At 49.8% G+C, this 250,923-nt stretch overlaps 1 protein-coding gene across 3 annotated transcripts; it reads left to right on the top strand.

The window, feature by feature from the left end:
- Nucleotides 1-122,196: 122,196 nt before the first annotated feature.
- On the top strand, nucleotides 122,197-248,489 carry ppp1r14d (protein phosphatase 1 regulatory inhibitor subunit 14D). Of its 3 annotated transcripts, XM_086003631.1 has the most exons (4): nucleotides 122,302-122,562; nucleotides 242,204-242,284; nucleotides 243,327-243,359; nucleotides 248,150-248,489. In XM_086003631.1, the coding sequence occupies exons 1-4, from the start codon at nucleotides 122,383-122,385 to the stop codon at nucleotides 248,216-248,218; spliced, it is 363 nt and encodes a 120-aa protein (XP_085859757.1). In that variant the 5' UTR covers nucleotides 122,302-122,382; the 3' UTR covers nucleotides 248,219-248,489. The 3 variants fall into 3 exon arrangements, with proteins under 3 accessions (XP_085859758.1, XP_085859759.1, XP_085859757.1); XM_086003632.1 differs by lacking the exon at nucleotides 248,150-248,489 and having other exon boundaries at nucleotides 122,197-122,562; nucleotides 243,327-244,080; XM_086003633.1 differs by lacking the exon at nucleotides 243,327-243,359 and having other exon boundaries at nucleotides 122,201-122,562.
- Nucleotides 248,490-250,923: the final 2,434 nt, after the last annotated feature.

Genomic DNA, 250,923 nt, shown 5'->3' with positions numbered 1-250,923 from the left:
TCCCCTCCCCCTCCACCCTCTCTCTCTCTCCCCCTCCCCCACCACCCTCTCTCTCTCCCCTCCCCCTCCCACCCTCTCTCTCTTCCCTCACCCCACCCTCTCTCTCTCTTCCCCCACCCTCTCTCTCTTTCCCTCTCCCTCCTTGCCCCTCTCCCTCCCTGCCCCTCACCCTCCCTGCCCCTCTCCCTCTCTCCTCCCTCCCTATTTCTCTGTCTCTCTGACGTCTGTTCCCCTCTGTCGCTCTCAGTTTTTTCTTCTGCCGTGGTGCCCGATTTGCTACTCCAGGCCCCGCCGTCCGCTCCGCTCTCTGGGGCAAGGTAAGAGCCGGGCTCCGGCCCCACACCGCCAGGGATCAGCACCTGAGGAACCCGCCCCGCCGCCCAACGTGAACAAAGCCCCTCCTCACCTGTCACGGAGTTGAAGTCTCCGAAAGCGGCCACGGTGCGCCGGACCTCCTCCCCCGCGCATTCAGGAGGCGCGGGGAAGAGAGAGAGAGAAAGAGACAGACTGGGGGGGGGGGGGCTGGGTGGGTGAGTTAGACGCCGCCCGCGCACACTGCTCCGCGGGGGCTCCATGCCGCCACCAGGCTGCACCAGCCTTTACTAAGATGGCGGCGGTAGCGGCGCTCGGCTGAGGCCTGCCCCTCCAGCTTCACAAAGATGGCGGCGATCGGGGACCGCTTGTTGACTGGGGCCGGGAGGTGCCTAGCTCGGGCGTGGGTGTGGAGGAGAGGCCGAGGCTTCGAGGCCTACCTGGAAAAACGGGGAAAGGTAGGAAAATTAATGAGATTAGATAAAAGATTTAGAAAGTAATTAACTTTTTTAAAAAACAATATGTGTTTTAAAAGCAACATTTTTTTTAAAGGTGCAGAAAGCGGGAAAAAGAAAGGAAAAGTTTGGAATCAAGATGGCAGCGACTCACCTCGGTTCAGAACGATAAGGCCCCCCCACACACGCACCGATTGGTCGACCGTCAGGTCACCAAAGCGTAGGATTGGTCAATTGTCCCGTCACTCGACCGTAGGAGGGTCCGGCCGCACGCGCCAGGAACCCGGCGGTACGATTGGTCGACCTCAGAGGTCACTCTATCGCTAATGAGCGGATATGGAGATGCTAATGAGCGGAATGTTGAACGTTTTTCGGATACCGCGGGCGCGATTTTTGTCCGGCCGAAACGTAAATACGCTTACGACCGTTTCGGAACGGTAAGCTTTCTTTCGACGTAACGCACGCGTAGGTATGCCCTATAACTTTCGAGCGCATAGCCGGACAGACGCACACGTGAGGACAGACAGACAGATAGACAGACAGATAGACAGACAGACAGAAGTATCCGTTTATATATATATAGACTAGCTGAAGTGCCCGGCGGTGCCGAGGCTTTTTCGAGGGCATGTTGTTGTTGGAAGAGAGAGAGAGAGAGCGACTGGAGGGGGGGGCGGAGAAGAGAGAGAGAGAGAGCGCGACTGGGGGGGAAGAGAGAGAGCGACTGGGGGGTAGCGAGAGAGCGACTGGGGGGAAGAGAGAGAGCGGGTGGGGGGAAGAGAGCGAGCGGGGGGGAAGGGAGGGCGGGGGGGAAGGGGCGGGGGGGAAGGGAGGGGGTGAAGGGAGGGGGGAAGGGAAAGGGAGGCAGGGGAAAGGGGCGGGGGCGAAGGGAGGGGGGGAAGGGAGGGGGGGAAGGGGCGGGGGGAAGGGAGGGGGGAAGGGGGGACGGGGGGAAGGGGCGGGGGGGAGAAGGGGGGGGCGGGGGGGAAGGGGCGGAAGGGGGGCGGGAAGGGGAAGGCGGGGGGAAGGGGGGGGCGGAAGGGGGGGCGGCGGGGGGGAAGGGGCGGGGGGGGGCCCAGGCCGAGAGCCCCGCTCTCCGAGCCCCGCCCACCCCCGGCCGAGAGCCCCGCTCTCCGAGCCCCGCACCCCCCGGCCGAGCCCGATTGCGGCTCTGAGAAACGGCAGGCGGCTCCGAGCCCCGCCCCCCCCCCCCGGCCGAGCCCGATTGCGGCTCTGAGAGATGGCCGGCTGCCGAACCACGCCCCCCCCCCGGCCGAAGCCGATTGCGGCTCTGAGAGGCGGCCGGCAGCCGAGCCCCGGCCCCCCCCCCCTGGCCGAGCCCGAATTGCGGCTCTGAGAGACGGCCAGGCGGCCTCGAGCCCCGCCCCCCCCCGGCCGAGCCCGATTGCGGCTCTGAGAGACGGCCGGCAGCCGAGCCCCGCACCCCCCCCCCCCAGGCCGAGCCCGATTGCGGCTCCGAGAGATGGCCGGCGGCCGAGCCACGCCCCCCCCCCCCCGGCCGAGGCCGATTGTGGCTCTGAGAGACAGCCGGCGGCCGAGCCCCGCACCCCCCCCCGCCGAGCCCGATTGCGGCTCTGAGAGACGGCCGGCGGCCAAGCCCCGCCCCCCCGCCGAGCGCGGTACAGAGACGCCGCGTCTCACCTGCTCCTGCTGCGCGCGCACCCTGACCCTCGTGGCTGACGCCGTTGCCCTGGGTAACATGACACGGCGGGTGAGTGGGGGGTGAGGAGCTTAGCAGAAGTGCAATCACCTAGCTCGGGCCTGGCTGGGCAAGAAAGGCGCAGGCTTTGAGGCCTAAGAAAAAAACGGGGAAAGGTAGGAAAAAGAATGTTCAGGTTAGGTTTACAAATGAGTGATTTTTTTAAAAACAATTTAATAAATTCAATTTTATTTTGGTGGAAATGTATATTTGAAAAGAAAGACGCAGAAAGCAGGAAAAAGAATGGAAGCAAGATGGCGGCGACTCACCTCGGTTCAGAACGATAAGGCCCGGCCTGCCTGGAAAAACGGGGAAAGGTAGGAAAATTAATGAGATTAGATAAGTTAATTCGTTTCTAAATCATTTTTTTTTAAAACAATATGTGTTTTAAAAGCAACGTTTTTTTTTAAAGATGCAGAAAGCGGGAAAAAGAAAGGAAAAGTTTGGAATCAAGATGGCGGCGACTCACCTCGGTTCAGAACGATAAGGCCCGGCCACACATGCACCGATTGGCCCCCCGAGGGTCGCGCCCCCCCCGAGGGTCGCGGCCCCCCCGAGGGTCGCGCCCCCCCCCCCCCGAGGGTCGCGGCCCCCCCCCCGAGGTGAAGACCGCCGATTGCGCGCGCAGCAGGAGCTGAGACGCGGCGTCTCTCTCTGGCTCGGCCGGCGGGCCCGGTTGCCAGGGTAACCGTGACGCTGACCAAGCCCCGCCCCCCGGCTGAGCCAGAGAGAGAGACGCTGCGTCTCAGCTGCTCCTGCTGCACGCGCGGGCCCCCCCCCCGAGGGTCGCGGCCCCCCCCGAGGTGAAGACCGCCGATTGCGGCTGTGCGAGACGGCCGGCGGGCCCGGTTGCCAGCGTAACGCTGGACGCTCAGCAAGCCGCGCCCCCCGGCCGAGCCAGAGAGAGACGCCACGTCTCAGCTCCTGCTGCGCGTGCACCCTAGCGGCGCTGGGCTGAGGCTCGGCCCTCCAGCCTTCGAGTGGGGCCGGGAGGTGCCTAGCTCAGGCGTGGGTGCAGAGGAGACGCCGAGGCTTCTAGGCCTACCTGGAAAAACGGGGAAAGGTAGGAAAATTAATGAGATTAGATAAGTTAATTCGTTTCTAAATCATTTTTTTAAAAAACAATATGGCCTAGAAATTGAGTGGGGTCAGCGCCCATTTAGAGGCGCTAGAGGGCCTAGCGCCGCAATTATAGCCGCTTCTGAAATTGACTAGGGCCCTACCATCGGCGTTACACCGGTTGCGCTGCGCCGGCACCGATGACGTCATCGGTGTGCGCAGCGTCCCGGTTGCCATGGTAACGTGCCCGAACGCTGAAATTCAGTTGCGGCCGCCTCGCCCGTGGCAGCCGCAACCAACGATTTTTCAGAAGTGCCTTCATGGTCCTAGCGCCGGCGCATTAAGGTGGCGCGGCGGCCGGCCGCTTTCCCGGCGGCCGCCTGCCCGCACCTCCCTCCCCGGACTCCTCCACCACCCCCCCGCGGCACAGATGTGTGTGGGCCGAGAGCCCGGCACTTCTCCGAGGTGCCGGGCTCATTTTTTCCCCGAATCCAACGGCCAGCGGGCGGCTGCAGGCAGCTCCTCCTTAACAGAAGGAGGAGGCCTGCAGTACCCCAGCCTGCCGCACCGCATCGGGTGCCGCAGCGGGGGATTAGCGCCGCAATCCTGCAGTCAGCGCCCATTGGGAGGCGCTGACACCCTCCAGTACCGCCCGCAGCCGTCTGGGCGCGGCGCTACTGAATTTTTGGCGCGCGCAGCGGGACTTAGCGCCGGCGCAAAATTTCCGGCGCTAAAGCCCTGGCGCGGGCCCAACTCAATTTCTAGGCCTATGTGTTTTAAAAGCAACGTTTTTTTTAAAGACGCAGAAAGTGGGAAAAAGAAAGGAAAAGTTTGGAATCAAGATGGCGGCGACTCACCTCGGTTCAGAACGATAAGGTCTGGCCACACACGCACCGATTGGCCCGGCGGCACACGCCAGCAACCCGGCGTACGATTGGTCGAGCTCGAGGTCACTCTGTCGCTAATGAGCGGATAATGAGATGCTAATGAGCGGAACGTTGAAGGTTTTTGGGATACCGCGGGCGCGATTTTAGCCCGGCCGAAACGTAAATATGCTTAAAACCGTCTCGGAAGCGTAAGCTTTCTTTGGAGGTAACGCGCGCGTAGGTACGCCCTGTAACTTTCGAGCGCATACCCGACAGACGCACACGCGATGACAGACAGACAGACAGACAGAATGACAGACAAAAGTACCGATTTATATATATAGATGTGTTTAGTGTATGCATTATTCTTCAGTTTCAAATTTACCCTTATTTCTTTATTCATCCATGGTATTTCATTATTAGCTAGTTTGTTCCTTTTTTGATCAGAATATTTCTCCTGAACTCTATTGGTTATTGTTTTAAATATTTCCTACTGCTGTTCTATCTCTTTGTCCATTTTTTCCCAGTTTACCTTCCTTATTTCCATTCTCATCCTCTCAAAATTAACAGTTTTCCAATCTACTACTTTCCTCTTTTTACTTATGTCTTTCTCAATCATTATTTTAAATGTTATTATGTTACAATTGCTATTGGCTAGATGTACCCCTACACTTACTCCTCTTATCTGCTCTAGTTCAGTTCCCAGTTCTAGATCCAGTAGTGATTCCTCTCTGGTTAAGCTTCTTACGCACTGTGTAAGGAAGGAGTCCTGAACACTCTGTAAAAACTTCATTCACTTTTTCTCTTTCTCTATCTTGTCTTGCCAGTTTATTTGGGGGTAGTTGAAATCTCCCATGACTATTATTCTGTGTCTTTTATTCATTTCATAAATTTGCTTACATATTTCTTCCTTCACTTCCCTTCCACTATTAGGAGGTCTGGAATATTTCTTATGCTTAGTCTCAACCCATATGGATTCTATTTCTATCTTAATGTTAGTTTTGTCTCTTTTCTCTACTGCCATTTCGTTGTCTCTAATTAGTACAGCTACCTCACCCTTCTTCCTTCCCTATCCTTTCTAAATATGTTATATCCTGAGGTATTTAACTGCCAGTCCTATTCTTACAGAATCATAGAATCATAGAATGGTTACAGCACAGAAGGAGGCCATTCGGCCCGTCTAGCCCATGCCAGCTCTCTGCAAGAGCATTTCAGCTAGTCGAACCCCCCCCCGCCCTTTCCCTGTAGCACAGCCAATTCTTTTCCTTCAGGTACTTATCCAATTCCCTTTTGAAAGCCACGATTGAATATGCCTCCACCACCCTTTCAGGCAGTGCATTCCAGATCCTAACCACTCGCTGCATAAAAAAGATTTCCTCATGTCGCCTTTGGTTCTTCTGCCAATCACCTTAAATCTGTGTCCTCTGGTTCTCGATCCTTCCACCAATGGGAACAGATTCTCTCTATCTACTCTGTCCAGACCCCTCATGATTTTGAACACCTCTATCAAATCTCCTCTCAACCTTCTCTGCTCTAAGGAGAACAACCCCAGCTTCTCCAGTCTATCCACGTAACTGAAGTCCCTCATTCCTGGAACCATTCTTGTAAATCTTTTCTGCACCGTCTCTTAGGCCTTCACATCCTTCCTAAAGTGCGGTGCCCAGAATTGGACACAATACTCCAGTTGAGGTCGGACCAGTGTTTTATAAAGGTTCATCATAACTTCCTTGCTTTTGTACTCTATGCCTCTATTTATGAAGCCCAGGATCCCATATGCTTTTTTAACTGCTTTCTCAACATGCCCTGCCACCTTCAACGATTTGTTCACAGAAATCCCCAGGTCTCTCTGTTCATGCACCACCTTTAGAATTGTACCATTTAGTTTATGTTGCCTCTCCTCATTCTTTCTACCAAAATATATCACCTCGCACTTTTCTGCGTTAAATATCATCTGCCACATGTCCGCCCATTCCACTAGCTTATCTATGTCCTCTTGAAGTCTATCACTATCCTTGTCACTGTTCACTTTACTTCCAAGTGTTGTGTCATCTGCAAATTTTGAAATAGTGCCTTGTACACCCAAGTCCAAGTCATTGATATATATCAAGAAAAGCAGTGGTGCTAGTACGACCCCTGGGGAACACCACCATGTACCTTCCTTAAGTCCGAAAAATAGCCATTCACCACTACTCTCTGTTTCCTGTCACTTAGCCAATTTCATATCCATGCTGCCACTGTCCCTTTATTCCATGGACTTCAACTTTGCTGGTAAGCCTATTATGTGGCACTTTATCAAATGCCTTTTGGAAGTCCATGTACACTACGGCAACTGCATTGCCCTCATCAACCCTCTCTGTCATCCCATCAAAAAACTCAATCAAGTTAGTTAAACACGATTTGCCTTTAACAAATCCATGCTGCCTTTCATTAATTAATCCACACTTGTCCAAGTGACTGTTAATTTTGTCCCGGATTATCGTTTCTAAAAGCTTCCCCACTACTAGGAGTGAGGAGAGGCAGGGGAGTTATCCCTGGTGTCCTGGCCAATATTTATTCCTCAATCAACATAACAAAAACAGATTATCTGGTCATTACCACATTGCTGTTTGTGGGACCTTGCTGAGTGCAAATTGGCTGCCGCATTTCCCACATTACAACAGAAACTACACTTCAAAAAGTACTTCATTAGCTGTAAAGAGCTTTAAGACATCTGGTGGTCGTGAAAGTCACAATATAAATGCAAGTCTTTCTTTCTTACCGAGGTTAAACTGACTGGCCTGTAGTTGCTGGGTTTATTCTTTGTTGAAGAAGGGTGTAACATTTGCAATTCTCCAGTCCTCTGGCACCACCCCTGTATCTAAGGAGGATTGGAAGATTGTGGCCGTACATCCGCAATTTCCACCTTTACTTCCCTCTGCATCCTAGGCTGCATCCCATCCGGTCCTGGTGACCTATTTATTTTACGTACAGTTAGCCTTTCTAGTACCTCCTCTTTATCAATTTTTATCCCATCCAGTATCTCCACTACCTCCTCTTTCACTATGACTTTGGGAGCATCATCTTCCTTGGTAAAGACAGATGCAAAGTACTCATTTAGTACCTCAGCCATGCCCTCTGCCTCCATGCGTAGGTCTCCATTTTGGTCCCTACTCCCTTTATATGGCCAAGTTTCAGTTATCCCTACTACATCTGTCTCCTCGCTGTGAATTAGTGCCTCCAGTTCCCCATTTTGTTTCGGACACTGTGCACATTGCTGTACAGGCAATTTAATTTGTTTTTATTAATTGTTCCTCTCACTTTATTTTTAACAGTCATTTTAATAATTAAGTATTTGTTTTCTCACCATTTATATTACCCTTATTCATTTTCTCAATCTAACCTTTATTCTCATCTTTTTGTAAGTTCAGACATGCTATTTTCACCAGATCCCAACCCCCTACATAACTTCTCTGCTTTTCAATTCTATCCTTCTAGATGTGAGCCCCAGTGCATTGTTTGCTTTTTTTTAAGGCCTTTTTGGCCTGTGTCGCTATTTTAGTGATTTGTGTATCTGGAACCCCAGATCCCTTTGCTCCTCCACCCCATTTAGACTTTAAATAGATTTGAACTACTTGTTCTTTGCACTATTGTTCTGGGGCTCTGGATTATTAGTGCAGTAACATAACCACTACACTACTGCCCCCAGGCCCAGCACAGTCGCCAAAGCGGAGCCTGGCCAACAACTTTTGCGGTGATGGCACAACCTGTTTAGATTTGACTTTCAAAGCACGATACCCTGAAGATGCCGCACCCCTCTCCCCTTCAGCAGACGTGAAGTGGGCAGGTATCGGATGGAGTCTGGCTGGGGGGGGGGTGTGCCTCACCTGCTGCATCCATCTTTTCCACTTGTCACATGCCCTATGCCTGCCTGACCCAGAAAGCTGACAATCGCTGTAGCAGCTGCTACCAGGAGTATTCTTTCTTGCTGGTTATTGAAGCACATCTATTGATCAGATTAATGGCGGCGCAGTTGGAAATTTTTATGTTGCTGTTGTTCCTCCTCAGAAAGCTGATATAAGTTAGCGCTGAATAATTGAAAGCTTCCAACAGACTGGTTACAGCGAGCCCGTCCCTGGAGGCAGTCAGCCAGCCAGCCGCTGTTATGATGCTCAGATATTATTTTTTGTAACACAATCTCACTCCATTCAGTCGTAGGTTGGAAGGGCTGGAAATTCTCGGCCTCCGAGATCAACAACAACATCTCGCATTTGTATAGTGCTGGTTTGGGACTGCCCAACCTTATCTTGTATTGAATCCATATGGCTGACAGAAAGAGAGAGGCTCTTCATCCTGTCAGTCTCAGCTGGATTTGAGGTGTGGCCCCAGAGCTGAAAAGGGCCAGTGTCGAAATCCCTGCACCCTTCATCATCCAATTATTTTTATGATTGTTTCTTAGTCATCATAAAGATCAAAATGTTGAAAACAAATCACAAAAGTTCACCTCCAGCATATAATGTGGACTTTCTCGGACATTAAACTGTGAAACATCAGTTCACTTGAATGTCCATCTTCATCCTTCATCGGTGTCAGCCTTGGCCTCAGTGGGTAGCATTCTCGCCTCTGAGTCAAAAGGTGGAGGGTTCACGTCTCACTCCAGAGACTTGAGCACAAAATCCAGGCCGACACTCCCAGTGCAGTACTGAGGGGGTGCTGCACTGTCGGAGGAGCCGTCTTTTGGATGAGACGCTAAACCGAGGCCCCGTCTGCCCTCTCAGGTGGCACTATTTCGAGGAAGAGCAGGGGAGTTATCCTGATTTCCTGGGCCAACATTTATCCCTCAAACCAACACCTAAAATAATGGATTATCTGGCCATTTGTCACATTGCTGTTTGTGAGAGTTTGCTGTGTGCAAATTGGCTGCTGTGTTTCCCTACACTACAGCAGTAACTACACTTCAAATGCACTTCATTGGCTGTAAAGTGCTTTGGGATGTCCTGAGGTCGTGAAAGGCGCTGGGGGGTGGGGGGGGGGGGGGGGTTATTTTGGCCAAAGGGTGAAAACAGGCGCTAAATGGGTGCTGTGCTAATAAGAAATGCCTGTTTGAAAGTGTGGATTTATCATGCAATTTTCGGGTTGATTGATGATTATCAGGATTTAAATGTGTCTGCAAGTGCTGAAACCGACAACTGCAGGTTTAGCACTCAAGCCTGTAGGGTTCTCAAAATTCCCACTGTAATGTATACAACATTGAAGGGACTACTTTGTTTTGCGGATGTATATCCTTAGTTGCGAGCGTATATAACAGACGTGTATCGATTTGTATAGTCAGTGCCGGTTACCCAGTAAAGATCACTTGAAGTTACTCTCAGTCTCTGCTGCTTTATTATTTTATGTAGTTGTGTATAGCGGTACAAACACAACAAATTGGCGACGAGAATTATGAACCTACGTCTTCCTATTCTGGCATCGCATCCAGAGGACACCGAAACTTGGAAGAAAGGAGCGAGAAGGTAGAGAAAACGCAGCACGCTTGCTAAGCTAGGCAGGGGATACGTAAGTCAAGTGAAAAGTGCACAGTGACTTGCATGACGCTAGCTAACTAGTAAAGAAAGAAAAACGGGTTTGGAAAAAAAAATGGCGATGATTGGCACTATTGCAGTATTTGATAGCAGCATTGAAGACTGGGCAACTTACATTGAAAGACTGGCGTTGTACTGTGAGGCTAACGGGGTGGAGGTAGAAAAGAAAGCCATTGTTTTGATGAGTGTTATGGGCGCAAAGACATATGGGCTGCTACATAGGTTATTAACCCCTGAAAAGCCAGCAAACAAAACATTCAAACAAATAGTGGACACACTCCAAGACCATTTAAGCCCCAAACCACTGCTCATAGCTGAAAGATTTAAATTCCATAAACGGAACCAGAGCAAAAATGAAAGCATTTCTGAATATTTGGCAAAGTTGTGCAAATTATCAGAACATTGCCAATTTGGAGTGGGCTTATCAGACGCATTGAGGGACAGATTTGTGTGTGGCATGTAAAATGAAAGCACACAAAAGAAGCTCCTGTCTGAAAAAGACCTCACATTGGAGAAGGCTCTGAGTATCGCAATATCAATGGAAGCAGCAGCACATGGCGCTTTAGAAATTCAACAAAAATCCCTGGAATATTCAACTAATAAAATGTCACTGAAACAAGAAAAGAAGTGTTATCGCTGTGGCAAAATGTCACATGACCACAATGACTGTTGGTTTAAAGACAAAGGCCTAGAAATTCGGTTGGTTGCGCCAGGGATTAGCGCCTAAAGAGGGCAATAACTGGGGCGATAGCCAAATTCCGGTGGGGCGCAAGGCGTTTAGCGCCTCACCCCATATTGAGCATGCATTTAGCGCCGGCGCTAACGCTTAGCGCCTGCTCATGGGTGCAGGCTAATTATGATGTCATCTGAGTGTGCAACGCCTTTTGGGCGCCCCAGACAGGAAATTCAGTGGCGCCCCCCTCCATAGCGCCTGGCGCTATTAGTGACAGTTTTCCTGGGCCTTACCAAGTCACTTTCGGGCTGGAGGAGCGTTATTTAAAGGGGACTGGTGTGGTTTAAAAACGGCAGACATTTCTGGTGCACAACTTCCTCGAGATCTACAAAGAGTTGCTGACCTGCACACTGAGAGCCATTTGACCACTGGGCCCATGCTGGCAGAGGAACAGCAGCCTTCTGACCATCGCCTTGCTGTTGGTGAGCCTTGACAACGGGGAACCTTCCTGTGGGCACTTATTATGGGGCCTACATTGGAGGGGAACATCCTGCTGCTGCATCATCTGCAAAGGTCACTGAGATGCAGGGAGAGGGGGGCAGGCATGGCCAGACGGAGCTGGCCCAACAGACGTCAGCACACCAGACCTTATGCTGGCAGGGTTTCCCAACAGCAGTTTTCCTACATGGACATGCCGGAGGAGCACTGTGTCCGAAGGCTGGGCTTTAGAAAGGAGGTGGTGACTGAGCTGTGCCACCTGCTTCGGACAAATCTGCAGCCTCAGAGAAGGTCCAGGACATCTCTGCTGGTGGCTGTGAAGATGACTTTTGTCCAGAACTTCTACGCGAGTGGCTCTTTTCAGGCTGCAACTGGAGACATAGCCAGCATCTCCCAGTTTGCGGAGCATTGCTGCATCCGTCAAGTGACTTATGCCCTGTTTAAAAGGAGGCGGCAGTATATCTCCTTCCCAATGACCCCGGACAAGCACCAGAAGCGCACAGAGGGCTTCACAGAGATAGCGGGCTTCCCCATGGTGCAGGGTGCAATTGAGTGTACGCACGTGGCTTTGCGGGCACCTGTATTCAATCCGGAGGAGTTCCGCATCCGCAAAGGGTTTCATTCGTTGAATGTGCATCAGGTCTGTCACCACCGACAGCTGATCCTCGCAGTGAATGCGCAGTTCCCAGGCAGCAGCCAAGACGCCTTCATCCTGTGCCAGACTACTGTTGCAGACCTTTTCGAGTCCCCGAATCACCCAGAAGGCTGGCTTCTCGAGGACAAGGGCTAACCTCTGTGGCCGTGGCTGATGACCGCGCTCCAGATGGCCAGTACCCCTGCTGAAGAACACTGCAAAGCGAGCCGTCAGCCCACGAGGAACATTGTGGAACACACAATCGGCGTGCTGAAGCAGCGGTTCCGCTGTTTGGACCATTCCGGAGGAGCACTGCAGTACTCGCCTGATTGAGTCTCACACTTCGTGGTTATTTGCTGCATGCTCCAGTACCTCGCTATCCTACGTTCCCAGCCAATGCCAGCAGACATTGCCACCCCAGCAGAGGAGGAGGAGGAGGAGGAGGAGGATGGGAGGGAGGTACTAGCTGGAAGGGCCGTGCGTCTGAGGCTGATCAGAAATCGCTTCTAGGCCCCTCTGACGGAATGCTTGTAGCCAATCCAAGAACAGGAATGGAGCTGACCTCATACCCCCAAGCCTGTGAAGGGCAAGATGCATGTAAAGAGCAGGCATGGCCATTTTAAATGAACAAAGTGTTTATTACAACAAAAGTGCTCCCTTCCAACATGATTAAACAAAATGAACAGAAATCAGAACTCACACAGAAAAACATTTGTCTCTCCCTCCCGTGAGACTGGTGAAATAAAACATTACATTCAGCAAAAACATTTGTCTCTCCCTCCCGTGAGACTGGTGAAATAAAACATTACATTCAGCAAAAACATTTGTCTCTCCCTCCCATGAGACTGGTGAAATAAAACATTACATTCAGCAAAGACATTTGTCTCTCCCTCCCATGAGACTGGTGAAATATAACATTACATTCAGCAAAAACATTTGTCTCTCCCTCCCGTGAGACTGGTGAAATAAAACATTACATTCAGCAAAAACATTTGTCTCTCCCTCCCGTGAGACTGGTGAAATAAAACATTACATTCAGCAAAGACATTTGTCTCTCCCTCCCGTGAGACTGGTGAAATAAAACATTACATTCAGCAGAGACATTTGTCTCTCCCTCCCGTGAGACTGGTGAAATAAAACATTACATTCAGCAAAGACATTTGTCTCTCCCTCCCGTGAGACTGGTGAAATAAAACATTACATTCAGCAGAGACATTTGTCTCTCCCTCCCGTGAGACTGGTGAAATATAACATTACATTCAGCAGAGACATTTGTCTCTCCCTCCCGTGAGACTGGTGAAATAAAACATTACATTCAGCAGAGACATTTGTCTCTCCCTCCCGTGAGACTGGTGAAATAAAACATTACATTCAGCAAAGACATTTGTCTCTCCCTCCCGTGAGACTGGTGAAATAAAACATTACATTCAGCAAAAACATTTGTCTCTCCCTCCCGTGAGACTGGTGAAATAAAACATTACAATCAGCAGAAACATTCGTCTGGGCTTGCGTCAACCTGGACAGGGGCTTCAGGGGCACCCCTCAGTTCTTGCCCCCTGATGGGGATCGTGGTCTTTTACTACTCTGGCCCCTTCCCACCCTGGAGCTCCTCCTTAAGGGGACCCCAGTGGCTGCGGCAAGGCTGGGGGAGGCCTGCTGACTGCCCCTGAGTGCAGATGCCCCTGAGGTGCGTCCTGGACGACCTCTGGGCCTAGAGGGCCCAGCAGCTGACTGCTCCACCTGTGCATGGGTGAAGGCAGTCTGTCCTGCAGGTGCTGGCAGCTGCAGTGGTGAAGTGCCAGTGATGGCAGCAGGCATGCTGTCGTCCTGAGAGAGGACAGCACCTCCCTGCTCCACCAACACACTGGCACTCCCATGGGGCAACACCTCAGCATCCGGAGCAATCTGTTGGAGCACAGATTGCTGGCCTGCTGTGGTGCTGTGAGGGCCCCAGGTAATCATGCCTGAGCCATCGAGGGTGGCAGCCTCCATTTGCATCTGTCGGAGACCAGCAAGTGACTGCGTGGCAGCACTTAGCACTTGCATGGCAGGTCCCATTACTTCAGCGAAGCCCTGGACAGTCCTTTCCATTGCCTCGGCCAAGCCCTGGACACTTGTTTCCATTGCTCCGCTGAAGCGCTGGACACTCGTTTCCATTGCTCCGCAGAAGCGCTGGACACTCGTCTCCATTGCTCCGCAGAAGCGCTGGACACTCCTTTCCATTGCTTCGCTGAAGCCCTGGACAGTCCTCTCCATTGCTCCGCTGAAGCCCTGGACAGACCTTTCCAATGCTGACCCGAAGGCCTGCGCACTCCGGGCCTGTGCTTCACCGATGTCTTGGACACTGGTCGCCAGTGTCTCGATGGTTTCAGGCAACCTGGCCACTGCAGCCATGAGCTCAGTGTGCCTCCGGCCAGCCTGGGCGCTCATCTGCGAGAGGGCACGCACCTCCTCTGCACTCTGTGCAGCAGTCATCGTCACCTGACTCGCCCTCCAGGGAGACGGCCCCTGAGCTTCCCTACTCCCCCTGCGTTGCTGCAGACCGCTGGTGCCCGCAACTGGCTCCTCGTCCGAGCTGGCCCCCCCGCTCCCCTCCCGGGAAGGTGTGCCCCCAGTCCGCCACTGCACTGTCTCGCCTGAGGCTTCTTCAGATGGTCTGGCTTCCTCGTGATCATCGCCTCCAGAGTCACCCATAGTTGCAGCTTGAGGGCCCGCCTCCTCCTCGGACGAGTCAGCAGCTGAAAGGAGGGAGGAACAGGAGTGCCTTTAGCGTGAGGTCAGGGTGGCAGCGAGGGAGGCATGAGTGACAATCAGAGATCATGCTGGTGGGGGGAACAAGTGGTAGGGGAGAGATCCAAAAGGTGAGAACCTTACCATCATAGGCCACTATGGGGTCGGCAGATGCAGAGGTGACAGGAGCACTCAGCCGGGTCCCCATGATCGTCCGGACCCTCTCCTCCAGTTCGCTGAGGGCCTGGATGTTAGGCGCGCCTCCTCCATGGCGCCTTTGCTCACGCCTCATTTGGCCCAGCTTCACCTGCAAGAGAAAGGATGGGAATTGCTGTAGCATGCTGCTCTGAGCACACATCACCTGTCCCCCATGGTTGAATAGCCTTACATCATGCAGTCAGCACACATCACCTGCCCCCCATGGTTGAATAGCCCTTACATCATGCAGTCAGCACACATCACCTGCCCCCCATGGTTAAATAGCCCTCACATCATGCAGTGAGCATACATCACCTGCCCCCCATGGTTGAACAGCCCTCACATCATGCAGTGAGCATACATCACCTGCCCCCCATGGTTGAACAGCCCTCACATCATGCAGTCAGCACACATCACCTGCCCCCCATGGTTGAATAGCCCTTACATCATGAAGTGAGCACACATCACCTGCCCCCCATGGTTGAATAGCCCTCACATCATGCAGTGAGCAGCATGTGCATGTGTCTTTCCAGAAAGGGCCATGGGTGCTGGCTGACAGATGGCCTCTGGGGGTTCGGACACCCTCTAGCCATAAAGTCAGATGCACATGGAGGGATGAATAAGATCGTGGAAAATGCACTCACCCTGACGACCCGAGTGAGGTCGTTGAACTTCTTTCTGCATTGGACCGCACTCCTATGGACCACGCTTCTGGATGCCACTCTGGTAGCCACTTCCCTCCAGGCGCGCCGGTATTCAGCAGGTGGCGCCCTCCTGCCATCCTCAGGGTACAGTGTCTGACGGTGGCGCTCCACAGCGTCAACCAAAGCCTGGAGGGGCACCTCATCAAAGCGCTCAGACCTCTGCCTCACCCTCAGCATGTCTGCACAGCCTGGAGTACCTCTGGTAAGTCTGAACCGAATTTAAGGCGTGCCAGGAAGTGCTTTGTCTGGTGATCCTAATTGACCCGTCCTTTTAAGAGCTGTCCGGCGCCAGTGTGTCTCGGGATCAGTGATTATTGACTGCACCTGTGCTCCGCCGCGCCGCAGCGATATTGGGTAGCGCCTCCGCGTTAGCGCCTTAAGAGTCGCGTGCAGCGCCTGATTTACCGCCGCAAACACCATCAGGGGCGCAATGACCCAATATCGCGCCAGGTGGCGCTAATTCGCAACTGGCGGTAGTCTTTGCGCTTCGCCAGATCTAACGCCCCAAACGGGGCTATACCGAATTTCTAGGCCTAAAGACTGCAGACAATGTGGCAGACAAGGGCACATTGAAAGAGTCTGCAAAGCAAATAAGAAGCAGAAAACTGATACAATACAGAGTAACAAGAAGGTACATCAAGTGACTGAAAACAAGAAACCTTTCAAAGAAAGATACAAGAAGGTACACCACGTGACTGGAAACAGTTCATATAAAAAAAAAAGTGACACAGACTCAGAGGAAGAGGATTTGGCTTGTCTGAAACTACACAGTGTGAAAGAGACAGAGGATCACAGAATAATATGAATTACTCCAGAAGTGGCAGGAGCTAGGCTGAAAATGGAGTTGGACACAGGCTCAGCTTTAACAGTGATCTCTGTACATGACTACAAATGACTGTTTTCACCCATACCGCTAAGGCCAACTAAAGTACTGTTAAAGACATACACAGGACAAAGAGTGTGCCCCAAAGGTAAAATAAAAGTGACAGTGATATACAAAGAAAAAAAAATACCACAATTGAACCTCTATGTCCTGAAAAATGGAGGACCACCATTGCTGGGACGCGAATGGCTCAGGAAAATACAGTTGGATTGGCACACCATCCAAGCACTGTTTGTGTCAGCAAAGGAGGACAGCAACGCCACTCCTGTGAGACTGTCACAAATACTCTCTGACTCTCAGGAAGTGTTCAACAAGGGAATAGGAACACTTAAGGGCATGAAAGCAAAAATTAAGATTGAGGAGAACGCAAATCCAAAGTTCCACAAGGCCAGACCAGTGCCTTATGCAATTCGCCCTTCAGTAGAAGCAGAGCTGGAGAACTTGGAGCAGTTAGGGGTCCTGTCCAAGGTGGATTGGAGTGAATGGGCCACACCTATAGTTCCAGTGATGAAGAAAACCTCCAGCACAAAACCAGGAAAGCCAAGAAAAGTGCGCATCTGCGGAGACTTTAAAGTGACTGTTAACCCAATCCTCCACACAGTACAGTACCCATTACCTCGCATTGAGGACATCTTTGCTTCCCTGTCAAGAGGGGAACGCTTCACAAAGATTGACTTGGCCCAGGCCTATCTCCAAATGGAAATTGATGATGCATCAAAGAAGTACCTGACAATAAATATGCACAAAGGCCTTTACCAGTACAATCGGCTGGTATTTGGAATAGCATCAGCTCCTGCAATCTGGCAAAGGGCAATGGACCAAGTCCTGCAGAAGATCCCAGGTACTCAGTGTTATCTTGATGACATCATCATTACTGGCAAGAATGACAACGACCACCTTTCCAACCTCGAACAGGTGCTCATCAGGTTACGGGAGTATGGGCTCTGAGCGAACCGAGACAAGTGTGAGTTTTTCAAAAAGGAAATCTCATACAGTGGACATGTGATTGACAAGGACGGTTTACACAAGTCTCCAGACAAGATTGAAGCTGTGATTAATGCACCAACACCTGAAAATGTGTCTCAGTTGAGGTCATACCTTGGACTGGTGAACTACTATCACAAGTTCTTGCCCAACCTATCCACAGTGTTACATCCACTAAATGCACTGCTACAGACAGAGTCACAATGGAAGTGGAGTGACAGCTGTGAACAAGCTTTTCAAGAGAGTAAAAGACTCATTACTTCAGAAGAGGTGCTAGCTCACTTTGACCCATCCTTACCTATTCAACTGGCATGTGATGCTTCACCCCATGGCATTGGTGCCGTGTTGTCACATAAGTTCCCAGATGGCTCAGAAAGACCAATAGCCTTTGCCTCAAGATCGTTGACTACAGCTGAACGCAATTATGCACAGATTGACCGAGAGGCCCTCAGCCTTGTGTGGGGAGTCAAGAAATTCAACCACTCCTTGTATGGTCAACAGTTTACACTGTTAACTGACCACCAGCCTCTCGTTTCAATCTTCAACCCAAGGAAGGGCGTTCCAGTGATGACGGCACAACAGCTGCAGCGATGGTCACTCTTCCTAGGGGCTCACCTGTATGGCATTGAATACAAGGGGACCAAGCAACATGGCAACGCCGATGGTTTGTCACGTTTACCACTGCCGACCTCAGCGAGAACTACAACAGTTGACTCGGCAGAGGTATTTCACACAACAATAGTTGAGCAGCTACCAGTGAAAAACTCCCTCATTGAAAGAGAAACACGCAATGACCCTACATTGTCAAAAGTTTATGACATCACTGTGAAGGGATGGCCAGCGCTTGGTGACTTATTGTTTCCAGCATTCTCAGCTAGGAGGGAGCAGTTATTGTAATGTATGTACCTTTAAGGGGGAGAACTACTTTTTACAGCTCCTGAATCCTGTAGTACCGGCAGTGACCACACCTGTATATAAACCTGAGTAGTGATCTGTACAGTCAGTTGCAGTTTGAACCCTCATTCAGTAAACACCTGTTGATCGTTCCCTGCAGTCTGTTGTCTCATTATTGAAGGACACAACATTAAGATACACGGATATAACATTGGCGACGATGCAGATTCAAACCTACCTGCAACTCTGCATCACCTCCCAGGGATTCGCTCCTGGAAAACAGTGGAAGAAGGTCGAGTCCAGAAGCACGGGCGTTGACCACGGGCAACCGCCCAGTCATCCAGCGGAGATTTGAGCATCGCAGGGGAGGCTGTCGAGAGCCAGGCTTGGCTTTCCAGTCACGGTGGTCCAGCGAAACGGGCTGGCAACAGGTACTGCGCAGACCCTTCCTGGACAGTGGCGGCTCGAGCCGACCGAGCGGCACAGAAAAAGGCTGAGCAGCGTCGACGGGGGAGAGAGAGAGGGCAGAGTGCACAGGGCGCAGCCGGTGTTCAGGACCGAGCGGCGTCAACGGGGAGAGAGGCGAGAGAGAGCAGAGCGCAGCCGGTGTTCAAGGGCCAAGCAGCGTCAACGGGGGAGAGAGGCGCGCAGGAAAACGCGAGGCACTGCCATTGCCACGAGGACCGCAGAGAGCGGCATTGGCAGCAGCGCAGGAGCAGCGCACGAAACCCACAGGGCGTCGCCATTTGCCACGAGGACCGCCGAGAGCGGCATTGGCAGCAGCGCGGGAGACGCCATTTTAAGCCGCAGCGGGGAAGAAAGGAAAGCGCGGAAGACGCCATTTTAAGCCAGTCTAACCACACCCAAAAATGCCGAAGAGTGGCAGTATCACAGCGTTCGACAATGAAGTCGAAGATTGGACGACATATGTCGAACACATAGAAGTATACTGCAAGGCGAATGAAGTGCCAGATGACAAGAAAGCGCTGGTATTGTTGAATTCAATGGGTGCAAAAACGTATGGCTTACTACGAAACCTAGTAACCCCAGAGAAGCCAGTAGAAAAGGATTTTGAAAACATAGTGTCAATCCTACAGGACCACTTAAACCCCACACCGCTGCTGATAGCAGAAAGATTTAAGTTTCACAAAAGGAACCAGCATAAAGATGAAAGCAATGCTGAGTATTTAACAGAACTGCGCAAGCTATCAAAACACTGCCAGTTTGGAACGGGACTAGCAGATACTTTAAGGGACAAGTTTGTGTGTGGGCTTCAAAGTGAAGGAACCCAGAAACGGCTTCTATCAGAAAAGGATCTTATGCTGGACAAGGCTTTCAGCATTGCAGTATCACACGAAGCAGCAGCACGGGGCGCTGCAGAGATACACAGAGACCGCAAGAATATGGCACAAATGAAATGTCATACGGAACAGTGAAGTGCTATCGCTGCGGCAGAACAACACATGACCATAATGATTGCTGGTTCAAGGACAAAGTGTGCAGACAGTGTGGAAAAGTAGGACACATAGCAAGAGTCTGCAGGTCGGGAAAGAAAACCAGCAGCAAGAAATCTCCACAGGAGAAGTACAAGAAGGTACATAAGGTGACGGAGAGTAGTTCAGACGAACAGAAGAGTGATACAGACTCCGGAAGCAAGGAGCTGGGTTGTCTGAAACTACATAATGTGATCAAAACGGAGGATCACCAAACTATCTGGGTCACGCGCAAGATAGCAGGAGTCCAAGTGAAAATGGAATTGGACACAGGATCAGCCCTAACAGTCATAAACCGAAGGGACTACAAGCGGCTATTCTCACATATACCCTTGAGAGATACAAAGATTGTCTTGAAGACGTACACGGGGCAAAAAGTCTACCCCAAAGGAAAAATAAGGGTGAACGTTATATATAACGGCAAGGAAACACCAAAAATGGACCTATATGTATTGCCAGATGGAGGACCACCACTACTAGGACGTGAATGGACCCGGAAGATACAGCTAGATTGGCATTCCATACAAGCACTGACTGTAGATGCCAAAAAGGATGACGACGTCACACCTGGACTGTTAGATCCGTGTGTTAATGGAGACACGGAATGCAAGAGTTGATTTTAACAAGTGTTTACTGAACAAAGTCTGGAGGTGAACTAACTACACAAGACGCTACACAGGCTTATATACCCGAGTGGTCACTACCGGTACTACAGTATACAGGGGCTTCAAAAACATAGTTCCTCTTAAAGGTACATACACTACAATTCCTCCCCTTTTAGATAAATAGTACATAACATTTTAAGTAATCATTAAATAACATTTTTACAAGAACAATAATCTACACATTTGCTGAAGTTAATCAATTACAAATTCAGTCTCTCTGGAGGCTTCCTGACTCGGTCCGGATAACGCCTCGGTGGTGTAGTAGGTTTCGGTGGTGTAGTAGGTTCTTTTGGCAAGGTCGATTCGGCTTCAATGCCAGTGTCGTGTTCATCTGGTTCCAGTATCACCGGATCGGAGGTAGATACTATGGGTATCTCTGCTTCATCACTAGGCGTATAGAGTTGTGGTGTAGGTTGTCCTTTTTTGGATGACTCTATGATCTGGTCAGCATGGCGCCTTATTATGCTTACTCCAATGTCCACGGTATACATCAGCAGTCCTAGTCATGTGCAAATAGTTCCAGGCTGCCATTTCTCGGTACGGTAGTCCCGGGCCAAAACTGGTTGACCTATCTGGAAGGTTCTAGTTGGCCTTTCATTCATGCTTTGAAATTGCCGGTTCTCTACGTCCCTTCTGATGTTTGGCTTGACCAAATCCAGCCGGCATCTTAGTCTTCTATTGAAAAACATCATGGCGGGGGTTTGGTTTGTAACCACATGTGTTGCATTCCTGTACGCAAACAAGAAGTTATCTACCTTATGTTGTAGATTTATGTCTTCATTACCCATGGCCTTTATGGCCTTCTTGAAGGTCTGGACAAACCTTTCAGCTAATCCATTGGTGCGGGATGGTATGGGGCGGACGTGTAGTGCTTAACCCCATTGTTTTTTAAGAACTTCCTGAATTCTTCGGATACAAATTGCGGTCCATTATCAGAACAGATCTGTTCAGGCAGCCCATTCCTGGCGAATATGGTCCTTAATACTGTGATGGTTTTTTCCGTGGTGGTGGAGGACATCTTAATACCTCCGGCCACTTGGAGTGTGCATCCACCGCGATTAAGAACAATGAGTCCATAAATGGACCAGCAAAGTCAATATGTACCCTTTGCCATGGAGATGAGGGCCACTCCCATGGATGTAGAGGGGCTTGTGGTGGGGCGTTTTGGACCTTCTGGCATCCGGTACAGCTCTTGGTCATTTCTTCGATGTCTCCATCGATACCTGGCCACCACACAAACGCTCTGGCTAAGTTCTTCATTTTCACTCCACCCAGATGCCCCTCGTGAAGCTCCTTTAGCACTCTATCCTTGAATTTGGGTGGAATCACCACTCTGGATCCACACATCAAGGTTCCTCGGCACACTGACAGCTGTTCTCTTCTTTGCGAGAATGCTGGCAACAGTGGTTCGCCATGCGCTGGCCATCCCTTCACCGTTAAATCGTAGACTCGTGAGAGAGTCGGGTCATTTCTCGTTTCCTTTTCAATGGTAGAATTTGTCACCGGTAGACATTCCACTATGGTCGAGTGGAACATCTCCACTGGGTCCACTGTAGGCGCCTCTTCTACCGTTGGCAACGGTAGGCGCGATAACCCGTCAGCATTCCCATGCTGTTTTGTTCCTTTGTATTCTATGTCATATTGGTGTGCCCCTAGGAAAAGGGACCACCTCTGTAGCCTTTGCGCTGTCATAATGGGAACGCCCTTTTTAGGGTTGAATATGGAGATGAGGGGTTGATGGTCAGTCAACAAGGTAAATTTTTGTCCATGTAGGTAATGGTTGAATTTCTTCACCCCCCACACCAGGCTGAGTGCCTCCCTGTCGATCTGGGCATAGTTACGCTCAGCTGAGTTCAATGAGCGTGACACAAAAGCTATCGGCCGCTCCGAGCCATCAGGGAATCTATGCGATAATACCGCTCCCACGCCGTAAGTGGATGCATCGCACGCCAGTCTGATTGGCAGTGATGGGTTGTAATGAGCCAACACTTCCCTGGACGTGATCAAGCCTTTGCATTTATGGAAGGCACGTTTACAGTCTTCGCTCCATTTCCAAACTACTCCCGTTTGTAGCAGTGCGTTAAGAGGGTGCAGAACCGTCGACAAGTTTGGTAAAAATTTATGATAGTAATTTATTAATCCCAGGAACGACCTTAATTGTGAGACATTTTCAGGCGCTGGGGCCTTTATGACCGCTTCAATTTTTTCAGGTGACTTATGCAACCCTTCTTCGTTAATGACATGGCCACAATATGATATTTGTTTCTGGAAAAATTCGCACTTGGGGCGATTTGCTCGTAGGCCCCGTTCTCTCAGCCTCATGAGCACCTGCTCCAAGTTGGCAAGGTGCTCGTTGTCGTTTTCTCCTGTTACAAGGATGTCGTCTAGGTAGCATTGAGTCCCCGGAATCCCTTGCAGGACTTACTCCATAGCTCTTTGCCAGATAGCCGGAGCTGATGCCACTCCGAAAACCAGTCGATTGTACTGGTACAGGCCTTTGTGTGTGTTTATCGTGAGATACTTTTTAGAGGCCTCCTCAACCTCCATCTGTAGATATGCCTGTGCTAAGTCAATTTTGGTGAAACGTTTCCCTCCGGATAGTGAGGCGAAAATATCTTCTATCCTCGGAAGAGGATACTGTACCGTGTGAAGAACCGGGTTTACAGTCACCTTGAAGTCCCCACAGATGCGAATTTTTCTCTGTTCTTCAGATTTATCATTATTCAACATTTTCTTCATGACCGGGACGATGGGTGTTGTCCACTCGCTCCAATCTACCTTGGATAACACGTCTGCTTTTTCCAAATTCTCCAGCTCTGCCTCGACGGCTGGACGAATTGCGTATGGCACCGGCCTTGCCTTAAAAAACTTGGGAATTGCCGCATCTTCCACTTTTATTGAAGCGGTGGCGCCTTTCGGGGTTCCTAGTTCCTGTTAAAACACTTCTTTGGCGTTAGCCAAGATTTCTTTTAATCGTCCAGGTATGACGTCATCATCGTTTTTTTTCTTACTGGTCACCGTCAGTGCCTGAATGGAGTGCCAGTCTAAACGTATCTTTCTGATCCATTCACGTCCCAACAACGGTGGACCACCATCTTGCAGAACGTATAAATGCAACTTCTGTATTTCCTTGCCGTTGTATACAACAGGCACCCTTATTTTCCCTCCAGGGTATACTTTCTGCCCCGTATATGTCTTCAAGATAATGGATGTGTCTTTCAAAGATATATGCGGAAATAGCCGCTCGTAATCCCGTCGACTCATGACGGTCAAAGCTGATCCTGTATCTAGCTCCATTTTGACTGGGGACCCCGCTATCGTGAGGGTAACCCAAATGGTCTGGTAATCTTCCTGGCAATTACATTGTGTAATTTGAGACAGCTTAGTCTCTTGTTTCCGGAGTCGCTATCGCTCTTCTGGTCTTCAGAGCTACTGTCCGTCATCATTTGTACCTTTCTGTACTTTTCCTTATTGACCTTTTTACTGTCAGTGGATTTTTTTCCAGATCTGCATACACGTGCAATGTGTCCCATGTTTCCGCATTGCCTGCATGCTTTGTCCTTGAACCAGCAGTCCTTCTGGTCATGGGTGGATCTGCCGCAGCGATAACATCTCTCGAAACCCCGTGTCATTTCATGGGTGCCGAAGTCCTGTGGCTTTTGCTGTATCTCTGCAGCTCCTCTTGCTGCTGCTTCGTATGATACAGCCACACTGAAAGCCTTGTCCAGTGTCAAATCTTTCTCAGAAAGTAGTCTTTTCTGTGTTCCTTCGCTTAGGAGACCGCAGATGAATTTGTCTCGTAGAGAATCTGCCAGTCCTGCCCCGAATTGGCAGTGCTTTGACAGCTTTTGTAATTCGGTGAGGTAATCAGCGTTACTTTCATTCTTGTGCTGATTCCTCCTGAAGAATTTGAATTGTTCTGCTATCAGCAGCGGTGTTGGGTTTAAGTGCTCCTGTAAGGTATCAACAATCTCCTTAAAATTCTTGTCCATCGGTTTGGCTGGAGTGATCAAGTTTCATAACAGCCCGTATGTCCTTGCGCCCATCAGATTTAGAAGTACCGATGCCTTTTTATCATCCGCTACTTCATTCGCCTTGCAATATACCTCCACTCTTTCCACATATGTGGTCCAATCTTCTATATCACTATCGAAAGCAGTAATATTGCCAGTCTTCGGCATCTTGAAAATCTAAAATGGTGCTTCCCGCGCTTTTCCTCCGTCCCCGATGGATCAAAATGGCGCCTCCCGCGCTTTTCTTTCTTCCCCGCCGAGTTAAGATGGCACCTCCCGTGCTTTCCCGCCGCTGCCGCTGCTGCCAACACTGTTCTCCGCGGTTCCCGTTGCGACCTGCAGCTTTTCGCGGTATTTCTCTTTTTTTTAATATATATCTCTTCAATAGTTTCTCCGTTACTTGGAGAACCGTTCCCGTCGTGGAGCGGACCCTCTGGGACTTTCCCCTCCCTCTGCTCGCTCTGAACGCCGACCTGCTTTGCGGCACCGGCCGCGCCCTGAGTGCTCCACCCTCTCTCTCTCTTTGCTTCTGCTTCCCGACTCGCTGCCTGGCCCCGTTGCAGAGCCACCCGATTGAGCTCCAGCCTGCCGCAGCCCAGGAAGGATCACCAGCCCGTTTAGCTGGTGAAACCACAGTTTTTTTTTTTTTCTTGCTTCTGGCTTCGACCTTCGTCTGAGGAATCGATCCCCTTGAGGTGATGCTGAATTGCAGGTAAGTTCATTTCTAACTCGTCGCCACTGTTAGATCCCTGTGTTAATGGAGACACGGAATGCAGGAGTTGATTTTAACAGGTGTTTACTGAACAAAGTCTGGAGGTGAACTAACTACACAAGACGTTACACAGGCTTATATACCCGAGTGGTCACTACTGGTACTACAGTATACAGAGGCTTCAAAAACATAGTTCCTCTTAAAGGTACATACACTACATGGACGACTGTCAAAAATGCTAACTGACACACAGGAAGTGTTCCAGCAGGGACTCGGAACACTAGAAGGCATAACAGCAATGATCAAAATAGAGGAAAATGCAAGCCCAATGTTTTTTAAGGCCAGACCGGTACCTTATGCGATCCGCCCAGCCGTCGAAGCAGAGCTGGAAGGTTTGGAAGGTTCAGGAGTACTGTCCAAAGTGGACTGGAGCGAGTGGGCTACACCCATCATTCCTGTCATGAAGAGGTCATTGAGTAATACGCCTGGGGAACCAAAGAAGGTTCGCATCTGTGGGGACTTTAAGGTGACAGTGAACCCAGTCCTTCACACTGTACAATATCCGCTTCCGCGGATTGAAGATATTTTCGCCTCGCTATCTGGAGGGAAACGCTTCACTAAGATTGATCTGGCCCAGGTGTACCTGCAAATGGAGGTAGAAGAAGCCTCAAAATAGTACCTCACGATCAACACTCATAAAGGTCTCTACCAATACAACCGGCTGGTGTTCGGGGTAGCATCAGCTCCGGCTATTTGGCAAAGGGCAATGGAACAAGTCCTGCAAGGGATTCCAGGGACCCAGTGTTATTTGGACAACATCCTGGTCATGGGCGAAAATGACAGTGATCAGCTCGTCAACCTGGAGCAGGTGCTCACTAGATTGAAGGAATATGGGCTCCGAGCTAATCGCCACAAATGCGAGTTTTTTCAGAAGCAGATCTCGTATTGTGGCCACGTTATTGATAAAGAGGGGTTACATAAGTCCCCTGAAAAGATTGAGGCAGTAGTCAAGGCTCCAGCACCGGAAAATGTGTCACAACTGAGGTCGTTCCTCGGGCTGGTGAACTACTACCATAAGTTCTTGCCGAATTTGTCTACCGTACTACATCCACTGAACACCCTACTGCAAACGGGGGTACCATGGAAGTGGAGTGACGAATGTAAGCGAGCTTTCCAGAAGAGCAAAGCATTGATCACATCAAAAGAGGTGTTGGCTCATTTCAACCCAGCACTACCAATTCGGTTGGCGTGTGATGCATCACCCTATGGCATTGGAGCGGTGCTGTCGCACAAATTCCTGGATGGCTCAGAGAGGCCAGTAGCCTTTGCGCCTCGGTCACTAACCTCAGCCGAGCGTAACTACGCCCAGATTGACAGGGAGGCCCTCAGCCTAATGTGGGGAGTGAAAAAGTTCAATCACTATCTGCACGGGCAGAAGTTCACCTTGCTGACTGACCACCAACCACTTGTCTCCATCTTTAATCCAAAGAAGGGCGTTCCGGTGATGACTGCACAACGGCTACAAAGATGGTCCCATTTTCTAGGGGCGCACCAATATGAAATCGAGTATAAGGGCACGAAACAGCATGGAAACGCTGATGGGCTATCACGCCTGCCACTGCCTACTGCGGAGGAAGCACCAGCAGTGGATCCTGTCGAAATATTTCATTCGACTATAATTGAATGCTTGCCAGTAACTAACGCTGGTATAGAGAAGGAGACCCGAAATGACCCGACACTGTCTCGGGTATATGATTTGACGCTGAAGGGATGGCCAGCACATGGCGACTCACTGTTGCCAGCATTCTCATCCAGAAGAGAACAGCTGTCAGTATGCCAGGGGACCTTGATATGTGGATCCCGAGTGGTAATTCCACCCAAGTTAAGGGAGAGAGTGCTCAATGAGCTTCACGAAGGCCATCTGGGAGGGGTGAAAATGAAAAGCCTTGCTAGGGCTTATGTGTGGTGGCCGGGGATCGATCAGCAAATCGAGGATCTGACAAAGAGCTGCTCAGGATGCCAGAAGGTCCAAAATGCACCACCACATGCCCCTCTACACCCATGGGAGTGGCCTCATCTCCATGGCAACGGGTGCATATTGATTTTGCTGGTCCATTCATGGACTCAATGTTTTTAATAGCTGTGGATGCGCACTCGAAATGGCCTGAGGTGATCAAAATGTCCTCCACCACCACGGAGAAAACTATTGCAGTCCTACGGACCATTTTTGCCAGGAACGGCATGCCAGAGCAGATTTGCTCTGATAATGGACCACAGTTTGTGTCCGAAGAGTTTCGAAGATTTATGAAAAGGAATGGGGTAAGGCATTACACATCCGCCCCGTATCATCCAGCCACGAATGGATTGGCTGAGAGGTTCGTACAAACCTTTAAAAAAGCAGTAAAGGCCATGTGCGATGACGACATTCCACTGCAGCATAAAGTGGACAATTTCCTGTTAGCCTACAGAAATGCGAACATGCAGTCACCAACCAGGCCCCGGCCATGATGTTTTTTTACCGAAGGTTGAGATCTTGTCTGGATTTGCTCAGACCAAATGTACGAAGAGATGTTGCGAGTAAGCAATTCCAGCACATCAATGAGAAGCCGACAAGGAGCTTCAATGTAGGGCAACCAGTCTTGGCCTGCGACTACCGAACAGAGAAATGGCAACCCGGAACGATATGCACACGGCAGGGGCCACTAATGTACACAGTGGATGTTGGGGAGAACATTGTGAGACGCCATGCTGACCAGATCCTAGAGTCACAGGAACGACTCAACCCCATGTCTCGGCCATACGTACCTGGTGAGGAACCCGACGTACAGGTCGCATCTACCTCAGAAACAATAGCATTGGAAGCTGATGAATCAACTGATGACAGGGTGTTAGAATCGCCTCCGCACCAAGAGCGAGACACTCGGGAAAGGCGTTATCCAGAAAGAATCAGGAAGCCTCCCCGAAGACTGAATTTATAAATAGACTATTTTCAGTTAATGTTGCATGTTAAAAGTGTTAATTGTAATTAGTTTGATATTTAATTGTTTAAATGAGTGTTATGGTACTGTTAATCTAAAAGGGGAGGAATTGTAATGTATGTACCTTTAAGGGGGAGAACTACTTTTTACAGCTCCTGTATCCTGTAGTACCGGCAGTGACCACACCTGTATATAAACCCTGAGTAGTGATCTGTACAGTCAGTTGCAGTTTGAACCCTCATTCAGTAAACACCTGTTGATCGTTCCCTGCAGTCTGTTGTCTGATTATTGAAGGACACAACATTAAGATACACGGATATAACAGTTATCAGTGTGTCGGGGAACACTGATGTGCGGCTCATGAGTTGTGATTCCTCCCAAGCTTCGTAACCGAGTGCTAGATGAACTGCATGAAGGCCACTTAGGTACGGTAAAGATGAAAAGCCTTGCCCGTGGATACGTGTGGTGGCCGGGAATTGACAAACAGATCGAGGACCTGACAAAGAGCTGCTCAGGATGTCAAAAGGTCCAGAACACACCACCACAAGCCCCTCTCCATCCATGGGAATGGCCCTCATCACCATGGCAACGTGTGCACATCGACTTTGCTGGACCGTTCATGGACTCCATGTTCTTGATTGCAGTCGATGCCCATTCCAAATGGCCCGAGGTCATTCAAATGAAATTAACCACATCTGAAAAGACCATTTCAGTTCTGAGGACCATGTTCGCTAGAAATGGCCTACCAGAACAAATCTGCACAGACAATGGACGACAATTTGTCTCTGACGAATTCCAAGGTTTCATGAGGAAAAATGGAATCAAGCACGACACATCTGCCCCGTACCATCCAGCTGCAAATGGCTTGGCAGAAAGATTCGTACAGACTTTCAAGAAGGCCATCAAAGCAATGTACAGTGAGAATCTACCACTGCAACACAAGATAGACAATTTCCTCTTTGCTTATCGGAACACAGTACACGCAGCCACTAATCAGACTCCAGCGATGATGTTTCTGAACAGGAACCTGAGATCTCGCATGGACCTTCTTAAACCGAATGTACGTCGTGATGTAGAGAACAAACAGTTCAAACATTTGAATGCTAAGCCAACAAGAAGCTTCAGTGTGGGACAGTCAGTTCTTGCTCGTGATTTCCAGACGGAAAAGTGGCAACCAGGGACAATATCAACAAGAGAGGGACCACTGATGTATACTGTGGATGTGGGAGAGAATGTTTTGAGATGTCATGTGGACCAAATTCTGGATGTTCAGGTGGAAAAGACCCCTATACCTTGCCCAGACTCACCTGACATGGAAACAGACACTCCTGATTCATCAGCATCAGCACCAGCCTCATCCACAGCTGAGAGCTCTACCTATGCTGATAGCTCATCTGATGCACCTGTACCTGTACAGTCTCATTCCCCAAAGCAAAAGAGTCTGGAGAGACGTTACCCAGAGAGGCAGAGGAGGCCTCCCCAGAGACTTGACTTGTAAAAGGGCTGTTGACAAAATAAAATGTTATGTTGGAATTTGAATTTTGTTACTTTTAAGAAAACAAAAAGGTTACTGTAAAGACAGGCTCTGTATGTTAATTATAGAAATTTTGCGTTAATATACTATTAAACTAAAGGGGGAGGAAGTGTAATGTATACAACATTGAAGGGACTACTTTGTTTTGCGGATGTACATCCTTAGTTGCGAGCGTATATAACAGACGCGCATCGATTTGTATAGTCAGTGCCGAAGTTCCAGTTAACCAGTAAAGATCACTTGAAGTTACTCTCAGTCTCTGCTGCTTTATTATTTTAATGTAGTTGTGTATAGCGGTACAAACACAACACCCACATTCCCCGCAAGCTATGGATAAAGGGACCCTGTATGGACAAGTTGGTAAAAACAGGGTACCCAAAATGACTTCTGCAACCTCGTGACCAAAACCAACAGGATTTAAAAAAGCAAGGCCCTGCAAACAGGCAGGCCCTGAAACAAAACTCAAAATGCATGAATCTGTGAAGAGACTTTGTGGAGCCAGACAGCTAAAGCAAACACAGAATATGCATTCATTCGCCTTGAAACAGATCAAGTTAGAATGGGCCTAAATCGAGGCCATTTGGTTTCTGCATATTTAATCGGTAACAGCTCACAGTAGCCATCAAGTCAGGACGGGGACAATTAAGTTTCATAAATGACAAACAGCCAGGACATCGAGGCCATTAGACACGAAGACAACCACTCCGGAAATTGTTAAAGTGAATGGCCGTAATCATTTTAAACGAGCCCGCCAAAAGTTAGACAAAGGACTGACCTGATTTGGCGTGCAGATAAAGAATGAAGAACCGGGTATAATTGTAGGCCCATCAGTGGTGATCGCTCTCTTATCTCTTGCTTGTGGCCTTGGCCTCCTGCCTCTTGTTCTCGTGCCCTGGCCTCGTGGCAGGCTCTCTTCTCGCTCCCCGCGCCGCTCAACACCAAGGACGCCCATTACACCGGAGCTAAACGCGGGAGGAGAATGGAACCCGATTTGAAAGCACACAGGACACATAGGCCACAAACGGGCAGATGAGACGAGACGAAGAATACGGTAAACCGATAAGAGCAGAGAAGGGCAGCGGAAAGACGCGTTGGGGGACAAACGCCTAGTTATAAGCTGGCGTTTGAAGAATGAGTTGGCGTTGCATGCATGGTCAGTAAAACCCCAGAATCATAGCCCAGTTTAAGAATAAGCTGGCGCTCAAAGAATGGGTAGCTAAATCAATGGACAATAAGAGCCCAGTTTAAGAATAAACTGGTGTTCGAAGATTGGGTAGCAAAATCATTAGATGGTAAAGACCGCCAACCGACCCCCAACCGCAGCAATACCGTCGATGACTGCCCGAGGAAGAAGAGGACCCATCGCGACTTGACGACGACGTCAGCTGAGGAAAAGGAGGGTGCTTTGCACAAACAACTTCAGCGTCGCGCCCTGTGACCACGTGGCGACGGGATACCCCAAAGGACAAAGAACGGACCTCAAAACCCCACCAGTTAAAGCAACAGGTTTCGGATTGATGAGTATAAATTGCTGGCCCCTCATAGCTTAATCTAGTTAGGTATTAGGGGGTGGGATAAGGATAAGGGGATTTTTAATGTATCTGTTTCCCTCGATGTGCTGTGTGTTCCCCATTTCCATATAGTGTAATTGTTTATGCCTGTATTCATATCAGTAATTCTACTAAGATTGTGTTTTATTCTGCTTTTAATAAAATTCTGGTTTTCTTGCACCAAACCACTTGTCTACTCGATTTTCTGTATCGCCGCCTGTACCTAAGTCTGGTGTCTAGCACCCAGGGGTGTGGGAGCAATTCGAACCGCTCAAAGACAGTCAGAGGTGAAGCTGACTGGGTGCACACCACCCCCTATAGAAATGGCGACCGCGGCAGGAATCCGGCAACAGGGGTGCGATATAGTAGACAATGGTTCGGATGAGCAAACCATGATGGAGGAAAGGATTTCTGATTATGTGTTTAGCAAGGTGAATATCACAAAGAAGTGGATCACCAATCTGTTAAGGGCTGGGCATCCGGTAGATGCAGCAGCTAAGTGGACAGAAGGGAAGGAGCACAAGAAATCCCTAGAGAAGGCAGTCTGGCTTATGTGCTTCAAAAAGCAGGTCCAGCTTTTGGACAGGCTCGTTGCAGCACAGGCAGCTGAGTTAAAGGAGTCAGCACTGGAGATCCAGGACAAGGCTCTAGCAGGGGAGAAGTTATTGGTAGCATTGCAGGCCCTGAATCAGGAAAGGGTACATTTAATGGGAGAACATAAGGCCAAGTTGGAATACCTACAGTGCCAGGTCACCGAAGCCAAGGGTAATGAGTTGAGGTTGCTGGAAAAGAACGCCCGCCTAGCGAGACAAGTGAGAGAACAGGAGGAGAAGGTAAAAGAAGTAACAGCAGCTCACAAGTTAGCGAGCGAACAGGGGTTTGAAGATGCAGATCATGGCCACTGCAAGGAACAGATAGAAAATCTGAGCCTGGCCCTGAGGAAGGCAAAAGGCATGGTGTGCCTCATAAGCCCGAAGGCAGGCCAGGCGAATTTTATGGGGAACGAGGGGAGAACGGTTCAAACATCACTGGTAGTGCCAAGGGACGACCCGGCTGAGGAACAGGAGGTCTCACGACCACCACCCGTAGCGATGTGGCCAGCCCAGCATCGGAGGTTCTGCCCACCCGTTAATGGCGACGATGAGGGACCCCTCCAAAACCAGTTCGTATTACCCTATAGCACCCAACAGCTTAGGGCTATGGTGAGCCATATCCCAAAGCTCTCCGAAAAAGGGGACTCCTCGATCCACTTCAGGGAGGTAGAGCAGGCAGCCAGCGTCAACGACTGCGATGGTGCTGAGCAGGCCAAAATGCTGCTGTTCTCCCTGGAGAGTAGACTCCTCCAATCCCTCTCTGACGAGTGTAAGAAGGGGCAGAGCGGGTATGAGGAGCTCAGGGATGAAGTTCTGGAGGCCATGGGGATGAATGAGGGAAGTCCTTTCTCCCGTGTGGAGAAGATGGTGCAGCTCGCAGGGGAAACCCCGCAAGCTTTCGCGGACAGGTTATGGCCGGTGTACCGGAGTGCCTGTTCGGGGGCACCTAACCAGGCGTTCCTGAACGGGGATCCACTGGCTGATTGGCACCGTTGCCTGGTGGCAAACAGCTTGCCACAGGTCCGGGCCAAGGCGGAAGTCTGGTTCGACCCCAAGAATCCCCAGACCACCGAACTTACGGTGATCAGACAGTTGACCCTAGCCTATAAGAACGGCAGGGGAACCGATGCACACCCACCTAAGGGGAAGGTGCATGAGGTAAAACCTGGACAGGGTAGGAAGGAGTGGCATCAGGAAGGGAATAACCCCCCCAACACAAAGATGAATTGTTACGGGTGTGGGAAGGACGGACACTGGAGGAAGGAGTGCAAAAACCCTTGGAAAGATAACAAGGGAAAGAATTCCACAGCCCCAGCCCAAAAGGCAGAGGCAGGAATCCCTCCCGCCGCGGTCGAGTCATTTTTGGACACCATGAGGTCCTTATTGACTGGCCACGGGAGTGTAGCAGCCTCTACCGGTGCTCTGACCCCATCAGCCCCATCCAACCCACAGCCCTGACTAGAGCCCGCGCAGCCTGTTTACCTGTGTACCCTTCGGTACGATGAATGGAAAACGCCTCTCGTGGAGATGGAGGTAGAAAAGGTGAAGGAGACCTATCTGTTGGATACAGGGGCATCATGCACCGTGGTCCATTCAGCTAACCCCACCACCTCACCTCTATCTAACGGGGTCCCATACAGTCTGTCGGGATTCACAGGCAGAGAACAGGCCGGCTCATTTTCCATCCCGCTCGCCATTCGGTTAGGACCACTCCGCTCCAAGTGGACCTGTGTCCTGATGAAATGGGAAGTGGAGGGTGGAAGAGGGGTCCTGGGAGCCGGCTTTATTGTAGGCCACGGGATCCTGGTCGATTTAAGAAATCATTGCCTATGGGGGGCAAGTACAGGAAAGGACAGCGAGGTAGTAGTCATCCCAGGGAAAGAAGGGAAGGGGACCCTGTGCACCATGAAGCCCAAAGAGGGTTATAACCTCGAGCTCATGGTCAGTAACACCCCAAAAGAGTTCCAGGCATTTGTGCAAGCCCACCTAGCCACATTTGCCACACACAAACATGACTGCAGGAGGGTCAACGGGTTTGAAGTCAGCGTAAATGATGACCCTGTAGGAGTCTACATACTCCTAGCAAAAAATACTGAACTCGGAGAGGTTCAACAGAAAAGGTTTAATTGTTGAGACTGCATGTTGAACACAAAATGGCGTCAGAGACTACACCAAGTCCAACTGCCTTTCATCAGTCCACAGCTTCGACTGCTCCTCCCCCGCTCTGGGCTTAACTATGTTGCAGATCGAGTTTCTTAAAGGTGTGATCCTTCTTAAAGGCATGACGCCTGATTTATAGTCTACGGACCGAAAAGCGGATTGTGTCCTTTCTGTGATCAGTACGCCACACAGCTCCCGCCAGAATCCGCTAGTAGGGAGTGTACGAACCGGCGTGGCGGCTTGATGGCATGGCCAGAACGGCTCTTGGCGGTTGGTGTCGGGAGTGGGGCGGTCGGACGCGTCGGGCTCTTAGGCGGTCTGCCCCGCGGTGGGGGTTGGCCCACTTGAACGGGTTCGTCGGGCTCTAGGTGTACCAGCTTGAGCTGGTCGACCGACACCTTGTCAGTTCTGCCGCCCACTTCGAGGAGGAAGAACTTGTTCCCTGTCTGGAGTACCTTGTAGGGTCCGTCGTATGGGGGCCGTAGAGGTCCTCGGTGGGCGTCATGGCGCACGAAAACAAATTTGGCCATGTGCAGGCTAGGTGGTACGCGGGTTGCTGGTTCGCCATGCCGGCCGGTGGGTACCGGAGCGAATTGTTGTGCTCGGTTGGCGAAAGCGCGGCGTTGCTGGTCAGCCGACCAGGGGGTCGTGGCGGTGGGCAGGAACTCTCCGGGTATGCGCAGCGGCTGGCCATACACGGGTTCCGCCGCCGAGGCTTGCAGGTCTTCCTTGACCGCGGAGCGTAGGCCAAGTAGCACCCACGGGAGGCGGTCGATCCAAGCCTCGTCCTCGAGGCTGGCGTGTAGGGACGCCTTCATAGGCTTGTGGAATCGCTCGCACAGTCCGTTGGCTTGGGGGTGGTAAGCCGTGGTGCGGTGAACGGCCACCCCGAGGTTTCGGGCGATGGCGGCCCACAGATCAGAGGTGAACGGCGGGCCTCTATCCGACATCATGTCGGAGGGGACGCCGAACCGAGCGACCCAGGTACTGATGAACGCCCTCGCGATGTCGGTGGTGGTGGTGCACGTCAGTGGAATGGCCTCGGGCCAGCGGGTGGTATGGTCCACGATTGTCAGCAGGTGCGTGTGACCTTGTGATGGTGGCAGGGGGCCGGCGAGGTCGATGTGGACATTGTCAAACCTTCTTTCTGGCACAGTGAACTCCTTGAGTGGGGCTTTGACGTGCTGGTGGATTTTGGCACGCTGGCAAGCTACGCAGGATCTGGACCAGATGCGCACATCTTTGCGCAGGCCGCGCCAGACAAATCGTTTGGCCACCAGTCTAATGGACGCGCGGGTGCCGGGGTGTGAGAGGCCGTGGACGATGTCAAACACCTGTTTTCGCCAGGACGCCGGGACTACGGGGCGGGGTTGCGCCAAGGAGGTGTCGCATTTGACTGTGATGGCGGACGGGCCGCAGGCGACGTCGGTCAGTCGCAGCCCTGGGAGGATTGTGGGCGCGGAGAGCAGATCGGGGTCGGTGCATTGCTCCGCTGCCTGTTGAGCATAGTCCACTGCCAGGTGGGCGCCGTGGACGGCGGGGCGGGATAGGCAGTCGGCCACCACGTTGTCTCGACCGGAGACGTGCCGGATGTCCATGGTGAATTCGGACACCGCGGCGAGCTGGCGTTGTTGCCTGGCTGACCACGGGTCCGCAGATTTCACCATCGCGAATGTCAGGGGTTTGTGGTCGACAAACGCAGTGAAGGGGCGGCCCTCCAGAAGAAATCTAAAATGGTGGACTGCCAGGTACAGTGCGAGGAGCTCGCGGTCAAAGACGCTGTATTTGGCCTCCGGGGGGCGCAGTTGGTGGCTGAAAAAGGCCAGCGGTTGCCAGGCCCCGTCGACCCACTGTTCGTACACGGCGCCGACCGCGTGGTCGGAGGCGTCCGTGGTGAGGGCCACCCTGGCGTTGGGCTGTGGGTGAGTGAGCATGGTGGCGTCGGCGAGCGCCTTTTTGGTCGAGTCGAAAGCGGTCAACATGTCCGCCGACCACTCGATCGCCATTCTGTCTTTCTTACCCCGGAGGGCTTCGTATAGGGGCCGCATGAGGGAGGCCGCTCCGGGAATGAAGCGGTTGTAAAAGTTGATCATCCCCAAGAAATCCTGGAGGCCTTTGATGGTGGTAGGCCGGGGGAACTGCTGGACGGCTTGCACCTTGGCGGGCAGGGGAATGGCTCCGTCCTGCGTGATGTGGTGGCCAAGGAATTCGATCCTGCTGAGGCCGAATTGGCATTTGGCTGGGCTGATGATGAGCCCGTGCTCACTGAGCCGCTGGAACAGGGTGCGGAGGTGCTCGATGTGTTCCTGCTTGGAGGAACGAGCTACCAGGATGTCATCCAGGTAGACAAAGAGGAACTTCAGGTCCCGGAGGACCGAGTCCATGAGCCGCTGGAAGGCCTGGGCCGCGTTATTGAGGCCGAAGGGCATTCGGAGGAACTCGAATAGCCCAAAAGGGGTGATTATGGCCGTCTTGGGAACGTCCGTGGGGTGGACTGGCACCTGATGGTAACCGCGCACCAGGTCGACTTTGGAGAAGACTGAGCGGCCGGCCAGTCTAGCCGAGAAGTCTTGAATGTGCGGTATGGGGTACCGATCCGGCGTGGTGGCGTCGTTTAGGCGCCGGTAGTCCCCGCAGGAGCGCTGTCCCCCGTCGGGTTTGGTGACGATGTGGAGTGGGGAGGCCCAGGGGCTGTTGGAGCGGCGGATGATGCCGAGTTGTTCCACTGTGGCGAACTCGGCCCGCGCGATCTCCAGCTTGGCCGGGTCCAGCCTGCGGGCGTGGGCATACACCGGTGGGCCTGTGGTGGGGATGAAGTGTTCTACCCCGTGCTTAGCAACTTTCGCGGAGAAGGTCAGGTTGGTGAGGGCTGGGAACTCAGCCAGGAGTGCTGAGTAGTCGTCCGTTGAGCGGGCGCGGCACTGCCACGCCATTTTGGCGGGTTGGGGGGGGCCATAGCGCCCGGGATAGGTGACATGGTGTTCATGTCCATGAGGCGGCGCCGAGGCATGTCGACCAACAGGCCGTGGGCGCACAGGAAATCCGCACCGAGGAGCGGGGAGAGCACCTTGGCGGTGATAAACCCCCAGTGGTAGCGGCGGCCTGCGAGGTCGATGGTGACGGTGCGGGTGCCGTACGTCCGGATGTCGGTGCCGTTGGCGGCAGCCAGCGCAGGGCCGCGGCCACCTTGCTGGATCTCGAGGGCGGACGCGGGGATGATGCTGTGCTGCGCGCCCGTGTCGCATAGGAAACGGCGTCCGGAGGCGCTGTCCGTAACGTACAGCAGCGCGCCTGCTTGCCCCACGGCCATCGTGTAGGCCGGTGTGGGGGCGGTTGGAAACGTGCAGGGATGGCTGCAGCGGCGTGCCCGTGCACCGAACCGGGTATGGAAGTAGCAGTAGCCCTGGGTCGGAGGGCTTGGGGGACGTGGGGGCCTGGGGGGCCGCATGGCCGAGCTGTGTGGCTGCGCGATAGAGGGTGGAGCGCGCGCCGACGCTGCGGAGGCCAGGTCGGGGGTGACGGCGTGGTTGGAGCTGGCGGACAGGAGCTTATCGGCTTCGTTGGCCAGGGCCTCGAGGTCCGTAAGGTTGGACGCCACGATCGCCGGGCGGATGCTGGGAGGTAGTTGGCGGATAAAGAGCGTGCGGAAGAGGGAGCCGGGCGGTTTCTCATCGGTCAGAGCAAGCATGTGTGAAAGCAAGTCTGACGGCGTGGAGTCACCGAGGCCCGGAAGGTTGAGGAGGTGGCAGTTGCGCAAAAATTGGGAGGCTGTGAATTTTTTAAGGAGCGCGGCCTTGAGATGTGCGTACTTGCCTTCCTCCGAAGGGTTTTGTAGTGTTGTCCAGACTTTCGTGATTGTGGAGTTGCCCAGGGAGGCGAGGAGGTAGTTGTACATCGTTGCGTCGGCGGTGATGCCGCGGAGTCGGAATTGTGATTCGGCTTGAAGGAACCAGGCGGTGGCTAGGTTCTCCCAGAACTCCGGCAGCTTCACAGAAACTGCGTTTGTGTCAGCCATGGTTACGCTTAGGAGTCGTCCTGAGCGTCGGGGTCACCAATGTAGGAGTCTACGTACTCCTAGCAAAAAGTACTGAACTCGGAGAGGTTCAACAGAAAAGGTTTAATTGTTGAGACTGCATGTTGAACACAAAATGGCGTCAGAGACTACACCAAGTCCGACTGCCTTTCATCAGTCCACAGCTTCGACTGCTCCTTCCCTGCTCTGGGCTTAACTATGTTGCAGATCGAGTTTCTTAAAGGTGTGATCCTTCTTAAAGGCATGACGCCTGATTTATAGTCTACGGACCGAAAAGCGGATTGTGTCCTTTCTGTGATCGGTACGCCACAACCCCATGTCCCGACCACAGAAACAATATAACTTCCTCAGGGAAGCGGAGCCAGACATGGAAGCAGCCATGTCCTCCTTAGTACAGCAGGGGGTTCTGAGACTGATAGCCACCCACGTAAACTCTCCACTATGGCCGGTTAGAAAGCCGGACAATTCCTGGAGGGCCATGATGGACTATCGGGTGCTCAACAGCAACATCCCAGCCTGTGCACCCAAGGTAGCAGCAGTTGCAGACCTGATAGGAAGTATCCCAGCATCCGCGACTACTTTCACGGTGCTGGATATTTCCAACGGGTTTTGGTCCATCCCTTTAAGGAGGGAGAATCAGTACAAGTCTGCCTTTACGTTTAAAGGGCAACAGTACACGTGGAACTGTTTGCCTCAGGGCTTCCACAACAGCCCCAGCATCTTCCACCAGTGGTTGGCAAACAGTTTAAAGGATTTCAGCCAGCCCAGACAGTTGGTGCAGTACGTGGATGACCAGCTCCTCTTCACCGATTCGAGAGAGGAGCATGGCCCACTACTGGCCGAACTGCTGAAGCTGCTTGGGCAAAAGGGTTTTAAAGTAAACCCCAAGAAAGCGCAGATCGGCCAGCAGGAGATGAAATTCCTGGGCCTGACCGTACATGCTGGAGAAAGGGCCATAGATAAGGCTAGGAGAGAAGCAGTACAAGAGTTACCAGTCCCCAACACAGTCACGGGTGTGAGGTCGTTTCTAGGGCTAACCGGGTACTGCAGAGATTTCATTGAAGACTATGCAGCCACAGCAGCCCCTCTGCTCCGACTCCTACACAAGGGAGTGGAGTGGGCTTGGGATGAGGGTTGCCAGGCAGCATTTGTCAGGCTCAAGAAGGACTTGCAGACCGCATCAGCTCTAGGGGCCATAGATGGGGGGAAAGAGTTTTTCCTGGAGGTAGCAGCCAGCGGGGACAGCCTGAGTGCTGTGCTGCTCCAAGAGCGGCACGGCAGGCTGAGGCCGGTGGCCTGCTCCTCCAGGATACTCACGGATGTGGAGAGGAGCTACTCCAACTGTGAGCGGCACCTCTTGCCCACACATTGGGCTGTGAAAAGATCGCTGATCTTCACAGGCACCTCTCCCATCATCCTCCTCACCCATCACACACCCACCCAGATGCTCCTGGATGGGAGGATCAAGGATGGAATGGTGAGCAGTGCCCACATTGCTCGCTGGATCCTGCTCCTCTCACAGATGGACCTCAAGGTTAGGGGTCTCTGCGAGCCAAAGCTCGCAGCCAACCTGGTATATCCTGGAACAGCCCACCGGCATTCCATTGAAGGGGTTTGGGAAGTGGACATAGGTTTACAGGCCGGGATACACCCCACAGGCCATGAGATCTACGTGGACGGCTCCAGCATGGTATCTGATGGCGAGCGACTCATGGGGTGTGGAGTTTATGGCCCAGCGGCAAACATTGCCCTGGCGATTAAGCTCCCCAGCACCATGAGCGCCCAGCAGGCTGAACTGTCCGCGGTAGTGTACGTCGTTACACACCCCAAAATCTTCCCCACCCCATACATGATTTGCTCGGACAGTATGTTCACGTACAATTTGTGTACGGAGTACCTGGCCATCTGGTCCTGCTGCGGATACACCTCCGCCGACGGGAGACCCCTCACAGTGAAACCCTTGCTGGAGAAGATCCTAACAGCAGTGGGGGAGGAAGGGGAGGTTTTCATCCACAAGGTGAAGGCCCATTCCTCCACAGAACCCCGCGGCCAAGGCAACCAGCAGGCTGACTTGCTCGCCAAGGAGGGTGCCCGCACAGGCACTTTCTGGGACCCATTTGGGTCCAGACCCATGGCAGCAGTCAGAGGTAGGGACGGGACACAAGGGAGTGCAGGGGTAGCTTTAGCCCCGGACCTTATGACGGTCCAAGCCCAAGACCCCATCCTCAAGGCAGTCCTCAGTGCAGTGACTGAGGGAAAAAGGGTAGAGGGTCCTTACGGCACAGCAACCCTCTCCGTGAAAAAGGGCATGCTGTTCCGGGGGGAACAATGGGTTGTACCACAGCAACACCGGAGGGAATTCCTTCAACTGGCTCATGCGGGTCCAGGAGCGGGGCATCCCGGACCTGAGACTACCTGGCAGCGGGTGGAACAGGCGGGATGGTGGCCAGGACTCAGGGAAGATGTCCGCAAGTTCTGTGCCGGCTTTCTGGTGTGCGCTGCTAACAACCCTGACCCCCACAAAAGGAAGGTACCTATGGGACACATCAGGAGGGTAGAGGGACCATGGCAGTCGATACAGGTCGACTACATCGGGCCCCTGCCCACCGCCCAGGGAGGCTATAAGTACTGCCTAGTCCTGGTAGATCTGTTCACGAAATGGGTAGAGGCCTTCCCCTGCAGAACAGTCACAGCTCTGGGTACTGCCAGGATCCTGGTCCAGGGAGTGTTCTCGCGGTGGGGGCTACCACAGTATGTGGAGTCCGACCAAGGGAGTCACTTTACCGGAGAGGTAATGCAGAATACCCTTATGCTGCTAGGCATCGAGGGAAAGTGGCACGTGGCCCACAACCCACAGTCATCAGGGATTGTGGAGAGAATGAATAGGACTCTAAAAGAAAGGTTGAGGAAAGAGACGGTGGACTCGCCTAGACAATGGGCGGAGGTCCTACCATTGGTTCTGATGGGGATCCGGGCCAGCCAGTCAAAAAGCACGGGGTACTCCCTGTACGAGCTGATGACTGGCAGGGTTATGCGGACCCCCACCCATGTACTAGCCCCGGTGCTCACAGAACGTCAGCTCAGAGAGGTAAACCGGGACAGGTTCGCCCGAAACCTCTTCGAGCACCTTAAACAGGTCCACGAGCAGACGGCTGGGATCATGGGAAAGCAGCATCGGAGCAACCGATTGCTGTTAGAGCCCCGAAAACACCACGAGTGGGAGGTAGTGAGGAATTTTGCTCGGATAGGGAGTCTGGAACCATTATACATGGGGCCCTACAGCATTGTAGACAAGGCAAGCCCCATGGTATACGCCGTTAAGATGCCTCGGCGCACCAATGGTTCCATATTAATCAGTGTAAACTGTTTAAACCCGAGAGAAAGAACAGCCAGTTGGGGTAGGGTCTGAGGATAGAAATCCTCAGCCTGCAGCGGGAGCGAGTTCACAGACTGCACAGGCAGGCGTTGTGGCTTGCTTAAGGGGAGGGGCCATCCCGCCCACTGATTGGGACACTCCCCCACTCTTCTGGGCTCCAGATGAGGAGGGACCCGAGGACGAAGACCCCGCCCCTAACCCAGGTGTAGAGGAGGAGGGACCTGAGGTCGAAAACCCCGCCCCGGACCCAGATTTGGGCCCTGAGGGCGAGGACCCCCAGCCAGCGGCAGTGGTGAGCCCACAAACCGCACCAGAGGGGGCAGCAGTTCGGGTTAAAGGCCCACCTGCCAAGAAAACCATGGTCACCAGCTCCCCATTTTAAAGGGACAGCCTCCCGAGTTAGAGGGAAGTCCAAGGACAGAGGTCCCCAGCCGGCAGCCACAGGCTGCGAGGGACCGAAAGTACAGGACAGTGCGGCCACACCGAAGGGAGCGGTGTGCCGCAGCCCGAACAGAGATTGGCCTGGCCGCCCGGAGACGGGCGGTGGATGTACATAGTTTTACGTAAGTTTATATTGTTAAGTTTGAGTGTTAGTTTAAGTTTAAATTAGGTGATGGGTAGTTTTAAAATTAGTAGTATTTTTTAAGAATGTTTGTATGAAGTCGAGGTTGTGAGACTCGACTATGCTTCACCCAAGCCAGAGAATCTCCTCGGGACCTGGCTATATGCTCTTGTGTCTCTTTGCAGAAAGAGGATTTCAGAATGAAGGGGGGGCGTACTCCTACTCGCCCTGCTAGGGATGAGCATTGGAAAGCGAGGTGATGTGGAGGATTCTCACATCTACGGGTGCTCGGGAGAAAAGGCTCCAGTGGTGACTGCTGGGAGCAGCGAACAAGGCGCGGAGGAGCCCGCCATCTATTCCCACGAGGGAAGATGGCCCGGGTGGCTGGGATCCAACTCCACCCGGTACTCCAGCCAGACCGGGTTCACCTACTGGGTGGCCTCTCTCCCCTGCCCCAGCGTACAGTTTGTGGCCTCACGGGTCGGGGTCACTGAGGGGAAACGCGTGTGCCTGACCTGCAAAGGACGGATTCCCCTGGGAAGGTGGTGGTGGCTCAGAGAGCTGAGCACAGACATGGGGGACCGTACAGCTGACTGGGGACGAATGGGGAACGACACCCACCGGACGGTCACCGGGACCCAAGAAGGGACTAGCGTATGTTGGGATAAGTGGTGGGAGTCGGAACAGGGAATTTATGTCTGTATGTGAGGGTCAAAAAGGGCCTGCCCCACAGGCATATCCATCATCTTCTCCGCATCATGGCAGGATAAGGGGAAGGGGGTGGAATGGGATTCCCACCTACACAACTGCATAGTCCCACGTTACCCAGCCCCAGTCAAAGCCACTGAGCTAGTGGCACGCACCCAGAAGCCCCTGCCCACGACTCAGGCAGCAAGGACACACAGAGAGGGGTGCCCCACCACCACCAAGGGACCAGGGAATGGGCTGGTACTAGTGCCTACGGTTCAGATACTATACCAGGGGGTACACTACGCGGTAGCCTCCGTGATTTTAAACCTCACCGAGGTACACTTACCGGAGTGGTGTCCCAAAGAGACAGAGCAGCTATACCAGGCCCTGTTAAAGGACATGTTTAAGAAGTTTTATGAGTTCGATTTCGTTAATGTAGACAAAACCGAACTGTACACCACACACCGCAAGTACTTTGGTAAACCGATAAGAGCAGAGAAAGGCAGCGGAAAGACGCGTTGGGGGACAAACTCCTAGTTATAAGCTGGCGTTTGAAGAATGAGTTGGCGTTGCATGCATGGACAGTAAAACCCCAGAATCATAACCCAGTTTAAGAATAAGCTGGCGCTCGAAGAATGGGTAGCAAAATCAATGGACAATAAGAGCCCAGTTTAAGAATAAACTGGTGTTCGAAGCTTGGGTAGCAAAATCATTAGATGGTAAAGACCGCCAACCGACCCCCAACCGCAGCAATACCGTCGACAACCGTCCGAGGAAGAAGAAGAGGACCCATCGTGACTCGACGATGTCGTTAGCTGAGAAAAAGGAGGGTGCTTCGCACAAACAACTTCAGCGCCGCGCCCTGTGACCACGTGGTGACGGGATACCCCAAAGGACAGAAAGAACAGACCTCAAAACCCCACCAGTTAAAGCAACAGGTTTCGGATTGGTGAGCATGAATTCCTGGCCCCTCATAACTTAATCTAGTTAGGTATTAAGGGGTGGGATAATGATAAGGGGATTTTTAATGTATCTGTTTCCCTCGATGTGCCGTGTGTTCCCCATTCCCATATAGTATAATTGTTTATGCCTGTATTCATATCAGTAATTCTCCTAAGATTGTGTTTTATTCTGCTTTTAATAAAATTCTGTTTTTCTTGCACCAAACCACTTGTCTACTCGATTTTCTGCATCGCCGCCTGTACCTAAGTCCGGTGTCTAGAACCCAGGGGTGTGGGAGCGATTCGAACCGCTCAAAGACAGTCAGAGGTGAAGCTGACTGGGCGTACGCCACCCCCTACAAGCCCTGATTAGATGCAATTTTCCTGGAGCTGTATATGTAGCCTGCACTCACCCACTTGTAGGCGCTTTTTTACACTCTTTTAACCCCGACCCTGCTGCTGGTCGCCAAGAGATGTAAACGGTTTTGATCCTAGCCCAATTGCTAGACGGACGGTTCGAATCGCCCCTGCCTTACGAAAGTTCTATACCAGGAATTATTATTCAGAGTGTAAATGAAATAAGTCACAGACAGGAATGCTTCGGTGAAAAATCAAACTTGTATTTATTTGGTCTAACATACACTGGCTAAAACACGCACTACTAAACGAAACCACGATCCCTGTGGAGAATAAAATCCAGATTACAATCAACACACATACAGTACAAAACTGGAGACTATAACAAGCAGTAATTCCCTTGTTGCTACGGTGGACACTAATTCCACCCCTACCAACGAATTACCCAGTCGCATAAACCCCTTTCACCTGGCTGAACCAAACGAAGCTCCCCCCCTCGGAATAGCCCAAAAACTTCACTTCTGAGAGACTATGCTTACCCCGGTTTCGATCGCTCTGCTCGGCGGCTTTCTGGTACTTCTTGTCTTGTTGAAGCAGGGGCGAGAGAGAGAGAATGGTGAAAAAGAATCTATCTTTATAGATAGTCTGCCTGCCCCTTTTTCCCACCAATCTTAAAAATCCATTTGCTTCTGAGCACTCCGGTGCTTAACCAGTGATGGGGTCATCGTCAGGCCCATGCGTATTGGATTAATGGCCCTAAGTCTGGGACATATCTTTCGGTCTTTGTGTTGGGAGAAATTCTAAGCACGCCGGTGCTTAACCAGTGATGGGTCATCGTCAGACCCATGGCCCTAAGTCTGGGACATATCTTTTGGTCTTTGTGTTGGGAGAAATTCTAAGCACGTCGGTGCTTAACCAGTGATGGGTCATCGTCGGACCCATGGCCCTAAGTCTGGGACATATCTTTCGGTCTTTGTGTTGGGAAAACTGGCTTCCTTCTGGCTGGGTGAGCTAGTGGGTTCATTGTTCTGCTTCTCTTCTGAGATGGAGGTGAGAAGTGATTTTGCATATTAGAATGGCTTTTCTAATCAATTTCAATGGCCCCCTTCCTTTTTCCAGGACTGTCGGGCAGACCCATATATACTGGATGAGTTCTTTTCTCACAGCCATTTGCCATGCATTCTCTGGAGTTTTAACAAACCAGTCTTTCACGTTACTGCACAGGGCAATCCCATAACAGGGAAAATACCCTCAGAAAAATCCCATAAAGTCCACAAAAAAATATTCTTGACTAAATCCATTCTTCAGAGACTTTGTGATCTCTTCATACTTCCACTGAAGGCGTGGAGTGCGCTGGCTGGAAAAGAAGCCAGCATGGAAGGATGGCTCAGGGACCTAGAGAGAGGACACCCAGGTTCTCCAACGTGGCACTGGAGGTCCTGGTGGAGGAGGTAGAGAGGAGGAGGGATGTCCACTACCCGCAGGCCACAGAGGTATCTAATGTGGCGCATGTGGGAGGAGATCACCCGGGAGGTGACAGCCAGGAGCCTTGGTGCCAGGACATGGCTCCAGTTCCACAAAAAGTGTAATGACTTGACACAAGTGGTCAAGGTAAGATCCCATCTCACAAACACACTTCTCAATATATGCACCACCACCACCAGCATCACAACTGCAACACACTTCATCTACCATCTAACTAGACACTGACAGTCACACACCCTACACTATTGCATCCTTCACAGGCACTGCTCACACCTCAGACACATCTCACAGCTCTTCAACCATGTGAGGCATCATACACACAAACATACCTGTCAAGACACTCATTCACAATCACCACTCTTTCTCTTCCAGGACAAGATAGCACCTAACAGGCAGCAGCAGGACCTGACCAAGGGAGGTCAACCATGCCTACATGACATCATTCCACTTGAAGAGGCAGCGCTGGCCAAGCTTCGGAAGAAGGCTGATGGGTTTGACAAACCAAATGCTTGGTGCAATGGAGAGCCTCCCTGAAAGCTTATGGTCTTGGTTAGGGGGAGGTGGAGGAGTCCGCCTCCACCTTGGTCTGTAGTTTGATGCAAAACCGGAAACCCATCCTCTCCAGTGTGGAGAGGCTGGCCAATTCCAGCCAGCGACCTGTGGAGCCCAAAATCATGCAGCATCTGATGACTGAGGTCGCAGCTTCCAATGCAGTCATTGCAGCTTGCATGGAAAGACGAAGCGCTGCAATGGAAGCCCAACCAGGTTCCATTGCACGACTTGTGTCTCCCATGGAATGTCAAAGTGCTGCAATGGAAGCCCAACCAGGTTCCATTGCACTACTTGTGTCTCCCATGGAATGTCAAAGTGCTGCAATGGAAGCTAAGGCAGTTGCCATGGTGGCTCTGGGCTCCTCGGTTGAAAGGGGCTTGCAGCGTGTCTCCGATGGTCAGAGATCGGTCCTCCACCAGATCACTGGGCGGGCTGAACTGAGGCCCCGAGGTAGTGGTGTGGGACTCATGGAGCAGGAACCTACTGGCCTCTCTCCGGATGCCAGCTTTGCTTCTCCCTCCCCCGCCAATGCAGCATTGTCCTTGCTGTTGCCTGTCAGCCAGGCGGCCCAGACTGCTGAAGCCCATGCTGAGATGGTGCAGTCTGAGGTGGCGCCATCACGACCCACAGTCTCTCAAGGGTGTCCCAGGAGGATATCTGAACTGCCCCTTCAGATTCTCGGCAGCCACCCACCTAGTCTGCTGCTGGCACTGGGGTTGCACTTTGTAGAAGCACTAGATTATGCAAGAACACTTATAGATAGCCACTAAGGGCAAGCAACAGGATGAATAGTTTAATATTTGTAAGTGCTGTTGGTTGTGTCATGTTTGCACTGTTTGTTTTTGATGTAGGTAGAGTGATGATGGTGACTGGGTAGTGGCAGAATCGGTGGTCTTTGTTAATGTGATCTTCATAGGGAAGGGATTGAAAGGATTGAGTGCAGTTGATGGACGGCCTGATGGATCTTAAGTCATGGAAAGTACATCATGTGGCAACAGTGCTCCAGAGTTTGATGGTGGAACACGTCTCTCAAAAGCGCTCTTCAATTAGATGGCGGCGAGCGTCCCTCCCAGGTATGAGTTGTCTACCTGGAAGCCTCTGGTGCTCCCACCATCTCCCTCCTCTTCCTTCTCCTCTTCCTCCTCCTCCTTCCTCCTCTTGTGGCTCCTCAGCTTTCCCATCTAGCTCAATTGCTGGTGGTAATAGTTGGTCTCTGATGATCGCCAGATTGTGGAGTAAGCAACAAATCACCACACATCTAGACACCTTCTCGGCCTATTCAATGATATTCCTGGTGGCTGAGTGGCTGGTGCCTGGGGGTTTCTCAGGGGAGTCATGAGCCATGGCATCAGAGGGTATCCATTGTCACCTAGTAGACAGCCATGCACATTGTGTTGGGGCTCAAAGATCTGTGGGACGATGACTGTCTCATTATAAACGCATTGTGGCAGCTCCCTTGATAGGAGGCATACACCTGCATGATGAGCTGCCGGTGGTCGCAGACGAGAAAGAAAGAAAGAAAGACTTACATTTATATAGCGCCTTTCATGACCACCGGATGTCCCAAAGCGCTTTACAGCCAATGAAGTACTTTTTGAAGTGTAGTCACTGTTGTAATGGAGGAAACGCAGCAGCCAAATTGCGCAGAGCAAACTCCCACAAACAGTAATGTGATAATGACCAGATAATCTGTTTTAGTGATGTTGATTGAGGGACAAATATTGGCCAGGACACCGGGGATAACTCACCTGCTCTTCTACAAGACAATGCCATAGAATGTTTTACGTCCACCTGAGAGAGTAGTCGGGGCCTCGGTTTGACGTCTCATCCAAAAGACTGGAGTGTCAGACCTGATTTTTGTGCTCAAGTCTCTGGAGTGGGACTTGAATCTATTGGAGGAAAAATTTGGTATCGGCCATTTTGGGTTGGTTACATCACCTGGGCGCTAACTTTAGCGCCCGGCGCTAATTAGCCCCGGCGAATGCGAAATTGAGTTTTAGCACTCCAAGAGGGAGGTAGAGCACTAAATCAAACACTACACACTTCTCTTGGGGTGCTAAGTTCGCAGAGCGCTAATCAAGTTCCGGCATTGTCAATTAGAGAGTCCTCAGACAGACTGGCGCCTTCCAGTTCTTAAAGGGGAGGTTCAATCATGCTGCACAGTCTCACTCTGATCATTGCTGCTTGTGAACTGGGCCTACAAGGAGCTGCAAGCCTTCATCCAAGCACCTGATGGCTGATCGGAGGCCCAGGGAGAGAGTTCACTGGTTCAGCGACCATGCCTTGGAGACCCTAGTCGCGGCCGTGGAACGCCGATGGGCAGCGCTCTTCCCGGACACTGGCAGGAGGCCATTGCAACAGGCATTTAGGGGGATGTGGCAGGAGGTGGCCCAGCACATGTTGGCCAGAAGTGTGGTCACCAGAACTCTCACCCAGTGCTGGAAGAAATTCAACGACCTCACTCGGGTGGTCAGGGTGAGTACATGCTTCAAAAACCTCTACATCCCACCATCTCAACCTCACTCTGTGCACAGTCGGTATAAACCACCAAATCCCCAACACTCACCCACCAACTATGCCCATCTACTAAACGTGACATCCACATCTCACGCCTTGCATACATTAACAGCCATTCAACTATGATAGGCACATCTGCCAAACACATAGCTGCACACTCACTCACACGTTTTTCTTTTTCTTGCAGGCCAAGCTTGCTCATAACAGGAGGAAGCGGGAGGAGGTGAGGCGGACCTGCACCCCCTTACAGACCTGGAGGAGCGAGTGGGCCACATCATTGCCGCCTATGTCGTGGGCGCTGTGGCTGTTGGAGAGGTCGACCCCAACTTGGGGACAACAAGGGTACAATCATCACCTCTCCCTCTTCTCTCATACCACTTCCCCCTCACACCACAAGCCTTTCCCACTTTCCATCTAAGTATACTGTCCCCATTCCTTGCTCCCATTCTGCCCCCTCCCCTGACGTTAACCCCACTCTTGTGCCTTTATGCTTTCAGATAATCGGCCACCACATGACCAGCCTGTCCCTCAGCCCCCCAGTGGCAGCGACGCGGGGGAGGAGGCGGAAGAACAAGCCAGAGCCTCACTGCCTGTGTCTTCCGAGGGCGAGAGGTCCGATAACGGGGCGACACGGTCGCTGGAGAGGAGCCTAGGAAATGGCTCTGATGTGGGTGAAGCTCCAGGACCCAGCGGGCTGCAGCAACGCCATGGGGAAAGGGAAGCTCGGGGGCCATCTCCCCGGTGGGTGAGTGCGCGCACGAGTTCTGCTGCACAGGACTCGGATGAGGACCTCGATGTGGAGGCGCTGACCAGACAGGTGACGGGCGACAGGCATGCATACTGAGCTCATGGGTGCAATGACAAGGGTGTCCGAGAGCATGGATGCACTGGCTAGGAGCGTGGAGGAGTCCGTCTCCAGCATTGCTCTCATCTCTGCGCAAACCTTTGAGCCCATCCTTGGCACTTTGCAGAGGATGGTTGACTCACAGAGAGACCGTGGGGACCCAGACCTCATGCCGCGTGTCAAGGGTGAGGTGGCAGCAGCTATTGCAGCACAGGCTGAGACAACACAATGCCTTAGTGCTATAATGGAGTCAGTGGTTTGTGGCATCCAATCTCAGACTGCTCTCATACAGTCTCAGATTGATGCCAAGCAAGCGCTGACTGCTGCCATCGTCGCTGGGTCGCCCAATGTCCAGGGTGCCACAGCAGGCCAGCAAGCTGTGCCCAAGTAGATTGCTCTGGATGCTGAGGTTCTGCCCCGGTGGGGTGGCAGTGTGTTGGTCGAGCAGGAAGGTGCTGTCCTCTCTCAGGATGACAGCATTCCTGCTCCCACCACTGCCACTCCGCCATTGCACTTGCCGCAGCCTGTAACCCAGCCATCCCAGACTGCTGCTGCCCATGCTGAGTTGGTGCAGTCTGCAGCCGGGCCTTCCAGGCCCAGAGCTGGTCGAGGGAGTCCTGCAAGGCCATCTGCAGTCTCTGGCTCCCAGACTCAGCAGCCTTCCGCCAGCCTTGCTGCAGCCACTGGGGCCACATTACGGAGGAGCAGTAGGGTTGGGTGGGGGGAACTCCAAAAGAGAGGGCAATCATTGAAGAAGGGGGAGTAAAGAATACTTTATTAGCAAATGGGGGTAGTGTGTGTTAATAAATTGATGTGTTTGTAAATATATTGTTGTGTTTCTTTATGAATAGTGTTTCATATGAGAGAGTTGTGTTCGATACTAAATTGTTAATTTGACATTGCACATTTTGGGATGTTTCTCATTTGAGCTTTGCCCGGTGATAGGGGCTGTGAGCTGGCTGGAATGATGTGGTAGTTCTGTGCAAAAGCCATGTGCTTTCTCATTGATTGGAAGCGCTGTGTAATGAGGCACTCACGCACGGCCCTTGCAGAAGCAAGACTGAGTGGCTCCCTCCTACATTGCTGCTGCTCCTACTCCTCCTCTGCCTCCTCCTCCGCTCCCTCATCCTCCTCCTGAGGTGGACCTGCAATCCCTGGTGGCAATGGCTGGGCCCTCAGAATGGCCAGGTTGTGCAGCATGCAGCACACAATGAAGAAAAGGGTGATTCGATCAGGGGAGTACTGCAGGGCTCCTCCAGAGCGGTCAAGGCAGCAGAACCATTGCTTTAACACCCTGATAGTGGTTCAATCAGGTTCCTGGTGGTGCTATGGCTGTCATTGTATGCATGCTGAGCAGGAGTGTTGAGATTGCGGAGGGGTGTCATCAGCCAGGTGGCGAGTGGATAACCCTTGACTCCGAGCAGCCAGCCGCGAGCTTCATGTGGTGGTTGGAACTGTGCTGGGACTCTGGTCTCACGCAGGATGAATGCATCATGGCTGCTGCCAGGATCGTGGGCATTGACAGCGAGGATGAGCTGTCTGTGGTCGGACACCAACTGCACGTTTAGAGAGTGGTAGCCTTTGCGGTTGCGGAACACCTCTGCATTGTGATGAGGTGCCTGCAGTGCCACATGGGTGCAGTCAATGGCGCCCTGAACCATGGGGAAGCCCGCTATCCTTGCAAAGCCACATGAGCATTTTTGCTGTTTGTCTCTGGTCATGGGGAATGAGATGTACTCCCGTCTCTTTCTGTACAGAGCGTCTGTGACCTCTCGGATGCAGAAATGGACGGCGAACTGCAAAATTTTTGCAATATCCCCTGTTGAAGCTTGGAAGGAGCCGCTGGTATAGAAATTGAGAGTGACCGTGACCTTAATTGCCACTGAGCGAGATGTCCTGGTCCTGAGCTGAGGCTGGAACTCTGGCTGAAGGAGGTGGCAGAGCTCTGTGATCACCTCCTTGCTGAAGTGGAGCCTTCTAAGGCACTGCTCCTCTGAGAGATGAATGTAGAACAGCTCTTGGAATACCCTGGGAGGGTAAGGCCTCCTGTGAAGAGCCCTGTTGGCCCTCCTCCCTCTGGCCACGTTTTCCACTCTTTCTCTCTGCCTGCGCTGCCTCCGACAGTGACGCTGGAGGGCGAGGTCCAGTGCCAGTACAGCCCCCATTAAATGATGGAAATGTTGCCGTATCAAATGCAACCCAAATGAAAGTGATAAATTTTTCTCAGCCAGAATATTCTTTCAAGTTAAAAATAGTCAAATGGGTCAAAACCAGTCTGCTTGTGTCAAACTGACAAGGCAGCATTGTTTGCTGACAAAAAAAGAGGTCATGATCTCCGGACGCAGGTGATCGTGGCACTGCTGGTTACCGCCACCGCAAACCTCCAGCTCAATCTGACGGCCGCCGGTACTAGCGCCGCGCCCGGTCACAAAGCCGGTAGCGCCTCGTTGGCGACCCCGGAGGAGCTACCGAGAGGCACAAAGGCACCCAATTTCTCCCCCATTACCTCTGACTCAGAGGCGAGAGTGCTACCAAATGAGCCACGGCTGACACATTGAGGGAATGGAATCTCTTTCTGTTCCAGAACACCTCCAAGTTGAAGTGAGGGGCTCGTATGTCCACATGTGTGCAGTCAAAGGCTCCCTGGACCATGGGGAATCCCACATTCCTGTTGAATCCTAGAGCTCTCTGCCTCTGCCTTCTCTGGCAATAGGGAATGATATATAGTCATTCTTCAGAGCGTATAGAGCCGCAGAGACCTCGCTTATGCAGAAGTGCAGAGATTGTGATATGTGACTTATAGCACATGTGACAGCCTGGAAGGTTCCAGTAGTATAAAAGTAATTGCTACTGTGACCTTGACTGCCACAGGCAATGCAATGTGCTGCAACGCCTGTGTCTTTGTTCCACGAGGCCACAGATCTCTGTGATGACCTCCTTGGTAAAGAGCAACCTCCTCATGCACTGGTCTTGTGTCAGGTGAATGTCAGAGTACTGCTCTCAGAATACCCTGGGTGGATAGGGCCTCCTGTTGAGAGACCTCCTCGCCCGCCTGTCCCTCGCTCCTGCAGCAGCTGGTGCTGCTCTGCCTGGCCTCATCTCCTCCTCCAATTCCTCATGCAGAGCAAGGGGGATCCCCAGAAAAATGACCTGGTGACTCCGTAAAGATGTCCAATAAGGTAGAATAGCGCAGCACTCATTTTTTTAGGTGAAGTCCTGAGAGAATTTCCAGGAAAAATGTTGACAGAGGGGTTGGTGAAGTCTTAACAAAGTGTCCCAAAAAGTCTTCCAATGTGTCTCAGAAGTCCTCTCCAAACGCAGTGTAGTTCGTCAATCTCAGTTAGCAAGTGAACAGTGAAAGCTGAGCATGGAAAATAGAAACATAGGAACAGGAGTACGCAATTTAGCCCCTTGAGCCTGTTACACCATTCAATAAATAAAGACTTGCATTTATATAGCACCCTTCACAACCACCGGATATCACAAAGCGCTTTAGAGCCAATGAAGTACTTTTTGAAGTGTGGTCACTATTGTAATGTAGGAAACGAGGCAGCCAATTTGTGCACAGCAAGCTCCCACGAACAGCAATGTGATAATGACCAGATCATCTGTTTTTGGTGATGTTGATTGAGGGGTTAATATTGGCCAGCACACCAAGGATAACTCCCCTGCTCTTCTACGAAACAGTGCCGTCTGATCTTTTATGTCCACCTGAGAGCACAGACTGGGCCTCGGTTTAATGTGTACATTGTCACACAGCACACACAGTGTATACATCGTCACCCAGCACACACTGTGACAATGTATAAGTCCAGTATATCCTTCCTGAGATGTTGTGCCCAGAGCTGCTCACAGTACTCCAGGTGTGGTCCAACCAGGGCTTTGTACAGATAGCTGCAGCATGACTTCTAACCCCTTGTGTTCTAGTCCTCTCGATATAAAAGCCAGCATCCCATTAGTCTGTTTGATTATTTTTTGTACCTGCCATGACATTTTAATAAAAACAGAAAATGCTGGCAACACTCAGCAGGTCAGGCAGCATCTATGGTGAGAGAAACAGAGTTAACGTTTCAGGTCGATGACCCTTTAGGTCCAAATTTGATAACCTCATATTTGCCGATATTGAAATCCATTTGCCACAGTTTTGCCCATTCATTTAAGGGTGTAACTATTTGTAACACCAAAGGTCTGTTTGGTCCCGTTGGAGGGCAAGACCAGATTTCTGATTGGTCCCCTTGAGGACAAGACACACCCAACATTTTGTCTGGAATGTGTAATTAGATCCTGCCTGCCTGAGTAATCAAGTACTTTGCAAAGTGTAATACATTGTGACAGCCAGTTCCATCGCTCAACAGTGCTAACACTACTGCTTTCAGAGAACAGGCAGGGCTCACCCTCCTGGGTTAGGAGCACTCACACTGCCGAGTTCAGATAGGAAGGGGTGAGGCCATGGAAGGATTTTAACATGAGAATGAGAATTTTAAAATCAAGGTGTTGGTGCACAAATTTCCCTCTAATACAAAAGCAAAATACGGTGGATGCTGGAAATCTGAAATAATAGATAATGGGCTGCGTGGGACCTCCAGACAGCTGTGCAGCCGCACAGCTTAGCGAGCACAGGGGTGATGAGTGAATGGGACTTGCTGGGTGTTAGGATACGTGCAGCAGAGTTTTGGATGAGCTCAAGTTCATTGAGGGTGGAAGATGATGGCTGGTCAGGAGAACATTGGAATAGTCGAGTCCGTCAAATAACACATAAATGTGAAATAACAACAGAAAATGCTGGAAAAACTCAGCAGGTCAGGCAACATCCGTGGAGAGAAATTTGAGTTGACGTTTCGGGTTGGACCCTTCTTCAAAACTGGAAAGAAAAGAAACTAGATCGGAGGCAGGGCTGCGATCGGACAAAAGAATAAAAGAAACAAAAGAAGTAAAAGAGATTAGAAGCTAGACGAGATGGTGATAGGCTGGGATTAGGTGTAAAGTGTACTGGCAGGGCAAAAGATAGCTGCCAGGTGTGAGAGAGAAACAAAAGGAAAGGGGGGGGGGGGAAAGGAGTGGAACAATTACAAGAGAAAATGAAATGGGGGCCGAGCTTATGATCTGAAATTGTTGAACTCGATATTGAGTCCGGAAGGCTGCAGACTGCCTAATCGGAAGATGAGGTGCTGTTCCTCGAGTTTACGTTGAGCTTCCGTGGAACAATACAAGAGGCCAAGGACGGTGAGGTCCGAGTGGGAATGGAGCGGTGAATTAAAATGACAGGCGACCGGAAGCTCAGGGTCACCCTTACGGACTGAACGGAGGTGTTCCGCAAAGCGGTCACCCAATCTGCGTTTGGTCTCCCCAATGTAGAGGAGACCGCATCGTGAGGTTTGCGTGTTGTAGGACCAACACAGAATACGCTCTCATTTTAATAAATTCCTTTATTTATTGCCCATCCCTAGTTGCCCTTGAGAGGGTGGTAGTGAGCTGCCTTCTTGAACTGCTGCGGCATGGGGCGGGGGCTGGGGTGAGCGTGGAGAGGGCGAACGTGGTGCAGGCGTAAAGGGGGTGAGGGTGGAAGACCATGATCCAGGCCTAACAGAGGGCAGGAGAACTTGATCTATCTTCCCTGGATCACATTCTTCCTCCCCTCCGCACTGTTCTCACTGTGCTCCGCCACCAATAAGTTCCTAACCTCCCCCCCTCCCCCCCGAGCTCCTGATCTTCTCCCCCCCCCGAGCTCCTCTCTCTCTGAGCTCCTCCCTCACTGAACACCTCTCTCACCGAACTCCTCCCTCGCTCCAATCTCTTCTCCTCCCCACATCTGATCGCCTCTCCCCCCCTCCGATCTCCTCTCTCGCCCCTCTCCAATCTCCTCTCTCTCCCCCTCCGAACTCCTCTTTCTTTCCCTTCATGATCTCCTCTCTCTCCCCCTCCGATCTCCTCTCTCTCTTCCCCCCTCCAATCTCCTCTCTCCCCCCTCCAATCTCCTCTCTCTCCCCCCTCCGATCTCCTCTCTCTCTCCCCCCTCTAATCTCCTGTCTCTCCCCCCTCCAATCTCCTCTCTCCCCCCTCCGATCTCCTCTCATCCCCCCTCCGATCTCCTCTCTCTCCCCCTCCAATCTCCTCTCTCTCTTCCCCCTCCAATCTCCTCTCTCCCCCCTCCAATCTCCTCTCTTTCTCCCCCCATCCAATCTCCTCTCTCCCCCCTCCGATCTCCTCTCTCCCCCCTCCGATCTTCTCTCTCTCCCCCGCCAATCCTCTCTCTCTTCCCCCTCGAGTATCTCCTCTCTCCCCCCTCCAATCTCCTCTCTCTCTCCCCCTCCAATCTCCTCTCTCTCCCCCCTCCGATCTCCACTCTCTCCCCCCTCCGATCTTCTCTCTCTCTCCCCCCTCCAATTCTCCTCTCTCTCCCCCCTCCAATCTCCTCTCTCTACCCCCTCCAATCTCCTCTCTCTCTCTCCCCACTCCAATCTCCTCTCTCCCCCCTCCAATCTCCTCTCTCTCCCCCCTCCGATCTCCACTCTCTCCCCCCTCCGATCTTCTCTCTCTCTCCCCCCTCCAATCTCCTCTCTCTCCCCCCTCCAATCTCCCCTCTCTCCCCCCTCCGATCTCCTCTCTCTCTCCCCCCCTCCATCTCCTCTCTCTCTTCCCCCCTCCAATCTCCTCTCTCCCCCTCCGATCTCCTCTCTCTCCCCCCTCCACTCTCCTCTCTCTCCCCCCTCCGATCTCCTCTCTCTCTCCCCCCTCCAATCTCCTCTCTCTCTCCCCCCTCCAATCTCCTCTCTCCCCCCCTCCGATCTCCTCTCTCTCCCCCCTCCAATCTCCTCTCTCTCTTCCCCCTCCAATCTCTGTCTCTCCCCCTCCAATCTCCTCTCTCCCCCCTCCAATCTCCCTCTCACCCCCCTCCGATCTCCTCTCTCACCCCCCTCCGATCTCTCTCTCTCTCCCTCCCTCCAATTCCTCTCTCCCCCTCCACTCTCTCTCTCCCCCCCCAATCTCTCTCTCTCCCCCTCCATCTCCTCTCTCTCCCCCCTCCAATCTCCTCTCTCTCCCCCCTCCCAATCTCCTCTCTCTCCCCCCTCCGAATCCCTCTCTCCTCATCTCCTCTCCGCCCCCTCCGATCTCCTCTCTCTCCCCCCTCCAATCTCCTCTCTCTCCCCCCTCCGATCTTCTCTCTTTCCCCCCTCCAATCTCCTCTCTCTCTCCCCCTCCAATCTCCTCTCTCTCCCCCCTCCGATCTCCTCTCTTCTCCCCCCTCCAATCTCCTCTCTCTCCCCCCTCCAATCTCCTCTCTCCCCCCCTCCGATCTCCTCTCTCTCACCCCTCAAATCTCCTCTCTCTCCCGCCTCCGATCTCCTCTCTCTCCCCCCTCCAATCTCCTCTCTCTCCCACCCTCCGATCTTCTCTCTCTCCCCCTCCAATCTCCTCTCTCTCCCCCCCCTCCGATCTCCTCTCTCTCTCCCCCTCCCGATCTCCTCTCTCTCCCCCCTCCAATCTCCTCTCCCCCTCCAAATCTCCTCTCTCTCCCCCCCTCCGATCTTCTCTCTCCTCCCCTCCAATCTCCTCTCTCTCCCCCCCCTCCGATCTCACTCTCTCCTCCCCCCTCCAATCTCCTCTCTCTCCCACTCCAATCCTCCTCTCTCCCCCCCTCCGATCTCCTCTCACTCACCCCTCAAATCTCCTCTCTCTCCCCCCTCCCGATCTCCTCTCTATCTCCTCTCTCCCCTCGATCTCCTCTCATCTCCCCTCCATCTCTCTCTTCTCCCCTCCAATCTCCTCTCTCTCCCCCCCTCCTCACTCCTCTCTCTCCCCCCTCCGATCTCCTCTCTCCCCCCCTTCTGATCTCCTCTCTCTCACCCCTCCGATCTCCTCTCTCTCACCCCTCCAATCTCTTCTCTCTCCCCCCTCCGATCTCCTCTCTCTCCCCCACTCCGATCTCCTCTCTCTCTTCCCCTCCAATCTCCTCTCTCTCCCCCTCCACTCTCCTCTCTCTCCCCCTCCAATCTCCTCTCTCTCCCCCCTCTCTGATCTCCTCTCTCTCCCCCCTCTGATCTCCTCTCTCTCACCCCTCCAATCTCCTCTCTCTCCCCCTCCATCTCCTCTCTCTCCCCCTCCGATCTCCTCTCTCTCCCCCCTCCAATCTCCTCTCTCTCCCCCCTCCGATCTCCTCTCTCTCCCCCCTCCAATCTCCTCTCTCCCCCTCCAATCTCCTTCTCCCCCTCCAATCTCCTCTCTCTCCCCCCTCCGATCTCCTCTCTCCCCTCAATCTCCTCTCTCTCCCCCTCCAATCTCCTCTCCCTCATCTCCTCTCTCTCCCCCTCCGATCTCCTCTCTCTCCCCCCTCCGATCTCCACTCTCTCCCCCCTCCAATCTCTCTCTCTCTCCCCCTCCAATCTCCTCTCTCCCCCCTCCAATCTCCTCTCTCTCCCCCCTCCAATCTCCTCTCTCTCCCCCCTCCAATCTCCTCTCTCCCCCCCTCCGATCTCCTCTCTCTCACCCCTCAATCTCCTCTCTCTCCCCCCTCCGAATCTCCTCTCTATCTCCTCTCTCTCCCCTCCGATCTCCTCTCTCTCTTCCCCTCCAATCTCCTCTCTCTCCCCCTCCACTCTCCTCTCTCTCCCTCCCCACTCTCCTCTCTCTCCCCCTCCGATCTCCTCTCTCTCCCCCCTCCAATCTCCTCTCTCTCCCCCCTCCGATCTCCTCTCTCTCCCCCCCTCCGATCTCCTCTCTCTCTCCCCCTCCAATCTCCTCTCTCTCCCCCCTCCGATCTCCTCTCTCTCCCCCCTCCAATCTCCTCTCTCCTTCCCCCTCCAATCTCCTCTCTCTCCCCTCCACTCTCCTCTCTCTCCCCCCTCCACTCTCTCTCTCTCCCCCCTCCGATCTCCTCTCTCTCCCCCCCTCCAATCTCCTCTCTCTCCCCCCTCCGATCTCCTCTCTCTCCCCCTCCGATCTCCTCTCTCTCCCCCCTCCGATCTCCTCTCTCTCTCCCCCCTCCAATCTCCTCTCTCCCCCCTCCAATCTCCTCTCTCTCCCCCCTCCAATCTCCTCTCTCTCCCCCCTCCGATCTCCTCTCTCTCCCCCCTCCGATCTCCTCTCTCTCCCCCCTCCAATCTCCTCTCTCCCCCCTCCAATCTCCTCTCTCTCCCCCCTCCAATCTCCTCTCTCTCCCCCCTCCGATCTCCTCTCTCTCCCCCCTCCGATCTCCTCTCTCTCCCCCTCCAATCTCCTCTCTCCCCCCTCCAATCTCCTCTCTCTCTTCCCCCTCCAATCTCCTCTCTCTCCCCCCTCCAATCTCCTCTCTCTCCCCCCTCCAATCTCCTCTCTCCCCCCCTCCGATCTCCTCTCTCTCACCCCTCAAATCTCCTCTCTCTCCCCCTCCGATCTCCTCTCTATCTCCTCTCTCTCCCCTCCGATCTCCTCTCTCTCTTCCCCCTCCAATCTCCTCTCTCTCCCCCTCCAATCTCCTCTCTCTCCCCCTCCACTCTCGCTCTCTCTCCCCCCTCCAATCTCCTCTCTCTCCCCCCCTCCGATCTCCTCTCTCTCCCTCTCTGATCTCCTCTCTCCCCCCTCCGATCTCCTCTCTCTCACCCCTCCGATCTCCTCTCTCTCACCCCTCCAATCTCTCTCTCTCTACCCCTCCATCTCCATCTCCTCTCTCTCCCCCCTCTGATCTCCTCTCTCTCTTCCCCTCCAATCTCCTCTCTCTCCCCTCCACTCTCTCTCTCTCCCCCCTCCAATCTCCTCTCTCTCCCCCCTCCAATCTTCTCTCTCTCCCCCCTCCGATCTCCTCTCTCTTCCCCTCCAATCTCCTCTCTCCTCCCCCCCTCCACTCTCCTCTCTCTCCCCCCTCCGATCTCCTCTCTCTCCCCCCTCCAATCTCCTCTCTCTCCCCCCCACGATCTCCTCTCTCTCCCCCCTCCGATCTCCTCTCTCTCCCCCCTCCGATCTCCTCTCCCCCTTGGATCTCCTCTCTCTCCCCATCCGATCTCCTCTCTCCCCCATCCGATCTCCTCTCTCTCTCTCTCTCCCCCCCTCCTCTGATCTTCTCTCTATTCCCCCTCCAATCTCCTCTCTCTCTCTCTCCCCTCCTCTGATCTCCTCTCTCTTCCCCTCCGATCTCCTCCCTCTCTCCCCCCCTCAAATAAGAACATAAGATCATAAGAAATAGGAGCAGGAAGAGGCTATTTGGCCCTTCGAGTATGCTCCGCCATTCAATAAGATCATGGCTGATCTTCTACCTCTTCTCACTTTCCTGAACTAACCCAATATCCCTTGATTTCCTTAATATTAAAAATCTATCGATCTCTGTCTTGAATATACTCAACGACTGAGCCTCCACAGCCCTCTGGGGCAGAGAATTCCAATGATTCACCACCCTCTGAATGAAGAAATATCTTCTCATCTCAGTCCTAAATGGCTGATCCCTTATTCTGAGACTGTGACCTCTGGTTCTAGACTCCCCAGCCAGGGGAAACATCTTCCCTGCATTGACCCTGTCAAGTCCTGTAAGAATTTTGTATGTTTTCAATGAGATCACCTCTCATTCTTCCAAACTCTAGAGAATATAGGCCTAGTCTACTCAATCTGCCCCTCATAGGACAATCCCCAATCCCAGGAACCAGTTTTTTGAGGATATAACTGGTAAAATAGATAAGGAGAACCAGTGGACGTAGTGTATTTGGACTTTGAGAAGGCTTTCGATAAGGTCCCGCATAAGAGATTAGCGTGAAAAGTTAAGGCACATGAGATTTGGGGGCAAGGTACTGACTTGGATAAAGAACTGGTTGGTAGACAGGAAGCAAGAAGTTGGAATAAACGGCTCTTTTTCCAAATGGCAGGCAGTGACTAGTGGGGTACCGCAGGATCGGTCCTAGGACCCCAGCTATTCACAATATATATAAATGATCTAGACGAGGGAACTAGATGTAATATCTCCAAGTTTGCAGATGACACAAAGCTGGGTGGGCATGTATGCTGTGAGGAGAATGCCGAGAAACTCCAGTATGATTTTGACAGGTTGGGTTGATTGGGCAGAAGCATGGCAGATGCAGTATAATGTGGATAAATGCGAGGTTATCTACTTTGGCGGCAAAACAGGAAGGCAGATTTTTATCTGAATGGCAATAGATTGGGAGAAGGGGCAGTGCAACGAGACCTGGGTTGTCCTTGTGCACCAGTCGCTGAAGGTAAGCATGCAGGTGCAGCAGGCGGTTAAGAAGGCAAATGGTATGTTGGCCTTCATAGCGAAAGGGTTCGAGTACAAGAACAAGGTTGTCTTGCTGCAGTTGTACAGGGCCTTGGTGAGACCACACCTTGAGTATTGTGTGCAGTTTTGGTCGCCTTATCTGAGGAAGGATGTTCTTGCCATGGAGGGAGTGCAGCGAATATTCACCAGACTGATACCTGGGATGGCAGGAATGACGTATGAGAAGAGATTGGGGTCGATTGGGCTTGTACTCGCTGGAGTTTAGAAGAATGAGAGGGGATCTCATTGAAACTTATAAAATTCTAACAGGACTGGACAGACTGGATGCAGGAAGGATGTTCCGATGGCCAGGGAGTCCAGAACCAGGGGTCACAGTCTAAGGATAAGGAGTAAGCCATTTAGGACAGATATGAGGAGGAATTTCTTCACCCAGAGAGTGGTGAACCTGTGAAATTCTCTACCACAGAAGGCAGTGGAGGCCAATTCATTAAATATATTCAAGAAGGAGTTGGATATATTTCTTAAGGCTAAAGGGATCAAGGGATATGGGGAGAAGGCAGGGACAGGGTACTGAAATTAGATGATCAAGCCATGATTTCATTGAATGGCAGAGCAGGCTCGAGGGGCCGAATGGCCTACTCCTGCTCCTATCTTCTATGTTTCTATGAACCTTTGTTGCACTCCCTTTATGACAAGTATATCCTTCCTTAGTTAAGGGGACCAAAACTGTACACAATATTCCAGGTGTGGCCTTACAGGGCCCTTTATAATTGCAGTAAGACGTCTTTACTCTTTTACTCAAATCCACTTGCAATAAAGGCCATCATACATTTGCTTTCCTAATTGCTTGCTGTACCTGAATGTTAACTTTCAGTGATTCGTGTACAAGGACACCCAGGTCCCTCTGAACACCAACATTTCCCAATCTCTCACCATTTAAAAAATATTCTGCTTTTCTGTTTTTCTCCTACCAAAGTGGATAACTTCACATTTCTCCACATTATATTCCATTTGTCATGTTCTTGCCCACTCACTTAGCCTGTCTATATCCCCTTGAAGCCTCCTTGCATCCTCCTCACAACATATTCCCACCCAGCTTTGTGCCATCAGCAAACTTGGATATATTACATTTGGTCCCCTCATCCAAATCATTGATGTAGATTGTGAATAGCTGAGGCCCAAGCACTGATCCTTGTGGTAGCCCACTAGTTACAGCCTGACAACCCAAAAATGACCCATTTATTCCTACTCTGTTTTCTGTCCGTTAACCAATCCTAAATCCATGCTAGTATATTACCCCCAATTCCATGAGCCCTAATTTTGTTTAATAACCTCTTGTCGAATGCCTTCTGAAAATCCTTATTACCCATTATAATGTCTCCTGCCTCAGCCTATAAGGGACCCTCTCCTCTCCCCTCTGATCTCCTCTCTCTCTCTCCCCCCTCCAATCTCCTCTCTCTCCCCCCTCCGATCTCCTCTCTCTCCCCCTCCGATCTCCTCTCTCTCCCCCCTCCAATCTCCTCTCTCCCCCCTCCAATCTCCTCTCTCTCTTCCCCCTCCAATCTCCTCTCTCCCCCCTCCAATCTCCTCTCTCTCCCCCTCCAATCTCCTCTCTCCCCCCCCCTCCGATCTCCTCTCTCTCACCCCTCAAATCTCCTCTCTCTCCCCCCTCCGATCTCCTCTCTATCTCCTCTCTCTCCCCTCCGATCTCCTCTCTCTCTTCCCCCTCCAATCTCCTCTCTCTCCCCCTCCACTCTCCTCTCTCTCCCCTCCAATCTCCTCTCTCTCCCCCCTCCGATCTCCTCTCTCTCCCTCTCTGATCTCCTCTCTCCCCCCCTCCGATCTCCTCTCTCTCACCCCTCCGATCTCCTCTCTCTCACCCCTCCAATCTCTTCTCTCTCCCCCCTCCGATCTCCTCTCTCTCCCCCCTCTGATCTCCTCTCTCTCTTCCCCTCCAATCTCCTCTCTCTCCCCCCTCCACTCTCCTCTCTCTCCCCCTCCAATCTCCTCTCTCTCCCCCCCTCCAATCTTCTCTCTCTCCCCCCCTCCGATCTCCTCTCTCTTCCCCCTCCAATCTCCTCTCTCTCCCCCTCCACTCTCCTCTCTCCCCCCCTCCGATCTCCTCTCTCTCCCCCCTCCAATCTCCTCTCTCTCCCCCCTCCGATCTCCTCTCTCTCCCCCCTCCGATCTCCTCTCTCTCCCCCCTCCGATCTCCTCTCCCCCCTTGGATCTCCTCTCTCTCCCCCATCCGATCTCCTCTCTCTCCCCCATCCGATCTCCTCTCTCTCTCTCTCTCCCCCCCTCCTCTGATCTTCTCTCTATTCCCCCTCCAATCTCCTCTCTCTCTCTCTCCCCTCCTCTGATCTCCTCTCTCTTCCCCCTCCGATCTCCTCCCTCTCTCCCCCCCTCAAATAAGAACATAAGATCATAAGAAATAGGAGCAGGAAGAGGCTATTTGGCCCTTCGAGTATGCTCCGCCATTCAATAAGATCATGGCTGATCTTCTACCTCTTCTCACTTTCCTGAACTAACCCAATATCCCTTGATTTCCTTAATATTAAAAATCTATCGATCTCTGTCTTGAATATACTCAACGACTGAGCCTCCACAGCCCTCTGGGGCAGAGAATTCCAAAGATTCACCACCCTCTGAATGAAGAAATATCTTCTCATCTCAGTCCTAAATGGCTGATCCCTTATTCTGAGACTGTGACCTCTGGTTCTAGACTCCCCAGCCAGGGGAAACATCTTCCCTGCATTGACCCTGTCAAGTCCTGTAAGAATTTTGTATGTTTCAATGAGATCACCTCTCATTCTTCCAAACTCTAGAGAATATAGGCCTAGTCTACTCAATCTGCCCTCATAGGACAATCCCCCAATCCCAGGAACCAGTTTTTTAGGATATAACTGGTAAAATAAATAAGGGAGAACCAGTGGACGTAGTGTATTTGGACTTTGAGAAGGCTTTCGATAAGGTCCCGCATAAGAGATTAGCGTGAAAAGTTAAGGCACATGAGATTGGGGGCAAGGTACTGACTTGGATAAAGAACTGGTTGGTAGACAGGAAGCAAAGAGTTGGAATAAACGGCTCTTTTTCCAAATGGCAGGCAGTGACTAGTGGGGTACCGCAGGGATCGGTCCTAGGACCCCAGCTATTCACAATATATATAAATGATCTAGACGAGGGAACTAGATGTAATATCTCCAAGTTTGCAGATGACACAAAGCTGGGTGGGCATGTATGCTGTGAGGAGAATGCCGAGAAACTCCAGTATGATTTTGACAGGTTGGGTGATTGGGCAGAAGCATGGCAGATGCAGTATAATGTGGATAAATGCGAGGTTATCTACTTTGGCGGCAAAAACAGGAAGGCAGATTTTTATCTGAATGGCAATAGATTGGGAGAAGGGGCAGTGCAACGAGACCTGGGTGTCCTTGTGCACCAGTCGCTGAAGGTAAGCATGCAGGTGCAGCAGGCGGTTAAGAAGGCAAATGGTATGTTGGCCTTCATAGCGAAAGGGTTCGAGTACAAGAACAAGGTTGTCTTGCTGCAGTTGTACAGGGCCTTGGTGAGACCACACCTTGAGTATTGTGTGCAGTTTTGGTCGCCTTATCTGAGGAAGGATGTTCTTGCCATGGAGGGAGTGCAGCGAATATTCACCAGACTGATACCTGGGATGGCAGGAATGACGTATGAGAAGAGATTGGGTCGATTGGGCTTGTACTCGCTGGAGTTTAGAAGAATGAGAGGGGATCTCATTGAAACTTATAAAATTCTAACAGGACTGGACAGACTGGATGCAGGAAGGATGTTCCCGATGGCCAGGGAGTCCAGAACCAGGGGTCACAGTCTAAGGATAAGGAGTAAGCCATTTAGGACAGATATGAGGAGGAATTTCTTCACCCAGAGAGTGGTGAACCTGTGAAATTCTCTACCACAGAAGGCAGTGGAGGCCAATTCATTAAATATATTCAAGAAGGAGTTGGATATATTTCTTAAGGCTAAAGGGATCAAGGGATATGGGGAGAAGGCAGGGACAGGGTACTGAAATTAGATGATCAGCCATGATTTCATTGAATGGCGGAGCAGGCTCGAGGGGCCGAATGGCCGACTCCTGCTCCTATCTTCTATGTTTCTATGAACCTTTGTTGCACTCCCTTTATGACAAGTATATCCTTCCTTAGTTAAGGGGACCAAAACTGTACACAATATTCCAGGTGTGGCCTTACCAGGGCCCTTTATAATTGCAGTAAGACGTCTTTACTCTTTTACTCAAATCCACTTGCAATAAAGGCCATCATACCATTTGCTTTCCTAATTGCTTGCTGTACCTGAATGTTAACTTTCAGTGATTCGTGTACAAGGACACCCAGGTCCCTCTGAACACCAACATTTCCCAATCTCTCACCATTTAAAAAATATTCTGCTTTTCTGTTTTTCTCCTACCAAAGTGGATAACTTCACATTTCTCCACATTATATTCCATTTGTCATGTTCTTGCCCACTCACGTAGCCTGTCTATATCCCCTTGAAGCCTCCTTGCATCCTCCTCACAACTTATTCCCACCCAGCTTTGTGCCATCAGCAAACTTGGATATATTACATTTGGTCCCCTCATCCAAATCATTGATGTAGATTGTGAATAGCTGAGGCCCAAGCACTGATCCTTGTGGTAGCCCACTAGTTACAGCCTGACAACCCAAAAATGACCCATTTATTCCTACTCTGTTTTCTGTCCGTTAACCAATCCTAAATCCATGCTAGTATATTACCCCCAATTCCATGAGCCCTAATTTTGTTTAATAACCTCTTGTGTGGCACCTTATCGAATGCCTTCTGAAAATCCTTATTACCCATTATAATTTCTCCTGCCTCAGCCTATAAGGGACCCTCTCCTCTCCCCTCTCTGATCTCCTCTCTCTCGACCCCCCTCCGATCTCTTCTCCCCCCCCGATCTCCTCTCTCCCCCCCGCCGATCTCCTCTCTCAATCCATCCAATCTCCTCTCTCTCTCCCCTCCTCCGATCTCCTTTCTCTCTCCTCCCCTCCTCCGATCTCCTTTCTCTCTCCTCCCCCCGTCCGACCTCCTCTCTCTCCGCCCTCCCTCCGATCTATTCTACCAAATTGGCATGCATGCGCATGGAGTCAAAAATGCGTTTCAAATAATCACTCAGTTCATTTAATCGATGTAATTGTCTTTGTAATTTTTTACTTCTGTCTACAATGCTGGCAATGCTGCCTATCTTTGTGTCATCTTAGTAAAAGGCTTTTTTATTGGCAAGTAGAACTCTTGCCCCTTCGGGGTATAAATTGGTTCTGTATCACCTTAAATTATTTTTTGAAAACCTCCCACTGATCTTCTATCGTTTTACTCATTAACAGATTTGCCCAGTTTACTGTGGACAGTCTCTGTATCACCCCACTGAAGTCAGCCTTACCTAAATCTAGAATCTTAGTCGCTGTTTCGCGCTTCTCCCTTTCAAACACAACATTGAACTCAATCATATTAGGATAAGTATTAGATAAATCATGGAATCATAGAAATTTACAGCACAGAAGGGGGACATTCGGCCCATTGTGTCTACGCCGGTTGAAAAAGAGCTATCCAGCCTAATCCCACTTTCCAGCTCTTGGTCCATAGCCTTGTAGGTTACGGCACTTCAAGTACATATCCAAATATTTTGTAAACATGAAGGTTTCTGCCTCTACCACCCTTTCAGGCAGTGAGTTCCAGACCCCCACCACCCTCTGCGTGAAAACATTTCTCAATTCCCCTCTAAACCTCCGACCAATTACTTTAAATCTATGCCACCTGGTTATTGACCTCGCTGCTAAGGAAAATAGGTCCTTCCTATCCACTCTATCTAGGCCCCTCATAATTTTATGCACCTCAATTAAGTCTCCCTTCAGCCTCCTCTGTTCCAAAGAAAACAACCTCAGCCTATGCAATCTTTCCTCATAGCTAAAATTCTCCTGTCCTGGCAACATCCTCGTAAATCTCCTCTGTACCCACTCTAGAGCAATCACATCTTTCCTGTAATGTGCTGACCAGAACTGTACGCAGTACATAAGAACATAAGACGTAGGAGCAGGAGTCGGCCATTTGGCTCCTCGAGCCTGCTCCGCCATTCAACAAGATCATGGCTGATCTTCTACCTCAACTCCACTTTCCCGCACTATCCCCATATCCCTTAATTCCCAAAAATGTATTGACCTCTGTCTTGAATATACTCAACGACTGAGCATCCACAGCTCTCTGTGGTGCTCTAGCTGTGGCTGAACTAATGTTTTATACAGTTCTAGCATAACCTCTCTGCTCTTAGATCCTATGACTCGGCTAATAAAGGGAAGTATCCTGTATGCCTTCTTAACAACCTTGTCTACCTTTTTAAAATTTGTTCCTGGGATGTGGGCATCGCTGACACGGCCAGCATTTATTGCCCATCCCTAATTGCCCTTGAGAAGGTGGTGGTGAGCCGCCTTCTTGAACTGTTGCAGTCCGTGTGGTGAAGTTACTCCCATAGTGTTGTTAGGGAGGGAGTTCCCGGTTTTTGACCCAGCGATGATAAACAGTAGTATATTTCCAAGTCAGGATGGTACGTAACTTGGAGGTGGTGGTGTTCCCATATGCCTACTGCCCTTGACCTTCTAGGTGGTAGAGGTCGCGGGTTTGGGAGGTGCTGCCGAAGAAGCCTTGGCGAGTTGCTGCAGTGCATTTTGTAGATGGTACACACTGCAGCCATGGTACGCCGGTGGTGGAGGGAGCGAATGTTTAAGGTGGTGGTTGGGGTGCCAATCAAGCGGGCTGCTTTGTCCTGGATGGTGTCGAGCTTCTTGAGTGTTGTTGGAGCTACACTCATCCAGGCAAGTGGGGAGTTTTCCATCACACTCCCAACTTATGTCTTGTAGATGGCGGAAAGGCTTTGGGGAGTCAGAAGGTGAGACACTCGCCACAGAATACCCAGCCTCTGACCCGCTCTTGTTGCCACAGTATTTATGTGGCTGGTCCAGTTAAGTTTCTGCTCAATGGTAACCCCCCAGGATGCTTATTGTGTATTCCCTTGTCTTTTCAGCCCTCCCCAAATGCATTACCTCACACTTCTCTGGATTGAATTCCATTTGCCACTTTTCTGCCCACCTGACCAGTCCATTGATATCTTCCTGCAGTCTACAGCTTTCTACCTCATTATCAACCACACGACCAATTTTTTTATCATCTGCAAATTTCTTAATCATGCCCCCTACATTGAAGTCTAAATCATTGATACATACCACAAAAAGCTAGGACACCTAATACTGAGCCTTGTGAAACCCTCCTGGAAACAGCCTTCTCATCACAAAAACACCCGTCAACTATTACCCTTTGCTTCTGTTATGCTGTTAACTAAATGTAGCTTATTGCTCATTATTAAATCTAATATGGCCTGCCCCTTATTGCTTCTAGAATATATTGTTGCAGAAAACGATCCTTAACACTCAAGAAATTCACTACCTTTCTGACACCAGCTCGTCTAACTATCCTAATTTATATGGAAGTTAAAATCCTCCATTAAAACCACTCTGCCTTTACTGCACGCTTGTCTAATCTCTGCATGAATACATTCTGCCATTTCACAGCTGCTACCAGGGGCCTATACACAACTCCCACTACAGTCTTAAGTCCTTTTCTACTTCTTAATTCTACCCATAATGTCTCCACCTGCTTACCTCTCTCGTTACATCACCTCTTATCATAACATTTAGTTTTTAATCACTAATGCTACTCCTCCCCCTATCCTTCCTGTAGACTTTGTAACTTGGTATATTCAGTTCCCAGTCCTGATGGTCTTGACTACCATGTCGTACCCTCTAAGTTGAAGATTTGTTCTTTACACTCTGTGTTAACTTATACTTTATTAAGTTCATTCAATTTGTTCCTTATACTCCGTGCGTGGTTTAAGTAGCGATCGAAATCCTCAGAGACGACTTGTTTATTCCTGTTCAGCTGGTTATTGTTCCTCTTTTTTGTAGGACCAAAATAAATTGAACAAATAAACTGTAACTAAAACTTTAATAAATCTTTAAATAAAGCTTAACAAATCAAATTAAAATTTGGTCGTTTAAACCAATTATGCACTCCAGTCCCCGCGGCGCCCACCGGTCACGAAAGTGCTCGAGCGCGCTGGCGGACACCGCGTGCTCCATCTCCAGGGCCACCCGGGCGCGAACATGGCCACGGAAGAGAGGGAGGCAATCTGGCCGGATGACCCCCTCAGCTGGTTATTGTTAGGAGAGATTGTTAAATGAAGCGTTACCTACCAAAATGGCGTGCAGCCTCTTTAATGAGCACTAGCAGGCAATTTAATTGTCAATCAGCCCTTTAATGATCCTCCGGGCAGCCGTTCGTAGCGCGTGCTTTGACTCCTTTACCGAGATGGCGTCTTGCGCTAAACGCGGACAAAACCAGCATTGCAGCTTAAGACCCACCCCTTTCCATCTTGGAGGCTCTTTAGCACCTAAAGTATCTGGGGAAAATCGTCCTCATGTTCTTTTGTTCTTTTTGATCTTTTTCAGGTAAGCCCTCAGATTGTCTCCTGACCTGATAGCTTTTGAGCAGAGCTTTCATATTGATTGGGGGTTTGTCGCAGGGGATGAGGCTGCCTTAGAACTCCCCATTGTGCCACTAGCGTTTGTTTACCTGTACGTAAATCGCAGCCTAAGATGCAGAGTGATAAGAGTAATGCATTGAAGAAAAAAGGGCACAGGACAAAGATGCGATTTTGTTTTGTTAAATTTTATTTTATTTTAAATATTACTGAGGGACTTTTATATTTGACACTTAGGGTTGCAGGAAAGCAATAGCTCTTTTACTCACTCCCCTGCGACTCTAACCAGACTGTCTTGATTGGAGGGCTAGGAAAAGACCTCCATCGACCCCATCCACCCTTACCCTGAACATCAGCCCCTCAAATCCCTACCCCCCAAACCCACTAGTAATGCTAACTCCTGGGGGAGGCAAAAAACCAGAGCAAAAAACCTGCGGCCAATTGCAGGAAAAACTTTGGGAAATTCCTCCCCGACCCCCATAAGAGCAGTCAAGCAAAGCTCCAGGAGACCATGGTTACCCATGATGCATTACTAGCAAACTGACTTGAACCCTCCCACCCAATAACATGCCCCCATAGAGGAATCAAAATCAGACCAAATTAATGCAGGGCATGTCACTAAGGGCAGCAACTGTAAAGAAAGAAATACTTTCTACCTACCTAATTTTTATGCTTACCTTGATACTTCTAACCTACTTTACAGACTCATCTCTATATTTCCTGCTTACATAATGGCCCAGAAATTCGGGGTACGCACGGGGTACTCACCCGTAAGCCCGACGGAAGTGCCGGTTTTCTGCATGCACTGCGCATGCGCGGGGAACCGGCACTTCCGATCCTCTGAACGAAGGGGTTCAGAGGTCGAATGCGTGCGTGGGGAAGGATGCGTGCGCATCAAACTCACGTTTTTTTTACAGGTTTCTCCGGGATCGTAAGCCTGCAGGATTTAGAAATGTAAAAAGCAGGCGTAAGGCCTGCTTTTTACAAGGTAAGTGGTGAATTAATTCAAATTTAAAATTTTTTTGCACAGGTTTATTATTTTTAAATACTTTAAAGCAAGGTAAGTTTATTTTTAGCCCCGTTAGAATATAAAATTATTTTTTCAAAAATTTAAATTATTGTTTAAAATAGTTATTTCATGTAATTTATAGTTATTTAAAAAATGTGATTTAAAAATTTTTTTATTTGCATGTTTAGTGCTATTTGTAGTATTTATAAGTCTTGACAGCTCTTCCTGTCAGACTTATGAATGGGCTTTTCCCTGCTCCGATTGGCTGCCCATGGCCCACGTGATCCCAGGGGATGCATCGAACTAACTGCGCCCCTGGGATACGCAAGCACTGCGCGCCGGCAGCTGGAGCAGGCACAGGATCGGAATTCTACGGGGCCCTACAGCTCAACTGCCGGCACGCAAGGTAAGTGCAGATTGGGGGCTCACACCCGCGGGAAGCCCCCGACCCGAATTTCTGGGCCAATGTGTAGGCTTGTCTCTTTTTTTATTTTATTGATTCATGGGATGTGGGCGCGACTGGCAAAGCCAACATTTATTGCCCATCCCTAATTGCTCTTGAGTAGGTGAGCCGCCTTCTTAAACCACTGCAGCAGTCTGTGTGGTGAAGGTCTTTTTTTGTAGCGGTTTTGTACAGTTGAGTGGCTTGCTAGGCCATTTCAGAGGGCAGTTAAGAGTCAACCACATTGCTGTGGGTCTGGAGCCACATATAGGCCAGATTGAGTCAGATTTCCTTTCCTAAAGGTTAGCTTCTATTCTTCTTCCTTACTGTGTAGGCTTGCCTTATGCATTTTAGTATCTTATTCAAAGCTACTACACCTAATCCTTTCCTAATTTATAATAGTTCTATATCTTGCCAGGTCCTAGAGTCTTTCCAAAATTAAGAGCCCTAACTATCTGCCCTCAGAGGTCTATGTTTATGGATTATCCTTGTCACCTTGTTTGTGGGGATTATGACTGTATTACCAACACTGGCAAGAGTATTATTTTAGACTCCAGTTTAAGACTATCAAGCCAAACTGTAGAATAAAAAAAAATGGAATACAACGACAAGAGTAAGTGGGGAATTTGCGCCATACAAAGTGATAGGCGGCACTGCAGGCAGTGGGTTTCCTTTATCCGTTACCATCTATCTTGAGGTTATACAGCTGATTGGTACGTCAATTGTGGAGGTTCTGTTATCCCAAGTCTCCCTGAAAGCAGATCAAAGAGATGTGATTTAGAAATCATACATTATACTCGGTTGAATCCCACCACAATATATATAAAAGTTTCTAAAGAAAAGAAAAATGGATTAGTAATGAAAGCTACCAGGAATTTCATAGGCACAGCACTGCCCAGGAAAGCTCAATCTGCATCTGTCTAATCTTCCCAAGAATGTCTGAATACCCCAGCTTAAATGGCTAACCTTTAGCAAAGGAGGACATAATATCCATGTTCTACGGTGCTTGTAGAAACTTCTAGTCTCCTAGTTTACTCCCAAACTAGTTTATTCTCTACCTGTTACATCCCTACAAAGATAGGTGGGTTAGCAAGTTGTGAGGAGGACACAAGGAGTCTGCAAAGGCATATAGATAGGTTAAGCAAGTGGGCAAAAATTTGGCAGATGGAGTACAATGTGGGAAAATGTGAGGTTATCCACTTTAGAAGGAAGAATGAAAAAGCAAATTATTATTTAAATGGAGTGAGACTACAAAATGCTGCGGTACAAAGGGATCTGGGGGTCCTAGTACATGAAACACAAAAAGTTAGCATGTAGGTACAGCAAGTAATTAGGAAGGCTAATGGAATGTTGGCCTTTATTGCAAGGGGTATGGAGTATAAAAGTAGGGAAGTTTTGATGCAACTTTACAGGGTGCTGGTGAGACCGCACCTGGGGTATTGCGTACAGTTGTGGTCTCCATATTTAACAAAGGATATACTTGCATTGGAGGCAGTTCAGAGAAGGTTCACTAGGTTGATTCCTGGGACGAAGGGGTTGACGTATGACAAAAGGTTGAGCAGGTTGGGCCTATACTCATTGGAGTTTAGAAGAATAAGAGGGGATCTTATTGAAACATATAAGATTCTGAGGGGGATTGACAGGGTGGATGCTGAGAGGATATTTCCCCTAGTGGGTGTATCCAAAACTAGGGGGCATAGTTTCAGAATAAGGGGTCGCCCATTTAAGACGGAGATGAGGAGGAATTTCTTCTCTGAGGGTTGTGAATCTTTGGAATTCTCTACCCCAGAGAGCTGTGGAGGCAGAGTCATTGAATATATTCAAGGCGGAGATTGACAGACATTTGAACTACAAGGGAGTCAAGGGGTATGGGGAGAGTGGTGTTGAGGCCAAGATTGGATCAGCCATGATCTTATTGAATGGCGGAGCAGGCTTGAGGAGCCGATTGGCCTACTCCTGCTCCTGTTTCTTATGTTCTTATGTTCAGATCTAGGTCTAGAAATTCGGTGGCACCCCAAACGGGGCGCCAAGCTCGCCTGGGCACCGGAATTACCGCTGCGATCGGAGCCGTTGCGCCCGCCGGAAATTCAGCTTGAGCGCCCCAAGAGGGACGCGGGGCGCTGCTCGAGGTGCCCCACGTCCCTCTTGGGGCGCTGAAACTGAATATCACAGCGCAACGTGACGCAGCGCCACACGCTGCAGCATGGCGTGCTGCGGTACTGCAGGCCTTCCTCCCCTTCTTAAGGGGGAGGGGCCTGCACCAGCGAGATGACCGATCGCGAGTGCCGGCAAAAGAGCCTGGCACCGAGGAGAAGTGCCGGGCTCTCGGGACACAGCCGGCACTGCCCGGGGGGGGGGGGGGAATCAGGAGGCCGGGGACGGAGGTGCTGGCAGGTGGCCACCGAAAAAAATGGCCGCCCCGCACCTCCACCTTAATTTGCGCCACTACCGCCACAGGTAGGCCCAGTGAACCGGGCGCGATTTGCGACCGGCGTTACAGAGGCGGGCGTGACCAAATATCGCGATCGGGGCGGTAGCGGGGCGCTGCGCACACCGATGACGTCATCGGTGGCGGCGCAGCGCTACAGGCTAATGCCGCCATTAGCGCCCCGCTAAATATCGCGGGAGGCGCGGCCAGTGGCGCTAAAGCCACTGAGTGCCCTCTTTAGGCACTAACTGGTGGCGCAGCCCACCGAATTTCTAGGCCCTACTCTTTACTAGTGACTGAGGGTGTAAATGGTACCCAATGAGTGACAAGTAAAGAGCTAACGCAAAAATCCTTGCAACAATTAAGAAACTCCCGACAGATATTAACCTATCCCGTCAGTGCCTCCAGTAACAGGCAGCAGATTATCGAGTGACGCATGTGCTCCTGGCGCTTGGCGGTAGCCACATTCTTCCCACACTGAGCCAAGGTGGGCAGCGGGGATGGACCTCCCTCTGAGGGCACCCCGGCCCTGTTGTCATGCGGAGATCCTCCTTGTGCTGCCATTGAGCTCGGGCCCCCTCTGAGGTGGCGAAGCTGTTGGTTATCAGCAGGTGCAATGTGACCAAGGCCTATCTCAGCCATGGATGGCACAACCCTAAAGTGCCCACGAACCAAGTCCAAGGCAGGATCCCATCTGTGGGTACGGAGCCAGTGGGGTTTGGGCATCCCTGACTAGGGAATAGCAAACCACCGATCGGAAAAGGTCTCTCCCTGTCACACTCTTGCTCCTTTTTCTCCTTAAAGAAATTCATTTCTTTCCCAGGGCCAGTCAAGATGCTCCCTTACCTCCTTTTCTTTGCCCAACTGGCTTGACGCTTGCTGTGCGGGTACAGGGTCACAGAAGCCAGCTCCCAGGCTTTTGACCCCCCCGTCCACCCCAATCAAGGGTCAGGGACTATGCAAGTGTGACTATCCCCCTGTACGATTGTCCACCCTCCCCTCTTCCCCAAGATGGGGCAATACCTCTGCCTCCGCTTGGCACCTCCCCCATCCACCCTTAATGATTTTCATAGCAGCAACACCAGACACCCTTGGGGGAAACCCCTTGTCCTGGTGTACCTGCAATGAAAATAAGGGGCTGGGGTGTCACAGAGGGAGGCCCTTTCTGGTTGGCAGCTTGCTGCTCCCCACTCGAGGATGCCTGGACTCTCTTGCCTCTGTAGCCACAGGTAGAACCCTACCAGGGGCTTGCTGGGTGGGCACCTTAAGGGACGGACGTCCCGTCCACCCATGCCTGGGATGGTGTTGGTCCAAGAACCCGCCGAAGCCCAGCACCTCCGTCAGCTCCAAAAAGGAGTCGGGCAACCGAGCTCGATGACGGCGCTTGAGGGATCCTCGCGTGACACAGAACTGGGGTGCCAATGGAGCGAGGCTTATTCCCGCTGCCTCCTAGGTTCAATGCCAGAAGGATGCAACTGTACTGCGCTGTATGGCAAGTAATTGTGTGTGCTGCGATGTATGGCATGTAATCATGTGTGCTGCATTGTATGGCATGTAATCGTGTGTGCTGCGCTGTATGGCATGTAATCGTGTGTGCTGCATTGTATGGCACGTAATCACGTGTGCTGCGCTGTATGGCATGTAATCGTGTGTGCTGCACTGTATGGCATGTAATTGCGTGTGCTGTGCTGTATGGCATGTAATCATGTGTGCTGCACTGTATGGCATGTAATTGCGTGTGCTGTGCTGTATGTCATGTAATCATGTGTGCTGTGCTGTATGGCAGGAAATCGTGTGTACACATTGACATGAATCTTCTCATTCATGTGGAAATGACATGAAATGATACTGGGCGGCCTGCTGGTGGTGGTGTCCAGGGAGAGTATAAATACTCGGGCATGGGCCCAGCTTGCTCAGGACATTCTTTAACAGGAACTAGTGAAGGACACAACTAGATCTCCATGTTGAAAAACAGTTGATTAAAGCCTTGTTTAATACTCAGACCAAGTGCCTGGTAGTTTTCTTACGTCACACATGGTACCTATGTGCTGCAAAATACAAACCTATATAAAATATTAGTTCCACCCTGCTGGAGTATTGTGTTCAATTCTAGGCACCACACTTTAGGAAGCACATGAAGGCTTTGGAGAGGTGCAGAAGAGATTTACGAGAAAGGTCCCAGGGATGAGGGATTACAGTTACGTGGATAGACTGGAGAAGGTGGGGTTGTTCTCCTTGGAGCAGGGAAGATTAAGGAGATATGATAGAAGTGTTTTAACGGTTTAGATAGAGAAACTGTTTCCAATGGCTGAAGGGTTGATAACGAGAGAGCACAGATTTAAGATGTTTGGAAAAGAACCAGAGCCGACAGGAGGAAATACATTTTTATGCAATGGAAGGTTAGGATTTGGAATGAACTGCCTGAGAGGGTGGTGGATACATATGCAATAGTAGCCTTCAAAAGGGAATCGAAAAAATGCTTGCAGGAGAAAATATTGCAGGGATATAGGGAAAGGGCGGGGGTCTGGGACTAACAACAGCAGACACGATCAGAAAATGTCATTCTTCTCTGCTGTACTATTCTATGATTCTATGATTGGATGTGCACTGTGTAAATGAGAAGATAAAATCGACACAGTGCATTCGGGTACACTGTGGACTGACAATTTACACCCTGACAATGTTCATTCTCAGAATGTTCACGCTGACAATGTTCACCCTGACAATGTTCACTCTGACAATGTGCACACTGACAATGTTCACTCTCAGAATGTTCACTCTGACAATGTTCACTACAATGTTCACTCTCAGAATGTTCACTCTGACAATGTTCACTCTGACAATGTTCACCCTGATAATGTTCACTCTCAGAATGTTCACTCTGACAATGTTCACTCTGACAATGTTCACCCTGACAATGTTCACTCTCAGAATGTTCACTCTGACAATGTTCACTCTGACAATGTTCACCTTGACAATGTTCACTCTCAGAATGTTCACCCTGACAATGTTCACTCTGACAATGTTCACTCTGACAATGTTCACCCTGACAATGTTCACTCTCAGAATGTTCACTCTGACAATGTTCACTCTGACAATGTTCACCTTGACAATGTTCACTCTCAGAATGCTCACCCTGACAATGTTCACTCTGACAATGTTCACTCTGACAATGTTCACCCTGACAATGTTCACTCTGACAATGTTCACCCTGACAATGTTCACTCTGACAATGTTCACCCTGACAATGTTCACTCTGACAATGTTCACCCTGACAATGTTCACTCTCAGAATGTTCACCCTGACAATGTTCACCCTGACAATGTTCACTCTGACAATGTTCACCCTGACAATGTTCACTCTCAGAATGTTCACTCTGACAATGTTCACCCTGACAATGTTCACCCTGACAATGTTCACTCTGACAATGTTCACCCTGACAATGTTCACTCTCAGAATGTTCACTCTGACAATGTTCACTCTGACAATGTTCACCCTGACAATGTTCACTCTCAGAATGTTCACTCTGACAATGTTCACCCTGACAATGTTCACTCTGACAATGTTCACCCTGACAATGTTCACTCTCAGAATGTTCACTCTGACAATGTTCACTCTGACAATGTTCACCCTGACAATGTTCATTCTGACAATGTTCACTCTGACAATGTTCACCCTGACAATGTTCACCCTGACAATGTTTACTCTGACAATGTTCACTCTGACAATGTTCACCCTGACAATGTTCACTCTGACAATGTTCACTCTGACAATGTTCACCCTAACAATGTTCACCCTGACAATGTTCACTCTGACAATGTTCACCCTGACAATGTTCACTCTGACAATGTTCACCCTAACAATGTTCACCCTGACAATGTTCACTCTGACAATGTTCACTCTGACAATGTTCACCCTGACAATGTTCACCCTGACAATGTTCACTCTGACAATGTTCACCCTGACAATGTTCACTCTGACAATGTTCACCCTGACAATGTTCACTCTGACAATGTTCACTCTGACAATGTTCACCCTGACAATGTTCATTCTGACAATGTTCACTCTGACAATGTTCACCCTGACAATGTTCACTCTGACAATGTTCACTCTGACAATGTTCACTCTGACAATGTTCACCCTGACAATGTTCACCCTGACAATGTTCACCCTGACAATGTTCACTCTGACAATGTTCACTCTGACAATGTTCACTCTGACAATGTTCACCCTGACAATGTTCACCCTGACAATGTTCACCCTGACATTGTTCACCCTGACAATGTTCACTCTGACAATGTTCACCCTGACAATGTTCACCCTGACAATGTTCACCCTGACAATGTTCACTCTGACATTGTTCACCCTGACAATGTTCACTCTGACAATGTTCACCCTGACAATGTTCACCCTGACAATGTTCACTCTGACAATGTTCACCGTGACAATGTTCACGCTGACAATGTTCACTCTGACAATGTTCACCCTGACAATGTTCACTCTGACAATGTTCACCCTGACAATGTTCACTCTGACAATGTTCACTCTGACAATGTTCACTCTGATAATGTTTACTCTAAATGTTTACTCTAAATGTTTACTCTGATAATGTTCACTCTGATAATGTTTACTCTGACAATGTTTACTCTGACAATGTTTACTCTGATAATGCTTACTCTAAATGTTTACTCTGACAATGGTGTGGAGATGCCGGAGTTGGGCAGTTGGAAACATTACCTGTAAACATCTGACATGATTCTCTGACTATATAAGCTGTGTCTTTATGCATTTCTCCACTTCACCTGATGAAGGAGCAGCGCTCCGAAAGCTTGTGATTTCAAATAAAGCTGTTGGACTATAACCTGGTGTTGTGTGACTTCTTACTCTGACAATGTTCACTCTGATAATGTTTACCCTGATAATGCTTACTCTGATAATGCTTACTTTAAATGTTCACTCTGATAATGTTTACTCTAAATGTTCACTCTGATAATGTTTACTCTGATAATGCTTACTATGATAATGCTTACTCTGATAATGTTTACTCTGATAATGCTTACTCTAAATGTTTACTCTGATAATGTTTACTCTGACAATGTTTACTCTGATAATGCTTACTCTAAATGTTCACTCTTAAAATGCTTACTCTAAATGTTTACTCTGATAATGATTACTCTGATAATGTTTACTCTGATAATGTTTACTCTAAATGTTTACTCTGATAATGCTCACTCTGATAATGTTTACTCTGAATGTTTACTCTGATAATGCTTACTCTAAATGTTTACTCTGATAATGCTTACTCTAAATGTTTATCTGATAATGCTTACTCTAAATGTTTACTCTGATAATGCTTACTCTAAATGTTTACTCTGATGATGTTTACTCTGATAATGTTTACTCTGATAATGCTTACTCTAAATGTTTACTCTGATAATGCTTACTCTAAATGTTTACTCTGATAATGCTTACTCTAAATGTTTATCTGATAATGCTTACTCTAAATGTTTACTCTGGTAATGCTTACTCTAAATGTTGATCTGATAATGCTTACTCTAAATGTTTACTCTGATAAAGCTTACTCTAAATGTTCACTCTGACAATGTTCACTCTGATAATGTTTACTCTAAATGTTTACTCTAAATGTTTACTCTGATAATGTTCACTCTGATAATGTTTACTCTGACAATGTTTACTCTGACAATGTTTACTCTGATAATGCTTACTCTAAATGTTTACTCTGACAATGGTGTGGAGATGCCGGAGTTGGGCAGTTGGAAACATTACCTGTAAACATCTGACATGATTCTCTGACTATATAAGCTGTGTCTTTATGCATTTCTCCACTTCACCTGATGAAGGAGCAGCGCTCCGAAAGCTTGTGATTTCAAATAAAGCTGTTGGACTATAACCTGGTGTTGTGTGACTTCTTACTCTGACAATGTTCACTCTGATAATGTTTACCCTGATAATGCTTACTCTGATAATGCTTACTTTAAATGTTCACTCTGATAATGTTTACTCTAAATGTTCACTCTGATAATGTTTACTCTGATAATGCTTACTATGATAATGCTTACTCTGATAATGTTTACTCTGATAATGCTTACTCTAAATGTTTACTCTGATAATGTTTACTCTGACAATGTTTACTCTGATAATGCTTACTCTAAATGTTCACTCTTAAAATGCTTACTCTAAATGTTTACTCTGATAATGTTTACTCTGATAATGTTTACTCTGATAATGTTTACTCTAAATGTTTACTCTGATAATGCTCACTCTGATAATGTTTACTCTGAATGTTTACTCTGATAATGCTTACTCTAAATGTTTATCTGATAATGCTTACTCTAAATGTTTACTCTGATAATGCTTACTCTAAATGTTTACTCTGATGATGTTTACTCTGATAATGTTTACTCTGATAATGCTTACTCTAAATGTTTACTCTGATAATGCTTACTCTAAATGTTTACTCTGATAATGCTTACTCTAAATGTTTATCTGATAATGCTTACTCTAAATGTTTACTCTGATGATGTTTACTCTGATAATGTTTACTCTGATAATGCTTACTCTAAATGTTTACTCTGATAAAGCTTACTCTAAATGTTTACTCTGATAATGCTGACTCTAAATGTTTACTCTGATAATGCTTACTCTAAATGTTTACTCTGACAATGCTGACTCTAAATGTTTACTCTGATAATGCTGACTCTAAAAGTTTACTCTGATAATGCTTACTCTAAATGTTTACTCTGAAAATGCTTACTCTAAATGTTTACTCTGATAATGCTTACTCTAAATGTTTACTCTGATAATGCTGACTCTAAATGTTTACTCTGATAATGCTTACTCTAAATGTTTACTCTGATAATGCTTACTCTAAATGTTTACTCTGACAATGTTTACTCTGATAATGTTTACTCTGATAATGTTTACTCTGACAATGTTTACTCTGATAATGCTTACTCTAAATGTTCACTCTTAAAATGCTTACTCTAAATGTTTACTCTGATAATGTTTACTCTGATAATGTTTACTCTGATAATGTTTACTCTAAATGTTTACTCTGATAATGCTCACTCTGATAATGTTTACTCTGAATGTTTACTCTGATAATGCTTACTCTAAATGTTTACTCTGATAATGCTTACTCTAAATGTTTACTCTGATAATGTTTACTCTAAATGTTTACTCTGATGATGTTTACTCTGATAATGTTTACTCTGATAATGCTTACTCTAAATGTTTACTCTGATAATGCTTACTCTAAATGTTTACTCTGATAATGCTTATTCTAAATGTTTATCTGATAATGCTTACTCTAAATGTTTACTCTGATAATGCTTACTCTAAATGTTTATCTGATAATGCTTACTCTAAATGTTTACTCTGATAATGCTGACTCTAAATGTTTACTCTGATAATGCTTACTCTAAATGTTTACTCTGAAAATGCTTACTCTAAATGTTTACTCTGATAATGCTGACTCTAAATGTTTACTCTAATAATGCTTACTCTAAATGTTTACTCTGATAATGCTTACTCTAAATGTTTACTCTGATAATGTTTACTCTAAATGTTTACTGTGATAATGTTTACTCTGACAATGTTTACCCTGATAATGTTTACTCTGACAATGTTTACTCTGATAATGTTTACTCTGATAATGCTGACTCTAAATGTTTACTCTGATAATGCTTACTCTAAATGTTTACTCTGATAATGCTTACTCTAAATGTTTACTCTGATAATGTTTACTCTGATAATGTTTACTCTGATAATGCTTACTCTAAATGTTTACTCTGATAATGCTTACTCTAAATGTTTACTCTGATGTTTACTCTGATAATATTCACTCTGATAATGTTTACTCTAAATGTTCACTCTGATAATGCTTACTCTAAATGTTTACTCTGATAATGTTTACTCTAAATGTTCACTCTGATAATGTTTACTCTGACAATATTTACTCTGATAATGCTTACGCTAAGGGGGAGAAATTCGGTGGGCTGCGCCACCAGTTAGCGCCTAAAGAGGGCACTCAGTGGCTTTAGTGCCGCTGGCCCTGCCTCCCACAATATTTAGCTGGGGCGCTAATGGCAGCGTTAGCATGTTGCGCTGTGCCGCCACCGATGACGTCATCGATGTGCGCAGCACCCCGCTACCGCCCCGATCGCGATATTTGGTAGCGCCCGCCTCTGTAACGCCGTTCGCAAATCGCGCCTGGTTCACGGGGCCTACCTGTGGCGGCAGTGGCGCAAATTAAGGTGGAGGTGCGGGGCGGCCGTTTTTTTTGGGCGCCGGAATTACCGCTGCGATCGGCGCCGTTGCGCCCGCCGGAAATTCAGCTTGAGTGCCCCAAAAGGGACGCGGGGCGCTGCTCGAGCGCCCCGCGTCCCTTTTGGGGCACTGAAACTGAATATCGCAGCGCAATGTGCAGCAGCGCCACACGCTGCGGCAGGGCATGCTGCGGTACTGCAGGCCTTCCCTTCTTAAGGGGGAGGGGCCTGCACCTGCGCAATGGTACCGATCATGAGTGCCGGCAAAAGAGCCCAGCACTGAGGAGAAGTGCCGGGCTCTCGGGACACAGCCGGCACTGCCCGGGGGGGTGGGGGGGGGGAAACCAGGAGGCCAGGGACAGAGGTGCTGGCAGGCGGCCACCGAAAAAAATGGCCGGCCCACACCTCCACCTTAATTTGCGCCACTACCGCCACAGGTAGGCCCCATGAACCGGGCGCGATTTGCGAACGGCGTTACAGAGGCGGGCGCTGCCAAATATCGCGATCGGGGCGGTAGCGGGGCGCCGCGCACACCGATGACGTCATTGGTGGCGGTGCAGCGCTACAGGCTAACGCCACCATTAGCGCCCCGCTAAATATCGCGGGAGGCGTGGCCAGTGGCGCTAAAGCCACTGAGTGCCCTCTTTAGGTGCTAACTGGTGGCGCAGCCCACCGAATTTCTAGGCCACAATGTTTACTCTGATAATATTTACTCTGACAATGTTTACTCTGATAATGCTTACTCTTAAAATGCTTACTCTGAATGTTTACTCTGATAATGCTTACTCTAAATGTTTACTCTGATAATGCTTACTCTTCAAATGCTTGTTTACTCTGATAATGTTTACTCTGACAATATTTACTCTGATAATGCTTACTCTTAAAATGCTTACTCTAAATGTTCACTCTGATAATGCTTACTCTAAATGTTTACTCTGATAATGTTTACTCTGATAATGTTCACTCTGATAATGTTTACTCTGATAATGCTTACTCGAAATGTTTGCTCTGATAATGTTTACTCTGATAATGCTTACTCTAAATGTTCACTCTGATAATGTTTACTCTGACACTGTTTACTCTAAATGTTCACTCTGATAATGTTTACTCTGATAATGTTCACTCTGATAATGTTTACTCTGATAATGCTTACTCGAAATGTTTACTCTGATAATGCTTACTCGAAATGTTCACTCTGATAATGTTTACCCTGACAATGTTTACTCTAAATGTTCACTCTGATAATGTTTACTCTGATACTGTTTAGCCTGACCATCTTTACTCTGACAATGTTAACTCTGACAATGTTTACTCTGACAATGTTTACCCTGACAATGTTTACCCTGACAATGTTTACTCTGATAATGTTTACTCTGATAATGTTCACCCTGACAATATTTACCCTGACAATGTTTACTCTGATAATGTTCACCCTGACAATGTTTACTCTGACAAAATATAGTGTGACCATTTACTGTGTGACAATATATAGCATGCCAATGTACATTGTGTGACAATATTCTGTGTTACAATGTATAGTCACAATATAAACTAATAAAACATTTGTAAACGTTGTAGTGTATGTACTTTGCAGAAGGAACTATATTCTGCAGCCCCTGTATACTGCAGTACCAGTAGTGACCACCCCTGTATATAAGCCTGTGTAGTAACTTTTGCATAGTAGTTCCAGTTTGTCTCCACTCAGTAAAGACCTGCAGTCCGTGTCTCAATTACACACGGACATAATACTGGCGACGAGCAGATCCGAACTTACCTACAGTCTGCATCACCTCATGGGGATCCATCCCTGAAGCGAAGTTGTCAGAGGTCGAGGCCAGAAGGAAGAAAGAAAAAAAAAAAAAAAACAAACAGAAGAAACGGGCGTCGACCGTGGGCAACCGCCTCTGATTCATCGGAGTTGAAGATTTGCAGGAGAGGCTGTCGAGAGTGGGGCTTGGTTATCCTGTCGATGGTGTTCCAGCCAATCGGGCTGGTGGCAGGTAGTACACTGATCCTTCCTGGGCTGCGGCGGGCTAGAGCTCGATCGGGTGGCTTTTCAACGGGGCCGAGCAGCGTTGTCGGGAAGAGGAGAGAGAGAGGGAGGGTGGAGCACACAGGGCGCGGCCGGTGCTACGAAGGCGGGCAGCATACAGACCCGAGAAGAGGGAGGAAAGTGTCCCGCAGGGTTTCTCCGACGACGGGGAAATAAAAGAAATTAGAAGCGCAGAAAGCCGCGAGGAGCTGCAGTTTGCCACGGGAACCGCGGAGAGCGGCGTTAGCAGCAGCGCGGGGGGAAGTGCGCGAAGACCATAGGGCATCGCCATCAAGGCATAAAACGCCAGCAACAGCGCTAGCAGCAGCGGGGAAGACGGAAAGCGCGGGAGGCGCCATTTTGTTAAATCGGGGAAGAAGGCAAAGCGCGGGAGGCGCCATCTTAGATTTCCAAGATGCCGAAGACTGGCAATATCACTGCCTTCGATAATGCAATAGAAGACTGGACCACGTATGTGGAAAGAGTTGAAGTATATTGCGAGTCAAACGAAGTAGCCGATGAGAAAAAGGCATCGGTACTACTAAACTTAATGGGCGCAAGAACGTACAGCCTATTGTGGAACCTGATTACTCCAGCCAAACTGATGGCAAAGAGTTTTAACGAAATTGTTGATATCCTACAGGAACACCTAAATCCTACACCGCTGCTGATAGCAGAAAGATTTAAATTCCACAGGAGAAATCAGCATAAAGATGAGAGCAATGCTGATTATCTTACGGAACTACGCAAGCTATCAAAGCACTGCCAGTTCAGAGCAGGACTGGCAGATACCCTACGGTACAAATTTGTCTGTGGACTCCTGAGTGAAGGAACCCAGAAGAGGTTACTCTCAGAGAAAGAGCTGACGCTAGATAAGGCTTTCAGCGTGGCAGTATCGTACAAAGCAGCAGCAAGGGGAGCTGCGGAAATACAGCAAAAGCCACAGGAATACGGCACCCACGAAATGACACGGGGATTTGCAAAATGTTATCGCTGCGGCAGAACAACCCATGACCAGAAGGACTGCTGGTCCAAGGACAAAATATGCAGGCAATGCGGAAAGATGGGACACATTGCACGAGTTTGCAGGTCTGGGAAGAAGACTAACGACAACAAAAAGGCTACTAAGGAACAGTACAGGAAAGTACAAAAGATGATGGACAGTAGTTCTGAAGACCAGATGAGCCATAGTGAATCCGGAAACAAGAGACTAAGCTGTCTCAAACTTCACAACGTAATTGCAAAAGAGGATCACCGAACCATTTGCGTCACCCTCACGATAGCAGGGTCCCAAGTCAAAATGGAATTGGATACAGGATCAGCCCTGACCGTCATGAATTGACGAGACTACGAGCGGCTATTCTCACACATACCCTTGAAAGAGACATCCATTGTCTTGAAGACGTATACGGGGCAAAAAGTATACCCCAGAGGGAAAATAAGGGTGCCTGTCGAATACAACGGCAAGGAAATACAGAAATTGTATCTGTACATACTGCAAGATGGTGGACCACCGTTATTGGGAAGTGAATGGATCAGAAAGATAAGTTTAGACTGGCACTCCATTCAGGCACTGACGGTGGCTGGTAAAAAGGATGACGACGTCACACCTGGACGATTGTCAAAAATCTTAGCTAATGCTAAAGAGGTATTTCAACAAGAACTGGGAACTCTTAAAGGCATAACCGCCTCGCTAAAAATAGAAGAGAATGCAATTCCCAAGTTTTTCAAAGCAAGACCGGTACCATATGCAATTCGCCCAGCCGTCGAGCCAGAGCTGGAGAATCTGAAGAATGCAGGCATGTTATCTAAGGTAGACTGGAGCGAGTGGGCGACACCCATCATTCCTGTCATGAAGAAAATGTTAATAAGTCTGAGGAGCCAAGGAAGGTTCGCATCTGTGGGGACATCAAGGTGACGGTGAACCCAGTCCTTCACACAGTACAATATCCTCTCCCGAGGATAGAAGATATTTTTGCCTCACTATCTGGAGGGAAGCGTTTTAGAAAAATTAACCTAGCACAAGCATATTTGCAGATGGAGGTTGAAGAATCCTCTAGGAAGTATCTCACGATAAACACTCACAAAGGTCTTTACCAGTATAATCGACTGGTATTCGGAGTAGCATCAGCTCCGGCGATATGGCAAAGAGCGATGGAACAAGTCCTGCAAGGGATTCCGGGGACTCAGTGTTACTTGGACGACATCCTAGTGACAGGTGACGATGACAGTGAACACCTTGCCAACCTAGAGCAGGTGCTCACTAGACTAAGAGAACATGGGCTACGAGCCAATCGCCCCAAGTGCGAGTTTTTTAAGAAACAGATATCGTATTGTGGCCACGTGATTGATGAAGAGGGGTTACATAAGTCCCCTGACAAAATTGAAGCGGTAGTTAAGGCTCCAGCACCTGAAAATGTGTCGCAACTGAGGTCGTTCCTTGGATTGGTGAATTACTACTGTAAGATTTTCCCGAATTTGTCCACAATTCTGCACCCATTGAACGCCCTACTACAAACTGGAGTAGCATGGAAATGGAGCGATGAATGTAAGCGGGCCTTTCAGAAGAGTAAAGACCTAATCACTTCAAGAGAAGTATTGGCTCACTACCGATAAGACTGGCGTGTGATGCGTCTCCCTACGACATTGGAGCGGTACTGTCACATAAATTCCTTGATGGTTCAGAGAGGCCGATAGCTTTTGCGTCACGCTCATTAACTTCAGCCGAGCGTAACTACGCCCAGATTGACAGAGAGGCCCTCAGCCTGGTGTGGGGGGTGAAGAAGTTCAATCACTACCTGCACGGTCAGAAATTTACTCTACTAACTGATCATCAACCTCTTGTCTCCATTTTCAACCCTAAGAAGGGCGTCCCGATAATGACAGCACAACGGCTACAGAGGTGGTCCCTTTTCCTAGGGGCACACCAATATGACATCGAGTACAAAGGAACTAAACAGCATGGGAATGCTGATGGATTGTCGCGCCTACCGTTGCCGACGGTGGAAGAAGCACCTGCAGTGGATCCAGTGGAGATATTCCACTCGACCATAGTCGAATGTCTTCCTGTGACTAATGCAAACATAGAAAAGGAAACACGAAATGACCCGACACTCTCCTGGGTCTATGATTTAACGGTGAAGGGATGGCCAGCACATGGCGAACCACTGTTCCCAGCATTCTCGCCGAGAAGAGAACAGCTGTCAGTGTGCAGAGGAACCTTGATGTGTGGATCCAGAGTAGTAATTCCACCCAAATTGAAGGATAGAGTGCTCAATGAGCTTCATGAGGGTCATCTGGGAGGGGTAAAAATGAAGAACTTAGCCAGAACTTAGCCGGGAATCGATAGAGAAATCGAAGAGATGACCAAGAGCTGTACCGGATGCCAGAAGGTCCAAAACGCCCCACCACAAGCCCCTCTACATCCATGGGAGTGGCCCTCATCTCCATGGCAAAGGGTGCACATTGATTTTTGCTGGTCCATTTATGGACTCGATGTTTTTAATTGTGGTGGATGAACATTCAAAGTGGCCAGAGGTAATAAAAATGTCCTCAACCACCACAGAAAAAACTATCACAGTCTTACGAACCATATTCGCCAGAAATGAGCTGCCTGAACAGATTTGCTCCGACAATGGACCACAGTTTGTGTCTGAGGAGTTCCTGAGGTTCTTAAAGAACAATGGTGTTCAGCATTACACATCCGCCCCATATCATCCAGCCACCAATGGATTGGCTGAGAGGTTCATTCAAACATTCGAAGGCTATCAAGGCAATGTGTAATGAAGACATACCCCTGCAACACAAGGTGGATAACTTCTTGTTTGCCTACCGGAATGCGACACATGCGGTTACCAACCAAACTCCAGCCATGATGTTCTTCAATCGAAGACTACGATGCCGCTTGGATTTGGTTAAGCCAAACATCAGAAGAGATGTGGAGAACAGGCAGTTTCAGAATATGAATGAAAGGCCGACCAGGAGTTTTAAGATAGGTCAACCAGTTTTGGCCCGGGACTACCGCACAGAGAAATGGCAGCCAGGAACGATCTGTACACGGCAAGGACCTCTAATGTATACCGTGGACGTTGGAGAGAGCATTGTAAGACGCCATGCTGACCAGATTCTAGAGTCACTGGTAAACGTCAATTCCACACCACGATCCGATACACCTGGTGATGAAACCGAAGTACCAATTGCATCTACCTCAGAATCGGTGATATTGGAAGCAGATGAACCAAACAACGACGTCGATCCCGAATCAACTTTGCCAGAAGAACCTGATACCCCAAAGAGGCGTTATCCAGACAGAATCAGGAAGCCTCCTCAAAGACTGAACTTATAATTGCTTAACTTCAGCTAATGTATCTAGCAACTGTAATTGTAAATCTGTTATTTAATTATTAATCGAATGTTATGTACTGTTTCGCTAAAAGGGGAGGAATTGTAGTGTATGTACTTTGCAGAAGGAACTATATTCTGCAGCCCCTGTATACTGCAGTACCAGTAGTGACCACCCCTGTATATAAGCCTGTGTAGTAACTTTTGCATAGTAGTTCCAGTTTGTCTCCACTCAGTAAAGACCTGTTATAACCAACTTCTGCAGTCCGTGTCTCAATTACACACGGACATAATAAACGTTATCAGATCTATAACTACATTTGTTTTTTTTAAACAATATACTATTTGCAAACAAGACAAACTAAGGACATAATTAAACATTAAAGTAACACATAGCTTTGTATCTGTTGCTTGGCTGTCTCATCCTTCGTCCGTCTCCAGGTAGACCCAATGACATCCCAGGTTCTTGACATCTTTTCTTTGGAGGCCTAAAGAAACAATCAACAAGTTAGACTGATGAAACAATGGAATCAGTAAAGATCAAAAGATTACATATCTATATATAGAGAGGGAGGGAGAGAGGGAGGGTGGGAAATCCAACCACAACATCCAGCCTTGGTAGTGTGGATAATTGCAAACCTGCTGCTTTTATATGTACCTCTCGGTACAACAACATTACAATCAGCAATGTCAAATGCATAACAATGGCTATTATATTTGGACATCACTTCAGCAACATATAAGGCAATCAAGGCTTGGCCAATGGGAGCCTTGGTTGAAATACCTTTGTTATTATCAGTGACCATAGCAACAAGTGACATCACCGTGACATCATGCAGCAACTGAAATTTTAAATTGGACAGCTCTTTCAAAGAGCTGGCACAGGCACGGTGGGCCAAATAGCCTCCTTCTGTGCTGTATCATTCTATAACTGATATTTCTTGGAATAACCAACCAAGAAAACACCTTTCAAAAATGCATTAGCAAAGTCACAAATGCGAACCTAAATAGAAGGGTGTGTTATGGTCTAGGCTTTTTAGCCAACGGATGTGCCAGACTCCCCAGCTGGAGAAATCTACAGCCCTTTGTGAGCAGGGGCTGTGTCTTATAATGAGCAGCCAATTACCCTATTTTGCAACAACACTATAGGATTTGGATTCACTCTTGGGGCTAGAAATTCATTATAGCCAAGGAATGGGCGGTGTCAGTAGAAAAGTTGGAGAATTAGTGCCAGGCGTAAATGCTTCAGACTGCACGCAAAATTCGTGCTCGCTGCTCAATAAAATGATTGGAGTCCTAAATCAAGTCTTAAAACCCAAGTTCATTGACGTTAGACTTAAAGGGTGGACCAATATCAGGTGCAGTCTAATTGCAAGTCATGATTGCCACAGGCTTTTTTCACTACATAAAGGGGAGGTTCGTTAATGCTGCAGCACCTCATTCTCAGCATTGCTGGCTGTGCAGCTGCCTCAGCGAGCGCAAGTGCAGCCGAAGCAGATTCTCTGATGAAGCATTGGAGGCGTTGGTTTTCACTGTGGAGAGATGGAGGGCGGTGCTCTACCGGCAAGTGGCAAGAGGCCCTTACCACAAGTCTTCCACACCATGTGGAGGGAGGTACTATGCAGCACATCTCGGACAGCACTGTGGTCCGCAGGACCCACACACAGTGCAGGAAGAAATTTACCAACCTCAATCGGGTGATCAGGGTGAGTCAGTGCTTCAACAAATGCTACATACCACCATCTGAACCTCAGTCTGCACACACTGGCCAAAGCACCACACCCCCAGCACTCACCCACCAACAACCTCTACCTACCACGCTCACACCCACATCTCACACCTTGCACACAATGACAGCTATTCAACTATGACAGGCACGTCACCCGAACACATTGCTCCAACTCACTCACACACTTTCCTTTCTCTTGCAGGCCAAGGTGGCTCACAACAGGAGGGAGCTGGAGCGCACAGGCGGGGAACAAGCCGACACCCAGCCACTGTCTGAGCTGGAGACTCGAGTGTTGCAGATCATTGGGCGCCAGGTGGTGGACGTCATGGCCACTAGCGATGTTGACCCCCTTGGGGACAACAACGATATATTCATCCCTACTCCTTCTTCTCACATCCCACTTCCCCCTTATCCCACAAGCGTTTCGCATTTCTCCCTTCCCCCTCCCCTCACCTTAACCCGACTCTTGTGCCTTTATGCTTTCAGATAATCAGCAAGCACCTGAGCAGCCTGTCCCTGAGGGCACCGCAGAGAGCGAGGCGGGAGAAGCGGATGAAGAACACACTGTGTCACTGCATCTCTCACCTGCAGACACCAGCTCAGATACTACGTGTCCCTTAGAGGCTAGTATAGTAGTGGGATCTGCACAGGGTGAGGCACCGGGGACGAGTTGGCTGCAGCAAGGCCAGGGGGAAAGGGTAGCTCGGGGGTCAGCTCCCCAGAGGGCGAGTTTGTGCGTGAGTTCTGCTGCACAGGATTCAGATGAGAACCTTGATGGGGAGGTCTTTAGAAGAAGGGTGATGGGCATGCACACGGAGATGATGGGTGCAATGGCAAGGGTGCCCGAGAGCCTCTCGGCAATGGTAAGGAGCGTGGAGGAATCCGCCTCCAACATTGCACAGAGCTCTGCACACACCATGGAGCCCATCATTTCCAGTCTGCAAAGGATGGTTGACTCCCACAGACGTAGCAACCCAAACCTGATGCCGCGTGTGAGGGGCGATCTGGCAACTTCCATTGCAGCACAGGCAGAAGCGACACAATGTCTCAGTGCTGTAATGCAGTCTATGCTTGGTGGCATCCAATCTCAGACTGCTCTCACGGAGTCTCAGCTTGATGCTACGCAATCTCTGACTGCTGCCATCGTGGCTGGGTTTACTACCGTCGACCAGGGCTTTCACAGTGTCGCAGCAGGCCAGCAATCTGTGCTCCAACAGATTGCTAGGGTTGCTGAGGTGCTGCCCTGGGGGGAGTAGCAGTGGGTCAGTGGAGCAGGAACTCTGCTGTCCTTTCTCAGGATGACAGCATTCCTGTTTCCACCACTGCCACTCCGTCATTGCCCTTGTCACTGCCTGTCATTCCACCAGCCCAGACTGCTGCTGCCCATACTGAGGTGGTGCATTCTACAGCCGGGCCTTCCAGGCCCAGAGCTGGTCGAGGGCGTCCTGCAAGGCCATCTGAAGTCTCCCGCACGGACACTCAACAGCCTTCCACCAGCCCTGCTGCAGCCACTGGGCCAACACTTCGTAGGAGCACTAGAGAAGGCAAAAGCAAAGTAACGCCAGGCACTAAGGGATTGCATAAGGGTGAATCGTTAATATTTTTGGTGCAAATATGTGTTCACTGATTTTTAATAAATGTATTAATTCACTTACTATTCTTTTGTGGTGTCTGTCATTTCAGTTTTGCGGTGTGATACGGCCTGTGAGAGGGATGGAATGGTGGGAATGTGGTGAGCAAAGGGGATGTGGGCTCTAAGTCATCCTGGTGTGGGACTGGAGGTCTGTCTGGAGGGGGTGGCAGAGTTCTGTGACCACCTCCTTGGTGAGGCGGAGCCCTTTAATACACTGCTCCTCGCTTCATTGAAGGTAGGAGAAGTTCTCTCGGAATACCCTCGGAGGGTAAAGCCTCCTGGTGAGAGCCCTGATGCCCCCCCTCATCTCTCTGCGCAAATGTTCCCATATTTCTCGCCCCATTAAAGTTACCAAGTGTAGCAGTTTGATTCTTTGAAGAATAAATGTAACTTTTTTAGTTGCCAGAAGACTCCTGATACAGAAGAACCTTCAAGTTACTGAATGAAACTGTTGCAGTGGGTGAAACTGACAAGAAACCACTGAAACTGCACTAACCTGACAGCTGTGAGTGATTACTGATGATCCCTTTAAATAAGGTCCCTGGAGCCGGCTTCCTGCTGCTGCATGTCAGCTCTCCCAGAGAGACCGTGGTGACCCAAACCTGATGCCGCGTGTGATGGGCGATCTGGCAGCTTCCATTGCAGCACAGGCGGAAGCGACATAATGTCTCAGTGCTGTAATGCAGTCTATGGTGGCATCCAATCTCAGACTGCTCTCATGCAGTCTCAGCTTGATGCCAGGCAAGCTCTGACTGCTGCCATCCTGACTGGGTTTACTACCGTCGACCAGGCGGCGAGGTAGGTGGCGACAATCAGTTTAGCAAATCAGACGGTCAGTCAGCATTGCACACTCACAGATGTCACAATCTAGCTGCCGTTGACGTTCCCAGCGATACCTGTTACTGGCAGCGCTACGGGGGGGGGAGGGGGGGCCAGATTTGGCGTGTGGCATTGGATTCGCCTTGCCCCGGAGATACTGCTCTAGCACCCCATTAGCAAATGGGAGCTGCTAAGGGGACGAATTTTCCCCCAAAGTCTCTCATCAATCTGAATGTGGAAAAAGCACACTTCAACGATCGGACTGATGCAACCTAAATTTACTATACTACCAAGGAGTTAGGCAATACTATAAGTGATGTGCCTCAATGAATCCGAGACTCGACGTTAACGGAGCAAAGCAAGGCTTTTATTAACTAAGAAAGTAATACACAGTGGAGAAGTGTCTCCCATCCAAAGATCTGCTGCACTGCCTGTGAGACAGTGCAGCCTGCTTAAGTAGTGGCCAGGTATGGGCGGAGCCCTATGCACAATAGTACAGGTGGGGAAATGAAACTGAAACTAAACTAAACACAGAGAATACAGTGCCTGAGAACACAGAGAATACAGTGCCTGATGAACGGCATATTTCATCACAATAAGCACAATGCAATATGCTCAAAACTGGGCATCCATGAGGTGCTGTGGCCCATCAGCAGCAGCAGAATTGTATTCCACCACAATCCGTAACCTCATGGCCTGGCATATCCCTCACTTTACCATTACCATCAAGCCAGGGAACCAACTGGTTCAATAAAGAGTGTAGAAGAGCATGTCAGGAGCAGCACCAGGTGTACCTAAAAATGAAGTGCCAACACAGGACTATATGCATGTTAAAAAGCCATAGCAGCATGCTATAGACACAACTAAGCGATCCCACAATCAACAGATCAGATCAAAGCTCTGCAGTCCTCCCACATCCAGTCGTGAATGGTGGTGGACCATTAAACAACTAATGGGAGGAGGAGGCTCCATGAACATCCCCATCCTCAATGATGGCGGAGCCCAGCACATGAGTGCAAAAGACAAGGCTGAAGCTTTTGCAACCATCTTCAGCCAGAAGTGCCGAGTGGATGATCCATATCGGCCTCTTCCTGAGGTCCCCACCACCACAGAAGTCAGTCTTCAGCCAATTCAATTCACTCCATGTGATATCAAGAAACAGCTGAGTGCACTGGATACACCAAAGGCTATGGGCCCTGACAACATCCCAGCTATCATGCTGAAGACTTGTGTTCCAGAACTAGCTGTGCTTCTAGCCAAGCTGTTCCAGTACAGCTAGAACACTGGCATCTATCCGACAATGTGGAAAACTGCCCACGTATGTCCAGTCCACAAAAAGCAGGACAAACCCAATCCATTCAATTACCGCCCCATCAGTCTACTCTCAATCATCAGCAAAGTGATGGAAGGTGTTGTCAACAGTGCTATCAAGCAACACTTACTCACCAATAACCTGCTCACTGATGCTCAGTTTGGGTTTCGCCAAGATACTCGGCTCCAGACCTCATTACAGCCTTGATCCAAACATGGACAAAAGAGCTGAATTCCAGAGGTGAGGTGAGAGTGACTGCCCTTGACATCAAGGCAGCATTTGACCGAGTGTGGCATCAAGGAGCCCTAGTAAAACTGAAGTCAATGGGAATTAGGGGAAAACTCTCCACTGGCTGGACTTGGGACTTGGTGCGAGTTAGGACACGGGCAGCTGAGTTTTGGATGACCTCAAGTTTACGTAGGATAGGATGTGGAAGGTCAGCCAGGAGTGCGTTGGAATAGTCAAGGCTAGAGTTAACAAAGGCATGAATGAGGGTTTCAGCAGCAGATGAGCTGAGGCAGGTGCGGAGATGGGCAGTGTTACAGAGGTGGAAATAGGCGGTCTTAGTTATGCGGCGGATGCTCATTTCAGAGTCAAATACAGTGTGGTTCAGCCTCAGACAGATGCTAGGGAGAGGGATGGAGTCGGTGGCTAGGGAACGGAATTTGCGGCGGGGTCCAATGACAATGGCTTCTGTCTTCGCAATATTTAGTTGGAGGGACTGGATGTCGGACAAGCAGTCTGACAATTTAGAGACCGTGGAGGGGTCGAGAGAAGTGGTGGCGGGGTAGAGCTGGGTGTCATCAGTGTACAGGTGGAAACTGACGCTGTGTTTTCAGATGATGTCGCCAAGGGGCAGCATGTAGATGAGAAATAGGAGGGGGCCAAGGATAGATGCTTGGGGGACATCAAAGGTAACGATGCGGGAGCGGGAAGAGAATTTAAATTTAAAGAAAGAAGAACTTGCATTTATATAGCACCTTTTCACGACCCCAAGGTGCCCCAAAGTGCTTTGCAGCCAATGAAGTACTTTTGAAGTGTAGTCACTGTTGTAATGTAGGAAACGGAGCAGCCAATTTGTGCACAGCATGATCCCACATGTAGCAATGTGATAATCACCAGATAATCTGTTTTTAGTGATGTTGGTTGAGGGATAAATATTGGCCAGGACACCGGGGAGAACTCTAATACAAAAGCAAAATACTGCAGATGCTGGAAATCTGAAATAAAAACAGAAAATGCTGGAAACACTCAGCAGGTCAGGCAACATCTGTGGAGAGAGAAACAGCATTAACATTCCAGGTCGATGACCTTTCGTCAGAACTGGAAAACGTTAGATGTAACAGATCATATGATAGTAACCAGCATACCTTTTGTCATTTAATCACTCCTGCCTTCCACCCTATCGCAGATCTTCCCTTTTGTTCTTTCCTCCTCTCCCCCTTTCCCTCCCTCCCTCCCCCCTTTCCCTGCCCCTGCATAAAATCTGTTACATATCTAACTTTTTCCAGTTTTGATGAAAGATCATTGACCTGAAACGTTAATTCTGTTTCTCTCTCCACAGATGCTGCCTGACCTATTGAGTGTTGCCAGCATTTTCTGTTTTTTATACCTGGGAGAACTCCCCTGCTCGTCTTCCGAAACACCCACCTGAAAGGCAGACAGGGCCTTGGTTTAACACCTCATCTAAACGAAGGTACCTCTGACAGCACAGCACTCCCTCAGTAGTACTCTGGAGTGTCAGCCTAGATTATGCGATCAAGTCTCTAGACTGGGACTTGAACCCACAACCTTTATGATTCAGATGCTGGAGAGTGCTACCGACTGAGCCAAGGCTAGATCTACTCTATAATACAATTATAGGAAATCCTGCATACCAATTTCCGTGGAACACTGTTTATATCCCACACTTCAACAGCTGAGCTGTCGACTGCTGCTCAATGTCAACCCCTCAGGATCATGCCTGTTGAATCCATGATTCTTAAAGTATGATGTTTTCCAATAACTACACGGAGGCTGTAACTTAACAATCAACAGGTGTTTACTGGAGTAGGGTAGCCTCAAGACTGACAGTACAGAGGCATGCTCAAGGCTTATATACAGGTGTGGTCACTGCCGGTACTACAGTATACAGGAGCTGTAAAAGTAGTTCTCTCTTAAAGGTACATACACTACAATTCCTCCCCTTTTAGATTAGCAGTACCCATAATGTACAAATAACAATTAACACTTTAACATGCACATTAAACTGAAATAGTCCATTTATAGATTCAGTCTTTGGGGCGGCTTCCTGATCCTTTCTGGATAGTGCCTTTCCTGAGGTTCTTGTTCTTGGTGCGGAGGCGATTCTGGCCCCTTTTCGTCGGTTATTTCATCAGTTTCCACTGCTACTGTTTCTGAGGTAGCTGCGACCGGTATGTCGGGTTCATCCCCAGGGACGCGAGACATGGGATTGACTCGTTCCTGTGACGCTAAGATCTGGTCAACGTGGCGTCTCACAATGTTCTCCCCGACATCCACGGTGTACATTAATGGGCCCTGCCGTGTGCATATCGTTCCTGGTTGCCATTTCTCTGTTCGGTAGTCACGGGCCAAGACTGGTTGTCCTACATTGAAGCTTCGTGTCGGCTTCTCATTGATGTGCTGGAATTGTTTATCCTCAACATTTCTTTGCACATTTGGACTGAGCAAATCCAGACGAGATCTCAACCTTCGGTTAAAGAACATCATGGCCGGGGTCTGGTTGGTAACTGCATGTGTCGCATTTCTGTAGGCTAACAGGAAATTGTCCACCTTATGCTGTAGTGGAATTTCATCATCGCACATGGCCTTTATCGCCTTTTTAAAGGTTTGTACGAACCTCTCAGCCAATCCATTTGTGGCTGGATGATACAGGGCGGATGTGTAATGCCTTACCCCATTCCTTCTCATAAATTTCCGAAACTCTTCGGACACAAACTGCGGTCCATTATCAGAGCAAATCTGCTCTGGCAAGCCGTTCCTAGCAAATATGGTCCGTAGGACTGCAATCGTTTTCTCTGTAGTGGTTGAGGACATTTTTATCACCTCAGGCCATTTCGAGTGAGCATCCACTGCTATTAAGAACATTGAGTCCATGAATGGACCAGCAAAATCAATATGCACCCGTTGCCATGGAGAGGAGGGCCACTCCCATGGGTGTAGAGGGGCATGTGGTGGTGCATTTTGGACCTTCTGGCATCCTGAGCAGCTCTTGGTTAGGTCCTCGATTTGTTGATCGATCCCCGGCCACCACACATAAGCCCTAGCAAGGCCTTTCATTTTCACCCCTCCCAGATGACCTTCGTGAAGCTCATTGAGCACTCTCTCCCTTAACTTGGGTGGAATTACCACTCGGGATCCACACATCACTGCCCCCTGGCATACTGACAGCTGTTCCCTTCTGGATGAGAATGCTGGCAACAGTGAGTCGCCATGTGTTGGCCATCCCCTCACCGTCAAATCATATACCCGAGACAGTGTCGGATCATTGCGGGTCTCCTTCTCTATATCCGCGTTAGTTACTGGCAATCGTTCAATTATTGACGAATAAAATATCTCGATAGGGTCCACTGCTGGTGCTTCCTCCACAGTAGGCAGTGGCAGGCGTGATAGCCCATCAGCGTTTCCATGCTGTTTCGTGCCTTTATATTCTATTTCATATTGGTTCACCCCTAGAAAAAGGGACCATCTTTGTAACCGTTGTGCAGTCATCACCGGAACGCCCTTCTTTGGATTGAAGATGGAGACAGTCAGCAAGGTGAACTTCTGCCCATGCAGATAGTGGTTGAATTTTTTTACTCCCCATACTAGGCTGAGGGCCTCCCTGTCAATCTGGGCGTAGTTGCGCTCGGCTGAGGTTAGTGACCGAGACGCAAAGGCTACTGGCCTCTCCAACCCGTCTGGGAATTTGTGCGACAGCACCGCTCCAATACCATAGGGTGATGCATCACATGCCAACCGAATTGGTAGTGCTGGGTTGAAATGGGCCAACACCTCTTTTGCTGTGATCAATTCTTTGCACTTCTGGAAAGCTTGTTTACATTCGTCATTCCACTTCCATGGTACCCCCGTTTGCAGTAGGGTGTTCAGTGGGTGTAATACTGTAGACAAATTTGGTAAGAACTTATGGTAGTAGTTTACCAGCCCGAGGAACGACCTCAGTTGTGACACATTTTCCAGTGCTGGAGCCTTGACTACTGCCTCAATCTTTTCAGGGGACTTATGTAACCCCTCTTCATCAATAACGTGGCCACAATACGAGATCTGCTTCTGGAAAAACTCACACTTGTGGCGATTAGCTCGTAGCCCATATCCCTTTAATCTAGTGAGCACCTTCTCCAGGTTGGCGAGGTGATCACTGTCATTTTCGCCCATGACCAGGATGTCGTCCAAATAACACTGGGTCCCTGGAATCACTTGCAGGACTTGATCCATGGCCCTTTGCCAAATAGCCGGAGCCGATGCTACCCCGAACACCAGCCGGTTGTTTTGGTAGAGACCTTTATGAGTGTTGATCGTGAGGTATTGATTCGAGGCTTCTTCTACCTCCATTTGCAAGCACGCCTGGGCCAGATCAATTTTGGTGAAGCGTTTACATCCAGATACCTCCAGACTGGGTTCACTGTCACCTTAAAATCCCCACAGATGCGGACCTTCTTTGGTTCCCCAGGCGTATTACTCAATGACCTCTTCATTACAGGAACGATGGGTGTAGCCCACTCGCTCCAGTCTACTTTGGACAGTACTCCTGAACGTTCCAACCCTTCCAGCTCTGCTTCGACGGCTGGTCGGATCGCATAAGGCACCAGTCTGGCCTTAAAAAACTTTGGGCTTGCATTTTCCTCTATTTTAATCATTGCTGTTATGCCTTTTAGTGTTCCGAGTCCCTCCTGGAACACTTCTTGTGTGTCAGTTAGCATTTCTGACAGTCGTCCAGGTGTGACATCGTCATCCTTTTTGGCCTCAACCTTCAGTGCCTGTATGGAATGCCAATCTAATTGTATCTTCCGGATCCATTCACGTTCTAGTAGTGGTGGTCCTCCATCTGGCAATACATATAGGTCCATTTTAGGTATTTCCTGGCCTTTGTATGTCACTTTCACCCTTATTTTTCCTTTGGGGTAGACTTTTTGCCTCGTGTACGTCTTCAAGACAATCTCTGTAGCTTTCAAGGGTATATGTGAAAATAGCCGCTTGTAGTCCCTTTGGTTTATGACTGTTAGGGCTGATCCTGTGTCCAATTCCATTTTCACTTGGACTCCGTCTATCTTGAGTGTGACCCAGATAGTCTGGTGATCCTCCATTTTGGTTACCTTATGTAGTTTCAGGCAACCCAGCTCCTTGCTTCCGGAGTCTGTATCACTTTTCTGTTCGTCTGAACTACTGTCCATCAACTTATGTACCTTTTTGTACTTCTCCTGTGGAGACTTCTTGCTGTTGGTTTTCTTCCCTGACCTGCAGACTCTTGCTATGTGTCCTGCTTTTCCACACTGTCTGCACACTTGGTCCTTGAACCAACAATCCTTCTGGTCATGTGTTGTTCTGCTGCAGCGATAACACTTCCCTGCTCCATATGACATTTCATTGGTGCCATATTCTTGCGGCCTCCGTTGTATCTCTGCAGCGCCCCGTGCGGCTGCTTCGTGTGATACTGCCATGCTGAAAGCCTTGTCCAGCGTAAGATCCTTTTCTGATGGAAGCCGTTTCTGGGTTCCTTCACTTTGAAGCCCACACACAAACTTGTCCCTTAACGTATCTGCTAGTTCCACTCCAAACTGGCAGTGTTTCGATAGCTTGCGCCGTTCCGTTAAGTACTCAGCATTACTTTCGTCTTTATGCTGGTTCCTTTTGTGGAACTTAAATCTTTCTGCTATCAGCAGCGGTGTGGGGTTTAAGTGGTCCTGTAGGATTTCTACTATGCTTTCGAAATTCTTATCCACGGGCTTTTCTGGGGTTATTAGGTTTCGCAGTAAGCCATAAGTTTTTGCACCCATGGAATTTAACAAAACCAGTGCTTTCCTAGCATCTGTCACTTCATTCGCCCTGCAGTACACCTCAATGCGTTCCACATATGTCGCCCAATCTTCGACTTCATTGTCGAACGCAGTGATACTGCCACTCTTCGGCATCCCTGGGTGTGATTTAACTGTCGAAAATGGCGTCTCCCGCGCTCTCCCTTCTTCTCCACTGGCACAAAATGGCGTCTCCCGTGCTTTCCTTTCTTCCCACGCTCGCCCTTCTTCTCCGCTGCGGCTTCTAAAAATGGCGTCTCCCGCGTTCTCCCTTCTTCTCCGCGGCTCAATGGCGTCTCCCGCGCTCTCCCTTCTTCTCCCCGTGGACGCGGTTCAGCCCTTGAGCCCTGGCTGTGCTCTGCGCGTTCTCCTGTGCGCCTTTCCCGTTGCCGTCACTCGGTCCTGAACCCGGCTGCTGCTTTACTCTCTCTCTCTCTCTCTGTTTGTTTTTCCTCAACGCTGCTCGGTTTTCAACCCCCGGCCGCGCCCTGTGCGCTTCACCCTCTCTCTTACCCTGTCGACGCTGCTCGGCTTTTTCTCTGCCGTCGGTCGGCTCCAGCCGCCGCTGTCCGGGAAGGGTCTGCGCTGTACCTGTTGCCAGTCTGTTGCTGGATCGTCGTGGCTGGGGAACCAAGCCCAGCTCTGAACAGCCTCCCCTGCGATGTTCACTCTCTGCCGGACGACTGGGCGGTTGCTCGTGGTCGACGCCCGTGCTTCTGGCCTCGACTTTCTTCCACCGCCCTCCCGGAGCGAATCCTCGAAGGGAAATGCAGAGTTGCAGGCAGATTCGAATCGACCTCGTCGCCACTGTTGAATCCGTAATTCTTAAAGTATGATGTTTTCCAATAACTACACGGAGGCTGTAACTTAACAATCAACAGGTGTTTACTGGAGGAGGGTAGTCTAAAGACTGACAGTACAGAGGCATGCTCAAGGCTTATATGCAGGTGTGGTCACTGCCGGTACTACAGTATACAGGAGCTGTAAATGTAGTTCTCTCTTAAAGGTACATACACTACAATGCCCAGTTGAATAAAGACAAAATGGCCTGCATTTGGTCTGGAAATGGCAGCAAAATGGAGGATGAAGAGGACTTAACAGAAGAGGCTGGGATTATATGAAATGCAAATTGTTTCAAATGCTTGACGTGAGATATGTATTTACCATTCCCATTGTACCTTCCATTCACAATAGTGGTCATCCATAGTTTTTACCATTTGCAGTACTAATCCCCTGCTACTGCTCCCCTTTACTAAAAAAGCAATTCTGATGAGAAGTGGGTTGTTCCATGCTCATATTCTGCCAGTCAATGCGCCATTATCTTCAATACTGAGGCTATGGGATAGGCTGACAATGAAGATGGAATAGGAAGGAATACAAGACTCTTTGAGCGGTGATTTCACTTGCCTCCTGGCCCCACAAAATTAAGGTTTCTTTTTGTTTACCATGGAGGACCTCCTCTTCTGGTCTGACAGCTTCTACTGAGTTGAGCAGTAAACAGGGCTTCAGGCTCCTATTTATAGAGGGCCCTGATTAGCATAACGTGAGGAGGCTGCCACCCGAGTCAGGCGGGCGCCTCAGATGCCCAACATTATGATAGCCACAGGGCAGAAAAGGAGCGGTAAGTAGACTCTCTTACTGCTCCCATACCACCCAGTTCCCACCAGGATGGAGGAAGTTATCTATTTTTTGATAACATCTATTTTTTGCTCCACTTTCCATGATGAATTTGCAGGATGCGCTTAAGATCCACATATTTGTTTGTTAATTCTTCTTTCCTTTCTCTTTTCCTCCTTTTATTTATTGATGATAAAAGATATTGGGGGAGAAATTCGGTATCGCCCCATTTGGGGCGCAATTATCGGCCGGGCGCAAAGATTAGTGCCTGGCACTAATTATCGTCTTCGACTGCAAACTTGGCTTTTATCGCCCCTGGAGGTGATTGGAGCACTAAATCAGGCGCTACACAACTCTCTTAAGGCGCTAAGGCCGAGGAGCGAGGCGCTACCTCAGAGGGCGGACGCAGGTGCTGTCAGTTAGCGATTGAACACAGACACACTGGCGCTGGTCAGTTCTTAAAGGAGAGGGTCGATCTTGCTCTGCAGCCACACCCTGCTCACTGGAGCTTGAATCTCGGCCTGGGCAGACCTGTGGCTAAATCTAGCAGCCAGACACTATGGAAAGGGCCAGGGAGCGAGCACAGTGCTTCTGCGAGCGGGCTTTGGAGGCTCTGGTTCGTGGGGTGGAGCGCAGAAGATCCATTCTGTACCCAAAGAGTGGCAGGAGGCCTTTGCCACGCGAGTACAGAAGAGTGTGGAGGGAGGTGGCTCAAAGCATTTCCTCAAGCTGCATGGTGCCTAGGACCCATGTGCAATGTAGGAAAAAGTTCAACGACCTCACTCGGGTTGTCAGGGTCAGTGCCTTTTTTTTTCAAAACCTCTTCATCCCTCCATCTCAACCTCACTTTATGGCCAGAGGGTCTTGAAAGCCCCAATGCCCAACACTCATCCAACACCTATGGCCCTTTCATCAAACACACACGCACATTCCACACTTTGCATACAGTAAGGGCTATTCACCTGTGGGAGGCACATCAGGCAAGACCATGGCTGCATACAGTAAGGGCTATTCAACTATGGGAGGCCTATCAGGTAAGACCATGGCTGCATACAGTAAGGGCTATTCAACTACGGGAGGCACATCAGGCAAGACCATGGCTGTGTATTTACTCAGACGCTGTCCTTTTTCTTGCAGGCCAAGCTGTCTCATAATAGCAACGCACCGGTGGAGGGCGGCCTCAGCTTCAGCCCCTCAGTGATCTTGAGCGCATCCACAGGATTGTGGCAAGCCGGGTGATTGGTCCCGTTGCCACTGGAGAAGCCGACCCCATTCTGGACAGCAATGGTAAGGTCATCACCTTTTTGTCCTCTCTCCTTCCACTTGTTCCTCACAACAGCAGCCTTTGACACTTTAAATCCAAATCACTAAATGGCTGCACTCATGCGCAAATAGAGGTAAACGAATATGATTTGTTTGGAATTACGGAAACATGGCTCCAGGGTGGCCAAGGCTGGGAACTCAACATCCAGTGGTATTCAATATTCAGGAAAGATAGGCAAAAAGGAAAGGGAGGTGGGGTAGCATTGCTGGTTAAAAAAGGGATTAACACAATTGTAAGGATATTAGCTCTGATGATGTGGAATCTGTATGGGTAGAATTGAGAAATACCAAGGGGCAGAAAACATTAGTGGGAGTGGTATATAGACCTCCAAACAGTAATGCGGAGGTTGGGGATGGCATTAAAAGGGAAATTAGAGAAGCGTGCAATAAGGGCACAGCAGTCATCATGGGTGACTTTAATCTACATATAGATTGGGCTAACCAAATTAGTAACAATAATGTGGAGGAGGAATTCCTGGAGTGTTTACGGGATGGTTTCCTGGACCAATATGTCGATGAACCAACTAGAGATCAGGCCATCTTAGACTGGGTATTATGTAACGAGAAAGGATTAATTAGCAATCTTGTTGTACGAGGCCCCTTGGGTCGGAGCGATCATAATATGAACGAATTCTTCATTAAGATGGAGAATGAAGCAGTCGACTCAGAGACTAGGGTCCTAAATTTAAATAAAGGAAACTACGATGGTCTGAGGCGTGAGTTGGGTAGGATTGATTGGGGAATGTCACTCAAAGGGTTGACGGTGGATAGGCAATGGCAAACATTCAAAGACCGCGTGGATGAACTACAGAATTTGTTCATCCCAGTTTGACATAAAAAAAAACAAAAAAGGTGACTCAACTGTGGCTAACAAGGGAAATTAGGGATAGCATAAGATCCGAGGAGAGGACATATAAATTGGCCAGAAAAAGCAGTAAACCTGAGGATTGGGAGCAGTTTAGGATTCAACAAAGGAGGACAAAGGGATTAATTAAGAAAGGGAAAATAGAATATGAGAGTAAGCTTTCAGGGAACATAAAAACTGACTGTAAAAGCTTTTATAGATATGTGAAGAGAAAAAGATTGGTGAAGTCAAGCGGAGGTCCCTTGCAGGCAGAATCAGGGGAATTTATAACGGGGAACAAAGAAATGGCAGACCAATTAAATACATATTTTGGTTCTGTCTTCATAAAGGAGGACACAAATAATCTCCCAGAGATGTCGGGGAACATAAGGTCTGATGAAAGGGAGGAACTGAAAGAAATCAGTATTTGTAGGGAAATGGTGTTAGGGACATTGATGCAATTGAAGGCTGATAAATCCCCAGGGCCTGATAATCTACATCCTAGGGTACTTAAGGAAGTGGCCCTAGAAATAGTAGATGCATTGCTGATCATCTTCCAACATTCGATGGAATCTGGAACAGTACCCATGGATTGGAGGGTAGCTAATGTTACCCCACTATTCAAAAAAGGTGGTAGAGAGAAAATGGGGAATTACAGACCGGTAAGCCTGACATCGATAGTGGGGAAAATGCTAGAGTCCATTATAAAAGATGTAATAGCAGAGCACTTGGAAAACAGTGACAGGATCCGACAACGTCAACATGGATTTACAAAAGGTAAATCGTGCTTGACTAATCTACTGGAATTTTTTGAGGATGTAACTGGTAAAATAGATAAGGAAGAACCAGTGGATGTGGTGTATTTGGACTTTCAGAAGGCTTTCAATAAGGTCCCGCATAAGAGATTAGCATGTAAAGTTAAGGCACATGGGATTGGGGGCAAGGTATTGACTTGGATAGAGAACTGATTGGCAGACAGAAAGCAAAGAGTTGGAATAAACGGGTCTTTTTCCGAGTGGCAGGCAGTGACTAGCGGGGTACCGCAGGGATCGGTCCTTGGACCCCAGCTATTCACAATATATATTAATGATCTAGACAAGGGAACTAGATGTAATATCTCCAAATTTGCAGACGACACAAAGCTGGGTGGGCGTGTGTGCTGTGAGGAGGATGCCGAGAAACTCCAGGATGTTTTGGACAGGTTGGGTGATTGGGCAAAATCATGGCGGGTGCAATATAATGTGGATAAATGTGAGGTTATCCACTTTGGTGGCAAAAACAGGAAGGCAAATTATTATCTGAATGGCAATAGATTGGGAGAAGGGGAAGTGCAACGAGGCCTGGGTGTCCTTGTGCACCAGTCACTGAAGGTAAGCATGCAGGTGCAGCAGGCAGTTAAGAAGGCAAATGGTATGTTGGCCTTCGTAGCGAGAGGGTTTGAGTACAGGAACAAGGATGTCTTGCTGCAGTTATACAGGGCCTTGGTGAGACCACATCTTGGGTATTGTGTGCAGTTTTGGTCACCTTATCTGAGGAAGGATGTTCTTGCCATGGAAGGAGTTCAGCGAAGATTCACCAGGCTGATACCTGGGATGGCAGGAATGACGTATGAGGAGAGATTGGGTCGATTGGGCTTGTACTCGCTGGAGTTTAGAAGAATGAGAGGGGATCTCATTGAAACCTATAAAATTCTGACAGGACTGGACAGACTAGATGCAGGAAGGATGTTCCCGATGGTCGGGGAGTCCAGAACCAGAGGTCACAGTCTAAGGATAAGGGGTAGGCCATTTAGGACAGAGATGAGGAGGAATTTCTTCACCCAGAGAGTGGTGAACCTGTGGAATTGTCTACCACAGAAGGCAGTAGAGGCCAATACATTAAATATATTCAAGAAGGAGTTGGATATATTTCTTAATGCTAAAGGCTTCAAGGGGTATGGGGAGAGGGCAGGGACCGGGTACTGAATTTGGATGATCAGCCATGATCGCATTGAATGGCGGAGCAGGCTCGAGGGGCCGAATGGCCCACTCCTGCTCCTATCTTCTATGTTTCTATTTTGCTCCCTTGCTGCCACCCTGTCCTCACGCTAAGGCCACTCTTGCACCTCCCTGCTTTCAGATGGTGATTCACCAGGTGAGGAGACGGGCCTTCAAGCTGCCAGTGAAAGTGAAGCTGAAGGCGAGAAGGAAGAGGAAGCCGGACCATCAGCGCCACCCTCAACCGAGGCAGCCCATGCCCATACTGGGGACACGCCTTCCCTGGAAGGGAGCAGGGGGGAATGGTCTGATGAGGGTGAAGCTCCAGGATGCAGCGGGCTGCAGCAACGCGATGGGGGTAGGGAAGATCGGGGGCCTTCTCCCTGGAGGGAGAGTATGGCCTCGAGTCCTGCTGCACTGGACGCAGACGAGGAGCGGGTCCTCGCTGAAATGAGCGCCCAGGCGGAGCAAAGGCACACTGAGTTCATGGCTGCAGTGGCAAGGTTGCCCGAATCCATTGAATCACTGGCAAGGAGTGTGGAGAACTTCGCTGTAGCACAGGCGGCTGCCATGCAAATGCTAAGTGCTGCAATGCAGTCAGTGGCTGCCCTCATGCAGACGCAGATTGAGGCCACGCGAGCACTGACTGCTGCCACCCTCGGTGGATTGGACACATTTCCCCGGGGCTCTCACCGCGCCGCAGCAGGCCAGCAATCTGTGCTCCAGCAGATTGCTCCGGATGCTGAAGTGCTGCCCCGTGGGAGTGCCAGTGTGTTGGTCGAGCAGGGAGTTACTGTCCTCTCTCAAGATGACAGCATTCCTGCTGCCACCACTGGCACTTCCCCACTGCAGTTGCCACCACCTGTAGGACAGACTGCTGCTGCCCATGCAGAGTTGGTGCAGTCAGCAGCCGGGTCCTCCAGGCCCAGAGCTGGTCCAAGCCATCCCTCAAGGGCATCTGCAGTCTCAGTTTCTGACACTCAGCAGCCTTCCCCCAGCCTTGCTCCAGCCACTGGGGTCCCATTACGGAGGAGCTGCAGGGTGGGAAGGGGGCAATTTCGTAAGGGAAGCAGATCACCCTCAAAGGGCAAAAAGTAGGAGGTGTGGCAAAATGTTTTTCATTGTTTTATTGAAGGCCGAGGCTCGTGGTCAAATTTTTGTTACTGTTTTGGACATTGTCTCCAGGTTGTGAGAGCCAGTTATGTGAATGACTGCTTTTTTTTGTGTTTCTTTCTATTACTTTGTCATGCGGAAATGAGACACACAGAGTTTGTGAAATAAAGAAATGTCTGTATTCAAAATGTACATGTTTGGTCTTTGCACTCATTGTTGCGGGATGCTTTCATTCAGGTTGTTTGAATGGCAGAAGCCTTTCCCTCAGAAGGGGGCCTAGAAGCGACTTGCTATGAGCCTTTGACGGACGGCCCTTCCACTTTGTGCCTCCCTCCCGCCTTGGTGCTGCTGATGATCATCCTCCTCATCTTCCTCCTCCTCCTCCTCCTCCTCTGGTGGTGCTCCAATGTCTGGTGGCATTGGCTGGGTTCTGAGGATTGCCAGGTTATGCAGCATGCAGCACACAACAACAAAGTGGGAGACTCGCTCAGGCGAGTACTGCAGGGCTCCTCCAAAATGGTCCAGACAGCGGAACCGTTGCTTGAGCACGCCGATTGTGTGCTCAACGATGTTCCTGGTAGCTTGATGGCTCTCGTTGTATCGCAGCTGCCACAGAAGTCTGGCGCAGGATGAAGGCATCGTGGCTGCTGCCTGGAAAGTGGGCATTGACAGCGAGTATCAGCCGTCTGTGGTCACAGAACAACTGGACGTTTAAGGAATGGAAGACCTTTCGGTTGCGGAAATCCTCGGCATTCTCTTGCAGCGCCCGCAAAGCCATATGCGTGCAGTCAATGGTGCTCTGCACCATGGGGAAGCCCGCTATCCTAGCAAAGCCCGTTGTGCATTCTTGCTGCTTGTCCGAGGTCATGGGGAAAGAGATGTACTCTCGTCTCCTTTTAAAGAGGGCATTTGTTACCTGACGGATGCAGCAATGCACCGCAAACTGGAAGATATTGGCGATGTTGCCAGTAGCTGATTGAAATGAGCCAGTGGCATAAAAGTTGAGAGCCACTGTTATCTTCACTGCCACCGACAGAGACGTCCTGCTCCTCAGTTGAGGCTGCAGATCTGGCTGAAGCAGGTGGCAGAGCTCAGTGACCAGCTCCTTGCTGAATCGCAGCCTTCGCAAACAGTGCTCCTCAGACATATTAATGTAGGAGAACTGTTGGCGAAAAACCCTGGGAGGGTAAGGTCTCCTGTACCGAGGCCTGTTGGCCCTCCTCCATCTGGCCATGATTGCCACTATCTCTCTGCCTCTCTGTGCCCTCCGAATGTGATGGAGAAGGATGATGTTCCCATCCATTGCAGCCCCCATAGTATCTGGGCAATCAAAGTTATGAAGGTCAAAAAGCAAAGTACCTGCAAAGTTATGGTCAGAAGCCAAAACTACCTCAGACAGCGTTGACTCAATGCAGAAGTCTCTCTTTCTCTCTTTGTCTCTCTCCAAATCTCTCTCTCTCTCTCAGAACGAGTGGTGCAAAAATGGCTACCACACAAAAGCCAGGAAGAGGCCCCCTTTAAATAGCGCCCCCCCAGCCCCACAGCGACTGGGATGCATTCCAGTCAACCTGTCGTTGGTAGCGCCAGGCGGAAAGGAGGGGGGCGCCACTGAATTTCCGGTCCAGGGTGCCCCAAGGGCGTTGCACTCTCGAATGACATCAAGATCTGTGTGCGCAGGAGATCGGGCGGTATTGTTTAGCGCCGCCGCAAAATGTCCGGTCAATTTCGCGAGAGGCGCAGATATCGCCGCACCCGGGTAGCTAGTTGGTTTGCGCCCCACTTAGCGCCCTCTTAAAGCGCTAATGGGTGGCGCTACCAACTGAATTTCCCCCCCATTTCCTTCCCCCTTACAGCACAGAAGTTGGCCATTTGGTCCACCACACCTGTGCCGGCTCTTTGAAAGAGCTGTCCAATTAATCCCACTTGCCCTGCCCTTTCCCTGGAGCCCTGCAAATTTGTCCTTTTCAAGTATTTATCCAATTCCCTTTCGAAAGTTACTATTGAATCTGCTTCCACCGCCCTTTCAGGCAGTGCGTTCCAGATCACAACAACTCGCTGCGTAAAAAGAATTCTCCCCAACTCTCCTCTAGTTCTTTTGCCAATTACCTTAAACCTGTGTCCTCTGGTTACCGACCCTCCTGCCAGTGAAAACAGTTTCTCTTTATTTACTCTATCAAAACCCCTCATAATTCTGAACACGTCTATTAAATCTCATCTTAATCTTCTCTGCTCCAAGGAGAACAAGCCCAGCTTCTTCAGTCTCCCTGCATAACTGAAGCCCCTCACCCCTGGTAACATTCTAATAAATCTCTTCTGCACCCTCTCCAAAGCCTCGACATCCTTCCTAAAGTGCGGTGCCCAGAATTGGACACAATATTCCAGCTGAGGCCTAACCAGCGTTCCTATGTAAACGTGGCGGGTATGAATGTAATGGGCTGTTTCTGAGCGTGTGGCTGCTATACAATTGCATGTTCGAGTTTATTCTAAGCTGTGTGATTCTAATTAGTCATCTCCCTGGTAATATGATAGTCTCATTAATATTATACAATGCAAACAGTAGTGGAAATTGGTCTTGCATTGCTCGGTCCAAACACAATGTAATACACTTGACTAGCAGGCTGTAAACACGGCATCTATTTTTGGGCTCCAGTGTGTAACCTGCATAAATATTGAATGTCGATTGCAAGAGGAGGTTGATAAGGTCAGAGGGAGTCCTACATCAACAACAGCAACAACTTGCATTTATATAGCACCTTTAACGTAGTCAAACAGCCCAAGGTGCTTCACAGGAGTGTTATCAGACAAAATTTGACACCGAGCCACATAAAGAGATATTAGGACAGGTGACCAAAAGCTTGGTCAAAGAGGGAGGTTTTGAGGAGCGTCTTAAAAGAGGAGAGCAAGGTGGAGAGGATTAGGGAGGGACAAATATGATTGTGTTATCACACTAATTCACCCCTGCTGCTAAAACAAGTGGAAAATGTAACTGTAATAAGCAGACCCATAAATTAACGGCAATTGCTCAATAGTCAGTGCCAATTGTCAAATATTTTACTTGGTCTAATTATTCTACTACCAACAACTTAAGGAACACTACTCCTTTAATAAGGATTAACCGCCTTCACATACATATACTTTCCTAAGTGACCTCTACCTAGCGGAAGCTGAACGCCAACTCTCCGACACCTCCTCCTACCTCCACCTGGACCATGACCCCACTACCGAACATCAAGCCACCATTTCCAAGACTGTCACTGACCTCATCTCCTCTGGAGATCTTCCCCCTGCTGCCACCAACCTCATAGTTCCCCAACCCCGCACAGCCCGCTTCTACCTCCTTCCCAAGATCCACAAACAGGACTGCCCTGGTAGACCCATCGTTTCAGCCTGTTCTTGCCCCACGGAACTCATCTCTTCCTATCTCGACTCTATCTTTTCTCCCCTTGTCCAGTCTCTTCCCATCTACATCCGCGACTCTTTGGACGCCCTCCGCCACTTTAACAGTTTCCAGTTTCCTGGCCCCAACCGCTTCCTTTTCACCATGGACGTACAATCCCTCTACACCTCCATCCCCCACCAGGACAGCCTGAGGGCGCTCCGCTTCTTCCTTGAACAGAGGCCCGTCCAGTCCCCATCCACCACCACCCTCCTCCGCCTGGCTGAACTTGTTCTCACATTGAACAACTTCTCCTTTAACTCCACTCATTTCCTCCAAATTAAAGGTGTTGCTATGGGTACCCGCATGGGTCCTAGCTATGCCTGCCTTTTCGTGGGCTATGTGGAACAATCTTTGTTCCAATCCTACTCAGGTCCCCTCCCTCACCTCTTTTTCCGATACATTGATGACTGTATCGGTGCCGTTTCCTGCTCTCGCCCCGAACTAGACAATTTCATTCACTTTGCCTCCAATTTCTGCTCTTCCCTCACCTTCACATGGTCCATCTCTGACTCCTCCCTTCCCTTCCTCGACTTCTCCGTCTCCATCTCTGGGGATAGGTTATCGACCAATATTCACTACAAGCCCACTGACTCCCACAGCTACCCGGACTACACTTCCTCCCACCCCGCCTCCTGTAAGGACTCTATTCCATTCTCCCAGTTTCTCCGCCTCCGCCGTATCTGCTCCGATGATGCCACCTTCCACACCAGTGCTTCCGACATGTCTTCCTTTTTCCGCAACCGAGGATTCCCCTCTACCGTGGTCGACACGGCCCTCGACTCTGTCCGTTCTATCTCACGCACTTCTGCCCTCACCCCTGTCCCTCCCTCCCAGAATTACGATAGGGTTCCCCTTGTCCTCACCTTTCACCCCACCAGCCTCCACATTCAACGGATCATCCTCCGCCACTTCCGCTACCTCCAAAGTGATCCCACCACCAAACACATCTTCCCCTCCCCTCCCCTTTCAGCATTCCGTAGGGACCGCTCCCTCCGAGACACCCTAGTCCACTCCTCTATCACCCCCAGCACCCCTTCCCCTTCGCCTGGCACCTTCCCATGCAAGCGCAGGAGATATAACACCTGCCCTTATACCTCCCCCCTTCCCACTGTCCAGGGCCCCAAACACCCCTTCCAGGTGAAACAGCGATTTACTTGTACTTCTTGCAATCTAGTATACTGTATTCGCTGCTCACGATGCAGTCTCTACATTGGGGAGACCAAACGCAGATTGGGTGACCGCTTTGCGGAACACCTCCGTTCAGTCCGTAAGGTTGACCCCAAGCTTCTGGTCGCCTGTCATTTTAATTCACCGCTCCATTCCCACTCGGACCTCACCATCCTCGGCCTCTTGTATTGTTCCACGGAAGCTCAACGTAAACTCGAAGAACAGCACCTCATCTTCCGATTAGGCACTTTGCAGCCTTCCGGACTCAATATCGAGTTCAATAATTTCAGATCATAACCTCGGCCTCTATTACTTTTTTCTTTTAATTTTTTCCACCCCTTTGTTTTGGGTCCTCCTTCCCCCCCCCCCCCTCCTTTCCTTTTGTTTCTCTCTCCCACCTGGCAGCTGTCCTTATCCTGCCAGTACACTTCACTCCTAATCTCAGCTACCTTTTGTCTCCACGGGCCCATTACCATCTCATCTGGCTTCTAATACCTTTTATTGTCTCCTTTCTTTTGTTCGATCGCAGCTTTGCCTTCGATCTTTTTATTTTCTTTCCAGTTTTGAAGAAGGGTTTCAACCTGAAACGTCAACTCAAATTTCTCTCCACGGATGTTGCCTGACCGGCTGAGTTTTTCCAGCATTCTCTGTTGTTATCTTCAAAGTAACTCATTGGGTTCGATTTTCCAAGCCCCGAGGAGGTGGGTTTGGAGGCGGGAGTGGTGGGAAAATTGCAGAATCGGGGGGCAGGAACCCATCCCGCCCCCAACCCGCCTCCGTGCCAATGTCCCAGGAGGTGGGTACCCGACCTGTGCTGGGAGCTGCCTCCCCAAGGCGGGAAGGGGCTTAGTGCCAATTAACTGCCTGTTAACAAGTAGTTAACAGGCAGTTTTTTGCCTAATCCCTATTTTTAGCCCTGAAGTGTGGGCTGTCCGACGGCTCTGAACCACGCCAAGTTAGCGAGGTGGACCGTCGGTCTGCAGGGATTGGAGGGGTCGAGATGTCCTTTGTGCAGGTGAGTGATGGGTGCATGTGTGCAGAGGTAAGTGTGTGAGGTAAGTGTAAAGTGTTTTAATAAGTTTTACTTACCTTTACTTTCTCCTGCAGGCTTCCTTCCTTCAGTTCTAGGGAGTCCCTCAGCTCACCGGCAGAGAAAGCAGAATGGCTGTGTCGAAGTCTCGACTCCCGAGTAAGACTCTTTAAACACAAAGTATCGTTAAAGACAGGCTTTATTTGCTTGCAAGGGAAGAGTTGTGTAGACAAGGGCTACATCAGACCTCTTCGAAGTAATACAGAATTTGTAACATATTTATACAGTACAGAAACAAAACAGGCTTTCTATGCCACATGACATAGTATTGAATCATACCTGATTACAAAGGCACAGACCTTGCGAATTATTGGAACAACGTATTCCAGGCTTCATTAGAATAACGAACAGAAATACCTTGAGATAAGATTAATTAATCCTTTATTATGGGATCCTTCTGTTCTCCCACTGTACCAACTCAGCCTGTGGGCTGATGTTTACCTTATCCTGTCCTTGGCTATTTGTTTGGTAAACGAGGCTCCTTGTTAAGCTTGTCACAGATAAGGAGTATGTATGTCTCATCCCCTTGCCTTTAGTGAATCATGCTGTCGGCCATTTGAGTTTTTATTCTATGCCTAGGAAGCCATTTTGTGTCTAAGTGAGAAACTGTACTTCCACATTCTTCCCTTTTGTCCTTACTAGGACAACATAACTGAAATTAACCTCTTCCTATCGGTCCTCGTACTAAATTTAGATTTTAGCCAAGGATACCGACTTCTTATCCGTTTGGAACCATCCCCGGGATTTACCTGTATTGATGGTTGACCTTGTTTAAGATCGTCTTTCTTCTCTGTCTATTCTTAGTGTTTGGGCGTGTGTTTTTGTTGGGTTTAATTATGTTTGATTTGATTTCAGGTTTATGTCTTTGTATTTCTGCAGCTTATATTAGCCTGCAGTGTTCTAATTTCCCTGCAGCTTATATTAGCCTGCAGTTCTAGTGCCACTATGCACTTTCTAAAAGATAGGGAACAGCAGCTTATAGAGGAGGACTAATTCATGGCCCACACAGTTTATAACTAACCTGTGGGGTTCTCCTAAGCACAAGTGCTTCTATGTAAGCCCCCAAAGTGCAGACCAAGTGATATACAAAGTCGACGACACTGGCTTGTTGTTGAAAGGAGTCCTCTCTCTTTTTCCTAGCCTGCAGTTCCCATGTAAATGGAAAATGTGTTTTGCAGAAAGAGGAGAGCATGTGGAGTATATATATGTATATATTTGTCTAAGTTTTCTAATCCCTATAATTGTATTTTACTCAATCGTCTCAGTTCCTCATCCAGGGGACCATTCTTTTCCTCTACTGACTTTACTTCTCTCTGTATCATCATATTCATTGCAGGCAAGACTGCCTTGCCTAATCTATTGCAACAACACTTAATTGTTGTGACAAACAGAGCAATGCATACGATCAGGGCTATCACTATTACTAGTCCATGCAATAATATTTGTCCTGCTGATCCCAGCCATCCTCCCAATATCCAGTCAGCCCAGCCTTGGTTCTTTGGGTTTTCATACTGACTTACTGCGTCTAGCATATTCATAAGACATGTACAAAAAAGTATGCACGTGTAATTCTCGTTTCTTTCGGGATCTTTCCCCATCTCCTTGGCATATTAGACTCAGTAGTCCGATTAGTATACAAAATATAAGTAACGTCTTCATTGTTAGAGTCTTTCAAAATTCAATTGTCTCTATTCGGTGCCTTCTTGCAGTGGGATGCGTGAATCCAGGAAGATCTTTCCTTGACTTTTACGGCTGTGTTTGTAGTCAGGAGCACTTGATATGGTCCTTCGAAGCGTGGTTGCAGACCGTTCTTCCTTTTAAAAACCTTCACGTAGACGTCATCTCCAGGTTCCAATTCGTGGCACTTTCCCTCTGCTGGACTCGTTTGAGCTTCCTTTACCTGTTGGTGAAAGCTGGAAATACATTTAGTTAATGCGATGCAATAGTTTAGCATAGCCTCGTCCATTTTATGAATGTCCATTTGTTTCACCGTAAATGGTGCTGAAAATGGTAGTCTTCGGGGTCGTCCCATAACAATCTCATGTGGAGACAGCCCATTTGTCCTGTTAGTTGCTGCTCGCATTGTCATCAATGCTAAGGGTAATAGTTCGACCCATTTAAGTCCAGTTTCATTGCAAAGTTTAGAAAGTTTATTCTTCAGCACTCCATTATGTCTTTCCACCAGTCCTGCGGATTGTGGATGATAACTGCAGTGAAGATGCTGGTTAATCTGCCAAGCTTTACATAGTTCTTTTATAATTGCTCTAGTGAAGTGCGATCCTCTGTCGCTTGAAAGCTGCATAGGTATTCCAAACCTTGGTATGATTTCTTTTAACAAGCACTTTGCTACTGTTACAGCATCATTCTTTTTACATGGGAAAGCTTCGACCCATCTTGAAAACATATCTATAATTACTAACACATACTTAAATCCTAAACATGGAGGTAATTCAATAAAATCCATTTGTAAATGTACGAAAGGGCCTGATGGATTTGGGTGGGAGGCAGCCTGTACTTTCTCTGTCTTGCCTGGATTCATTTCCTGGCAAATGGTGCACCTTTCACTAATTTGTTTTGCAATTGCCGAAATACCTGGTGCATACCATGTTTGATTAATATAGTCTGCCATCCCCCTTTGCCCGCATGCGTGAACACATGAACACATCGGGCAATCCATGGGAGTAAAGATTTAGGCGCCACCATGCGGCCGTCATGGTGAACCCATACCCCTTCAGGCGTTTTAAAGCAAGAATCCCTTGCCCAAGCTAACACTTCGTCCGGGTTAGCCTGTGACTGAAAGGCTAAAACATCATTAATAGAAGGTGGGTCATTATCTGATTTTTGTTGACGCAAAACAAAGGCTGAGACGAGTGGCCCTGTATCTGACAGAGCGGCTGATTTAGCAGCTCTATCTGATCGCTCGTTACCCAAGGATATCTGATCCTGACTACCTGTATGAGCCTGACATTTAATAACTGAAATCTTAGTGGGACACACTAGAGACCTGGAGTCGGTATAAATGTTAACAGTTTGATCAGTAGCCAATATACAAGCTCAGGTAAGAGCGAAGAGTTCTGATTGTTGCGCTGAAAAGGATTGAGGTAGTGAGAGTGCCTCCACAATCGAGTGATCATCTGATATGGCATATCCAGCCCTAGGTGATCCTTTATCATCCCTAAGGGCCGATCCATCTACGTAGAATACCAAGTCACTATTAGGAACAGGAGTTTCAGATAAATCTGTTCGGGGCTTAGTAGCTAACTGGGTAACCGTGTCACAGCAGTGTGGGATTCCGCCTCTTCTGTTGGTAGCAGCGTGGCTGGATTCAAAACTGAACATCTTTGAATTATGAGATTGGAGTTGGATAACAGTGCAACCTCATATTTGCTACTACGGGCTGATGTTAGATGCTGAGTGGCGTATTTTGATAGCAGTACTTCCACTGAATGTGGTACAAACAAAACAGTTCGGTGATTAAGCGTGATGCCTTGAGCCTGTTGTACAGCATAATAGGCAGCAGCTAGAATTGGCAGGCATCCAGGCAGGCCGCATGCAACGGGATCCAATTGAGTAACTGTCTTTTATAGTCGTGTCTTTTCCCGTGCCTTCATAAAAGGCAGTGCAATGCAGATTCATGTGCCAGCTGTTCTTGTAAAAGGCACATAGTACATCTATCGGTCGGAACATGTATCTGCAGTCCCTTTTCTGAACAAATTATTGTTGCCTGCATTTTGCACAACAAGTCTCTCCCTAAAAGGTTCATGGGGGCGTTGTCTGATAACAAAAAAGCATGTTGGCCAGAAAAATTATCTGCTCGTATTTGTAACGGTTGTGACCATGTCAGAGTCTGTGAGACACCAGAAAGTCCTATGCAGGTAACATCCTTGTCAGTGCATGGAATTCCTGTAGCATATTGTTTTGTCAATAGTGAGGTTGTGGCTCCTGTGTCGACGAGAAAAGGGGCTTTCTTGCCTTGCATATTTATGGATAGATATGGCTCATCTCTAGAATTTAGCGATACTAGTGGTAATTGGAGAGTGTGGGTATTGTTCGGGGCCGTTTCTCCGTGTCATGCTGAATAATTTTGCCCTGGGTATCCGAATTGTCCTTCTGTATTTTGACCTCCCCAAGGATTCCCTGTTGTAAAGCCTGCTTGTGGACGAGTGTGAACCTGGGCTTGGGTATTTACATTGTTGGGTGCACCTTCCCAACCTTGAGTGTGCGGTTTTGGGTAAGGGCAATTGGCTTTCCAGTGGCCGATCAGACCACAATTAAAACATGAGCTTGTATTTCCTCCTCCGTTCCACTGGCCCCTGCCACCACCTCCTCTACCCCTGCCTCTGAATCTGCCTCTGTTATACCCTCTACCTCGTCCCCTGTTTTGACCCTGGTAGTAAATAGTAGTCGGGGCTGGAGAAGCTGCCTGCTCCATTAACAAAGAAATTTTACTCTTTTGGTCTTTATTCCTTTCCTGTATTCCTTTCAAGATTTGTGTCAATTCAGGAATGGTTTTATGTCTCCAGTCAAGGCAAACTAAAGTCAACGGTTCCTTAAGTTCTGTTCTGAGGCCGTTTACAAGGGCGTTAATTAAAGGGATTTGGTAATTTTCTTTTGTCATACCCGAATGCTGTCCCATAACTGTTTCAATTCTTTCTATATAATCCTCAACGTCTTCATCCCTTTTCTGAGTTGTCTCAATTATCTTATCTAGTGTTGATTATATTCTCCTGACTTACAGCACTGGGGTCGGGTGATTCACCACCCGCTGCGCCTTGTTGTTGCACTTTGTATTCAGGAGGCGGGGCTGGTCTTCTGAACCATCCCTGATCCTCGTTATCACTGGAATGAGTCATGGGCATGGGAGGATATTCACAGGGAGGAGCGGTAGGCTTCGGGTTTTGTCTTAAAGGCATTAGTGTAACCTTTTCTTGTTTAATCAATTTATTCATTAGAACTCTTTTCTTATTTTTGTTCTCAATTTTACTAGCTAATATGCTGCGTTCCTTACGTTTTTCTGCTTCCCTTTTCCAATCTGAGAAGGCAGACCAATTTACTGATTTAGCACCCCTTCTATGTGGGTCTCTGCCTGCTAGGCAGTTTTCTAGACACGTGATTCTGTCTAGATTGAATGTACCATCCAAGGGGAAAGGGTGCCTGTCTTTCTTTGTCCATTTAGCCCACTTAGATAAATCATTTGTGGATATCTGACCATAGTAGGTAAAGACATAAGAAGCGGGAGTTCCTTTTTTTTTCTGGGATCTTGCTCCGTGCAGCTTCCATCTTAGTTTGTATGTTTTTTTTTTTAACTAGGCTCTCTTCTTCTAGATCGCAAGTTTCACCCCTTACCCCCTTACGATTATTACTGACTGTCCAAAGGACCACAAGTGATGAAAAATAACAAGTAATAACAACAGTCAAAGAAATGATAAGCAATGCAGCTGCCCAAACAGGCAAACAGACCAAATATTCAGACATTTATCTTATACTTTAAACTAAACAAATAGTCAATTCTCAGTTTGCGTTGTACGCCACTACAAGCTGAGTCCTTAACGTTTAACTTATACTTTATCTGAGAGTTTTCTGTCTTAATGTTGTCAATAGTCAACAAAATGGAAAACAATGGTTGCGATAATTCTTAACCTCTATGTTCATATAAAATCCTTATGCTTTAATGCGAGGGGCTTGAACCCTCGTAGAAGGTATCTCAACGGAGAAAAATCCTGAACCTGATAATACAGATCTTAAAAAATTACAGTGACAATTCTCAAATGATACTTTCTGCTGCGGGACTCAGCCCCGGCTCAAGGGACCCACCCTTGATCAAGGGACCCACCCTTGATACTGCAGTTTTAACTTGGTACCTTATCTGTCTGGGACTCAGCCCTGTCGACTTTCCTCTTGCCTTCTTTGCCCGATACTTTTTTTCTTTAAAGACTTGAGTTGTCAGTATTCTCCTCCTTTCAGTGGTCAACAATAAAAGAAGCAAAAGTTACAGGATTCAACTCAAGTCCGGTGGAACCTCCAAGTAATACTGTCGAAGTCTCGACTCCCGAGTAAGACTCTTTAAACACAAAGTATCGTTAAAGACAGGCTTTATTTGCTTGCAAGGGAAGAGTTGTGTAGACAAGGGCTATATCAGACCTCTTCGAAGTAATACAGAATTTGTAACATATTTATACAGTACAGAAACAAAACAGGCTTTCTAAGCCACATGACATAGTATTGAATCATACCTGATTACAAAGGCACAGACCTTGCGAATTATTGGAACAACGTATTCCAGGCTTCATTAGAATAACGAACAGAAATACCTTGAGATAAGATTAATTAATCCTTTATTATGGGATCCTTCTGTTCTCCCACTGTACCAACTGAGCCTGTGGGCTGATGTTTACCTTATCCTGTCCTTGGCTATTTGTTTGGTAAACGAGGCTCCTTGTTAAGCTTGTCACAGATAAGGAGTATGTATGTCTCATCCCCTTGCCTTTAGTGAATCATGCTGTCAGCCATTTGAGTTTTTATTCTATGCCTAGGAAGCCATTTTGTGTCTAAGTGAGAAACTGTACTTCCACAGCTGCTGAACTGTCAAAAGTTGCAGCCTCTGCTTTCTGGTCTGGAGAGCTCTCTAACTGAGTCTGAGTAGAAGGACTCAAGTTAGAAGACAGATTGTCAGTGTTTGACTGCTTCACAGAGCTGTCAAATGCTGATTTTTCATCTGTCAAAAGCTCTTGACAGATGAAATGTCAATCGCTGACATCACCAGTAACCAGGTGTCCCTTAATTGGCCTGCTGAGCCCACTGGGCAGGCTTAACAAGGTCAATCAAGGGAAAATAGCGTGGGTTGGCCACAAGTCGATGGAGGCGGGACTACAACCCAAAAAGTGGGAGACCCACCTCCAAAAGCTTCCCATTGACAAAATCGAGTCCATTGTATGTGAAGGTCTTTGGGATATTTGTGAGATATGTCATGTGGCTCTAAGTGTCAGCTGTGGCTCAGATCATCATGCTCTAGCCTCTGAGTCACAATAGTTGTAGGTTCAAGTCCCATTCCAAATACTTGAGCATAAAATCTAGGCTGACACTTCAGTGTTGTGAAAGAGTGCTGTCTTTCAGATGAGATCTCAAACCGAAATCTTTGCGAATAGAAGTAAAAAAAAATCCCATGGCACTGTTTTGAAGAAGAGTACTCCCCAGTGTCCTGGCCAAGATTTATCCCTCAACCAACATTACAAAAAAATGCTCTTTTCACCAATAGGAGGAGCTCGCTTCACCAATAGGAGCTCTCTTCACCAATAGGAGGAGCTCTCTTCATAAAAACTGACTGTAAAAGCTTCTATAGATTTGTGAAGAGAAAAAGATTGGTGAAGTCAAGTGTAGGTCACTTGCAGTCAGAATCAGGGGCATTTATAATGGGGAACAAAGAAATGGCAGACCAATTAAAGACATACTTTGGTTCTGTCTTCACAAAGGAGGACACAAATAACCTCCCAGAGATGTCGGGGAACATAGGGTCTAATGAGAGGGAGGAACTGAATGAAATCAGTATTTGTAGGGAAATGGTGTTCGGGAAATTGACGGGATTGAAGGCCGATAAATCCCCAGGGCCTGATAATCTACATCCTAGCGTACTTAAGGAAGTGGCCCTAGAAATAGTAGATGCATTGCTGGTCATCTTCCAAAATTCGATAGACTCTGCAACAGTTCCCATGGATTGGAGGGTAGCTATGTAACCCCACTATTCAAAAAAGTGAGAGAAAACGGGGAATTATAAACCAGTAAGCCTGACATCGGTAGTGGGGAAAATGCTAGAGTCCATTATAAAAGATATAATAGCAGAGCACTTGGAAAACAGTGACAGGATCAGACAAAGTCAACATGGATTTACAAAAGGTAAATCTTGCTTGACTAATCTACTGGAATTTTTTGAGGATGTAACTGGTAGAATAGATAAGGGAGAATCAGTGGATGTGGTGTATTTGGACTTTCAGAAGGCTTTCGATAAGGTCCCGCATAAGAGATTAGTGTGCAAAGTTAAAGCACATGTGATTGGGGGTAAGGTACTGACTTGGATAGAGAACTGGTTGGCAGACAGGAAGCAAAGAGTTGTAGTCCCGCCTCCCGAATGGCAGGCAGTGACTCACAATATATATTAATGATCTAGACGAGGGAACTAGATGTAATATCTCCAAGTTTGCAGATGACACAAAGCTGGGTGGGCATGTGTGCTGTGAGGAGGACGCAGAGAAAATCCAGTATGATTTGGACAGGTTGGGTGATTGGGCAGAAGCATGGCAGATGCAGTATATTGTGGATAAATGCGAGGTTATCCACTTTGGTGGCAAAAACAGGAAGGCAGATTATTATCTGAACGGCAATTGATTGGGAGAAGGGGAAGTGCAACAAGACCTGGGTGTCCGTGTGCACTAGTCGCTGAAGGTAAGCATGCAGGTGCAGCAGGCGGTTAAGAAAGCAAATGGTATGTTGGCCTTCATAGCGAGAGGACTCAAGTACAGGAACAGGGTGTCTTGCTGCAGTTGTACAGGGCCTTGGTGAGACCACACCTTGAGTATTTTGTGCAGTTTTGGTCTCTCCACCAAGTAATTGCTCTCTTCACCAATAGAGGGCACTCTCATCACCAATAGGAGGAGCTCTCTTCACCAATAGGAGGAGCTCTCTTCACCAATAGGAGGAGCTCTCTTCAGCAATAGAAGGAGCTTTCTTCACCAATAGAAGGAGCTTTCTTCACCAATAGGAGGAGCTCTCTTCACCAATAGGAGGAGCTCTCTTCACCAATAGAAGGAGCTTTCTTCACCAATAGGAGGAGCTCTCTTCACCAATAGGAGGAGCTCTCTTCACCAATAGAAGGAGCTTTCTTCACCAATAGGAGGAGCTTTCTTCACCAATAGGAGGAGTTCTCTTCACCAATAGGAGGAGTTCTCTTCACCAATAGAAGGAGCTTTCTTCACCAATAGGAGGAGCTTTCTTCACCAATAGGAGGAGCTCTCTTCACCAGTAGGAGCTCTCTTCACCAAAAGGAGCTCTCTTCACCAATAGGCGCTCTCTTCACCAATAGGAGCTCTCTTCACCAATAGGAGCTGTCGTCACCAATTGGAGCTCACTTCACCGATATTAATTACTCTCTTCACCGACAGGACCTGCTCTCCACCAATAGGAGGAGCTTTCTTCACCAATGCTAATTGCTCTGTTCACCAATAGAAGGTGTGCTCCACCAATATGAGGAGCTCTCCACCAATAAGACAGCTCTCCACCAATGGGAGGAATTCTCTTCACCAATAGGACACACTCCCCACCAATAGGAGGAGCTCTCTTCACCAATGGAAGGCAACCTCTTCACCAACAGGAGGAGTTCTCTTCACCAATAGGAGGAGTTCTCTTCACCAATAGGACACACTCCCCACCAATAGGAGGAGTTCTCTTCACCAATAGAAGGCAATCTCTTCACCAACAGGAGGAGTTCTCTTCACCAATAGAAGGAGCTCTCTTCACCAATAGGAGGAGTTCTCTTCACCAATAGGAGGAGCTCTCTTCACCAATAGGAGGAGTTCTCTTCACCAATAGGAGGAGCTCTCTTCACCAATAGAAGGAGCTCTCTTCACCAATAGGAGGAGCTCTCTTCACCAATAGAAGGCAATCTCTTCACCAACAGGAGGAGTCCTCTTCACCAATAGGAGGAGTTCTCTTCACCAATAGAAGGAGCTCTCTTCACCAATAGGAGGAGCTCTCTTCACCAATAGGACACGCTCTCCACCAATAGGAGGAGCTCTCTTCACCAATAGGAGGAGCTCCTTTCACCAATGCTAATTGCTCTGTTCACCAATGGGAGGCGCTCTCTTTACCAATAGAAGAAGCTCCCTCCGCCAATAGACGGAGCTCTCCCCACCTATAGAAGGAGCTCTCCACCAATAGGAGGAGCTGTCTTCACCAATTGTAATTACTCTCTTCACTAATAAGAGGCAATCTCTTCACCAAATCAGCAGGCCCCATTCAGGTTCTGAATCTGTGCTGTCTGGTGAATTATTGTTAATCTACTTATACCGATAAGTTTATATGAAAAATAGGGAAACTACCTGTGGTATGATAAATATCAGTGATAAAATGTTAACATTTCTGCAACAAACTACAACTTTAAGAATGCAACAACAATAACTTGCATCTATATAGCACATTAACGTTGCAAAGCCTCCCAAGGTGCTTCACAGGAGCGTTATCAAACACAATTCAACACGAGCCACATACGGAGATATTAAGACAGGTGACCAAAAGCTTAGTCAAAGAGGTAGGTTTTAAGGAGCGTCTTAAAGGATGAGAGAGGTAGAGAGACGGAGAGGTTCAGGGAGGGAGTTCCTGAAAATCTTAAGAAATAAGACTGCTATTCAAACTGCTGATCTGTGAGCTGCTTGATTAGCTCTGGATGAATCGGTTATATCACGTAGCAACCGTCGATTTTAATCTGTGAAGCTTTATTACCGCAATAATCATTGAATCAACAGCATTTCATGCTGACAAGACTGGGACTGTGCCATTGTTTTCTCAGAGTATTTTATGTCCAGACTGTCACACAGACTGCGTTTCAGTGCTGGTGTCTCCCATCTGCCAGTGAAGAGAAGGGGGAGGGGGAAGGGAGTGACGGCTGCACTCCTCTTGATCTCACACGCATGCACAGGGCTGCTGCAGCTCAAACCGCAAGGTGTCTTATTGCACTGATCAGTCAAGTCAGGTCTGTCCCACGATGGCGGAGCCCAGCACGCAGTCCCGCGTCTACTTCCAGTCCCCCAGCAAGGAAGAGGAGCCTCAGTCGCAGCGGAAACTGGGCAAGTTCACGGTCCGGTACGACAGGAAGGACCTGCAGAGGAGACTGGACATCGAGGAGTGGCTGGACTTTCAGCTCCACCAGTTGTACGGGTGTGAGGTGAGTGCCCAGTGCGGCTAATCCCTCACCTTGACTCAGGTTCGGCCTGCGTGTGGATACTAAAGAGCTCATGCTGGTTTATTATTAACTCCTGGCGTGGTTACGGGTCTTTCAGAGAAATACTGTGGAGAATAAAACCGGCCATCTCCAGCACCCTTTCAGGAGCTAGGCTGTGTTAGGTGAAGACCTGGTCGAACATCTATGAATGCAAACCATTTAATTGTGGCTTTATAACGCCAGTGTGAAGAGTCTGTGAACCACAAATTGGATTAAGAAGTAAAACACATTTGTAACACAAAGCTGCTGTTCTGGAATGGGCTATGCTGAGTCTTATAGAGATTTCTGAATTACCATGTTTGACTACATGGCTCAGACTGATGGAATCACTATGGATCAGCAATCTTATTGAAAGTGCTGTGTTTGTGTGTCTGTGGGAATGTGGGTCCGTGGGAGTTTGGGAATGTGGGTGCGTGTGGGTCTATGGGAGTGAGGGTCAGTGGGAATGTGTGGGTCTGTGGGAATGTGTGGGTCAGTGGGAGTGTGGGAGTGTGTGGGTCTGTGGGAGTGTGTGGGTCTGTGGGAGTCTGTGGGAGTGTGTGGGTCTGTGGGAGTGTGTGGGTCTGTGGGTCTGTGGGAGTGTGTGGGTCTGTGGGAGTGTGTGGGCCTGTGGGAGTGTCTGGGAGTGTGAGGGTCAGTGGGAGTGTGTGGGAGTGTGTGGGTCTGTGGGAGTGTGTGGGAGTGTGTGAGTCTGTGGGAGCCTGTGGGTCTGTGGGAGTGTGTGGGCCTGTGGGCCTGTAGGAGTGTCTGGGAGTGTGAGGGTCAGTGGGAGTATGTGGGAGTGTGTGGGTCTGTGGGAGTGTGTGGGAGTATGTGGGTCTGTGGGAGTGTGTGGGTCTGTGGGTCTGTGGGAGTGCCTGGGAGTGTGAGGGTCAGTGGGAGTATGTGGGAGTGTGTGGGTCTGTGGGAGTGTGTGGGAGTGTGTGGGTCTGTGGGAGTGTGTGGGTCTGTGGAGTGTGTGAGTCTGTGGGAGTGTGTGGGAGTGTGTGGGTCTGTGGGAGTGTGTGGGTCTGTGGGAGTGTGTGGGAGTGTGTGGGTCTGTGGAGTGTGTGAGTCTGTGGGAGTGTGTGGGAGTGTGTGGGTCTGTGGGAGTGTGTGGGTCTGTGGGAGTGTGTGGGAGTGTGTGGGTCTGTGGGAGTGTGTGAGTCTGTGGGTCTGTGGAAGTGTGTGGGCCTGTGGGTCTGTGGGAGTGTCTGGGAGTGTGAGGGTCAGTGGGAGTGTGTGGGTCTGTGGGAGTGTGTGGGAGTGTGTGGGTCTGTGGGAATCTGTGGGTCTGTGGGAGTCTGTGAGAGTGTGCGGGTCTGTGGCAGTGTGTGGGTCTGTGGGAGTGCGGGAGTGTGTGGGAGTGTGTGGGTCTGTGGGCTTGTGGGAGTGTGTGTGTGTGTGTGCGTCTGTGGGAGTGTGCGGGTCTGTGGGAGTGTGCGGGTCTGTGGGAGTGTGTGGGAGTGTGTGGGTCTGTGGGAGTGTGTGGGTCTGTGGGAGTGTGTGGGTCTGTGGGCTTGTGGGAGTGTGTGGGAGTGTGTGCGTCTGGGAATGTATGGGTCTGTGTGAATGTGCGGGTCTGTGGGAGTGTGTGGGAGTGCGTGGGTCTGTGGGAGTGTGTGGGAGTGTGTGGGTTTGTGGGAGTGTGTGGGTCTGTGGGAGTGTGTGGATCTGTGGGAGTGTGTGGGTCTGTGGGAGTGTGTGGATCTGTGGGAGTGTGTGGGTCTGTGGGAGTGTGTGGGTCTGTGGGCTTGTGGGAGTGTGTGGGAGTGTGTGCGTCTGGGAATGTATGGGTCTGTGTGAATGTGCGGGTCTGTGGGAGTGTGTGGGAGTGCGTGGGAGTGTGTCGGTCTGTGGGAGTGTGTGGGAGTGTGTGGGTTTGTGGGAGTGTGTGGGTCTGTGGGAGTGTGTGGATCTGTGGGAGTGTGGAGAGGAGAGAAGCTGTATAACACTGGCGGCACGCTATGTTACAGCTTGCCATGAACAGAGAGACAACCAGTAAACTAAGAAAAGAATATGTATAAACAATGCGAATGTATATTTATACACTCCGGGATATACCTGTTTATACACTGTATGAATAGAACTGCGTTTATGTGGTAAACCATAAATGTATTTTGATGCTTTGGCAACATAAGATGTAACTTATCATGCCAATAAAGCGATTTGAATTGTGAATTGTGAATTGTGTGGGTCTGTGGGAGTGTGTAGATCTCTGGGAGTGTGTGGATCTGTGGGAGTGTGTGGGAGTGTGTGGGTCCGTGGGAGTGTTTGGATCTGTGGGAGTGTGTGGGTCTGTGAGAGTGTGTGGGAGTGTGTGGGAGTCTGTGGGAGTGTGTGGGAGTGTGGGGGTCTGTGGGAGTGTGCGGGTCTGTGGGAGTGTGTGGGAGTGTCTGGGTCTTTGGGAGTTAGTGGAAGTGTGCGGGAGTGTGTGGGTCTGTGGGAGTGTGTGGGAGTTTCTGTGTCTGTGGGAGTGTGTGGGAGTGTCTGTGTCTTTGGGAGTGTCTGGGTCTGTGGGTGTGTGTGCGTCTGTGGGAGTGCGTGGGTCTGTGGGAGTGTGCGGGTCTGTGGGAGTGTGTGAGTCTGTGGGAGGGTCTGTGGGTGTGTGTGCGTCTGTGGTAGTGTGTGGGTCTGTGGGAGTGTGTGGGAGTGTGTGTATTTGTGGGAGTCTGTGGGTCTGTGGGAGAGTGTGGGTCTCTGGGCGTGTGCGGGTCTGTGGGAGTGTGTGGGCCTGTGGGAGTGTGCAGGTCTGTGGGAGTGTGTGGGAGTGTGCGGGTCTGTGGGAGTGTCCGGGTCTGTGGGAGTGTGCGGGTCTGTGGGAGTGTGCGGGTCTGTGGGAGTGTGCGGGTCTGTGGGAGTGTGCGGGTCTGTGGGCCTGTGGGAGTGTGCGTGTCTGTGGGAGTGTGCGGGTCTGTGGGCGTGTGCGGGTCTGTGGGAGTGTGCGGGTCTTTGGGAGTGTGCGGGTCTGTGGGAGTGTGCGGGTCTGTGGGAGTGTGCGGGTCTGTGGGCCTGTGGGAGTGTGCGGGCCTGTGGGAGTGTGCGGGCCTGTGGGAGTGTGCGGGCCTGTGGGAGTGTGCGGGCCTGTGGGAGGATGCGGGCGTGTGGGAGGGTGCGGGCGTGTGGGTGTGATGAAATATATTCCATTCATCACTGCCTGTGACTGTGGTCGGTTTCAGTGTCATTTCCCTTCCCCCAGTCCTCATTGTATTATGTATTGGAATGTGCTGGAATGTGCTGTGTGTAGGGCTCCGCCCATACCTGGCCCCTTTTGTAAGCTGGCTCAGTCTGGCCTCAGCCTCCAGAAGGAAGACATCTCTCTCTTTTACGTGTTACTTTCTAAGTTAATAAAAGCCTTGTTTTGTTTCGCTAACATCGAGTCTCAGAACTTATTGAGGCACATCAATTTTATTAACTTATTTTTCAACACTATGGACCAACTCCTGAAACCCGAACGTTTGGATTTGGATCAACATGCTCCGGACGCATCAGCACGCTTCGGACACTGGTTTGAGTGTATGGAATTCTTCCTGGACAATTCCGCAGCCGTCAAAGACGCTACGGACGCTGCGAGGATGAGACTCGGAATTCTGCGGAATTGGGTAAGCCACCGGGTTTACCCCCTCATCCAAGACGCCGATACGTACCTGGCCGCCTGCGACATCTTAAAGGCGCATTACCAGCAGCCTACGAATGAGGTGTATGCTAGGCATCTACTCGCTACTCGCGCACAGCGACCTGGGGAATCGGTGGAGGAGTTCCTAAGCATCCTGAAAATGCTTGGCAAAGACTGTAAGTGCCAAGATGTAAAAGCCGCAGTGTACACCGACGAGCTTGTTCACGATGCCTTTATCACAGGCCTCAGCTCCACTTACATCCGGCAAAGACTGCTGGAAAAAACGGGGTTGGACCTGAAACAGGCTGCGGACACCGCGCGGTCCCTGGATGTGGCCCAGAGAAACTCGGACGCCTACTCTTCAGCCCGCGCCGTCCACGCCACCACGTGCGCACCGAGGGCGCCGCCATCTTGGAAGGCATCTTCCCCGCCCGGCAGCCCGACACCGGCGGGGCCCAGCTCTCCCCCCAGAAGCCCTACGACAGCCGCGACGCATCAGGGACCCAACTGCTACTTCTGCGGGCAGCCAAAGCACACCAGAAACCTGTGCCCGGCGAAAGGCACCACCTGCTTTAAGTGCGGTAAGAAGGGGCACTTCGGGAAGGTGTGCAGAGGGAACCCCGCCGGAAAACCAACCGCCGGAAAACCCGCAACCGCCGCGTGTGCGCCGTGGGAGCGGCCATCTTGGACACCATCTTGCCCGACCTCGTGGGGTCCGCCATCTTATGAGCAGACAGCGTGGACGCCATCTTGTATCGATCAGGGCCCTACAGTGGCATCGGTCACAGTGGACCAGACCAGGCCGCACCCGCTATCCAAATCAATGGTGGACATCGAGGTAAACGGGTGCCGGGTTAAATGCTTAATTGACAGTGGAAGCACGGAGAGTTTTATCCACCCTGAACTGGCACAGCAACTCTCCCTAAAGGTGGTCCCTACTCAGGGTACCATCTCTATGGCTGATAAAACCCAGACATCGACCATTCTGGGTTACTGCACGGTACAATTGGGCGTTAACGGAAATGTATACGATAATTTTAAAGTGTTAATCATGAAGAACCTATGTGCGAGCGTGATCTTGGGCCTGGATTTCCAGTGCAACCACCAAAGCATCACGCTCAAGTACGGTGGGACCCAGCCGCCCCTCACAGTGTGCGGTCTGGCTACCCTGAAGGTAAAGCCACCTTCGCTATTCGCGAACCTTACCCCTAACTGCCGGCCAATAGCGACCAAAAGCAGGAGGTACAGCTGGGAGGACAGGCGGTTTATCGCGACCGAGGTAGACAGGCTCCTGAAAGAGCGCATTATTGAACGCAGCAACAGCCCGTGGCGCGCCCAAGTGGTAGTGGTAAGGGGTAGCGAGAAGAAACGGATGGTGATCGACTATAGTCAAACAATCAACAGGTACACCCAACTAGACGCCTACCCGCTACCCCGCATATCAGAAATGGTGAACCAAATCGCCCAATACCGGGTGTTCTCCACCATCGACCTCAAGTCAGCGTACCACCAGCTCCCTATCAGACCAGAGGACCGCCCGTACACCGCCTTCGAGGCGAACGGACGCCTCTACCAATTCCTCAGAGTCCCCTTTGGGGTGACGAATGGGGTCTCGGTCTTTCAGAGGGAGATGGACCGCATGGTCGATGACCACCACTTGCAGGCAACCTTCCCCTACCTCGACAACGTCACCATCTGCGGCCACAATCAGCAGGATCACGACTCGAACCTCGAGAGGTTCCTGGAAACCGCACAAAAACTCAACCTCACCTACAACGAGGACAAGTGCGTTTTCAACACCACGCGCCTCTGCATACTAGGCAGCGTGGTGGAGAATGGGGAAATCGGACCAGACCCCGAACGATTGCGCCCCCTACGGGAGCTGCCCCTGCCCAACACTCCCAAAGCCCTGAAAAGGTGCCTGGGGTTATTTTCTTATTATTCCCAATGGGTCCCCAACTACTCCGACAAAGCCCGCCCCCTCTTGAAAGCATCCTCTTTTCCGCTCTCTGCTGAGGCCCACGCCGCCTTCAAAAGCATTAAGCAGGATATTGAGCGGGCCACGCTACAGGCAGTGGACGAGAACACTCCATTTCAAGTGGAAAGTGATGCGTCTGACTTCGCCTTGGCGGCCACCCTCAACCAGGCGGGGCGGCCCGTAGCTTTCTTCTCGAGGACCCTCCAAGGCCCCGAGATCAGACACTCCTCCGTGGAAAAGGAGGCCCAAGCCATCGTGGAGGCAGTGCGCCACTGGCGCCACTACCTAGCCGGCAAACGCTTCACCCTACTTACCGACCAGCGGTCGGTAGCGTTTATGTTCAACAATAAACAGAGGGGGAAGATTAAAAATGATAAGATTCTTAGGTGGCGGATCGAGCTCTCCACCTTCGAGTACGACACCATTTACCGGCCAGGGGCCCTTAACGAATCCCCTGACGCCCTCTCACGAGGGATGTGTGCCAGCGCCACCGGGGATCGGCTACAGACCCTCCACAACGACCTCTGCCACCCAGGGGTCACACGGCTGTTCCACTTCATAAAGTCCCGTAACTTACCCTACTCGATTGAGGAAGTTCGGTCTCTGACCAGGAACTGCCGCACTTGCGCTGAGTGCAAGCCTCGGTTCTACCGCCCAGATAGAGCCCACTTAATCAAAGCTACACGGCCCTTTGAGCGGCTCAACTTAGATTTCAAGGGCCCCCTCCCGTCCGTCGACCGCAATGTTTACTTCCTGAACATTGTGGACGAATACTCCCGGTTCCCATTCGCCTTCCCCTGCCCAGACATGACCAGCGCCACGGTCATTAAATGCCTCAACAGCCTGTTCTGCCTGTTCGGTATGCCGAGCTACACCCATACGGATAGGGGGGCGTCCTTCATGAGTGAAGAGCTACGCCAGTACATGCTGTCCAAGGGGATCGCCACGAGCCGTACCACCAGCTACAACCCCCGGGGTAACGGCCAGGTGGAGCGAGAGAACGGGACAGTGTGGAAAGCAGTCACTCTAGCTCTAAGGACCAAGGGCCTCCCTATCTCCCGCTGGCAGGAAGTCCTCTCGGATGTGCTCCATTCGATACGGTTGCTATTGTGTACGGCCACTAATGCCACGCCTCATGAACGTATGTTTGTCTTTCCCCGGAAATCCACCTCAGGCATATCCATGCCGTCATGGCTCTCCACCCCAGGTCCGGTACTCGTGCGAAGGCATGTGAGGGGCCACAAGACGGACCCTCTCGTGGAGCCAGTACACCTACTCCACGCCAACCCCCAATACGCATATGTCCGGCACGCCGACGGAAGGGAGGACACCGTGTCCATTAAAGACGTCGCCCCAGCCGGCATCGACAACAACCACGGCAATAGCAGCGACAACGATCACAGCAATTCTTACCCACCCACTACTCTTTTCAACGATCACAGCAACCCTTACCCACCCACTACTCTTTCATCACCCCCGGAAGAACATCGACCAACGGCACCCCCACCAACTACCCCTTCAACAACCCTGGCGGCACCCCCGGCAGAGACCCAGGAGGCTACCGGGGACACCCAGCCGACACCCGCGGCACCACGTCGGTCGCAGAGGACTCTCAAACCCCTGAACAGACTAAATCTATAGAAGGGGTGAATGTGATGAAATATATTCCATTCATCACTGCCTGTGACTGTGGTCGGTTTCAGTGTCATTTCCCTTCCCCCAGTCCTCATTGTATTATGTATTGGAATGTGCTGGAATGTGCTGTGTGTAGGGCTCCGCCCATACCTGGCCCCTTTTGTAAGCTGGCTCAGTCTGGCCTCAGCCTCCAGAAGGAAGACATCTCTCTCTTTTACGTGTTACTTTCTAAGTTAATAAAAGCCTTGTTTTGTTTCGCTAACATCGAGTCTCGGAACTTATTGAGGCACATCAGTGGGAGGGTGCGGGCGTGTGGGAGGGTGCGGGCGTGTGGGAGTGTACGGGCGTGTGGGAGTGTGCGGGCGTGTGGGAGTGTGCGGGCCTGTGGGAGTGCGGGTCTGTGGGAGTGTGCGGGTCTGTGGGAGTGTGTGGGCCTGTGGGAGTGTGTGGGTCTGTGGGAGTTTGCGGTCTGTGGGTGTGTGCAGGAGTGTCTGGGCCTTTGGGAGTGTGTGTTGTTGTGTATGTACCTTTAAGGGGGGAACTATTTTTACAGCTCCTGTATACTGTACTACCGGCAGTGACCACACCTGTATATAAACCCTGAGTAGGGATCTGTACGTTTAGTTTTCGAGCAACCCTCATCCAGTAAACACCTGTTGATTGTTCCTCCACAGTCTCTGTCTATTTACTAACGGATGTTAGATCGGTGAATCTTTCACTAAAGAGATGGAGACTGCAGATCAACAATCAACAGTGTTTACTGGCTGAGGGTAGTCTAAAAACTGAAAGTACAGAAGCCTGTTATGGCTTTATATACAGGTGTGGTCACTGCCGGTACTACAGTATAAAAGCAGTTCTCTCTTAAAGGTACATACACAACAATTCCTCCCCTTTTAGATTAACAGTACCATAACATTCATTTCACAATTAACACTTTTAACATGCAAAATTAACTGAAAATAGTCCATTTATAAATTCAGTCTTGGGGCGGCTTCCTGATCCTTTCTGGATAGCGCCTTTCCTGAGTGTCTTGCTCTTGGTGCGGAGGCAATTCTGGCCCCCGGTCGTCGGTTGGTTCATCAGCTTCTGATGCTACTGTTTCTGGGGTAGATGCTATCGGTATGTCGTGTTCATCACCAGGTACGCGGGACATGGGGTTGACTCATTCCTGTGACGCTGGGATCTGGTCGACATGGCGTCTCACAATGTTCTCCCCGACATCCACGGTGTACATTAGTGGCCCCTGCCTTGTGCATATCGTTCCGGGTTGCGATTTCTCTGTTCGGCAGTCGCGGGCCAAGACTGGTTGTCCTACATTGAAGCTCCTTGTCGGCTTCTCATTGATGTGCTGGAATTGCTTATTCTCAACATTTCTTCGCACATTTGGTCTGAGCAAATCCAGACGAGATCTCAACCTTCGGTTAAAGAACATCATGGCTGGGGTCTGGTTGGTAACTGCATGTGTCGCATTTCGGTAGGCTAACAGGAAATTGTCCACCTTATGCTGCAGTGGACTGTCGTCATCGCACATAGCCCTTACTGCCTTTTTAAAGGTTTGTACGAACCTCTTGGCCAATCCATTTGTGGCTGGATGATACGGGGCGGATGTGTAATGCCTTACCCCATTCCTTCTCATAAATTTCTGAAACTCTTCGGACACAAACTGTGGTCCATTATCAGAGCAAATCTGCTCTGGCAAGCCATTCCTGGCAAATATGGTCCGTAGGACTGCAATCGTTTTCTCCGTAGTGGTGGAGGACATTTTGATCACCTCAGGCCATTTCGAATGCGCATCCACTGCTATTAAGAACATTGAGTCCATGAATGGACCAGCAAAATCAATATGCACCCGTTGCCATGGAGAGGAGGGCCACTCCCATGGGTGTAAAGGGGCATGTGGTGGTGCGTTTTGGACCTTCTGGCATCCTGGGCAGCTCTTTGTTAGGTCCTCGATTTGTTGATCGATCCCCGGCCACCACACATAAGCCCTAGCAAGGCCTTTCATTTTCACCCCTCCCAGATGGCCTTCGTGAAGCTCATTGAGCACTCTCTCCCTTAACTTGGGTGGAATTACCACTCGGGATCCACACATCACTGTCCCCTGGCATACTGACAGCTGTTCTCTTCTGGATGAGAATGCTGGCAACAGTGAGTCGCTATGTGTTGGCCATCCCTTCACCATTAATCATATACCCGAGACAGTGTCGGATCATTTCGGGTCTCCTTCTCTATATCCGCGTTAGTTACTGGCAAGCGTTCAATTATCGACGAATAAAATATATCGACAGGGTCCACTGCAGGTGCTTCCTCCACAGTAGGCAGTGGCAGGCGTGATAGCCCATCAGCGTTTCCATGCTGTTTCGTGCCCTTATGCTCTATTTCATATTGGTTCGCCCCTAGAAAAAGGGACCATCTTTGTAGCCGTTGTGCAGTCATCACCGGAACGCCCTTCTTTGGATTAAAGATGGAAACAATGGTTGGTGGTCAGTCAGCAAGGTGAACTTCTGCCCATGCAGATAGTGGTTGAATTTTTTTACTCCCCATACTAGGCTGAGGGCCTCCCTGTCAATCTGGGCGTAGTTGCGCTCGCCTGAGGTTAGTGACCGAGACGCAAAGGCTACTGGCCTCTCCAACCCGTCTAGGAATTTGTGCAACAGCACCGCTCCAATACCATAGGGTGATGCATCACACGCCAACCGAATTGGTAGTGCTGGGTTGAAATGGGCCAATACCTCTTTTGATGTGATCAATTCTTTGCACTTCTGGAAAGCTCGTTTACATTCGTCATTCCACTTCCATGGTACCCCCGTCTGCAGTAGGGTGTTCAGTGGGTGTAATACTGTAGACAAATTTGGTAAGAACTTATGGTAATAGTTCACCAGTCCGAGGAACGACCTCAGTTGTGACTCATTTTCTGGTGCCGGAGCCTTGACTACTGCCTCAATCTTTTATGGCGACTTATGTAACCCCTCTTCATCAATAACGTGGCCACAATACGAGATCTGCTTCTGGAAAAACTCGCATTTGTGGCGATTAGCTCGTAGCCCATATCCCTTCAATCTAGTGAGCACCTGCTCCAGGTTGGCGAGGTGATCACTGTCATTTTCGCCCGTGACCAGGATGTCGTCCAAATAACACTGGGTCCCTGGAATCCCTTGCAGGACTTGATCCATTGCCCTTTGCCAAATAGCCGGAGCCGAAGCTACCCTGAACACCAGCCGGTTATATTGGTAGAGACCTTTGTGAGTGTTGATCGTGAGGTATTGTTTCGAGGCTTCTTCTACCTCCATTTGCAGGTACGCCTGGGCCAGATCAATCTTCGTGAAGCGTTTTCCTCCAGATAGCAAGGCGAAAATATCTTCTATCCGCGGAAGCGGATATTGTACTGTGTGAAGGACTGGGTTCACTGTCACCTTGAAGTCCCCACAGATGCGAACCTTCTTTGGCTCCCCAGGTGTATTACTCAACGACCTCTTCATTACAGGAACGATGGGTGTAGCCCACTCACTCCAGTCCACTTTGGACAGTACTCCTGAATGTTCCAACCCTTCCAGCTCTGCTTCGACGGCTGGGCGGATCGCATAAGGCACCGGTCTGACCTTAAAAAACTTTGGGCTTGCATTTTCCTCTATTTTAATCATTGCTGTTATGCCTTTTAGTGTTCCGAGTCCCTCCTGGAACACTTCTTGTGCGTCAGTTAGCATTTTTGACAGTCTGTGTCACTTTTCTGTTCGTCTGAACTACTCTCCGTCACCTTATGTACCTTTTTGTACTTCTCCTGTGGAGATTTCTTGCTGCTGGTTTTCTTCCCCGACCTGCAGACTCTTGCTATGTGTCCTACTTTTCCACACTGTCTGCACACTTGGTCCTTGAACCAGCAATCCTTCTGGTCGTGTGTTGTTTTGCCGCAGCGATAACACATCCCTGCTCCATATGACATTTCATTGGTGCCATGTTCTTGCGGTCTCCGCTGTAGCTCTGCAGCGCCCCGTGCAGCTGCTTCGTGTGATACTGCCATGCTGAAAGCCTTGTCCAGCGTAAGATCCTTTTCTGATAGAAGCCGTTTCTGGGTTCCTTCACTTTGAAGCCCACACACAAACTTGTCCCTTAACGTATCTGCTAGTCCCATTCCAAACTGGCAGTGTTTTGATAGCTTGCGCAGTTCCGTTAAATTCAGCATTACTTTCGTCTTTATGCTGCTTCCTTTTGTGAAACTTAAATCTTTCTGCTATCAGCAGCGGTGTGGGGTTTAAGTGGTCCTGTAGGATTTCCACTATGCTTTCGAAATCCTTATCCACTGGCTTCTCTGGGGTTATTAGGTTTCGCAGTAAGCCATACGTTTTTGCACCCATGGAATTCAACAAAACCAGTGCTTTCCTGGCATCTGGCACTTCATTCGCCTTGCAGTACACCTCAATGTGTTCCACATATGTCGCCCAATCTTCGACTTCATTGTTGAACGCTGTGACACTGCCACTCTTCTGCATCCCTGGGTGTGGTTAGACTGGCTAAAATGGTGTCTCCCGCGCTTCCCTTTCTTCTCGCGCTCGCCCTTCTTCTCCGCTGTGGTTTCTAAAATGGCGTCTCCCGCTCTCACTGCTCAGCCCTTAAGCCCTGGCTGCACTCTGCGCATTTTACTGTACGCCTCTCCCGATGCCGCCGCTCGGTGCTAAACCCCGGCTGTGCTTTACTCTCTCTCTCTCTTTTTTGTTTTCCCGTCGACGCCACTCGGTCTTCAACCCCCGGCTGCGCCCTGTGCGCTTTACCCTCTCTCTTACCCCGTCGATGCTGCTCGGCCTTTTCTGTGCCGTCGGTCGGCTCCAGCCGCCGCTGTCCGGGAAGGGTCTGTGCTGTACCTGTTGCCAGCCTGTTGTTGGATCGTCGTGGCTGGAGAACCAAGCCCGGCTCTCAACAGCCTCCCCTGCAATGCTCACTCTCTGCCGGATGACTGGGCGGTTGCTCGTGGTCGACGCCCGTGCTTCTGGCCTCGACTTCTTCCACTGTCCTCCAGGAGCGAATCGTTGGGAGGAAATGCAGAGTTGCAGGTAGGTTCGAATCGACCTCGTCGCCACTGTTAGATCCGTGAATCTTTCAATAAAAAGACAGAGACTGCAGATCAACAATCAACAGTGTTTACTGGCTGAGGGTAGTCTAAAAACTGAAAGTACAGAAGCCTGCTACGGCTTTATATACAGGTGTGGTCACTGCCGGCACTACAGTATAAAAGCAGTTCTCTCTTAAAGGTACATACACAACAACGGACACCATACCTCAAGATTCACAGATTTAACAGTGGCGACGACGAGTGGATTCAAACCTACCTGCAACTCTGTAGAAGAAGGCCGATTGCAGGAATACGGGCGTCGGCCATCCGGAGAAAACTTCAACATCGCAGAGGAGGCTGTGGAGAGCTGGGCTTGTGAAAAAGGCCAAACAGCATTGACGGGGTAAGAAAGAGGGTGAAGCGCACAGCGCGCGGCCGGGGCTGAGGACCGAGCGACAGGAAAAAAAAAGAAAGAAGGAAAAAGGGAGAAAAGAAGAGAGAGAGAGGGTGGAGCGCACAGCGCGCAGCCGGTGTTCAGGCCCGAACGGCGTCGGAGAGAGAGGCGCACGGGAGGGGCGAGCAGAGCGCGCAGCCGGAGTTCAGAGGCTGAGCCCCAGCGGAGAAGAAGTGAGCAGAGCACGCAGCCGGAGTTCAGAGGCTGAGCCGCAGCGGAGAAGAAGGGGAAGCGCGGGAGACGCCATTTTCTTTTGGAGCCACAGCGGAAAAGAAGGGGAAGCGCGGGAGATGCCATTTTGAGCCGGCGGAGAAGAAGGGAGAGCGCGGGAGACGCCATTTTTCTTTGCCAGTCTAACCACACCGAGGGATGCAGAAGAGTGGCAGTGTCACAGCATTCGACAATGAAGTCGAAGATTGGACGACATATGTCGAACGCATAGAGGTGCACTGCAGGGCGAATGAAGTGCCTGATGCCAGGGAAGCACTGGTATTGTTGAATTCCATGGGTGCAAAAACGTATGGTTTACTGCAAAACCTAATAACCCCAGAGAAGCCAGTGGAAAAGGATTTTGAAAGCACAGTGGCAATCCTACAGGCCACTTAAACCCCACACCGCTCCTGATAGCAGAAAGATTTAAGTTTCACAAAAGGAAGCAGCATAAAGACGAAAGTAATGCTGAGTATCTAACGGAACTGCGCAAGCTATCAAAACACTGCCAGTTTGGAACGGGACTAGCTGATACTTTAAGGGACAAGTTTGTGTGTGGGCTTCAAAGTGAAGGAACCCAGAAACGGCTTCTATCAGAAAAGGATCTTACGCTGGACACGGCTTTCAGCATTGCAGTATCACATGAAGCAGCAGCACGGGGCGCTGCAGAGATACAATGGAGACCGCAAGAATATGGCACAAATGAAATGTCATACGGAATAGTAAAGTGCTATCGCTGCGGCAGAACAACACATGACCATAAGGATTGTTGGTTCAAGGACCAAGTGTGCAGACAGTGTGGAAAAGTAGGACACAGAGCAGGAGTCTGCAGGTCGGAAAAGAAAACCAGCAGCAAGAAATCTCCACAGGAGAAGTACAAAAAGGTACATAAGGTGACGGAGAGTAGTTCAGACGAACAGGAAAGTTATACAGACTCCGGAAGCAAGGAGCTGGGTTCTCTGGAACTACATAATGTAACCAAAATGGAGGATCACCAAACTATCTGGGTCACGCTCAAGATAGACGGAGTCCAAGTGAAAATGGAATTGGACACAGGATCAGCCCTAACAGTCATAAACTGAAGGGACTACAAGCGGCTATTCTCACATATACCCTTGAGAGATACAGAGATTGTCTTGAAGATGTACACGGAAAAAAAAGTCTACCCCAAAGGAAAAATAAGGGTGGACGTGATATACAATGGCAAGGAAACACCAAAAATGGACATATATGTATTGCTAGATGGAGGACCACCACTACTAGGACGTGAATGGATCCGGAAGATACCATTAGATTGGCATTCCATACAAGCACTGACGGTAGATGCCAAAAAGGATGACGACGTCACACCTGGGCGACTGTCAAAAATGCTAACTGACGCACAAGAAGTGTGCCAGGAGGGACTCGGAACACAAAAAGACATAACAGCAACAACCAAAATAGAGGAAAATGCGAGCCCAAAGTTTTTGAAGGCCAGACCGGTGCCTTATGCGATCCGCCCAGCCGTCGAAGCAGAGCTGGAAGGTTTGGAACATTCTGGAGTACTGTCCAACGTGGACGGGAGCGAGGGGGCTACACCCGTCGTTCCTGTAATGAAGAGGTCGTTCCTCGGGCTGGTGAACTACTACCATAAGTTCTTGCCGAATTTGTCTACAGTACTACACCCACTGAACACCCTACTGCAAATGGGGGTACCATGGAAGTGGAATGACGAAGGTAAACGAGCTTTCCAGAAGTGCAAAGAATTGATCATATCAAAAGAGGTGTTGGCTCATTTCAATCCAGCACTACCAATTCAGTTGGCGTGTGATGCATCACCCTATGGTATTGGAGCGGTGCTGTCGCACAAATTCCCGGATGGCTCGGAGAGGCCAGTAGCCTTTGCGTCTCGGTCACTAACCTCAGCCGAGCGTAGCTACGCCCAGATCGACAGGGAGGCCCTCAGCCTAGTGTGGGGAGTGAAAAAGTTCAACCACTATCTACACGGGCAGAAGTTCACCTTGCTGACTGACCACCAACCACTTGTCTCCATCTTCAATCCAAACAAGGGCGTTCCAGTGATGACTGCGCAATGGCTACAAAGGGAGGAAGCACCAGCAGTGGACCCTGTCGAAATATTTTATTCGACTATAATTGAACGCTTGCCAGTAACTAACGCTGGTATAGAGAAGGAGACCCGAAATGACCCGACACTGTCTCGGGTATATGATTTGACGGTGAAGGGATGGCCAAAACATGGCAAATCACTGTTGCCAGCATTCTCATCCAGAAGAGAACAGCTGTCAGTATGCCAGGGGACCTTGATGTGTGGATCCCGAGTGGTAATTCCACCCAAGTTAAGGGAGAGAGTGCTCAATGAGCTTCACGACGGCCATCTGGGAGGAGTGAAAATGAAAAGCCTTGCAAGGGCTTATGTGTGGTGGCCAAGGATCGATCAGCAAATCGAGGACCTGACAAACAGCTGCTCAGGATGCCAGAAGGTCCAAAATGCACCACCACATGCCCCTCTACACCCATGGGAGTGGCCCTCCTCTCCATGGCAACCAAGAACGATATGCACACGGCAGGGGCCACTAATGTACACAGTGGATGTTTGGGGAGAATATTGTGAGGCGCCATGTCGACCAGATCCTAGAGTCACAGGAACGAGTCAACCCCATGTCTCGCATACCTGGTGATGAACCAACCGACGACAGAGGGCCAGAATTGCCTCCGCACCAAGAGCAAGACACTCAGGAAAGGCGCTAGCCAGAAAGCCGCCCCAAAGACTGAATTTATAAATGGACTATTTTCAGTTAATGTGGCATGTTAAAAGTGTTAATTGTAATTAGTTGATATTTACTTGTTAAATGAATGTTATGGTACTGTTAATCTAAAAGGGGAGGAATTGTTGTGTATGTACCTTTAAGGGGAGAACTACTTTTACAGCTCCTGTATACTGTAGTACCGGCAGTGACCACATCTGTATATAAACCCTGAGTAGGGATCTGTACGTTTAGTTTTCGAGCAACCCTCATCCAGTAAACACCTGTTGATTGTTCCTCCACAGTCTCTGTCTATTTACTAACGGACACCATACCTCAAGATTCACAGATTTAACATGTGGGAGTGTGTGTGTCTGTGGGAGTTTCTGGGTCCGTGGGAGTGTGTGGGAGTTTCTGGGTCTTTGGGAGTGAGTGGGTCTGTGGGAGTTTGTGGGAGTGTGCGGGAGTGTGTGGTTCTGTGGGAGTGTGCGGGTCTTTGGGAGTGTGTGGGCCTGTGGTAGTGTGTGGGCCTGTGGGAGTGTGTGGGTCTGTGGGTGTCTGGGGGAGTCTGTGGAAGTGTGTAGTTCTGTGGGAATGTGTGGGTCTTTGGGAATGTGTGTGTCTGTGGGTGTATGCGAGTCTGTGGGAGTCTGTGGGTCTGTGGGAATGTGTGGGTCTGTGGGAGTGTTTGGGAGTGTGCCCGTCTGTGGGATTGTGTGGGTCTGTGGGAGTGTGTGGGTCTGTGGGAGTTTTTGGTCTGTGGGATTGTGCGGGTCTGCGGGAGTGTGTGGGTCTGTGGGAGTGTGCGGCTCAGTGGGCGTGTGTGGTCTGAGGGAGAATGTAGGAATGTGTGGGTCTGTGGGAGTGTTTGGGTGTCTGTGGGTCTGTGGGAGTCTGCGGGGCTGTGGGAGTGTGTCTGTCTGTGAGTGTTGTGGGTCTGTCGGAGTGTATGGGAGTGTGTGGGTCTGTGGGTGTGTGTGTGTCTGTGGGAGTCTGTGGGTCTGTGGGAGTGTGTGCGTTCTGTGGGAATGTGTGGCTCTTTGGGAATGTGTGTGTGTGTGGAAGTGTGCGGGTCTGTGGGAGTGTGCGGGTCTGTGGGAGTTTCTGGGTCTTTGGGAGTGTGTGGGTCTGTGGGAGTGTGTGGGTCTGTGGGAGTGTGTGGTTTGGTGGCAGAGTGTGGGTCTGTGGGAGTGTGCGGGTCGGTTGGACTGTGTGGGAGTGTGTGGCAGTGTGTGGGTCTGTGGGAGTGTGTGGGTCCGTGGGAGTGTGTGGGTCTGTGGGAGTCTCTGGGTCTGTGGGAGTGTGTGGTTCTGTGGGAGTGTGCGGGTCTTTGGGAGTGTGTGGGTCTGTGGGAGTATGTCGGAGTGTGTGGGAATGTGTGGGTCTGTGGGAGTATGTGGGAGTGTGTGGGAGTGTGTGGGTCTGTGGGAGTGTGTGGGTCTGTGGGAGTGTGCGGGTCTGTGGGACTGTGTGTGAGTCTGTGGGAGTGTGCGTATCTGTGGGTGTTTGTGGGCCTGTGGGACTGTGTGGGTCTGTGGGAGTGTGTGGGAGTGTGTGGGTCTGTGGGAGTGTGTGGGTCTGTGGGAGTGTGCGGGTCTGTGGGACTGTGTGTGAGTCTGTGGGAGTGTGCGTATCTGTGGGTGTTTGTGGGCCTGTGGGACTGTGTGGGTCTGTGGGAGTGTGTGGGAGTGTGTGGGTCTGTGGGAGTGTGTGGGTCTGTGGGAGTGTGTGGGTCTGTGGGAGTGTGCGGGTCTGTGGGAGTGTGCGGTTCTGTGGGAGTGTGCGGTTCTGTGGGAGTGTGCGGGTCTGTGGGAGTGTGCGGGTCTGTGGGAGTGTGCGGGTCTGTGGGAGTGTGCGGGTCTGTGGGAGTGTGCGGGTCTGTGGGAGTGTGCGGGCCTGTGGGAGTGTGCGGGTCTGTGGGAGTGTGCGGGTCTGTGGGAGTGTGCGGGTCTGTGGGAGTGTGCGGGTCTGTGGGAGTGTGCGGGTCTGTGGGAGTGTGCGGGTCTGTGGGAGTGTGCGGGCCTGTGGGAGTGTGCGGGTCTGTGGCGTCTGTGGGTCTGGGGGAGTGTGCGGGTCTGTGGGAGTGTGCGGGTCTGTGGGAGTGTGCGGGTCTGTGGGAGTGTGCGGGTCTGTGGGAGTGTGCGGGTCTGTGGGAGTGTGCGGGTCTGTGGGAGTGTGCGGGTCTGTGGGAGGGTGCGGGTCTGTGGGAGGGTGCGGGTCTGTGGGAGTGTGCGGGTCTGTGGGAGTGTGCGGGCCTGTGGGAGTGTGCGGGTCTGTGGGAGTGTGTGGGCGTCTGTGGGTGTTTGCGGTCTGTGGGTGTGTGCAGGCCTTTGGGAGTGTGTGGGAGTGTGTGTGTCTGTGGGAGTTTCTGGGTCCGTGGGAGTTTCTGGGTCTTTGGGAGTGTGTGGGTCTGTGGAAGTTTGTGGGAGTGTGCGGGAGTGTGTGGTTCTGTGGGAGTGTGTGCGTCTGTGAAAGTGTGTTGGAGTGTGTGGGAGTATGTGGGTCTGTGGGAGTGTGCGGGTCTTTGGGAGTGTGTGGGCCTGTGGTAGTGTGTGGGCCTGTGGGAGTGTGTGGGTCTGTGGGTGTCTGGGGGAGTCTGTGGAAGTGTGCGGGTCTGTGGGAGTCTGTGGGAGTGTGTGGGTCTGTGGGAGTGTGTAGGTCTGTGGGAATGTGTGGGTCTTTGGGAATGTGTGTGTGTGTGGGAGTGTGCGGGTCTGTGGGAGGGTGTGTGTCTGTGGGTGTGTGCGGGTCTGTGGGAGTGTGCGGGTCTGCGGGAGTGTGTGGGTCTGTGGGAGTGTGCGGCTCTGTGGGCGTGTGTGGTCTGAGGGAGAATGTAGGAATGTATGGGTCTGTGGGAGTGTTTGGGTGTCTGTGGGTCTGTGGGAGACTGTGGGAGTGTGTCTATCTGTGAGTGTTGTGGGTCTGTGGGTGTGTGTCTGTGGGAGTCTGTGGGTCTGTGAGAGTGTGTGTGTTCCGTGGGAATGTGTGGCTCTTTGGGAATGTGTGTGTGTGTGGGAGTGTGCGGGTCTGTGGGAGTGTGCGGGTCTGTGGGAGTGTGCGGGTCTGTGGGAGTGTGCGGGAGTTTCTGGGTCTTTGGGAGTGTGTGGGTCTGTGGGAGTTTGTGGGAGTGTGCGGGAGTGTGTGGGTCTGTGGGAGTGTGTGGTTCTGTGGGAGTGTGTGGTTCTGTGGGAGTGTGTGGTTCTGTGGGAGTGTGTGGGTCTGTCGGAGTGTTTTTCGTCTGTGGGAGTGTGTGGTTGTGTGGGTCTGTGGGAGTGTGTGCGTCTGTGGGAGTGTGTGGTTTGGTGGGAGTGTGTGGGTCTGTGGGAGTGTGTGGTTTGGTGGGAGTGTGTGGGTCTGTGGGAGTGTGCGGGTCGGTTGGACTGTGTGGGAGTGTGTGGCAGTGTGTGGGTCTGTGGGAGTGTGTGGTTCTGTGGGAGTGTGTGGTTCTGTGGGAGTGTGTGGTTCTGTGGGAGTGTGTGGTTCTGTGGGAGTGTGTGGGTCTGTCGGAGTGTGTGCGTCTGTGGGAGTGTGTGGTTGTGTGGGTCTGTGGGAGTGTGTGCGTCTGTGGGAGTGTGTGGGAGTATGCGGGAGTGTGGGTCTGTGGGAATGTGTGGGTCTGTGGGAGTGTGTGGGTCTGTGGGAGTGTGTGTATCTGTGGGAGTGTGTGGGTCTGTGGGAGTTTCTGGGTCTGTGGGAGTGTGTGGGAGTGTGCGGGTCTTTGGGAGTGTGTGGGAGTGTGTGGGCCTGTGGGAGATTGTGGGCCTGTGGGAGTGTGTGGGAGTGTGTGGGTCTGTGTGAGTGTGCGGGTCAGTGGGAGTGTGTGGGTGTGTGTGGGTCTGTGGGAGTGTGTGGGTCTGTGGGAGTGTGTGGGACAGCGTGGGTCAGTGGGAGTGTGTGGGTCTGTGGGAGAGTGTGAGTCTCTGGGAGTGTGTGGTTCTGTGGGAGTGTGTGGGTCTCTGTGGGAATGTGGGAGTATGTGGGAGTGTGTGGGAGTGTGTGGGTCTGTGGGAGTGTGTGGGAGTATGTGGGAATGTGTGGGTCTGTGGGAGTGTGCGGGTCTGTGGGAGTGTGTGTGACTGCCTGGGTCTGTGGGAGTGTGTGGGAGTGTGTGGGAGTGTGTGGGTCTGTGGGAGTGTGTGGGAGTGTGTGGGTCTGTGGGAGTTTCTTGGTCTGTGGGAGTATGTGGGAGTGTGTGGGTCTGTGGGAGTATGTGGGAGTGTGTGGGTCTGTGGGAGTGTGTGGAAGTGTGTGGGAGTTTGTGGGAGTGTGTGGGTCTGTGGGAGAGTGAGAGTCTCTGGGATTGTGTGGTTCCGTGGGAGTGTGTGGGTCTCTGTGGGAGTGTCTGGGTCTGTGGGAGTATGTGGGAGTGTGTGTGTCTGTGCAGTGTGTGGGTCTTTGGGAGAGTCTGTGTCTTTGGGGGGGTGTGGGTCTGTGGGAGTGTATGAGAGTCTGTGGGAGTGTGCGGGAGTCTGTGGGAGTGTGTGGGCGTGTATGGTTCTGTGGGAGTGTGTGGGTCTGTGGGGATCTGTTGGTCTTTGGGAGTGTGTGGGAGTGTGTGGGTCTGTGGGAGTGTGCGGGTCTGTGGGAGTGTGTGGGTCTGTGGGAGTGTGTGGGTCTGTGGGAGTGTGTTGGAGTGTGCGGGTTTTTGGGGGTGTGTGGGTCTGTGGGAGAGTGTGGGTCTCTGGGAGTGTGTGGTCCTTGGGAGTGTGTGGGACTGTGTGGGTCAGTGGGAGTGTGTGGGAGTGTGCGGATCTGTGGGTGTGTGTGGGTCTGTGGGAGTGTGCGGGTCTGTGGGAGTGTGTTGGAGTGTGTGGGTCTGTGGGAGTGTGTGGGAGTGTGTGGGTCTGTGGGAGTGTGCGGGTCTGTGGGAGTGTGTGGGACTGTGTGGGTCACTGGGAATGTGTGGGAGTGTGCGGATCTGTGGGAGTGTGCGGATCTGTGGGAGTGTGCGGGTCTGTGGGAGTGTGTGGGTCTGTGGGTCTGTGGGAGTGTGCGGGTCTGTGGGAGTGTGCGGGTCTGTGGGAGTGTGCGGGACTGTGGGAGTGTGCGGGTCTGTGGGAGTGTGCGGGTCTGTGGGAGTGTGCGGGTCTGTGGGAGTGTGCTGGAGTGTGCGGGTCTGTGAGAGTGTGTGGGTCTGTGGGAGTGTGTGGGACTGTGTGGGTCAGTGGGAGTGTGTGGGAGTGTGCGGGTCTGTGGGAGTGTGCGGGTCTGTGGGAATGTGCGGGTCTGTGGGAGTGTGTGGGTCTGTGGGAGTGTGTTGGAGTGTGCGGGTCTGTGGGGGTGTGTGGGTCTGTGGGAGAGTGTGGGTCTCTGGGAGTGTGTGGTTCTGTGGGAGTGTGTGGGAGTGTGTGGGACTTTGGGAGTGTTGTAGGGGGTGATGTGTGGGTCAGGTTCTCCTCTGACTTCTGAGCGGTTCGAATCGCTCCCACTCCCTTGATTCTAGACCTTGGGCTTATTTGGGGGTTGTGACAAAAGTGCAGCAGACAACTAGTTTTGGTGCAATAAACTTTGATCTTAATTCAAGAAAGAAAATATAACACAGCAATCTTCTACTCTAATAAAAATGGGGAACACTTCGATACATACGAGGGAAAATACAGTAGAAAAATAGCTCACCCCTCCCAATCCCACTTGTTAGCTTAGTTGGACTCTTGAGGATCAGGGATAATGCTCACCAAAACGAATCCTTGACAGTTGAGCTGGTTCACGGTTTCGGGGTTCGCTGGATGTGTTGGTCGGTGTCTGCCATACCCCGTACGCAGTAGAGGACTTCGACTGCTGGTCAGTCTTCGCGAGTCCACTGATGCGGTAGGGTGCGTTTTGGATTTATTGGGTGAGTACCCACTTTTCTTCGGTAGAGATAGGGTTTTGAGTTACTTTTAAGTAAAAATCTTACCCGGGGTAAGTCAGGAATAGATTGTAGAGTGGAAACTTTCGAATCTTCGGTTTTCTCCTGAGTTGTTTTTCTTTGGTCGCGGTGGCTCAATATTACCAGATTGGTTGGTGGTAATATTTTGTTGGTAGTTTCGTAAGGCTCTTGTTGCCGTGGGGTGTCCCACAATGTCCTGGGTCACTGAAGCTGTTGAACTTGGATGTACGGTAGAATGCTGCCTCGTTTCGATGATTCGGTTTCTCTTGTGTGTTGCTTCTGGGGCGAGCTTTCTGAGAGAGAACTTCTTGAGTTGTCTTGAACTTCTGGAGAGTTTACTTTCTTTAGAAAACAGGCCTTTAATTATACTAATTGGGGCCTCCTAATCTGCATGCCAAATCAGTCCCGGTTTATTGTTTGGTTTGGGTGGGCTCGTTAAGGAAACTTGATTAAAAAAATGTGAAAAATGGTTTCGGGATGTTATACTGTTTAGTCAATGAGTTGTTGATCGCCTAGTTCATTGTCATAGTTATATTCAGGTTTTGAGTCTCCTGTCTGAGCCCGAGATTTCTATGTAGGTTGGCGAGGTGATTTCCATTATGCATGTTTTGGATGGGTCCTGTGTTTTGGGTGGGTCGATTGTTAGGATGAATTGAAGTTACACAGTTCCCCAGACAATTTGATTTACTCCAATATCCAAACTGTCGTTACAGAGGTTGATCCCATTTCCTGTTGCAGCCTTTTCTCCCTGTACAGGTCCAAACATGCCTTTTTATTTTATCATCCTGAAACTTGTTTAGAAAGAGTCCAAAGTCATTTTCCTTAGGGTTTTCTTCTAGCTTTGGGGGATCTGTGAATTTTGAGAATCTTACAGTCCCCCCTGTGATACTTTACTTGCTAGAGTGTCATACTAAGTGAGCAAAATTCTTGCTCCTCGAGAGCCAACCTTCCCCCTGTAGTTTACCTATCTAAGACCCACAGCATACATTCCCCTTTAAATGTAGTGTTCAGATGCATACACAGGTAAAATTCAGTTACATTCATATCCAAGCACGGAGGGGGTCCAACACCCCTGCACCACTCGGAAAATACATAGTAAAATAATACGCGGTCACAAACTTTATTACAATGACGATTAAGGCTCGCCCAATACATGATCATAAACTTTATTGTAATGCTCGTCCAATACCCTCTCATGTCGGGATCGGAGCTTTCTGCCCCTCCCCTTGCACGTTGTGCATAGTAAGTAGAAAACTATACCGAGCTGGCAGACCACTAAAATATGGGAGGCCATTCTGATCCAGGAAGGGACCTCTATATTTTTGAAAATATCCCACCAGGGTGGAACTATGATATCCGAAATCTCGCCCCCTATCTCGACTGTTTTTTGTTCTAGAGTATAGAAATGTTTTTGTGATACTTCTACGGCTTTGAGTAGGGCGGTAAGATGTTCGGGTAGAGGGGGAATTTCATAGCCAAAGTGGGTAACATAGTCTTGCAGGTTGGTTATGTTTTCAGTTATAGTGAGGTGAACAGTGGAGGGCTCAGGAATGGGAACAATCCGTTCCTGGGCCACTTGAACTTCTGCCTTGGGTTTAAAGCAGAAACTGCCGTCACTTATCGGACACCAGCTGTGCTGTCCAAGCTGGTAGTGGGGCAAACTTGTGGTGACACAATATCCCCCACCCCCTAAGTATGCTACCGGTGGGGGAACATGGCCTTGTGCCATTACCTCCATGGTACAGTTCATAGGTCGTGCACCAGCAGTTTTAAACCCGCACTGTGGTCTAGAATACGCGTTCAAGTGCTGGGGACAGTAGGGGGGTGGTGGTGTGTGTCAGCTTCACCTCTGACTTATGAACGATTCGAATCACTCCCACTCCCTTGGTTCTAGACCTTGGACTTATTTGGGGGTTGTGACAAAAGTGCAGCAGACAACTGGTTTTGGTGCAAGAAACTTTGATATTTATTCAAGAGAGAAAATATAACACAGCAATCTTAACACTCTAATAAAATGGGGAACACTTCGATACATACGAGGGAAATTACAGTAGAAAAATACCTCACCCCTCCCAATCCCACTTTACTAGCTAAGTTGGGCTCTAGAGGACCAGGGATAGTGCTCATCAAACGAATCCTTGACAGTTGAGCTGGTTCGTGGTTTGGGGGTTCGCTGGATGTGTTGGTTGGTGCCTGCCACACCCCGGACGCAGTAGAGGACTTCGACTGCGTGTCTGGTCAGTCTTCGCGAGTCCGCTGATGCGGTCGGGTGCGTATTGGATTTATCGGGTGAGTACCCACTTTTCTTCTGTTAGAGATAGGGTTTAGAGTCTTTTTAAGTAAAAATCTTACCCAGGGGTAAGTCAGGAATAGATTGCAGAGTGGAAATCTTGCGAATCTTCGGTTTTCTCCCGAGTTGGTTTTCTTTGGTCGCGGTGGCCCAATATTATCTGGTTGGTTGGTGGTAATATTTGGTTGGTTGTTTCGTAAAGCCCTTGTTGCCGCCAGGTGTCTGAAGGTCACTGGAACTGTTGCTCTGGTTTCTTCTTGCGTGTTGACCTTCTTCCAGAACTGTGAACTTCTTCGAACTCGATGAACTCCTGAGAACTGCCGAGAACTGTAGAGCTTGTAGAGAACTTGTCATAACTGTGTAACTGCTGAACCATCTTCTTGAGAAAACAGGCCTTCAATTATACTAATTGGGGCCGCCTAATCTGCGCGCCAAATCAGTCCCGGTTTATTGTAAGATTTTGGCGGGCTCGTTAATAGTAACTTGTTTATGAATGTGTGAAGTGGTTTCGGGATGGTTCCATGAGCTGTTGAGCTCTCACTTGATTGTAGTCATTGTGCTCAGGTTTTGAGTTTCCTGACTGGGCCTGAGATTTCTATGGAGTTGGGCGAGGTGATTTGTTTCATGCATGTTTTGGATGGTGTTGTATGAACGCATTCAAGCATAGAATCAGGCAGACAGGCTTCTAACTGCGATGTTCACTTTATTGTGTAAAATGGCTGACTGCCGTTTTCCCGGGTAATTCCCATAATGCAATGCACATTACATTACCGTATTTACTGGTGTCAAACTCGCACATTACATTACCGTATTGACTGGTGTCAAACTCGCAATCAATACACGACATCCCCCTTTTCCTTGGAAACAAACTTGCAGTTTACAAACAGTTGCTTACAATAACACTGCATAACTTATTTGGTTTATAAACTCTTTACAAACTTGTGTCTTACCACACAACTAAATAATTCCCAGGTTTAAACATTTAACATCACCCATGCAGTTCTCGCACAGTTTATGTTGTGACATAATCAGACAGTCTTTGGGGTTTTCTTTTAACCCTTTGAGGTCTGGCTGTATTGGGTATGTCTGACATGTTGGTGTCAGTGGGTATTGCCTGTGTCACAGTGGTATGTGTGTCAGGGTCTACTATACTGTCCTCAGTCCCTTGTGTTTCCTCCTGCTCATGAAATGTCTCCTTTGGTCCATTGGTCCTGTATTTCTTCACAAACGTAGTGTTTCTCAAGTAGCGTGCTCCGTCTGGAGATTCTACTACTACTTGATTCCCTGTTTTACTCAAAACTTTGTGGGGTGTGGCATTAAAAGGAGTGGTGAACTTGTCCACTTTGTCCTGCCGTACCAGCACCATGTCGCCAACTTCCACCTCTGAGTATTGTGTTCTCCACTGTTCATCTGCGTACAGTTTGGACTTGCCTTTTTGTTCTGCATCCCGGTCACATACTTCCATGTCTGCACACGACTCTGAGATGTCTGGCAGCTTTCCTTTCATTTTCCATTTAAAGAGCAGCTCTGCCGGGCTCTTTCCTGTTGTGGCATGGTCAATGCTCCTGTACACAGTCACATATTTTCTCTCCACGGATGTTGCCTGACCTGCTGAGTTTTTCCAGCATTTTCTGTTGTTATTTCACATATTTTCTAAGTTCACGTTTCCAATCTAGTCCTTCTGACTGAGCAATTCTGATTCTCTTCATCAGCGATGCATTCTGGCGCTCGACTTCTCCGTTAGCCTGAGCCCATTTTGCTGTCATTTTCAGGTGTTTGATCCCGTTGTTTTCACAGTATTCTTTGAATAATTCAGATCTGAATTGGGGACCATTATCAGATTTGCAGGTGATTGGCAAACCATGACGGCTGAAGATTGACTCTAAACTATCAATAACCTTCTCTGTTGTTGTGGAGGTCATGATGTCGTATTCATAGTAGTGACTATAATAATCAACTACCACAAGAATGGAGTGGTTGGATGGCAAGGGTCCCAGTAAGTCTATAGCTACATCCTGCCAGGGGCCCTCCGGTAATGGTGTTGGTCTCAACGGTTCAGGTGGGTCGGGTCTGGCTACTATCTGACAGCCGTGGCACGCTTTACTGTGTTTTTCAGCTGCCTTGTCCATGCCAGGCCACCAAACCTTGGTTCTGAGATGTTGCTTTGTTCCAACTATTCCCAAGTGTCCTTCATGTGCTAACACCAGGGCTCATGCGTGTAACACTGTGGGTAGCACAATGCGTGTTCCCCGAAGAACTAGGTACCCCACTACGCACAGCTCATTTGCAATTGCTGCATAAGCTTTACAGTTCTCAAAATGTCCGTTTGTGATTGCCTTCCGTACCTCAATCAGCTCTGGGTTGGTAGCAGAGGCTTCCTCCACCTCTCTAGTAGTGAGTGCTTTTGGTGTCGCACTCACAGCTACAAATCTCACGTATTCATCTGAGCCATGAGAATGTCTCTCCTGTTTTGCTGTCTCCCCCAACAATCGTGACAGTGGGTCTGCAATGTTTTGCTTGCCTGGAATGTGTATCACCTTAAAATCATATGGCTGTAATCTAAGTACCCATCTCTCCAAACGGGCACAGGGTTTAGAGTGTGAGCCGTATATCACTTGTATTGGCTTATGGTCAGTTACCAAGTTAAATTTTCGGCCATACACATATGGATGCAGCCTCTCACAAGCCCATACAAGAGCTAAGGCCTCTCTCTCTGTTTGAGAGTATTTCCTCTCACAGTCTGTTAAACTACGACTTACATAGCATGTTGGCACCTCTTGTCCCTGTTGGTCCTGAACTAGTACTGCGCCTAAACCTACAGGACTGGCATCTGCTATCACCTTGGTTGGTGCGTCCTTATCAAAATATAGTAAAGTGCCGGCTCTGGCCAACTCTTCCTTGAGTGCACTGAATGACTATCTCTGTTGTGATCCAAATTTAAATGGTGTGTCTTTTCTCGTCAGGCGTCACAGTGGCTCTGATAGCATTGCAAACTGCGGGATGAATCTGCTACTGTACCCAACAAGTCCCAAGAAACTCCTCACCTCTGTAGCATTCTCTGGTTCCTGAGCTTCTGCCACCGCTTGCACTCTCTTTGCTGTTGGTCCGATGCCCTTTTCAGACAACAGGATTCCCATGAAAATCAATTGGTCCAGGTTGAATTGGCACTTCTCTGAGTTTAGTGGCAGTCCACTTTCCATTAGTCTGGTCATGACAGCGTGCATGCGTCTGTCGTGCGTTTCCTGGTCGTGTGCATGCACGATAATGTCGTCTGAGATGTTTTCAACACCCTCTATTCCAGTTAAGGCATTAGCTATCTCATGCTGATATTGCTCACTAGCTGAAGATACACCGAATATCAGCCTCTTGTACCTGTATACTCCGTTATGTACTGCAAACGTTGTGATTTCTCGTGACTCAGGGGTCAGTTCTAGCTGGTGATAACCCCATTTCAGGTCTAGCTTACTAAACAACGTCGAGCTGTTCATACCTTGGAGTATCTCATCAACAGTGGGGATTGGATATCGTTCCCTCACTATTGCCTGGTTTGCTCATCTCATGTCCAGGCATAACCTTACATCCTTATCCGCTTTTGGTACAATAACCACAGGATTTACCCATGGGGTGGGACCAGTTACAGGTTCGATAATGTCCATGTCCCTCAATTGTTTTATTTTGGCCTCTACTGCCCCCCTTAAGTTGAATGGTATACGCCTGAGTGGCTGGGCCACAGGCTTCACTTGTGGGTCGATATACAAACTGATCTGTTTTGTGTTCAGCCTTCCTACTCCCTGGAACACCTTTGGATACTGCTGTTCTAGTAGCTGTCTTACATCTACCACAGCTGAGACATCTGCACCTATTTTTAAAACTCCCAGTTTCATGGCTGTCTCCCTTCCTAGCAACGGCTCTCCATGGCCTTTAACCACAATGAACTCCGCCTGCTCAGTTCTCTTACCTATTGTAATCCCACATGTAAATACACCTTTAACTGACAGTGGTCGGCTAGAAGCATAAGAGAATAACTTTCTCTCTGTCTTAGGGACATGTGACTGACACTTAATGTGTTCTGACTTTAATCCTTCCCATGTATTCTCATCTATCACATTATTAGTTGCACCCGAATCAATTAACATTCTCAGGCTTACTCCCCCCACACAAAAGGTAAATCTCTCTGTCACGTTATTTCCAGTAACAGCAAATGCAAAGTCATTTTGTTCCTCTACATTGTTCACACTGTGTTTCTTTGTACCCTTTGTGCAGCATACTTTGGAGAAATGATCCGTTCCCTTGCACTTATGACATGTTTGTCCGCGTGCTGGGCATTTTGGATCTCTGCCCATGTGGTCTGTGTGTCCACATCTGTAACATTTCCTTTCATTCCTATCGCCATTTCCATTTGGTTTCTCTGTCGAGCTTTTTGCATAATACCCTCTTTTCTGTGTAACACAATGAACAGTATCTGTCTCCGCCTTCTCTGTACATGACATGGCTGACATCTGCTCCTCGACGTTTTCACATTGTGAGGCCAATTGTAACGTGCGGGCGAGTGTTAGACCTTGCCCTTCCTCTAGCAATTTCCTCCGCAAATAGGCTGACGTGCACCTACTCAGGATAGCGTCTCTTATTTGATTATCCGCACGCCCCCCAAAAGCACAGTCTTTAGCAGCCTGCCGCAAGCGAGTAGCAAATTGTTGCACAGTCTCACCTGCCTTCTGGGACAACTTATGAAAAGTCTGTCTAGCAAATGCTGCGTTGACCTGGGGCACGAAGTAGTGATTCAAAGCACTAACCACCGCCGTGTAGTCTGCTGGCTCTCCTGTGTCCGGTAGAGTCGAAAAGATATCCTGGACATCTGGTCCTGCTAGGTGTAGAAGTAGAGCTCTTCTCCTCTGCTTCATGGCAGCTGTAGAGGTATCGTCGATAATGAGTCCTTTGCCGTCGGCATAAAGCTCAAAAGACGTTAACCACCTCGTCCATCTTGGACCCAACGTGGCTGGCTCGGCGAAGCATGCAAAATGTTGAATGCCGGTCTTCTCCATCCTAGCTAACTAAAACTTGGGCAACTACCTATTTAAAATGATTCCATTCGTTATCCTCGTCGCCAATGTTGTATGAACGCTTTCAAGCATAGAATCAGGCAGACAGGCTTCTAACTGCGATGTTCACTTTATTGTGTAAAATAGCCGACTGCCGTTTTCCCAGGTAATTCCCATAATGCAATGCACATTACATTACCGTATTTACTGGTGTCAAACTCGCACATTACATTACCGTATTGACTGATGTCAAACTCGCAATCAATACACGACAGATGGGTCCTGTAATTTGGGTGGGGACTGCTCTTCCGTGGGTCTATTGTTAGAATGTAAATTGTTTGATAGGGGCTGAGTGACGTTAGACAGTTCCCCAGACAGTTTGATTAACTCCAATACTCAAACTGTCTATTACAGAGGTTGATCCCATCTCCTATTGCAGCCTTTTCCTTTACAAGCCCAAACATGCCTTTTTAAAATACCAAATCTTGGTTTTTGACCTTGAATCTCCCTCTGTTAGGCCCAATGCATTTTATCACCCTGAAGTGGGTAGAAAAGAGTCCAAAGTCCTTTTCTTTAGGGTTTTTCTCTGAGTTTTGGGGGATCTGTGAATTTTGAGAATCTTACAGTGTGTGGGATTGTGTGGGTCTGTGCGAGTGAGCGGTCTGTGGGAGTGTGTGTGGGTCTGTGGGAGTGTGTGGGTCTGTGGGAGTGTGTGGGTCTGTGGGAGTGTGTGGGTCTGTGCGAGTGAGTGGTCTGTGGGAGTGTGTGGGTCTGTGGGAGTGTGTGGGTCTGTGGGAGTGTGTGGGTCTGTGGGAGTGTGTGGGCCTGTGGGAGTGTGTGGGTCTGTGCGAGTGAGCGGTCTGTGGGAGTGTGTGAGCCTGTGGGAGTGTGTGGGTCTGTGCGAGTGAGCGGTCTGTGGGAATGTGTGGGCCTGTGGGAGTGTGTGGGTCTGTGCGAGTGAGCGGTCTGTGGGAGTGTGTGGGTCTGTGGGAGTGTGTGGGCCTGTGGGAGTGTGTGGGCCTGTGGGAGTGTGTGGGTCTGTGCGAGTGAGCGGTCTGTGGGAGTGTGTGGGCCTGTGGGAGTGTGTGAGTCTGTGCGAGTGAGCGGTCTGTGGGAATGTGTGTGTGTGTGGGAGTGTGTGGGTCTGTGCAAGTGAGCGGTCTGTGCGAGTGAGCGGTCTGTGCGAGTGAGCGGTCTGTGGGAGTGTGTGTGTGTGTGGGAGTGTGTGGGCCTGTGGGAGTGTGTGGGTCTGTGCGAGTGAGCGGTCTGTGGGAGTGTGTGGGTCTGTGGGAGTGTGTGGGCCTGTGGGAGTGTGTGGGTCTGTGCGAGTGAGCGGTCTGTGGGAGTGTGTGGGCTCGATTTTCATTGAGCCGTGGAGTCGGGCTTGGAGGCGTGCGGGGGGTTAAAATCGCAAAAACTGGCTGGCGGGTGGTTCCCAACTCCGAGCAATTTTAATTCAGGCGTGTCTGATGATCCCAACTCCGTCCCGCATCCAACAGGCGGGACTGGTCGTTAAGGCCCTTAACAACCATTAAATGGCCTCTCTAATCCTATTTTGAAAGGCCCTTGCGAATTGAACCCTTTTCCCACATGAAACATGCCTGGTGGGAAACACGAATGTGAAACCAGGCGGGTGCACTATTGGATTGCTGACTATCAACTGCAGGTCAACCATTAAAGAGGAGATTTGATCAGCCATCATTTGCAGGTGGCAGGACTTAGTGGTCTCAGGTCTGGGGCAACTTTTGGAAGGCTTAACCACACCTGTGGAAGGTTGGAGCCTCACACCCATCTCCAGTGTGACCTCCTGGGAAACCCCTCTCGCCACCTTCACTCAGCGCTTCCTCAACGGAGGCATACACCAGAAGCATGGGAGCCATTTATTTCCTTCCCATCTGGGCATTAGAGGAGCTCGAGCACCAGCTGCGGCAGCAGCAGAACCAGGAACAACAGCAGCACCAGCAACAGCAGCAGCAGGAGCGCCAGCCTGTTGCTCACCCACCTGAAGATGCACAGTCCAGAAGGCGCCAGCGCACGACAACTTTGCTGCCCAGGATGCAAGGGACGCACTCGTCCTGGCCAGATTTGCTTAGCCTAGTCAATCAAATGCTTTTGCCTCGCAGCTTCTTACCAGAGCATTGACAATGGCCAAGAACCAAAGGATTCCTAGCACTCTGACCACCATACTGACAGTTGCAAGTATTCCTAAGGCCTCAATGTGGAAGTGCCAATAGCGAAATGACAGACGCCACAACTGCAACATTTGCCATCAGAATTTTTATGTACAATTACGATGTGATGGCATTTTTACACTAAACACAAAATTCCACCCAAGTGACTATTTGTGCTTTATCTTCCTCTTACGCGTGCTCCTACATAGTGCTTCCCTTGTGGCTTCAGCAGATGTGGAGGCCCCTTGCTCATTTTCCTGCTGCTCCTGTCTCAACACCTTTGGCGGGCGTCCTCTGGGGTTGCGAGCCTGTGAGGGCTCATCAACAGTCTGCTACTCCTGTGGCTGTGCAGGGGTTGAGACATCTATCTCACTTGGGTGTGGACTCCGGTGGGGCTCTGACCGAAGGCTCTGCAGTGGCGTGGAAGTGTGAGCGCCTGGAGAGGAACCCCCACTTCCTTGAGGTCTGCCACCAACCGCCCTCTCATAGGTCAGGTCCCCCTCAGCGCCTGCAAGTGGCTGGAGAGCACCTTGCTTACATCAGGGGGGCCATGGGAACCCGTATCTGCAATGGCAGTCCTACTCAGAAGGACTTCCATGAAGGTCTGGTTTCTCTGTTCAATAGATGCCATCGCTCCTCAAGAGATGTCATTCTATTCTGAACAATGACCATGTTTTCCATACCCTGGCGACTAAGCTCCTCCATGGCCGTAGCCATCCTCTCTACCGTAGCCGTCCTTTCCTCTACGGTAGCCATCCTTTCCACGGAGGTTGCCATCCTTTCCACGGAGGTTGCCATCCTTTCCGTGGTGATGCGTTCATGCGCCAATGACTCCACAAAGGCTCTGGTCATGGTCGCTATGGACTCCTCCATTCGCTCCACACTCGCAGCGACCCTAGAGACAAAACCTGCCAGAGACTCCTGCATCTGTGCCTGGAGTTCCATCACCGCTGATCTCATGGATGGACCCAGAGGCAGAGGGTCGATATGCTGCTGAGCCGAGCTGGCAGAATCCTGCGCCCTCCGACTAGGACACTCCACTGCTGTCCCTGTCTCCACAATCTGCTGATGCTTACTTGTGAGCTGTGATACACCAGGTGACAACACTGCTCTATGTCCCGAAGGTCCCACCGAGGTGTGAGTGTCTGCGCTGGTGCTGGCTGCGCTGAATTCTGCTGACGCTGCACCCTCAGAGGTTGCAGCTTCCTCTGAGGAGTCTGGCTGCTCAGCCTCTTCTTCCTGGCTAGAGGGGATGGATGCTTGTAATGGTCCTGTGGGGGAGAAAAGGAAAGAGTCAGAGATGTGATGCAAAGGCTACATGCACATAGTGTGATGAAATATTCCATTCACCACTGCCTGTGACTGAGATCGGTTTCAGTGTCATTTCCCTTCCCCCAGACCTCATTGTATTGTGTACTGGAATGTGCTGTATTGTATACTGGAATGTGCTGGAATGTGCTGTGTGTAGGGCTCCGCCCATACCTGGCCCCGTTTGTAAGCTAGCTTCAGTCTGGCCTCAGTCTCCAGAAGGAAGACATCTCTCTCTCTTACGTGTTACGTTCTAAGTTAATAAAAGCCTTGTTTTGTTCTGCTAACTTCGAGTCGCGGAATTATTGAGGTACATCAATTTTATTAACTTATTTTTCAACACTATGGATCAACTCCTGAAACCCGAACGTTTGGATTTGGATCAACATGCTCCGGACGCATCAGCGCGCTTCGGACACTGGTTTGAGTGTATGGAATTCTTCCTGGACAATTCCGCAGCCGTCAAAGACGCTACGGACGCTGCGAGGATGAGACTCGGAATTCTGCGGAATTGGGTAAGCCACCGGGTTTACCCCCTCATCCAAGACGCCGAGACGTACCTGGCCGCATGCGACATCTTAAAGGCGCATTACCAGCAGCCTACGAATGAGGTGTATGCTAGGCACCTGCTCGCTACCCGCGCACAGCGACCTGGGGAATCGGTGGAGGAGTTCCTAAGCACCCTGAAAATGCTTGGCAAAGACTGCAAGTGCCGAGATGTAAAAGCCGCAGTGTACACTGACGAGCTTGTTCGCGATGCCTTCATCACAGGCCTCAGCTCCACTTACATCCGGCAAAGACTGCTGGAAAAAACGGGGTTGGACCTGAAACAGGCTGCGGACACCGCGCGATCCCTGGATGTGCCCCAGAGAAACTCGGACGCCTACTCTTCAGCCCGCGCCGTCCACGCCGCCACGTGTGCACTGAGGGCGCCGCCATCTTGGAAGGCATCTTCCCCGCCCGACAGCCCGACACCGGCTGGGCCCCGCTCTCCCCCCAGAAGCCCTACGACAGCCGCGACGCGTCAGGGACCCAACTGCTACTTCTGCAGGCAGCCAAAGCACACCAGAAACCTGTGCCCGGCGAAAGGCACCACCTGCTTTAAGTGCGGTAAGAAGGGGCACTTCGGGAAGGTGTGCAGAGGGAACCCCGCTGGAAAACCAACCGCCGGAAAACCCACCACCGCCGCGTGTGCGCCGTGGGAGCGGCCATCTTGGACGCCATCTTGCCCGACCTCGTGGGGTCCGCCATCTTGTGAGCAGACAGCGTGGACGCCATCTTGTATCGATCAGGGCCCTACAGTGGCATCGGTCACAGTGGACAAGACCAGGCCGCACCCGCTATCCAGATCAATGGTGGACATCGAGGTAAACGGGTGCCGGGTTAAATGCTTAATTGACAGTGGAAGCACGGAGAGCTTTATCCACCCAGAACTGGCACAACAACTCTCCCTAAAGGTGGTCCCTACTCAGGGTACCATCTCTATGGCTGATAAAACCCAGACATCGACCATTCTGGGTTACTGCACGGTACAATTGTGCGTTAACGGAACTGTATATGATAATTTTAAAGTATTAATCATGAAGAACCTATGTGCGAGCGTGATCTTGGGCCTGGATTTCCAGTGCAACCACCAAAGCATCACGCTCAAGTACGGTGGGTCCCAGCCGCCCCTCACAGTGTGCGGTCTGGCTACTCTGAAGGTAAAGCCGCCTTCGCTATTCGCGAACCTTACCCCTAACTGCCGGCCAATAGCGACCAAAAGCAGGAGGTACAGCTGGGAGGACAGGCGGTTTATCGCGACCGAGGTAGACAGGCTCCTGAAAGAGCGCATTATTGAACGCAGCAACAGCCCGTGGCGCGCCCAAGTGGTAGTGGTAAGGGGTAGCGAGAAGAAACGGATGGTGATCGACTATAGTCAAACGATCAACAGGTGCACCCTACTAGACGCCTACCCGCGACCCCGCATATCATAAATGGTGAACCAAATCGCCCAATACCGGGTGTTCTCCACCATCGACCTCAAGTCAGCGTACCACCAGCTCCCTATCAGACCAGAGGACCGCCCGTACACCGCCTTCGAGGCGAACGGACGCCTCTACCAATTCCTCAGAGTCCCCTTTGGGGTGACGAATGGGGTCTCGGTCTTCCAGAGGGAGATGGACCGCATGGTCGATGACCACCACTTGCAGGCAACCTTCCCCTACCTCGACAACGTCACCATCTGCGGTCACAACCAGCAGGATCACGACTCGAACCTCGAGAGGTTCCTGAAAACCGCACAAAAACTCAACCTCACCTACAACGAGGACAAGTGCGTTTACAACACCACGCGCCTCTGCATACTAGGCAGCGTGGTGGAGAATGGGGAAATCGGGCCAGACCCGGACCGATTGCGCCCCCTACGGGAGCTGCCCCTGCCCAACACTCCCAACGCCCTGAAAAGGTGCCTGGGGTTATTTTCTTATTATTCCCAATGGGTCCCCAACTACTCCGACAAAGCCCGCCCCCTCTTGAAAGCATCCTCTTTCCCGCTCTCTGCTGAGGCCCACGCCGCCTTCAAAAGCATTAAGCAGGATATTGAGCGGGCCACGCTACAGGCAGTGGACGAGAACACTCCATTTCAAGTGGAAAGTGATGCGTCTGACTTCGCCTTGGCGGCCACCCTCAACCAGGCGGGGCGGTCCGTAGCTTTCTTCTCGAGGACCCTCCAAGGGCCCGAGATCAGACACTCCTCCGTGGAAAAGGAGGCCCAAGCCATCGTGGAGGCAGTGCGCCACTGGCGCCACTACCTAGCCGGCAAACGCTTCACCCTACTTACCGACCAGCGGTCGGTAGCGTTTATGTTCAATAATAAACAGAGGGGGAAGATTAAAAATGATAAGATTCTTAGGTGGCGGATCGAGCTCTCCACCTTCGAGTACGACATCATTTACCGGCCAGGGGCCCTTAACGAATCCCCTGACGCCCTCTCACGAGGGATGTGTGCCAGCGCCACCGGGGATCGGCTACAGACCCTCCACAACGACCTCTGCCACCCAGGGGTCATGCGGCTGTTCCACTTCATAAAGTCCCGTAACTTACCCTACTCGATTGAGGAAGTTCGGTCCCTGACCAGGAACTGCCGCACTTGCGCTGAGTGCAAGCCTCGGTTCTACCGCCCAGATAGAGCCCACTTAATCAAAGCTACACGGCCCTTTGAGCGGCTCAGCTTAGATTTCAAGGGCCCCCTCCCGTCCGTCGACCGCAATGTTTGCTTCCTGAACATTGTGGACGAATACTCCCGGTTCCCATTCGCCTTCCCCTGCCCAGACATGACCAGCACTACAGTCATTAAATGCCTCAACAGCCTGTTCTGCCTGTTCGGTATGCCGAGCTACATCCATACGGATAGGGGGGCGTCCTTCATGAGTGAAGAGCTACGCCAGCATATGCTGTCCAAGGGGATCGCCACGAGCCGTACCACCAGCTACAACCCCCGGGGTAACGGCCAAGTGGAGCGAGAGAACGGGACAGTATGGAAAGCAGTCACTCTAGCTCTAAGGACCAAGGGCCTCCCTATCTCCCGCTGGCAGGAAGTCCTCTCGGATGTGCTCCATTCGATACGGTCGCTATTGTGTACGGCCACTAATACCACGCCTCATGAACGAATGTTTGTCTTTCCCCGGAAATCCACCTCAGGCGTATCCATGCCGTCATGGCTCTCCACCCCAGGTCCGGTACTCGTGCGAAGGCATGTGAGGGGCCACAAGACGGACCCTCTCGTGGAGCCAGTACACCTACTCCACGCCAACCCCCAATACGCATATGTCCGGCACGCCGACGGAAGGGAGGACACCGTGTCCATAAAAGACGTCGCCCCAGCCGGCATCGACAACAACCATGGCAATAGCGGCAACGACGATCACAGCAACTCTTACCCACCCACTACTCTTTCATCACCCCCGGAAGAACACCGACCAACGGCACCCCCACCAACTACCCCTCCAACAACCCTGGTGGCACCCCCGGCAGAGACCCAGGAGGCTACCGGGGACACCCAGCCGACACCCGCGGCACCGCAACAGCCACGTCGGTCGCAGAGGACTATCAAACCCCCGAACAGACTAAATCTATAGAAGGGGTGAATGTGATGAAATATTCCATTCACCACTGCCTGTGACTGAGATCGGTTTCAGTGTTATTTCCTTCCCCCAGACCTCATTGTATTGTGTACTGGAATGTGCTGTATTGCATACTGGAATGTGCTGGAATGTGCTGTGTGTAGGGCTCCGCCCATACCTGGCCCCGTTTGTAAGCTAGCTTCAGTCTGGCCTCAGTCTCCAGAAGGAAGACATCTCTCTCTCTTACGTGTTACGTTCTAAGTTAATAAAAGCCTTGTTTTGTTCTGCTAACTTCGAGTCACGGAATTATTGAGGCACATCACATAGCTTTTTGCAGATGCCCATAAGTGCATCTGTTACAGCTTCACAATAATTATCAGCGACTCATGCAATGTCAAAGAGAGAGACGGGAAACTTTTCTGTCACCAGCTTGCTGTGTTGCACCCTGTCTGTCCATCCCCCACGTGCGAATCATCCTCAATGCCCATAATTTCCAGGATGGCCTCCCCCCAGGAGGTGAGCTGGGCTATTGAGGCTGTCACTCCTCCTGTCCTGGCTCGCTCTCTTTTGTTGTGAGCTCTCTTTTCCTGCAATGAGGGAGACAAGTGGAGGTTGAGTGAGAATGAAGGAGTGAGTGTAGAGATTGCATAGCATAGATACTTAGAAGGAGACAAAGATGGAGTGAGGTTGCAAGACCAAGGGCCCTCCCTGTGTGTTGTCAGTTGTGTTCAAAGCATCAGAGTGATAGGGAGTGTGAGGGCTGCATGGTGGAATAGTTATGTGAATGTGAGCATAGAGAGAGAGGGAATGGGTAAGGGTGCATAGATGTCAGTGTCAAGTGGGATGTGGAGGAAGAGATTGCTAAACCTGAGTGCTGGTGAGGAAAGGCAATGGGGATCAGATTGAGGGTGATGGGAAATTCATACTCACTTTTCCAGTGCGCTGAAGGTCATGAAATATTTTCCTGCACTGTATCCAGGTTCTGCGGGTGACTCCCAAGGTGTTGACCTCCTCAGCCACCTGCATCCACACTGCCTTGGTCTGAGTGGGAGGCCTCTTCCTCCCTGATGAAGGGAAGAGCACCTCCCTGTTGGCCCTAGCCCCATCCACTAATGCCTGCAGTGCCACCTCATCAAAACGAGGAGCTGATCTGGCCCGCCCGCTTGTCATTTTTGCTGCAGCTCCCTCACACTGCACAGTCAAGAAGCTTGGCAGTCTGCAGAAGAAGCTAGGCTTGCTGTGGACCTGAAATGCAGCAGCAATGATGATGTAATCGGAGGGGACTTTCAGTCATGAAAAACCCATTTGCAAAGGCTTCCCACACGCTGGAAATCAATTGGCCACTTAAGTTAAAATTGCATAAATCTCCCACATCCATTTAGATTCGTGTGGGAAACACGAAATTCGGATAACACGACACCATCCCGCACCTGAGTTAAAATCCCCCCCTGTGTGTCTGTGGGGGTGTGTGGGTCTGTGGGAGTGTGTGGGTCTGTGGGAGTATGTGGGAGTGTGTGGGTCTGTGGGAGTGTATGGGAGTGTGTGGGAGTCTGTGGGTCTGTGGGAGTATGTGGGAGTGTGTGGGTCTGTGGGAGTATGTGGGAGTGTGTGGGTCTGTGGGAGTGTATGGGAGTGTGTGGGAGTCTGTGGGTCTGTGGGAGCGTGTGGATCTGTGGCAGTGTGTGGGTCTGTGGGAATGTGTGGGTCTGTGGGAGTGTGTGGGTCTGTGGGTCTGTGGGAGTGTGTGGGTCTGTGGGAGTGTGTGGGTCTGTGGGAATCTGTGGGAGTGTGGGAGTCTGTGGGTGTGTGGGAGTCTGTGGGAATGTGTGGGTCTGTGGGAATGTGGGAGTGTGTGGGAGTGTGTCAGTCTGTGGGAGTGTGTGGGACTGTGGGAGTGTATGGGTCTGTAGGACAGTGTGGGAGTGCGTGGGTCTGTGGGAGTGCGTGGGTCTGTGGGAGTGCGTGGGTCTGTGGGAGTGTGTGGGTCTGTGGTAGTGCGCGGGTCTGTGGGAGTCTGTGGGAGTGTGTGGGATTGCGTGGGTCTGTAGGAGTGTGTGTGTCAGTGGGAGTGTGTGTGAGTGTGTGGGTCTGTGTGAGTGTGTGGGTCTGTGGGAGTGTGTGGGTCTGTGGGAGTGTGTGGGTCTGTGGGAGTGTCTGGGTCTGTGGGATTCTGTGGGAGCATGTGGGTCTGTGGGAGTGTGTGGGTCTGTGGGAATGTGTGGGTCTGTGGGAGTGTGTGGGTCTGTGGGTCTGTGGGAGTGTGTGGGTCTGTGGGAGTGTGTGGGTCTGTGGGAGTGTGTGGGTCTGTGGGAGTGTGTGGGAGTCTGTGGGAATGTGTGGGTCTCTGGGTCTGTGGGAGTGTGTGGGAGTGTGTCGGTCTGTGGGAGTGTGTGGCAATGTGTGGGACTGTGGGAGTGTATGGGTCTGTAATACTGTGTGGGAGTGCGTGGGTCTGTGGGAGTGCGTGGGTCTGTGGGAGTGCGTGGGTCTGTGGGAGTGCATGGGTCTGTGGGAGTGCGCGGGTCTGTGGGAGTCTGTGGGAGTGTGTGGGATTGCGTGGGTCTGTAGGAGTGTGTGTGTCAGTGGGAGTGTGTGGGAGTGTGTGTGTCTGTGGGAGTGTGTGGGTCTGTGTGGGCCTGTGGGAGTGTGTGGGTCTGTGGGAATATGCTGGAATGTGTGGGTCTGTAGGAGTGTGTGGGTCTGTAGGAGTGTGTGGGTCTGTGGGAGTGTGTCGGATTGTATGGGTCTGTGGGAATGTGTGCGAGTGTGTGGGAGTGTGTGTGTCTGTGGGAGTGTGTGGGTCTGTGGGAATATGCTGGAATGTGTGGGTCTGTAGGAGTGTGTGGGTGTGTGGGTGTGTGTGGGTCTGTGGGAGTGTGTCGGATTGTATGGGTCTGTGGGAATGTGTGCGAGTGTGTGGGAGTGTGTGTGTCTGTGGGAGTGTGTGGGTCTGTGGGAGTGTGTTGGTCTGTGGGAGTGTGTGGGTCTGTGGGAGTGTGTCGGATTGTATGGGTCTGTGGGAATGTGTGCGAGTGTGTGGGAGTGTGTGTGTCTGTGGGAGTGTGTGGGTCTGTGGGAATATGCTGGAATGTGTGGGTCTGTAGGAGTGTGTGGGTGTGTGGGTGTGTGTGGGTCTGTGGGAGTGTGTCGGATTGTATGGGTCTGTGGGAATGTGTGCGAGTGTGTGGGAGTGTGTGTGTCTGTGGGAGTGTGTGGGTCTGTGGGAGTGTGTTGGACTGTGGGAGTGTGTGTGTCTGTGGGAGTGTGTGGGAATGTGTAGATTTGTGGGTGTGTGTTTGTCTGTGGGAGTGTGTGGGTCTGTGAGATTGTGCCAGTCTGTGGAAGTGCGGGATCGTGGGAGTGGGTGAGTGCGCGATTGAGGGGGTAAATGTGGAAGTGAGTGTGGGAGTGAGTGTGGGAGTACCAGAGTGTGGGAGTGAGTGCGGGAGTACCAGAGTGTGGGAGTGAGTGTGGGAGTACCAGAGTGTGGGAGTGAGTGTGGGAGTGAGTGTGGGAGTGAGTGTGGGAGTGAGTGCGGGAGTACCAGAGTGTGGGAGTGAGTGTGGGAGTGAGTGTGGGAGTGAATGTGGGAGTACCAGAGTGTGGGAGTGAGTGTGGGAGTGAGTGTGGGAGTGAGTGTGGGAGCGAGTGTGGGAGTGAGTGTGGGTGTACCAGAGTGCGGGAGTGAGTGCGGGAGTGAGTGCGGGAGTGAGTGCGGGAGTGAGTGCGGGAGTGAGTGTGGGTGTACCAGAGTGTGGGAGTGAGTGTGGGAGTGAGTGTGGGAGTGAGTGTGGGAGTGAGTGCGGGAGTGAGTGTGGGACTACCAGAGTGTGGGAGTGAGTGTGGGAGTGAGTGTGGGAGTGAGTGTGGGAGTGAGTGCGGGAGTACCAGAGTGTGGGAGTGAGTGTGGGAGTGAGTGTGGGAGTGAATGTGGGAGTACCAGAGTGTGGGAGTGAGTGTGGGAGTGAGTGTGGGAGCGAGTGTGGGAGTGAGTGTGGGTGTACCAGAGTGCGGGAGTGAGTGCGGGAGTGAGTGCGGGAGTGAGTGCGGGAGTGAGTGCGGGAGTGAGTGTGGGTGTACCAGAGTGTGGGAGTGAGTGTGGGAGTGAGTGTGGGAGTGAGTGTGGGAGTGAGTGCGGGAGTGAGTGTGGGACTACCAGAGTGTGGGAGTGAGTGTGGGAGTGAGTGTGGGTGTGAGTGTGGGAGTGAGTGTGGGAGTACTAGAGTGTGGGAGTGAGTGTGGGAGTGAGTGTGGGAGTGAGTGCGGGACTACCAGAGTGTGGGAGTGAGTGTGGGAGTGAGTGCGGGACTACCAGAGTGTGGGAGTGAGTGTGGGAGTACCAGAGTGTGGGAGTGAGTGTGGGAGTGAGTGTGGGAGTACCAGAGTGTGGGAGTGAGTGTGGGAGTGAGTGTGGGAGTGAGTGTGGGAGTGAGTGTGGGTGTACCAGAGTGTGGGAGTGAGTGTGGGAGTGAGTGTGGGAGTGAGTGTGGGAGTGAGTGTGGGTGTACCAGAGTGTGGGAGTGAGTGTGGGAGTGAGTGTGGGAGTGAGTGCGGGACTACCAGAGTGTGGGAGTGAGTGTGGGAGTGAGTGCGGGACTACCAGAGTGTGGGAGTGAGTGTGGGAGTACCAGAGTGTGGGAGTGAGTGTGGGAGTGAGTGTGGGAGTGAGTGTGGGAGTACCAGAGTGTGGGAGTGAGTGTGGGAGTGAGTGTGGGAGTGAGTGTGGGAGTGAGTGTGGGTGTACCAGAGTGTGGGAGTGAGTGTGGGAGTGAGTGTGGGAGTGAGTGTGGGAGTGAGTGTGGGTGTACCAGAGTGTGGGAGTGAGTGTGGGAGTGAGTGTGGGAGTGAGTGTGGGTGTACCAGAGTGTGGGAGTGAGTGTGGGAGTGAGTGTGGGAGTGAGTGTGGGTGTACCAGAGTGTGGGAGTGAGTGTGGGAGTACCAGAGTGTGGGAGTGAGTGTGGGAGTGAGTGTGGGAGTACCAGAGTGCGGGACTACCAGAGTGTGGGAGTGAGTGCGGGAATGAGTGCGGGAGCACCAGAGTGTAGGAGTGAGTGTGGGAGTGAGTGTGGGAGTGAGTGTTGGAGTGAGTGTGGGTGTACCAGAGTGTGGGAGTGAGTGCGGGAGTACCAGAGTGCGGGAGTACTAGAGTGCGGGAGTACCAGAGTGCAGGAGTGCCAGAGTGTGGGAGTTGTAGGGGGTGGTGTGTGGGTCAGCCTCACCACTGACTTATGAGCGGTTCGAATCGCTCCCACTCCCTTGATTCTAGACCTTGGGCTTATTTGGGGGTTGTGACAAAAGTGCAGCAGACAACTGGTTTTGGTGCAAGAAACGTTGATCTTTATTCAAGGAAGAAAATACAACATAACAATCTTAGGCCTAGAAATTCAGTGGCCTGCGCCACCAGTTTGCGCCCAAAGAGGGCTTTTGCGCCACTGTGCAAACCTACCGCGATATTTAGCGGGGCGCTAATGGCGGTGTTAGCCAGTAGCGCTGCGCCGCCACCGATGACGTCATCGGTGTGCGCAGCGCCCCGCTATCGCCCCGCTGGCCATATTTGGTTGCTGCCGCCTCCCCCGCGCCGGCCGCAAACAGCGACCGGTACACGGGGCCTACCTGTGCCGGTAGTGGGGCGAGTTAAGGTGGAGGTGCGGCCGGCCGCTTTTCCGGCGGCCGCTTGCCCGCACCTCCGTCCCCGGCCTCCTACACCCACCCCCCTGCGGCATTGCCGGCTGTTTCCAGAGAGCCCGGCACTTCTCCTTGATGCCGGACTCATTTGCCGGCACTCGCGAGCGGGGATCGTGCTGTTGCAGGCACCTCCCCCTTAAGAGTGAGAGGAAGGCCTGCAGTACCGCAGGCTGCCGTGCCGCAGCAGGTGGCGCTGCGGCACTTAGCACGCCGATATCCAGTTTCAGCGCCCCAAGCGGGGCGCCGAAACCCTTGTTTAGCGGCCGGCTTCCACTTGGGACGCTGAAACTGAATATCCCGCTGGCGCAAGTGGCTCTGCGCGCAGCGGTAATTCCGGCGCCCAGGCGAGCTGGGCGCCCCTAACTGAATTTCTAGGCCTTATACTCTAATGAAAATGGGGAACATTTTAATACATACGAGGGAAATACAGTAGAACATCCCTCACCCCTCCCAATCCCACTTCCTAGCCAAGGTGAACTCTAGAGGACCAGGGATGATGCTCACCAAACGAATTCTTGACAGTTGAGCTGGTTCGCGGTTTTGGGGTTCGCTGGATGTGTTGGTCAGTGTCTGCCGTACCCCGGACGTGGTAGAGGACTTCGACTGCTAGTCAGTCTTCGCGAGTTCGCTGATGCGGTAGGGTGCATTTTGGATTTATGGGGTGAGTACCCACTTTTCTTCCGTAGAGATAGGGTTTAGAGTTCCTTTTCAAGTAAAAATCTTACCCGGGGGTAAGTCAGGAATAGATTGTAGAGTGGAAAACTATCGAATCTTCGGTTTTCTCCTGAGTTGTTTTTCTTTGGTCGCGGTGGCTCGATATTACCAGGTTGGTTGGTGGTCATATTTTGTTGGTAGTTTCGTAAGGCTCTTGTTGCTGCGATGTGTCCGATGATGTCCTGGGTCACTGAAGCTGTTGAACTTGGGTGTACGGTAGAATGCTGCCCCGTCTCGATGCTCCGGTTTCTTCTTGTGTATTGCTTCCAGAGAGAACTGTCTTCTTGAGAAAACAGGCCTTCAATTATACTTTGAGGGGCCTTCTCATCTGTGCGCCAAATCAGTCCCAGTTTATTGTTTGATTTGGGTGGGCTCGTTAATGGTAACTTGATTAGAAATGTGTAAAATGGTTCCGGGATGCTGTACTGATTATTCAATGAGCTGTTGAGCTCCTAGTTAATTGTCATAGCTATACTCAGGTTTTGAGTCTCCTGTCTGAGCCAGAGATTTCTATGTAGGTTGGCGAGGTGATGTGCATTATGCATGTTTTAGATGGGTCCTGTGTTTTGGGTGGGGACTGCTCCTCCGTGGGTCGATTGTTTTTTTAATTTTTTTATTCATTGATGGGATGTGGGCGTCGCTGGCTGGCTAGGCCTGCATTTAGTGCCCATCCCTAATTGCCCTTGAGAAGATGGTGGTGAGCCGCATTCTTGAACCGCTGCAGTCCATATGGTGTAGGTACACCCACAATGCTGTTAGGAAGGGAGTTCCAGGATTTTGGCCCAGTGACAGTGAAGGAATGGCGATACAGGTCCAAGTCAGGATGGTGTGTGGCTTGGAGGTGAACCCATAGGTGGTGATGTTCCCATGCGTCTGCTGCCCTTGTCCTTCTAAGTGGTAGAGGTCGCGGGTTTGGAAGGTGCTGTTGAAGGAGCTTTGGCGAGTTGCTGCAGTGCGTCTTGTAGATGGTACACACTGCAGCCACAGTGCGCCGGTGGTGGAGGGAGTGAATGTTGAAGGTGGTGGATGGAGTGCCAATCAAGTGGGCTGCTTTATCCTGAATGGTGTCGAGCTTCTTGAGTGTTGTTGGAGCTGCACTCATCCAGGCAAGTGGAGAGTATTCCATCACACTCCTGACTTGTGCCTTGTAGATGGTGGAAAGGCTTTGGGGAGTCAGGAGGTGAGACACTCGCCACAGAATTCCCAACCTCTGGCCTGCTCTTGTAGCCACAGTATTTATATGGCTGGTCCAGTTCAGGTTCTGATCAATGGTAACCCCCAGGATATTGATAGTGGGGGATTCAGCGATGGTAATGCCATTGAATGTCAAGGGGAGATGGTTAGAGTCTCGCTTGTTGGAGATGGTCATTGCCTGGCACTTGTGTGGTGCAAATGTTACTTGCCACTTGTCAGCCCAAGTCTGAATGTTGTCCAGGTCTTGCTGCATATGGACATGGACTGCGTCAGTATCTGACGAGTCTTGAATGGTGCTGAACAGTGTGCAATCATCAGCAAACATCCCCACTTCTGACCTTATGATGGAGGGAAGGTCATTGATGAAACAGCTGAAGATGGTTGGGCCTAGGACACTGCCCTGAGGAACTCCTGCAGTGATGTCATGTGATTGAGATGAATGACCTCCAACAACTACAGCCAACTTCCTTTGTGCTAGGTATGATTCCAACCAATGGAGAGTTTTCCCCTTGATTCCCATTGACTTCAGTTTTGCTAGGGCTCCTTGATGCCACACTCGATCAAATGCTGCCTTGATGTCAAGGGCAGTCACTCTCACCTCACCTCTTGAGTTCAGCTCTTTTGTCCATGTTTGGACCAAGGCTGTAATGAGGTCAGGAGCTGAGTGGCCCTGGCGGAACCCAAACTGGGCGTCAGTTAGCAGGTTATTGCTGAGTAAGTGCCGCTTGATAGCACTGTCAATGACACCTTCCATCACTTTGCTGATGATTGAGAGTAGACTGATGGGACGGTAATTGGCCGGGTCGGATTTGTCCTGCTTTTTGTAGACAGGACATACTTGGGCAATTTTCCACATTGCCGGGTAGATGCCAGTGTTGTAGCTGTACTGGAACAGCTTAGCTAGGGGCGCAGCTAGTTCTGGAGCACAAGTCTTCAGTACTATTGCCGGAATGTTGTCAGGGCCCATAGCCTTTGCAGTATCCAGTGTCTTCAGCCGTTTCTTGACATCACGTGGAGTGAATTGAATGGGCTGAAGACTGGCATCTGTGATGCTGGGGAACTCAGGAGGAGGCCGAGATGGATCATCCACTCGGCACTTCTGGCTGAAGATAGTTTCAAATGCTTCAGCCTTGTCTTTTGCACTCACGTGCTGGGCTCCACCATCATTGAGGATGGTGGATATTTTTGGAGCCTCCTCCTCCTGTTAACTGTTTAATTGTCCACCACCACTCACGACTGGATGTGGCAGGACTGCAGAGTTTTGATTTGATCCGATGGTTGTGAGATCGCTTAGCTCTGTCTATCGCATGTTGCTTCCGTTGTTTGGCATGCAAGTAGTCCTGTGTTGTAGCCTCACCAGGTTGACACCTCATTTTTCAGTATGCCTGGTGCTGTTCCCGGCATGCTCTCCTGCACTCTTCGTTAAACCAGGGTTGATCTCCCGGCTTGATGGTAATGGTAAAGTGAGGGACATGCCGGGACATGAGGTTACAGATTGTGGTTGAATACAATTCTGCTGCTGCTGATGGCCCACAGGGCCTCATGGATGCCCAGTTTTGAGTTGCCAGATCTGTTCGAAATCTGTCCCATTTAGCACGGTGGTAGTGCCACACAACACGGTGGAGGGTATCCTCAGCATGAAGACGGGACTTCGTCTCCACAAGGACTGTGCGGTGGTCACTTCCACCAATGCTGTCATGGACAGATGCATCTGCAACAGGTAGATTGGTGAGGACGAGATCAAGTAGGTTTTTCCCTCTTGTTGGTTCCCTCACCACCTGTCGCAAACCCAGTCTGGCAGCTATGTCCTTTAGGACTCGGCCAGCTCGGTCAGTTGTGGTGCTACCGAGCCACTCTTGGTGATGGACATTGAAGTCCCCCACCCAGAGTACATTTTGTGCCCTTGCTACTCTCAGTGCCTCTTCTAATTGGTGTTCAACATGAAGGAGTACTGATTCATCAGCTGAGGGAGGGCGGTAGGTGGTAATTAGCAGGAGGTTTCCTTGCCCATGTTTGACTTGATGCCATGAGACCTCATGGGGTCCTGAGTCAATGTTGAGGACTCCCAGAGCTACTCCCTCCCGGCTGTATACCATGGTGCCACCACCTCTGGTGGGTCTGTCCTGCCGGTGGGACAGGACATACCCAGGGATGGTGATGGTGGTGTCTGGGACATTGGTTGTAAGGTATGATTCGGTAATTATGACTATGTCAGGCTGTTGCTTGACTAGTCTGTGGGACAGCTCTCCCAATTTTGGCACAAGCCCCCAGATGTTGGTAAGGAGGACTTTGCAGGGTCGACAGGGCTAGGTTTGCCATTGTCGTTGTCGTTTCCGGTGCCGGGTGGTCCGTCCGGTTTTATTCTTATTGTTTTTCGTAGTGGTTGTTTACAACTGAGTGGCTTGCTAGGCCATTTCAGAGGGCATTAAGAGTCAACCACATTGCTGTGGGTCTGGAGTCACATGTAGGCCAGACCAGGTAAAGACGGCAGATTTCCTTCCCTAAAGGACATTAGTGAACCAGATGGGCTTTTGCAACAATCGACAATGGTATCATGGTCGCCATTACTAAGACTAACATTTAATTCCAGAATTAAATTGAATTGAATTTAAATTCCACCAGCTGCCGTGGTGGGATTTGAACCCATATCCTCAGAGCATTTGACTGAGCCTCTGGCTTACTAGTCTAGTGACATAACCACTACGCCACCGCCAATGTCTGATAGGGGCTGAGTGAGGTTACACAGTTCCCCAGGCAATTTGATTTACTCCAATACCCAAACTGTCTTTACAGAGATTGATCCCATTCCCTGTTGCAGCCTTTTCTCCCTTTACAGGCCCGACATGCCTTTTCAAATGCCAAATCTTGGTTTCCGACCTTGAATCTCCCTCTGTTAGGCCCAATGCGTGTTTTATCATCCTGAAGCTTGTTAGAAAGAGTCCAAAGTCATTTTCCTTAGGGTTTTCTTCTAGCTTTGAGGGATCTGTGAATTTCGAGAATCTTACAGTCCCCCCTGTGATACTTTACTTGCTAGAGTGTCATACTAAGTGAGCAAAATTCTTGCTCCCCGAGAGCCAACCTTCCCCCTGTAGTTCACCTATCTAAGACCCAAAGCAACCCTTTAAATGTAGGGTTCAGATGCATACACAGGTAAAATTCAGTTACATTCATATCCAAGCACGGAGAGGGTCCAACACCCCTGCACCACTCAGAAAATACAGTACATATATAGTAAAATAATACGCGGTCACAAACTTTATTACAATGACGATTAAGGCTCGCCCAATACATGATCATAAACTTTATTGTAATGCTCGTCCAATACCCTCTCATGTCGGGATCGGAGCTTTCTGCCCCTCCCCTTGCACGTTGTGCATAGTAAGTAGAAAACTATACCGAGCTGGCAGACCACTAAAATATGGGAGGCCATTCTGATCCAGGAAGGGACCTCTATATTTTTGAAAATATCCCACCAGGGTGGGATATGATATCCGAAATCTCGTTCCCTATCTCGACTGTTTTTTGTTCTAGAGTATAGAAATGTTTTTGTGATACTTCTACGGCTTTGAGTAGGGCGGTAAGATGTTCGGGTAGAGGGGGAATTTCATTGCCAAAGTATGTAACATAGTCTTGCAGGTTGGTTATGTTTTCAGTTACAGTGAGGTGAACAGTGGAGGGTTCAGGAATGGGGACAATCCGTTCCTGGGTCACTTGAACTTCTGCCTTGGGTTTAAAGCAGAAACTGCTGTCACTTACCGGACACCAGATGTGCTGTCCATGTTGGTAGTGGGGCGCACTTGTGGTGACACAATATGCCCCACCCCCTATGTATGCTACCTATGGGGGAACATGGGAACATAGCCTTGTGCCATTACCTCCATGGTACAGTTCACAGGTTGTGCGCCAGCAGCTTTAAACCCGCACTGTGGTCTAGAATAGGCATTCAAGTGCTGGGGACACAGTATTATGTGTGCACCCCGGCTCCAGCACCCGGAGAGGTCAGTACCAGTCATAGCGTGCTCCCACTTTATGACATAAGGTGGGACTGCTGCGAAACGGACGTGTGCAGCCCCTTGAATGATCCCAATGTTCTTCACCCTGTATACCGGTGCGGGTCGGGCTGTCCCACCCGTGACCGGCATCCTCACTACTATCCCCATGATAGTGTGATTGGAACGCCCGCAATCTACTGGGACAGGGTAGGCTTCAGAGGCTAGGCGGAGCTGACATGGGCTCAGCGAATTGCTAAACGGGTGGAGGGTTGCGAGGTGCTTGTTGCTGATCCAGGAGGGGACTAAACCTTGTTTTAAATCCTCCAGGTTGCTACGGCCCTCGCCCAGCAACCATGCCCCGTATAGCACACACATCTCATTCTGTGCAGCCTGATCCGAAGCATTCCTATCCTACTGTATGAGTGCATTTACTGTTTTTGCATGTCTTTCTAGCTCAGCAATAATTTCCTTTAAATGGACCATCATAGCTTGGTCCTCGTGTAGCTCTGAGCCTACCATTGTGTTTTCTTCCGTTAGGATCTTTCGTAGTTGAGTTTTTAGACCATTTATTTCTGTTTGCAGTTCAATATCGTCCAGGCTATTTATTACCGAGGATCCTCATAGAGTCATAGAGTCATAGAGTTATACAGCACAGAAAGAGGCCCTTCGGCCCATCGCGTCCACGCCGGCCATCAGGCCCTGTCTAATCTAATCCCATTTTCCAGCATTTGGTCCGTAGCCTTGTATGCTGTGGCATTTCAAGTGCTCATCCAAATGCTTCTTGAATGTTGTGAGGGTTCCTGCCTCTACCATCCTTTCATGCAGTGAGTTCCAGATTCCAACCACCCTCTGGGTGAAAAAGTTCTTCCTCAAATCCCCATTAAACCTCCTGCCCCTTACCTTGAATCTATGCCCCCTTGTTATTGACCCCTCTACTAAGGAAAAAAGTTCCTTTCTATCTACCCTATCTATGCCCCTCATAATTTTGTACACCTCAATCAGGTCCCCCCTCAACCTTCTCTGCTCCAAGGAAAACAACCCCAGCCTGCCCAGTCTTTCTTCATAGCTGAAGCGCTCCAGCCCAGGTAACACCCTGGTGAATCTCCTCTGCACCCTCTCCAAAGCAATCACATCCTTCCTATAGTGTGGCGACCAGAACTGCACACAGTATTCCAGCTGTGGCCTAACCAGCGTTTTGTACAGCTCCATCATAATCTCCCTGCTCTTAGATTCTATGCCTCGGCTAATAAAGGCAAGTAACCCATATGCCTATTTAACCACCTTATCCACCTGTTGTGCTGCCTTCAGGGATCTATGTACATGCACACCAAGGTCCCTCTGATCCTCTGTCTTTCCGAGGGTCTTACCATTCATTGTGTATTCCCTTGCCTTGTTAGTCCCTCCAAAATGCATCACCTCACACTTTTCAGGGTTAAATTCCATTTGCCACTGTTCCGCCCATCTGACCAACCCATCTATATCGTCCTGCAGACTGAGGCTACCCTCCTCGCTATTTACCACCCCACCAATTTTCGTGTCATCTGCGAACTTACTGATCATACCTTTTACATTCACATCCAAATCATTAATGTAGACCACAAACAGCAAGGGACCCAGCACCGATCCCTACGGTACCCCACTGGACACAGGCTTCCAGTCACAAAAACAACCTTCGACCGTCACCCTCTGCCTTCTGCCACTAAGCCAGTTTTGGATCCAATGTGCCAAGGCACCCTGGATCCCATGGGCTCTTACCTTCTTGACCAGTCTCCTATGCGGGACTTTCTCGAAAGCCTTACTGACATCCATATATACCACATCCACTGCACTACCCTCATCCACACACCTAGTCACCCCCTCGAAAAATTCAAACAAATTAGTCAGACATGATCTTCCCTTGACAAAGCCATGCTGACTATCCCTGATTAATCCTTGCCTCTCCAAGTGGAGACTAATTCTGTCCCTCAGAATTTTTTCCAATAATTTCCCTACCACTGATGTTAGGCTCACTGGCCTGTAATTCCCTGGTTTATCCCGACTACCCTTCTTGAATAATGGTACTACGTTAGCTGTTCTCCAGTCCTCTGGCACATCCCCTGTGGCCAGAGAGGTTCTGAAAATTTGTGTCAGAGCCCCTGCAATCTCCTCCTTTGCCTCACACAGCACCCTGGGATACATCTCGTCCAGGCCTGGGGATTTATCCACTTTTAAGCCTGCTAAAACCGCCAGTACCTCCTCCCTCTCGATGCTAATATGTTCAAGTATATCACAGTCCCCCTGCCCGATTTCTATGTCTACATCGTCCTTCTCCATAGTGAACACAGATGCAAAAAATTAATTTAAAACCCCACCTACATCTTCTGGCTCCACACACAGATTGCCACTTTGGTCCCTAATGGGCCCTACTCTTTCCCTAGTTATCCTCTTGCCCTTAATATACTTATAAAACACCTTAGGATTTTCCTTTATTTTGCTCGCCAGTGTTATTTCATGGCCCCTCCTCGCTCTCCTAATTTCTTTTTTAAGTATCCCCCTACACTTTTTATACTCCTCTAGGGCTTCCTCTGTCTTTAGTCCTTTGTATCTGCCAAAAGCCCTCCTTTTTTTCCTAATCCATTCTCGTATATCCCTTGACATCCAAGGTTCCCTGGGCTTGTTGGTCCCACCCTTGACCTTTATGGGAACATGTTGCCATTGTACTCTCTCAATTTCCTTTCTGAAAGACTCCCATTGCTCCGATGTGGATTTTCCTACAAGTAGCTGATCCCAGTCCACTTTGGCCAGATCCTGCCTTATCATATTAAAATCGGCCTTCCCCCAATTTAGAACCTTTATTTCCGGTCCATCTCTGTCCTTTTCAATGACTACCTTAAATCTCACCGAATTATGGTCACTGTCACCAAAGTGCTCACCTACTAACACTTCTACCACTTGCCCGGCCACATTCCCTAGAATTAGGTCCAGTACCGCCCCCTCTCTTGTAGGACTTTCTACATGCTGGCTCAAAAAGCTCTCCTGGATGCAATTTAAGAAGTCTGCACCCTCTAAGCCTTTCACACTCTGACTATCCCAGTTAATATTGGGGAAGTTGAAATCCCCCACTATTATTACCCTATTATTTGCACATTTCTCTGAGATTTGCCTACATATCTGTTCCTCTATCTCCCCCTGACTGTTTGGGGGCCTATAGTACACTCCCAGCAAAGTGCTTGCCCACTTTTTGTTTTTAAGCTCTACCCATATGGCCTCATTGGAGGAACCTGTTAATATATCATCCCTCCTTACAGCAGTAATTAACTCCTAAATTAATATTGCGACACCCCCTCCTCTTTTACCCCCCCCCCCCCCCTCTGTCTCGCCTGAAGATTCTATACCCCGGAATATTGAGCTGCCACTCTTGCCCCTCCCTCAACCATGTCTCCGTGATAGCAACAATATCATACTCCCATGTGTTCATCAACACCTTCAGTTAATCCACTTTATTCGCAAGACTCCTTGCATTAAAATAAATGCCATCCAGCCTTGCCCTACTCCCTTGTGCCGTTACATATTTGCTCTGCCTTCCAAGCTGACTTGTTTTTTCCTCTATATTTGGCTGTACATCACCCCCTATTATAGCTCCACTCTGTATCCCATCCCCCTGCCAAGTTAGTTTAAACCCCCCACAACAGTGCTAGCAAACCTCCCCACAAGGATATTTGTCCCGTTCTGGTTCAGGTGCAACCCATCCGACTTGTACAAGTCCCACCTTCCCCAGAAGCAGACCCAGTGATCCAGGAAACTAAAGCCCTCCCTCCTGCACCAACTCTTTAGCCACGCATTCATCTGCTCTATCCTCCTATTCCTATACTCACTAGAACGGGCACCGGGAGTAATCCAGAGATTACAACCTTTGAGGTCCTGCTCTTTAATTTGCTACCTAGCTCCCTAAATTCTCGCTGCAGGGCCTCATCCCTCTTCCTACCCATGTCGTTGGTCCCAATGTGAACCACGACTTCTGACTGTTCACCCTCCCCCTTCAGAATGCCCTGCAGCCGTTCAGTGACATCCTTGACCCTGGCACCAGGGAGGCAACAAACCATCCTGGAGTCACGTCTACGGCCACAGAAACGCCTATCTTTTCCACTTACGATAGAATCCCCTACCACTATTGCTCTCCCACTCTTTTTCCTCCCTTCCTGAACAGCAGAAGCACCCCTGGTGCCAGGAAGTTGGCTGCTGCTGCCTTCCCCTGGTAAGTCATCCCCCTCAACAGTATCCAAATCGGTATACCTATGGCTACAGGGGTCCCCTGCACTACCTGCCTGCTTCTACTGCTCCGCCTGATGGTCACCCATTTCCCTTCTGCCTGTGCAGCCCTCACCTGCGGTGTGACCAACTCACTAAACGTGTTATCCACGACCTTCTCAGCATCACAAATGCTCCAAAACTCATCCACCCGCAGCTCCAGCGCCTCAATGCGGTCTGCTAGTAGCTGCAGCTGGATACATTTCCGACACACATGGTCGTCAGGGACACCGGCAGCGTCCCTGAATTCCCACATAGTGCAGGTGGAGCATAACACGGGGCTGGGCTGTCCTGACATGACTTACCCTTTAATTAATTTAAGTTAATTCAATACCACCAATTAAAGATATACTCTAGGGTGCTTGTATGGCAGAAGTCCCCACTACACCAGAGAGACCCTAGAAAATATAAACCGCAGAATTGAAGTTACCTTACAGCTAAATGATATAATTTAAGGGCTCTGGTTTACAAACAAACTATAAACCACGGAGTTTAATTTTAAAAAGAGAGAAATACTTGCCACCCAATCACTTACCTTTTGCTTTCTGGTGACGTCACACTTCGATTTCTTTTTACTTCTCTCCTTCCCTCTGAGTTCCGAGATTGGAGATTAGTATACCTACCTGGTCTCTTGGAGCCTTTTATATTCACCGCTCACCGCTCAGCCCGCGATTCCCGCCGACTCTCGCTCCGCACTGAGGCCTACCTGTATTGTAGGTAGTGAAAATATTGTTCCAGGTTCCGCTTCTTTGTCTCCCCGCGCCCATAGTGTACTCAGCGTGTAATGTGTATAGCTCTATAGCTCTGCTTTGTCTATATTGGCAGTCGAATTCGTAGAATTTCCTGAACATTTCTTTTAGTAGGGTCTGGTATAGCTGTTCTGTCTCCGTAGGGCACCATTCAGGTAAGTGTACTTCGGTAAGGTTTAGGATAACTGAAGCTACTGCATAGTGTACCCCCTGGTATAGTACCTTTTCGGTCGGCACTAGCACTAACCCATTCCCTGGTCCCTTGGTGGTGGTAGGACACCTCTCTATTACTGTCCATGCTGTCGGGGTCGTGGGCAGGGGCTTTCGGGTGCGTGCTACGAGTTCGGTGGCGTTGACTGGGATCGGGAAGTGTGGGACCATGCACGCATGCAGGCTAGAATCCCACCCCAGTCGGTTATACGGTCCCCTATGTCCCTGCTCAGCTTCCTGAGCCACCACCACCTATCCAGGGGAATCCGTCCTTTGCATGTAAGACACACACGTTTCCCCTCAGTGACACTGCTCCGTGTAGCAACGACCTATACCCTGGGGCACGGGATGGAGGCCTCCCTGTAGGTGAACCCGGTCTGGCTGGAGTATTGCATAGAGTTAGACCCCAGCCACCCTGGCCACCTTCCCTCATGGAAATAAATAGCGAGCTCCTCCACAGCCGGTTCACCATCCCCAGTGCTAACGATCGGCGCTCTCTCTCCCGAGCACCCATAAATGTGGGAGTCCTCCACGTCACCTCGGTCACCGATGCTCACCCCTACCAGGGCGAGCAGGAGCAGAACCCTCCTCATGCCGATTTCCTCTCTGTAGGGACACACAAAACAGATAGCCATGTCGCGAGAAGGTTCTCTGGCTTGACAAAGTGATCGAGTTTCGAAACTTAAACTTACTTCGAAAATAATTAAATAATAAACCTAAAGCTACCAAAACTGTAAAAACACACCGAAATACATCAGAAACGTTATATACATCCGCCGCCCGTCTTCGAGCGGCCAGGCTAATTCCTGTTCGGCCTTTGTCTTGTGCGGTTTCTGGGCAGCTTGTACGCCTGGGCGTAAGGTGGCCTGTACCGCAGGACCCGGAGAGTCCTTCTTAAAGCAATTGGGGGTTTCCCTGAATCCCAGATGATCGGGGGAGTGTCCCCTCCTGTACTACAGCACACTACCCCCTTCTGTGTGGCTGCTGAGTCCCTGTCCTGTCCTGTGGGTTCCGCGCAGCCTGAGGCCGCAGGCTGGGGACACCTCTCGTTCTTTTTGCCCACCGCCACATCTCCTGTGAATCCCTCACCATTGGAGGCTGCAGGCTGGGGATCCCTATTCCTAGAATGATCCCTGACCTTGGGCATTCTTTTATGGGTTGCGACCCTTCCGGGGCTGAACCATTGAAACTGATGCGCTGGTGACTACGGTAGTTTTGGCTGTGGTGTGCGAGGAGACCTTCTTAGAGCTCTGATGCGCTATCAATTACTCATAAAAGACGGAGAGTTAGGAGAGTAACTAAAAGGCTTTTATTAACAAAGAACAGAGCATGCCTCTCGTGGTTGACTGGTTTCCAAGAAGGCAGGGGGCTGCAGAGCAGTCACCTTTATACCTGGGCATGTGGGTGGAGCCAGGGGCAGATACAACAGTGTGCAACAACAACAACAACAACTGTGAACAACAATAACAGTGGTTTACCACAGGCTCCGACTACCGGGGGTGCGTCCGAGTCCCAAATAATTGGTGGGATGGCCCCTCCAGTAATACAAGCCACTGACCCCACCGGTGCAGTCTGTGAGTCTGCCACAGCTGCTGGCTGAGGATCCCTGTCCCTAGGATGGTTCACCCTTTCTGGCTGTTCCCCTTTCTCGGGGTTGAACAGTTTACACTGGTTAATGTGGAACCACTTCATGCGGCGGGGCATCTTTATGGCATAGACCATGGGGCTTGCCTAGTCGACAATGTTGTATGGCCCCATGTACAATGGTTCAAAACTCCCTACCCGAGCAAAATTCCTAACCATGACCTGATTCCCCTATCTCACACTCGTGGTGCTTGCGGGGTTCTATCAGCAATCGGTTACTCTGATGCTGTTTTCCCATGTTGCTAGCAGCCTGCCAGTGAACCTGTTTAAGGTGTTCAAACAGATTCCTGACGAAGCTGTCCCAGTTCACCTCTCTAAGCTGACCTTCCATTAGCACCGGGGCTAGCACATAGGTGGGGGTCCGCATAATCATACCAGTCATGAGCTCGTGTGGGGAATACCCTGTGCTTTTTGACTGGTTGGCTTGGATCCCCATTAGGACCAACGGTAAGACTTCTACCCACTTCTTGGGTGAGTCTCCCGTCTCCTTCCGCAGCCTTTCTTTAATGGTACGGTTTAAACGCTCCACAGGACCCGATGACTGCGGGTTGTAGGCAACGTGCCATTTCCCTTCAATGCCGAGTACCACGAGGGTCTCCTGCATGACCTGCCTGGTAAAGTGACTCCCTTGGTCGGCCTCCACATACTGCGGTAGTCCCCATCGTGAGAACACTTCCCTGACCAGGATCCTAGCCATACCCAATGCGGTAGCAGTTCGGCATGGAAAAGCTTCCACCCACTTTGAGAACACATCCACCAGGACTAGGCAATACTTGTGGCCTCCCTGGGCGGTGGGTAGGGGCCCGGTGTAATCGACCTGGATCGACTGCCATGGTCCCTCTACCCTCCTGATGTGTCCCATAGATGCCTTCCTTTTCCGGGGGTCAGGGTTGTTAGCAGCACACACCAGACAGCTGGCACAAAACTCACGGACATCTTCCCTGAGTCCTGGCCAACATCCTGCCTGTTCCACACGTTGCCAGGTGGTCTCGGGTCCGGGATGCCCCGCTCCTGGACCCTCATGGGCCAGTTGGAGGAATTCCCTTTGGTGCTGCTGCGGCACTACCCACTGCTCCCCCCTGAACAGCATGCCTTCCTTAACGGTGATGGCTGCTGTGCCGTACGGGCCCTCTACCTTTTCCCCTTTAGTGAGCGCATTCAGGATGGTTTTGACGGGATCTTGGGTTTGAACCATTTTCAGGTCCGGTGCCAATGCTACTCCTGAACTCCCTTGCGTCCCGCCTCTGCCCCCGATCGCTGCTATGGGACTTAACCCGTATGGGTCCCAAAAAGTGCCCGTACGAGCACCTTCTTTTGCCAGTGCGTCGGCTTGCTGATTTCCCTTGCCACGGGGTTCAGTGGAGGAATGGGCTTTTACTTTGTGTATATAGACCTTTCCTTCCTCACCCACGGTCGCCATGATTTTCTCCAGCAGAGGCTTAATTGCCAAGGGTCTCCTGTCAGCAGAGTTATATCCGCGATGGGACCAGATAGCCAGGTATTCCGTACACGAATTGCATGTGAACATACTGTCCGAGCAAATCGTGTACGGGGTAGGGAATTTCTCGGGGTGTGTGACCACGTACACTACCGTGGATAGTTCAGCATGCTGGGCGCTCATGGTGCTGGGGAGTTTAATTGCCAGGGCAATGTCCACCTCTGGGTCATAAACTCCACACCCGGTAAGTCGCTCGTCAGCAGATATCGTGATTGAACCGTCCACATAGATTTTGCGGCCCGCGGGGTGTATCCCGGCCCGAAAACCTATGTTAACTTCCCATACCCCTTCTATGGAACACCGGTGGGCTGTCCCTGGGTAAATCATGCTGGCAGCGAGCTTCGGCTCACAGAGACCTTTCACTTTTAGGCCCATCTGGGAGAGAAGTAGGGTCCAGCAAGCAATGCGGGCACTGCTCACTGTCCCGTCTTTGATTCTCCCATCCAGGAGCATCTGGGTGGGCGTGTGATGTGTGAGGAGTGTGATAGGAGATGTTCCTGTGAAGATCAATGATCTTTTCACAGCCCAGTGAGTGGCGAGGAGGTGCCTCTCATAGTTGGAATAGCCCTTCTCCACATCGGTGAGTATCCTGGAGGAGTAAACCACCGGTCTCAGCTGGCCGTGCCGTTCTTGGAGCAGCACGGCACTCAGACTGTCCCCGCTGGCTGCCACCTCCAGGAATAACTCATTTCCCCCATCAATAGCCCCTGGAGCCGGCGCGGTCTGCAGATCTTTCTTGAATTTCACGAATGCTGCCTCGCAACTCTCGTCCCAGACCCATTCCACTCCCTTGTGTAGGAGTCGGAGCAGAGGGGCTGCTGTGGCGGCGTAATCCTCAATGAAATCTCTGCAGTACCCGGTTAGCCCCAGAAAAGATCTCACTCCTGTGACTGTGTTGGGGGCTGATAACTCCTGCACTGCTTCCCTTCTAGCTTTATCGATGGCCCTTTCCCCAGCGCGCACAGTCAGCTCCAGGAATTTTACTTCCTGCTGGCCGATCTGTGCTTTCTTCGGGTTCACTTTGAAGCCTTCTTGCCTGAGCAGCTCCAGCAGTTCAACCAGTAGTGGACCATGCTCCTCTCCCACATCGGTGAATAGGAGCAGGTCATCCACGTACTGTACCAAGTGCCGGGGCTGGCTGAAACCCTTCAAACAATTAGCCATGCATTGATGGAAAATGCTGGGGCTGTTGTGGAAGCCCTGAGGTAGACAGTTCCAGGTATATTGTTGGCCTTTAAATATGAAGGCGAACTTGTACTGGTCCTCTCTCCGTAAAGGGATGGACCAAAACCCGTTGGAAATATCCAGCACCGTGAAGGTGGTCGCGGATGCTGGGATACTTCCAATGAGGTCGGCGACGGCTGCGACCTTGGGTGCACAGGCGGGGATGTTACGGTTGAGTACCCGATAGTCCACTGTGGCCCTCCAGGAGTTGTCCAGTTTTCTAAAAGGCCACAATGGAGAGTTTACGTGGGTGGCTATCGGTCTCAATACCCCCTGTTTGACTAAAAAAGCCATGGCCATTTCCATGTCTGCCTCCGCCTCCCTGGGGAAGTTGTATTGCTTTTGTGGTCAGGTCATGGGGTCCCCGTTCACACTAACCTCGACCCCGTTTACCCTCCCACAATCGTGTTTGTGAGTGGCAAATGCAGCGAGGTGTGCTCGCACAAATGCCTGGTACTCCATCGGAGTGTTACTGACCATCAGTTTGATGTCGTAACCCTCCTTTGGTTTCACGGTGCACAAGGTCCCCTTGCCCTGTTTCTCTGGGATAGCTGCCACTTCACTTTCTTTGCCGGTACATGCTCCCCACAGACAGTGGTTCCTAAGATCCACTCGAATCCTGTGGCCTATGATAAAATCGGCCCCCAGGATCCCCTTCCCTTCCTGCTCCCATTTCATTAAGACACAGGTCCACTTGGTGTGGAGTGCTCCTAAACGAATGGACAGCGGGATGGAGAACGAGCCAGCCTGCTCGTTACCTGTAAACCCCACTAAGCTGTACGGGACCCCGTTAGACAGAGGTGAGGCGGCGGGGTTAGCTGAATAGACGATGGTGCTCGACGCTCCAGTGTCTAACAGATAAGTCCCTTTCACCTTCTCCACCTCCTTCTGAACAAGCGGTCTTTTCCATGCATTGTATTCAAGAGGACATAGGTAGACAGGCTATGCTGGTTCTCGTCATGGGTCTGTGTTGTATGGGGCAGATGAGGTTAAAGCACCCGTGGTGGTGGCTACCTTCCCTGGGACATTTAATAAAGTTCAAAGCGCAGCTACGAATGAGTCAAATGTGGGGGGAGAGGTCGGTGTCTCAGTCTTTTGGGCAGGAGCTGGAGAGTTCTTTCCTGTGTTATCCTTCCACGGATTCCTGCAGTCCCTTCTCCAATGCCCATTCTTCCCGCACCCGTAGCAGTTACGCTTCATATTGGAAGGGTTACCTCCTTCCTGGTGCCACTCTTTTTTATTCTGACTAGGCTTTACTTCATGTACTTTTCCTTTAGGTGGGTGCTCTTCTGTCCCTCTACTGTTCCGGCAAGCCAGGGTCAGTTGTCTGACCACTGTCTCCTCGGTGACCTGGGGGTCCTTCGGGTCAAACCAAAGCTCAGCCTTGGCTCTGATCCACGGCAAGCTGTTTGCCACCAGGCTTCGGAGCCAGTGGGCCAGCTCGTCCTGGCTAAGGTGAGCCCAGTCGAGAACCCCACTACAGGCACTCCTATACACAGGCCACAGCCTGTCTGCGAAAGCTTGTGGGGTCTCCCATGCGAGCTGTGCTGTCCTCTCCACCCGGGAGAAGGGACTTCCATCATTCATGCCCATGGCCTCCAGAACTTCCTCCCGGATAGCAGCGTATCCGCCCTGCCCTTTTTTACTCTCCGCAGAGAGGGACTGGTAGAGGTTGCTATCCAGGGAGAAAAGTAGCATCTTTGCCATTTCGGAGTCATCGTGCTCGTTAATGCCCACTGCCTGTTCCACTTCCATGAAGTGGACCGAGGGTTCCCCTTTTTGAGTGAGCTTACTCAGGTGGCTTACCATAGCCCTAAGCTGTTGGGTGCCGTGGGGAATCACGAATTGGCTTTCAAGGGGTCCTTGACCCCCACCACCGCCGGGCAGGCCAAACTTTTGCTGCCGGATCGGGCACATTGGCCCCGGCTCCGACCCTTCTTGCATTGGCTCGCCCACCTCTCCCTACTGCCAAACCGAGTTAAAACCCGGCGCCACAGGTGGTGGTGGTGTGCACTCCCTGCCAGCCTCACAAATCGTTCGTCCCTCCTGCTGCCCAGCCGAGTCGTTCCCCGGCACCACAGGTGGTGTCCGAACAGTTTCCCCTTGCTCTCCCAGGTCCACCCAGGCTGCACCCGGGCTTATTAGGCATACCATGCCTTTGGCCCTGGACAGAGCAAGGTTCAAACTCTCGATTTGTTTCTTACAGGGGCCGTGATCTCCCACCTCAAACCCTATAGTGCTTGCTATTTCGTAAGCTGCCTGGACGTCTCTCAACCTCTCCTCCTGCTCTCTTACATGCCTGGTGAGGTGGGCGTTCTCTTCCCGTAACACCAGTTCATTATTTTTGGCTTCGGTGACCTGACACCAAAAGTATTCCTGCCTGTTTCTGTGTGTTTCCACTAGCTGCATTTTTCCCCAGTTTTGTGCGTTTAGTTCTGCCAATAACCTTTCCCCTGCTAGAGCCCTTGCGTGAGACTGTTGAACTGATTCCCGTAGCTCTGCTACCAGTGCCTCAACGCGTTTATCCAAAAGCTGGATCTGTCGCTGGAAGCATACCAACCAGATTGCTTTCTCCACAGATTTCTTATGGTCCTTGCTCTCAGTCCATTTGGCCGCAGCGTCTATCGGACATTCAGCGCGCAACAGACCGAGCACCCATTTCTTAGTAATATTTACTCTCTTGAACACGTAAGAGGAAATCCTCTCTTCCATCTTAGTTTTTTCCTCAAAAACTGTGTCCACTGTATCACATCCCTTTTGCCAAGGTCCTGCCACGGTCACCATTATGTAGGGGGTGGTGTGTAGGTCAGCCTCACCACTGACTTATGAGCGGTTCGAATCGCTCCCACTCCCTTGATTCTAGACCTTGGGCTTATTTGTGGGTTGTGACAAAAGTGCAGCAGACAACTGGTTTTGGTGCAAGAAACTTTGATCTTGATTCAAGGAGGAAAATACAACATAACAACCTTATACTCTAATAGAAATGGGGAACATTTTAATACATACGAGGGAAATACAGTAGAAAATACCTCACCCCTCCCAATCCCACTTCCTAGCTAAGTTGAACTCTAGAGGACCAGGGATAATGCTCACCAAATAAATCCTTGATAGTTGAGCTGGTTCGTGGATTCGGGCTTCGCTGGATGTGTTGGTTGGTGTCTGCTGTACCCTGGACGTGGTAGAGGACCTCGACTGCTGGTCAGTCTTCGCAAGTCCGCTGATCCGGTAGGGTGCGTTTTGGATTTATGGGGTGAGTACCCACTTTTCTTCTGTAGAGATAGGGTTTAGAGTTCCTTTTTAAGTAAAAATCTTGCCCGGGGGTAAGTCAGGAATAGATTGTAGAGTGGAAAACTTTCGAATCTTCGGTTTCATCCTGAGTTGTTTTTCTTTGGTCGCGGTGGCTCGATATTACCAGGTTGATTGGTGGTAATATTTTGTTGGTAGTTTCATAAGGCTCTTGTTGCTGCAATGTGTCCGATGATGTCCTGGGTCACTGAAGCTGTTGAACTTGGGTGTACGGTATAATGCTGCCCCATCTCGATGCTCCGGTTTCTTCTTGTGTGTTGCTTCTAGAGAGAACTGTCTTTTTGAGAAAACAGGCCTTCAATTATACTTTGAGGGGCCTTCTCATCTGTGCGCCAAATCAGTCCCAGTTTATTGTTTGATTTGGGCGGGCTCGTTAATGGTAACTTGATTAGAAATGTGTAAAATGGTTCCGGGATGCTGTAATGATTATTCAATGAGCTGTTGAGCTCCTAGTTAATTGTCATAGCTATACTCAGGTTTCGAGTCTCCTGTCTGAGCCTGAGATTTCTATGTAGGTTGGCGAGGTGATTTGCATTATGCATGTTTTAGATGGGTCCTGTGTTTTGGGCGGGGACTGCTCCTCCGTGGGTCGATTGTTAGGATGTTAATGTCTGATAGGGGCTGAGTGAGGTTACACAGTTCCCCAGACAATTTGATTTACTCCAATACCCAAACTGTCTTTACAGAGGTTGATCCCATTCCCTGTTGCAGCCTTTTCTTCCTTTACAGGCCCAATATGCCTTTTAAAATGCCAAATCTTGGTTTCCAACCTTGAACCTCCCTCTGTTAGGCCCAATGCATATTTTATCATCCTGAAGCTTGTTAGAAAGAGTCCAAAGTCATTTTCCTTAGGGTTTTCTTCTAGCTTTGGGGGATCTGTGAATTTTGAGAATCTTACAGAGTGAGTGTGGGAGTACCAGAGTGTGCGAGTGAGTGTGGGAGTGCCAGAGTGTGGGAGTGAGTGTGGGAGTGCCAGAGTGTGGGAGTGAGTGTGGGAGTGAACTTATGGTCATGACAGACTGGTTGTCACTCCCATGTTCTCGGGGAATGGGAGAGGTAACAGCCCAACTCATATCAGTCATAGGAAAAATGCTAGAATCTATTATTAAGGATGTGGTAACAGGGCACTTAGAAAATAATAATAGGATTGGGCAGAGTCAACACAAATTTATGAAAGGTAATCGTGTTTGACAAATCTGTTAAAGTTTTTTGATGTAGTAACTCACAGAATAGATAAGGGGGAACCAGTGGACGTGGTGTACATGGATTTTCAGAAGGCATTTGATAACTTGCCACTCAAGAGTTTATTAAACAAAGTTAGGGCTCATGGGATTGGGGGTAATATACTAGCATGGATTGAGAATTGGTTAACGGACAGGAATATGGGGGAAAAATTCAGTTGGTTTGTGCCTCCCGTTAGTGCCTTAAGAGGGTGCTAATGGGGCGCAAAGCAACTAGCGCCCGGGCGCGGCGATATCTGCGCCGCTCGCGGAATTAAACGGACATTTTGCGGCGGTGCTAAACAATACCGCCCCAATCTCCTGCGCCGGCAGATCTTGACGTTATTCAAGCGTGCACCCCGGAAAAGAAATTGAGTGGCGCCCCCCTCCTTTCCGCCTGGCGCAACCAACGACAGGTAGACTGGGAACAGTTCTCAGTCGCTGTGGGGCTCGGGGGGCGCTATTTAAAGGGGGCCTCTTCCTGGCTTTTTGTGTGGTAGACATTTTTGCACCACTCATTCTGAGAGAGAGAGAAAGATTTTGAGAGAGAGAAAGAGAGACTTCTGCATTGAGTCAACGCTGTTTGAAGTAGTTTTGGCTTCTGACCATAACTTTGCAGGTACTTTGGTTTTTGACCTTCATTACTTTGATTGCCAAGAGACTATGGGGGCTGCACTAATTGAGGGCGTCGTCCTGCGCCAGCAGATTCGGAGGCCACAGAGATGCAGAGAGAGAGTGGCAATCATGGCCAGACAGAGGAGGGACAACAGGCCTCTGTACAGGAGAACTTACCCTCCCAGGGTATTTCGCCAACAATTCTCATACATTAATATGTCTGAGGAACAGTGTTTGCGAAGGCTGTGCTTCAGCAAGGAGGTGGCCACTGAGCTCTGCCACCTTCTGCAGCCAGATCAGCAGCCTCAACTGAGGAGCAGGACATCTCTGTCAGTGGCAGTGGAGATAACAGTGGCTCTGAACTTTTATGCCACCGGCTCATTTCAAGCAGCTGTAGTGATCAATAGCATGTCATTCTATAGTGAACACTAGGTGGAGCCGTAGAGCTGTATATAGCTGTATGTATAAGACTACACTACCCAGCTATATATTATATTAAGACTACATTACCCATGAGGCTAGGCTACCCACAAGGCAGCAGTCAAGATGGAAGCCTCTACAAGATGCTGTACAAGTCCACATGTGCTCAATAAAATAACTAGCAAAAGCTAGCTGTGTTCATAATAAGAATGTCTATTTATTAATGAACATAACAGCAGCTACTGGGGACATCGCCAATATCGCCCAGTTCGCGGTCCATTGCTGCATCCATCAGGTCACAAATGCCCTCTATAAAAGGAGACGAGAGTACACCTCTTTCCCCATGACCCCGGACAAGCAGCATGAACGTGCTATGGGCTTTGCGAGGATAGCGGGCTTCCCCTTGGTGCAGGGCGCCATTGACTTCACACATGTGGCTTTGCGTGCTCCACATGAGAATGTAGAGGATTTCCGCAACCGAAAGGGGTTCCATTCCTTAAACGTGCAGTTGGTTTGTGACCACAGACAGCTGATACTCGCTGTCAATGCCTGTTATCCTGGCAGCAGCCACGATGCATACATCCTGTGCCAGACTGGTGTGCCAGAACTTTTCCAGGCACCGCATCAGCCAAGTGGTTGGCTTCTCGGGGACAAGGGATATCCACTGTGCACCTGGCTGATGACACTGCTTCGTACGCCCAACACCCCTGCTGAGCTGCGGTACAACGAGAGCCATCAAGCTACCAAGAACATCGTTGAGCACACAATTGGCGTGCTCAAGCAACGGTTCCGCTGTCTGGACCATTCTGGAGGAGCCCTGCAGTACTCGCCTGAGCGAGTCTCCCACTTCGTTGTTGTGTGCTGCACGCTGCATAACCTGGCAATCCTCAGGACCCAGCCAATGCCACCAGGCCTTGGAGCACCATCAGAGGAGGAGGAGGAAGAGAAGGAGGATGATCATCAGCAGCATCAAGGTGGGAGGGAGGCCTACAATGTTGAAACTGGAAGGGCCGTCCGTCAACAGCTGATAGCAAGCCGCTTCTAGGCCCCTGCTGAGGAAATGGCTTCTGCCATTGAGAACAACATGAATGAAACCAACCCGCAAACCCTAAGCTGGCCAAGGCAGCAATGGTTGCAAAGACCAAACATGTACATTTTAAATACAAAACTTATTTATTTTACAAACTCTGTGTGTGTCATTTCCTCATGTCAAACTAATAGAAAGAAACACAAAAAAACAGTCATTAACATAACTGGTTCTCACAACCTGGAGATAATGTCCAAAACACTAAACAAAAGTTTGACCACGAACCTTGGCCTTTAATTAAAAAATGACCAACATTTTGTCACACCACCTACTTTTTGCCCTTCGAGGGTGAGCTCCTTCCCTTGCGCACTTCCCCCCTTCCCACCCTACTGCTCCTCCGTAATGGGACCCCAGTGGCTGCAGCAAGGCTGGTGGAAGGCTGCTGATTGTCAGAACCTGAGACTGCAGGTGCCCTTGAAGGACGGCCTCGACCAGCTCTGGGCCTGGAGGGCCCGGCTGCAGACTGCACCAACTCTGCATGGGCGGCAACAGTCTGTCCTACAGGTGGTGGCAAGTGCAGTGGAGAAGTGACAGTGGTGGCAGCAGGAATGCTGTCATCTTGAGAGAGGACAGCAACTCCCTGCTCGACCGACACACTGGCACTCCCACGGGGCAGCACTTCAGCATCCGGAGCAATCTGCTGGAGCACACATTGCTGGCCTGCTGCGGCGTGGTGAGAGTCCCGGGGAAATGTGTCCGAACCAGCGAGGATGGCAGCAGTCAGTGCTCGCATGGCCTCAAACTGAGTCTGCATGAGAGCAGTCAGAGATGAGGTCATGGCAGCCAGTGACTGAATTGCAGCACTAAACATTTGCGCGGGATCTGCCTGTGCTACAGCGAAGTGCTCCACACTCCTTGCCAGTGATTCAATGCATTCGGGCACCCTTCCCACTGCACCCATGAGCTGAGTGTGCATGTCCACTGCCTGGGTGTTCATTTCAGCGATCAGCCGCTCCTCCTCTGCGTCCAGTGCAGCAGGACTCACTGGCATACTCTCCCTCCGGGGAGAAGGCCCCCAAGCTTCCCTACCCCCATCGCGTTGCTGCAGCCTGCTGGGTCCCGGAGCCTCACCCTCATCAGACCCTTCCCCCTGCTCCCCACCAGGGAAGACGTGGTCCCAGTGTGGGCATGGGCTTCCTCAGGAGAGGGTGGCGCTGATGCTCCAGCTTCCTCCTCTTCCTCACCTGCGGCTTCGCTCCCACTGGCAGCTTGAGGGCCCGTCTCCTCAGCTGGTGAATCACCATCTGAAAGAAGGGAGGTACAAGAGTGGCTCTAGCATGAGGACAGGGTGGCAGTAAGGGAGGAATGAGTGCAGCGATTTAGTAAGTTGGATTGAAAGTGTCAAAGGCTGGTGTTCTGAGGCACAAGTGGAAGGAGAGAGGACAAAAAGGTGATGACCTTACCATTGCTGTCCAGAACGGGGTTGACCTCTCCAGGGGCGACGGAACCAATCACCCGGCTTGCCACAATCCTGTGGATGCGCTCCTCAAGATCGCTGAGGGGTTGCAGCTGAGGCCGCTCTCCACCCGTCCATTGCTGCTGTCTCCTAGTATGAGACAGCTTGGCCTGCAAGAAAAAGGACGTCGTCTGAGTAAATATACAGCCATGGTCTTGCCTGATGTGCCTCCCATAGTTAAATAGCCCTTACTGTATGCAGCCATGGTCTTGCCTCCCATAGGTGAATAGCCCTTACTGAATACAGCCATGGTCTTGCCTGATGTGCCTCCCACAGGTGAATAGCCCTTAATGCATGCAACCATGGTCTTGCATGATGTGCCTCCCATAGGTGAATAGCCCTTACTGTATGCAAAGTGTGGAATGTGCGTGTGTGTTTCATGAGAGGGCCATAGGTGTTGGATGAATGTTGGTCATTGGGGTTTTAAGACCCTCTGGCCATAGTGAGGTTGACATGGAGGGATGGAGAGGTATTGAAAAAATGCCACTCACCCTGACGACCTGAGTGAGGTCGTTGAACTTTTTTCTACATTGTATATGGGTCCTGGGCACCATGCTCCTGGAGGAGACGCTCTGTGCCACCTCCCTCCACACTCTTATGTAATCGAGCGGCAAAGGCCTCCTGCCACTCTCTGGGTATAGTATTGATCTTCTGCGCTCCACCGTGCCAACCAGAGCCTCCAAGGCCCGCTCGCTGAAGCACTGTGCTCGCTCCCTGGCCCTCTCCATAGTCCTTGGCTGCAAGATTTAGGCACAGGTCTCTCCAGGCCGAGATTCAAGGTTCCAATGAGCAGGGTGTGGCTGGAGAGCAAGTTCGACCCTCCCCTTTAAGAACTGTCCTGTGCCAGAGTTTCTGTGTTCCATGGCTAACTGACATCACCTGCGCCCGCGCTCTGAGTTAGCGCCTCGCTCCTTGGCCTTTGCGCCTTAAGAGAGGGATGTAGTGCCTGATTTTGCGCTCCAATCACCTCCAGGGGCGATAAAAGCCAAGTTTGCCATCGGAGGCGATAATTAGCGCCAGGCACTAAACATTGCTCACGGCCGATAATCACGCCCCAAACAGGGCGATACTGAATTTTTCCCCCATAATAGAAACATAGAAGTTAGGAGCAGGAGTAGGTCATTCGGCCCCTCGAGCCTGCTCCGCCATTTAATGAGATCATGGCTGATCATCCAAATTCAGTACCCTGTCCCTTGATCCCTTTAGTCTTAAGAAATAAATCTAACTCCTTCTTGAATATATTTAATGAATTGGCCTCAACTGCCTTTCGTGGTAGAGAATTTCACAGGTTCATCTCTCTCTGAGTGAAGAAATTCCTCCTCATCTCTGTCCTAAATGGCTTACCCTTATCTTTAGACTGTGACCCCTGGTTCTGGACCATCGGGAACATCCTTCCTGCTTCTAGTCTGTCTAGTCCTGTTAGAATTTTATAAGTTTCAATGAGATCCCCTCTCATTCTTCTAAACTCCATTGAATATAAGCCCAATCGACCCAATCTCTCCTCATACGTCATTCCTGCCATCCCAGGTATCAGTCTGGTGAATGTTCGTTGCACTCCCTCCATGGCAAAAACATCCTTCCTCAGATAAGGCGACCAAAACTGCACACAATACTCAAGGTGCGGTCTCACCAAGGCCCTGTACAACTGCAGCAAGACATCCTTGCTCCTGTACTCGAATCCTCTCGCTATGAAGGCCAACATACCATTTGCCTTCTTAACTGCCTGCTGCACCTGCATGCTTACCTTCAGCGACTGGTGCACAAGGACACCCAGGTCTCATAGAGTCATAGAGTCATAGAGTTTTTCAGCACAGAAAGAGGCCCTTCGGCCCATCGTGTCTGCGCCGCCCATCCATCCCTGTCCAGTCTAATCCCATTTTCCAGCATTTGGTCCATAGCCTTGTATGCAATGGCATTTCAAGTGCTCATCCAAATGCTTCTTGAATGTTGTGAGGGTTCCTGCCTCCACCACCCTTTCAGGCATTGAGTTCCACATTCCAACCACCCTCTGGGTGAAAAAGTTCCTCCTCAAATCCCCTCTAAATCTCCTGCCCCTTACCCTGAATCTATGCCCCCTTGTTATTGACCCCCCCACTAAGGGGAAAAGTTCCTCTTTATCTACCCTATCTATGCCCCTCATTATTTTGTACACCTCAATCAGGTCCCCCCTCAGCCTTCTCTGCTCCAAGGAAAACAACTCCAGCCTGTCCAGCCTCTCTTCATAGCTGAGGCGCTCCATCCCAGGTAACATCCTGGTGAATCTTCTCTGCACCCTCTCCAAAGCAATCACATCCTTCCTATAGTGAGGCGACCAGAACTGCACACAGTGTCGTTGCACTTCCCCTTCTCCCAATCTATTGCCATTCAGATAATAATCTGCCTTCCTGTTTTTGCCACCAAAGTGGATAACCTCGCATTTATCCACATTATACTGCATCTGCCATGCATCTGCCCAATCACCCAACCTGTCCAAATCATATTGGAGTTTCTCGGCATCCTCCTCACAGCACACACGCCCACCCAGCTTTGTGTCGTCTGCAAACTTGGAGATATTACATCTAGTTCCCTCGTTTAGATCATTAATATATATTGTGAATAGCTGGGGTCCTAGCACCGATCCCTGCGGTACCCCACTAGTCACTGCCTGCCACTCGGAAAAAGACCCATTTATTCCAGCTCTCTGCTTCCTGTCTGCCAATCATTTCTCTATCCAAGTCAGTACCTTACCCCCAATCCCATGTGCTTTAACTTTACACGCTAATCTCTTATGCGGGACCTTATCGAAAGCCTTCTGAAAGTCCAAATACACCACATCCACTGGTTCTCCCTTATTTATTATAACAGTTACATCCTCAAAAAGTTCTAATAGGTTAGTCAAGCACGATTTACCTTTTGTAAATCCATGTTGACTTTGTCCGATCCTGTCACTGTTTTTCAAGTGCTCTGCTATTACATCTTTTACAACAGACAATAGGAATAACCGGGTCATTTTCGGGTTGGCAGGCTGTAACTAGTGGAGTACCACAAGGATCAGTGCTTGGGCCTCGGCTATTCACAATCTACATCAATGTAATATATCCAAGTTTGCTGAAGGTGGGTGGGAATGTAAGTTGTGAGGAGGATGCAAGGAGGCTTCAAGGGGATATAGATAGGCTAAGTGAATGGGTAAGAACTTGGCAAATGGAATATAATGTGGAGAAATGTGAAGTTATCCACTTTGGTAGGAAAAATAGAAAAGCCGAGTATTTTTTAAATGGTGAGAGATTGGGAAATGTTGGTGTTCAGTGTGACCTGGGTGTCCTTGTACACGAATCATGCAGGTACATCAAGCAATTAGGAAAGCAAATGGTATGTTGGCCTTTATTACAAGAGGATTTGAGTATAAGAGTAAAGGCGTCTTACTGCAATTATATAGGGCCCTGGTGAGACCACACAGTTTTACAGTGTACAGTTTTGGTCTCCTTACCTAAGGAAGGATATACTTGTCATAGAGGGAGTGCAACAAAGGTTTACCAGACTGGTTCCTGGGATGGGGGGATTGTCCTATGAGGACAGATTGAGTAGACGAGGCCTATATTCTCTAGAGCTTGGAAGAATGAGAGGTGATCTCATTGAAACATACAAAATTCTTACAGGGCTTGACAGGGTCGATGCAGGGAGGATGTTTCCCCTGGCTGGGGAGTTTAGAACCAGGGGTCACAGTCTCAGAATAAGGGGTCGACCATTTAGGTCTGAGAGGAGAAATTTCTTCACTCAGAGGGTGGTGAATCTTTGGAATTCTCTACCTCAAAAGGCTGTGGAGGCTCTGTCGTTGAGTATATTCAAGACAGAGGTTGATAGATTTTTGAATATTAAGGGAATCAAGGGATATGGGAATAGTGCAGGGAAGTGGAGATGAGGTAGAAGATCAGCCATGATCTCATTGAATGGCAGAGCAGGCTCTAAGGGCCAAGTGGCCTACTCCTGTTCCTATTTCTTATGTTCTTATATGAATCCCTGATCCATACTAGAAGATATCAAATTTTATTACATAATGGCCCAGAAATTCGGGTCCCCACGCGTGAGTACGCACTGGGTACTCACCCGTAAGCCCAACGGAAGTGCCAGTTTCGTGCATGCACTACGCATGTGCGGGAAACTGGCACTTCCATTCCCCTGAAAGAAGGGGTTCAGAGGTGGAACGCGTGCGCCGGAGAGGCAGCGCGTACGCATCGAACTTATGTTTTTTTTGCAGGTTTCTCCAGCAGTTACACTTTTAAAAAGCAGGCGCAAGGCCTGCTTTTAACAAGGTAAGTAGTGAATTAATTAAAATTAAAACATTTTTTCCACAGGTTTATTATTTTTAAATACTTTAAAGAAAGGTAAGTTTATTTTTAGCCCCGTTAGAAAATGTAATTAATTTTTTCAAAAATTTAAATTATTGTTTAAAATAGTTATTTCATGTAATTTATAGTTATTTTAAAAATGTGATTTAAAAAAAAATTATTTGAAGTTTTAGTGATGTTTTGGGGCTTATACAGGAAACTTTCGATTAACCAGCCCCTAAATAACCGGAACGCGCTATCCACCGGCAAAATTCAGGAGTCGGTTCAGGTAACTTTTATTACTTTTATTACTTCTTTTACTCCATTTGTTGCTGTGCAAGGGTGTAGCTGAAGCTGTTGCTAAGCTACAGAGACGCTTGCAACTTGTGCCAATTGTTTTGAAGCTAAGCAACAGGGTTTGTTGCTTTATACGGAGCTCTGAGCTCCGTATCTTTTACTATAGCGTTCGGTTATCCGGAATTGTTGATGAACCGGCAACACATCGGTCCCGTCCGTGCCGGATACCAGAAAGTTTCCTGTAGTATTTATAGGTTTGACAGCTCTTCCTGTCAAACTTATGAATGAAGCATTCCCTGCTACCATTGGTTCTCCATGGCCCACGTGATCCCAGGGGATGCATCGAACTAACTGCGCCCCTGGGATACGCAAGCACTGCGTGCTGGCAGTTGGAGGAGGCCCAGGATCGGAATCCCACGCGGGCCCACAGCTCAACGGCCGGCGCGCTAGGTAAGTGCAGGTCGGAGGCTTGCACCCGCGGGAAGCCCCCGACCCGAATTTCTGGGCCATTAAATAGACTGCAATACAAGTGTGTTTCTAGAGCTGGTTGGTATCTCTGACAGGATTTCCTGTCTCTTTATTTACTATTTTAACTGGTTGCCCTAGAGTTGGAAATTGCTTTAATAAAATCGTTTAACGGTTACTCAGCGGCAAGGTGTGATATAACAGAGAGTGAACATGTGATTTACAGTTCAGAATGTGGGGAAGTAAAATCAAGCAAAGCAATTCATGTAATAACACACTAAGCAGGAATAGATGTGAATAAAGTCTGATAGTAATCAGGAATGGTCAAATATTAATCATCATTGCAATGAATATAGCTGATTCCTGTTCAGGAATGTGAAAGGATATAGTTTAATAATAATTGGAAATGGTTTTGGATCCAATCAGACACTGATCAGGAATGGATCCTGTTGGATCCGTGATTCAGAGGATATGCTGTTATTAAATAATCACACGGATGCTGTACATTAACAATAAACAGGTCTTTACTGGAGGAGGGTAGTCTCAAGACTGGGGGTACAGAGGCATGCGCAAAGCTTATATACCGGTGTGGTCACTGCCGGTACTACAGTATACAGGAGCTGTAAAAGTAGTTCTGTCTTAAAGGTACATACACTACAATTCCTCCCCTTTTAGATTAGTAGTACCCCTAATATTCAAATAACAATTAACACTTCAACATGTACATTAAACAACAAAAGTCCATTTATAGATTCAGTCTTTGGGGCGGCTTCCTGACCCTTTCGGGATAGCACCTCTCCGGAGGTTCTTGTTCTTGGTGCAGAGGCGATTCTGACCCCTTTTCATCGGGTAGTTCATCGGGTTCCACTGCTGCTGGGCCTGAAGTAGATGCTACCGGTATGTCGGGTTCATCCCCAGGTACTCGAGACATGGGGTTGATGCGTTCCTGTGACGCTAAGATCCGATCGACGTGGCGTCTCACAATGTTCTCCCCGACATCCACTGTGTACATTAATGGCCCCTGCCTTGTACATATCGTTCCGGGTTGCCATTTCTCTGTTCGATAGTCCCGGGCCAAGACTGGTTGCCCTACATTGAAGCTCCTTGTCGGCTTCTCATTGATGTGCTGGAATTGTTTGTCCTCAACATTTCTTCGCACATTTGGTCTAAGCAAGTCCAGACGAGATCTCAACCTTCGGTTAAAGAACATCATGGCCGGGGTCTGGTTGGTAACTGCATGTGTCGCGTTTCGGTAGGCTAATAAGAAATTGTCCATCTTATGCTGTAGTGGAATTTCATCATCGCACATGGCCTTTATCGCCTTCTTAAAGGTTTGTACGAACCTCTCAGCCAATCCATTTGTGGCTGGATGATACGGGGCGGATGTGTAATGCCTTACCCCATTCCTTCTCATAAATTTTTGGAACTCGTCGGACACAAACTGTGGTCCATTATCAGAGCAAATCTGCTCTGGCAACCCGTTTCTGGCAAATATGGTCCGAAGGACTGCAATCGTTTTCTCTGTAGTGGTTGAAGACATTTTTATCACCTCAGGCCACTTTGAATGAGCATCCACTGCTATTAAGAACACTGAGTCCATGAATGGACCAGCGAAATCAATATGCACCCGTTGCCATGGAGAGGAGGGCCACTCCCATGGGTGTAGAGGGGCATGTGGTGGTGCATTCTGGACCTTCTGATATCCTAAGCAGCTCTTAGTTAGGTCTTCGATTTGTTGATCGATTCCCGGCCACCACACATAAGCCCGAGCAAGGCTTTCAATTTTCACTCCCCCCAGATGACTTCCATGTAGCTCAGTTAGCACTCTCTCCCTTAACTTAGGTGGAATCACCACTCTGGATCCACACATCACTGTCCCCTGGCATACTGACAGCTGTTCTCTTCTGGATGAGAATGCTGGCAACAGTGAGTCACCATGTGTTGGCCATCCCCTCTCCGTCAATTCATATACCCGCGACAGCGTCAGATCATTGCGGGTCTCCTTCTCTATATCCGCGTTTGTTACTGGCAATCGTTCAATTATTGACGAATAAAATATCTCGATAGGGTCCACTGCTGGTGCTTCCTCCACAGTAGGCAGTGGCAGGCGCGATAGCCCATCAGCGTTCCCATGCTGTTTCGTGCCTTTATATTCTATTTCATATTGATTCGCCCCTAGAAACAGGGACCATCTTTGTAACCGCTGTGCAGTCATCACTGGAACGCCCTTCTTAGGATTAAAGATGGAGACAAGTGGTTGGTGGTCAGTCAGAAAGGTGAACTTCTGCCCATGCAGATAGTGGTTGAATTTTTTTACTCCCCATACTAGGCTGAGGGCCTCCCTGTCAATCTGGGCGTAGTTGCGCTCGGCTGAGGTTAGTGACCGAGACGCAAAGGCTACTGGCCTCTCCAACCTGTCTGGGAATTTGTGCGACAGCGCCGCTCCAATACCGTAGGGTGATGCATCACATGCCAAACGAATTGGTAGTGCTGGGTTGAAATGGGCCAACACCTCTTTTGATGTGATCAATTCTTTACACTTCTGGAAAGCTCGTCTACGTTCGTCATCCCACTTCCATGGTACCCCTGTTTGCAGTAGGGTGTTCAGTGGGTGTAATACCGTAGACAAATTTGGTAAGAACTTGTGGTAGTAGTTTACCAGCCCAAGAACGACCTCAGTTGTGACACATTTTCCGGTGCTGGAGCCTTGACTACTGCCTCAATCTTGTCAGGGGACTTATGTAACCCCTCTTCATCGATGACGTGGCCACAATATGAGATCTGTTTCTGGAAAAACTCGCACTTGTGGCGATTAGCTCGTAGTCCATACTCCTTTAATCTGGTGAGCACCTTCTCCAAGTTGGCGAGGTGATCACCGTCATTTTCGCCCGTGACCAAGATGTCGTCCAAATAACACTGGGTCCCTGGAATCCCTTGCAGGACCTGATCCATCGCCCTTTGCCAGATAGCCGGAGCTGAGGCTACTCCAAACACCAGCCGGTTTTATTAGAGTCATAGAGTCATAGAGTAATACAGCACGGATAGAGGCCCTTCGGCCCATCGTGTCCGCGCCGGCCATCAAGCCCTGTCTAATCTAATCCCATATTCCAGCATTTGGCCCGTAGCCTTGTATGCTATGGCATTTCAAGTGCACATCCAAATGCTTCTTAAATGTTGTGAGGGTTTCTGCCTCCACAACCCTTTCAGGCAGTGAGTTCCAGACTCCAACCACCCTCTGGGTGAAAAAGTTCTTTCTCAAATCCCCTCTAAACCTCCCGCCCTTTACCTTGAATCTATGCCCCCGAGTTATTGACCCCTCTACTAAGGGAAAAAGCTCCTCAGCATCCATCCTATCTATGCCCCTCATAATTTTGTACACCTCAATCATGTCCCCCCTCAGCCTCCTCTGCTCCAAGGAAAACAAACCCAATCTGCCCAGTCTCTCTTCATAGCTGAAGCGCTCCAGCCCTGGTAACATCCTGGTGAACCTCCTCTGCACCCTCTCTAACGCGATCACATCCTTCCTGTAGTGTGGCGACCAGAACTGCACACAGTATTCCAGCTGTGGCCTAACCAGTGTTTTATACAGCTCCATCATAACCTCCTTGCTCTTATATTCAATGCCTCAGCTAATGAAGGCAAGTATCCCATATGCCTTTTTTACCACCTTATCCACCTGTTCCGCCGCCTTCAGGGATCTGTGTACTTGCACACCCAGATCCCTCTGACCCTCCGTCTTGCCTAGGGTCTTTCCATTCATTGTGTATTCCTTTGCCTTGTTAGTCTCCCCAAAGTGCATCACCTCGCACTTTTCCGGGTTAAATTCCATTTGCCACTGTTCCGCCCAACTGACCAACCCATCTATATCGTCCTGCAGACTGAGGCTACCCTCCTCGCTATTTACCACCCTACCAATTTTTGTATCATCCGCGAACTTACTGATCATACCCTTTACATTCATATCCAAGTCATTAATGTAGACCACAAACAGCAAGGGACCCAGCACCGATCCCTGTGGTACCCCACTGGCCACAGGCTTCCAGTCACAAAAACAACCTTCGACCATCACCCTCTGCCTTCTGCCACTAAGCCAGTTTTGTATCCAATGTGCCAAGGCACCCTGGATTCCATGGGCTCTTACCTTCTTGACCAGTCTCCTGTGCGGGACTTTATCGAAGGCCTTACTGAAATCCATGTATACCACATCCACTGCGTTACCCTCATCCACACACCTAGTCACCCCCTCAAAAAATTCAATCAAATTAGTCAGACATGATCTTCCCTTGACAAAGCCATGTTGACTATCCCTGATTAATCCTTGCCTCTCCAAGTGGAGACAAATTTTGTCCCTCAGGATTTTTTCCAATAATTTTCCTACCACTGATGTTAGGCTCACTGGCCTGTAGTTCCCCGGTTTTTCCCTACTACCCTTCTTGAATAATGGTACTACATTAGCGGTTCTCCAGTCCTCTGGCACATCCCCTGTGGCCAGAGAGGTCCTGAATATATGTGTTAGAGCCCCCGCAATCTCCTCCTTTGCCTCACACAGCAGCCTGGGATACATTTCATCCGGGCCTGGGGATTTATCCATTTTTAGGCCAGCTAAAACTGCCAATACCTCCTCCCTCTCGATGTTAATATGTTCGAGCATATCACAGTCCCCCCGCCCTATTTCTATGTCTACATCGTCCTTCTCCATGGTGAAAACAGGTTGAGACCTTTGATATTGATAGAGACCTTTATGAGTGTTGATCGTAAGGTATTGTTTCGAAGCTTCTTCTACCTCCATTTGCAAGTACGCCTGGGCTAGATCAATTTTGGTGAAGCGTTTACCTCCAGATAGCGAGGCGAAAATATCTTCAATCCGCGGAAGCGGATATTGTACAGTGTGAAGGACTGGGTTCACTGTCACCTTAAAATCCCCACAGATGCGGACCTTCTTTGGTTCCCCAGGCATATTACTCAATGACCTCTTCATTACAGGAACGATGGGTGTAGCCCACTCGCTCCAGTCCACTTTGGACAGTACTCCTGAACGTTCCAACCCTTCCAGCTCTGCTTCAACAGCTGGTCTGATCGCATAAGGCACTGGTCTGGCCTTCAGAAACTTTGGGCTTGCATTTTCCTGTATTTTAATCGTTGCTGTTATTCCTTTTAGTGTTCCTAGTCCCTCCTGGAACACTTCTTTTGCGTCAGTTAGCATTTTTGACAGTCGTCCAGGTGTGACGTCGTCATCCTTTTTGGCCTCAACCTTCAGTGCCTGTATGGAATGCCAATCTAATTGTATCTTCCGGATCCATTCACGTCCTAGCAGTGGTGGTCCTCCATCTGGCAATACATATATATCCATTTTAGGTATTTCCTGGCCTTTATATGTCACTTTCACCCTTATTTTTCCTTTGGGGTAGACTTTTTGCCCCGTATACGTCTTCAAGACAATTTCTGTAGCTTTCAAGGGTATGTGTGAAAATAGCCGCTTGCAGTCTCTTTGATTTATGACTGTTAGAGCTGACCCTGTGTCCAATTCCATTTTCACTTGGACTCCGTCTATCTTGAGTGTAACCCAGATAGTCTGGTGATCCTCCATTTCGGTTACCTTATGTAGTTTCAGACAACCCAGCTCCTTGCTTCCGGAGTCTGTGCCACTTTTCTGTTTGTCTGAACCACTGTCCATCAGCTGGTGTACCTTTTTGTACTTCTCCTGTGGAGATTTCTTACTGTTGGTTTTCTTCCCAGACCTGCAGACTCTTGCTGTGTGTCCTGCTTTCCCACACTGTCTGCACACTTGGTCCTTGAACCAACAATCTTTCTGGTCATGTGTTGTTCTGCCGCAGCGATAGCACTTCCCTGTTCCATAGGACATTTCATTGGAGCCATATTCTTGCGGTCTCCGTTGTATCTCTGCAGCGCCCCTTGCGGCTGCTTCGTGTGATACTGCCATGCTGAAAGCTTTGTCCAGCGTAAGATCCTTTTCTGATAGAAGCCGTTTCTGGGTTCCTTCACTTTGTAGCCCACACACAAACTTGTCCCTTAACGTATCTGCTAGTCCCGCTCCAAACTGGCACTGTTTCGATAGCTTGCGCAGTTCCGTTAGGTACTCAGCATTGCTTTCGTCTTTGTGTTGGTTCCTTTTATGGAACTTAAATCGTTCTACTATCAGCAGTGGTGTGGGGTTTAAGTGGTCCTGTAGGATTTCTACTATGCTTTCAAAATTCTTGTTTACCGGCTTCTCTGGGGTTATTAGATTTCGCAGTAACCCATAAGTTTTTGCACCCATGGAATTTAACAGAACCAGTGCTTTATTAGCATCTGGCACTTCCTTCGCCCTGCAGTACACCTCAATACGTTCCACATATGTCGCCCAATCTTCGACTTCATTGTCGAACGTAGAGATACTGCCACTCTTCGGCATCCTTGGGTGTGAGTTAACTGTCAAAAATGGTGCTTCCTGCGCTTCCCCTTCTTCTCCGCTGGCACAAAATGGCATCTCCCGCGCCTTCCTTCCTTCCCGCGCTCGCCCTTCTTCTCCGCTGCGGCTTCTAAAAATGGCGTCTCCCGCGCTCTTCCTTCTTCTCTGCGGCTCAATGGCATCTCCCGCGCTCCCCTTTCTTCGCCCCGCGGACCCTGTTCAGCCCGTGAGCCCTGGCTGTGCTCTGCGCGTTCTTCTTTTTATATTTTTCGACGCCGCTCAGTCTAGAACCCGGCTGTTTCTTTACCCTCTCTCTCTCCGGTTTGTTTTCTTTGTCTCGACGCCACTCGGTGTTCAACCCCCGGCTGCGCCCTGCGCTCTTCACCCTCTGTCTTACCCCGTCAACACTGCTCGGCTTTCTCTCCGCCGTCGGTCGGCTCCAGCCGCCGCTGCTCGGGAAGGGTCTGCGCTGGACCTGTCATCGGTCTCTTGCTGCTCGTCGTGGCTGGGGAACCAAGCCTGGCTCTCCACAGCCTCCCCTGCGAAGTTCAATCTCTGCCTGACGGCTGGGCGGTTGCTCGTGGTTGACGCCCGTGTTCCTGGCCTCGACTATTTTTTTTAATGTTGCAGGTAGATTCGAATCGACATTCGTCGCCACTGTTGGATCCGTGATTCAGAGGATATGCTGTTATTAAATAATCACACGGATGCTGTACATTAACAATAAACAGGTCTTTACTGGAGGAGGGTAGTCTCAAGACTGGGGGTACAGAGGCATGCGCAAAGCTTATATACCGGTGTGGTCACCGCCAGTACTACCGTATACAGGAGCTGTAAAAGTAGTTCTGACTTAAAGGCACATACACTACAGATCCGATCAAACACACAGTACTATTTAAAGGGATCATCAACTACCTACAGGTTAGTTGCTGGTTGATTTCTGGGTGTTGCTACGATTCTACAAGTGTTTGGTGCTCTCTCGAGTTGTTTCAAGTTGCAAGAGTCTACAGGAAGTGGTGTGGCAGGTGCTGAAGGATTTTTTTGCTGATTTCAAGGCTTCTGCACAAACCACTTGCTGCCAGACTGGTGTACTAGTAGGCATTGCCCTTGGAATAGAGCATGACTGGGAGAATCAACAGAGGCCACGCAGAGCAGGACAGGCTTGTGGAAGAGGGAAGAGGGAAGAGGGAGGAGGGGGAGGGGGAGAAAGGCTCTCACCAGGAGGCCATATCCCCCCAGGGTGTTCAGGGAGCAATTCTCCTACCTGAACCTCAGCGAGGAGCAGTGTGTAAGACGTCTGTGCTTCACCAAGGATGTCCTTGCTGAAATCTGCCACCTGCTGCAGCCACAACTCCAACCTTAGAGCAGGGCCAGTGGCTGTGAAGGTGACTGTAGCAAATAACTTATGCGTCATGCTCCGTCCAGTTTGGAGCTGGAGATATTTGCAACATCTCGCAGTTTGCCCTCCACTGTTCCGTAAGGGAGGTCACTGAGGCTCTCTATTCAAAGACAGCTGACTACATTTATTCTCTCTTGCCAGAAACAAGCAGGTGGAGTGAGCACATAGTTTCTCTCGGAGTGCTGGCTTCCCCATGGTGCAGGGAGCCATTGACTACACGAACATCACTTTGCAGGCTCCACATGTCAACTCTGTCCTATACCTGAACCGAAAGGGATCCCACTCCCTCAACTTGCAGCTGGTGTGTGACCATAGACAGCGAATCACGCACGTCAATGCCCGGTATCCTAACAGCAGTCATGATGTCTTCATTCTGCAGCAGTCCGCTGTGCCAGCTGCATTTCAGCCACCATGGTAAACCAAAGGATGGCTACTGGGTGACATGGCTCATGACTCTGGTTCACAACCCACGCATACATACACAGCATGCATACAATGAGAGTCATGCTGCCACAAGAAATGTGATAGAGCAGACCATTGGCATGCTGAATCAACACTTCCACTGCCTGGATCACTCTGCAGGAGCCCTGGAGTACTCAGCAGAGTGGGTGTCAAGATTTATGGTGGTCTGGTGCAAGCTGCACAACCTCGCCAACATGAGGGCACAGCCCTTGCCACCAGCTATACGGTGAGCAGCTGAGGAGCAGGAGGAGGAGGAGAAAGAAGAAGAGGAAGAGGAAGAGGAAGAAGAGGAAGCACCCTAGACACCCTTTCTGCCTGGGCTGTCCGTGAAAAACTCATCCGAGTGCAATACCAGTAACCGCACCCCAATTCCCCATTCACCAACAGTATCACACCTTACTTTCCCTCTGCCATTGACCATCACAGCGTCCTCTTGGCCACAATGCAAAAATAAAAGTCACCACAAAATAAACATTCCAAATCAAATCTATAAATTAAATCATGCCATATTACATACATTCCCTTAGTGCCTGTCTTCCTTGTGCCTTTGCCTGTCCTAGTGCTCCTATGCAGTGCTACCCCAGTGGCTGCAGCATGGTTGGTGGAAGGTTGCTGACTTTCAGTGGAGGATGACCTCAAGCAGCTCTGGGCCTAGAAGGCCCAGCTGCGGACTGTACCATCTTGGCATGGGCGGCAGCAGTCTAGGCTGGGTGGCTGACACTGTGGCAGGGGTGGTGAGTGGCAGGAGTGGGAGGAAAAATGCTGTCATCCTGAGAGAGAACAGCAGGTTCGTGTTCCACGGAGCCACTGCCCCTAGCCTGGGGCAGTGCCTCAGCAATCCTAGTAATCTGTTGGAGGACAGATTGCTGGACTGCTGTGACACCCTGCAAGCCCCTTTGCACACTATAATCCACAGCCATGATGACAACAGTCTGAGCTTCCACTGCAGCACCCAGACGTTGGGTGGCTGCTGCTTGTGCTGCAATGGAAGCGGAGACATTGATCATCAGATGTTGCATCATGGTTGGGTCCATAAGTGTGCGAACGAAGTTGGCCACCATTTCCATGCTGGAAAGGATGGGCTCCAAGCTCTGCGCCAAGTTGGTGCTGGACTGCTCCACGCTCCAATGCACACAGGCTTTCTGGCAGGCTTCTCAATGCACCAAGCATTTCGTTGTGCATACCATTAGCGTTCTTCTGTAGGCTGCCCCATCAAAGTCCTCATCTGAGTCCTCCATAGCGGAACCCATCTGCAACCTTGCCCTCTGGTGAGCTGAAACCTGCGCTGTCCTTGCCCCCTGCCCTTGCTCCAGACTACTTGTGCCCGGTGTCTCACCATGTGCAGATCCCGCCTCTAATCTATCCTCTAAGATATGCGCAGTGTATATATCTGAGCTGGTGGCTACAAGTGTGAAATCAAGTGATAGTGCTGTGTCTTCAACATCAACCTCTTCTGGGTGTTCCTCCACTGCCTGCCCAGGTTGCATCTCTTGGGTATCTGAAAGGAAAAAGGCATAAGGTTAGGTTGTGGTGCAGGGAGGGAGGAAAGTAAGAGGTGCATGCTTGCACCATCTGCAGCTTGTAAATTAGAGTGTGGAATGAGTGGGAAGTGGGATGTGAGAAGGAGGATTAGGTATGAGTATACCATCATCTTTGATAGTTTCAGCCCCACCGGTGGCCACAGCCTCAGCAATGGTCATCCCAATAATGGCCAGCACCATCTCCTCCATGGGGGTTAGGACATGCAGGAGCGCCTGTCCCCCTCCAGTTAGCTCCTGCTGCCTCCAGTTGTGCGCCACCTTGTCTTGCAAGTGTCGTGCAATCTAGTTGGGTAATGTGACTGTCATGGTTGAATAGCTAGCAGTGTGTGCAAGCTGTGAGATGTGGGTGTGAGGCTTGCAGCAGTGCTAAGTGTGGGAGGGTGAGGTGAAGCATGTGAATGTGAAGTATGTGGCCTGATTGATAGAGATTGTTGGTGGGTGAGTGATGGGAGTATGCTGATTTGAGCAGTGGCTGAGGCTACTGGTGCAGTTGGTAGGATATGGCATTTGAAGATGCATTCACTGACCTTGACCACACGAATGAGGTAATTGAACTTCTTGCAGCACTGCATCCAGGTCCTTGGAGCTTGACTTCTGGCATTGACTTCCATGGCTATCTACTCCCACTGCCTTTTGACCGTGTGTCTGGAGGGCCTCCTTCCCCCCGTGATCTGAGCAGTGGCTGAGGCTACTGGTGCAGTTGGTAGGATATGGCATTTGAAGATATGTTCACTGTCCCTGACCACATGTCTTCTCCTTTCCACCTCCTCCGCAAGACCTCCAGTGCAGCATCCGAAAACCATGGAGCCTGCGCTCTCTCCCCTGTTGTGTCATTCTTCACTCTTTCCCAGGTCAGATTCTCTTTAACCATGACTCCCAGCACCTGCTCCAGCCACAATGCACCTCCCCTTTAATATGTGCTGGCTAGCTTTAAGCAGTGCAGACTGGATTTAAGCGGTGCTAGCCTCTCACGATATTGTTCCCCTGTTGATGCGTCCAGTCAATGAACAGCACAGTTAGACCTGGCTGGATGCAGAGATCATTTAAATGAGCAGGCAGCACGAAGTTGGCGAGCTGTCTGCAGTGCAATAAACGGGCAATCACGCATCACGATCCCCACGTCTGTTTTCGGGTGCTATCCAATTTAGCCTCCCTTGTCTCAAGGAACCCCACATAGATGGAAACAGATGCCTAGCATTAGAGTTAAGAGAGATGACCAAAAGTGTGGTCAACTTTGAGAAAACATTTGGAGGAGAGATATAGAGAGAGGGAGGGATTTAAAGGAAAAGCTCCAAAGAGTAGGGAGGAAAAGAAAGAAAGAAAGATATTGGACTTCCCCATGGTGCAGGCCACCATCGACTGCACGCACGTGGCTCTGTGGGCGCCGTTTCTAAATTATGAGATGTACCGCAACCACAAAGGTTTCCACTTGCTGAATGTATAGTTGGTGTGCGACCATGATCAGCACATCATGATGGTGAATGTCCAGTATCCTGGCAGCAGTCATGATGCTTTTATTCTGTGCCAGGCCACTGTTCCCTCAGGCTTTGAGCCACCAGGACAAACCAGAGGCTGGCAGCTGTGTAACAAGGGCTGTCACTTGACCACCTGGCTCGTGACTTCACTCCGCAACCCAACCACATGTAGCCAGCGAGTGTACAATGAGAGCCATGCTGCCACACGATACATCATAGAGCAGACCGCTGGGATGCTGAAGCAATGGTTCCGCTGCCTGGACCGCTCTGGAGGAGCCCTACAGTACTCACCGCAACCTGGCCATCATGAGGACACAGACCTTGCCATCAGGGATACGGCCACCAGCTCAGGAGCAGGAGCTGGAGGAGGAGGAGTAAGTGGAGGAGGAGGAAGTGGAAGAGGAGGAAGCAGAAGAGGAGGAGAAGGAAGCAGAAGGAAGGATGCAACCCAGACAGCCCCTTTCTGGCCGGGATATCCGGGATCGAATCATCCACCGGCGGTCCCAGTGAACACAACCCCAATTCCCCTTTCAATATTTGTCCCACACCTTACCTTACCTCTGTTACTGGCCATCACAGCGTCCTCTTGGCCCCAATGCTGAAATAAAAGCCACTACAAAGCAAACATTCCAATCCAACTTTATACATCCATCCAGCCAATATTACATCAAAAAAATCAACTAATCACCCTTGTGCTTTTCCTTAGTGATTGGCTTGCATGTGCCTTTGCCTATCCTAGCACTCCTACGTAGTGCTACCTCAGTGGCTGCAGCATGGCTGGTGGAAGGTTGCTGACTTTCAGTGGGGGAGACTGCAGATCGCCTTGCAGGACGACCTCGAGGAGCTCTGGGCCTAGTAGGCCCAGCTTTGGGCTGCACCACCTTGACATGGGCGGCAGCAGTATGGGCTGGCTGGCTGACAGGCAACAGCATGGGCACTGCCAGAGCGGCAGTGGTGGGAGGACGAATGCTGTCATCCTGAGAGAGGACAGCAGGTTCTTGCTCCACGGATCCACTGCCACTCCCCTGGGGCGGTGCCTCAACAATCCTAGTAATCTGCTGGAGGACAGACTGCTGGACTGCTGTGACACCCTGAAAACCCCTTTCAACTCTGGAAAACCCAGCCATGATGGCAGCAGTCTGTGCTTGCATGGCAGAAAGCTGAGCTTGCATGAATTCAGTCTGAGCTTCCATTGCAGCATTCAGACATTGGGTGGCTTCTGCTTGTGCTGCAGTGGAAGCTGAGACTTCAGCTATCAGACACATGACGGTTGAGTCCACAGGTGTGTTAATGGATCTGCCCACCCCTTTCACACTGGAAAGGATGGGCTCCAAGCTCTGTGCAAGGCTGGAGCTGGACTCCTCCATGCTCAGTGACATTGCATTCAGGTTTTCTGGCAGGTCTGCCAATGCACCAAGCATTTCATTCTGTAGGCCGCCCCATCAAAGTCTTCATCTGAGTCCTGTGCAGGAGAAATCGTGTGCGACCTCACCCTCCGAGGAACTGACAGCAGCCCACTCGTGCCCGGTGTCTCACCACATGCAAATCCCGTGTCTAACTTATCCTCTAGTGTACACGGAGTGTCAGTATCTGAGCTGGTGGCTGGCTGGGAGTATGAAATCAAGTGACGGTGTTTCTTCTTCTTCACTCTCTTCTCCCTCATCTTGTTCAACCACTGGCTGGATTTCTTGGGTGTCTGAAATGAGAAAGGCACAAGGGTAAGGTTGTGGTGAGGAGGGGGGTAAAGCAAGAGGTGCATGCTTACACCATGTGCAGCTTGTAAATCAGAAAACATTGTGGGATGAGGGGAAGTGGGACGTGAGAAGGAGGCTCAGCCATGCTTCTGCCAACAATGGCCAGCACTGACTCCTCCATGGAAGTGACATCATGCAGGTGAGTCTGTCCCTCGCCGGTTAAGTTCTGCTGGCGCAGTTTATGCAACACTTTTTCCTGCAAGAGAAAGGGGAGTGTGTCAGTGAGTGTGGTGTAATGTGTTTGGGAGATGGAGCTGTCATGGTTGAATAACTGACAGTGTGTTCAAGCTGTGAGATGTGGGTGTGAGGCTTGCAGCAGTGGTAAGTGTGTATGGGTGAGGTGAAGCTATGAATGTGAGGCACGAGTCGTGTTTGGTAGAGATTGTTGGTAGGTAAGTGATGGGGGTGTGGTGCATTGAGCAGTGTGTGAGGCTAGTGGAGATGGTAGGAGGCAGCTTTTGAAGATGCATTCACTGGCCTTGATCACTCGTCTGAGGTCATTAAACTTCTTTAGGCACTGGAGCCAGGTGCTGGGGGCGACACTGCTGGCAGTGACCGCCTCAGCGATCTGACCCCACATCCTTGAGGACTTCCTTGCACCCTATGGTTAGAGGACCTCTCTTTGAGTGTTCACCACCTGCACAAAGGCCTTGAGTGCTGCGTCCAAGACCCTGGGTGTCCTTATCCTGGCCTGTTGAGCCATTTTGGTTTGCGGTGAAGCAGTTTAAAATTTTTTGATAACCAGCAGGCAGCTCACCTTTAAGACATGCAGTCTGCCTTTAAGAGGCACAGGCTAGCTTTAAGTAAAGCTTTAAGTAAAGCTAGCCTCACACAAACGTCAGCGAACTTTGGCCCCTCTGCTGAGCGCACAGCCAATCAGCAGTGCGCTCAGCGCTGGGCTGTGCACTGTTATCATTATAATTAGCATGAAGTTTACATACTGCCTGCACTCCCTTCGACGGGCATGGGCCGATCGTGCATCGTGATCCCCGCGCCCATGTTCAGGCATGTTCCAATTTCATCCCCCTTGTGTTTATACAGAGCCTTTCATATACTGAAATGTTCCAAGGTGCTTTGCAGTCAGATGTCTGAACCGAACAAGTGTAGGAGTTTGGCTCTGTGCCGGAGGAGGTGGACCTGTGTGGGAGCGGTAGCGGGACCTGAGAGAAGGCGGGGCGGCCATAAAGGAGCGCTGTAGAGGAGGCCTGACACCAGAGGAGACGGACCGGTGTGGGAGCAGCAGCGGGACCTGAGAGAAGGCAGAGCGGCCATAAAGGAGCGTAGCAGACGAGGCCCGACACCGGAGGAGGCAGACCGGTGTGGGAGCGGCAGTGGGACCTGAGAGAAGGCGGAGCAGCCATAAAGGAGCACTGTAGAGGATGCCCGACACCGGAGGAGGCGGACCTGTGTGGGAGCGGCAGCCGGACCTGAGAGAAGGCGGAGCGGCCGTAAGTGCGGTTTCAACAGTGTGCTGCGAGTTGGAAAGTTACCAATCTCGCAGACTGGCAGCGGTGTTCCAGAGCCACGTCATGATTCAAAGTGGTGCGGGCAAAAGGAAGCAGCTGATTGGGTGAGTACAGCCAGGTCCATATTTATACTGCTCTATAGTTTGACAGTTAAGGTTAATAGTTTATAAAGTTTAGAAGGTCTTAATTTTTGAGGTTATAGTTTCCAAGGTCTCTGTTGTGCAGCGGGGAGTGCTAGTAAACAAGGGCCCTTGAGTATATCATTTAATTGTCGTGTAATTAGTGGGATTGATTTGATTTAATTTAATTTAAATTAATTAAAGGGTAAGTCATGGCAGCACAGCTCGGCCCCATGGCATGCTCCTCCTGCACTATGTGGGAAATCAGGGACACTTCTTGTGTCTCTGACGACCATGTGCGCGGGGAGTGTATCCAGCTGCAGCTACTGACAGACCGCATTGCGGCGCGGGAGCTGCGAATGGATACATACTGGAGCATTCGTGATGCTGAGGACGTCGTGGAAATCACGTTTAATCAGTTGGTCACACCGCAGGTAAAGGTGGCACAGGCAGGAAAGGAATGGGTGACTGCCAGGCAGAGTAGTAGGCGCAGGCAGGTAGTGCAGGGGTCCCCTGTGGCAATCCCCCTCTGAAACAGATATACCGCTTTGGATATTGTTGAGGGAAATGGCTTATCGGGGGAAGGCAGCAGCAGCCAACTTCCTGGCACCATGGGTGGTTTTGCTGCACAGGACGGGAGGAAAAAGAGCGGGAGAGCTATAATGATAGGGGATTCTATTGTAAGGGGAATAGATAGGCGTTTCTGCAGCCGCAAACGAGACTCCAAGATGGTATGTTGCCTCCCTGGTGCAAGGGTCAAGGATGTCTCGGAGCGGCTGCAGGGCATTCTGGAGGGGGAGGGTGAACAGCCAGTTGTCGTGGTGCATATTGATACCAACGATATAGGTAAAAACCGGGATGAGGTCCTAAAAGCTGAATATAGGAAGTTAGGAGGTAAATTTAAAAATAGGACCTCAAAGGTAGTAATCTCAGGATTGCTACCAGTGCCAAGTGCTAGTCAGAGTAGAAATAGAAGGATATTTCAGATGAATACGTGGCTAGAGGAATGGTGCAAGGGGGAGGGATTCAAATTCCTGGGACATTGGAACCAGTTCTGGGGGAGGTAGGACCAGTTCAAACCAGACGGTTTGCACCTGGGCCGGGCCGGGACCGATGTCCTAGGGGGAGTGTTTGCTAGTGCTGTTGGGGAGGGTTTAAACTAAAATGGCAGGGGGTTGGGAACCTCTGCAGGGAGACAGAGGAAAGGGAAGCAAGGATAGAAGCAAAAGACAGGAAGGAGAAAAGCAAAAGTGGCAGTCAGAGAAATCAAGGGTGTAAATCAAACATGGCCACAGTAATTAATAATTCTAAAAGGTCTAAGAGTGTTAAAAAAACAAGCTTGAAGGCTTTGTGTCTTAATGCGAAGAGCATTCGTAATAAGGTGGATGAATTAGCTGCACAAATAGATGTAAATGGATATGATATAATTGGGATTACGGAGACATGGCTCCAGGGTAACCAAGGTTGGGAATTCAACAACAAGGGGTATTCAATATTCAGGAAAGACAGGCAAAAAGGAAAAGGAGGTGGGGTAGCATTGCATTAAAGAGGAGATTAACACAATAGTAAGGAAGGATATTAGCTCTGATGATGTGGAATCTGTATCGGTAGAGTTGAGAAATACCAAAGGGCAGAAAACGTTAGTGGGAGTTGTATATAGACCCCCAAACAGTAATGCTGAGGTTGGGGATGGCATTAAATGGGAAATTAGAGATGCATGCAATAAGGGCACAGCAGTTAACATCAGTGACTTTAATCTATATATAGATTGATCTAACTAAAATAGTAACAATACTGTGGAGGAGGAATTCCTAGAGTGTATACGGGATGGTTTCCTGGACCAATATGTCGAGGAACCAACTAGAGATCAGGCCATCTTAGACTGGGTATTATGTAATGAGAAAGGATTAATTAGCAATCTTGTTGTGCTAGGCCCCTTGGGGAGGAGCGATCATAATACGATAGAATTCTTCATTAAGATGGAGAGTGAAGTAGTTGACTCAGAGACTAGGGCCTTGAATTTAAATAAAGGAAACTACGATGGTATGAGGCGCGAGTTGGCTAGGATGGATTGGGGAATGTTACTTAAAGGGTTGACGGTGGATAGGCAATGGCAAACATTTAAAGATCACATGGATGAACTACAGAATTTGTTCATCCCTGTTTGGCATAATAATAAAACGAAAAAGGTGACTCAACTGTGGCTAACAAGGGAAATTAGGGATAGCATAAGATCCAAGGAGAGGATATATAAATTGGCCAGGAAAAAGCAGCAAACCTGAGGATTGGGAGCAGATTAGGATTCAGCAAAGGAGGACAAAGGGATTAATTAAGAGGGGAAAAGGAGATTATGAGAGTAAGCTTGCAGGGAACATAAAAACTGACTGTAAAAACTTCTTTAGATATGTGAAGAGAAAAAGATTGGTAAAGTCAAGCGTAGGTCCCTTACAGTCAGAATCAGGAGAATTGATAATGGGGAACAAAGAAATGGCAGACCAATTAAATACATACTTTGGTTCTGTCTTCACAAAGGAGGACACAAATAACCTCCCAGAGATGTTGGGGAACATAGGGTCTAATGAATGAAATCAGTATTTGTAGGGAAATGGTGTTAGAGAAATTGACGGGATTGAATTCCGATAAATCCCCAGGGCCTGATTATCTACATCCTAGGGTAGTTAAGAAAGTGGCCCGAGAAATAGTAGATGCATTGCTGGTCATCTTCCAAAATTCTATAGACTCTGGAACAGTCCCCATGGATTTGGAGGGTAGCTAATGTAACCCCATTATTTAAAAAAGGTGGTAGAGAGAAAACGGGGAATTATAGACCGGTAAGCCTGACATCAGTAGTGGGGAAGATGCTAGAGTCCATTATAAAAGATGTAATAGCAGAGCACTTGGAAAACAGTGGCAGGATCGGACAAAGTCAACATGGATTTACAAAAGGTAAATCATGCTTGACTAATTTACTGGAATTTTTTGAGGATGTAACTGGTAGAATAGATAAGGGAGAACCAATGGATGTGGTGTATTTGGACTTTCAGAAGGCTTTCGATAAGGTCCCGCATAAGAGATTAGCGTGCAAAGTTAAATCACATGGAATTGGGGGTAAGGTACTGACTTGGATAGAGAACTGGTTGGCAGACAGGAAGCAAAGAGTTGGAATAAACGGGTCTTTTTCCGAGTGGCAGGCAGTGACTAGTGGGGTACTGCAGGGATCGGTGCTAGGACTGTGTTAGATCCGTGATTCTGAGGGTATGCTGTTATTCAATAACCACACAGATGCTGTAACTTAACAATAAACAGGTATTTACTGGAGGAGGGTAGTATCAAGACTGGGGGTACAGAGGCATGCGCAAAGCTTATATACAGGTGTGGTCACTGCCGGTACTACAGTATACAGGAGCTGTAAAAGTAGTTCTGTCTTAAAGGCACATACACTACAGACTGGGTACTGAATTTGGATGATCAGCCATGATCTCATTAAATGGCGGAACAGGCTCGAGGGGCCAAATGACCTACTCCTGCTCCTATCTTCTATGTTTTTATGTGCCAGTTTTATGTATTATAATGTTCCTGTGACGCGCCGTGAGTCGTTTTACTATGTTAAAGGCCCGATATAAATGCAAGTGGTTGTTGTCCTTCTTATAAAAGATGTGACTCATGGTGAGTAAAACCACGGGAGTGCTGCTAGTAAGTTATAAACACATGATGACAGTACCACGTAAATTTAACATGCACGGAAAGAGGAAATAAATTAGTTTGCAGTCTAGTAGTAAACATGCTTAGATCAGGATATTTCCTTGAATTGATTCTTTGAACAATAATCGTACTGTGTGCAACACTAACCTACTCCCCCCGTCTGTGCGACATTAACCCGCTCCCCCCATGTGTGCGACAGTAACCCACTCCCCCCGTGTGTGCAACACTAACCCACTCCCCCCGCCTGTGTTATGTATTGTGTGTTCTATTGTGTGTTCTCCTCCCACCTGTGGTGGCGCTGTCACAGGAGATAAATGGTTGGGTGTTCTCTGTTAAGTTTTAGCTCTCTTTGTTCGGAACTTTCCAGAACTTCCTTTCCTTCCAATAAAGCACTTCATGTTTGAATCTCTGAGTTCTGAGTCCTAAATTGTGTCTAGGTAGAAAGGTACCGACACAAAAGTCTGTGCGACAGTAACCCACTCCCCCGTGTGTGCAATAGTAACCCGCTCCCCCCGTGCGACACTAACCCGCTCCCCCCGTGCGACACTAACCTGCTCCCCCCATGTGTGCGGCACTAACCCGCTCCCCCCGTCTGTGCGACATTAACCCGCTCCCCCCATGTGTGCAACAGTAACCCGCTCCCCCCATGTGTGCAACACTAACCCGCTCCCCCCGTGTGTGCGACACTAACCCGCTCCCCCCATGTGTGCGACACTAACCCGCTCCCCCCGTGCGACACTAACCCGCTCCCCCCATGTGTGCGACAGTAACCCGCTCCCCCCATGTGTGCGACACTAACCCGCTCCCCCCGTGCGACACTAACCTGCTCCCACCCTGTGTGACACTAACCTGTTTTGAAAATATGAAATTAACGGGCAGGAAAAGACCAGCTGATCCCTCAAGGCTGCCCCACACACCATGATACTTCCCATGCTCTTGAAGACATGCAGAGAGTCAGCACCCACCACACCAATGTATTCCAGAGGCTCACTACTCTCTGGGAAAAGAAGAACCGCCTAACATCCAGTCTTCTTTATCTTACATAGTTTAAACTCATGTCCCCTGGTCCTCCCCGCTCCGTTAACTGGTATAACCTCTCAATAGGGACGCTATCATTAGTTTATATATCTCTTTCAGGCCGCCTCTAAGTCTACGCTGCTCTAAAGTAAATAAATGTAAGAAATCACACAACACCAGGTTATAGTCCAACAGCTTTATTTGAAATCACAAGCTTTCGGAGCGCTGCTCCTTCGTCAGGTGAAGTGGAGAGATGCATAAAAACACAGCTTATATAGTAAACTTGGTGTTGTGTGATTTCTTACATTTGTCCACCCCAGTCCAACTCCGGCATCTCCACACCATGGCTACTATCGACACCACAAACTGCCGGCTCAAAATGGAGAGGATCTCCAAGAAGATTGCGCATATTGACACAGACATCAAGTTTACTATATAAGCTGTGTCTTTATGCATCTCTCCACTTCACCTGACGAAGGAGCAGCGCTCCGAAAGCTTGTGATTTCAAATAAAGCTGTTGGACTATAACCTGGTGTTGTGTGATTTCTTACATTTGTCCACCCCAGTCCAACACCGGCATCTCCACACCATGCCTAAAGTAAATAGACCCAGCTCCTTAAACATATCTAGGAATCCTTCTTAAAGCTCTCCTCTGGACCTTTCCCATGGCTTCTATTTCACCCACCATACATAATCCTCTTAAAATCTTGGACCGGCATTAGATTGGCTGCAGCCATTTATTGGCCGACAAGATTAAACCTAATTATATTCGGGTCAGAGCTGGCCGGGTGTTCCCCCCACCTGGAGATTTGATACAGCACGAGAGTCACTGCTAAAAACCGGGTCTAGAATTGGTCTATTCTTAGTTGTCTCACCAACATTAAAAAAAAATTCATTCTTGAAATGTGGGCGTTGCTGGCAAGGCCGGCATTTATTGTCGTTTCCTAGTTGCCCCTTGAGAAGGTGGTGGTGGGCCTTTTTCTTGAATCGCTGCAGTCCGTGTGGTGAAGGTACTCCCACAGTGCTGTTAGGGAGGGAGTTCCAGGATTTTGAACCAGCGACGATGAAGGAACAAATCAAAAAGGCTAATGGGATGCTGGCCTTTACATCTAGAGGACTAGAATACAAGGAGGCAGAAGTTATGCTGCAGCTGTACAAAACCCTGGTTAGACCACACCTGGAGTACTGAGAGTAGTTCTGGGCACCACACCTTAGGAAGGATATATTGGCCTTGGAGGGAGTGCAGCGTAGGTTTACCAGAATGATACCCAGACTTCAAGGGTTAAGTCATGAGGAGAGATTACACAAACTAGGGTTGTATTCCCTAGAATTTAGAAGGTTAAGGGGTGATCTGATCGAAGTTTTCAAGATATTAAGGGGAACAAATAGGGTAGATCGAGAGAAACTATTTCTGCTGGTTGGGGATTCTAGGACTAAAGGCATAGTCTAAAAATTAGAGCCAGACCTTTCAGGAGTGAAGTTAGGAAACACTTTTACACACAAAGGGTGGTAGAAGTTTGGAACTCTCTTCCGCAAATGGCAGATCAATTGTTGATCAATTGTTAATTTAAAATCGAAGATTGATAGCCTTTTGTTAACTAAAGGTATTAAATAATATGGACCAAAGGTGGGTATGTACTGTGTCCAATTCTGGGCACTACACTTTAGGAAGGATGTGAAGGTCTTAGAGAAGGTGCAGAAAAGATTTACGAGAATGATTCCAGAAATGAGGGACTTCAGTTACGTTGATAGACTGGAGAAGCTGGGGTTGTTCTCCTTGGAACAGAGAAGGTTGAGAGGAGATTTGATAGAGGTGTTCAAAATCATGAGGGGTCTGGACAGTGTAGCTAGAGGGAAACTGTTCCCATTGGCAGAAGGGTTGAGAACCAGAGAACACAGATTTAAGGTGATTGGCAAAAGAGCTTAAGACGACGTAAGAAAAAACTAGGACTAGCTAAAGTGCTCTTGCAGAGAGCAGGCACGGGCTCGTGGGTCGAATGGTTCTATGATTCTATGATCTCATTGAATGGCGGAACAGGCTCGAGGGGCTCAATGGTCTAATCCTGTCCCTAACAACGACGGGCGAAACATTCTGCTCCGTAGCACCCGATTTTTCAGTGCTACAGGTGCCGTTTTTGTGACGAAAATGGTGTCCACGCCGTGCGTGCCCACTTCTGATGGGCTATTGTCGGAGCAGGCAGCGTGGGCCCGAAGTATGTAGCTGATTTGACATTAGCGCTGCCATTTCACAAAGTTCTCCTGCTACCTGCATTCTTCTGAACGGGCACGGGTTGACCACGCATCGTGATCCCTGCGCCCGTCTTCGGGAGCTAACGAATTTCTAGGCTGATATATGTCCAAGGCTGGATGGTCTGTGTGACTTGGAGGGGAATATACTTGCATTGGAGGCAGTACAGAGAAGGTTCACAAGGTTGATTCCTGGGATGAAGGGGTTGATGTGTGATGAAATGTTGAGCAGGTTGGGCCTATACTCATTGGACTTTAGAAGAATGAGAGGCGATCTTATTGAAACATATAAGATTCTGAGGGGGATTGACAGGGTGGATGCTGAGAGGATGTTTCTCCTAGTGGGGGTATCTAGAACTAGGGGGCATAGTTTCAGAATAAGTGGTCGCCCATTTAAGACGGAGATGAGGAGGAATTTCTTCTCTGAAGGTCGTGAATCTTTGGAATTCTCGACCCCAGAGAGCTGTGGAGGCGGAGTCATTGAATATATTCAAGGCGGAGATTGACAGACATTTGAACTACAAGGGAGTCAAGGGGTATGGGGAGAGAGTGGGAGAGTGGTGTTGAGGCCAAGATTGGATCAGCCATGATCTTATTGAATGGCGGAGCAGGCTCGAGGGGCTGATTGGCCGACTCCTGCTCCTGGTTCTTATGTACCTGCTGCTAGGTGGTGGAGGCCGTGGGTTTGGGAGGTGCTGTCGAAGAATATTGTGTAAGGAACAAGCATTGATTGTGTCCACAAAAGCCTTGGCTCCTCTCCCTATGACACTAGATGGTTTATGGAAGTGCTCTGTAAGAGTGCTGAGCTGCCCAAAGGGGCGGCCTGATGTTGAGGAAGTGGAGAGAAATTGTAGCTGAGCGCAGGAAGCTGAAACAGGAAAAGAAAAAGGAAATGAAAGCCGAACCAAGCCTTAAGTCTCAAGAGGGAATGAAACATCTCAGAAGGACCCAAGAAACATCAGAGAACAACAACTTGCATTTCTATAACGTCATTAATGTAGTAAAACATCCTAAGGCGCTTCCCAGGAGCGTTATCAGCCAAAATGTTGACACCGAGCCACATAAAGCGAGATTAGGACAGGTGACCAAAAGCTTCGGCAAAGAGGTCTTAAAGGAGGATTCCAGAACTTAGGGCCTAGATGGCTGAAGGCACGGCCGTTAGCGGTGAGGTGAAGGAACAAGAGGCCAGAATTGGAGGAGCGCAGAGATCTCAGAGGGTTGTAGGATCGGAGGAGGTTACAGAGATTGGGAGGGGTGAGGCCATGGAGGGATTTGAACACAAGGATGAGAATTTTAAAATCGATGCATTGCTGGACCGCGAGCCAGTGTAGGTCAGAGAGCACAGGGGTGATGTGCTGAAGGACCAGGAGGGGAGAGAAACTGGTTCTTGGAAAAATGCTGTTGCTTTCTGCCCATTTAGACTTTGGGACTTTCTCCCTGTTGTTATGGCTGAAGAAGGGGGGAGGAGGAAGGGACGAACCAGCACAAGGCTTGACCTGGCTGTGTGTGTCTGTGTGGGAGCTAAATTAATAATGGAGAACAGCACCCCAATGCCTTGCCTAGGTCAGGCAAACAGCCTAGATGAAGACTACGGAGGAGGGGAAGGGTTATACTGCTTTGGCAGTTTGCCTATCTAGGTGAAGATTCGAACCTTAGCCTTAGCCTTACCCCCCATCCCCTTCTGGCCTGTTGACTAATTACTGACTGGCCAATTTAAAGCCTTCTGACCTGTTGACTGAAGCACTGAGCGGCCAGTTTCAAGCTGTTGGCTAGTTAGCTGATTGAATTATTTGGCCATCGGGCCTATTAAACATACATTTGAGTGTGCCATATTACAGCATGACGGCAACAGATACACCGGTGCCCAGCCTGAGCTGGCAGTATGCGGTGGTTCAATTCCTTCCACAGTCTCTTCTCCCCGCTATCTCTGTAACCTCCTCCAGCCCTACAATCCTCCGAGATCTCTGCACACCTCCAATTCTGGCCTCTTGTCCATCCCTGATTTCCTTCGCTTCACTGTTGGTGCCTTCAGCCATCTAGGCTCTGCAATAACCTCTCTGCCTCTCTACCTCTCCCTTCTTCTTTAAGATGCCCATTAAAATCTACCTCTTTGGCCAAGCATTTGGTTACCAGTCTTAATATCTCTTTTTGTGACTTGATGTCAAATATTTGTCTGATAATGCTCCTGTGAAGCTCCTTGGGATGTCTTACTATAGGTACTATATAAATGCAAGATATTGTTGTTATTGAGTCGGGCAGGAGATGCCAATGGTGAAATGAAAAGCGGGGATGCATCAGAGGCCAAAATTGGAGGAATGTGGAGATCTCGGAGGAGAGCGGAGTTCTGCTGGTGGGATGAAGCTTGCTGTGCTCTGAGGGAGGGAGGGAGAGAGGGAGCTTGCTGTGCTCTGAGGGAGGGAGGGAGGGAGCTTGCTGTAATCCAAGGGAGGGAGGGAGGGAGGGAGCTTGCTGTAATCCAAGGGAGGGAGGGAGGGAGCTTGCTGTAATCCAAGGGAAGAAGGGAGGGAGGGGGCTTGCTGTAATCCGAGGGAGGGAGGGAGGGAGGGAGCTTGCTGTAGTCCAAGGGAAGGAGGGAGGGAGGGAGGGAGCTTGCTGTAATCCGAGGGAAGCAGGGAGGGAGGGGGCTTGCTGTAATCCGAGGGAGGGAGCTTGCTGTAATCAGAGGGAGGGAGGGAGGGAGGGAGGGAGCTTGCTGTAGTCCAAGGGAAGGAGGGAGGGAGGCAGGGGGCTTGCTGTAGTCCAAGGGAGGGAGCTTGCTGTAATCCGAGGGAAGGAGGGAGGGAGGGGGCTTGCTGTAATCCGAGGGAGGGAGCTTGCTGTAATCAGAGGGAGGGAGGGAGAAAGGGAGCTTGCTGTAATCCGAGGGAGGGAGGGAGCTTGCTGTAATCCGAGGGAGGGAGGGAGCTTGCTGTAATCCGAGGGAGGGAGGGGGCTTGCTGTAATCTGAGGGAGGGAGGGAGGGAGGGAGGGAGCTTGCTGTAATCCGAGGGAGGGAGGGAGGGAGGGAGGGAGTGAGGGAGCTTGCTGTAATCCGAGGGAGGGTGGGAGGGAGAGAGTGAGGGAGCGTGCTGTAATCTGAGGGAGGGAGAAAGGGAGAGAGTGAGGGAGATTGCTGTAATCCGAGGGAGGGAGGGAGGGAGGGAGTGAGGGAGCTTGCTGTCATCTGAGGGAGGGAGGGAGGGAGGGAGTGAGGGAGCTTGCTGTAATCTGAGGGAGGGAGGGAGGGAGAGAGTGAGGGAGCGTGCTGTAATCCGAGGGAGGGTGGGAGGGAGAGAGTGAGGGAGATTGCTGTAATCCGAGGGAGGGAGGGAGGGAGAGAGTGAGGGAGCTTGCTGTAATCCGAGGGAGGGTGGGAGGGAGAGAGTGAGGGAGCGTGCTGTAATCTGAGGGAGGGAGAAAGGGAGGGAGTGAGGGAGCTTGCTGTAATCCGAGGGAGGGAGGGAGGGAGAGAGTGAGGGAGCTTGCTGTAATCCGAGGGAGGGAGGGAGGGAGTGAGGGAGCTTGCTGTAATCCGAGGGAGGGTGGGAGGGAGAGAGTGAGGGAGCGTGCTGTAATCTGAGGGAGGGAGGGAGAGAGGGAGGGAGGGAGCTTGCTGTAATCTGAGGGAGGGAGAGAGGGAGGGAGGGAGCTTGCTGTAATCCGAGGGAGGGAGGGAGGGAGGGAGGGAGTGAGGGAGCTTGCTGTAATCCGAGGGAGGGTGGGAGGGAGAGAGTGAGGGAGCGTGCTGTAATCTGAGGGAGGGAGAAAGGGAGAGAGTGAGGGAGATTGCTGTAATCCGAGGGAGGGAGGGAGGGAGCTTGCTGTCATCTGAGGGAGGGAGGGAGGGAGGGAGTGAGGGAGCTTGCTGTAATCTGAGGGAGGGAGGGAGGGAGAGAGTGAGGGAGCGTGCTGTAATCCGAGGGAGGGTGGGAGGGAGAGAGTGAGGGAGCGTGCTGTAATCTGAGGGAGGGAGAAAGGGAGGGAGTGAGGGAGCTTGCTGTAATCCGAGGGAGGGAGGGAGGGAGAGAGTGAGGGAGCTTGCTGTAATCCGAGGGAGGGAGAGAGGGAGGGAGGGAGGGAGCTTGCTGTAATCCGAGGGAGGGAGGGAGGGAGGGAGGGAGTGAGGGAGCTTGCTGTAATCCGAGGGAGGGTGGGAGGGAGAGTGAGGGAGCGTGCTGTAATCTGAGGGAGGGAGAAAGGGAGAGAGTGAGGGAGATTGCTGTAATCCGAGGGAGGGAGGGAGGGAGGGAGTGAGGGAGCTTGCTGTCATCTGAGGGAGGGAGGGAGGGAGGGAGTGAGGGAGCTTGCTGTAATCTGAGGGAGGGAGGGAGGGAGAGAGTGAGGGAGCGTGCTGTAATCCGAGGGAGGGTGGGAGGGAGAGAGTGAGGGAGCTTGCTGTAATCCGAGGGAGGGTGGGAGGGAGAGAGTGAGGGAGCGTGCTGTAATCTGAGGGAGGGAGAAAGGGAGGGAGTGAGGGAGCTTGCTGTAATCCGAGGGAGGGAGGGAGGGAGAGAGTGAGGGAGCTTGCTGTAATCCGAGGGAGGGAGGGAGGGAGGGAGTGAGGGAGCTTGCTGTAATCCGAGGGAGGGTGGGAGGGAGAGAGTGAGGGAGCGTGCTGTAATCTGAGGGAGGAAGGGAGGGAGTGAGGGAGCTTGCTGTAATCCGAGGGAGGGAGGGAGGGAGGGAGTGAGGGAGTTTGCTGTAATCCGAGGGAGGGTGGGAGGGAGAGAGTGAGGGAGCGTGCTGTAATCCGAGGGAGGGAGGGAGTGAGGGAGATTGCTGTAATCCGAGGGAGGGAGGGAGGGAGGGAGTGAGGGAGTTTGCTGTAATCCGAGGGAGGGTGGGAGGGAGAGAGTGAGGGAGCGTGCTGTAATCTGAGGGAGGGAGGGAGGGAGGGAGTGAGGGAGCTTGCTGTAATCCGAGGGAGGGAGGGAGGGAGGGAGGGAGTGAGGGAGCTTGCTGTAATCCGAGGGACGGTGGGAGGGAGAGAGTGAGGGAGCTTGCTGTAATCCGAGGGAGGGAGGGAGGGAGAGAGTGAGGGAGTTTGCTCTACTCCGGATGTGGGTGGGTTCCGCGCACTTGTATTTCAACAGCTTGTCATTGGAGGACAGGCGATTCCGGGAGTCGTTCTGTTGATTCTGGATCTACTGGAGACGGAAGAGGTGGGGGCGGGTATGGTGGGGCTTCTCTTCCTTGAGGCTATGGTGGGACGTGGGCAAGGCTCATATCCACCTCTTCTATCAGGACTGCTTTAATGTGGTCGAAGAGGAGAGAGTCCAGGATCAGGTGGCTGGAGGAGGTGGTGCTTGGTCTGGAGGCTCGTTCACTCCACTGAAGATCCAGCCTTGTGGCGGGAGTACGAGGTGAAGAAGGGCCTGCAACTCATCGGGTCCTGAGGCCCGTTTGTGAGTTCGTGGCTCCAACTCCTTTGCGAGTTACGTGGAGAGACTAGAGAAGCTGGTCTTGTTCTTCTTACAGCAGAAAAGGTTAAGGGCGGATTTAATGGCGGTGTTCCAAATTAGGAGGGATTTTGATAGAGTAGATCAGGAGAAACTGTTTCCACTGGCAGGGGGGTCGGTAACCAGAGGACACAGATGTCTAACATACTCTCTTATACTCTTATACAGAAAAGAGCCAGCGGGGAGATGAGGAGACTTTCTTTACTCAGTGAGTTGTTACGGTCTGAAAGGGCGGTGAAAGCTGATTCAATAGCGGCCCAGAACTTGGTGTCGGGGGCTTGCCGCGCGTGCAAGCCCCCGATCTGCACTCACCCTGCGCGCTGACATCTGAAGCCCGGGCCTGCTTACATTTCCAGCGGCGTAGTTAGTGCGATGTGCCGGCTGGGATCAGGTGAGCACTGTACGACCAATCAGGGGAGGGGAAGGTTCATTCATGAGTTTGAGAGTAAGAACTGTCAAACTCATGAAAACTACGGGGGCCCAAAACACTATTTAAACTTTAAATAAAAATTTAAAAAACATCCCAATCATTAAATTAAGTATAAATAAGTTTAAAAAAATAATTTAAACAATAATTTTTTTTTTGAAAAAAATAATTTTTTTTAAAATAGGGTCGAAAACTAAACTTACCTTATTGTAGATTCTTTAAAATAATAAACCTGTGGGAAAAAAAATTCTAAATTACACTAAAACACCACTTACCTGTAAAAATAAATACTTACGTGCGCTTTTTACAAGCGTAAAGACCGGAGGCCTTTAGACACGCGCAAATCCCCCAAAACAGAGGAAATCCAAGACGCACGCGCTGCCTCCTACAGCACACGCGCTAGCCTCTTCAACTCTTGGGTTGGAGGCGAGGAAATGCCGGTTTTCAGCGCATGCGCTGTGCATGCTGAAAACCGGCATTTCCTCCGGCCAGACGTGTGAGTACCCCTTCCATACTCACGCGTTTGGGGAGGAATTACTGCCCCATTAACTTTCAAAAAGGAAATTGGATATATGCTTGAAAAGGAAAAATTTGCAGGACTATGGGGAAAGAGTGGGGGGAGTGGGACTAATTGGATTGCTCTTTCAAAGAGCCAGCAGTGGCACGATGGGCTGAGTGGCCTCCTACTGTGCTGTGAGATTCTATGTATTGGGGACGAAAATCTGTCTCAGTTTTATTTAAAGGCAACAAAATTGCAAACTGAACATTTGCTCAGTTGCTCAGTGGTTTTCTAGGATGAAAATTACCAGATGCCTTAACTCTGAGTCTAAACTTTCTGCATCCAAACTGAATGGAAAGCTGTCCTAGGGGAGCTCTGTGCAGAGAGGGAGCGATGCACTGTCAGAAGTGCCGTCTTTTGCCGTCTGCCCTCTCAGGTGGATGTAAAATATCCCATGGCACTATTTCGAAGAAGAGCGGGGAAGTTCTCCCCAGTATCCTGGCTAATATTTATCCCTCACCCAAATCATGCAAACAGATTATCTGCTCATTATCTCATTGCTGTTTGGGGGAGCTTGCTGTGCGCAAATTGGCTGCCATGCTTCCTATATTACAACAGTGACTACACTTCAAAAGTACTTCATTGGCTGTAAAGTGCTTTTGGAACATCCTGAGGTCATGAAAGATGCTATATTAAACGCAAGACTTCTTCTTTGGGGCTTTTGAGTGTATTGCATTGATACTGTCTAACATACTCTCTTATAAGGGGTGGATAAACTTGTTCTGAATGTTCCCCACAATGAATATATTCCAAAAAAAACATTGCATTGAAATTTTGTCCTTTGTAGCCGTGAAAGAAATAGCTTGGGTTCATGGTCCATAATGTGTCTGTTAATGAGTGCCGATGCTGGGCATTGCCTCTTTAACATCAGGGCAAGCTTGTGGTGGAAATAAGTGCTGAAATCAATTCCAAATCTGAATCACTGACAGCGAGCATCTTGAATTCTGACAAGGAACAGATTCCTTTCCAAAATTCCACTGCTCCACTCCCCTCTGCAGTGTGCTCACTTTATTCTATTTTGGTCAAATGAATGTTTCTCCCCCTTGTTAGCAGTGGACTGTACCACAAAATGACATCATGAGTTGCACATCACCTTATGACATCATCCAGTGGCTCAGTCCATCTGAAGAGCAGGGGACAATGTTTAATGGGGGGGTGGGGTAAGGAGTGTCACCATGGAAACATACAGGATTTGTAGTGCTGGTTGTGAATGGGGATTGATGCATCAAATATTGAGCTTCACGTCAGCAATCTTCAAGTATTCATTGAATAAAAACTGAACCAAAATTTTACAAATGTATCGCAAAAGTTTACAATTTTGTATGATGTCTACAAATTACCAAGATACCCTAATAATCGGGCTTTTAGCAGTATGCTCTGACTAATCCCAGAACTAAGATCCCCCATTCCCTCCCTGCTTGCAATTCCTTCCCATTCCCTTCCCCCAATTCTTTCCCATTCCCTCCCTTATTCTTTCCCATTCCCTCCCCCCAATTCCTTCCTGTTCCCTCCCTCCCCATTCCCTCCCTCCAATTCCTTCCTATCTTCTCCCTCTCCATTACTTCCCATTCCCTCTCTCCAATTCCTTCCTATTCCCTTCCCCAATTCCTTCCCATTCCCTCACCAATTTCTTCCCATTCCCTCTCTCCAATTCCTTCCCATTCCCTTCCCCAATTCCTTCCCATTCCCTCACCAATTTCTTCCCATTCCCTCCCTCCAATTCCTTTCCATTCCTTCCCTTCCCATTCCCTCCCTCCAATTCCTTCCTATCTTCTCCCTCCCCAATTCCTTCCCATTCCTTCCCTCCAATTCCTTCCTATTCCCTCCCTCTCCATTACTTCCCATTCCCTCTCTCCAATTCCTTCCCATTCCCTTCCCCAATTCCTTCCCATTCCCTCACCAATTTCTTCCCATTCCCTCCCTCCAATTCCTTTCCATTCCCTCCCTCCCAATTCCCTCCCTCCAGTTCCTTCCTATCTTCTCCCTTCCCATTCCCTTCCTCCAATTCCTTCCTATTCCCTCCTTCCCATTCCCTTCTCCCCAATTCCTTCCCATTCCCTCTCTCCAATTCCTCCCATTTCCTCCACTATGGCAGAACTTTTGATGCCTGATGTTACTGAGACAGGAAGCTCCCAGTCTGTGGTGGCCTACCTGATGTCCTCATCTGAGGCAGCAGTTGGAGCACTTCAATTGGCCTCAGTTCCCCACCCCCTCCAAGCTATGGAAGTGGAAAATAAAGTGGCAGGGAATCCCGCTCCTGACGCTATCTGATGGCCTCCTCCTGGAAAGTATGCACAGGTGGAGAGTGGGTGAGTTTCGGACCGGCTGCGATACTCTCCCATAACTGGCTGCTTATATTGTCTGGGGTCATAGGGACAGAGAGTATGAGAATAGAATGGCAGCTAACATAAAAGGGAATCCATACGTGATCTATAGGCATAGTAAGAGGAGGGGTGGGGCCAATGACAGACCAAAATGGAGACCTACACATGGAGGCAGAGGGCATGGCTGAGGTACTGAATTGTAGGGGGTTTTGGTTTGGGGTTTTGTGTCTGGCCAGTCAGGCGTATCTGAGCTGCTCCAGTTCGAATCACTTCCCCTTTGGTTCTGACCACCGGACTTATTACGAGCAGCGATATAAACAAAACGAGACCAGTGGTTTGGTGCAAAGAAAACCAATGTTTATTAAAAATAGAGAAAAATAAACACTATACAGAGAAAATCACTATGTATGTAACACAATTACACTTAGCGGGGGAGGAGAAACGGACACATCGAGGGAAAATGACTAAAATGACAATTTTAGCAATCCCCTTAACTCCCACCCTTTACACCTATCTAAGTTGTCTTGCGATGGGCCAGAAAGTTTATGCTCACCAGTCTCGGATGTTAGAACGCCTGCTCTGTGCCCCGTTGCCTGCCGATGTCTTTAGGGTTTTCACCGCCCAGAGCAGAGATACCCCAGTGATTTAAAATGTAACTGCGGGTATCCTGCTTCCCTTGGACGGGCTCTTCGTCGTCGATCTTCTTGATGGTAAGGCAGGGCACCGGAGTCCAGGCGAGAGAGAGAGAGATGTGGCTTCCCGAGGGACTACTTATACCCCTTTCTGGGAGCCCTTATCACTCGCCAGATCAGCTTGTTTCTTTGTCTGACCTGGACGTGTTGAAGATGATACAAAGGAAACCGATCTGGGTCCGTCGACCTGGATGGCCGGTTAATCGGTTTTTAAACATCCCATAAGTGTTTCCCTTTGTCTAACTGGTCTTGTGATGGGGCCAATCCAGTTTGAATGCCCCGTTGATCGTTTTCAAAGTGTTGAAGTCAGCTAACGAAGGTCTGAATGCAGCTATTACCCGTTGATTATCTGAGCAAACGGCCTTGATGGGTTTTAATCAGAGGCCCGAATGCCACTGTTTGCTTCTCATACATAAATGCAGAGGGCCTGTCTGCCTTCTAATTTCTGGAACATTCCTTCTTTGTCAGTCCAAACCTGAACTTTGCAGGCCTTGGCCATGAGGTTGACTGTAGCCATCTTGTTGGGCCCTGGAGCCCTGGATTTTAAACTCAGTCCAGCCAGGGGTTCTCCAATAAGCCAGAAGTAAATCTTCAGGGGAGACATGAAATTTGCGAATCCTTTCAGAATGAATACTTTGCATCTGTCTTTACCAAGGAAAAAGATGCTGACAAAGTCATAGTGAAAGAGGAGGTAGTTGAGATACTGGATAGGATAAAAATTGTTAAAGAGGAGATACTAGAAAGTCTGTCTGAACTTAAAGTTGATAAGTCACCAGGACCGGATGGGTTGCATCCTAGGACGCTGAGGGAAGTAAAGGTGGAAATTGCGGAGGTACTGGCCATAATCTTCCAATCCTCCTTAGATACGGGGGTGGTGCCAGAGGACTGGAGAATTGCAAATGTTACAGCCTTGTTCAAAAAGGGTGTACGGGTAAACCCAGAAACTATAGGCCAGTCAGTTTAACGTCGGTGGTGAGGAAGCTTTCAGAAATGATAATCCGGGACAAAATTAACAGTCACTTGGACAAGTGTAGATTAATTAAGGAAAGCCAGCACGAATTTGTTAAAGGCAAATCATGTTTAACTAGCTTGTTTGTGTTTTTTGATGAGGTAACAGAGAGGGTTGATGAGGGCAATGCGGTTGACGTGGTGTACATGGACTTCCAAAAGGCGTTTGATAAAGTGCCACATAATAGGCTTGCCAGCAAAGCAGTTAAAAAAGCATACGGGATCCTGGGCTTCATAAATAGAGGCATAGAGTACAAAAGCAAGGAAGTTATGATGAACCTTTATAAAACACTGGCTCGGCCTCAACTGGAGTATTGTGTCCAATTCTAGGCACCGCACTTTAGGAAAGATGTGAAGGTCTTAGAGAGGGTGCAGAAAAGATTTACAAGAATGGTTCCAAGGACAAGGGACTTCAGTTACGTGGATAGTCTGGAGAAGCTGGAGTTGTTCTCCTTAGAGCAGAGAAGGTTGAGAGGAGATTTGATAGAAATATTCAAATTCATGAGGGTTCTAGACAGAGTAGATAGAGAGAAACTGTTCCCATTGGCAGAAGGGTCGAGAACCAGAGGACACAGATTTAAAGTGATTGGCAGAAGAACCAAAGGCGAAATGAGGGAAAACTTTTTTACGTCGCAAGTGGTTAGAAACTGGAATGCACTGCCTGAAAGGGTGGTGGAGGCAGATTCAATTGTGGCTTTCAAAAGGGAGTTGGATAGGTACCTGAAGGAAAAAATTTTGCAGGGCTACAGGGAAAGGGCGGGGGACTGGGACTAGCTGAAGTGCTCTTGCAGAGAGCCGGCACGGGCTCAATGGGCCGAATGGCCTACTTTGCTGTAACCATTCTATGATTCTATGATAGGTGAAGAATAGTCACATGCAACGAGGTACCAGCACTGGGACTTTGCATTTACAACAACAATAGCATCTTTGGTGTAGTAAAATATCCTAAAGTGCTTTACATTAGCGTTATTAAACAAAATTTGACGCCAAGCCACATAAGGAGATATTAGGATAGGTGACCAAAAGCTTGGTCAAAGAGGTAGGTTTTATGCAGCATCTTAAAGGAGGAGAGAGAGGTGGAGAGGTTTATGGAGGCAATTCCGGAGCTTAGGGCCTAGGCAGCTGAAGGCACGGCTGCCAATGGTGGAGCGAAGAAAATCGGGTTGGGCAAGAGGCCAGAAGAGTGAGCATCTACATTGCCAAGTAAAAAACAGTCCATTGAAAGAAAAAAACCCCTAATGTAATATTTACTTCCTGCCAGAAATATAACAAACACTGTTAGTCAAGGTGTTGATTAAACCTGGATTCTCTCTCATGTGACCTCTAGTTACTGCTGTCTCACACTGTGCCTGAAATCTTCCCCAATAAAGAGCAAAGTGCAAAGTGCAAAGGTCTACCCAGTGAATCACTGCCCTACAAAAGTCTTTGTTCAGTTGCATTCCCTCTGGTGCTGTTAAGTATTACTATGGGGGAGATTTGAGTGAGTCTAGGATAGTTGGGGGAGGCGACAGGTCAGAGGTTAATCCCATCAAAGATTTGTCTGTTAAGATTAACTACTTATTTGCCAAAGTTACATTTGAACTCGTCAAGGTCTCCCCTGCAGTAAGTATTTGCTACACCTCCATCAATTCCCTCTCTTAACCCCTTCTTATGCAAAGCTTTGCTGCTACTCTCTGACGCACATCAATTATGGCTTCTTATCACGGCAACGATCTGACTCTCTTTAAATCCCCACCCAACATCATCTCACTGTAACAGCACCTGTAACATAACCCTCACTATAGCTTCCTCTCTGTGACACATCCCTCAATATAGCCCCCTCTCTGTGAAACAGCGCTCACTATAACTCCCTCTCTGTGAGACAGCCCTCACTATAACTCCCTCTCTGTGACACAGTGCTCAATATAACTCCCTCTCTGTGACACAGCGCTCACTATAACTCCCTCTCTGTGACACAGTGCTCACTATAACTCCCTCTCTGTGACACAGCGCTCACTATAACTCCCTCTCTGTGACACAGCGCTCACTATAGCTCCCTCTCTGTGACACAGCGCTCACTATAACTCCCTCTCTGTGACACAGCCCTCACTATAGCTCCCTCTCTGTGACACAGTGCTCACCATAACTCCCTCTCTGTGACACAGCGCTCACTATAACTCCCTCTCTGTGACACAGCCCTCACTATAACTCCCTCTCTGTGACACAGCGCTCACTATAATTCCCTCTCTGTGACACAGTGCTCACTATAGCTCCCTCTCTGTGACACAGTGCTCACTATAATTCCCTCTCTGTGACACAGTGCTCACTATAGCTCCCTCTCTGTGAAACAGCGCTCACTATAACTCCCTCTCTGTGACACAGTGCTCACTATACTCCCTCTCTGTGACACAGTGCTCACTATAGCTCCCTCTCTGTGACACAGTGCTCACTATAACTCCCTCTCTGTGACACAGTGCTCACTATAGCTACCTCTCTGTGACACAGCCCTCACTTAAGCTCCCTCTCTGTGACACAGTGCTCACCATAACTCCCTCTCTGTGACACAGCGCTCACTATAACTCCCTCTCTGTGACACAGCCCTCACTATAACTCCCTCTCTGTGACACAGCGCTCACTATAATTCCCTCTCTGTGACACAGTGCTCACTATAGCTCCCTCTCTGTGACACAGTGCTCACTATAATTCCCTCTCTGTGACACAGTGCTCACTATAGCTCCCTCTCTGTGAAACAGCGCTCACTATAACTCCCTCTCTGTGACACAGTACTCACTATACTCCCTCTCTCTGACACAGTGCTCACTATAGCTCCCTCTCTGTGTGACAGTGCTCACTATAACTCCCTCTCTGTGACACAGTGCTCACTATAGCTCCCTCTCTGTGAAACAGCGCTCACTATAACTCCCTCTCTGTGACACAGTACTCACTATACTCCCTCTCTGTGACACAGTGCTCACTATAGCTCCCTCTATGTGACACAGTGCTCACTATAACTCCCTCTCTGTGACACAGTGCTCACTATAGCTCCCTCTCTGTGACAAGCGCTCACTATAACTCCCTCTCTGTGACACAGCGCTCACTATAACTACCTCTCTGTGACACAGCGCTCACTATAACTCCCTCTCTGTGACACAGCCCTCACTATAGCTCCCTCTCTGTGACACAGTGCTCACTATAACTCCCTCTCTGTGACACAGCGCTCACTATAACTCCCTCTCTGTGACACAGCGCTCACTATAACTCCCTTTCTGTGACACAGTGCTCAATATAGCTCCCTCTCTGTGACACATCCCTCACTACAACTCCTTCTCTGTGACACAGTGCTCACTATAATTCCCTCTCTGTGACACAGTGCTCACTATAGCTCCCTCTCTGTGAAACAGCGCTCACTATAACTCCCTCTCTGTGACACAGTGCTCACTATACTCCCTCTCTGTGACACAGTGCTCAGTATAACTCCCTTTCTGTGACACAGTGCTCACTATAGCTCCCTTTCTGTGACACAGTGCTCACTATAGCTCCCTCTCTGTGACACAGCGCTCACTATAACTCCCTCTCTGTGACACAGCGCTCACTATAACTCCCTCTCTGTGACACAGCGCTCACTATAACTACCTCTCTGTGACACAGCGCTCACTATAACTCCCTCTCTGTGACACAGCCCTCACTATAGCTCCCTCTCTGTGACACAGCGCTCACTATAACTCCCTCTCTGTGACACAGCCCTCACTATAACTCCCTCTCTGTGACACAGTGCTCACTATAACTCCCTCTCTGTGACACAGCGCTCACTATAGCTCCCTCTCTGTGACACAGTGCTCACTATAACTCCCTCTCTGTGAAACAGCGCTCACTATAACTCCCTCTCTGTGACACAGTGCTCACTATACTCCCTCTCTGTGACACAGTGCTCACTATAGCTCCCTCTCTGTGACACAGTGCTCACTATAACTCCCTCTCTGTGACACAGTGCTCACTATAGCTACCTCTCTGTGACACAGCCCTCACTTAAGCTCCCTCTCTGTGACACAGTGCTCACCATAACTCCCTCTCTGTGACACAGCGCTCACTATAACTCCCTCTCTGTGACACAGCCCTCACTATAACTCCCTCTCTGTGACACAGCGCTCACTATAATTTCCTCTCTGTGACACAGTGCTCACTATAGCTCCCTCTCTGTGACACAGTGCTCACTATAATTCCCTCTCTGTGACACAGTGCTCACTATAGCTCCCTCTCTGTGAAACAGCGCTCACTATAACTCCCTCTCTGTGACACAGTACTCACTATACTCCCTCTCTGTGACACAGTGCTCACTATAGCTCCCTCTCTGTGACACAGTGCTCACTATAACTCCCTCTCTGTGACACAGTGCTCACTATAGCTCCCTCTCTGTGAAACAGCGCTCACTATAACTCCCTCTCTGTGACACAGTACTCACTATACTCCCTCTCTGTGACACAGTGCTCACTATAGCTCCCTCTCTGTGACACAGTGCTCACTATAACTCCCTCTCTGTGACACAGTGCTCACTATAGCTCCCTCTCTGTGACAAGCGCTCACTATAACTCCCTCTCTGTGACACAGCGCTCACTATAACTACCTCTCTGTGACACAGCGCTCACTATAACTCCCTCTCTGTGACACAGCCCTCACTATAGCTCCCTCTCTGTGACACAGTGCTCACTATAACTCCCTCTCTGTGACACAGCGCTCACTATAACTCCCTCTCTGTGACACAGCGCTCACTATAACTCCCTTTCTGTGACACAGTGCTCATTATAGTTCCCTTTCTGTGACACAGTGCTCACTATAGCTTCCTCTCTGTGACACATCCCTCACTACAACTCCTTCTCTGTGACACAGTGCTCACTATAATTCCCTCTCTGTGACACAGTGCTCACTATAGCTCCCTCTCTGTGAAACAGCGCTCACTATAACTCCCTCTCTGTGACACAGTGCTCACTATACTCCCTCTCTGTGACACAGTGCTCAGTATAACTCCCTTTCTGTGACACAGTGCTCACTATAGCTCCCTTTCTGTGACACAGTGCTCACTATAGCTCCCTCTCTGTGACACAGCGCTCACTATAACTCCCTCTCTGTGACACAGCGCTCACTATAACTCCCTCTCTGTGACACAGCGCTCAATATAGCTCCCTCTCTGTGACACAGCGCTCACTATAACTCCCTCTCTGTGACACAGCCCTCACTATAGCTCCCTCTCTGTGACACAGTGCTCACTATAACTCCCTCTCTGTGACACAGCGCTCACTATAACTCCCTCTCTGTGACACAGCGCTCACTATAACTCCCTCTCTGTGACACAGTGCTCACTATAGCTCCCTCTCTGTGACACAGCGCTCACTATAACTCCCTCTCTGTGACACAGTGCTCACTATAGCTCCCTTTCTGTGACACAGTGCTCACTATAGCTTCCTCTCTGTGACACATCCCTCACTACAACTCCTTCTCTGTGACACAGTGCTCACTATAATTCCCTCTCTGTGACACAGTGCTCACTATACTCCCTCTCTGTGACACAGTGCTCACTATAACTCCCTCTCTGTGACACAGCGCTCACTATAACTCCCTTTCTGTGACACAGTGCTCACTATAGCTCCCTTTCTGTGACACAGTGCTCACTATAGCTCCCTCTCTGTGACACAGTGCTCACTATAACTCCCTCTCTGTGACACAGCCCTCACTATAGCTCCCTCTCTGTGACACAGCGCTCACTATAACTCCCTCTCTGTGACACAGCCCTCACTATAACTCCCTCTCTGTGACACAGTGCTCACTATAACTCCCTCTCTGTGACACAGCGCTCAGTATAACTCCCTCTCTGTGACACAGTGCTCACTATACTCCCTCTCTGTGACACAGTGCTCACTATAGCTCCCTCTCTGTGACACAGCGCTCACTATAGCTCCCTCTCTGTGACACAGTGCTCACTATAACTCCCTCTCTGTGAAACAGCGCTCACTATAACTCCCTCTCTGTGACACAGTGCTCACTATACTCCCTCTCTGTGACACAGTGCTCACTATAGCTCCCTCTCTGTGACACAGTGCTCACTATAACTCCCTCTCTGTGACACAGTGCTCACTATAGCTACCTCTCTGTGACACAGCCCTCACTTAAGCTCCCTCTCTGTGACACAGTGCTCACCATAACTCCCTCTCTGTGACACAGCGCTCACTATAACTCCCTCTCTGTGACACAGCCCTCACTATAACTCCCTCTCTGTGACACAGCGCTCACTATAATTTCCTCTCTGTGACACAGTGCTCACTATAGCTCCCTCTCTGTGACACAGTGCTCACTATAATTCCCTCTCTGTGACACAGTGCTCACTATAGCTCCCTCTCTGTGAAACAGCGCTCACTATAACTCCCTCTCTGTGACACAGTACTCACTATACTCCCTCTCTGTGACACAGTGCTCACTATAGCTCCCTCTCTGTGACACAGTGCTCACTATAACTCCCTCTCTGTGACACAGTGCTCACTATAGCTCCCTCTCTGTGAAACAGTGCTCACTATAACTCCCTCTCTGTGACACAGTACTCACTATACTCCCTCTCTGTGACACAGTGCTCACTATAGCTCCCTCTCTGTGACACAGTGCTCACTATAACTCCCTCTCTGTGACACAGTGCTCACTATAGCTCCCTCTCTGTGACAAGCGCTCACTATAACTCCCTCTCTGTGACACAGCGCTCACTATAACTACCTCTCTGTGACACAGCGCTCACTATAACTCCCTCTCTGTGACACAGCCCTCACTATAGCTCCCTCTCTGTGACACAGTGCTCACTATAACTCCCTCTCTGTGACACAGCGCTCACTATAACTCCCTCTCTGTGACACAGCGCTCACTATAACTCCCTTTCTGTGACACAGTGCTCACTATAGTTCCCTTTCTGTGACACAGTGCTCACTATAGCTTCCTCTCTGTGACACATCCCTCACTACAACTCCTTCTCTGTGACACAGTGCTCACTATAATTCCCTCTCTGTGACACAGTGCTCACTATAGCTCCCTCTCTGTGAAACAGCGCTCACTATAACTCCCTCTCTGTGACACAGTGCTCACTATACTCCCTCTCTGTGACACAGTGCTCAGTATAACTCCCTTTCTGTGACACAGTGCTCACTATAGCTCCCTTTCTGTGACACAGTGCTCACTATAGCTCCCTCTCTGTGACACAGCGCTCACTATAACTCCCTCTCTGTGACACAGCGCTCACTATAACTCCCTCTCTGTGACACAGCGCTCAATATAGCTCCCTCTCTGTGACACAGCGCTCACTATAACTCCCTCTCTGTGACACAGCCCTCACTATAGCTCCCTCTCTGTGACACAGTGCTCACTATAACTCCCTCTCTGTGACACAGCGCTCACTATAACTCCCTCTCTGTGACACAGCGCTCACTATAACTCCCTCTCTGTGACACAGTGCTCACTATAGCTCCCTCTCTGTGACACAGCGCTCACTATAACTCCCTCTCTGTGACACAGTGCTCACTATAGCTCCCTTTCTGTGACACAGTGCTCACTATAGCTTCCTCTCTGTGACACATCCCTCACTACAACTCCTTCTCTGTGACACAGTGCTCACTATAATTCCCTCTCTGTGACACAGTGCTCACTATAGCTCCCTCTCTGTGAAACAGCGCTCACTATAACTCCCTCTCTGTGACACAGCGCTCACTATAACTCCCTTTCTGTGACACAGTGCTCACTATAGCTCCCTTTCTGTGACACAGTGCTCACTATAGCTTCCTCTCTGTGACACATCCCTCACTACAACTCCTTCTCTGTGACACAGTGCTCACTATAATTCCCTCTCTGTGACGCAGTGCTCACTATAGCTCCCTCTCTGTGAAACAGCGCTCACTATAACTCCCTCTCTGTGACACAGTGCTCACTATACTCCCTCTCTGTGACACAGTGCTCACTATACTCCGTCTCTGTGACACAGCGCTCACTATAACTCCCTTTCTGTGACACAGTGCTCACTATAGCTCCCTCTCTGTGACACAGCGCTCACTATAACTCCCTCTCTGTGACACAGCGCTCACTATAACTCCCTCTCTGTGACACAGCGCTCAATATAGCTCCCTCTCTGTGACACAGCGCTCACTATAACTCCCTCTCTGTGACACAGCGCTCAATATAGCTCCCTCTCTGTGACACAGCGCTCACTATAACTCCCTCTCTGTGACACAGCCCTCACTATAGCTCCCTCTCTGTGACACAGTGCTCACTATAACTCCCTCTCTGTGACACAGCGCTCACTATAACTCCCTCTCTGTGACACAGCGCTCACTATAACTCCCCCTCTGTGACACAGTGCTCACTATAGCTCCCTTTCTGTGACACATCCCTCACTATAACTCCTTCTCTGTGACACAGTGCTCACTTATTCTCTGTGATACACACACACACACACACACTGGACGCTTGTCTGATTTTTTTCACCCAGCCCCCGCACCCCTAGGGTGTAAACCGTGGGGCTCTGAAGGTAAAGGTAGAACTTCAGCCTCTGCCCCTCAGGTAACATTGCAGCCCAGGGCCTTGAACCTGGGACTTTCCTTATTTCTATGGCTTACTGGGTGGCGAATTTACCCACCGAGCCATGGGTTCGGGGGGGGGGTGGGAGGGGTGGGGAGGAGGAGGGGAGAGGGTGCCTGGTGTGGTACAAACTGAAGCAAAATATAGAAGGGAGAGAGAACGAGATTATACAACCCAGTCAGTATGTCAGGCTAGTAAATTGATCTTGTCTGGTTCACCACCTTCACTCGGGCAGAGGTGAGCTCAAACACTCGCAGATCCAATTCGGTCCAGCTCAGGATGATGCTGAGTGAATGTGATCTCCCTGTGTACAAAGCCGAGGCTTAAAATGGAAGCTAATTCTAAATTCACCTCCACTTCCTGGGTGAGACAACCTCGATTATCCTCAAGTGTTCTAAACTTATGAGGGGTTTTGATGGAGTAAATAAGAAGAAACTGTTTCCACTGGCAGCAGGGCTGGTAACCAGAGGACACAGATTGAATATATCTGTGTGGGGGGGGGCGGGGGGAGGGGGTGACAAATTGATATTGTAATTGGCAAAAGAACCAGAGGCGACATGAGGGGGGAAAAATGTAAGTAGTGAATTGTTGTGATCTGGAATGCCCTGCCAGAAAGGGTGGTGGAAGCAGATTCAGTTATACATTTTGAAAGGGAATTGGATAAATGCTTGAACAGGAAATATTTGCAGAGCTATGGGGGAAAGAGCAGGGGGGTGGGACTAATTGGACAGCTCTTTCAAAAAGCTGGCACAGGCCGAATGGCCTCCTCCTGTGCTGTGAGGTTCAATAAACACTAAAACAGTAACAACTTTCATTCATACAGCGCTTATAAATAAAAGTTACTAATGTTATGGTTGTTGCCTGAGGAATCCCAAATTGCACTGCTCTTCACGTGGCTACTCCATGTCCTCTCCGTTCTTTTCCTTAACCCTGAAAATACCTCCCAGCTCCTGTGCTGCACCTACTAGGGGAGGAACACAACTCCCACTGCACTGACCTTTGCTCCCAAATGCTTTCATTTGTCCATTGCCTGCCATCATTTCGGCTCTGCATGAGGCTCAGGGACACCATTTGGCATTCACCACAATGCACCTTGGTCTGCCTCAGAGATTGGGAATATCTCCCAAAACTCCACTACCACTCCCTCACATTCCGACTCCATTCATTCCCTAGCTGAGCTTTTCCCAGCTCTCGGTTTCCTTTTGGCAGTGGTTGATGACATTTTTACACCTCAATTTTTCCCCATAAAAAGAAAGACTTTCAGGATGTCCCAAAGCGCTTCACAGTTAATTGAGTACTTTTGGGAAACACGGCAGCCAATTTGCGCACAGCAAGGTTCCGCAAACAGCAGTGTGGTAATGACCATATAATCTGTTTTAGTGATGTTCGTTGAGGGATAAATATTGGCCAGGACACCGGGGAGAACTCTCCTCTGCTCTTCTTCGAAATAGTGCCATGGGATCTTTTACGTCCACCCGAGAGGGCAGATGGGGTCTCGGTTTAATGTCTCATTCGACAGTGTCAGCCTGAATTATGGGCTCAAGTCTCTGGAGCGAGAGTGCTACCCACTGAGCCATGGCTGACACTCTGTAGAGATGCATTGAAGCACATCGCGACCAGCTCCACCGAGGATCCATTGTTCACGCTCAATCCTGCTATACACTCCAGAGGGTTAAATTGTTGAAACAAAGCTTCCTTCTCCAAAGCCTTCCGATGATGGTGTTTTCCTTCGTATTGTAAATGAAAGGACTCTGTGTGCAATGGATATTGAATGGAGGTTTTTTTTTTTGGACGAACACAGTGACCTTCAGTCTTCCCCATCAGATGGTAACTGATGATGTCAGCAGTGGCTGACACGACCTGGAACGTTCTGGGGCCTTGGCAACATCAGCTCGACAAGTAGAACATCAACAATGCAAGTCTCGGATTTTTCTCATTGCTCGGGATGTGGCAATGCCGATATTTATTGCCCATCCCTAATTTCCCTGAGAAGGTTGGTGGTGGGCCTTCTCCTTGAACCACTGGTTTGATTCAACTGAGTAACTCGCTATGCCACTTCAGGGGGAAGTTCAGAGTCAACCAGCTGGGTGTAAGGCTGGAGTCACAGGTTTCCTTTCCTAAAGGACATTAGTGAACCAGTTGGGTTTTTACGACAGTCTGACAGCTACACGGTCACTTTTACTGATCCCAGTAATTCTCAAATTCTCAGACTGCCATGGTGGGATTTGCACCCGCGTTCCCTGGATTATTAGTTCAGGCCTCTAGCCCAATAACGTAACCACTACATTACTGTAGACTGGCGTCGTTTTGGATGCTGAAATTGCAGACTCGAGCCGAAAGGCAGCCCAATAATCTGATCTGTTTCATTGTGAACTGTGGGGAATGTCGCTGGTGTTTGCTGGGTCTCTCCCCCTCCTCGGCCCTGCTATCCAATGGGCACGGTGAATGTGCTGGTAATTCCCACAGTCTCTCTTCCAGGAGAGCAAGAAAACAAGAGACAGCTATGGAGACAGGGCAAGTGAACCACCCGCCCCATTAAAAATATATGCCCTCCATCTAGCTCAGTTGATGAATGCGGTACTGAGTCAAGCAAACCAGGAAGGCTCCAGGTTGGAGTTTGAGTCAGTGCAGAGTTCGTTGCTCTCAACTGGGGTGGAAGTAAGGTGGATACAATTAACCTTAATCTCCTGGAGGTAGGGAGCAGAGCAAAGAATCAGCCATGGTCCCCGATCCTGGTCACAGTCCTGTGACTCCAGGAAGTGCATGTGTGTGCATATTGGATGAGAATAGGATTGGGTTCAGTGCTCACATCCCCAATTGCCATCGAGTGAGTCCTGCTAGAGAGTGCACGTATGTGTGTATGCGTGTTGTATTTGTGCGTGTTGTATTTGTGAGTGTGTGTATGTTTGTGAGTTCGTGCGTGTGTCTGTGCGTGCACATGTTTGTGAGTTTATGCGTGTGTGTCTGTGTGTGTGTTTGTGAGTGCATGTGTTAGTGCATGTGTGTGTTTGTGCCTGTTCCTGTGTGTGTTTTGAGTGCATGCATGTGTTTGTTAGTGCATGTGTATGTGTTTAATGCTGCATGCGCGTGTTTTAGTGCATGTGTGTTTGTTAGTATGCCTGTGTGTGTGTTTCCATACTGCATGCATGTGCTTTAGTGCATGTGTGTTTGTTAGTATGTGTGTGTGTGTGTTTCATACTGCATGCATGTGTGTGTTTGTGCATATGTGTATGTTTGTTTTTGTGTGTTTGTGTGTGTGTGTTTATAGCTAATCCCCGGATGATTCTCTCCTCCCTAAGAAGTACTGAGGATAATTTACAACAACAGATCTGAGGTGAATCTGTCTGGTTTGTCTGGCCCAGCACAATATCAGGTGATGCATTTAATCACAAACATTGGGGACATATATCGGACTTAATGCCCAATGTTGTTAAATTACACTTTGGCTAATCTTGGAAATCAGGTGATGTGCTTTGGAGTGTCGCTTTGCCAATGATGTACCTATGCTAATTTAATTGCTATTTCTGCTGACATCCGGTAAGGGCAGTGTCAGGCTCAGCTTAGGATCCTTGATTACTATATTCCAGCTTATAACTCACTCCTGGGTCTTCATTATTCTATACATAAACCATCTGAACTCCTCGATTAGATTCCAGCCTGTAACTCACTCCCAGGGTATCCATTATTCTATATATAAACCATCAGAACCCCTCGATTAGATTCTAGCCTGTAACTCACTCCCAGGGTATCCATTATTCTATATATAAACCATCAGAACCTCTCGATGTGAATCCAGCCTGTAACTCATTCCCATGTATCCATTATTCTGTATCATTATATTTTAGGCTGTGAGAGAGATGAGAATGTTTTGATTTTTTTATTATAAAATGTGATATGATTATAGGGATGGATTTTACTGGTAATGAACGTGCTCAGAGTACAATTTTTTTGTGGTCTCTTTTGTGTGTTTTGAGAGTGTTGACTGATTGCTCCCTACTTGTAGTGAGGCCTGCACTGCTGTGTGGTTTCCATGGATACATCCATTACTGTCTCTCTAACTAACCTTTCATATACAAGAGGGGCTATAATCTTCCAATAATGATCTAAATGCAGTTCAACCCTTCCTTGTTTCATGGGATTGCTTCTAACCCCGTCCCCCCACCCCTCCTCCATCACATTAATTCACACAGACGGTCTGGTTCATTGATTATACTGGAGCCATGTTAATGATCAGTTAAAGCAGGTTGTGCTCTCGTCAAGTGATCTTGCTGGCTCCAGACATTTTATTGTACTCTTTTGTTTCTCTTTCCCTCTTGCGTAGGAATGCCAACTCTGGTTGGACGCATTCCTGGAGGTTTTGTCACATGACCGCCCACCTCCAACCGCCCCGAAGCTCCGCCATTGGTCCACCCGACACGTCCATCCTCGCAATGCCTTCCCACGGCCAATTTACAAACAAACAGACTTTTCGTTACCCGATTGGATGATGCTTGGCTCAGAGTCGAGAGTGCTCGCACTGAGCCACAGCTGACCCTGATGAAGCCCGCGGTGGCTGTACGGCACCCCTGCTCCGCCAGCCAGTACCATATGTAGAAAGGTTTGAATCCAGTTAGGCTTCAGTAAAAATGGTGCCCCAATGTTGATCCAGTACTGTCAGCTGTGGCTCAGTTGGTAGCACCCTCGCCTCTGAGTCAGAAGGTTGTGGGTTCAAGTCCCACGCCAGGGACTTGAGCACATAAAGCTAGGCTGACACTCCAGTGCAGTGCTGAGGGAGTGCTGCACTGTCGGAGGTGCAGTCTTTCGGATGAGATGTTAAACCGAGGCACCGTCTACTCTCTCAGGTGGATGTAAAAGATCCCGTGGCACTATTTCGAAGAAGAGCAGGGGAGTTCTGCCCGGTGTCCTGGCCAATATTTATCCCTCAACCAACATAACAAAAACAGATTATCTGGTCATTATCACATCGCTGTTTGTGGGAACCTGCTGTGCGCAAATTGGCTGCTGTGTTTCCTACATTACAACAGTGACTACACTTCAAAAGTACTTCATTGGCTGTAAAGCGCTTTGAGACGTCCGGTGGTCATGAAAGGCGCTATATAAATGCAAGTCTTTCTTTCTTCTTTCAGAATTGAATCCACTGTAGGTGCTTTGCAGGACTTTTAAGCTGCTCCGTCACAGTGGGTCCCAGGCAGCCCAAACTAGTTAATCCTCAAAGCACTACAGTGAGTACTTAACTGCTGGTATAGCTACCTTCTGGGTGCAATGGTGTCAGTCGCTCCTGCCCTCTGTTTACTCACCCATAGTGGCAATAGCGCCCTCTTGTGGTCCGGATCGGGATGCTCGTATCTTTCACGTGTACTGCTTCAATCTCTCTGAAGACAGGCCGAGTGAACACATGGGGAGACAAATTGTTATGCTGCTTTATTTGCATGTCAGATAAACATACAGAGCATTGAATGAATCCACTTATTTCAATCATTGCAATTTGTCTTTGCATATTAATAGAAAATAAGGAATACGCCACACATCCCCATAGCAGTAGATCTTTTAGTTGACTAAAACAAGTTCTTGGAGTTTCCATTTGATTGCGTTGGTTTTTTCGACACGCTTCGCCCGCTATCAGCGCAACCAGCGCAAACGATCGTGGAATTTTAAGTGCAAATTGCATTCAGTGCAACTTGAGTCTCTGTGATCTTTTGCGCTAGTTTAAAAAACATCACGCTGAAAGCAGGCCCCGCCCACAAAACTGGCCATGCCCCCAGGGTGAATTACTCACCATTGGGAGTTTCCGAAAATTGCGCTCGTTTGCGGGCCTTCAAGGAGGCTCCAAAAATTACGCTGGATCTTTTGGGCACAGGGACACTGATAGGCACATTTTAAAAGGTTTTGGGGGAAAAATTGGGTTGCTTTGCGCCAAGGGGGGCGCTAACGGGGTGCAAAGCCCCTAGCGCCCGTTCGCGGCGCCGCTAACGCCTCCTGCGAAATTCAGTAAGAGGTTAGCGGCGGCGGTAGCCGATAGCGACCCGCGGCGCTGCACTTCCGGCGATGACGTAATCGCCGTACGCAGCACCCCGCTCGCGCCCCGGCCGCAAAGTTGGCTCACGCCCCCTGACCTACGGCTGGACACTATGTCCGACAGAGTCAGGGTGCCCTGTTTGCGGCCGCGGCCACGATAACGCAAATTAAAGGTCAGATGCTGGGCGGCCATTTTTTTTGGGTTGCCTGCCAGCACCTGCCCCCTTTCGCCTCCTCCTGCGGGGTGCCGGCCGCGATCGGGTCCAGCAGGGCGCTGGGTCGCGCTGCGTTAGGCCCCTCCCCTTTAATCAGGGGAGGGAGGCCTGCAATACCGCGACGCTATGTGCCGACGCGCGTGGCGCTGTTGCATGTAGCGCCGCGATATTAAATGGGAGCGCCCCAAGAGGGAGGGGGAGCGTTTCCAGTAGCGCCCCGCCTTCTGCTTGGGGTGCTACCATTGAATTTCCGGCGCGGGGGTGCTAACTTAGTGCTCCGGCGAAGTTAGCGCCCTGAGGGGGCGTGACCCCATTTTGTCCCCTTTGAATGTTCTTTTTCAATTTACTAAGCAACTGACTACTGTTCCCTAATCTAACTCGAAAAGAGTTTTATATATTTTTTTTAAGTCAATTTCAGTCATTTAAAATCGGGTTACTCACAGGTGGTGGATTGACACTGTGATTTAGAATGCTTATTTTTTTGTGATAACCCCATTTTCAGCTGTATTAATCAAACTGCCCATTTGATTGGCACCCTATCCACCACCTTAAACATTCATTCCCTCCACCACCGGCGTACCGTGGCTGCAGTGTGTACCATCTACAAGCCGCCTTGAACCACTGCAGTCCGTGTGGTGAAGGTACTCCCACCGTGCTGTTAGCGAGGGAGTTCCAGGATTTTGACCCAGTGACGGTGAAGGATCGGCGATATACTTCCAAGTCAGGATGGTGTGTGATCTGGAAGGGAACTTGGAGGTGGTGGTGTTTCCATGTGCCTTCTAGGTGGAAGAGGTCGCGGGTTTGGGAGGTGCTGCAGTGCATCTTGTAGATGGTACACACTGCAGCCACGGTACGCCAGTGGTGGAGGGAGTGAATGTTTTAGGTGGCGGATGGGGTGCCAAATCAAGCGGGGGTCTTAAAGAATTCTGCGATGGATGTTTGACTCATTTTTTTCTGAATATCTTTCTGGACCTGCTTGTGTGATCTCATTAAATCCTCCAAACCTCGCTTGAATTTTAAACTACGCTCCAAGAATGGGTCAATCTCCATAAAGAGGTCCGAGAGATTATTGAGATTATTGGCAAGGAGCATTGCCTTGCTCAGGTTGACACAGGTTGTGGTGGTTGAAGGTCAATCATCACAGCCCCAGGACATCGCTGCAGGATTTCCTCAGGGCAGTGTCCAAGGCCCAACCATCTTCATCTGATTCATCAATGACCTTCCCTCCAACATAAAGTCAGAAATGGGGATGTTCGCTGATGACCACACAGTGTTCAGTGCCATTCGCAACTCCTCAGATAATGAAGCAGTCCATGCCCACATGCAACAAGACCTGGGCGACGTTCAGGCTTGGGCTGATAAGTGGCAGGTAACATTCGCGCCATACAAGTGCCAGGCACATATGACTATCTCCAACAAGCGAGAGTCTAACCACTGCCCCTTGACATTCAACGGCATTACCATCGCCGAATCTCAAGTATATGAGCAGCTCTTCTAACCAAAGATTTGTGCTCTCACAGCAGGGAAACCTTTTCCATGTGTACTGTGCAATCATAAAGCAGCCCGTTTTTTTTTACACACAGCACACGGAGGAAGTCTTCCCACAGCGTGAGCTAACCCAGGATGTGTGCAGTAACGGTGCACCAATCACACTTCTGCATGGCACTAATACCAACACAGGTAGCAGAGTGGAATAGTCCAGGCTGAGCAAAGGGCACCCAAGGGCTAATGTAGCGGGGGCCCTCAAAATTCTGCGGCTATCTCTGGCAGTGGGAGAGAATGGAATACATCAGAAACCTATTGGAATTCACGGCTTGTCTTACTGGACTCCACTCTTCCCATTGTCTCCAGTTGTCTGTTCCCAGGTCTGTAATGTTGCTTTTGATAAATATTTTCCTTATTCCTGAAGGAGGAAGAAATCCCAGAACTGGAGATTGACATCGATGAACTGCTAGAAATCTCAGATGAAGACCAGCGTTCCAAACTCCAGGTAACCGCTTGCTGTTGGGAATCCACTTTGCAGTCCAGAACATTACGGCTTCTATCCCAATTTGATTCAATTCAGTCATTTCTTTCAGTTTAAAGAAAGTCTCCCCACTATGATCCCATTAAAGAGACTCCCCATTAGGACCCCATTAAAGAGTCTCCCCACTATGACCCCATTAAAGATAGTCTCACCACCAGGACCTGTTCCAAATTCACTTCTCGGGTTCAGTAGCGGTAGTCATTCCTGTAACAGGTCTATTAATTTTATGGAAGTTGAATCACGCTGTCCTGTATCTAACTGCACCATAGAGTAATCAGGGGTGGGGGGTTGTCACTCAGAGGGTGGTGAATCTTTGGAATTCTCTATCCCAGAAGGCTGTGGAGGCTCAGTCATTGAGTATATTCAAGACAGAGATCGATAGATTTTTGCATATTAAGGGAATCAAGGGATATGGGGATAGTGCAGGAAAGTGGAGATGAGGTAGAAGATCAGCCATGATCTTATTGAATGGCGGAGCAGGCTTGACGGGCCAAATGGCCTACTCCTGCTCCTATTTCTTATGTTCTTATGTAACAATAGTATGTCCTTCTGATCTGAACCAGATTTTTGTGTCTTCTGCATGTGTATGTCTTAAATTTCTCTGATCGCAGACCAAGCAAGTAATTGATGAGACAAGGCTAGACACAAACCAATAAGTGGCTTTATTTCACAATAAGATAAACATACAGAATGGCAGTTATGACCGGGCTCACTTAATTCGCTCCATATATAATCTTTATATAATCATACAAAATAAAGAGTACGCTACACTTCACCATATCCTGATTTATCTTGTCTTCTCTTCTACTCTATTCAACCTTGGTGGCGTCCTGCACAAGGAGGGTTGGCCTTTTATTTTGATGTTTCCCTGGTTACTGGCCCACCCAGTTAGGCTCCAAGAAGGAAAGTGGGCTGTGCGGAAGATCAGAACCATGACACGGAACTTGGCCAGCTATTTTTTCTAATGTCTATGCTTTAAACTGACAGTTTTGTCTTTTTACCACAGGAGATGCTACAAGAATGTTGTAAACCCACAGGTGTAAGTGAAACCTTCTGCTCAGTGACACTTCTCTCAAACATGGCGGCCACCTCAACCTGTGATGAGTTCACTTGCAGGAAAAGCAGAGGGGGGAGCGGGGGTTGGGCTGGGGGGGTTCAGAGGGCTGACAGGCTAGGAATTGCATCAAGTCCATTTCAGACTGGTGGGATGAAGATCTTCTTTATCTGCTGGCTGTAAGAGCTCTAAGCGAAATGAGTTTGCGCACACCAGTGGTAACGTACTGGTTATGTCACTGGACTAGTGATCCAGAGAACGTGGGTTCAAATTCCACCATGGGAATTTGAGAATTACTAGGATCAGTAAAAGTGACCATGAAGCTGTCGGATTATCATAAAAACTCAACTGCTTCACTAATGTCCTTTAGGGAAGGAAACCAGCCATTATTAACCGGTTTGGGCCTAAATGTGACTCCAGTCCTACACCCACGTGGCTGACTCTTAACTGCCCTCTGAATTGGACCTAGCAAGACATTCAGTGGTATCAATCTGCTTTGATTCAAGAAGGTCCACCACCACCTTCTCAAGGAGAACTAGGGATGGGCAATAAATGCCACCCTTGCCGGTGACGCCCATATCCTGAGAATGAATTTTTTAAAAGTCCTAATACAAAAGCAAAATACTGTGGATGCTGGAAATCTGAAATCAAAAACAGAAAATGCTGGAAACACTCAGTGGGTCAGGCAGCATCTGTGGAGAGAGAAACAGAGTTAACGTTTCAGGTCGATGACCCTTCGTCAGAACTTTCTGACGAAAGGTCATCGACCTGAAATGTTAACTCTGTTTCTCTCTCCATAAATGCTGCCTGACCTGCTGAGTATTTCTAGTATTTATGTTTTTATTTTAAAAAGTCCTAGTGGGCATGGGTCCTACAACACAAAACGGCCCCTAATTTGGCACAGATTAGAAATCTCACGCATTGAAGTGAAGGATCTGAGGTGGCATCTAAAGTGACCTCTGAGTCAGAAGGTTGTGTGTTTGAGTCCCAGTCCAGTGGCTTGAGCTCAAAATCTAGGCTGACACTCCCAGGCCTAGAAATTCAGTGGCCTGCGCCACCAGTTTGCGCCCAAAGAGGGCTTTTGCGCCACTGTGCAAACCTACCGCGATATTTAGCGGGGCGCTAATGGCGGCGTTAGCCAGTAGCGCTGCGCCGCCACCGATGACGTCATCGGTGTGCGCAGCGCCCCGCTGGCCATATTTGGTTGCTGCCGCCTCCCCCGCGCCGGCCGCAAATAGCGACCGGTACACGGGGCCTACCTGTGCCGGTAGTGGGGCGAGTTAAGGTGGAGGTGCGGCCGGCCGCTTTTCCGGCGGCCGCCTGCCCGCACCTCCGTCCCCGGCCTCCTACACCACCCCCCTGCGGCATTGCCGGCTGTTTCCAGAGAGCCCGGCACTTCTCCTTGGTGCCGGGCTCATTTGCCGGCGCTCGCGAGCGGGGATCGCGCTGTTGCAGGCACCTCCCCCTTAAGAATGAGAGGAAGGCCTGCAGTACCGCAGGCTGCCGTGCCGCAGCGGGTGGCGCTGCGGCACTTTACACGCCGATATTCAGTTTCAGCGCCCCAAGCGGGGCGCCGAAACCCTTGTTTAGCGGCTGGCTTCCACTTGGGGCGCTGAAACTGAATTTCCCGCTGGCGCAAGTGGCTCCGCGCACAGCGGTAATTCCGGCGCCCAGGCTAGCTGGGCGCCCCTAACTGAATTTCTAGGCCCCAGTGCGGTAGAGGGAGTGCTGCACTGTCGGAGGTGCAGTCTTTTGAATGCGATGTTAAGCCACGGCCTTGTCTACCTATGAGGTGGGCACAAAAGATTCAATGACACTATGTGAAGAAGAGCTGGGGAGTCCTGGCCAATATTTATCCCTCATCCAAAAACAGATTATCTGGTCATTTATCTCTTTGCTGTTGGTGGGACCTTGCTGTGCGCAAATTGGCTGCTGGGTATCCTACATTACAACAGTGACTGCACTTTAGAAGTACTTAATTGGCTGTAAAGCACTTTGGGACGTCTTTGGGTTGTGAATGGTGCTATATAAATGCTAGTCTTTATTTCTTTTCGTAAAGCATAATGTTGGGGCAGAGTTAAAGAGACCACTGACTCCTTTCATTTTGATTGTTGATATTGACTGAGTGTGGTGATAGCTGTGTAGGGACGATATTCTCCCCCAACAATATGGTCCACATTCAGCCCTTGTCACACTGCAGTCACACAATCAATGTCAGCTTTATTCAGCATGACTACAACAAGCAAATCACCGAATCAAGATGGTTACATTATTATTTAGACCGTAAGGTGTGAAGTTATACTGCTGGCTTCATGTCACTCTAGTCAAGGAGACCAGAGCTTGTATAAGCTATTTCTAGAGGAATAGAATTCAAAATCAGAGATGTTATGTTAAACTTGTATAGAACCTTGGTTAGACCACACTTGGAGTACTGTGCACAGTCTGGCCTCCATATTACAAAAAGGGATATAAATGCATTGGAGGAGGTCAAAAAAGATTTACAAGGATGATACCAGAACTGAGTGGGTACAACTGTCAGGAAAGGCTGACTAGGCTGGAGTTCTTTTTTCTAGAAAATAGAAGGCTGAGGGGTGACCTGATAGAGATCTTTAAGATTATGAAAGGGTTTGATAGGGTAGACGTAGAGAAGATGTTTCCACTTGTGGGGGAGTCCAAAGCTAGGGGCAATAAATATAATATAGTCACTAATAAATCCAATAAGGAATTTAGGAGAAACTTCTTTACCCAGCAAGTGGTTAGAATGTGGAACTTGCCACCACAAGGAGTAGTTGAGGCGACCAGGATAGATGCATTTAAGGGGAATCCAGATAAACACGAGGGAGAAAGGAACAGAAGGAGATGTTGATAGAGTTAGACAAAGTAGGGAGGGCGGAAGGTCGTGTTGAGCCGAATGGCCTGTTTCTGTGTTGTAAATGCTATGTAATTCTATGTACGAAAAGTTAAAAAAATGGAGGTTTCACCAGTCGCAGTGCAGCCAAAATGGCACAAGGCTGCCCCCTGGAGGTGCCCTACTGCCACTTGTTAAAACACAAAGCATTGTCAACTCGGGAACTTCACTGCACATTTTTGCATCAATGTGAGGTCAAAATGTGTAATGTAACTGTCCTGTTGTAAAAATATAGGAAGGTAAAGGACCAAAGAGTACCATACACTATCTCTCATACCCCTCAATGCCTTTCTCTCCCAAATATTGATCTAAATCTGGCAACACTATATCCATCCTCACTTTCTCTCCAGGTAGTCGATTCAATATATTGACAGCCTTCTGTTTAAAGTAGTTAAGTCAAAACTATCTGTTCACCTTCCCTTTTCTGAGCTTGGGTCAATACCGTTGTTATATTAAACAACAACTTGCATTTATATAGCACCTTTAATGTAGTAAAACATCCCAAGACGCTTCACAGGAGCATAATCAGACAAAAGTTGACACCGAGCCAAAGAAAGAGACATTAGGAGTGGTGACTAAAAGCTTGGCCAATGAGATGGGTTTTAAAGAGGGTCTTAAAGGAGGAGCAAGAGATAGAGAGGCGGAGAGGTTTAGGGAGGGAATTCCAGAGCTTGGGGCCCAGGCAGCTGAAGGCATGGCCACCAATGGTGGGGGAGATTGACAAGAGGCCAGAACTGGAGGAACAGAGATCTCGGAGGGTTGTAGGCGACGTTCCCCCTAAGGTGCGCGAGCGCCTGGCCACACATCGATCGGGAGGTCCCGCGCAGGCCACTCACCGGCTGTTGCCGCTGGAAAAACTACTGCGTGTGCACGGCCGGGCAGCAAATTTAAAGAACATAAGAAATAGGAGCAGTATTAGGCCATTCGGCCCTTCGAGCCTGCTCCGCCATTCAATGAGATCATGGCTGATCTTCTGCCTCAATTCCATTCACCGGCCCTCTCGCCATATCCCTTGATGCCCTTACTAGTCAGAAATCTATCGACTTGTTTTGAATATACCCAATGACTGAGCTTCCACAGCCCTCTGGGGTAGAGAATTCCAAAGATTCACCACCCTCTGAGTGAAGAAATTTCTTCTCATCTTGGTCCTGAATGGCCTACCCTATATCCTGAGGCTGTGGCCCCTGGTTCTAGACTCCCCAGCCAAGGGAAACATTCTCCCAGCATCCACCCTATCAAGCCCTGTAATAATTTAGTGTGCTTCAATGAGATCCCCTCTCATTCTTCTGAATTCAAGAGAATACAGGCCTAGTTTACTCAATCTCTTCTCATAGGACAGTCCCGCCATCCCAGGAATCAATCTCGTGAACCTTCGTTGCACTCCCTCTATGACAAGTATATTCTTCCGCGCACGGGAAAAAAAAATAGAGAGAAAAAACATTAGAGGGAACATTGATTGTAGGGCTGGAGGAGGTTACAGAGATAGGGAGGGCCAAGGCCATGGAGGGATGTGAACACAAGGGTCAGAGTTTTAAATCTGAGGCGTTGCCGGAACGGGAGCCAATGTAGATCAGCGAGCACAGGGTGATGGGTGAACGGCACTTGGTGCGAGATCGGATACGGGCAGCAGAGTTTTGGAGGAGCTCAAATTTATAGAGAATTAACATCAATTTATCTGTATCCTCTATAATCTTGAACACGTCGGTATGTTCTCTCATCCGCTTGCTTCTGTCCAGTGTAAACATTCAGTTTCCATAGCCCCTTTCCCCCGCCCCGCCCTCCCCCCACACCACCCCCCCCCCCCGCACTGAGCAGGAAAAGCACTGAGGCTGAAACCTGTTTTCTTTGTTTCCCCCCACCCGTCTAGGATTTTATTAATGAGCTACTAATTAGAATAAAGGGACTTCGGAAAATGACGGTCTCTCAGAAGAAGTGACACGGAGGGCTACCACCAACGGAATGGAGTCGCTGTGACTGAATCAAGCGTGTGGTCGGACGAGCCTCACTCTGACCTATTTATGTAAATAACGCCCTTTTTTTTTGGTTAAAAAGGGACCAATCGCAGGACTGAAATCTCTGAAGCATGCCAGACTGTGGGTCAAAGTTCACGCATTTGTAAAAAAAAGTCAATGAGCAGGATATGTTTGTGGCTATTTATGAATTTTTCTTTGTTAAAATGTTAATAAAAAGACGATGTTTAAGCATAATTTCTGCTCTGCTTCTGCTGCTGCTCAAGTGAAGTAGGTTTTAACCCTCCTGGTACTCGACGCCTTTCAAAACACACACCTCTTATTTGCTGGGATCATCCCACCTCCGAGTCAAAAGGTAGTGGGTTCAAGTCCCCACTCCAGGGACTTGAGCCCATAATCCAGGCTGACACTCCCAGTGCAGTACTGAGGGAGTGCTGCACTGTCTGAGGTGCTGCTTTTCGGATGAGACATTAAACGAAGGCCCTCTCAGGTGGATGTAAAAAGATCCCATGGCACTATTCGAAGAAGAGCAGGGGCGATCTCCCCGGAGTCCTGACCAATATTTTTCCCTCAACCAACACTTTAAAAATCAGATGATCTGGTCATTATCACATTGCAGTTTGTGGGACCTTGCTGTGCACAAATTGGCTGCCGCGTTTCCTACATTACAACAGTGACTACACTTCAAAAAGTACTTAATTGGCTGTAAAGCACTTTGGGACGTCCTGAGGTCATGAAAGACATGATAGAAATGCAAGTTCTTTAATTATTTAAATGATTAGTGAAACCCAAAGCGGCATGACGGATAAATATAGAAAATTCAGGGACAGGGAGATCTGGGAGGCTGACTGAATGAGATGGAGATCACGCAGGAAGACAGCAACTACACATCAGCTTGAGAGGATGGCCAAAGAGTTGCCCTAGTGGCTTCCTCCTGTCGTGGATGTTGGCAGCCAATAAATCGAAGGGCTCATTCGCTAATGTGTGGGACTGAGTTGGGAGTCCTGCTCTGTGCAGAGGGAGCTGATGTGACCCAGGATGGCAGTTGGCCCTCATTATTCCTGGGCCAGGGTGTGTATAGAAAAAAAAATCAGCCAGCATACCCCCTCCTGATCATTACCTAGTGACCCTGCCCACTGCACCACCACCCGCACCCCGCCCCATTCCCCCAGCCTGCAATGGGGAGTGCCAATGTGTGGACATCAGGTGGGAATGGGATTAGGCTTCGGGTATGATGTCCCCCCAGCTCGAGGGAGGTAGCAAAGACTCACTGTTCAGACACAAAGGTACACACACATGCGCACATGCATGCATATACACAGGCACGCGCACAAACATGCACACGTACAAATTTCCACACGTGCACACACACACTGCCACGCACACGCAAATTCACACGCGCGTGCTCACATGCACACGAAGACTGGACAACTGGGTAACACATCCTGAACAGTGAATGTCCTGATGGCTATTCAACGATGGAGGCCGTCACTGCCCTCAAACAATGTTCAAGCACGGATTTACTTTCCAGCACTGCTACATGGCGGATGTGTGATCTATAAATAGCGGTTTTGAATCTCCGATGGCCTACTGAGTAAAGGGTACTGAGCCTCACAGATAGGGAGGTCCCAGTTCGATCGCGAGTTGGTGTTGAGTTAGCTGATCATTTTGGGGCATTAAAATGGTATCAGTTCCCCTGGGCTTGGGAGTAGAGGGGAATAAAAAGGAATTGGGGTCTCCCCCCGATCGCTATCCAGTGACTCCTGCTGCACCTCTGTCATGGGTTGATGTCGAGCTCAGCCATGTTGGCCACCCATGGTTGAGCAGTGCTCCAATACACAGTCTCGAGGCTCACACCTGAAGGGACAAGAGCATGCTCCTCAGTGTCGGAGGCCTTCAGGAACCAAGGGTGTCAAGAGAAAGAACAGTTTTATCAACACACAGCAGGGGTTGTCCTGCATCAGGTGAGCAACAGCATGGGGCTTAGATATGGGGTACACATTAAATCATTAAAAGTAGCAACGTAGGTTAATAAGGCCATAAAAAATGCAAACCAAGCACTGGGGGTCATTTCAAGGGGAATAGAATTAAAAAGGCAAGAGAGGTAATGTTAAATTTATATCGAACCTTGGTTAGACCACACTAGGAGTATTGGGCACTGTTTTGAGGTTATAGAGGCACTGCAGAAGGTACAAAAAAGATTTACAAGGATGATACCAGAACTGAGTGGTTCTAACTATCGGGAAAGACTGAACAGACTGGGGTTCTTTTCTCTAGAATATAGGAGGTTGCGTGGGGACCTGATAGAGGTCTTTAAAATTATTAAAGGGGCTCAATAGGGTAGACGTAGGGAAGATGTTTCCACTTGTGGGGAATCCAAAACTAGGGGGTCATAAATATAAGATGGTCACTAATAAATCCAATAGAGAATTCAGGAGAAACGTCTTTACCCAGAGTGGTGAGAATGTGGAACTCGCTACCAGAGGGAGTGGTTGAGGCGAGTAGCACAGATGCATTTAAGGGGAAACTAGGTGAGTGCATGAGGGAGAAAGGAATACAGGAAACTCTCTTCTAACCAGCACCTAAATAGCCGGAAATCTCTCTTAACCGGCAAAATTCAGGAGTAGGTTCAGCTAAGTTTTATTACTATATATTAGTGGCCGTGTAACCG

This window comes from Somniosus microcephalus, chromosome 12 (genome assembly GCF_052327205.1).
Source record: "Somniosus microcephalus isolate GS21.2 chromosome 12, FLI_Smic_1.0, whole genome shotgun sequence".
NCBI classification, from domain to species: domain Eukaryota; kingdom Metazoa; phylum Chordata; class Chondrichthyes; order Squaliformes; family Somniosidae; genus Somniosus; species Somniosus microcephalus.
The sequence above is the reverse complement of the archived record's forward strand: the minus strand, read 5'-3'. Positions and strand labels throughout refer to the sequence as shown.

Excerpts from the sequence above, each read along its gene's own strand:
- ppp1r14d (XM_086003632.1), top strand. The coding sequence starts at position 122,383 with ATGGCGGAGCCCAGCACGCAGTCCCGCGTCTACTTCCAGTCCCCCAGC. Across the intron at positions 122,563-242,203 it reads ACCAGTTGTACGGGTGTGAG|GAGGAAGAAATCCCAGAACT; the intron begins GTGAGTGCCCAG and ends TTATTCCTGAAG. Across the intron at positions 242,285-243,326 it reads ACCAGCGTTCCAAACTCCAG|GAGATGCTACAAGAATGTTG; the intron begins GTAACCGCTTGC and ends TTTTTACCACAG.